The sequence below is a fragment of the Eutrigla gurnardus genome, assembly GCF_963514095.1.
Source record: "Eutrigla gurnardus genome assembly, chromosome: 7".
Classification (NCBI taxonomy): Eukaryota; Metazoa; Chordata; class Actinopteri; order Perciformes; family Triglidae; genus Eutrigla; species Eutrigla gurnardus.
Genome location: NC_139921.1, coordinates 20294978 through 20545155, shown reverse-complemented (window position 1 = coordinate 20545155; position 250178 = coordinate 20294978). Strand labels below are relative to the sequence as shown.

The 250178-nt window shown below is 41.5% G+C and overlaps 14 protein-coding genes and 1 pseudogene across 23 annotated transcripts; 7 read left to right on the top strand and 8 right to left on the bottom strand.

The window, feature by feature from the left end:
* The first annotated feature begins 12733 nt into the window (after positions 1–12733).
* nipal3 (NIPA like domain containing 3) lies at positions 12734–17951 on the top strand. Its single transcript, XM_084013339.1, has 11 exons — positions 12734–12954; positions 13203–13271; positions 13610–13781; positions 13933–13992; positions 14307–14452; positions 14972–15068; positions 15187–15322; positions 15450–15538; positions 15650–15713; positions 16008–16102; positions 16397–17951. The coding sequence occupies exons 1-11, from the start codon at positions 12889–12891 to the stop codon at positions 16576–16578; spliced, it is 1176 nt and encodes a 391-aa protein (XP_083869465.1). The 5' UTR covers positions 12734–12888; the 3' UTR covers positions 16579–17951.
* A 1850-nt stretch (positions 17952–19801) lies between these two features.
* rcan3 (regulator of calcineurin 3) lies at positions 19802–53618 on the top strand. 2 transcript variants are annotated; one of them, XM_084014258.1, is made up of 4 exons: positions 19802–20046; positions 46200–46373; positions 47833–48004; positions 50348–53618. In XM_084014258.1, exons 1-4 carry the CDS (start codon positions 19837–19839, stop codon positions 50500–50502), a joined length of 711 nt encoding a protein of 236 aa, XP_083870384.1. In that variant the 5' UTR covers positions 19802–19836; the 3' UTR covers positions 50503–53618. The 2 variants fall into 2 exon arrangements, with proteins under 2 accessions (XP_083870384.1, XP_083870385.1); XM_084014259.1 differs by lacking the exon at positions 19802–20046 and adding an exon at positions 33121–33280.
* A 2711-nt stretch (positions 53619–56329) lies between these two features.
* On the top strand, positions 56330–66639 carry ncmap (non-compact myelin associated protein). 2 transcript variants are annotated; one of them, XR_014597411.1, is made up of 5 exons: positions 56330–56675; positions 64368–64474; positions 64896–64980; positions 65670–66366; positions 66403–66639. XR_014597411.1 is itself a non-coding variant. In XM_084013303.1 (4 exons), exons 2-4 carry the CDS (start codon positions 64381–64383, stop codon positions 65947–65949), a joined length of 459 nt encoding a protein of 152 aa, XP_083869429.1. In that variant the 5' UTR covers positions 56330–56675; positions 64368–64380; the 3' UTR covers positions 65950–66639. The 2 variants fall into 2 exon arrangements, 1 of the variants encoding a protein (XP_083869429.1); XM_084013303.1 differs by having other exon boundaries at positions 65670–66639.
* A 181-nt stretch (positions 66640–66820) lies between these two features.
* tmem234 (transmembrane protein 234) lies at positions 66821–69926 on the top strand. The gene is made up of 5 exons (XM_084013773.1): positions 66821–67042; positions 67360–67511; positions 67594–67660; positions 68275–68367; positions 68662–69926. Exons 1-5 carry the CDS (start codon positions 67030–67032, stop codon positions 68766–68768), a joined length of 432 nt encoding a protein of 143 aa, XP_083869899.1. The 5' UTR covers positions 66821–67029; the 3' UTR covers positions 68769–69926.
* Positions 69927–70078: 152 nt separating this feature from the next.
* On the bottom strand, positions 70079–74792 carry dcdc2b (doublecortin domain containing 2B). 3 transcript variants are annotated; one of them, XM_084013771.1, is made up of 14 exons: positions 74463–74792; positions 73972–74272; positions 73783–73834; positions 72643–72713; positions 72221–72352; positions 71976–72110; positions 71799–71838; positions 71650–71715; positions 71380–71545; positions 71188–71297; positions 70974–71042; positions 70645–70716; positions 70465–70542; positions 70079–70390 (listed from the first exon to the last, which is right to left on the bottom strand). In XM_084013771.1, exons 2-14 carry the CDS (start codon positions 74253–74255, stop codon positions 70265–70267), a joined length of 1401 nt encoding a protein of 466 aa, XP_083869897.1. In that variant the 5' UTR covers positions 74256–74272; positions 74463–74792; the 3' UTR covers positions 70079–70264. The 3 variants fall into 3 exon arrangements, with proteins under 3 accessions (XP_083869897.1, XP_083869896.1, XP_083869898.1); XM_084013770.1 differs by having other exon boundaries at positions 73972–74792; XM_084013772.1 differs by lacking the exon at positions 70645–70716 and having other exon boundaries at positions 73972–74792.
* A 464-nt stretch (positions 74793–75256) lies between these two features.
* iqcc (IQ motif containing C) lies at positions 75257–87889 on the bottom strand. The gene is made up of 5 exons (XM_084013447.1): positions 87807–87889; positions 87421–87564; positions 87028–87349; positions 75695–75816; positions 75257–75385 (listed from the first exon to the last, which is right to left on the bottom strand). The coding sequence occupies exons 1-5, from the start codon at positions 87846–87848 to the stop codon at positions 75350–75352; spliced, it is 666 nt and encodes a 221-aa protein (XP_083869573.1). The 5' UTR covers positions 87849–87889; the 3' UTR covers positions 75257–75349.
* Positions 79263–82590, bottom strand: LOC311015940 (E3 ubiquitin-protein ligase TRIM39-like; annotated as a pseudogene). Its single transcript, XR_014599477.1, has 2 exons — positions 82495–82590; positions 79263–80912 (listed from the first exon to the last, which is right to left on the bottom strand). The product of XR_014599477.1 is annotated as an E3 ubiquitin-protein ligase TRIM39-like (transcript).
* A 244-nt stretch (positions 87890–88133) lies between the features above and the next one.
* On the top strand, positions 88134–124016 carry fancm (FA complementation group M). Of its 2 annotated transcripts, none has more exons than XM_084013176.1 (24): positions 88134–88906; positions 88992–89164; positions 89413–89490; positions 89587–89745; positions 106220–106351; positions 106755–106887; positions 107043–107135; positions 107333–107437; positions 107653–107831; positions 108002–108208; positions 108299–108539; positions 108658–108806; positions 109266–109430; positions 116546–118415; positions 118515–118603; positions 119185–119253; positions 120061–120180; positions 120655–120811; positions 120908–121014; positions 121130–121614; positions 121687–121777; positions 121928–122282; positions 122398–122692; positions 122768–124016. In XM_084013176.1, the coding sequence occupies exons 1-24, from the start codon at positions 88210–88212 to the stop codon at positions 122892–122894; spliced, it is 6276 nt and encodes a 2091-aa protein (XP_083869302.1). In that variant the 5' UTR covers positions 88134–88209; the 3' UTR covers positions 122895–124016. The 2 variants fall into 2 exon arrangements, with proteins under 2 accessions (XP_083869302.1, XP_083869301.1); XM_084013175.1 differs by having other exon boundaries at positions 120652–120811.
* Positions 91245–100979, bottom strand: soul3 (heme-binding protein soul3). Its single transcript, XM_084013188.1, has 6 exons — positions 100745–100979; positions 100438–100676; positions 95042–95136; positions 94143–94284; positions 93837–94020; positions 91245–93678 (listed from the first exon to the last, which is right to left on the bottom strand). The coding sequence occupies exons 2-6, from the start codon at positions 100649–100651 to the stop codon at positions 93507–93509; spliced, it is 807 nt and encodes a 268-aa protein (XP_083869314.1). The 5' UTR covers positions 100652–100676; positions 100745–100979; the 3' UTR covers positions 91245–93506.
* A 27-nt stretch (positions 124017–124043) lies between the features above and the next one.
* On the bottom strand, positions 124044–130736 carry slc25a29l (solute carrier family 25 member 29-like). Of its 3 annotated transcripts, none has more exons than XM_084013185.1 (4): positions 130371–130736; positions 128328–128371; positions 127188–127271; positions 124044–126427 (listed from the first exon to the last, which is right to left on the bottom strand). In XM_084013185.1, the coding sequence occupies exons 1-4, from the start codon at positions 130402–130404 to the stop codon at positions 125657–125659; spliced, it is 933 nt and encodes a 310-aa protein (XP_083869311.1). In that variant the 5' UTR covers positions 130405–130736; the 3' UTR covers positions 124044–125656. The 3 variants fall into 3 exon arrangements, with proteins under 3 accessions (XP_083869311.1, XP_083869313.1, XP_083869312.1); XM_084013187.1 differs by lacking the exon at positions 130371–130736 and adding an exon at positions 127540–127583 and having other exon boundaries at positions 128328–128373; XM_084013186.1 differs by lacking the exons at positions 128328–128371; positions 130371–130736 and adding an exon at positions 127540–127665.
* Positions 130737–132694: 1958 nt separating this feature from the next.
* wars1 (tryptophanyl-tRNA synthetase 1) lies at positions 132695–137270 on the bottom strand. The gene is made up of 11 exons (XM_084013781.1): positions 137150–137270; positions 136702–136837; positions 135627–135843; positions 135417–135525; positions 135024–135143; positions 134752–134934; positions 134502–134602; positions 134235–134347; positions 133972–134145; positions 133739–133879; positions 132695–133496 (listed from the first exon to the last, which is right to left on the bottom strand). The coding sequence occupies exons 2-11, from the start codon at positions 136813–136815 to the stop codon at positions 133338–133340; spliced, it is 1431 nt and encodes a 476-aa protein (XP_083869907.1). The 5' UTR covers positions 136816–136837; positions 137150–137270; the 3' UTR covers positions 132695–133337.
* A 289-nt stretch (positions 137271–137559) lies between these two features.
* Positions 137560–155052, top strand: wdr25 (WD repeat domain 25). Of its 2 annotated transcripts, none has more exons than XM_084013179.1 (7): positions 137560–137636; positions 138165–138916; positions 143823–143970; positions 150959–151089; positions 152073–152243; positions 152700–152840; positions 153593–155052. In XM_084013179.1, exons 2-7 carry the CDS (start codon positions 138182–138184, stop codon positions 153812–153814), a joined length of 1548 nt encoding a protein of 515 aa, XP_083869305.1. In that variant the 5' UTR covers positions 137560–137636; positions 138165–138181; the 3' UTR covers positions 153815–155052. The 2 variants fall into 2 exon arrangements, with proteins under 2 accessions (XP_083869305.1, XP_083869304.1); XM_084013178.1 differs by having other exon boundaries at positions 137600–137845.
* Positions 155053–155187: 135 nt separating this feature from the next.
* Positions 155188–174269, bottom strand: begain (brain-enriched guanylate kinase-associated; the record flags this gene model as incomplete). Its single annotated transcript, XM_084013177.1, has 6 exons — positions 155188–158803; positions 161437–161520; positions 163520–163627; positions 170947–171013; positions 172436–172597; positions 174199–174269. The coding sequence occupies 6 exons, from the start codon at positions 174267–174269 to the stop codon at positions 157286–157288; spliced, it is 2010 nt and encodes a 669-aa protein (XP_083869303.1). The 3' UTR covers positions 155188–157285.
* Positions 174270–217411: 43142 nt separating this feature from the next.
* Positions 217412–225590, top strand: dlk1 (delta like non-canonical Notch ligand 1). Its single transcript, XM_084013184.1, has 6 exons — positions 217412–217627; positions 218012–218092; positions 218294–218357; positions 218604–218734; positions 219849–219990; positions 223312–225590. The coding sequence occupies exons 2-6, from the start codon at positions 218035–218037 to the stop codon at positions 224099–224101; spliced, it is 1185 nt and encodes a 394-aa protein (XP_083869310.1). The 5' UTR covers positions 217412–217627; positions 218012–218034; the 3' UTR covers positions 224102–225590.
* A 12883-nt stretch (positions 225591–238473) lies between these two features.
* On the bottom strand, positions 238474–240038 carry dio3a (iodothyronine deiodinase 3a). Its single transcript, XM_084013147.1, has one exon. The coding sequence runs from the start codon at positions 240019–240021 to the stop codon at positions 239233–239235; it is 789 nt and encodes a 262-aa protein (XP_083869273.1). The 5' UTR covers positions 240022–240038; the 3' UTR covers positions 238474–239232.
* Positions 240039–250178: the final 10140 nt, after the last annotated feature.

The following is a 250178-nucleotide window of genomic DNA, read 5'->3' as shown; positions in this document are numbered from 1 at the left end:
GATACAGTCAAGTTCTGTTAAAGACAGGGCTTTAACATGACAGGCTGTTGGTTTTCCAAACTAAAGGATGCTTATGAGTGCGGGAGGAACAATCTTTTTGCACATCTGTGTTTGGATCCCCGTGTGTTCCTCTGAGCCCTGTGCGCAGCGAGTTGACCAGTGTGAGAGTCCGCATGGTTCGTTGACCTCTGCCAGGAGCTCTGACCTCCTCAGACCTGTGATACACCGTGGTGAATGGTGAGACCTCTTCAGCAGAATCCTGCTGTCACTTTGTTTGGCATGGACTAGAGAGGCTCCAAGAGTCTGGACAGACTCTCTGACCCCCCCACTCCTTTTTAATATTCCAATCACCAGGCAGAGGCAGCCACTCCCAGAAACTCCACATTGCCCCAAGTGTGAGACTGGGACTGGGGTGAGGCGAGGAGAGGGGTTTGGGTGTAAGAATGGCTGAAGAGGTGTCAGCAAGACTATATAAAAACAAGATGGTAATGTCGCAAAAAAAGAAAAAAAGAGGATAGGACAGGAGAGGAAATTGGTAGCCAACAGGAGGGAATGGCAGTTTTCGGGGTCTAAAGCCACTTCAAAGTTTCAGCTCTTTGACATTTGCATTATTGGCAATTAGAGGTTAGCACACAACAAGCCCGGGGCAAGGAGAAGCGAGGAGAATATGTTGGTTGCGTTGCTCAATACGAATGCTTTTCTTTGAGCTTTGCTGGAGGGCAATATGTTGACAGTGTAGCTACAAGGGGATTTTCCAGGCAAGGAGTGAAGTTCCTGTCATGAAGCACAAATGCATGTCTTGTGCATGAAAAGTGAAAAAAAATAAATGCAAAAGGATCGCATGAAGGAAAAATGAATACAATCAATCACTGCATGTGTCTGATATAGAAATAAAGCAGCATTTAGGGTGTAAGAGATGGCATTGTGATATATTTGCCATTAATCAAAAATTCTGCAGGTATGAGTATGCGAACATTTTTACGTCTTAAATTTAAAGTTAGCCAAAACTAGTTACCTGATGAAATGAATCCTTAATAAAACTCTGACAGAAGTTGTTTACTTGCCTAAAATTCTTAGTTAGTTTGCACAACTTTATGAGGAAATAAATTATATGAATGTTAAGACAAATTTTTGTCCATGGAATATTTATGAAGCTTGAGCTTTTTATGTCTGAAACACCGTTGTGCAACGGCAAACGTTTTAGCCTCTGAGAAAATGTGTTGAATTCTCACCAGGCGCTGTAAAGTTTAACAGAGTGACTCAGGTGTAATAAAAGAACAATTCACACATATAAGCACTTTTATAGGATTCCTCTTTACGAACAGTACTTTCCATAATCTGCTATTACTTCTGCATCAATACCCGCTGTCCTTTCAAGCGACTCTGCAGTCAGTGTGGTATGTAGGCCCATTCCTAACACACCGAGGAGAACCGTTTGTTTAAGATAGTGGAAAGTCGGTTGGTATTTGTAGCCTGTCGTTCCTCTTTCATGTCCGTCTGAGACTGCGCTTTTGTTTTTTGGAGGACTGGTATGAACAACAACTGTAAAATGACAGCCTCTGGAGATGGACACATGTAGGCTGGAGGCCCACTCTCACACACAAATCCACAATTATGCAGTCAACACATACACAAACACAAGCAAAGGTTAGAGACAGGAGGTAATCTTGTGCGTCACACAAGCCACGCCGAGACATAAAGCCGGTGCAGAGATTTAATGAAACACAATCCCTGAAAGCATATTGATTTAGTAATCGAAACATGCGGCGTCCTATATTTGATATTTGAATAGGTAAGTGGAAATCTGAGAGCTGTGTGAGTGTGTTTACAGTTTTAATGATGAAAATTAGGTTTAGGATGCTGTGACGTTACAATATCAAAAAAAAAAGTGAAACTAAATGCATATGTCAGAACAGGAGGCTGATTGACACACACACACACACACACACACACACACACACACACACACACACACACACACACACACACACACACACACACACACACACACACACACACACACTTTCTGGTCCCACCCAAAAGGAGAGCAGGTATTGGGCTCATCTCCATATCAGGTTTCAATCTGGTCCCCACAGGCTGAAGGTAGATTCAGCTTCGGAGGACACTCTTATCTGCAGTAACTAACAACTACAAAGAAATGTGCATAATTGCACTCTGACCTGTTGGAACATTCCCAAGTAATAGCACGGTTTACAATAGCTATATATAACCTTACTGTCTCGTATAGTGGAGAAGTTCTGCACAACATTTAGGGCAGCTCAGGAAGCTGGTCTCTTAAATAAAAAGTTCTAAGGGTTCTGCAATGGTAGCCCATCAAAAGAACAATCTGAAAAATATGCTTAACCACTTTTTTGCCGTTTTGAGTTAGATGAGAAGATTGTTACCACGCGTTAAATGTGAAGCGACAACCAGCAGCTGGTTAGCTTAGCTTCAAGACTGGAAACAGGCGAAACAGCTTCGTCCATCCGAAGATAACAAAATCTGCCTTCCAGCACCTCCAAAGCTCAACAATTAACATGTAAAAGCTCATTTGCTTATTCACACAAAAAATGAAAGTGCAAGACAACAACTTGTGTTTTTGCAGCGGGTCATGTTTTGAACAATTTCTTGTGTGGAAGTCCAGGATTTGAACCACGACCTGTCTTTTTTTACCTTTCAGTTTTTGTTCGAATTAAGCAAACATTATGCAACATAATTAGTTAATTAGTGAGCTTTGGAGGTGCTGGTATGGTACGTGCTCAGGCTAATTTTTCCCCCTTGTTTCCAAAAAATATTCCTAAATGTACAGCTGCCCATTTGAATCCACTGGTGTGTCTATAGAAAGGCATAAATACAACCGTATCTCAGCATCAAACATGGCGTTGTTAGAGATTTTAATGCTAAATGACTATCTGCCAGGTGAGCTCACCCCGTCGCCGCAGCCTCAGGCCATAAACACCCTGTAGAAAAGCGGAGCCAGAAATTTCTGTGAAAATTTCCTGCAGGCAGTAATACTAGACGCAGACAGTGTGGGTTCACAGCAGATACAGTGCAGCTCATATTCTCCACGGAGAGACATGTTATTGGCGCCGCAACAATCTGCTCTTCATCTTCCACAGAACGGGACACTGTTGCAATTAAAAGACAAAATGTTCCTTTCTTTCAATTGTTTGTATGAGTCAAATGTGGGAGCATTGCTTTTTTTTTTTTTTTTGGCGCCTGCAGATGCGTGTTTGTATACACAATCTGCTACATGTCAGCATGCAGCGTCAGCGTGTGGATGTTCACCTGCGGGTCAAAGTCAAGTGGAAACTGAAGAAGATGAGGGCAGCAGTGAGAATCTGTTTCTGGGAAATGACACTCAATCGGGCATGTGTGCAGGCTCGATCAATTATCGCTCTTAAATGGAGCAGGAAACATTTTTCTACACATCCTTTCCCTTCCCCGACGATAAGCATCTCTCTCTCTCCCTCTTTCACCCTCCTATCACCCCGTCTCGTCCCTCCTTCTTTTCCTCATCCACCCATCATCCCTCTCTGTCCCTCTTTCTTTATGGATGAGTTGTGATATTCCCGTGGGATAGTGGGGAAGGAGAGCTTTCCAGGCTCTGTTGCTTCATCATCCCAAATAAAGGAACATGTTCAGACCACCTCGCCCTGGGTTCCGTGATGAAACCCTCAGACAGAAACTCATTATTTGCAGTCATGCCCTCCTCGTACACACATTCTCTCTTTTTTATATAATGCTGTTTTAACGCTCAGCAACCGTCTCTTCTCTGGCACAAATCCCTTCTGTCATCCTGCATCTTTTCATTCACATTCAGCCCTTCTGCTTATTTAATGCTGTCATTTGCAACCCAAACCAAAAAATATGTATAATATATATATATATATTTTGGTGGAAATATTAACTTCTCCTCTACATTGCTTCTGTAAGTGTTCTTCTTCACACATCTCAAAAAAGAATAACAAGTTGTAATATAAACCACTTTCTGAATTATGTTTACATCGACTTTCACCCAGCGAAGTCTGATTAGAGAGAAAACTTTCCATGTTCACCTGCGATACTTCCCCATAATCTATTTCTCTATCTCTCCCTCCCTGTTCCTTTCTTCATCTCGCGCCCAGTTTCAGTCTACATGTCTCAGCTCGTCTGAGTTTTAGAGGAACCACGCACTCCCTTTCTCCTCAATCCTCTGGAACAATGACAGCGTGCCCTGCTCACGGGCTGCAGCAGGGTGCGCCCCACTGCAGAACAGGGAACAAGAAAGATTGACATATCGGTGCACAATCCCCTATGACCTCTGCTTGGTCCACACGTCTTTTGTCATAGAGATAATCTATGAATCTGTTTCCCCCTGAAATACACTAGCGTCTTGTCTGCTATTAAATCCCATTGGGGCTTATTATGGGAACTTCCTTCTTCAGTCAAAAGTCCATATCTTTCTTTCTTTTATTTACTTTATTATTATTATTATATCATAAACTTATGTTTGCCACAGAGATTATTTTATGCAATATTCCAAAATCCTATGGAAATATCCAATTTGTTTTTGGTAAAGGGAACCAGTGTGATGTACTTTCTGGGGATTGGCCTACAAAAATACGTCATCCTTGCAGCTCTAACTCGAATACACATTGTTGTAGTTTATTTAATTTAGTTTGTGCGAACAAATCTGATCCCACAGCAGTTTGCTGCATGTCGCTCCCGCTCTATACCTGTACAATCTAAAAAAAGCAAAAAAAAGGCCCCAAATAATCTTAAAAAAAAAAAAAATTAAGGAATTTTGGGTAATAGAATCCTTGCACACTAACCAGTTTGGGTGAATATAGCACCAATGGTTGGTTTGCATCCACTATTAGTGTTGTTAGTATTGTAAACTGCTGGGCACTCAATGAATTTGGTGCATTTTGACCCAGTGTTTTTCACCACTGAGTAGAATTAAAGCTGGATTTAAAATTGAATTGCAATGAAACTCAAAAGTCGGATGACGCTGTCTCTTTAATTGCCTTCCATCAGTTAGACGTCGCTTACCGAGATGAGTGTTCTTGGGTGTTTGGGCCTCACAGGATAAGAAAATAAAATGGATAATGATGTAATGATAGACCTTCCGCGATTATGATATTTAATCCGATACAAAGAATTCACAATGCTGCAACATTTGCGTGTTATTTGTGCCGTCAAATTGCAGAGCAATTATTGCTGCAAACTAGATAAATTACTTCTTGTTAAGTGTCAAGTGTCAAGGAAATTACCGTTATTATGAGCGATGCGTCAGGAGCGATGCAGTCTTTGAGAGAAATACCCTCAAACAATTTTAGGACTCAAGTAAACTGAAGTTGCGGCAGTAAGTGACCGCAGGCGAAATCAGCTTCCCAACTGTTTACAGAAGTTTGACTTTGAGAAGTATGTGAAACACATGAAATAAAATGCAGAATAGGGCTTCAAGTACAATATTTAATCATTCTATTTGCTCAATAACAGAGTCTGTGACCTAATCCGGCTTACATTCCCTGGAATACATACAAAGCATCTAATAAAGGTTAATAAACATTTTTAGTGTGGTGTGCAGAGGCTCCCAGGTATGGAATTAAATTGATAACACTATAAAAATGTCTTTATCTGTTTTTAAAAACAGCTTACGGAGCTACAAAAATGTATTAATACCATTCGTGTCTTGGGACTTCTTCACTCGGAAATGCATTTGAATTGTTCGGTTTTCTCCACTTGCCATGTCTCTCTTTATTCTACCTATTTAATAAAAGATGAATAAATGTTTTGGGACCATTTAATAGTGAGGGTTATGTAAGTTAAGTAAGTTTAGTTTGTCTTCTGTGTTTTGTAGTTTGTGAATGTTATTGCGTAATAAATGTAAAATTCATTTCAAATCTAGAACGTGTTCACATTGTTTTTAATTACTAATGGCTAAGTGTTATTCTCAGATAGCTTATTAGGGTGTGATATTTCACATATCTCCATTATGTCTTATGATTGAACTTATACCACTTTTACTGTATTTTAACTTTGAATATACTCGAACTCAAATCACTGAAAGTGTTTAAGGTTAAGTTCAGTCATCAACAATATGTAAATGGGATCATTGAGGGGTAAACAGCTGAAATGAAATACTCTTTTATTTAGGCTACGGTATTTTGGTCCATCTAAACAGTCTTTTTGAATCATATCCGGCACAGAGGCACCTGCTATTGCATGACTTTAGTCTCTCCGGAAAGATAATTCACCTGCCAGTGCAAAGGGGGGAGGAGAAGAAGGGAAGGAAGGGAAGAACAGAATGAATAGAGGAGGCCGGGAGAGACACTCATGCCTTCAAGACAAATGCGGCACCCGTTAAAAAAAAAAAAAAAAAAAAAACGCAAATCAAGGCAAAAGTGTGAATGGATGTCTGGAGAAGACGCGGGGAGAGTGGAGGTGACAGAGAGGGGGGGGTGAGGAGGGAGGAAGGGAGGGAGGGAGTTGTCGTCTCCTGCAACAAGTCTAACCTGAATCCAAAGCTAACAAGATGCCGTGATTGCAGGGTGCTGAAAATATGAAGGAACAACCAAAGACAACAGACAGACAAAAAAAAGAAAGAAAATTAAACACGGGCTTTTGTTCGCTCTGCTCTGCTCTCTCTCCTCGGGTTTCAGACAGACGAGAGCTCTCTCACTCTCTTTGCTCTCACACACACACAGACAACCCCTCACCCGCAAAAGGAGCAGGTTTTTTAGGCCTGGAAGGAGATGCGACAGGAAGGATAAATGTGTGCACGGTCGCCCGTGTCTCGTGTCCCATGCCATGTCGGTAGCTTCATGAGCAAAACTCAAACATAAACCTGCACCTCCTCACTCGCCGCTGCAGCACTTCTCATGCATTTGTACAGCACTCCCTCATTAGCAAACTAGAAAACAGCAATGACAGCGTGAAAGTCCTGCATTCACAATCTTACTAAAGGAAAAGTAAGTAAATGTATACATGCATGCAATATCTACTGTCACTGATGCATTAACGTACAAGCAGCGATTTTGTTGTTTCTCTCCTGTCTCTAATAATACCGTAATGATAATAATACAACATGCCAGAAAAAAAAGCCTAAAGCAAAAAGTATAATTGCACAAGAACCAAAACTGTACATTCAATGAGCGCAAAACAGCATTCAACTCATTTCTCAAAATAATACAAGAAAGTGTTGTGTAGTGCTGAGAACTTTCCCCAGTCTTTAACCTTTGGGGTCAACAGACAGCCAGAGTGTTTGTTACTCTTCTCATAACTGCGGGTGAGAAAAAGGAAAAGGCTGCAAACCATGAGCAGTGTTGAATGTGGGCTCTCACAACATTGTCTATATGTCGGTGTTTTGAAGCTGGGTATCCAGGGTTTGGGTCGATTACATGTAAAGTCACACTGTTTAACTTAATTCAATCTCATACTATTAAATCTATAATAATAGTTCTGTGTTGTGAATAAAAAACACAGACGGAGAAAATGTTAGCTTAAAATTTACTCAGTCACATGTCACTGCATGGCCATCAGAAACAAAGCAATGCGTTATCATAATCCTGAGTCATTATGACTATGATTGTCAAGAGATTGTTTTAATAAGTCACGCGTTCTACCCCTGAGTCATCATAATGTGTCATGATACAAAGTCAGTTCTCTGGAATTCTTTGTCAAAAATTGTTTTTTGTATGCAAATTAATTCACACAGCTTAAACTTTTCTTTTATTTCTAAAAAGGTGGTTTTAATTGATGATGTAAAAAATCGGACTATTTATACAGCCAACTAAAGACCACAGACATTAAAAACAAATATAGAGAAAAATAATTACAATATAACAGGAAAAGGGTTTGCAACAATGAATAAAACGTATGGAATCAGAGAAGAAGTCAAGGACCGTCCAGCTGCTCTCAAAACTGGTAACAATTTATGTGTCAATGAGAAGAAATCATCTCTAAAATGCAGATAAATTCACCTTTTTCTGTTATATCTGAAATACAAACAAGGAAGAAACTACATGTGTGTGTGCGTGTGTGTGCATGTGTGTATATGTGTGTGTGTGTGGCCGTTAATCAATGATGCAACTAATCATTCATTAAAAAATACCATTTTCTTGTCTCATTTTGTAATAGGGATCTATATTGTATGACATCCGACAGACACATATTATATTATATTATACTAGTAATTATTCATGAATTCCACTCCATCTCACATGCACTTTAAATGCAGTCAAGGCAAGAAATGTCAATCAGATCCTTTGTGACCTTTCATGCAACAGAAGTCCCTAATTACATCAGCACACTGTAATTCTCTTCTCACAATAGCCAGGTATAACACAGAGGAAGAGCAAACGGTTGAGCTGGGGATGCACAGCGCGACTGGGAGGTGGGCTACACCGGTTTGTCGTTTAGATTATTATATCAAAAGCAAGAGATTTTAGCGCATGCTTCCTTCATGAATCTTCCTGATGATTTAGTTTGCTAAAAAGGGATATTGCAACAAATTCTGGGGATTGATTATTCTCAAAATTAACCTGTCCAGGTTAATTAAAGTGCACACAATTTGCCACTCTGGCGAATGGCAACTTGCCTCCCAGATATCGACCCCATAGAGACTCCAGATACTCATCAAAGCAAACAAGAATAAGAATGAATGAACCTTTTGTCACAGTTGGATATTTATTTCCAGCCGTCTGTGATATCTGTGTTATCATTGTGACTTAAAAACAGAGTGTGTCTTTTGTCACGCACGTTTCTTCATCCTGTTCGGCCGACGGGCAAACGCGCACACAATGTCATCGAAACCAGCGTTCTGGAGGGATGCCCAAAAAATCACAATGGTAAGTTGACTCGTTAATGCAATCGGCATCAGTCACAAGCTGTGCTCAATTGTCGTCAAATGTTGGTATCCAGCCTGTATTTATAACGTTGTCACTGTAACTTTGGAGCCATTGCTAGAAATGTTCCCGACAAGCTTGGACTTGCAGAAGATTTAGGAAAAGCCTGCTCTTCCACCGCCACTTTATAACGTAACATTCCTCGACAAGATGGAGTATCACCTCACGGAGTAAATGACTTCCTGTTGCATGGTGCCATGTAGTAATGAATACATCCCCTTCATTCCCTGTTCCCTAACGTACTCACATTCCTCAGTCATTACAAATGGATGCTGGCCTGTTTGGTTTTCAAAAACAGGCCCGGCAGTTATTAAGTGCCACGCTTGCCACTAACGTTCGTGCATTCCTCAAGGGTTGGTGGACAGCGCCCACGCATCACGCATTAAAGAGACAGATAGAGCAGATAGACAACCGGAGACATTCTGTTGATAAGCTGAAAGGGGTTATGAATGTGTCATCTTTTACAGTATTGTGTTGAGAACGATGTTCCTTTTTTGTGGGTTGACAAAATGCGTTGAAGGCGAGAAATGTTAATTATAGGATCCATTAGCTGAAAAGGGCCCTTTTCTGGTGTAAATTGTGGGATACAAAAGCCCTTCAACTTGGCGCCAGAGGTGCACCAATTCAACAAATTCAAAAGACGTCAATTGGAACTTCTTTGTGGCCTGAAGTAAAAAGTCTGTGACTTCGTTTTCTCCATGACTTCTACCTTGGAACAGATAGAGAGGGAAGTTGTTGGTTTTGGATGCTCTGAACTGAACATAATTAGTCAATTCAATTATAAGTTCAAGTAAGAAATTAGATATCTGAAACTATGAATCCTTGTGTTTTGGTAAGTTTAGGATGAGCTCTTCTGGCATGCAGCGCCATGTTACTACAGTAGCTCAGAAGGGACAAACCAAACACTGGCTTTCGAGTAGAGGGGTGTTGCAATTTGCAACCTCACCACCAGATATGACTTAATCCTACACACTGCTCCTTTAAAAACAGCACAAAAATCAGTATATGCAGCTTTTGACATATAAACAATATCTGGTTGTCTTAATTGTGTATGTTAGTAAATGGAAAACATCAGGCTCTAGTGATGGACTTTGCTGTCATTTTACACTGACTAAAGTACAAAATTAAAAGACTATAAGGTAATAATAGGTGGATTCATTGATATTAAAAATAATCAAGGACACCAGCTACATGTGGTCGTGCACCACCACACAGAATGTTTTCTAGGGCACTTCATCACGTTTTCTTGCACAGTAGGCCACCATAGAGGACACACACTTTATATATTTATATACTTTTATATATTTATGTTAAAAAAAAATGTGTTGTGATTGCTGTGTTTGCTTCTCCCACAATTCGATCCATACATCCATCCCCACACAGCCTGTTAATCCAATCATTCATCCTCGGGGCCTGTCTTAAAGCTGTCTTACAGGGACACACACAGGTGGCAGTGAACAGGTCTGTTCACTATGCAGGATGACCCGATGCCCCGACGACACACCTTTAAGTAGCCTTTAAGACTTCTGACCAAGGAGGAGGAAAGAAATCCCAAAACTCCTGCAACCTCTGATGTTTCTAATTATGATGCAAAGTAATGAATCGTTGCATTGCATTACATTGAATCCATCATAAACACGTTTTTATTGATAAAAAAACAATCGGTTTCCTGGGGAACCTTTTCCCCCCACACTGTTTTCAACATGTTGTAGTTAGATTATTATTTAGATGTTCTTTAAATTTAATCAGTTTTCTTCCTTTAATATATGAGGTGTTTTTTAAAGATACCTTTAGATTTATCACATTATTTAATTTGTCAATTACATTTAATTATTAATGTATATCAATACAGGGGTTGTTGATGCTATTGTGTTCTCAATGCTACGGAGTGGATTGAAAGGTCTTTACCTTGAATAGCATTTGTAATTAATCTGAGGTAATGCAGTGAATAAAGACATTCACCTGCCTTCCGCCACACACCTGTTAACACCCTGAGGAGGAAACACCTGTTCACTGCCCCCTGCCAAACTCAAAGTCTGCGATCCGTGTGATGAATATCCATAACGCCACGTCTCATTCCAACAAGTCACTAAGGACCTTATACTGCAAACATCATCTGTCCCCAGAGTCAGACATAATCACAGAGAAGCAGCATTCAGCTTTACGGCACCACGCACCTACAACAACCTTGTGATCGGCTCCAACTCTCATTCCTTTAAATCAGAGCTTACAGATTTTTGGTTTGCAGGTGCCTATTATCTAACTAGTTTTGAGCTATTCATATTTTTGCATTGCACTGCACTACTTTTGTATTCCATCGTTAAATCTATTTAATTCAATTTCCGCTCAGTTTTATCTTTTATTTTACGTGTCTCTTTTAGATTGTGTGTGTGTGTGTGTGTGTGTGTGTGTGTTTATATTGCTTAGTGTTTGTTGTATATCTTGTCTTTATGGCTTTTATATCACATGGAAAGTACTTTGTATTGCCTTGTTGTTGAAATATGGCATATAAATAAACTTGCATTTATCTACAGGTTTGCACATCTGTATAGCTCATTAAACCAGCTCCATAATGCTTTCATGAATATCTGTATACCATAAATGTCACAAGAAAGCAAGACCTAACTACAACCCACTTGCAAAGAATACATCTTTCCTTTGGATGTCTTGGCTTTGATTTGGGCACAGTGGGATAAGCTGACGGCACCCTCCCAGATGTGGTGTCTCACTCCCTCTGCTGGTCAACAAATGAAATGTGAAGCGCATGCATCCAATACACATTTTTAAGGTGCCACCTTTAGTTTAAGTCTTGCCTGTTAAAAAGCAGTGAAACATAAAAAACTGTATGCGTATTTCGCACGTGGCAGCTATGACTCATCAGTTGCCTCATTATTCCTATTTTCTTTCGGAATATGAAAAACAAAACAAATGTACCCGTAGTAGGTAACACCCTTGATTGACCTACCTTGATTTTTTTTCCACAGCTCCTATTATTGAAACACTTGCTGACGTACTTCACTGTCACTGTACTGTGTCCGTTCTTCACTGCTGCAATGACACAAAGAGGAAAAATACCACCAGTGTTTGTCATGATTTATAATAATGCTATGGTGTGTGTGAGAGAGAGAGAGTCAGTATTATTCTTTTCAGTCAGACATTGAGATGAAGATTGTTTTAGAGATAAATGTGATAAATGAATGAAGAGGAAATATTTATTTATTAAAATATGTATTTATTAATTTAAATATATATATTTAAATTAATAAATTAATTTATATATATATATATATATATATATATATATATATATATATATATATATATATATATATATATATATATATATATATATATATATATATATATATATATATATATATATATATATATATATATATATATATATATATATATTCACATATTCACACATATTCACACACACACACACACACACACACACACACACACACACACACACACACACACACACACACACATACCGGGCAGTACTATAAATGACACCCAATAATTTACTGTCAATTGATTACTCTTTAAATTCAGCAATAACTTCCTCCTCCGATAAATGCTCCTGGATCAATATCAGCTCAATGGCAAACCTACTGTCCTCAAGTGGTACTGCAGACTACAGGTTAAACTACAGGAAGCAGGAAATGTATTTATTTCAATTCATCGTGTTTTTTTTGTGTTTTTTTTGTCTCATAAAAAGCCTGTTCGCTGAAATGTTATCTTTATTATACGCTTTGTAAATAAAATCGCGTCACTATCCACGGTCACGTGACTCTAGCGTCACCGTCGTGCGTCAAGGCGTAGCCTGAAACAGGTGCAGACAAATCCGGAAGTGAGATGCCGCTCGTCTCAACGATGGTGTCTTCCTCAGCGTAAAGCCGGATAAACACAGACATATGAGCGACGGACACACAATGCCACGGCGAAAAGATGAAATATCTGACATCTGAGCGTCTGTCTTCAGCCGACGATGAATAAACTGGCTCAGGAGGCGAACAGGATGGGTTTAATGAGAGCCGTCGGGGACTCCTACACGGTGAGACACATGACATACGGTAGTTTACGTTTCAAACCATCCTTTTGTTTAACTTTCACTACCAGTGGAAGGTATTACAACTCCTATGGAGTATGTGTCTTTTCATATTATACCAAAAAAATGTGAAGATACCATGTATTACTGCAAGTTGGATGCCGACTGAATGGAAATACATCATCGTTTATGTTATAAAAACAGTTCAACGTATATTTGGTATAATTCTATCTGTCTGTCTTCTTCTTTTTTAGGATAATCTCATTGGGACTTTACTCGCTATTTTTGGAAATGTGCTCGTCAGCATCTCCCTAAGTATTCAGGTACAGACCTCTGTTCTCCACAACAACAACAACAAACTGCCTTATATGTGCCTCTAATGTCTGTTCTCTTGTGTCAGTGCTGTGTCAACAGGGTCGACTTGTAAGGTTAACCCTTTAGAAGCTGTTATATTGTCGTATGGATGAAATAATATGCCCCCCCTTGTCCATTCTGTGCTTCTTATTACACAATATCAACATATCTAATGTGCAGTATAATATCTCTACAACAAAAGCACCTTTTGTTTGGTGTAGGCCTATGTTTGCTTTGTTTTGCATACTGTTTAGACCTTGTGTTTACTCAAGTCTTTGACGGTTGCCTGCATGTCTCTCACTTACAGAAATACAGCCATGTGACGCTAGCAGGAACCAAGGACCCGCGTGCCTTCTACCGCACCAAAACCTGGTGGTGTGGTTTTGTACTGATATGTATCGGGGAGGGAGCCAACTTCCTTTCTTATGCCTTCGCCCCGCTCGCTCTCGTAGCGCCTCTAAACGCCGTGTCTGTCCTCAGTGAGTATTCCTTACCAAAATAGTTCAGTTGAAGACATTAAGAGATAGTCACTGATATGGTGATTGTGAAAACGAGCTCACTGAAACGGCCAGAGAAATAGATTTCTCAAATGTATACATAAAACCATCTTTCTTGACTTTTTGTTTTCAGCAAGCGCAATTTTGGGTCTCCTTTTTCTGCGGCAGAAATCAAAGCCAAAGGACTTAGCAAGTAAGTTCAGCGTCTCTGTGTAACTGTAGACACTCGTATATCATGCATGGACTTTGTTCCCGTTGCATGCAAATCTTTTTATCAGTCTCACGCTGAACTTTCCAAACGACTTACTGCATGCTCAGCTGCTACGTTAAAATGGCTGAAATAACACAGTCTAAAAGGGTGTCCATGTACAGCCCATATTTTGCTGAATAGACCTTATAATGGTGAAATTGTAAAAAAAAAAAAAAAGTGTTTCGCTGTGATGTCAATTAGTCTTTCTACTCTCACGTTATACTAAATGTCCTATTTCCTATTTCATGTTATTTCAGAGGAGTACGGGCTGCCTGTCCTGGGATCTATTCTGACCTTAGGAGGAACGTTCCTCTTCGTAGCGTTTGGACCAAACTCTCATGAAACACTCAAAGCAGAGAACGTTGTGGCGCACGTTGTAGCATGGCCTGTTCTCTTGTATCTGGTAAGATATTTTCATTCAGAAATAAGGGCTCAGCAGAGAGTTGACTCAATGTGCCTCTGCTTTTAAATTTACATAAAATTGCTTCAGGTGGAGCACCTTAATGTGAACTTATTTACATTTTGAGCTTAGACACATTTTATATACTGAACAAAAACAAAAAGGTTACAGTATTGTTAGAAATGTCCTTTGACTACACACCCCTCGCACCCATCATTTATAATCAGTTCATATGAAACCTTTTAAAAGCAACACAACGGCCCTGAGTTACAGGTTTGGTGACTCCTGCTCTGTTTTTGCTCAGACTGTTTTGAATGAACTACATGGTCACATTTGAGGCTGTAGTTTTTAGTGCTGATAAGAAAATATGCTGTGTTGTTCAGTGTTAGTAAAGGTCCATCTGTGAACACTTTTCCTGGCATACATGTCTCTTCCCTGGTTGTTATCTGGCAACACCTGGAGTGATTCCTATTTTGTTTATTTGATATTCTTATTTATTATTGCTATCACCCTTATTGACAGCTTCTGGAGATCATCGCATTCTGCCTGCTTTTATACTACTACAAACGGCGCAATGCTAACTACCTCGTTATTATTCTGATGCTGGTCGCGCTACTGGGTGAGCAACTATCATACTTTATTAGAATACATCAGCACCTTTCCTTAATGTTTAATATTTTAAGTCTTGTTTGTTCTGTATCTGTTTTGTTTTAATATGTCTTTACTTTGTTGGACAGGCTCGACTACAGTCATCACAGTTAAAGCGGTAGCGAGCATGTTGGTTCTCACCATTGAGGGCAACATGCAGCTGGACTACCCGATCTTCAGCATCATGTTTGTGTGTATGGTGGCTTCAGTTATCTTCCAGGCCAGGTGAGTGAAAGGAACATCGAAGACGAAGTATTAACTTTAAAAGTGTGGTTAGCACGTTGGCCATAGTGGTCAACATACTTCACCCACAAAATGCTTATCTGTGTATCAATGGTTGTTGCCTTTTCAGATTTCTCACCCAAGCTTATAAGCTGTATGACACCTCTCTGATCGCCAGTGTCAGCTACATCCTCTCCACCGCTCTTGCCGTGGTAGCTGGTGAGTTATGACATTCTTTGCTGATTTTTTTTTTGTTTTGTTTTGAGTTGTAATTGTCAATCGGGCCTTTATTGAGTGGTGTGATCATTTTCTTCTTTTCTGGTTTTTCAGGTGCTGTGTTTTACTTAGATTTTAAGAATGAAGACGCCCTCCACATTTGCATGTTTTTGTTGGGGTGAGTGATCATTCAGACATTTTGACTTGTCACAGCAGCAAAAGCCCTGGTGTAAATGATAAAATTAATGTTTTATTTGGCGACTTCAGGTTCAGCATCCTGGTATATTTCCATGACTCACTGTCACACTATCGTGGCTCACTGGGACATGAATAGAACAGAGACATAGTAACACAAAACGGCTGACATATAACTATATATAGCGAAACATTAATAAACCTGGAAACAGACATTTGATGGCAATGGTTGATGAATTATGTTTAAATATTGTACAAATATTTTGTGCTTTTGCAGATCGGTATTCTGTTTCCTTGGGGTCTTTCTCATCACCAAAAAGAGGAGCAAGACCAAAACCTTTGAGCCATATGTCACGATGGATATGGTTAATGGTTCGTAACTTTACATGAACGTATACTTTACATGAATACTGAAAATGTGAATCTATTGAGATTGAGGTTTTATGTGTGTAACGGAAAACAAAAAAAGTATTCCTACAAAAGATTACACCAATTCATCTTCAAAGTTTTGAAAAAAAACGTTTTGTTACAATTTTAAATTTTAAATTCAGGTCTATATTTAAACAGTAAATACAAGTTCCATTACATAATACACCATTGTGAATTGTCATTTTGGCTCTTAGTTCCTTACTTGAACTTTATCTTACCTGTCCTTTCCATTACCAGGTGTCCCAATGATTCATGACAAGGCCCTGGTTGTTCAGTCGGACACCAATGGTTCTTTCTCCTACGGATCTCTGGTCAACAACGATGGAGTGGCTCCTGCTCCCCTACCCGTCAACATCGAAGAACCACCAATCAGCTCTAGGTCGACCGATCGTGGCCTGGCTGTCCTAAAGGAAGATTAGAGTAGAGTTTTTGCCTCATCCATTCAACTAAAACAACATTCAAGTATCTTGAAAGACCGAGGTGGGTTGAGGGTTTTTTTCACATATACACAAGGCCAACCTCCAGCCCAGAAGGAACTGTCCACTGGGTGTTTACTTTCACTTACCCTCTTCTTCACACGTTTTGCTTTCTGAAATCTCCAAACCAAAATGTGACCTTTTTTAGGAGCATTCCATTTTATTAGAAGATGTCAGCTGTGCCCATTCCACAAATCAGCGGAAGGAACCTGAAGCTGCTGGATGTTGTGATGGGTCCACAATAATGGAAGCGCCGAGATGGTGTTTTTGCCTTGGAGCTTCCACTACTTCTCACTTCCGTGATCGTTAAGCAATGTATCGAGCATTAATGGGATCTGTTCTTCCATTGAGGATTTTGAAGTCACTCCTCAAAGTTATATAATGTAGCTCCAGACTTGCCAATGAACATTTTGACTTTTAAATATCTGCCTCTACCTACCTGCCTCCAATATGAGCAGTTTTCACTCCACAACTTTGCATCTTGTTCTTGGAAGTTCATTGTATTACTTATTTTCCTGATGTGACCAAAAAGTGGGTGTAAACCTTTTAATTTATTCTAATGTATTTATTAATTTTCAAGTTAGCTTTTAGTGTGCCTTAAAAAGTAGCTATGCACTGGATACATTACTGTTAGGTGGTAGATAATCCAGGTAGGCGAGTGAAGCGTCCTCTAGCTTTTATAGGAAGGAGACTGTAATCTGGTGCCTATTCGAATTTTTTTTTTTTAAACATTTGAAAACAAAGGTGATAGCACTTTTGATAACTCATAATGAAGGGAAGTGAATGCCTGCATCTTGAAATAACTGATAAACGGTACAACTATTTAAATTTGCACTGGAAGTACGAAAGGTGAATCCACTGTAGAAAGCCTGAATTTAGTTTCCTTTTAATCTGATGCCTTGAAGTTTCTGATTTTGAATAAAAATCAAGAAATAAATCTGAAAATCGACTGCAAAATTACCGCGTTGTTGTGGTCCAATATTTTTCAAATAAAACCTTCCCATCAAAATTTCACAAGCTGAAAGAACATCTATGAATAAACAAATTAGTTTTATGATTGCATTTAAATTTATATTCCACTATGAATGAGTGACTGCATACATTGGGTTCACTCCACCTCAGTGTATGTGGCAGTTTGTCTCTACAGTGTTAATGAAGCAGGGAGCCTTTCTTTCCACAGTATTCAGAACATGGTTATTCCCCGCCTGTGGTTTGTTGTGTGTGTGTGTACTGTATAAACGCATCATTACACTGTGTAAACCAACTGAAGCCTGTCTTCTTATTATAACTGCCATCTGTAATGAAATCTAAACTGATGCTGTAAAATAAAATCCATCCATTGTAAAAGATATGCAATCGTGTGTGATATAAAGAATTTGCAGAAAGTTCTGTGACACGTTTGGTGTTGACCTTAAACTTAATCAACTTCAAGCTGATGTCACTCATCGGATGGGGCCTGGATTTCTGTCCTTACAGCAGATAATGCACTTACAGTATCAGTAAATCATAAACTGCATCATAGGACATTGCATCATTCTACTAGAAGGGAAAACCTCCAGCTCTTTGACATCTGCCTAAGAAGTGTATTCTGTGGCCACAGAAAAACCCACTGAACTGATTTTACCTCATGTGCAACAGGTGTGTTAGAGAATTGAACTGTATTATATCTGGTCACATGACATGTCTGTAGCTATGTGTGACTACCTCGTTATCCTTATACGGTGGGTGAGACAGCTGATTCGGCTCTCCTGGATGTCCTTGTCAAATAAAAGCACAGAGCTCTCTGTGTGCCACTTCTTTTTTTTTTTTGCAGCTCAGTCGCCACCAATCTTGAATCGGAGCATCCGCCCCCCTTCCTCTGCCTCATTGGTCGCTGCGAGCCTCCGCCGGCATTTCATTGGTCTCACCTGCGGGTCCCGACGCCGGAGTAGGCTGCATCAAAATAGTGTCCAATAATCCAGTAATAACAAACGCCGACGCGTCTGACAGCAGTCTCACAAACCACAAACATCCTCAGAACAGCTTCCGTCTGGTTTGACAAAGTCACCCGAAAACCCGGTTTTGTTTAAGTCCACTTGCAATGGGTCGCTTCCACTGGCGGTTCTGAGGTGAGTAGCCGAACGGTGACCCCGTAGTTTCGCATTTGAACAGGTTAGAAAGGAGAATGTAAACGGTAACTTCGTCCGTTAGCGTACACCCGCGACTCTTTGCTAACTTTCGCGCGAATTCTCCCTTTATTCTGGCTAAAAAAACGACATTTGGCAGCGGAAACAGTCTTTTTCAGGAGAGAATCCGTTACTTTAATGCTAAACGAGGCGAATTAGCGCGAGCCCTTCTCCATGATGTTCCGGGGTTTCCTTGGAGTGCACGCGATGCAAATGTTGACGTCACTATCCTCCACGGCCATTTATACCAGGGTGCTGCTGATAACATTACCGTAGCGTGCTCTTGTTACTCATCCATTCATGGCATTTATACAGAGATTAGACGACAACGGGATACTGTGTTCGGTCTGTTTGAGATCATTAGATTATTCAGATGGTATTGTGATAAACAAAATTAAATATGAATGATAACCTTCGTTCGTTTAAATGTTCCACTAGATGGCGCTCTTTGTCCAGTTTAATGTTGGACGTTTCACAAAGGGTCAGATCTGGCTTCATCATATCCTTTTTATTTCTTCTAATCAGAATATTCCCGTTTTTTAAACGCGGTGCTAGATTATATATAGATATATATAGATATTATTGTTATGGAACAAACATTTAATTAATAATTAATTAAGAAAATAATCATCCAATTAACCCAAAATGAAAACGGATATACTGTAAACATTTTAATCAGGAATACTGTAGGAGTACAACTAGATTCCAACATATCTCTCTGTTTTCTGTTTATTTCCTTTTGTGTTTGCCTCATCTTTTGTCCTTTTTATCTATTTTTTCTTATCTCACCATCTTTTAATGTCACACCTTCCTTCATCTTCCCTTTTTCCTCCTGTTTCTCTCTTTTATTCATCCCACAGCCTGTACGATCACCGACACTTAAGTGCAACTCTGTTATCTTCACGCACCAATATCTCACTACCTCGTCGTTGTCCACCCAGATTATTCACCTTATCTCCCAACATCCAATCTCTGAACCTCCTTTTCTCCCTATTTCCCAGCCTCTGTGGTCCCCACCTTCCTAAAAGGCTTCATCATGCTACGAGAGAGCTCCAAGGCGTGGAGCAATGGCTCAGAGGCCTACAGCAGCGACCCTGAGGAGGACGAGGAGGAGGAAGAGGACATGGTGTTCGGGGAGAGCGATCAGGACGGAGTGACAGAGGAGATGATGGATCTGAGCGACCTCCCCACGGCGCTCTTTGCATGCGGCGTCCACGAGGCGGTGTTCGAAGAGGACGCGCACAGGGTGAGATGGAGCAAACTCACTTTTTGGGTCAACGTGTGTGTGTGTGTGTGTGTGTGTGTGTGTGTGTGTGTGTGTGTGTGTGTGTTTGAGTCATCATGCCGAATGTGTCAGCGCGTTTCAAGATTCAAAGCCGAGCAAAGCGTGCATGATGTCATCCACAGCGTTCGCTCCGATCACGGTCCTAAGCTGCGCTGCTGATTGCTCAAAGGCACGCACCCACACCCCCATATTCACACCTGATGCTGTTATTTATTTGCAAATGAACATTAGTGCATGGTAGCAGATTACAATACAAATCGTGAGCCATACTCAGCCTAAATCCATATCATTCACGCAGTGTGTTTTTATACTTATACTATGCGACAGGCCTCATACCAAAAGCCCAAATCCAGTACAAGCATGCTACGTTTATACCTGTCTACACACACACACTGTATGTATTCTGTTGAGGCCTCCTCTGGGATGTGTAGTCTCGCTGTCACAGCTGCATGAGACTCCTTGGGATCACAGGATCCTGTTTGCTGGAGGAGGATACAAATCAAATGCTTTTAATTTTCTGCCCCTCTAATCCAATTATGCCGTCCTACCATCCCTCCATCCATCCAGCTGGCATGCCTCACTGTCTTTAAGTCTCCCGGTCTTTCATTCTACGTCACGTCTATCCATGCATCTCTAAAAGCTATCTTCTTCACAACAATTTTTCTCTCCTCTTTCGGTTAACTTTATTTTCCTTCCTCAAATCTTTGAACAATTCCCTCCCCGTCTCCCTCCTGTATGTTCTGTATTTATCCTCTCTGTGTATACGAATGCAAAGCCGAGCGGCTAAATCTGGCGCACACACAAAATCCCTTTAAATGAAACAATCCTTGCTTTGTGAGTTCGCTATTTGTACACCCATTGCTCCCAGCGATGGAGTCTGCCCCCCCACCCCCCACCCCCTCCCTTTCTCTTTGCCTTCCGCGCTTCATTACGATTCAGACTCCGCGCTTTTAAGTGGAAATGCCACCCACATACGCCTCAGTCGGAACATGTCAATAGCTTGTTCTCTATATGGTTCAATTAAATGAGCCACACTAAAAATAGAACTTTTGACATTTATTTAAACTTTCAAATTGTGAACGGGAAGGGATGAGGCGAGTTGCTTGTGATATTTTCAAACGAGCTTTATGAGGTTGTTTTTGGCTTGTAGCAGTGCTGTTGTGCTGAGAGAGAGACAGAGAGAGAGAGAGACGGAGAGAGAGAGAGAGAGAGATGTGGCTCTATATTTATATATATTTATAAGAAGCTCTTAGCGAGCTTTAAAAGCCTTTTCCTTTCTTCTGCATTAGTGGCACACTTTCTCTTTTATCTGCAGCGTTTTGTCCCCCCGACCAGCTTTTATGTAGAATGGAGAGATGCCTTAAAAGTGCTTCCTGTTGCTTTAGGAAGTTATACTTTGATATATATATCGTTATCGAGATCGGGTATAATCTAATTAAAATCCATTCTCTTGATGGCTGTGTCGCCCACAGTTAATGATTTGACTGATCATTCATAGAGCTTAAGTCATCAGTCTCTCAATTAAGATATGAAATAGGTATTATGTTTAATTTGCCATCATTATTACAGGCTAATGGTTTTAAACATTTAAGTAAAGCCTAATGGCACACTTTTTTATTTAATTGCTTAATCTCTCCAAAAGGTCAAAAGTTTGGCAAGGCGCTTTGAGCATCATAAAGACTGTTTTAAATGTCTTTCCTATCTCTTTGTGTTGTATTTATGTTCATGTTAAATTGCACTGAATCTGTATCGAGTCGATTAATATATTGCTTGAATAAAGTCACTAATACGTAATTAGCTTACTTACACTGGTTCCCAGGGATGATCACCTACATTCAGCATATGAGTATGATTAACAGCATCGCATAGAGTGAACACAGCTGCAATTTTGTTCCAATCTTGGCATGATTCGTTATCTATAGCCCCCGCCGAAGACAAGTGTGTACAAGGAGTGAGGGAGTTAGAGACGGAGGTGTGTGTGTGTGTGGGGAAAGTAACGAGGCAAAGTGGTTTCTGCGCTTGTCAAGGGAAAGGTCAGAGAAGCCATTATAAGTCGTACCTCATAGTGCCCGGTGTATACCAGACCTAATCAGCACAGAGCAACGCTTTCATCGCTGCTGTCGGACTGAGTTCCTCTCAATCCATAACCAGTGCAATCAAGCAAGCGCCAGCCACAACCCGTAACACAACACTGAGCAAAGTGATTTCATAAATGTTTTTAAGTTGCTGCCCTGTATTGTTACATTGTTTCCAGCGGCAGCGGGCAGATATTTTGAGCTTTTTGCTCACAATGTGAACCAAATTCGGCACCAGGTTGTTGACTGACAAGTTAGAGACTAGCTGGTGACAATATTATCTTCTTACCCAATAAAATGGAAAATAATTATTTGTTTTATAAATGATTTCGATGCATATCTTTTGGCAAGATCTTTTTTATTTTTATTTTAACGCAGGCAGATGCCCGAGAACTTTATCTAAACAAAATAGAGTCTGAAACATTTAAATGATAAGATGGAGTAGCTTTAGGTCCTAGCTGGGTTAGCTTAGCTGGGTTAGCTTAGCTTCCTTCACGGTTCTCCTCCTGGGGCAGTTAACACAAGCTTAAGAGATTTTAATGCTTTGTTATGAAATACGTTGATTGATATCCACTCTCATGAATTGATTGCTAACAAGTGGCTAAATGAGACTACAAAACATCGTCACGCTGACTGGTCCGTCTTCATAGCCCCATTGCTATACTCGCGTTCATGCAACTGTGGTGTTGTTCGTTTTGTTACCTTTTAATTCAAGCGATAATTCAAGCTTTATACATCTTTGTGAAAAACCATGACGATAATGAGATCATTTTCTGCAATAATGAGGGGGAGTTGACGATGGAACCAGTGTGATGCTAACTTTTGATGCTAAAAATTAGTCATCCCTGCATCACTCTGTAGCCTAGATAACGTGTCCGGCATATTCACTGTAGAAGCCCGACAGACATTCACCAAATTACCCTTTTAGCAATGCATTAGTGGCAGGTACAAGGAAAAGTCACTGCTTCAGTGGTCACTTCAGTCTAACGTGTTTGATAGTGTGACTCGTGTATATCGGACGATGAAGCAAGACAACCCCAAGAGCAGAGTGGAGCAATGAAACACATCAGGGACTAAAGATAGCGTGATGGAGGATGTGAAAAGTGAGATGTAAAGTGAGTGTGGGTGTCTTAATGTGCGCACACAACGCTTGTACATACAGCACGCATGCACGCGCGCTAGTGATATGTTTCGCATGTGTCAGACTGCGGTCTATTTCTGGGTGTCGGTCCCCGGAGGGGGGGGGGGTGAACGTGAGGCAGCGGGTGCTCGGCAGGCTGAAGGTCAGACATGATGCAGTGCAGAGTGAGTGCCGCTGGCCCATGCTCCATGCTGCGGCCCGGATATAATTCTGGTACGTTGACCGGGGATGTCTCACTGACCCGGTGTGCTTGTTTTGCCTTTATTCATCAAACAGAAGAAAACAGAGAGCAATTTACGTAGAGCAGGCGGCGATGGAAATCAGTTTGGCCCGAACTGAGCCGCTGTGGCACTTGGGGGGGCAAAGTATTTTGCACATTTGACAAGATGACAGTGTTTTCGTTCGCAATGGCAGTTTCTGTTTGTTTTGTTTTTAAATAAACAACGCTACATGCATTTCAATGAGTATCTGAAGTTGAATTCAGCAGCTAGGTTTTTCCAGCAGAATCTGAGCCACACTAATGCTATGACATGATTGGGTGACAAAATATCTGTTTTATCTGTAACAGCGTTTTATGAAACATGTTGTTGATCGCTTTATACACGCGTTGAACACATGAAAATCTTTGTGCCTGTTCAAACGAGTGCCAGCCAGGCCTGGTTTCCACTTCATTTCAATTTGGTATGCAAATTAGCCTGGCAGCATGCCATTTATTTTTGCCACCTTGAATTGACAGCACTTGAGAAGAACATAGCCATCGTTAATGCTATTAGTAACACCTGTGCTTCTCCTGCTCATGGCAAGTCAAAGGCTGTGGTTGCAGTTATAGTCAACAAATGAGGTCCTGATCACTTTTCCTTGACCTCAGGGGAAAAAAGTCACCAGGTCAAGGAAAGGTGGGAGGAGAACTCATAAGGATTTAGGGAAAGACGACCGCGCTGTTCAGAGAATCCGACTGGACTTTCACTAAGCTACGACATTATAATGCACTGATAATTGACAGCTGATGATCGACACCGTTGATTGATGTGGGTCTGCGGTGGAGAAACTACAATAATGAACTACAAAAAGTGCATCGTCCACTTCTCGCCGTGTTGTTGGTTCTATAAACAGCTGGTTAGTTCGAGCAGCTCCTCCTTCCTGTTGCTGTTAAAATCAACTCTGCTCTGTAAATCAAGTCCCGCCATGGGACACATAAAAAAATGTATCTTATCTTAAATGTAGACAGCCAGCTCACGAATATTATTTCACTTTCAAGGTTGGAACTGACATTTAATAAAAAAAGGAATAAAGGTTTCCAGTCATAAGCGTTATATGATCAATTAAGTTATTCATCAGTTATGGAGAAAGGGTTGATCTATTTCACTCCTTTTTGGAGATTTAATATTTGTTTAGAATTCGTTTTTTGACAAATTTCATTTGTTATTTTAGTTTCGTTTTTTAAAAACATTTGTAAATAAATAACTACAAATGAAAAACAATTAGTATCACTGTCCAAGCACATTAATCAACACATTTCCAATTACTATATGTCTGCATGGAAGTAATTGTTAAGTATGTTAAGTTTGTTTTCATGAACGACCGAGGTGTGCGGCACTTTAAATGTTCTCACGGCGTCATCTCCTTTCCTTTCATAAAGGAAGGTCCGTTGTATCCTATGCTAAGGAAGAATTGAAACAAAGCATTGAAGCACCTTTCCTTTGCATTTAGAGAATTTGAACAGCTCTTATCATTCCTGACACTTATTTACTTCCGGGTCACTTATTCTCTTTCACAACATTCCCACAAGAATGTTTTATTTATTTTATTTTTTGTTGCTCTTTTGTATTTCCTACAAAGAAGCTGATCCCTATACGTTTCTTTCTATTTGTCCTCGGGAGACACACTGCAAAGATAACGCACTGTAATATTAAAAATATCTCTTGGACACATTAAACATAACCACATCAATTTAAAGAAAAAGTATTTTTAAATACGTTTTTTTATTGATACTTTTCCAGTGCCACTCCCAGCGTCAGAGCTTCAGGGAAACAGATTTTTTTCCCCTCTTTCATGTGTGGTTAAGGTTGGTTTTATGTACGGCTGCTTTGATAAAAGAGACGGCTCATCTTCCCCACAGACTCATCTTCCCCCTCCCTCTCCCGCCGCTACACAGGGGTTGATTATGAAACTATAGGAATTAGCATGCTATGTAAGCCGCTGTGTTATTTGTTCCTAGTTGTGCTGCTGTGAATCTATTTAAATCAAGATTATTTTTTGGTTCAATCAGTCTAAAAAAAGAAATGTTCTGTCACCGGGCCTCTTTCAAGAATAGCAGTTCACAATACGACAACAGAACATGATCTCTTATTTGACTGAAGTATAAATGGACTCCCATGAATTGAGGCATTACTGCAATCAGGCCATGACATAGAAAAATGGATAATGGCTTTTAGGTTAAAATGAAGGAGCTGTAAAACAAAAAATCCCATAAGCAACAGAAAATGTAGTATTTTTTAACCAGCCTGTCCATCCATCCATATTATGTTTGTATAGGTTTTTTTTCTTCAGAGTCAGCTGGACCATTTTGTAAGTCAATAGCTCCAGTTTAACTTGAATCCTGCAGTCATTTCTTTTACCTTTTGTGTTTACTGCCAGGGCTTTGTTGACGTTGTAATGTTGTGCCTGTGAGGTGGCTTTTTGGGAGTTATTTATGAGGAGGGAGAGGCGGGGGGACCGGCATCCAAATCAATTTCTGCCGGTTGTCATTTACAGAAAAGGACTATTGATAGTCGGCTGCTGTTGATTTTGTTTTTCTCAGTACTTGTTTTTCACCTTCTTTTCTGGAAAAAACAAATACAATCGTGAATGTGACCCTCCACAATTCAATTTGGTTCGTGTTTGTTCCTGTTTTTATTTACATCTTTCATATGTCGATTCTCCCACGAGTGCTTTTCTTCATCGTTCTTCTTCAGTTTGTCTGCGTGTGCATCTTGCTTTCCCTGCTTATCACTGTCTCCACTAGCTTGTTGACGACATGTACCCAAGTCAATGGCATCTTGGGGCCAGTGTCTATTATCCTGGTGGCAGGTGGTTTTTCTGAAAGAGATATCAAAGCTCAAACACTTTTTTTCAGTCCATTTGGTTTGCTTATGGAGCATCTTGTAAAGTTTACACCCGACCACCTCTTGTGCTCATCAATTTTCAAAAATGTTTACTTTAATTTAGTGAAACAATAAAGAGCTCTCCCTATCCTCTGGTGAAGAGACTATTGTATACCTTTCTCCCTCTTTGTTTGCCTGCATCACACAATGTTATGTCCGAAGCGCCGAGACCACCTCGGGTCCTCCCTTCCCCCCCTTTTTCTTTCTTGTTGTGTCTGGTATTCAGCAGCGATGCCTGCATGCGGGTCGGACAGTCCGTCTAACCATACCAAAGATTTGACCTGATTTCAAAGCAAAGCAATCAGTGGAACCATCGGCACGTGTCGCTCTGTGTTTCCTCGTCCACCCCCCTCCCCTCCCTCTGTCCCGCTCGCAGCCATACGGCAGCTCATCTCTCCAGCTCCTAAGCTGCTGGACTGGGTTAAAACACTGAACAGCTGCTGGTGGCCCACCAGATGTGGGCTGTGAACCAGAAACATACCAGGCTGTCAGCTCCCACATTTGCTGTTTGTACAAGCACTCTGTACATAAAGCATCTTTTGTTATTTTATTCATTTACATATTGATGTTATTGAAAGTATCGTCGAGCATGAATCCGAAAAGTGTATTTTCATAGGTCACCAGTGCACTTGCCATTCAACCCGTCTGTCTCTGTGTGCAGCGTTATTTTTTTTCTCTACCTGCTTCCTGCGAAGAAAGCCCCCCTACTTTGCCTCTGATTGGCTCCGCACTTTATATTCTTCTTCACTGAATGCATGTGGAGAAAAGAAACAAGGCGTGCGTGAAACCGTGCCCTGTACTCCTTCTCGAGAAACATCACAACCTTAAAATATGCCAGTAATTTAAAACAAGGAGACTATCGATTATTCCTTGGGGATGGATGCACAGCAATGCAGTTGCAGCCTTCCGTGTGGATTTTGCACGGTTTGTCATACTCTAAATTGCCCGTAGGTGCATCATGTAAATGCAAATGGTGTAAATGGTGTATAAATCTCTACAATGGTGCATTATAATGACCGGTGCATCACTATTCCAAAACAAATACATTCATATTGGTTAAGGTTACTTGCATGAAAATTAATGAAACGACTTTAAATGCATGCATCAGAATTTCTATGAAACACTTCCTGGTACAAAAGTTCAACATGCTTTTATTTGCATAGCAACATGTGACAATTTATTAAAGCCCCTGAAAACTTCCAACCTCTTATACAGGATGTAGGAGCACAGACGAAATGTCTCAACTGAAATAACTAAAACTGTTCTAACTTTGGAGAAAACCTTGTGATCACATAGTCACAGTCTGCATTTTTTTTTTTCACGTAGGAATATTGGACAATCTACCCGTACTGTTCCGTGTGCACATTTCCCGATGAAGACATGCTCATTTTTGTAAATCGTGAGGGAAGAGTTACAGTCGGCGTTGCCCTCTGGGAGTCGTCTATCACTGCTAATTAAAGCCTGATTGTCAGAAGTCGTGTAAAACCTTGTTGTCAACATTTTGTTTTTCACCCAAAGGACTAAACGCTGCAGCAGCCACGCTCCCTCCCTCACATTTCATCCTGACAGCTCGTCTGCAGAAATCAAAACCACACGATGAAACACAGTTTCGGGCTTTGAAGGAGTGTTGATTGAGGCTCCTCGTGTTTGTCATTTACATTTGGTCCTCAGGTATCCATGCTGACATAACCTCTCTCTCTCTCTCTCTCTCTCTCTCTCTCTCTCTCTCTCTCTCTCTCTCTCTCTCTCTCTCTCTCTCTCTCTCTCTCTCTCACACACTCTCACACACACACACACACACACACACACACACACACACACTCTCACTACTTTTATTCCCTCTATGCCATCCTGCCTCCCTGTGCCTCTGTGTTCACTCTCTCTCTCTCTCTTTCTCACCTACACTCTGTAGATCTGTCTCTCTGCCCTGTAGACACTCTTTTATCCTCCCATCCCTCTGTCTCCCCCTGGCTCCCTGTACTTGGCTGCTTGCTTTATAAATAGCTTGGCCTAGATTACAGCAGCTGCATTGGCGCTGGCACCAGGGGTTGGTTTGGCTGGGCCAAGTGAGGTAGCCTGGTGTAACAAGCGGTTGGCAGTGAAGGGATGGATTGTGTGTGTGTGTGTGTGTGTGTGTGTGTGTGTGTGTGTGTGTGTGTGTGTGTGTGTGTGTGTGTGTGTGTGTGTGTGTGTGTGTGTGTGTGTGTGTGTGTGTGTGTGTGTGTGTGTGTGTGTGTGTGTGTGTCTGATCATGAGAATAGTGCACCCACAGCCTATATGCATGCCTGCAGTGGCCAAACGCCAGAGTTTGTTTCTTCTTCTCTCACATATAAAGCTGATATCGCTCATGTTTCCGTGGGAACTGTAGTCATTTTCTGTAGTCTTTTTGTTCTTCTTTTTTTTTTGTAGGCAGTTTATGCATTATTATTTTGTTTGTAGTGAATATAAGGATAGGTTTCTGCGTGTGTTCGGTTTGAATTCAAAGAAGATTTTTGCACACATTCAGCATGAACTCGCATGCATTTTATTGTCCCTGCGTTCGTGGGCTGCATTGTTTGGTTTCGCGCGTTGACACGAGCATGTGAGCATGCGTATTCACCCGACCGTGATGATCCACTGCCCTGATTCCCTCCCTCCCGCTCCACTGCAGAGCTCCGCTTCGGAATACAAATTCTGCTCGTCAGTGAGTCTGAGACACAGCGTCTCACCCTTTGAGCGCCGCTGTGCCTCCTCCTCTTCTTTGAATCTCTTCTAAAGTGCATCACGCACGCCAGCAAAATCTGCAATACTGACACTTCTGCGTGCATTATCTGTGAATTTGAAAACATCTGGATTATCCTTGAAGGAATAGTTTGGCATTAAGGGAAGCTGTGGAGGTGCTAAGCTAACCAGCTGTTTTTAAAAAAAAATCTAAAACTTGAAATAGTGACATCCAAAATGAATTTCATGATATTAAAGTAAAACACCTACTGATACGGTTACCAGTCTGACAAGGTGACAACATTTGAAAGAAGCGAGCAGTCTCTCTTCTCAGTTTCAGGATCGTGTTTGACTGTAAGATCTAACAGAGAGAATTGTGAATGAGGAGCAGAGAATTGAGAATGAGGAGGAGGAGAGATGCAGAATGAGGCCAGAGAGGAAGAAAAGTGCTTCATCATCCACAGCGATCCATCCTACTTACCAGCAGTGACAAAAGGGGATGAGGGGGTTTGCTTTAATAATCGACAACATTTATGTACACAGCCGATGAGCTGTACTTTATGTCAAGTGGCAAGTAATATACAGCAGAGGTTGCCAACCTTTTCTTTTCTTTTTTTTTTCAGACGTCCCACTACAGCCCCATTAGATGAGCTCATGTGCCCCTTTCTGAACACCACCTGTCACATTCATGCATTGATTTCAATGTGGGTGTCATATAACATTACTTATATAAGTGAATAATGTTACAATATTTCTCTTCATACAATTGAATTGTCTACGTTTAGGTCAGTTTACATTCGTCCTACGAGCACTTAAAGTAGCAGACGCTGGATGTTTTAATCATCGTAACAAATCTTGTTGTTAGCTATTTTAGCTAGTTTCTTTTTTCAGTAATCTTCATCCATTAACATTAAGAATCCATTTGTCCATCACTTTTAGCTAACTCTTACGACTTCTCTGCTCTCTGCTAACTCATTTTTAGTTTGTGTTTTGTTTTATTTTTTGTTTTTCAGTCACAGTAAGTGGTGTTCAGGTGTTACGACTGATTTGGGAAGAGTTGCGAACTGCGCAGAAAGCCTCTCTTAGCTAGCTTGACATTGTGACAATAAGTTGTCAAAAAAAAAACAGCATCGCAATCATTTGTAAACACAATATGTAAACATATTTTTCTATTTGATCCTTTTGTCATTTGACAAGAAATCCTATTTTATCCTTTTATTTTTTTCAATTAGCCACGCATCTTCACAATCTTTCCACATATCCCATGGCAACTGCAGTTCCCCTGGTTACAAGTACTCGTGAATCACTGCTAGACGGTGCAGCAGTAACACTTGAGCGGAACATGATAGACTACATCGTGTTCGGCTTGATTAAACTTGTTCAGACCAAATGTGGGGGTTAAGTACAGGCAGGAATGGCTTTGAATGAAGCACCTGTTCAGCTGAGGTTTCCGTCCGAAAAACAGTGAATCTCCACCACCTTCTGTTGACCCAAGGCTTTGTGAATAGAGGCAAGTGAAAAGAGAATTTTCCAGCAAGCCATAAATAAATGATCAGAGCGTTTGGAAAGCTACGGCTACATTAGATTCCAGAAAACAGAGTGGATTTAAAAGAAAAGGGGACACTGCTTTATCACTTCTAAGCTTATGATTAATGAGCTGTGGGGGTGATTTCGAACTAATACCTAAACCTGTCAAGTAACATCTTCTCTACTGTCTGCTCTTATTACCATGACTTGAAAGAATAAAACAGATTCGCTCGCAGCAGATGAAGCAGCTGACAGTGCAGCTCCCGCTCCGGCCTACATGTCCCATGTCTGATAAGTGGCAGGTTTTTTTTGGGGGGCGTTTAGGTGCATTGTTCCAGACTGAGTGACTGACCGGTGCTGTCTGGTGGAGGAATGTCACAGTCATCCCCACATATCTCACTCATGTTCTCCGTCTGCACAGTGTGGACAATGCCTGACACACACGGACGTAAATAGCCCTCACCGCCTCAGTCCTTAATATTAATGGCTTATAGGGGACTTAGCTGTCTCGGACGGCCAGGCAATTATTATTACGAAACCGAGGAAGGGAGCATGAGTGATGGAAAAAAGACGTGGTTTATTATGCAATGGCATCATGTCTGTAGGATTTTTTTTAATGATTGGTCTTCAACTGAAGTGGAAACTCACACCCACAGTGTATCATGGTTATTAAGAGGGAAAAGGAGCCGTGACAGCAGTGGTATCGTTAGCTTCATCAGCTGCTTTGGTGTCAGTAATAAAGCGCCACGGTGCATTTAATCTCCAATCTACAAGTCAACACTAAAACTAAACGTATAGTACGTTTTCATACCTTGAGTCTTTCCAGAATCCACAAGGCCCTGAAGTCTCCAGCATGTGGGGAGACATCGGCTCTGGCAGAGGACACATCAACGTGACCACCATATAACCGTGTCGTTTGTCTGTTATTCTTAGGCCCATGAAGCCACATTGAGGGCAGCGCTAACTCCGGAGCATGCGGCCGACAGGCATGGTTATGTAATTATGCCTCCACGGGGGGGACAATGCAGTAGATGCCTTTACTAAGCGTTTTGATGCACAGAAAAAAAAAAACAGGTTTTCAAATATAGCGATCACACGATTTTCCTTTGGTAAGGATATTATCAGTAAACTCAAGCTGTTAATCTGGTAGCCGAGTGATGGACACAATAACAAGCACGCCTGGAAAGTTTAATGTCCATGGTTCCCAACCTTTTTTTTGCATGTGACCCTTAATACAAAGCAACATCTACTTGGGATTCCCTGTCGAAAAAGTGCAGCCGAGTGTCAGTTTTGACTTTGAACACATTGCTGAACCGAAATAGTCCCGCCCCCTTCGTTCAGACCTCTGTTCAAAGCCACTCCCCAAGAACGCCAAACGAGTGCTCGAGATCAGCAGAGTGCGCAATCAGGAAGTAAGCATTGACAGACCAGTTATTTTCTCTGGCCCAACGTTTTTGTTTGGACAGGGTCCTGCCACGGCCACAGATTACATTTTTTTTTATGTTAGAGCATTTAATTCATTCATTGCTATCAGAATGTTAAGAGGATTTACGTAATATAACAAAGTGTTTCTGCATAGAACCACCTACTCAACCTTTAACTTGTGAGCAGTTGAATCGAAGAACGGTTTTCTCCTATTAGTGTTTCATTAGACTGTTTTTGAGACCCAAAGAAATAAAAAAGCAATGAGTTTTACAACAAGAAAAAAAGCATCTTTTTTCAGAAAATGAGTCACCAACTGTTTTGTTAATTCCATACTTGAGGATTACATGCATGTCTTTGTGATGTGAATTTTTGCACAAATTACATGACTTTATTGTAAGGTGTTAATATAATTGTGACCATGTGTCACTATAAACCATGGCCTATTGCCTCCACACTGCTCTGACACAACCTTAAAAATAGCACTTATTGCAGGGCTTTTACATAACACTTAAATGACGGTGTATTATATAGATGTCCCTGGTATTGTGTTCATTGCACCTTACAGCGTCATTCAAAGGCATGACAGGTAAACAACGGGCTCTCAGTCAGGTCCACGCTGATGATGACACGACCTGACGTACAGTTTTGGCTGATGAACCGATTTTTCCTAAACGGTTGTGACACGTTCTGTTCTCCAGCGGCTCGAGTGAAACATACAGACACGCGGAAAATACAAGAAAAGAGCGGAATAAACCGGACCGCGAATTCTGCAGTGGCCCCTGCGCGGTTTTGTCGAGCGCTCTAGTGGCGTAAAACACGACGAACGTGAGGATGGCGATGACGTCAATGAGGAAGGAGGGAGGGAGGGGGGCGAGAGTTTGTGCGGCTGCTGCTGCTGCAGCATCACTCTCAGCAGCGCGTCAGTGCAGTGAGGAGTCCGGCAGCAACTCTCCCCGCTCTCAGAACAGTCCGCTTGACTTAACCGCGAGTTTCTGGACCAAGAAGCCGATAGACTCATTCGAGCCGCTGCTAGAGAGGAGGAGGAGACTTTTACTCCATTCCGGGTTTTTTTTTTAATCCCCTCACCACGAAAGGGAATGCCATCGATAAATATGAAACTGGAGATGGTGACCATCATCGCCTGCGAAGTAGACACCGAGGTGTTTACGTCAGACAAAATGCAGGTATGGTTTTCACCACCAACAACAACAACAATAAGAAGAAGAAGGAAAAAAAAAACGCACGTTGCAACTAATCATTACGGCTGTGCCCTTGTGGCGTGTCTGTGCAGTCGTTTTGCTCGAAAGGGGGGCGGGGGCGACCGCGTACTGCCCCTTCACGAGCATGCATGTCTTGGTGACGTTGAATGCAGCCTCGTTCTCCGAGGCGAGGATTTTTATCAATGGGAGCCGCGTCCCGCGCCGCGCGCACCGCACAGGTGATTGACGCTTGATGAATTGCAGAAATGGCTAGACGTGGCGAGAATGGGACACGTAATATAACGCAAAAAAAAAAAAGAAAAAAAATCTCACTGCACCAATTGCTGTGTCGTTGTGTGCAGGTGTTGAGGTGTCGGGGAGATGATGCGCAAGTTGAACGGGAGGGTGTGATGGATTGGATTGTCCATGCAAGGCACATGCAGGGAAAAGAAGTGAGGCATTTTTAGACGCAGTGGCTGACGGACCCCTCTTCTCCCCCTCTTTATCTCCTCATCCCCCAGCAGCACTGCAGGTGCGCATGGTTGGATAGGATACCTAAAACAATCCAACGAGGAATTTCAGAGAAATATAACGTGACATTAATGCTAACATACTGTAATCTGAATAATCCAACCATGATATGCATCATGGTTGTGGATGGTACCATAAGGAATACAAATGCAGTGGAGTTTGTTTCCCCCTTTCATAGTGTTGAATAAAAATGGACTGAAATTAAAGTACATTTAGATCTCTATAAAGTCAGTACTGACTTGAACACTCCCCACAGTCATATTTTATTGACTTGTCCTAAGGGCAGGTACAGGTATTCGATATGCAGCCTGTCAGTCACAGAGCAGGAAAGCAGTCGCACCCGAAATGTGTTCAAAGTGAGCCTTGGGGACTCCACCTTTGGCACTGACACGTGCCAGTTTTTGGGTCTTAAAAGACCACGCAGATGGTACGCCAAAGCTCCGTTCACCCACTTAAACCCTTTGGAATTTCCATGTCATAATATATTCCCTCACCTGCTGGTTGCTTGTCTGATTTGACTCATCAACAGAGAGACAGAGAGAGAGGCGCAGGAAGGGAGAAAGAACAGGGGGGGGGGAGGGAAACGAGGAATACACATTACAATTGTTTGTATATCCACACAGAAGGCTGAATTCAGCTATTTCTTGTATCCAAAAGCAGCAGTTGCAGGTTTTAAATGCCACCCCACCCTCACCCCAACAGCACCTTGGTCAGCCATGTTTTACCACTTTTTTTCTACTCCATGTGCATGATTTAACCTTACACTAGCTGCCCAGGGGGAATGTGTGTATATTATGCAAAGTCCCACTCCTTGTGTCTGCCATGGCATGATTGGCACGTAAGAACGGCATGTGATAACAAACCAACCCGCTGACCCACCCCTGTTGTCTGTGTTGCTCCAGCGAGGCCAGGCAGCTGCTGCTCCCAAATCTCATTACACTTTCTAACCACTGCAGACCAGCCAAGGTGAAAGACACCAATGTGTCATCCTGTAGTCGTCCTGTAATTACAGGATAGTCATAATCTTTAAGATTTACCAGGGAAAAGAAAAAATAGATGTCTGTGAGTCGTTGATTGCGCCGGGCTCCTACAGCTGATGATACTCCTGGTCATGACGTTTTGGGAAAGCTTCATCGTTTACAACACAGGACTTGTGCTATCGTGTTGCAAGGGGGAGACTCTGATCACACATGCTATTTATATGTTTGTGATTAACTTTGTTAGTGAGACCTGGTTTGACGCGGGACAGTCTTCACTAGAGCTTCCTGTCGAGCGGCTCTTTAGCGGCCCACCTCTCCCAGACTCACCCGAAGAAAAGGGGGTTCTGTGCACAGTTAAAAGAGCAGACAGAGGGCTGACTTTGGAATGGCACAAAGAACACCACTAATCCCGGTTTCTGGCACACAGAGGGTGATGGAGAACGCCGGGGGAGAGGGCAGATTAAAGCGGGGCACGTGGGGAGCGGCCACTGATTGAGCTCACCTCCCTGTCAGCTCGCTCTTGTTTTTATTATTATTCAACAAGATGTGAGCCAGTCGGAGGCTCACATTTTTTTTTTTTTATTAATATCTCCAAATCTGAAAACGAGAAACAGCAATCTGTTGCAAAGCGCTTAAGGTGAACTAATACGTGGATCGCTGCCATTTATAGACCCTTTGCGGAACGATTAGGCAATGGCGCTTTGAATGGGCGACATGAAGAAAATAGGTGAATGGTGGGATTTTAATTAGAGGAGATGCTGCGCGACTGGCTGTGGTGTTTTTTCGGAGCCATTGTTTTGACACAGTTGAAATGGCTTGCCGTGGCTCTATCCCAGCTGGTTACATCATTAATGAGCCAAACACGGAGGCTGTGGACAGAGCAGGTTGTTGTTGCAATAATGGCAGCGCTGGTGGTGCAGCAGGCTTTCATACCAAAGTGCTTTGTGATGATTTTGGAGGGAACATTGTCGCCGTGATGTTTAGCGAAGGCCAGAGCTGCGGGCAGACGCCGTAGTATGTTGGTCACGGCACTATCATCACCTGAAAAATGTGGCAGCATCAGCAGATGATAGCACAGGACACATGGTGAAGGTCATTGTGTGTTGGCGAGCAGCGAGCGTATTACAGAACAGTGTGACGCAAGCCTTTACAGTTACCTTGCATGCTTGATTTGATGCCGATGTGTACGTCTAATTTATTTATTTATTCACTTTCCCAGTTTGATGGCTGCCTGTTTATTTGTCCCTTTTATACACGCATGAATAATTAGTCAGCCCGTCAACCTGCCCTTTCTCCTGATAAGTGCCTCTCTGGCTGCAGTCTGTCACGCAATTTGAAGTGTTTTAATTTAGAATGCATTTGGGAGAAAACAGGATTTTTGACATTGTGGCACATTCACGCTCTATTATAGAGAAACAGAATGGCTGCATCACAAGCCATGAAGGACAGCTGTTTTCAAAGCAAGCCTACTCTCCCACACATAGACGACTGTATAACACTGACACGGTCACACACTCAACAGTCACACACTCCAACCACAACAGTGAGTCAGCGGACCCACAGACCAACAAACGCCTCCGTCAGCAAACACACACGAGGAGGAGAAGTTTCCGTCCACCTGGGTCACTTTCCATTTGTCCGTCCATCTGTCACTTGTGTCATATTTCCGTTCTCAGGCTTGATCGTCTCAGAAGTTGCGCTTTGATATGAGGAAGGAGGAAAGATGCGGCGATTAATCTATTTGTAGTTGTAGCCATTTTGCTGACGTCTATGTGATGGTTTCATTCTTTCCCACTGTCTTTTTATGAGACACACCCTTACATAACGTGCTGTCAATCCCTTTAATTTGTGACGGTTATTTTGAGCATCCAAGCAACAAAAGATGTTACAAAACAGTGAGTCATCATGTGATCTGTCATTACTTACCAGATGTGGAATATTTCACACATTTTCTGGTCAGACTGAATTAGTGGCTTTATAGAGGGTAAAGCATTTTAATTGATCTGCAGATGACTTTATCAATTAATCATTGCACTTTAAATTGTTTTTTGTTGTTGTTTTGAGTAGACCTTTAAGTTTATAGATAATCGATTTTCAGCTCTAAAGCAGAAGTTGCTCATATTTTCCTACATTTAAGTTAAAGTATGCAAGTCCTTGACAGATTTACTACTAACAACAGCTGACTTGTTCTGCTATTATCAACCGTTGGCCATTTAGTTAGTAACCCATTGTCCCAGCTGTGTTTTATTATTTAGAGAACGACAGACATCTCGCTCGCTACTCATCAAACATAAATCAGGTCTCACTTTTAATATGATCCAGGCCCAGCATTTCAAAACACTGTTGTGATGCACTCTGACCAGTCGCTGAGGTGAAGGCAGAGGAGCAGAGGCAGGACAGACGGGGTGGATGTAGACGCTGACCGTATCATGTTCTGCGCTGGTTCGAAACCAGATCTGCATCTTGGCAAGGTTGAGCGATCCTGGGCCAGAGCAGTGGGCTCAGGTGTGCCTGCTCCCCCAGTCTGGGTACTAGGCAGGTGGAGATGGGCAGCTCACATTGGCCTGAAACTTTAGAGAAGCGCCGGGGCTCAAGTGTCGGCTAAAGGTTAGCGCTGTGTCCGTTAGGGTGACGTAGAACAAAGGACGGTCTCCTGGGTGGGGTGTCTGGTTACCATGTGTCCAAGACGACACGGCTATGAAGCGATAAGATTAGAAGCAAAGAAAAAGGCCTCGCAATGGAATGTAGAAGGCAACAATTTACTCGCCAAGGATGATGATGAGGACACGCCGTCATACGATGATTGGCCTTTGTTATCGAAATTACAGGCCAAACATAATTTTCCTGTCAGAATCTCTAATACAATTTCCAGTCCAACACAAACAGCTCTGGAAAGACAAAGTAGTTTCAGTTCCTAAAATAGCATTGCAAGCAATTACCTTAAAAGACTACAGTCAGGCTTTAAACCATTGTGTGTACAGCACACTGCAAACTAAAGAGGAACTCTATTCGTGTTGTCAAAAGCAGTGTTTACATTTTCAAGAACATATAGAAGTGCTGAGGCAATTAGTCAATCCACATTTTGGTGATTTATTAATGATTTATTAAAGTAATTTTTCAAGAAAATGTCTTTAAATAACATGTTTATTTTCAGTTTTTTTCTCAGTTTTATATAATTGTAAATTTTGGATTGAGGCTCAGCCTATCGGCAGTGGTGGAAGAAATATTCTGATCTTTTTTCGTACTAAAATTAACAATGCCAAGGTGTAGAAAGACATACTGAAATATACTATAGTACTATTACTACTATACTACTATTACAAGTTAAAGCAATTTCATAAACAAAAACTTAAAAGAAGCAGAATACATAAAATTAATTTTGTAATAATCTGAATCTGCAAAAGTAACTAAAGCTTTGTAATAATTGCATTGCCATAAAGAGTGCAATATGTAAATAGTCAAGTAAACTACAAGTAAACCTCAAAATTGTACTCTACTTTCCTTCGCTGCCCATATGTTCCAAAACTGAAATGTCAAATGCATTACACTTTGCCATCTGTGCACCCATGCTCCTAGCTTTGCTCCAGTAATGCTTGAGTAATGCTGGGTTCTATGATGCACCGATTGCCAACGGGCAGATAAAGAGAGAGGGTAATATGCAACAGAGCCATAGGAAGCTCGCTCATCCGTCCATAAGCTGTGGTAACCTAAGGTAAGAGCTGTAGCATCTCTTAGCCACCTTATGTAACGTTGTGTACCTCCTGGGATTACTGTCGCCTCCAAAGCATGCGCGCATGTGCGTGGGAGACCGTGTGGACATGCTCGAGTGTGTGACAATGTGTGCGGGCATGCGTTTGTTAAACTGAGGCCTAAGTGCTGCTCACTAGGAAAGGCTCTGCCTCAATAAAAACCATAACGACCAGATTGGCGGTAATAGGATTAATGTGTCCCCTCATGCTGTAAACTGATTTCAATCTCCCCGCCGTGGACACACTGTCCCCGAGGGAGCGGCACTGTAGCGCCGCGGCGTCGGCCCTCGTCGATACCACTCCCTGCCCGAGCTATTGATCCCACTTTAATAACACTTGCCCCGTTCGCATGCCTCCCCGGTGCTTATGCAGCCCTCACAACACACACAAAGCTATTAATCATGAGTTGTTTTTGTTGTTTTGTAATACTGAGGATTTGCTGCTATGCTAATATTAATAGCTGCTTTGACAGAAGGCGTTTTTGTCTGCGTGTAATGAGTGTTGTGGGTCACGACGCGCACACACAGCCTCTGAGTTTAGCAAGCTAACTGTGGGTTACAGTCTTTCCGTCAGCAGTGGTGGAATATCTGACCAGACTAGGTGGATATCAATGTCAAAAATCATATTTATTTTACAGATAAAGAAGGTTATATACTCTGGCTGTTAATAACTCTGGGGGACTTCCATAAGCAGATGTTTGAGTCAGTTGGTGGCCACATGTCTATATCTGGGTTTAAAACTGACTTGGTAGTTCTGTTAGCGGTTAGCCAAACAAACTGTCCAAAACAATAAAAGTGTGCTGCAGACCAGCAGATGAGAGTTACATAGTCAGTGTGCGTCTTGTAGCGCCATTAGCTGTTAGCCAAAAACAAACTTGGCCCATTTGTGTGTACATTTACTGTACATACTTTAAGCTAGCTAGCAACTGTGTGTGTTTGTGTGCTCAAAGCTCACCAGAAACTCTCTGGTTCTTTCTGATATTTCCCTCCAGTCTAAATCCTTTTTCTTCTCGTCTGTAAGTTCATGAAGTAGATTCACAAAGCCCCTGGACATTTACAGTGCAGTACAATTAGCACAATACATAACAGTTAATCTAACTGTAATTGTCTGTCACTTAAACTGCTGTATTAGCAGCACATTAGCCTCAGACAGCTAGCATAATGGCTGGCTCAGTTGGCACTAAACTGATGGCAGGAAAACCAAATTAACAAATGACAATCAGCGAGGATAAAGAGAGCACTTACAGATAATGCTCCAGAAAGGGTATTTAGGGAGTATGTTTGTTAACGGACAGTTTTTGGAGGTTGAATATAACAATGTCAGGTGAACTGCTATAGAACTGTGTTGTCGTTGGTAGGCTACTCCTCGCAGCACAACATTTAACTGAAAAACAGGTGATTTGAGCGTTGTAGAATGGGAGCATAAAAACCCTTCAAAAATGGAATGGAAACATCTTCATAGTTTTGTTTTACATACAGCGATCATAGTATAATATTTGGCCGCCGAAAAAAGGTCTGCTGTGTTTTAAACATAATACAGTTTCATGGCACAACTGTTGCAACTGCACACAGATATAAAATTGCAACGGAAAGTTGGCTCTGTTCTCTGGAACAGTAATGGAAAAAATAAGGAATGTGATAAGCAAAAAACGTGCTGGAGCGGACATGCAAGCAGGTATGAGGTTCATTGTCCATCTGCGTCTGTTATCTCCAATCTGCCTGTATTGTTCAACCTCATTAGATTGGTTCCGGTTTGGCCCCTAAGGGAGGATGGTAATTAAAAGTGACGGTCCACACACTTAAGAAATGAATTTTCGTAATTATTCCAACAGAATCTATGTTTAGTGTAACACTGTCCCTGACTCACCCCAAGGCTCCGTGGCCTAGTTTGTTGGTTTTCACCCAAATCCCATTCAAGCACCAGGGTCTGGATTAGACCACGTTAAAGCCAGGCACGTGTCGCAGGAAAAGATGAGTGATTCGCGGAAGGAGAAAAAATAAAAATACTGAATAACCCTTCTTTACGTCCCAATTAGGCTCAGTTAATCTTTTCATTTTGATCCAAAACGCCAAATGGTGTAATTCAAAATAGAATTGGACTAGCTTGTGGATTACAGTCATGGATTTCAGTATCCAAGGGCCAATGTGATTTAAATACTGTACTAGCATAGATGAGAAACCGCATCAAAATAGAGCATTGTGACTGGCTGCTGATTTCTACATGCTGCTGATTTCTACACGCATAAGCGTGCTTATTGTTTTCTTATTATTATTTAAAGTCATTTTTTCCGGCACATTGCTGATCAAAGGACTGATGGACATGTTGGTGTTTTTCGACTGATGTGACTTGTTCACTCTCACCGGTGACGGGACAAACAGCTGAATATGCGAGCCTTATTTAACTCCATAAACTGCACAAATGAGTTGACAGCGACAACAATGAAAGTTGACAGCATGCTGGGGCTTTTTGCAGGTTGTCACAGTTTGAGCATGTATTTGCTGAACGTACATTCAGAATCTGGTATTTGTGGGGACTGTTTCGGTTTGGATTCAGTGGGTCATTGTGTTGCTTGTGAAAACTGAACAGGATGGACTCGGAGCTCGGCTAATGTAAGCGATCCTACACATTGAGGAAACATAATCCTTTCTTTACATAAGAGGGAAAACACTTAAGTCATCTGTCAACTGTTACACCCAATTCCGCCACTTGACTGCTTCATTACCTGGAAGAGGTGTGAAGTAGATATACTTTTAAATTTCTCCGCTATAGCTCATCTCCTGTACCCCCTTTTGCCTCTGCACCGTTCTGTCAATCACTTATGTTTATTGTTCCGCTGGCTGACTTTGTCGACAACGTTCAATAAAACTGTGCCTCATCCGTAAGCCGACTGATCTTTTGTCGGATGATTGTGTGTCGGGACCACTAGCCGGTCCTGCGTTCGTGGCCCTCCCTGTGTCGCTGAATGTGAGTCATGCCCGCAGTCATGTCCTGTTGCCACCGCCATGTCAGCCTTCCCATTACCGCCGGGAACATAACTGCCTCATTACCCAAGAGGCAATCAGCTGAAGGATGGCCCTGCAGCCACCGCCGAAGTGGCTGCAGTTCACTGGCGAGCTTTACATCTCTCCACACTTTTATTGTGCTCGGTCGCTTTCTGTCTCCTTGTTGCGCATTTTTGCGCGGCGTCTTCTTCTTTCTTGATCTCAACTTTTTTCTTTTTTCCCCCCTCAGGACACGAGGCAACAACCATCACCTGAGGAAATGTTAGCACTCAAAATGTATTGGTTTAACTTCCTCTTTAGCAGTATATTCACAGCTCATACTACACAATACAGAATTGGTTACAAATTTCACTTTAAAAATACTATTCATGCACGTTCAATTCTTTATATTTGTAGTGGTAGTCGTATTTTACTTTAGGAAACTGCTTTTTGGGTTTATGGGGTAATAAAATCCAGGTAAAAAATTGCACCTATCAAAAAATCCTATTTGTACTTTTTGATGAAAATGTTTTAACACAGAGCCTCAAGTATAATTCCGTAATTTTCCTAAAGACTTACTAGCAATTTGTGAGCTAATTGTAGCAGCGTCACATTTCGCAAATTGCGTCGCTCGCATATTTCATGTTGCATATTTGTTGACACGTGCTCAGTTGAGCAACGGTGGGGCCCGAGATATAGAGACAACCCAGGAAAAGAAAGGAAAGGAATTTAGCCCGTTAAGTTGCACCCTGGGTGTTATGTAAAGGTGACTTGGAGAAACATGCGGTCAGCAATAACGAGAGCTTGCCGTCTCAATCAAGCCGTTGTCGGCTATTTGAGAGCCGTGACTTCATGCCTCCCCCTCTCGACTGTTCCACCCTAAACACATCCGATTTCTCTTGTTAGATAAACAAAGCCTGCGACTCCAACGGAGATGGAACCGTGCGGGCGATGATAGCTCTATAAATTGTTTTGTTTTTTCCCTCATTTGTTCTCAAAGTATATCTAGTTTCACCTTGTTTATGTTACCTAGTCGCTGCGTGTGAAATAAATCCTATTTTCATCCGGTTTCTTCAATAGATGTTATCGGCCTTGGTGAGAATGGGAAAACAAGAACATGCTGTTTTCTCTTCTCCTCTCTCTTGACTGCAAATACAGTGGTAGCAGGTGCTGGATCAGGCTGTGTCTTTGTGTGTGTGTGTGTGTGTGTGTGGCTATCTCTGCTGACAAGCAGATGGACGTCCTTCAGTTGTGCTTAGGGACTAAAAGTGCTACGTGTGACATTACTTTACTATGCCGACATGCCCTCTGTGTGTGTGGATGGAACAATACCAGCGAACTAACTGTGGAAACATGGCGAAAGAATCCTGAGCACATTGTGTACATGCTTACTCACAAGTCCCACGGACACACACACACACACACATTCACAAAGAGCACAAAGGGGAGTGGGTCACCGCAGGGAACATTGCAATGGCAGATGAGCGGGCCACTTTTGAGCCTCGGTGTAACTCAACACCCCTCTCCTCTTCCTCATCCCCCCCCCCACCACCACCACCCTTCTTCCTCCCCTCATTCCCTCAGGATGTCCGCTCATAGAAGCTGCATAAATTAGTGATGAGCACGTTCACTTCTCGCACACCAAATACGGCCATGGGTGTATTAGCGTCAGCGGTTAAAAACAAACAGTACATGCTATTATGGAATATGAGCTCGGCGCTTTCCCCGCATCCCCACCCCCCCCATGCCAAAACATTAATTTGGGGTTAAGGAAGTACCGCTGTGTGTATGGCGTGTGCATGAGAATGGACTACCTTATCGGTTATCCCACATGGAGTTCGATGACATGAGTCATAATAGCTGGCAAGGGTTCGTGGAAAATTCACGGTTTGCATAAGGGCTTAAGTGGGCTCTGCAGATAGACCAAACAAGCGCTTTGTTGCCATTCTCCAGTTAATTACAATGAAATCCAAATCAGAAGAGTTTCCAAGCAAACTGCAAAGGACTTTCATCCTCCCACAAAATGTGATGACTCTTTACCCGAAATCCCTTAAAGCTGTTCTAATCCATATGTTTATATTGGAATGCAGAAGTTGTCACTCATGGTGACAAACCGCTCAAGTCTATGGAGCTGTATTGCATCTTTCTGCTAATTGTTTTGGTTCACTTCCCCCCGTTGTCATCAGCGCTATTCTTTACGGGAGTAAAAAAGCAGCTGTTTTCAGAGGAGAAGCTGTGATAAACCGACTGTACCTTCCCAGCACGACTCACAGACAAAGTTAGCAACCAGCCGGTGAACACCATGGAGCATATATTTTTGTTTGATGTGTCAGAGAGCTTAGAAGGGAGCGAATATCGGACTGTTGTCATCAGGAGCACAACATATAACTTATATAATGCATGCTGCAAGTGCACGTATGAACCTTATAAGCTGGTGATATGTCCGTGTTGTAGGTAGAGCTTGTTGCACTGCCCCCAAGTGGTTGCAAAATGAATGATTGCAGATTCAAACGGCACCACTGTCTATTTCAGAGAATATGAAACGGCGGTGCAAAAACACCCAAATAACGAGACACATAAGAAAGAATCTCAATGGTTTTCAAGAGGATGAGCCCTTTAACCTCTTAAATTCAACATTCTGTATGTTGTAGCTCGTTTCTGCTGTATAAACAATTAAAGGGAAGACGCTGTTTGGTTAACTAGTATTTTGCGGTTGACTGTGTTGTCTGTGGCGGGGAGAGAATCAATTTTAAATGAGCACACTTAACACTTGGCTGTCCCCGCATCATGTTGAGTCACACTCTTCCCTCTCCTCTGGCGTTTTGGGATTGTAGCGTTCTAATCGCTAGGTAAGTAAAACGCATAAAGGGAGTCAAGATATTCGCACATTCCTGCCTCGACCCTCTTTTTCCTCGCTTCTTTAGAATGCGCCTTTTATGGAAAAACTGGAAACCTGACTAAAAATGGTATCACAGAGCCCGGGAGGTGAAGTCAGCTCTGAAGTTTAGCCAGCCGCCCCGAGGCTACGGGAACACCAGATGCACTTACATGGGGAGAAGAACTGGAAGTGAAACGAGACGGGAAGCAGGGAGGATTATGAGTAAATGAATCTGCTTATTCTTGAAATGCAAATTGTTTTACCACAGTGTACACCACACTGCAGCAAAACTGTGCTTCACAGCTTGCACAGTCATTAACAACGCTGCATGTGTCAGACGGGGTAAAGATGCAATTTCTCTGCCGAGATACAGAAGACTCCCTGTATTGAAGAGCATATTCTCACACCGACAGCTGCTAAAAAAGCACTTGGCTGCAGTGAAGTCAAAGACTGGAAAGTAGTGGCATCTTTAATTAATAATAATAAAATGTATATTTAATAGTTTCCTGATCACTAAGGTCAAAAGTGTTCTGTTTGGATTTTATTTCCTTGGCATGTATTTTTACATGATGTATATCATTAAGTGATGCACAGTATGAAGTGTTACTGAAGTTATTTTTTTTATTCGAATAAGATTGTTTTTAGAACCACTAAAACGGTAAGATAACATAATAAGACCGGATATATGTGCACCATTAATGGATTTATCCAAAGGACAGGACATGCAGACGGAGCGTGGACTCGCTGCACTGTGCTTAGTTTACAGGTGGTGTCTGCCATCACTAAGCTGTCACTAATGTGCTGAGGCAGATCTCACAGCCGACATGCTGCCTGTGTTCCTCCAGCTAACACACACACACCCCTTCCCTCCTGGTGAGAGGTGCTGTGTCAGCGAAACAGACTATTTCAGTCATGTTCCACTGAAAATCTATCGAGACTTGCAGGCATTAACGCAATCATGTATTGATTTGATGGGGGCCAAACTTCCTAATTGATGTTGATGCTTCTGACGGCACATACAGTATATGGCTCTGATAGATTGAAGGGAATAGGATGAAGCGTTTTGCCTGATATGTGTACATTTAATTACGTCTTTGCACAAATTTCGTGCAAATAGATGTTGACGAAACTGTTCAGTCCATCATCCATTTTTCAAGATGGGCGATGCGTGGTGTCACAGTCACGTTTCCGCCTGAGAGATGGTGGACTAGGAGACAAAAAGCACCGCTACTGATTGCTGAATCTTGATCTCCCGGCGGCCTTTTTCCTTTCCCTTTCGCCCTCCTACTGAGCTGCATGATTGAGTTCACAGCTGAGGAGGCCAGTTTGGTGCCCACGGAGAGGATCGGGTAATAAAAACATAGGTGATGTGGGACTATGTCATGTGGTAAAGACAAAGTGTGATCCGGAAGGAGGTAGAGAGGATTACATGGAGGGAAAGGGAGAGTGAGGGGAAGAGGACTGTGAGACGGACGGCATCAGAGAAGATTGCGGGAAGATGACAGGAAGTTGGAAATCTGATTCCTTCATTAACGCAAATGAAATGGGTGCAGAGCAGTTAGAGTCACGTCCGACACTCAGACAGAAGTGTCAATGAATAACTTAAACCCCCAAATTTGTCTCATGTTTTCACAAAAAATATGGAAATGGTGCAAAGAAAAATAATTTTATTGTAACCTATGCCTACATGCTGTCACTCACTCTTTCACATTATTACACATATGAGGTTTTTTATCCAGATTAATTAGATGTTTTGTTCTGTTTTTTTTTTTTTATCCTCTGCAGGAGAGGTTCGAGGCAACGTTTAGGATCTACGACGAGCAGACGACCTTCCAAATGTTTAAAAGCTTCCGGAGAGTCCGGATCAACTTCAGCACCCCAGAGGCTGCCGCCCGCGCTCGCATCGAGCTGCACGAGTCCGAGTTCAACGGCAAGAAGCTCAAACTCTACTTCGCCCAAGTGAGTGTCAGTTTAGGGGTCTGGGAAAGGGCAGGAAGGGGAGCCTGTACCATCTGGAGGTGGATCAGTGCTTATTACGTGGGAATTTAAGCTATAAGTCCATCATTTACTGCAACACACAAACAGGGAAGACGACAAGAAATGAAGGGTGACTCTCCTCTCAAGTCATTTCAGTTCCTCTCTCTTTTTTTATTCTTTTCTCTGGCCACACCTGACTGCTTCCTCAACCCATCAACCATCCTGTCAAACCTCATCCGTCACACGATTGAACACATAAATTCTTGATTTCTCTTCCATCGTAGTCCGTCTGTCGCCTTTTGGAGGGGAGAGATGGAAAGAAATACAAAGTCTGTTTCTAGTACAAACACTAAATAAGAGAAGCATATGTATACAACATTTGTAAATATAATATGACACATTTTTTCTCTGTATATTGATCAGACTATGAGTACAAATATTTAAATTTCAACACATACAGATACAGAGTACTCCTACTTAATAATACCATTACAGTTCTTCTAACAATAACTTTTCAAACATGTAACTTTGTGTTTTCCTGATACAAACGGATCAGAGTTTGCAGTTGGGATATTAATAATGAACTGTTTAACCTGCTGTCAGTTACACAGTTAAAATAAATATTAAAGCTCAACAAACTCAGAGACTCAGAGGAGCAGCTTGTCATTGACCTGTCACAGCTGCTCTCTGTAAGTGCTGGAGCTGCTGACTTCATACTCACATCACGCTTTCTCTCTAGACACACGCTAACATCACGTCGTCTTTTTTTATGAGTTAAAAAAATGTGTGCATTAACTCAAAGAAATGAACCGACGTGTGTTAATTTTGACATTTTTTTGGCCTGTTAATCATCAAATTCCTGCTTCCGAAACCATAACAACTTATTGATTGATGCCTGTTTGGTCACAAATACAGTATGAGAGTACATCCCATATCGTGACCCCTGCTCCACCTCTCTCTACATTGATGTAAGGGGATTAAACATTTCACAGCTCAGACAGATGTAGGAACTGTAATTATGGCAATTTGCCGCTACCAAAATGCTAAAACCCCCTCGTGGGAAGGAGCCTGCAGACTAAAACACTGAAGCCGTGACTGCAAAACTAATGTGCTTTTCTTGCTCTTGAATATCAGGATTACGTAAACTGAAAAAAAATATTTTGACAACTATCACAATTCGACTTTGTGGGGCTTTGTTTCAAATTTAAACCGTTTATATCAATTTGTCTCCTGTCACATTCCACGGGCCGTCATCATGGCATGAGTTTAGGTCCCAGCTATGTCCTCTATCCAGTGTACTGAACCAGGGAACAGGTGTCGACTAAAAACATAGAAAGAACGACATGGAAGTATTCTTTCCAGAGGAATAGCTTCCCCAACGTCATATCACTTAGATCTTCTCCTCGGAGCGCTTCATCAATTGTCGTCTCCTCTCCGATAGGTCCAGAATGGCGACGAGGACATCGACAAGTCGTACCTGGCCCCTCCCCAGCCCACCAAACAGTTTCTGATCTCACCGCCTGCCTCGCCACCTGTGGGCTGGAGCCAGAGTGACGACGCTACACCCGTCATCAACTACGACCTGCTGTGTGCAGTAGCCAAGCTCGGACCCGGTCAGTATACTCAGTCAACGTGTTCAACGAGTTAATGTTCGCTCATGTTATGCGGAAATGAAATACGCAGACATGCACACAAAGGGGAAGAAAATCTAATCTTGAGTCCCCGGATACAAACAGGAAATAATTTCATGCTCCTCAGCAGGGTGTTATAGAAAGCGTATTTGTCTCGGAAACAATTTGACAAAGGAATTGAGGAGGACATTGTCGAATCATCATTGTTTTATTCTCTGAATTTTTCCTGCAGGCATTTCAGTACAAAGCCTGAGGTGTAGTTTACCTGCTCACACATGCATTTTTATGTAAAACGGCCATTGCGTGCCTATATAATATCGTTATTAAACGCGTGGTATTTTGAAATTGATCAAAATTAATGTTGTCAATGTAGAATTTCCTCCTCCGGCGTTACTGTGCACATGGTCTTGGTCAGGCAGCAACATAAAAGATAAATCAATTGTCTTGGAGCCCATAAATTACATCCAGGGTGCCGGCCACAACTCATCCATGTCAAGGGTGCATAACCTCCATGTGCTGCTTTCTGATATCTAGAAGGAAATATGCACCATAGCCAGGAATGAATGAAGTGTTAATCTGTGCAAACGCATGCTACAACCATTAGCGAACTAGCTTACTATCTACACTGTTTTTTTTGCCTGGGGCCTGTTAGCCTCTTTTAGCATGATGTTATGTACATAATGTAACCATTAATGCATATTTAATAAAAAGAAGAACCCTGATAAATACATCAATCCCTATAGGAAAGGCAATAAAGTCATGAACAAACACTACAAGGCAAACTTATGTCATGATTATGATGTAAATCCGTTTTTTGCCGTTCCCTACATTTACAATTTTCAGCAAGTGTTTGGCGTGTGGGCAGCACGGCTCAGCAGTTACATTTGGAAGGTTCCCAGTCGCCTCGTTCCCCAGTCAGCTTCCCCGCTCAGAAATAATGGCGCCTCGGTCTGCCTCGTCGACAAGATTTTAGATTCCTGCAACCTTTATGAAATGCCACATGAACAGGTGTGTCACGTCCACATTGTCGGCCCATGTTTGTGTATGTGGGCTCATGCTGAGGAAGTGGAAAACCTTACTACTTTTTATTTCTATGTTTAGTTTTCTGCACACTCCGACTAAATCAATGATAAAAGGCAGTAACAAATGTGGTTACAGCGAATATAAGAATATCTCAATTGCAATCGTTATACGAGGAAGAGGATAATTACAATGATAAATACAATAAAACAATATAAATAGTAAGAATAATCAGAGCAACAAGTGAGTAAAATGTGCTTGGAGTCTAAGGAGTCCTCATCACATGGGAGCTCTGAAAGTATGTCAGAAAGGGCCTCCAGAGCTTGTCAAATTTCTTATCAGATCCACACAGTGAAGCAGATTTTCTTAAGCTTCAGGCAAGACATTATGTTCTCGAGCCATTGAGAGTATGTGGGTGGGGCGGCTTCCTTCCATCTCAGCAAAACTGCACCTCTAGCTGGAAAACATTCTAATTCTGTATTCAGTCGAAAATTATCTTCTTTTTTTATCATCAACTAAAGCGTAATTAAACTTCCAACACACACACAAACATACACTGTCCAGTTGAGAGGACCACTTTCGACACTGTTCTTCTGTTACCGTAGCAACGCGAGGAATCAGGAAATGGCTTTGTTCTTGGCCTCACATCCTGGCATCTGAAATCAGATTAGCGGCGAGCTGCAGCACAGCGCGCTGACTCCCTCTGTCAACTCCCCGCGGTAACAGCAGGACTCTATTCACCGCTCGTCTCTGTGTTTGGCAGCGCGGCGAAAAAAAGCAACTAGACCAATTTCCTCTTGTCTGCCAGCTGTCTGATCTCATCGCCATGGCAACAGTGATACAATCTAGCAACTGTATGTTTTTGATCCGCGTCTGGACAAATGACGGGACTATAAGGAAAGTCTCTTTGTGTTCTCTTGAAGATGTGTTGACCGGATCTTCATTAGAGTGACAAACAGGAGCTAATTTTATGCTTTAAAAATACAATAAATACATAAATAAACGACACAAGCGTATTATTTCAACCAGAGCTGCTTAAAGGATATGGCTGTTGTTCACAGTGTTTCCCGTAAAAAGGCCAAAACAAACTGGACTCTAGTTTTTCAAGTAAGCAACACTCAAACAGGAGTAAAAATGCACATTTGTTAGGGACTATTTTCAGCGGCGTAATAACACAGCAACAGTGGAGATCTATGGCACAGAGGAATACGTTCTTATCCTTTAAGTACAGGACATGGATAAATATATTTAATGTGGAATTTTCTTTGGTAACCCCTGCTCTCCCTCCCCCTTGCTGTCTCCCAGGGGAAAAGTACGAGCTCCACGCGGGGACGGAGTCCACCCCCAGCGTCGTCGTCCACGTGTGCGAGAGCGAGACCGAGGAGGACGAGGCGGCGCGGCCAAAGCAGCAGATTGTCCAGACCAGACGTCCCGAGGGACCCCCCAAAGTCTTCAACTAGAGAGGCCTCCCCACCCGATATCGGCGGCGGCGGCCTCCGAAACCGCCCCTTAATAAACCCGCAACACACCTGCCCTCTCTCTCTCTCGTCTCTGCACTCACAGAGAGCGCCGACGCCCCTCATTTCAGTTCAACTACAAGCGAAAAAACAAATCCAACAAACATTGCTCGAAGACGGTGTTTGTGGGGAACGTGGCGATGGAATGAGGTGGCTTGAAGGGGATGGATGAGAATCACACACACACTCATCACATTCTGCGGACAGCGTGGGGAGCGGCGGGCACACTTGCCTCCACCCCACCAACCCCCTCGTTTTCAGCAAGAGGGGCGGAAATACTGTCCCAACGCAGGCACCTGTCACTTATCACACACACTCAGCTCTCATTGCTAGTCCTGCTCAGTAGCTTGATAGTTAGTTAGCCTGTTAGCTTGTACCTCTCCCTTCGTCTCACACTCGTGTGCACAATAATCTTTGGTTCTTTTTTTTTTTTTAAAGCAGATATATAAATTCTGTCTGTTCTTTCTACTTTTTCCACCCATTTTCATATCTGCTCGTTTGTCGCTTCAGCTCGCATCAAGATCGAGTGTGTAACGTTCCCACTCTTTGTCTGCATGTATATACTGTAGTACAACAAAAAAAATACGTACAGAGACACAAAATACTACCACAATATATCAAGAAAAAGGAACCTATGTAACATCACACACACACACGCACACAAACACACACGGCATGAAGCGTCATATGTGACTAACAAAGTTGTGGTGGCTGTTTGACTTTCTTTCTTTCCGCTCGTTTTGGCTTTTTGTCTCTTTTTTTCTTTATTTGGAGAGGTGTTGTTTTTTGCTGAACTACTAGATGTGTATTCTTACAATGTATTTGATACCCCCCCCCCCCCCCCCCCAACACTTTTTGCATGCTTAGTTACTTCTGTAGATGATGAGCTGAGGTGTTTTTTTAAATTGTTGTTTGTGATGACAGGGAAACAATGTGACGCTTCTGACGCAAGTGCATATCCCCGCGCAGTGTTTAAAGTGACGTCTTAGGGGGGAGAAAAAAAACTGAGTGGTGTTTTTTTTTTTTTTTTTATGTAAGATTGACGGTTCAGTCTTCAACGTGATGGCAAATTTGCATTTGTCGCTTTTGTTGGGATTTGATGGATCAGAGACAGTTCATCCCCCCCTCATTTTCTTCAAGGGGTTTTGGGATGTGGATTTTTTTTTTTTTTTTTTTTTTTTTCAGATTCCGTTTGTTGTAATTCACTCTATTGTCTTGGTTATGTCGTTTGATCAAAACCCACTTTCTATATGTGAGGCTTTCTTCTGAAACCTACTACTGCTTGTTTTGCACTGAGTATCTTTTGATATCTTCAAGCGGCCGCGGGCCTCTCGACCCGCCTCCTGCTGCGCATCAGAATACCGCGCTGCTTCTCGCTGTAAATAGCCGAGCAATAGTTTGTGGAAATAGTCCGTTTAGATTTTGTAGTCCATCGGAAAGCATTTTTGCTGAGAAAAGGGAAACAATTAGGTAGCCTCATGAGATATTAACCAAAGCATTCACTCACCCCATATTGTCATGACGACATGAAATATTTTTTTCTTACTCAGAGACACTGATGTATGTTGTTCAAGTGAGGAGAAAGAACGAAATCATATTTTCCTAACACAACTTTTTATTGCATTATTTTTTTATTTCATATTAGCACATATACGTTTTGTCGACTTCAGTGGAGATTTTCACTTAAAAGTCCTCAACATTCGTCGAGGTTAGTTCTCCCCACAGTCCCGTATCATATCAGTGTTTCACCTCCTCGTTTATTTTAATGAAATCTTTCAGTGCATTAGAAGCAACATTAACAAATGTTCCTAACAGGGCTTTTGGGTGTCAGCGGTGAGTCTAAACCTTAATTGTCATTTGGCAGCATGAAAAACTAAAAATACTTTTATTGCTATGTAACAATATTAGTAGGCAAAAGACCGTCTGCATGTGAGCACTTTATCGTCAGTGTTTCTTTGTTTCCTTCACATGGAAAAAGTCTTTTCTGGAGACAAAGTAGGAATCACGTTGCATTTCCTTTCTTTCTTCATTGTGTTTTGTGTGGTTTTTTTTTTTTTTTTTTCAAGCTGAACACCTGGTTAGCCTTTTCACCAGCATATTGCAGTGAGTGAAACACTCCACTTCCTTCTTTGCTAGCGTGAACCTTTGAGAATTTCAGGCCTTTTTTTTTTCTTTTTCTTTTTTTTATCAACAGGAGTGTACCACTGTAAAAGGTGTGGACATGCAGTACAGTTCTAGGTGTTAAATTAGGCAGGATGACACTGCGGGGTCAAATTAATGTCTTTGTTTTCATGTTCGTCCACAAGAAACATTCATCTTATCTGCTGAGAAAGTCAAACAAGTTTTTTTAGAAATGTTGACAGAGTGCTGTTTTATAAGCGCTACAGTAAAGCTGTCGCAGCTCTCTAAGCAGACAGACGATTGGTGGAGCTACTGAGGTGCGTTATGATAAAGAGGAAGCGGCAGAGCAGAAGGAAGACACTCGTGAAGAATTTTTTTACTCGCTGTGGTCGTGGTGGTCACAGTTGAAATGAAAATGTATATTTATGTACATATGCCAAGTGTTTTTTGTTTGTTTGTTGGTTTGTTTGTTTTTTTGCTGAGGCCAGTCCCGGTGTGCAGTTTGTTACGGCTTCTCTTGGCAATGTTGTAATGGAGACAAAAAAAAAAAGTACAAAAATGTGTAACAATAAGTCCTGAAGATGCTCGATCAAAAAAACAACTGTCATTGTGTTGTGTTCGACATGGACTCTGTTTGAATGTTTCTTTTATTTTTCCGGGGAACGTCTAACTAAAAAGGTCAATAATACCGTTTGTCACTGTTGTATCGTTTCTGTTGAAATATGAATATTGTGTCTTGTACTGTAGGATTCCAGAAAACATCGTAGCAAAACAAGCAATAATTTACAGTTCTATAATACCGGTATGTGTATTTTCATGTTCTGTACTTATTTCTCAGAGATGGTCTCTGTCTCTTACAGTATCCGCTTCTATTTGTGTAGTATAATAGCCATTTGTTTCACATAGAGAAATACATAAAGAGTTATTCTTAAAAGCCATGTTTAGTGTTGTTTATTTTAGCGGTTTCTCTTCTTCAGGGGCTTCTTCACACTTGGGATGCAAATGCAGGAACAGAAACAGAATCTCTCGCTAATTCCCAATAACATGCAGCACTTGTTGGATTTATGACACATCGTGTTCAGCTTGCAAGAGACGTATTCATCTGAAAATACCTGAGTTTCTATGTGTACAGTCTGAGAACGAGGCTGGACTGACGGCTGGGAGGCAAGGTTAAAGGGAACGCCGGTGCTTCTTGCTCTCTGGGCTCCGTGGATGAAAAAGATCGCCAGAAGATTCAGGTAATCTTATACTCGGAAGTCTTCTGTTTCCATTCATTCACAGGAATGAATGGTGCCGCCTCCAAGGCTGTATGCATTTCTCTTTATACATGCCTGGTCCTAACTAATTGTGTCCAGCTGTCATACTGTAGCTGAAAGGGCCCCTCTTAAGGTGTTTTTTGTGGCAGCAGCGGGGCACTGTGTCATGCTTTTATAGGCGGTTTAAGGGGGTTAATAGTTGTTGCAGTTAATGATTCTCTCAGTGAGCAGAAATGGATGTGAAATGTATAACTCTGAAATATGAGGTGTTGCAATACATCCGTGACCTCCAGCTCAACAGTCTTTTGAATTTCATCACTGCAGTTTTCCCCCTTGTCAGCCATGAAAATGACAAATTGCACTTCATTGTTATGGGACGGGTGAAAAACGATGTCAAAAAGCAAGCCATGATTTGGCGAAAAAAAAGAACAGGTTGAATGAGTAAAAATATATATATACACATAAAAAAAGCAGATATGTGGAAGCTCCAAGGTCGTAAAAGTTACCCGTTTCCCCGCTGACCCACTTAAAGGTCTAAAGGTAAAAACAGCAGACAGCTGTCAGTATGTTAAAGGTAGAGGAGATTGAGAAACAGCAGTGAGATTAGCCACGCTGCGTCACCCTGTATCTTCCTCTTCCTCTCCGCGACACAAAAAGTCCTCTCTCTTCGTGGAATTCCTCTTAACAATGACCCTTACTGTTGAGCTGAAGATGCGTGTGCACCTAAGGGGAACAGATCAGGTTAACGTGGCCCCCCCGTGGGAGCTAATGGGGCCGGTTGCCTCCAGATTCCTTTAAAGGTACTCTCCAGGATTACACGGCACGGACGTCTCACGCAGCAATCAAGTGATGCATTAGTTATGGGTTACGAGAGTCTATATACAATGAGTTTATAGTGAAGTGGCTCCTTAAAAGTCTACATAATGGATTCGACGGATATCTACTGTGTAATGGGTTTACTCTGACTGGATTCAAACATTTACCGCTGCTTTTAAATCAAAGTCTCCCAAGGCAATAAACTGATAAGTACATTGAGTGTAAACACTTTAATCTCACTCAGGAAGAGAAAGGACTGGCTGTCCCTGTAAGACCGGCTGTTTTATATTGTCAGGACAAAATAAATGTTTTATCTCGTTGATAATGCATAATCAGTTTGCAATTAAACTAATTCAACACAGGATTACAGTGGCAGTTTAATGTTTGTGGTTTCTAGGAAATTCTGAGATTTCTTAGAGGGATATTAGGGCTGTTCTGACACCTGGTCCGGATTGGAAATCTCTCAATGATTAAAGGGATCGCCATTCAAATTTGGACTGAAGGGATCCATTAACTTTGCTCCGGTCAATTTCTATTTGGCCAATACTTTTATTAGCATGCCAACACGCTCAACTTGAGATGCTAATCATGGTAAAGACGAGTTACACCGTTAGCATTGTCTTTGTTAGCATGTTAGCATAATGTCAGCGTCCCATCACTTTTACATTACATACCAATAGGGAAATATTGTCTTCTTCTAATCAGTACGCCAAGCATTACAAAGAAATAACATGATGGAACAGACATATTTGGAAAACGGCCAGCATTATCATGGCAAAACAAACTATATCACATTCTTGCAAGTTTCCAAAAGTTCTGATGAATTCTTAACAGATTAACACTAAACAAGCACCTTCAATCAAATCTGCACATCTGTCCTGGGCAGCTGAATGCAAGGCGTGGGGACGCCAGTATGCACGCATGCAGGCCACGAGGTCGAGGCACAGCAATGCACGTCTGCCCAAACGAAGTTCAGTTCCACTTTCTCACAAAGGCACAACACTGACTTGCTTTATGATCAAGGGCACCACCTAGCCCCTGGAGGTAACATGAGGCCAGCTCCTAAAGACTTGTTGCCACTGTTTGGGGGAAGACTCCCATGGTGGACGTGTCACGGGAACTCGTCTGCTACAATTAGAGTGAGACAGGTAGTAGTAAAAATGCCAAACTTTCACATAAAATGTTAGTAGACGCTGTTGCGTACCCTATGTTTTCTATTACACAAACACGCCCTGTACCCTTTTGACAAGTATTGGGATTCGGTTCACTTTCAACTAAGGCTTTCAACATGCACATGCAGTCTTATTTTCCCCCACAAATGAGAGGCACATGATCAGGAATACAATATATCTGGTTTAATATACCAGATGAGGGGGGTGCACAGAGCCCCGGATATGCACTCCATGTGAGATGCAGCCGCTGTGATTTTGAGAGGCAGTAGTCATGGTGAGAGCCGACCCGGATCAGACAACTCTGAGAGAGGAGTCCGTCTGTCTTTTTTTCTTTTTTTTTTATCAGAGGCCACGGCACGCCTCAGGGCCAGGCGGAAGGACCTGAAAAACCAGCTGCCTGAGATTATTACTCTCAGCGAGGAGCAACAAGTGAGCAAGCGTGGAGCCTCCTCCTCCTCCTCTTCACTCTCCTCCTCCTCTTCACTACCATTCCACTTTCCAAACACACACACACGGAGGGAGCAGGCTTTTTAAACTCTTTTTCGTCCTTTTGTTTCTGTTGAACCCGTGGGACCGTCCTTTCAGCGGCAGCCGGGACTTCCTTCCTCTCTGCTCCCGTGTGCCTGCTGTGACTGTCAGCCCTTCCACCGTTGGACTATGCCCCCATCAGTCAGCTGAGGGAGGGGGCTCTGTGCTGCTCGGGCTCCCATCCGGAGAAGGATCGTGGTTGAAATCACGAGGAGACGGTTAGGTAAGCCTTTTCACTCTTACTTGTTGGCAGATTTAGTCATTTCACATGAGTTGATCTTTTCTGTGTGAGCTCTGTGACTGATACTGTGTGTGGGAGTGTGTGAGAACAGAGGGGGGTGCTCCCAGACACTGTGGCGAGACAGCAGGTGAGTCGCAGGTGAAAGGGAATACCTGACATTCCACAAAACTCATCAACAGATTTAGAAATCCACTTTTACTGTCGAACCGGACCCCATTCGAAGGTTGCCAGCACTATCAGCCTCTGTATCTCTTATTGATCAGTTTGATGGAACACCTCTACTTAATATCTCATCAGCTGCACCCACGTTGTTGGAAAATATGACCGCTGTTTGTACAGCACTCACCACTGTTGGTGATGACGATATATTTATCAATTTTGGACACGTAGCTTTGTTGAAGCGTTTTTATAAACAACAATTTGCAGTTATTTGCCCGGTTGTCTGTGTAGTTCTAAGAATAGAAAGCGTACCTGTTCTTCTACTGTGTTTTGCTCATTAAATCCGTCCTATAGAAGTTAATGACTGTGATTGCAACTGTTTTAATAAGCCTCAATTGAGAGTTCAGATCACTTTGAAATGTCCGCGGGACGTTGGCCAGTTTAGACGGTATACATTGTTATTTTTAGCATTTATTGGTTGAAGTATATAAGCCTATTCCCTCCATCCATCCTCAAGAATATAATATCCACTCATTTTAATAATGGAATAATGAATATGTGAATGCAGTTATAATGAGGCTGTAACTAAATCACCACTGCCCAACCTGAGACATTGAAATGAACTGATTTTCACATTGAAATGAAGCGTAATCCTCTGTCTGGCTCTGCAGATGATAAGCACGGTGCTATTGCATGTACTTTCTTTTGTTATCTTCTTCAACTCCGATAAACATTCTTTGAAAATATGCTTTCATCTCCTTAGAAATCCTTAGCCTTAGAAAGCACTGTTCACACCAGCAAGCAACTCAAAATAAAACATAATCTGGTCAGACATCTTCATTATCTTTATTTATTATCTTCATTTTGTATCCCCATATACATTAACATTTACATTTAGGGTATTTAGCAGACGCATTTATCCAAAGCACCTTGCAATAAGTACATTTGTCGGAAGAAAGTTAAAAAGTATATCGCTATTAGTAATAATACAATTAGTCCCATTGTAGTAATGGGATGGGCAACTCAGAAGGAAACCAGCTCTGCTACATGACTTTATTCTGACTAATATTAGTCATTTAAGGGGCTATAAAAGTATTAGTCCTATTATTGGGTTATAATAATCATGGGAACTCTGAATAAACTGACTGTAAACTAAAAAAAAACACACTATTTGAGCAGGTTTCTGTTGAGGTAATTTCTATATTAGGGTAATTAATCAGATTCCATCAGGACAGATTTTAAATCCCTATTCCGTCCAGTGTTCTCATGACACGGTAACAGTAGCTGTCAGTGGCTGACTCACCCGGATCCCCTTGACTGATCACAGTAAACAATCCAAGAAAAAAACAGTTTTTAAGACTTTCAAAGTGTTAAACAGACCGATTCAACACTAGTTTTGCTTCTCAGCATTCAGCCCATGTAACTTCTCATCCGTATCCGACCATTTCGACTGGACTCGGTGATCTGAACGTGGAGATGTGAGTGAAAGTTAAAGCTGACGCTATGTTCATGTCTTACAGAATGATAAACTGATTTAATGGCTATAAATGTCAGTCAAGATCTTCCACCATTTCCATTTGTTTCAAACTCAGCCGCATTAGATAATGACTGGATCAATCAAACATTTAAAAAAACAAGAAAGAGTGTGCCATGGTCGCCTTTCTATAAATATCCATTTGTCATGCTTTTTTTCGTAACCGCGTGAACGATGCATTGGAAGCTGAGCTGCTGTACCCTCAATGACAAAGTAGTTTCCCTTAACCCTATAGAATGATTCTAAATGGGAATATTTGGTTGAAGTTCATTCTTAAAATCCTACTTGTTCTATCCCAGTTTGGTATGTCAATAGCAGCAGGCCTGTACGTTGTCACCAGAGAACCTGTGAGTGCTGTTGTAAATCCTTTAGTGATGGATTGAGGTTGATAAAAATCACGGTTAAGTCCCTCATCCATGTGACATCTGGAAAACAAATTGTATGTGGCATTTAAATATGACGTGGGGGTGACCTCTGCTGCGACTTCAGACTGTACGCTTGCTGAACTAATGGCTCCACCTGCGTCTTATTAACCTGCTTCTCTCTGGCCGTTTAAAAATTGACTCCAGCCTGCGTTAAACACGAATGTGTGGGCAAACATGTACAGTAACAACGGCTTTGTATGGTCTCTCCTCGTATAAAAAAAAGAGGAAACTAAATTGTTCCTGTTCTGCGTTGAGAGTCTGCTCTCTGAAAAAGCAATAAATGATTTGTTTACTGAGGGTGGAAGAAAGGATATTGAATGTGCCTTCTAAGCGAATAGCTGCAATTTGTGGGACAACAAACAAACTCATATTACAGCCGGGAGAAGCCTGGAACAAGATACTGATGCTAAAGTCACCCGATTAGCTGTTAGCTGCTAAATTCCTTTGCCTGAACACATCAAAAGTATCTTTTAAGTAAGAGTTCAAATGTTCATGTGGATTTTAACTATTTTCTTCTCATACTGCTATTGTCCTTGAATGGCAGAGAGATTAATGCCACTCTTAGATCTGTATGTGAAATTTGAAGCTACCGCCGGTGGTTAGTTAGCTTACATATAGCGTAGCATAGCTTAGCATAAAGGACTGAAAGCGCGGGGAAACAGTGTCACGTGTGAAAGAATGTTTTCTCAGCTGGTTGTGCAAATGATCAGGTCAGAATTGTATTGAGTTTGAAATCTGAATGAATGTACAGAGCGAAATCGATCGGCGGCATCATCTTTCACGTGGTTTTCATGGTTTAATGTTAATGTGGAGCGACACCATGAGGCTGTAGACAAACGGACACCCCACCTAAAATCTAGGAGGGGCAGAATGCGGTGGAAACATTTTGCCGATGACGTTACTGTGTGCTTTGAAGAAGCATGCTTTAAGCATATTAATTATTATTATTATTACGGATGTTCGTGCTGCTCAGGGTAATTATGGTATTTGCTATTTAGGCAGTGCCAAGCAAAAGTTGTTTATGTTCCAGGCGGTCCAGTCGAAGTCATTACTAGGAGGTCCGGTTGAAGCCGTAAAGTCAGGAAGTGACCAGGAAGTAGGATGGTTGAGTTTGGTTTTGTGTGAGGTGTGTTAACTGGAGGTGTTTCCCTCAGCCGAGGGCTCTCCCGATCCTTTCGTGACCTCAACCACACCAAACCTAGCCCTTCTGTTGACACACCCAACCACTACTGACAAACCGCTGGCGTGTACCAGGGCTGCAGTTGGCAACACTGCAAATACCTGTGCATATTGTACAAGAGTAGTAATGTACATGAGATGAGCAGCGATCATCAAATTAACCTGACTGATGGGTTCACATGTTCTTCATAGAGAAGCTTGTTCTGGCCTTTTGTAAAGTAGAAGTAGTGATAAAAACGTTTCTACAGTAACAGGACAAAGGCTAATATGATCACACTGTACCTTTTTTGTAATAAGAAGAGTGTTCAAACATTCAGAAATTCACTTTTTCTTATTGTAACTTATCAAAAATCCGCTTGAGCTAAATATCTCTGTTCTGTATGATCAAAGTGCAATGGGTCAAGGGTCATTGTATAACACAGTGTTTTAGTCCCTTTATCCAACACAAGAAGAAGAAGAACAACAAAAACAGCGGTGCATTCCTGTCATACATTTTTGGGGAATTTACATCCTGATGAATGAAAACGGGAGAATTCTCTGGGCAAGATCACAATGACGGCATCTTAAAGGTGAACTCTTTGTACCTGGACACTATTTTTCACACTAAGGGGAGGGGACAATGATTTGTTTTTACTTGTAGCAGCTCCTCATCGTCAATGTACGTCCACCAAAACTGCTCGGCTCGGATTGTCTTAGAAGTGTCTTACATTATGAAAAAACCCTGCAGAGAAATAAATCATTCTTCTCTACATTTCCCTTGATCCCATCTGTTTGTTATTGTGTGTTTTGTAGAGAAGTCTAGTTCTGAAATCTGTGAAATGAGCATTTTCAATTCAATACTTCACCAATTTAAAAAAAAAAAAAATGTTGTCCCCATCAGTCACTTAGACGTGTGGAAATATGTTGAAAAGTACAGCGGTTAACTTTTAACAGGCCATCCTAATTGTTCAGAGGAAAAAAAACTCCTGCAAGTAAGTATGAAGAGAGATGAAAAAAGTCCTTTATATCATATCTATGACATTATCATTGCACAATAAGTAAAAAAGCCGTCACATCCATAGACCTCTCTAATCACGAGCTACCCTATATTGTGCACGTGGATTTATGAGTACAAAGTCCCTCTCGTCTGCACACACATAAATCAGGTGACCTTTATGTTGTGTATTTGTTGTTCGTAATGTTTGAATTTATGGCGGCGGCGTGGTTAGCAACGTCGCCTCACAGCAAGACGCGGCCTTCTGTTTGGAGTATATATACCGTACATATTGTGCTAGGCCCTCTCAGGCAAATTTGTGATTAAAGCTTTCTCCACCATGTTACCACAACTGTGCTATTACCAACTTCCCACAGCGTCCGATCAGTCAGCGACTTATCAGACACTGTCACCTCTGCAAACAGCCAATATGATATATGTCATTTCTAATCTCTGGCCTTAATAGTGTGTGTCAACACTGGGGCAGTCGGTTGAGCAATGTTTGCCGTCGAGCAGGAAGCTGGATACGGCGTACAGTACACACCGGTATTGAGTACTGGGTTCAAGTCTCAAAACCCCCCTAGCTCGTGGAATCATTTCTGCAAATCTCAGCCCCATCGCTGGAATGCTCTTTGTCTCGGACGAGCGTCACATGAGCGGGGTTGTAAATGGTCCCTTTTACAATGCTGTAAGGATAGACGTACCGTGGAGGTGAAATGTAAACTTTTCCACTCCATTAATGGTTAAGGCTGTGTACACAAGCTGCCACTGTGTTTGTCCATACATTACACGCAGAAAGCCAAATAGCACATGAAAAGGAGCCACGTAACTTATCTCATAACCTCTCCGAATGAAGTGCATTTGAGTGAAAAAAATATATAAAAACATATTTTTTTGCAGAGAGTTAAATGAGAAAATTGATCACTCTTATGTGTTTATGGCAAATATGTATCTGGAGTCAGTAGCTGGTACATTTAGCTTATAATAAAGACTGGGAACAAGGTGAAACAGCTTGCCTGGCTCTGTCAAAAGGCAAAAAAAAAGAAGAAAAGAAATGAGCCTCTAAAGTTCACTTAGTAGCATGTTATATCTTGTTTGTTAAATCTGCACAAAAAGTGATTCAAAGCTTGCTGGGAGCAGTTGCCAGGCAACCAGTGAAGCCAAGAAATACAGGGAATTATCATCTTTATGTTTGCTTGTGTTGTGACGGAGCCACGCTAGCTGTTTCCCCCTGCTTCCAGTCTTTATGCTAAGCTAAGCCCACCGGCTGCTAGCTGTAGATGGAAGCGAGGGTCACATGGATGGTCTCATCTAATAAGAACACCTGCAGGACCCGTGGCAAGTAAGAATCCGGCCTCTGTAAGTTTGTGTGAAAGAGAACACAGAAAGTGTGTCAGCTTGTCTTTCAGCTGTCAGGTGTTCATTAGACAGCCACTGAACTCCCACCTTTTCATTTTTAATAACAGGGTCTTTGTAGCAGCAGCAGCTACGCATGCAACGGGGACGTTTGTAATAATTATTACTCGTGCTTTTTAGGTGAACTCATTCGGGGAGCAAAAGCTACTGTCATGACTTCATTTGATCATTTTAACAGTGACAGCAGTCTAATGCCTGTCGACAACCCCTTTTAACTGATGTTCATGAACTCAACCATCAGAGGTTTCTCCACAGGCAGTGATGCTGTGGAAGGAAAGGTTTTGCATATTTACTTGTATTGAATTTGAATGTAATCAATAGAGCAGCCGGAGAATAGAGGTAGTGTGTGTGTGTCAGGGTTTCCAGCTTTATTAATTGCCAATGCAAAAAAAAAAAAAAAAATTCCACTTCTCTCAGCCACAGTACAGCGTGTATACACCTCTTTGTAGCAATGTTTTAATCCCCTATAATTAACTGGTTTAGTTGGAAATTGAGAAGTCAACACACTGGTGACACATGCTAGAAGGTTTACAAAACTGCCTGCAAAACCATGAAGAAAGCTGCTTTCACATACCAGGACATATAATTAAAGGTAATCACGTAAACAATTATGATCCACAACGCTGAGTCACGGAAGCATGACTCAGCGGTTTGCTATTTGCGTGAAAAGAGGATGAGGAACTCCCATGAGGATGCGTGTGCGGTTCAGTGGTGGAAATGGAAACCGAACTGACATTTTTAAAACAAAGGGCCTTTTGTTTTGTTTTTTTGTTTTTTTTTATGGCAATTAAAACCCCGGTGAGTGCAGGTGGAATCATTTCATGTGACACTGTGTCAGTTCCAGGGAGAACCCTGACCCACAGCTGCATGTGGACCACTTCCCTGGATCCTCCTACACGACAGAGGAGACAATCTGCCGGAAGCAACACATACAGCTCTGAGAATATGCATCGTTGCTGTCGATTAAATGAGTCATGGCAAGCAGTTTTTTAGCAGATGTTACTCCAACAGGAGAAAACCAAAATAACGCGTTTTTCTTCAGTCAATATTTACGTCTGCAGGACAATGAATGTGTGATGATGCACAGAATTGTTCATCATAATGTAAGAACATGTCTGTCTCACCGATGTGTTTCTTATCGTTTATGGAGGAACAAGTTATATCAGGCTTTGAATAAACTGACGATACTTGATAGGATCAGTTGTTGGTTTTAGTCTTTTCAGTGACTGAATTAAATGGAAACTATTACCAGACGTGTTTCTTAACCTACACCGCAGGTAGAGTGCCATACACACAAAAACAATCTAGATTGATAAATAGCATGACAGGTAACAGGAAAAGTGCCTTTTAAACAATGCTGTAACAGCTTTGTGTTGTGATGTTCCTGTTTGTTTCTGTGCATGACTGAAAAAAGAACATTTCCTCCATCGAGGTTGATAACAATGAATGTGAATCCTCCCAAACCAGAACTGTATGTACTCATCCAACACTCAACATTGTTCCCCGGTAGCTCTGTCTGCACGATCAGTCTGATGATGCACATCTAAAACCATTATGTTAAAGCTTTGACATGAGAGACATGAGAGTGATTTATGAACCTGCCGTGTTGTTTTAACGCCAATTGATGAAGAACGAACGCAAAGTCGCTCAATCACGTTCTATGTCGTGTAGGTTTGAATAGTGTATGTATTTGAAAAGATAGCTGTAATCCGGCCAGCACATACAGTCACCACTGGTTAGTATATCATGCATAATGTTCAGGTGAGTTTCTATATCCTAATAAAACCTATAATCCTTCTACATCTACACCCTAAAACCTATATCACATTGATCATCTACAAATCCCAATATTATGTCCTGATTCCATTAGGTCTCCTCACTTTTAATCCGTGGTTTTGACTGTGGCAGAAACCGTATTGCCTTCACATAACTGTGGTGTCCAGTCATGCTGTCAGAGAATATTCAGTGTGTTTGTTTTTTCTGTGCAGGTTATTGCTGAAGATGCAAGCTTCAACTGTCTCACCTGTGACCAACACTACAGTACCTTCCAACACAACCGCCGTCACAAAGACCAAAGAACAAATACTCATCCAGAGTAAGTGTGTATGTGTGTGTGTGTGTGTGTGTGTGTGTGTGTGTGCATTGGATTTCGATAAAACACACCCACGGTGTTTGTTGTGGACACCATCAGATCTTAACATTTCCCTGTATGTCCCAGAGATTACAGCCAAAAAAAAGTATGATAAGCTATTGCGTCACGCAGTCTAATCTCGATGTCTCCAACGGGAGTGGCACCCGTGTATTTCATAGGACATATTTGCCATGTTCTGTTTGCCTGTGAGTGACGCCGTTGCTAAGCTACCACACACTACTTCTGGAGAGTACACATAACGAGTCGCACGGCATGGAACAGAGGGAATGTGTCAAATCTCGAATGCAAATTTTTAGAAGAGAAGCGCCGGCTGGAAAAGCAAACCGCTCAACATGTGAACTGCTCTTTTTCTCTGTGGTTTTAGGTTCCGGGGCAATGATCGCCGTCATCGTCATAGGCATCATCCTCGTTCTCGCCCTTCTCCTGATAATCCTGAAGACGTACAACAGGTGGGGCCGCATTCCTGTTTGACAGGCCGATTCCTGCATAGCGAATGCCACGAGGGTGAAGCACAACAATGCTATATTTATCCACTTCCTGGAGGGCTAGACACCTGCTGCTGTCATAGCCTAATCTTTTTAAATCAGGCTGATAAAAAACATATCATCATATTCTTAAAGGTCAGTTTAGGACACATGCAAGCTGTGGCTTTTCCTTCTGCACGGTGTTCCCTTCTTGGATCGTTATATCAGATATTTTAGAGGCTTCAGGAGGTTAACTATCCAGTATGACAACATATTTACAATATTTACCTCTGAAATAGAAGTATAATGTAGTATAAAATGCCCAATTTAATTTATTTTAATTGTGAAGATAATTACATTAATTTGACCCTACTTTTCTATAATTGATTGTTTTCTTAACCCTTCTAAAAGGTATTCAAATAAAACAATTTAAGGAGACGAACCACTTTGAATAAAGTGCTCATAAAGTTGATATATCAAACTTGATATGAAATGAGGAACGATGAATCTACTCACATGCAGACATTCATTTTGAGGGGACAAAGGCCAAAACAATTGGGACTGGGAATATTACCCATTATGTTCTTTCTTATGTGTCTCCTTGTTGTCATTTTTATGACCACTATGTCTGCTGGAAGTAACTATGAGTGACATTGTGGTTTATTTGCCACCAGGCGGACGCGTGTATCCAGAGTCCTGGGGGCCGGCGGCGGCTCCAAACCTCGTCCCAAGACGTCACTATCCACACTTCACAGCAACATGCCGCTGAGCACCATGGGAGTCAACTCTGTGTCGGGCAGCATGTTTAGTTCGAGCCCGGTCTCGGAGAACGGCTTCCAGCTGCCCAGAGCGGAGCTGAACAGCGTGGAGGGGAACCACATGGAGCAGTTCAGCACCGCCAGTGGATCCACCGTGATCACCGTACACGACACGCCTTCAATAGGAAACACATAGCAACAGGACTGTGGTTTAGTCTCACAGCAGGCACCGACTGACCCACCCGTGACCATATACACTGTGCACTGACTGAATCCTGTGGAAACTCATTCTGTGATGTCACTGTCAATCTTCACCAACTGAGCCACTGCTGGCGACTACAATACTCACAAAAAAACATACATCATGAACAAAACGGTACCATAAAAGGACAAGATGGATTACACATAGCATGGTGCATGATGGGAAACCAAGAATTTCTTCAGAGGAAGCCCTTTTAGCTGCAGTCAGTGTTCAGAGTATGCCGAAAGTGTCTTACAGTTTGCAGATCGCTACTAATACAATGAAGTAAATGTGTAGTAAAGACAGTAATGGCTTGACAAGTCGTACATTTCTGTATTAAAGAGGACGACGGAGGACGGTTCATGAGTAAATGTAGTTTAAGTCTCATTGCAGATTTTCTCTGATTAGTTTTTTGTTTTTAGAAATCTATAAATTGTCTGTATTGTCATTCTTTGTTTTTTTACTTTGTATAACGAAGAGACCACATGATACTTTGAGACATCTGGGTGTCAGCCTCACACGCTGATGATTCCTATTTAGTTGGACACCAAAGGACTTTGCACTTTATTTCTGTTGCTCCCTGTATTTGTATTGTTCGTGGTTCTTCAAATGAAATGAGATGAAAATAAAATATAATATTTCTAATTGTGGCTGACCTGTTTATTAAAATGAAGTGTCATTTGTACAGAATGATATTAAATGGGGTTTAAAAAATATATGTTACCTCAAAGAATGAAAAAAGAAAAAAAAAGTCAGGTGAGATGTGAGTTATTGCGCCCTCAACTGGCACATTTTGGTATCGCAGCATAAAAAAACAAAAAACAAACAAAGGTGAGGTGACAAGACATGTTGCATTTAACGAACGAGTCGTCATGCAATCGGTCGATGCCTCATTTAATTGATTAAGTCCTAAACAATACATTTAACTGAAAGGTTTGAAACAGTTTATTGCTCTGGCAATTTTAGTAACGTTCTCCAACAGCTGAGGTGAAGAACAGTCTTGAATGCGACTTGACAGTGAATGTTTACATTACGATGGTGACCGTCGGTGAGTGGCTAACAAGCTAATGTCTAACATAACATTTGCCACGCGTATTGAATTTAGAGACTGAACATATAACTTACTCCTAAGTATCTGCTTCCTCCTGAGGATGAATTCAGAACACAGAACTAGCCAAAGCATAGCTAGCGTCTTAAAGCTAGTGCTAAGGAAGTAAGCTAGCTCAATATGACCACCGGTATTTGTAGCGCAGGTGCTAAGCGCACTTCTGCTGGACGCTTATCGGGTCGTTCAGCACGCGAGTCGTTCAGCTACACTAATAATCAAAGTAAGATGTGATTGAATGCGACTGTCCCGTGTTGCAGTGGAGCTGCTGAGTCTCCTGCTGGTGTCGGTGATGTGGGGCTGCACCAACCCGTTCCTGAAGAGAGGGACGGAGGGGATGGAGCATGTGCAACGCAGCAACAGAGTCTCACAGTTACTGGCGGAGGTTAAGTTTCTTTTCCTCAACCTCAAGGTGAACATTTTCTCTGTTTACAAGTGTGGACATAATTGCTTTTCCTTACAATGAGAATTGATTGGACCGTCTTGCTCCACAGTACCTGGTCCCCTTTCTCCTGAACCAGAGTGGCTCTTTGGTCTACTATTATACACTTTCCACCACAGGTGACGCACACACACGCACACATCTGCAGATTATGAATCTTTTGATATTTAAAATGTAATATTTAAAATGCCAGTCACAGTTCCCTGGAGCTCACGTTGATGTTTTTAAATTGCTTTCTTTTTCTTTTTCAATTATAAAAGACAAAAATGATCAATTTACTATACTGAAATCATCAAATCCTCAGATTTCAGGATCTGGCACATGCAAATATTTTTGCCATTTTTGCTTGAAAAATAAATGATGATTTAATAAGGAAAATAGTTCTGTTGATCGACCAATTGTGTCGCCTCTAAACTGACCTCACACCACATTCTAAGAAATGCTCCTGCTTGTGGGAAAGCTTTTATTATAAAGCACCGCTATTTCTACTGTTTTTTGTATTAAAAAAAAAAACATTTCCATCTATTACCTTGGATAACATTAGAGAATTAAAAAGAATACTGGAACTCATATTGTAACTATTACTTCCAAGAGGACTCATGTTTGTTAGTGGCTACATAATAATTTCTCCAGAGATTTGCATTATCTTTGGACAGCAGGATGCAGAGCATTTGCATGTTAATTTGGTAGAATATTATATCTTATATTCTATTTTTGCCTCCCTTTTACCCAGAGTTATCGCTTGCTGTTCCTGTGGCAAACTCTCTCACCTTCCTTTGTACTCTGCTCACTGGCAAGTTTCTGGGGGAAGAGTTTGGAGGAAAACGTAAGTGACTCATTTCCATACACTAGCTTGCTTTTCAGTGCCAAAGCAGTCGCATGCAAACATTTGGCTCCCAGAACACGTTCAGAGATGTTACATAAGCAAGACGTCAGTCACTCTGCTCAGCGTCACTTGACCAGCGTGCCAAGCCGTTATTGAGCAATTAATTCCCTCCTCTGTCTTTCTTCTCACCTTGAAAAAAAATACTGTACTGGATGTGTTCCGATTTTTAAGATGTGCTTTTTTTAACCTTCATTTTTCCCTCTCATCCTCCCCCGCACTCCTCACTCCCTGCAGAGGCTGTCACGGGAATGTTCCTCACCATGGCTGGCATCACTCTGTGTGTTATAAGCTCTATTGATGGCAAAGACACTGGGAAGCAGAATATGACTGCACACGAATGAGATAAGGATTAAAAGTGAGATTTTCATGTTGTTTTTGAATATATATTATTGTTATAAAGAAAGTGTGCTATGTAAATACTGTGAAAGTAAAGCGGAGGTGTCTGTTGAGCCAGCGCTACAGCTACTCACCAGCTTGTTTTGGCTTATTTTCGGTAATCGCTGTAGCATTAATGCATGGTTTAGGGAGCTATAATTTTAGGGAGCTAGCTTAGCTTGCTAATTCCACTGTTAAATGATGCACTTGTTACAGAAAATGATGTCACTCATCTGTCGCAATGGCAACGGTACACATAAAAATGGCCGCCGCTCTGACCATCCTGCTACGTTGATTTGAATGGAAATGTTCGTTCTACTCCTCTTTTTGTTACTTCTATTAAAGCATTCAAACCCCGAATACAACGATGAACCTGGAAATGAGCACAATATGTCTTCTTGAAAACAAATTATCCAGTTCCTTCAACTGATTCCTTAGCAGGGGAGGAAATATGGCCTTAGCAGAGCTGGAGCAGGACAAGAGGGGGTGATTTAGATTCAGACAGAGACTCCTTAGAGCAACAGTCCTAGCTGGAGGATTGTGCCGAAATGAACTCAGCGTGAGCTTCTAAAGACCCGTCCAGAAAAGCCTGACACCAAGTTGAAGGGGAAGCGGGTTCACGTAGGGTTCACCTTCAAGCTAGATGAGATTTATGGTGCTTGTATAGAAGTTGGTGGTTGTTAACTGTGACTATTAAGCAGGCATCTGCATAAATGCTATAGAGACGACATACAAATAAAGCGGCGGATCATTCAGATCTAACCTCCTGGTTTAACAGGGACATTTTACTGCGGTTGTCTTCTGTCTTCTGTGTTGTGTGTTTGGGGAAGAGCAGGACACAGAAAAGCACAAATTGCTGTTTAGTTCAACAAGGATGAAGCTGTTTTTAAGGCACTGAACTTTAGTGTTTCCTTCTACCTTGTATACATGATGTATTAGATACACTTTCTCTTTCTTATATTCTCTGTAAATATGTTTGGATTTCAGTAATAACAGTAATGTACATAGTATATATTTTTATTGTCACATTTAATCATCACAAAACACTGTACAGATGACTTTGTTATTGTTGCATCGATCCAGCTTGTGACTTTTGTTGATAAATTGTTGGCAAAACACAATTATTTCACCATCTCCATCACTCATTTCTGCAAAACCAAAATACATTAAGGCTTAAAATGTCCCCAAAAATATTGTTTCTTATGTACATGTCGTATATGGAATAAACTTCACTGAACATCTACACAATATCTGCATCAGAATTGTCCCTGTAGCGTTTGACAGGAAAGACCGGGACTTTGGGAAGCTTACAGTGTCAGGGAAGTGTTGAAGTGTCTGACTGACTGTGGATTGCAGCAGATCGTATCAGAGCTTATGATAGTGTGTCCTTCTCCTGTGGCGTTTGTTGTTATTTTCATAACATCTGGGTCATCTGCTGTTCCGATGGCATTGACCTCTCTGTTCACGAGTCCTCCCGATGACCATTCTGCGGTTTCTCCTGTGAAGTCGCCTTTTCTACTCCGTTTTGTCCATGAGAGGCCGATGACGAAGGCCTGGACTTTGAAGACGTCTGCTTCAGCTCAGGCTCCTTTTGAAATGAGAGACACGTTGAATGCTGAATGAATCTGTGGACTCCTGAGTGTGTGTAGTGTGTGTTTGTACCAGGATTTCAGCAGCACTCTCCTCAGTCGGAGCAGAATCTTCTGTGTGTTTCACACCGTCTTGCTTTGGTGACTGATCCTAGGACAAAAATATACTCTGAACTCATTTTTACAGAAATAACCTGATTTTCAGATGCATGCATTAGGATTATGTAAACACCCACTCGCATGCATACTGTACCTGCTTTCCATTATGTTTGTGTGGGTGTTGGCTCCCATTCTGCTGCTCACTCTCTAGAATTTGTGCATTTCTCTTGAGGAAAACAGATAAGGATTTTTTTGTGTTTTCACATGCAGAATACAGAATCATGCGTCACATGTTCGTGGTGATTTGAACTGTCGACTTTAATCCAGCAAGGGGGCCATAATGCAGAAATGCATAAATTAAGACCCGTCTCTTTTCTCAATTATATTCTGTCCATTATGTCGAACATTTTTCCGAGTTCTCCACTCGGATAAGCAGCTAACATTCATGTGGAACATGAAAAACATTTTTTGATTCATGCCCACCTGCTGTGTGTTGTGCACAGGATTATTTTGGTTGTTCAGTTCCTCATCCTCCACTATTTCTGCAGCTCTCTTGAGACAGAAAAAAAAAGACAGATTTAGATTTGCCTCTGCTTCAAACATGGATTTGCAGCAATTCTTTTCACCTCCTTCAGTGACATTTCAGCATTTAATCCGAGCGTCGTACTGCGTGGTTACAAGGCTGGGCAAAGCTAACCTGGTCAACAGGAAGCTCTGTTGCTGTGTTTTCATCCTCGTGCACCTCCTCGGCCCCTCGCACCTCCTCTCTTCTCTTCCGCGATGCTCTTCTAAACACGCTGGGTTGGACTGGAATACAGACGGAACTTAAAAAGCTGCTATAACATTAACATTTCACATTTAAAATGATATAAAAGTTAGGTATCCTAACCAGATCCACTGCTGGGCGGTGGCCTTTGCTGCCTGTAGCTGCGGATCTTGACTGGCCGGGCGTAGAACGCGGAGGCCTCGTCTGCTCCCTCCCTCCTGCTGCTCTGCTGTACGGCTGCTGGAGCTGCAGCTTCATCTCCTGTCGACTTCACCCTCCGACCATCCGACTGAAATTCATGTGATGCAAAAAAAATCATCTGCACAGTTTCTCACGTATTGAATTAGAGCAAATACACCAAACAAATTCACTTAATACATTTAGTTTTTTTACCTCTGGGGAGTCGAGGAGGGCTGAGTCACTGTACTGGTCTTCTGGACCGCTTCCTGTTTTCCTGTTCTAAGAGAAACACACAAAGACGGCTGTCACTGACACATGTTGCAATAAGTAAGACTGTAAATTACAGGATTAACGTAAGGTACCTCATTCCTCCTTAACGGCCTTCTCTTTTCTGTGTAATATCTACAAAATAAAAGAAATGTCATGTGAAAAGATAAAGTGCACAGTATTATGTCCATCCTTTTATTTCAGAGAGCAGAACAGACGCACACGAACACGCATCTCTGCACACGTTCACAGTGAATCTCGCATAACAATACCTCTCTGTGGCTTTTGAAACCAATAGCTCCACATATGGAAGTTTCTTGAACCTCTCGGTTCCCACGGCAACATAGCAGTGGCCAGTCTCCAGCTCCACAGCTGAGGACACAGTTGCTCCTTCCAGAGAGCACAACCTGAGAAACACAGGAGTTGGTGGTGGTGGTGGTGGTGGGGGAGGGGGGTATATGTATTCTCTATTTGTGCTCCACAGAGTGTATGAGACGAATCTGTCAGTGTCACTGACCTGCGCACAGCTCCGGTTCGTAGGCTGACCTTCTCTGTGACCAAACTCAGAATCTTCTCCAGGTCCTGCTGCATGCTCCGAGGGATGATGAATCGGAATGGTGGACACAGCAGGTCTCCATTACGGAAAACGCTGAACAGAAACGATAGGTGAATTATTATTTTTTTATTTTTACATTTTAAACCATTCCTCCTGTCTATAGTGGCCATGACAAGATTATTGCTTCATGTTATTCCAGTGTAGGAGATGGGGAACAAATTCTGCAATCCTTGGGTCCCCCTATGGGAAATTGATTTCAGCCCAAGCTATGAGACAACGCAGTAAATTTGGAAGACAGGCGTTTCCTTGGTCACCAAAAATCATCATAGAAACTACACTAAATGTGTGATGACAGTCGTGTGTGTATTTGCATTGTTTCTCACTGTATAATGCAAGGTACGGGAACAAACTTCCTCCATTTGGCTGAAACATTTGGCCTCTGGGTTACTTTGATCTGCAGAAGACATTCAGATAATTAGATGCATGGTACTGCAAAAAAAAAAGGGAAAAAAAATCATAATTGTCACTTCCTCAGCGATATTGAAAATCCCTTTCACATCGTCCTTGTCCCGCACACTCAATTACACTGCACTTCTATCGCGGCAGAATCCGTTATCCTCGATGTGTAATGACTGACTAACTATTCTGCTCATGTCAGCTCAAGTGCTGCAGCCACGGAAACCAATCACCGCAGGGCTTCTTCAGTGGCTCATTCACAGTCTGATCTGAGGGCTCCTCTCAAGGCCCATATCGTCCCATATCAATGCAATCTGGAGCCTCTGATGCCCAGCTGGACTAAATCAATCAACTCAGAGCAAACCGGGGATTGACAATCTGCCCTTGTTGTTTTCACAGTGAGGTGGCAATTTACAGTGCAGAGAAGGAGGCGTGGGGTGAGCTCTGGGCCTGTCCGGACAAGCACATCGCCCGGATAACACGGCGTGAAAGCACAACTCTTTGTTTCGCCGGCAGGATTAAACACAACTCACACGAGCTACCGACACACTCCCTGCATTGTTCCACAGCAACCACAACACAGGCATGTAAGGCTTTAAAACTGCAGAACTCTGCCTTCCAAATGGCAAACACCCAAGGCACACACGATCACTCTCTGCTCCTTTTCTGGTCTTCAAAGAAGTAACGCGGGTGGTTTGAGACCGAGAGCACACTTGTGAAAGGCTCCGTGTGTGAATGTTAAGAGAGCATCATCAGCAAAGGAAAGCAAGAGTTCACATTAATTTAGAGCATTTTCTTGATGAAAATGATCAAATTAATTCTGATCTCTGACGGTGAGCGCAATGGGGGATCTGACTAATGGCGGCAAACGTGAGCTTGTCCCGATAATGGAACGCCCTTAAGTCATTTTCATATTTGATTTGGCAGGCGCTCAAACGGATCAAGGCGATACGAGTACAGTGCAGTCTGGTGGTGCATTCCTCCGGGTTAGAAAGGGATTAATCAGTGATGGACTGTGCTGTTGGCCGTAAAAAGCAAGCCGTCCACAGGAGAAAATTAAAGCCTACCTGGGTTTCTTCACGGGCAACAGGCTGCTTTTTCATTCTTGCGTTCATGTAACTAAATAAAAACAACAGATTTCACCAAATAGGATGTTAGGATTCATTCTAAATCAAGTCACTTTCATGTTATTATAGGAACTGTATATTAAAATGACCCCTATTATCAGCACAGGGAATCTTTTTTGTTGTACTTACTCCAGTTTCTTGAACCTTTCGAAGCCAGCGGCGACATACTGGGCTCCCGTCCGAAGGTCCTCGAGGTCCGTGACCCTGTGGCCCTGTCTGGGTGTGTACAGAGTCCTGACGGCAAGTGGAGCCCCGATGCTCTGCGTCACCTCGGTCAGAAAGGCCTCCATGGAGGCCACCTGTCTCTGGTTGACCACGAACCTCCGTCCACTGTAGAACGGGTCTCCATTCTTATACACCACCACACTCTTCACTGGAGGCAGGATAGTTGGGGCTGCGGTGCTGGCAGCCATCTATAAGCCAGCTCTTACTGTCACAGACACATTAAAAAAAAAAAAAAAAAAAAAGGCTCTTCAGTGGTTTTGAGTCCACACAGCATATAAATCTCCCTACATACATATAAGTTCACTCGCTAGCGTTGCATTTACTGACCATCCTCGCACCGAATGCATTCACACACCGCATTCTTTAGGTCACACATTAATACAAACACGCATTACATGATCTTTGATCCATGCAGACACCGTTCAGTCACTCACAAGCCTGGTGGAAGACGGAGCGAGGAGACCGTTACGGGCAAAAGGTGAAAATTAGTCCTTTGTGTTGTTGTGGTCCGTCTGGACTCCGACTCATCATGTTCTGCTCTCCCTATCCCCCTAACACATTCACACACACTACTCCACTGATGGCTGAGTATTTCCTGGTTGCTATGGCAGCGTGGCCGGCAATGACTGGCTTTGTGGGCTAAACCATTGGCAGCAAACACAACAAAGAGACAGACAGAGGAGAAGACAATGGGTGGGTCACTGTGATAGAAGCTCAACCAATAAGATAACCAGTCTTTGCAAAAAAGAATTGCCAAATATTTTATATATATATATATATATATATAATATTTAAATATGTATCTCCAGCAGATCATAAAATTATTTGTGAAATGTATCAAGTGACCTCTTTAATGACAATGATTTAATGACAACAGCAGCTTAATAGGAGACAGCCATGTGGCTATTTGTAGGATGAACTTCATGTGATGAGTGACGGCCCATTCATTGTGATCCACATGGGAAATTTGATCTTCTGTCAGTCACAAAACAAAACTTGTTTAGAGCCGACGACCCCCTCCCCTCCCAACTCCCTGGATAACCCGTCCTCCTTCACAGCAGTAACTAACTCTCCCACTCACAAGTTATATTATGAGACCAATATCAGCAAAGCAAAACAGCAGAAAGAAGCCTTTTTTTATTTTTTAGAAAAGTACAATTTATTATTTTTTCCCCATTAGAAAATAACATTAAACATGAATACAATGATGTATATAAATACAGCCGATGACAGACAGCAATCATTTCCCAGTAATGAAATCCAGATCAGATCACCTCTGCTGTCAGGATACACTCAGCCTATCCTTCAGTGACAAGTACTGTAGAGGAGAAGAAAGAATGGAAAAACAATCATTAAAAGCTGCCTGCCAAGTTATACATTTGCTGTGCTAACTCTCATGCGTGAGTACATCCTGTTTTCCCTAAGGGCAGGTGCATTAAGTGTCGTGTGTGCCCCCCTGGAGTTGCAGGGGAATTCAATTGGTACACAGTCTGGGTGCAAAGGGGCACAGCGCCTGAGTACATAGCTTCACTATATTCATGCTGCTTTACAGGACATGTTGTTTGTGTTCAATATGTAGCTACTGATGCTGCACATACACTATAGTTATTATCCAGGTCCATCCTACCTTTTTTCTGCTCTCAATTGCCTGTTGGAGCCAGACCAGCTCCATGGTCAGTGTGTTTCTATGGAGACGCAGGGCCTCTGGGGTACAGGGCACTTCCTGAGCCAAGCAGTACTGCTGGAAACCTGAAGAAAAGCACATTCAAAATGTCTGATAAGTCGCCTATTCTCCAGGAGCCTATATATTCCATCATCAAGTATTTTAGTATTTTATAGATAGATGTTGTTTGCAGAGCTTACACAAAAGATTAGTGCTTGCACAATTAATTGATTAGGGAATAATTTTCTTTCTTTCTTGGATTACTAATTAAAGTAATTTATCAAGGAAAATGCCCAAATATTTGCTGTTTCCAGCTCCTCATATTCTGCTTACCAGTAGTATATTATTGTAAGCTGCCTATTTAAAAAACAAACTTTGAAAGCATCTCATTGTGTACTCGGAAAATTAGATTTTTTTTTCTCAGTTTCTTAAATTTCATGGCTCAAGTGATTGTTAAAGTACTATACGATAGTGCTGGGCGGTATGACCAAAAATCACACAAATATCACAGTATTTTTCAAAATGATATCGGTTTCACGGTATTTGACGGTATTTTTTTTTTTCAAGCACGACTGGATGTTAACCTCATTTTCTAATAATTTAGAGAATAATTACTGCAGTAAATTGGCTTAGAATGACATATTTTACTGTCATGAGGAGTGAATATTGTAGAAAAACATTAATGTCCACACTAGTATTAATGATGTGAAGGAATCAGAATGCATGACTGTTGCAGTCAAAATACAGAACCCTTTATTGTGCAAGTTGTGCAACTTGAAAAAACATCTTTTGTAAACCAACTGGCTACACAATGTAAACAATACGTCTCCTGTAACTGCAATATGAAGACTTCTTTATCCACTGAACATAAATTAAGGCAACATCCATAAATAATATTGAACCAAATAAATAGAAAAAATAAATAGTTCCACCGTTTGCTTTTCTTGTCGTAGGCAGTCCCCCCTAGCAAACGCGTCTTTGAGTGACATTTGACTCGTCTTTTCTCCCGCAGTGCCAACAGCGGCTACAACTTTAGCCCGACAGCATTTGCAGAATATTGTTGTTTGTTCGACGTCGGATTTTTTAAAGCCGAAGAATTTCCAAACAACAGACACGGCTCCTCTTTTCGGCACAAGTTCTTCTGTTTCATTGCTTGCTCGTTCGGAACTTTCGGCGAAAGTTTCGGCGAAAAAAACACGGCGAAAGTTTCGCATCCATTTTTTCACCGCAAATATGTCAGTATCTCAGTAAACATTGTAAACATGAGTTTATGGTCTCAATCTCTAGTTTAAAGTCTTCTTCAATCCAGCATGATGTTCATTTAGTACATTATGGTCCATTTAGAGTCCAACAGACCAGAAAGCAGGGGATGCTTTAGGGGGCAGGGCTTACCTGCTGATTGACAGGTCACTATTCCTTTACACTTTGTAAACTTTTATTTTTAAAGGTGCTATACAAATTAAGATCATTATTATTGTTATTATTATAATTCTTCTTCACCCGGATGGACCTCCCCTCCAGTTTGGTGCCGTCCAGTTCCAACGCCAGCAGGACCGAGACGGCGCTCTGCGACACGAATACGAGCAAGTAGACTAGCATGAACCCCCACATGAATCTGGTGTACAAACAAAAGCCAACAAACAAAGACCAGTTTGAAAACATTCTTCTTACTTTATTTACATTCATTAATAACGGCAGGCATTTACATTTAGGGCATTTAGCAGACGCTTTTGTCCAAAGCGACTTACAATAAGTACATTTCTCAAAAGAAAGAAAGAAAGAAACCACAACGTTTCATTGCCAATAAAGTAAGAGCTAAAAATAGAGTGTTAGGTCCTATTCTGAGTAAAGTAGTACCTTAAGAGCAACAGTGCTATGATCAGAGTGCTATAGGTAAGGGTTTTTTCTGTTTTTTTTGTTGGGGGGGGGGTTGTTAGTGGGTCATGCAATGCAGAGTCGAGGTGAAGTCTGAACAGGTGAGTCTTGAGCCTTTTTTGGAAGATGGCAAATGACTCTGCTGTCCTGACATTAGTCGGGAGTTCGTTCCACCACTGAGGCGCCAGAACAGAGAAGAGTCTGGACTTTGCTGAGCGACATTTGTTTGATTTCAGCGATGGTGGTACCAGCCGGCCAGCTGAAGTAGAGGAGCGAAGTGCTCGCTTTGGGGCATGAGGTTCGACCAGTGTTTGAAGGTAGATGGGTGCCGTTCCATTGATGGCCCTGAAGGCCAGTGTCATCGTCTTGAATTGGATGCATGCTGCAACGGGGAGCCAGTGGAGGTCACGGAGGAGGGGGGTCACATGGGAGAATTTGGGTAGATTGAAGACAAGGTGTACTGCAGCGTTCTGGATACGCTGCAATGGTTTAATCGCAGAGGCCGGGAGTCCGGCCAGGAGAGAGCTGCAGTAGTCAAGGCGGGAGATGACCAGTGCTTGGACCAGGAGTTGCGTTGCATCCTTTGTGAGGAAAGTCTGAATCCTTCGGATGTTGTAGAGAGCAAATCTGCAGGATCGGGCCACAGCAGTGATGTTGGGGGTGCAGGATAGTTGGTCATTGAGGATTACACCCAGGTTCCTCACAGCTGACGACAGCAATACTGTGATGCCCTCGACAGAGACCGACAGGTTCATGCGAGGGCAGTCTTTCCCTGGGATGAAGAGGAGTTTGGTTTTATTCAGGTTAAGCTTGAGGTGATGTGTAGTTGTCCAGACAGAGATGTCTGCCAGACAGTCCGATTTGCGAGTTGCAATGTGAGTGTCAGAGGTTGGGGGAAAAGAGAGGAACAGCTGGGTGTCATCTGCGTAACAATGGTAGGAGAATCCATGTGATGTGATTACAGAGCCTAGTGATCCGGTGTATAATGAGAACAGAAGCGGTCCTACTACTGAGCCTTGAGGGATACCCTTGTCCAGAGAATAGGGTTTGGACATAGAGCCAGAAACTTTGATGAAAGACGGTCGACATTCATCAAAGTTTTTGTTGGATATTTCTTCCATTTCTTATTGCTTCATCCCCCAGAGTGGATTCTCCTCAATGGTTTCATTGAGATTCTCCTCCTGCCGTCACTGAATCAGAAATGGAGACTTAAACATATCGTAGCGGTCTGTGGTCTCCCAGAGGTGTAGATAGTAGCCCGCATTTGTCCAGAGACCAGAACAGACCATGTGGAGAAACCAGAGACTGTCAACGGTACAAACAACAAGGTCTCTGCTGTGTTTATGTCTAGATGACCTTATTTGGAGTGTTGATGGAGCAGCTACAATGTTAGCATAGCCTAGCTCCCATTAACCAGACTCCATTCAGGAAACAACAGGTTTTTACATATTGTCATCATCATGTAGTTATTTCAGCATCTTTTTAATATTTATTACAATAAAATAACAGCAAAATTGCGTCACATACGCTCCCACAGATGTGGAGGAAGTATTCAGATCTTTTACTCAAGTAAAAGTACTAATACCACACTATCAAATGAGACTGTATATTTGTTCCTTTCAATGATTAATTTCTATAAATTAAATAAGATAAATGATTAGTTTATTCTGACAGGGCAGATGATCAGAGGTGCAGAGTTTTCATCGTCAAACCTACAAGGACTGAAGAGTGGGAGGAGTTTGTCAGTGAAGGAGCAGCCAGTAAAGGAGTAGATAAGAGCTGCAGCATCTACGTCATAGAAGGAGACCAGACCCTCCTCATAATCCACAAACACCCCCACCTTCTGAGGCCGAGACTTCAGAGAGAGACGGACCTGAGGTCCAGCACGAGCGTAGTACTCATTTCCATTTCTCAACCATATCGTCCAGTTACCTTCACGAGGGCTCGCCTGGATTCTCCCCTTCCTGTTGATGGACTCTCTGGCCACTCCAAGATCCCATTCAGTCTTTCCTTCAACTTGAACCTGAAAGTAGAATCTGCCTGAAGAGAAACTCTGCTTTGCTAAGACAAAGCACAATCAGAAAATCTCTTAGGGTTGTCGGGGAGATTCTTCTTCACATCCAAATGAATTACTTGCTTCCCATCATCAGACAGGTTGAGATTAGGATGTGCTGTATCAGGATCAAGAGTCACATCTACTGCATAGACCTGGACCCTCTTCAGCTCAGACTGAGCAACCAGCTTCTTCATCACTGTACTGAGCTTCTCCTCCAGCTGGGCTACAGCTGTCACCACAGTCTTCTCATATGATGGTGGATGAACTCTGACCTCTGTCCAGTCCTTAATGGGTGGAGCAGCTTTCAGGGACGGGAAGCTTTGGAGGAGGAGGACGTGGTCTTCAGAGAGTGAGACCTTCTCCACCTCAGTGCTTCTCTTCTTCAGCTCAGAGATTTCCTGTTCCAGCTCTTTGATGAAGCCTTCAGCCTGTTTCTGTGTCGTTCTCTGCTTCTCTTCTATAGTTTTGATGAACTCATTCTGGACTCTCTGAACAGAATCCATCAGATCAGTGAAGACCTGAACACCTTCTGCTATCACTGTGTCTGCATCTTGCTCACTGAGGTCGACTGAGTGTTTGATCTCCTGAATCTTCAGTCGTCTCTTCTGGATCATCTGCTGAGTTTCAGCCTCTGTCTTCCCCAGCTCTGCCTTCTTGTCTTCATATTCGTCTTTCAGAGGAACAAACTCGTGTGTCTTGTGGTCTAAAACGCTGCAGAGCATGCAGACACATGTCTGGTCGGTCTTACAGAACAGCTCCAGAGGTTTATCATGCTTCCTACACATCCTGCCTTCCAGGTTCTCCACAGGGTCGATCAGCTGGTGTCTTTTCAGGCCTGACATGGTCAGATGAGGCTCCAGGTGAGTCTCACAGTAGGAGACCAGACACACCAGGCAGGACTTCAGGGCCTTCAGTCTGGATCCAGTGCAGACGTCACAGGGAACTTCTCCTGGTTTGGCCTCCTGCTGCTCTGATCTGCTGCTGCTGGATCTCTGTTGAGCTGACTGTCTGAACTGAGCAACCATCTCAGAGATGAACGTGTTGACGTGCAGCTCAGGTCTCAGGTAAAAAACCTTCTTACACATGGGACACCGGTACTGGTCGTTGCTATTCCAGTGTTCAGCGATGCAGGTTTTGCAGAAGTTGTGTCCACATGATGTGGTGACTGGATCAGTGAACAAATCCAGACAGATGCAGCACCGAAACTGATCTTCAGAATGTGGATAGTTTGCAGCAGCCATATCTACACACCTAGTGTGAAAGAAAAGAAAAACGGTTCATTTAAAATACCACTTTGGTTGTTTATCATTTATTATCTCATGAAAGAAACACGTACAGGATAAACAGTAGACAATGGATGGATAGATGGATGGAAAGAAACACGTGTGATGACTGTTCTTCTGTCCTGTGATACTGTGTCTTGACTTGCCGAGAAACAAAGCGATGACACATCATTTAGTGTCGAAGTTTAATTGGAAAACAGCCCTGCTATCAAAGCTCTGCTTACTGACAAACATTTCCTCTAGCTGCTTCAGATTAAAAGCCTCGCACTGGTCCTCTGGTGTAAAAACCTTTAATGTGAAACAGCTAGAGGAAGTAGAGGAAGCTGTATGTAGGAAATGACTGATAGATTTGTATTTAGAAACTACAATAATGGACTTCAAAAAGCGCGTCGTCTACTTCTCCATGTTGTTAGTTTTATAAGCAGCTTGTTCAGTGATCGGCTTCACTTCCAGCAGCTCCTGTTTGACCGGTTGCTGTATTTACACTTCATTTGTGGTTTTAGTTTCGTTTTTGTCAAATTTGTAACACGATTCAATTTTTATCACTGTCCACACATTTATCAACACAATTACAGTTACTATATGTCAGCTTGAAAGTAATTGTTAAATATGCAAATGTACGTATCGTTTGTTTTCCTGAATGGCCGAGGTGTGCGGCACTTTTAATAGGGGAATTCGACTTGGTGTAGCCGCCTGCAGCGCGCTACCTAACGTGATGTATTGTGGGTTGAAAGCGATGCATGATGGCTAGAATTAGGTGTGTTTCGAATCATGCATGCGCATGCATTTGCCTCGCAAAACCAGGCATTCTGGGAAAAAAACGTCACAAATGCTGGTGATAACTTCCCTTTGCGACATGTCGCATGACTTTAAAAACTTGCGGTGCATAGCTTATTTCTCGCTTAAAATGTTTTCAGAAACACCTTTCGGTGAACTATTTTCGTAAAATAAGAGAAAGTTTCCAAACGAGCCGCCATGTTGGTCTGCGTGAACTCCGGAGCAGACAGGACAGCAGTGAAAGCGATCGTCCAATCAGGTGCAGCCATGAAGTGTGCGCGTGATTGTTTGAAGGAGAGCGCCTTTCAATCATCCTCTAGTGGCAGCCCACCAAGCGTGCAATACTGGGAAGCGGTTCGTCCACTCGCGTTTAAAAACGCCCCTGTGGACACGTACCTTACGTCGGACACAATTCTAGCCATCATGCATCGCTTTCAACCCACAATACATCACGTTAGGTAGCGCGCTGCAGGCTACATCAAGTCGAATTCGCCTGTTGACTTTGTTGACCGACTTGACGGCGTTTGGCTACAGTCTCTTTTAGAGCCCGCCCCCTCAGACACCTGCAGCTTCCGGGTCACTTCTTTAGTTAGGAACCTTCCGAAGCAAAATAGACTATTCGACCACACCCAACAATTCTTTGCGAGAGCAACGTTAAAAGTGACGCACACCTCAGTCGTTCATGAAAACAAACAATATGTTACAAATTTGACAAAAACAAAACAAAATTACTGATTGAAATAAATCAAAAAGATATTAGCAGCTGTACTCACCCGTGTCTGAGAAAGACGTCACTTTGAATCTTGTTTTCTTAGAAAGAAACAGGTTTGTCTCGACTGCTGCGTTGCTGCCACTCTGACCAACTTTACTTTCGTTTCTGGAGTGGGACGTCACAGCTCTGCTCCTCCTCATAGTTATCCCGGTTGTTTTCACGATAGTAGTATCTCTTGTAGTATCTCTGTATTGGTATTGTTCTCTCTTAGCCTATCGCTCTGCTAGCATTCTACGATGCAACATTGAACCTCGGTTATAAATGAAGATTGATATATGGAGACTCATCTCAATGTGAAGATTTTGCAGATCACTTTAGAAGTAAAATAGATGACATTAGATCACTTTTATCCAAAGACCAGAATCTCAATTTTATCACTACAGAACCTTTGTTTTTACATGAGGAAACACTAGAGAAGTTTGTCCTGGTTGATGCTGAGATGCTTGGCAAAGTGTCTTCCCAACTAAAACCAGCAACCTGCATTTTAGATCCCATTCCCACTTCCTTTATTAAAACATTTTATAGCTCTTTTGAGGATGAGTTACTTAACATTGTAAATTACTCTCTTCAGATGGGTGTTTTTCCTACAGCACTACTGCCACAGTCAAACCCCTTCTGAAGAGAAACAATTTAGATCCCTCCATACTAAATAATTACAGACCAGTATCCAATCTACCATTTTTAAGCAAAATTTTAGAGAAACTTGTTTTTAATCAGTTAAATGATTTTATGATAACCCATGAAATCTATGAAATGTACCAATCAGGTTTTAGGACAAACCATAGAACTGAGACTGCACTAGTAAAAATTGTTAACGACCTCAGGTTAAATTTGGACAGGACAAAACCATCTATTTGAGTACTTCTTGATTTAAGTGCAGCCTTTGATACAGTGGACCATTTAATTCTTTTAGACAGACTTCACAACCAGGTTGGAATCTCTGGTACTGTTTTTAACTGGTTTAAATCTTATCTCACTGACAGAACATTTTTCGTGAGTATGGAGGGATACTCATCTAAGAGCTACAAAATTACCTGTGGTGTCCCGCAAGGCTCAATTTTAGGTCCAACACTTTTTAACCTATACATGCTGCCACTTGGGAACGTCATCAGGAAGCACGGCATCAACTTCCACAGTTATGCTGATGACACCCAGCTGTATATCGCCATGTCTCCTGATGACCCAGGGCCAATCGATGCCCTTTTTAACTGTATTTTAGATATCAAGTCCTGGATGGCAAAACATTTTCTTCAGCTCAACCAGGACAAAACCGAGGTCTTATTTATTGGTTCTGAAGCTCAAAGACAGATGATTAATACAAATTTGAACGCCCTGGCATTAAAACCAGCTAACCAAGTAAAAAACCTCAGTGTCATTTTCGATTCAGACCTCAGTTTTAACCCACACATCAGAAACATAACTAAGACAGCTTTTTATCATCTAAAAAACATTGCCAGAGTGAGACCGTTCCTCTCCCAAGCCAGTACAGAGACACTAATGCATGCTTTTATCACCTTCCGCATTAATTATTGCAACGCTCTACTTTCTGGTCTCCCAAAAAAGAACTTAGCTCAGTTACAACTTCTCCAAAACTCTGCAGTACGAGTGCTAACTAATACCAGAAAGAGAGCACACATCACACCAATTTTAAAGTCTCTGCACTGGCTACCTGTCTGCTTCAGGATTTTAAGATCCTTTTATTAGTTTTTAAAGCTCCTAATGGCCTTGGCCCAACTTATTTATCAGATTTGCTTTTATCGTATGAACCCTCCAGGACCTTCCGGTCCTCTGGTCACGGCCTTTTAACCATCCCAAAAGTGAGAACAAAAACTCACGGCGAGGCCGCCTTTCCACGTTTGTGGAACAGCCTACCAGAGGACCTGAGGGCACTGGAGAATGTTGATACTTTTAAGAGCAACCTTAAGACCTACCTTTTTAGGCTGGCTTTTAGCTGAATTCTATTTATTTATTGTTTTTTATCCTGCTTAAACCTGGTTTTATTCTCTTTATCTATTCACTTTCTATTCATTTATTTATTTTAATAAATCTTGTTTTATCTTGTTTTACTTTATTTACTTTATTTATTTTCCGACTTTTAAACTTCTTTTTTTTTGTTTTCTTCTCTTAGTTAGTTTTAGAGTTTTATTATTTTATCTTTATTTCATTTTACTGCCTCTAGTGTCTCCTCGGTGAAATACATCGATGATAGCGTTTCCTCAGTTCCTCAGTTCCTCAGTTCTGCAGTACCTGTTGTTAATGCCCTGTTTCATTTATCACTATTTAGTTGGTGTGAATGATGAAATCATTCACATCCTTTGTTATTCTACATATTTATTATTATTATTATTATTATTATTATTCTTCCGCCTGTTTTTTCAAACCTAATCTCCTTCAACATTATTCAACCGATTCACTTCATTCAAACTTCAAAACGTTCATCTCATTCAGGACATTCCCGCTACTACTTTTCACATTCATAACATTCATAAATTCATAAATATTCAACGTTTTACGTCATTTTTTTAACATTGAAGTCAATGAGCGGAACATTCAAATTTGACAAAATTCATTGCACATTCAACTGCTCACCATTCATTCATTCATTCACCTAGAAACTCCATTTAAACTCTAAAATGTAGACACAAGTCTTGTGTCCTGGTGTGTCAATCCGCGTTTCAATAGCTCATATAGTTTCTGATCAATCACTGTTCAACGACCATGATCGTTTTGGGAGAAATCCTGAGTTTATAATGGGTGTGTATTGCGTGGAACCTTCTGGGCTAGAGTGCGTGACATCATCAGTTAGAGTGTGGGGGCTTCTCAGATTTTTTTCCTTTCCAAACTCCTCCCGGCCACAATCTTCACTCTACAGACGTGATATCTTCCAATTTTGTAGACAAACTTTTCCTGTCTCTCACAATGTGCTCAAAAACTCTGTGAGATTTATAGAATTTGAACTAGCAACCTCTAAGCGCGGCCAAGTCCATTTTTCGCCTCATCCGCTCTAATGTAAATCGAGGAGCAGATTTTCAAAGAAACCTGAAAGCAACTCCATTTCTAACTCGCCCTAGCTTCCAGATTTCTGACACTAGGAAAAAATAAAAGTCATCAGTGTCTTCATCAGAGTCTTGTGGCGCTAACGGTGCAAAAATGTTGGCGATAGGAGTTTCATTGTGAGCGTGGCAAGCTTTTGTTCGGACCCTTGCCAAAGCCAAAGTTCAGAGGAATCTAACAGGACTTACACAGTCAAAATGCTGAAATCCACTTCATTTTTAACTCGCCCTAGCGTCCACATTTCTGACACTAGGAAAAAATAAAAGTCATCAGTGTCTTCATCAGAGTCTTGTGGCGCTAACGGTGTGAAAATCTTGGCGATAGGAGTTTCTGTGTGAGCGTGGCAAGCTTTTGTTCGGACCCAACGCAGAGGGGGAATGGAGCGATAGTGAGAGGGGGAGAGACGCTCCAAAGCAGTCATACACACGCAGCAAGGGCCGTTGCCATGGTGACAGCACTGTGTGGCACTGATCTTCATAACTGACAGCAGGTGTGCTCTGATTGGTGGACAAGAATGTACTAAAAACTACATTTAGTAGTGGGATATGTCGTTTTTTTAGTCAAACGTCTTCTGCTCGGGCAGACTTTCACCTAGAAGCTCCATTTAAACTTTAAAATGGAGACACGAGTGGTGTGGTATTCATCCTACTTTACCTTCTTCATACACACATTCATACTTTATTCAACTCTTCAAAGACATTCATACTAATTCAAACTATTCTCACTTTTCCAACTATTCATACTACTTTACCTTCTTCATACACACATTCAGACTAATTCAACCCATTCCCACTTTTCCAACTATTCATCCTACTTTACCTTCTTCATACACACATTCATACTTTATTCAACTCTTCAAAGACATTCATACTAATTCAAACTATTCTCACTTTTCCAACTATTCATACTACTTTACCTTCTTCATACTCATTCAAGTCATCATACCAGTGTAGCGTCAGCTATTATTCATAACTTAAAATATTCCACATCTCTCATACATTCATGGTATTATTCAACTCTTCAAAGACATTCATACTAATTCAAACAATTCCCACTTTTCCAACTATTCATCCTACTTTTACGTCTTCATACACATTCAAGTCATCATACCAGCGTAGCGCCAGCTATTCAGCAGTCATCATTCACACCGCAATTTCGTAGAAATTGCATTCTCTAGTTATTTATTATTACTCACTTGTGTTACGTGTGTGTGTGTATGTGTGTGTGTGTGTGTGTGTGTGTGTGTGTGTGTGTGTGTGTGTGTGTGTGTGCGTGCGTGCATGTGTGTGTGCGTGGTGGGATGGGATGGAGGGGGGGCTGTTGTTTTAACTGTTGCTGCTGCTGCTGCTTTTAATTTCTGTTAAGCACTTTGTGTTACATGAACATGTATGAAAAGCGCTCTATAAATAAAGTTTGATTGATTGATTGATTGAATGACAACAAAACAATAACAGGGAACTACTGTGTGCACAACTCTCACCTTTGTGAGAGTATCCATGGTTCACGTCCAGCTCAGAACTGCTCCAGACCGTGGTGGATTCTCCATCTTTCTCCTCCATTGTGCTTTCTCTCTGTCTCTCTCCATCCCTTCCAACACAGCTCTTGTGAAAAGAGTCCTCAGAAAGACAGGCCTGTCCTTTAGTCTGTGCATCATCTCTCTCTGCTTCGATCCTCTCCAGCAGGACACTATGATGTCCTCTCTCCTCCGACGAAGGTGCTGATGACGGTGATGGTGATGCTGATGGTGGGCCCAGTGGATTTGAAGGTTTGCTGGCAGTGCTGGGTCGTGGAAATGCGCCGTCCTGATGACGCATTAGCAAAAGCATGAGAAAGGCACAGAGAAGCAGCTCACGCTGTAATCTCAGTTACTTACAGTGTCTGTGAAGTGGGGAATAGGGACGACCATCTCCTTCCACTCGACATGGCTCAAGCCTCCATCAATCTCGTTCACAATGTCCTCAAAGTCGTCTCGCGCACGGCGGACTTCGTTTCTCACCACGTATCCACGTGCAGATGCCTACGGAAGAGTCACAGTAACGTTAATTAACATCGCAGTAACGGCAACTTGTACCATTGTAGCCTTATCCACCACTAATTAGAATGACGTCGATGCTAACAACAATAGCTAACTGCTACTGTGAACAGCCGTTTCCCAGAGTTAGCGAAATCAGCTAACGGCCTGATATAGCAAAGAAACACTGACCTGGATAACAGCAGGTATAAAGAAGTAGCATGTACGCTAACTAGATACATTATTACCTGAAAACAGGTGAGTGACTTCTCCCATTCGCTCCTGTCCATTGCTATGGTAACGCGACAGCGTTGCTCTCGAAGAGCGGGAGCCGAACTCAAACTTTTGATTTTGTTCCGGTGCCACACTACAAAAGTAAAAGCCCTCTTGTTAAATGTAACCACGTGCTTGTGCTGGTTTATCTCTTAGCGTACAATATGTTCGTAAATACAACACGGTTTTTTTTGTACAACTGAAATTGTATTTAAACGAGGGGAACGATTCCGGACTAAAACCGTTGTTACGTATGCTGTATTATATTTTGGTAAAACGTGGGCGGAAGTTACACTTTTGTTTGCATCCCTTGTATTCACTCTGCAATGTCGCTACCCGTGACATGGCGCTTTTTGTCAAACTTTTCCGCCGTAACTGATGAAAATGAGTAGTTTGTCAAACCAGAAGACGTTGTTCCAGACTTGGGGTGTGCCTGGCTCTCAGAACAAAGTTGTCAAACCGAAAACAGATGGCAAGAAAGCCGCCGGACGTCGCAGAGCAACCCCAAGCAACACTGCTCAGGTAGCTACAAGGGACCCTCCTCAGAATCCTCTATGGGCTCAGATAGGCCAGGGGTCCACTTACACAACAGAGACTCCGGTGAGGACAGAAGAACCTGCGTTTGAAGAAGATGACGACGACCTGATGGTGGTCGCTGTTTATGAAGCGGAAAACGCCATACAACTCAACAATGCAAACTCTTTTCAGTGTGACAACTCAGTAGGAACAGAGAGGACTGCCCTCCCCTCCATCCCGTCAGGTGGGCAAACATATCCAGACTTCCCTGGCTTTAACAGCTCCTCAGCTCAGGTATGGATTTACCCCACGAACTACCCCATCAGGGAGTACCAGATGAAGATATCGGAGGCTTCTCTATTTCAGAACACACTGGTGTGTCTTCCCACTGGTTTGGGAAAGACCTTTATTGCCGCTGTGGTTATGTACAACTTCTACCGCTGGTATCCATCAGGGAAGATTGTGTTCATGGCTCCCACCAAACCTCTGGTGGCGCAACAGATTGAGGCTTGTTTTAAAGTGATGGGGATCCCACAGGAACACATGGCCGAGCTGACGGGTAAGAATCATGACACACACAAAAAAAACACCCATTTTCTTCTTTGAGCTTTTATTCAACAAGAGTCTTATCCCCTTAATGGCAGGCACCACAGCAGCAAAGCATAGAAAGGAGGTGTGGAGGACCAAGCGCATCTTCTTCCTCACCCCTCAGGTCATGGTGAATGACCTGTCCAGAGACTCCTGTCCCGCCCAGCAGGTCAAGTGTGTGGTGATCGATGAAGCCCACAAGGCGCTGGGCAACCATGCCTACTGTCAGGTAGACACTAATGATTACAGCGCGTCATTCAATTCACTAACATGTCAATGCTGGTTGTTTTTTCAGGTTATATTTGACTTTGACAGCAATGAAGTGGCTTTCCTCACTAAGTAGCACTCACTCTTGAAAATGTGGTTGTAGAGAATGAAACCTAATTCAATCTTTATTAGTTAATTTCCATGTGGGATTGAGATACGTGACAAAATATAGTTCTAACCATGCCATGTACTCGTCTCCCTGTTGACCAGGTGATCAGACAGCTCTGCAGCCAGACTTTGCAATTCCGCATCTTGGCCCTTAGTGCAACACCAGGGGGTGATACAAAGGTAATCTTGTCTCCCTGGCCTCATGTGACCTAATAATTCCCATTTTTGGATTCTCGAAATTGATTCAACCTTTTCCTCTCTTGCTCATCCCTGCAGTCTGTGCAGTCGGTGATATCTAATTTGCTCATCTCCCACGTTGAGCTGCGTTCGGAAGAGAGCCCAGACATCCAGGCCCATTGCCACCAGCGCAGCGTGGAGAAAGTGGTGGTTCCTCTAGGAGAGGCCCTTTCAACTTGCCAGATGCGCTACCTCCAGGTAGGCACAAGCGATTTGGCAACATATTTTAACAAATGCTCCTCCCTGTCTTTAATTTCACCAAGAATGTGTTTCATTCTCGTATTTAAGTCTGTCTTTATTGTCCATTGATGTTTTCACTGTCTGATTCAGTTATAAAAACACCAACACACCAGCAGACAAACATATTCACACTTCAAGAAACTTTAGTTTTATATCCCCCCACTGCTCCTTCATTTTTTGGGTTCATCATTATGTAGTGTTAGTTAGTGTTAGTTTTTTGGTGCTTTGCTGCCACCTTGTGGTCATTGTTCGCTCCCCCCCCAAAAAAGTAACTACACTCAACTGTAGTTCCTTTTCTCAGCATCACATCCTTGCCAGTGTCTTTCAGCAGTGCTTCATACTGGGTCAGATAATATTGAATTGATTGATTTTTCTGGAAAGCAACATCCTTTCATACATGGCGGTCTGGCTTTCAGTGCTGGACCCGACAGGCTCTCCCTCCTTGTCGTAGGTTTGACCACTGCCTGTAGATTCTGTAAATGTCTCAATTGGCTGGACAGCTGGAATGTGACACCCACATTTGTGAGTTTAGACCTGTTGTACGTGAGCTCTTTTGGTGCGTCTTTGCGTCTTTTCTACCCTCCTATCGGATTATTTCTGGTTTCTAATAATAGAGCTTTTCTTGTTTGTCCTTTTTAATTGAGCTTCTCTTTATATTACCCCCTGATAGCATGGTGTCTGCAACCTGCTTGTTAACCTCCATTTCCCACTGCCCTCCCATACTTGACCAGACAGTACACAAAACAGAGATAACGCTGCACTTGGTTGTAAAAAGAGCACCACTTCAGTCGTAGGCAGAATTGAGTTATTGCTCAGCAAATCAGAAAACAATTAATCAGTCATGCAGACAGGTGTTTGAGGCTCGGTTGTGTGTACTTCCTTCAGCCTGTGACCCAGTTTTTTTTATTAGTCCTTATAACCACTAAAGTAGCCTCCTGTTTTCTTGTGATTAAGATTGAGCGTGTATGGAGGTTTTACAACGTGTGTTACGTCAGTGAACATCTAGGCCACCGTGTCCAAGCCAGGTCCGAGATATCCGTCATTACACCCTCGTTTTCTTGTAATGGACACTGATAGGGTAATTTAGAAAAAAATATTATTCATATTCGAGCCCATAAAAAGGAAAGAATGCCCTGAAGGGATATACGTACGTTATGAAGCAGAAATCTTTTTTTTCTTCTTCTTTTTGTTGAATTAGTACAAATATAAACTGTAAACTACACGTATATTCCAAATATCAATTTTGTGGGGATTTAATTGATTATGAAGATATTTTTAACTTTAGCTATTACCCAATAATTCACATTGTATATACCAAAGGTTGAGAATGAATAAGAGATCAATCAATTTACTGTAGAGCTTTATCATTTGCTCCTCTGTCCCATATGACTCAATATGTAGTAACACTCCCAGAATCATGTCCAACGTGTGCATAGTGTATATGAGCCAACAAAACGTTCACTATGCATGTTTTTATTGAACAAAGGTAACCACAGTAGCTCTTGCTGTTGCACTTGACTTTTCACAGTACAGCACACTTTTGCAGAACACTAAAACAATAAGCAAAAAGAAAGGAAAAACTCAAACGTGATGTTCCCAGATAACCGAAGGGTAAACCAACCCACATATATCATGGTTTTGCAAGTGTTCACCTTTACACTACAGTTGTCATAGAATATCATATCAACTATACAATCATTTAATGCAAAATAAATTCTTTGGAGTCTCGATGTCAACCGAACTACTTGATTTTAAGACTGGGCAACCTTTCCAACAAAACAAACTTAATTGACTGTTTTTATGTGGATTAAATAACATGAAACCAACTTTCTCATACTTTAAATTTAACACACATTTAATAGGCCTCAATAACTGACTGCTTAGCATCCCATAGGATGCCTCTGTCCTGGTAAATCACACAGTGATGATTTGGCGAGCTCACTCCCAGTTCTATTTCACTGGCACCCAAATAGCAACCGTTCCAAAGCAGTAACATTCCTATATAACTCTAGGTGTAGCTGGTTTGATGTGTATCACTTTGTTTGTGTTGAATTGCATTAGTTTGTTTAAATTAAGAATACAGTGAAAATAAACATACATAGTTGTTACATTCTGACTTAATTGGCTGTCTTTAGATTGGTGATGGTACATTACATACAGTTTGAACTAAAATAGAATTTAGCTTATATTTAACAAAAACATTATCATCACAGTATAGATATAGCCTGTGCTCTATATCTGTTCTTGGTTGCATTGTCTCTACTCAGCGTTTGCAATTCAACAGTGAAGGTCAATCATACTTTCCACGAGTCTGCGAGGACTGTAGGCGGCATAGCATTCATGAAAAGAGGCTGTGTGTAGCGATCCACATTTAAATAATTTGTCTTTGAAGGAATACAATGCCAGTCAAATGGCATTGAACGCCCACTACCAACTTGAATAGACTATGTGGAAGGCCAGACTGGAACATATGTCTGACGCTTATTCACCAACACGCATGAGAAAGAGGTACATGAATAAACTATTCCTTTTGTGAGAATAGATTGCAAATGAGGAATGCAGTAACTCTTTCTTAAGAGAAAAATATATATTGTAAGTTCTTTATGATTGTCATTTAGCTGTAAAATCAGTGAATTTTTCCAGTATTTGGTCTGTAGAAGTGCGTCCTTTGTGTTGACCCTCCCTGCAGCTGTACATTCTTGTGCGTCATGAACATGGTACGTTCATGAGCATTTGTTTTCCAACTGTAATAATTGGTTTGTTGATTGCTGGTCATATGGTGGATATTGCTTACTGTGGAAACGTATAACTGGCACATCATTGTAACCTGCAGTCAATCATTTCTTCCAGAGATAAAGAAACGGCAGATTAACAGCAACAGATTTGATATCAACCCCCAGCAAGCTAGACGACCAAAACTATTTTGCTGTGCATTGACCTTCACCCCACATGACAAGACAGTGTAGCTGTGCAACAAATAGAGGGGCATGATAAGGCGGCTGCATGTTTCTGACAGCAATCAGTGGTCACCGTGTTCACAGAGCACAAAGAGCAACTATTACAACTATTTCAACTTTTAAATAGAGGACACTGTGCTTGGGAAAGGTATTTTAGCCACCTCGATGTAAGAGCAGGTGTTGAATGCCGTGTTTCACCCCAAAGGCACAATGAGTAGGATTTTCCTAAAAAGCATGTATAGAATCGTCCAAGAATAGTCCCTCAATCATTACTCATGACCCTCTCGTGTGTGGCGGTATCTGTTTCTGCAGAAACCATGCCTTATGCCTATATTAAATTACCCCACAAATCCAGTGAGATGAAACGCCAAGCGGACCAAGCTCGGTCCAAAACTAGAGTAAATCTGGAGTCTGCTTTCACCCACTGGTGAGAACCATCACCCATTGAGCTGAGGGCGCGGGGCCAACATTGAATGTTATGTTTTCAAACCGCAACCAACAAAATCCTACTCGTTGTGCCTTTAAAGTCTGGGTTGTGTCCATGAAAGTGTGGTAGTGGTTTGGTACAGTTCTTTTGGGTTTAACTGAACATGAATGGAGGATATTGTAAGGGCTGAGTTTTCTTCAGGTGGTCATTTCAGGTAGAAGTGGTGAATAAAGACTGGGTTGCACCTGAGGCTCTAGCTGGGCTGCGGCAGTGTTAGGGGAGTCTTTATGAGACTCATGGTTCTCAGATATTATAATGCTGACTCGTCTCGTCCCTCAGCGTCGCTCTAGGAACCAGATCTCATTCTGGCGGTTGACATGAGCGGGGTTGGTGTAGCCGGCCACAATGAACGAGTCATTCTGCATTATTCCAGGGGAGTCTAGCTGCTCAGCCATGGCATTGATCTGATTAACGATGGTCACTTCGTTGGTGGGGCCAGTAAAGGGTCTGAAAGAAGGAGGGAACGGTGGATGAGTATGAGGCATCAAATTTGTGCCAAGCGATAATTCTAGCACTAATAATCATTGATTATGAACAATTGTGAAGAAGAAGTGGGAGTGAATTTAGCAATAGTAGAAGTGTAATTTGAATATTTTTCTACTAACCTTGTGTATACAGTAGTGGCGGGCCAGATCTCTATGGCGATCTCACTGTCACTAGGTTGTGGGGGCTGGGCCTGGTGCTCAACAGGAAGGAAATACGCCACCCTGACATCATGGGAGATCACAGAATGGTTCTCATTGGTGCGCACCACTGTGACGATGGGCAGCGTCATGCCCAGGTAATCGCCTAGAGATGCAAAGGAAATTGTCATTACTACTATGTAGACAGGCCTGAAAAATCACTGGTTTTGGGATTATCATCATCAAATAAAAATGAAGACGAGGCCGGGAGTGTGCTTGTGGACTTACCCAAAGAGTTCTGCTGGCAGATGTATCTCATCAGCTTCATAAAACCATAGCAGATGCTCTGTTCATAAGTCTCCTCACGCATTGTTACACAAGCCCAGTGGCCCTTTTCATACTGGCGTTTCTCATACAGCAGCTCCCCACACTGGAAAAATACAGATTACAAGAGAAGACTGTTGGCACTTACTCATGAATACTGTGGTAAATTGAATGTTCTTATTAAACAGTGTCCATGACATTTGCTGTCGCATCTGGAGAATGGCTTTGAGAATGCCAGCAAATACTTATGGAAGCTAATTGCTTTCCACAAAATGTCAGAAAAGTACAGGTGCATCTCTGATTAAATCAGCTATATCAGTAATTTTTTAAGACTATAAATATTGTGTTATTTCACCTACTGTTAAAACATTTAGAAAAGGACTTGTAGATATATCAGTGCTTCCAATCTTAGCTCTTCTCTAATTATTTATTTAGATGAATCAGTGATGAAAGTGATACTTAGTTTTATACTTAAAATCAATCTTACTTCGCCACTGCAACTCAGGGATATAACCTAGTGTTAAAAGTCTGCTTGAAGTCAACACGCTGTCCTTTCTCACGGCACTGAGACCTGCTCTCAGAATAGGTGCCATGATTGTCCTTTGTTTAACTGGAGTCTCCAGCCAAGTTTTAATGAACTAATTAACTTGAGTTAAACCAATTAGCCTTCTTTATTTATACAATCCCCTCAAGAGTTTAAATGGCTTATTGTATCGGATGACACAGCCATTGTGTCAAATAAATATCTGACCCCTACTCCCACAAGAGAGCTAACCGATTTGATTGCTTTTACCTTTTTTATATGGAACATGAAACTGTATATTCATATGTTGTGGTGAAAGTAGTAGAAGTCAGATAGATACCTTCTCTTTGCGTCCAAGCAGAGTAAAAGGGATTTGTTCTCTGTTACTGCGGCCTTGGTTGTTGCTGGTTAGCTGCTGAATTGGCTCCGCCATTTCTGTCAAATAAACAGTACTCGGTCAGTTTATACGGTGGTACAACAATAAAGTGGTGTTAACATGTGTTAAACTATTATTTATAACAGAGATATTCACATACTAACAGCGTACATACAGTACATATACTTCCATACTACTTCTCTTGACTTTTATTTTAATCATTTTATTTAAGCTATTGCACTTTTCTCATATAGAGCTCATTTGCTCAATGTACCATTTGAAATTTCTATTTTAAACTATTTTTTTTACATCGATTGTCACTTTTATTTTGAAAAGTATTAATAAACAAGGTGTAAAATACAACCTTTCCCACCCACTCACATCATATCTAAACTTGCAGTATCCTGTCTAATCTGTATAAATCATCCTCACTTCCACTAATCTACTGGCAGGCAGTGTTGGTAGTCACTATGAGAAAAGCCTACCAGATGGGCAGAGGGCAGTGCCAGTATGTTGCAGAGAGTAATGTTTATTAGAGCTGATGGAAAGAACACTGACTAAAGCTGCCCAAGGGTAGATATATAGACTGGTATTAACAGAGAGGGACTACAGTAGTAGCCAATGCTTTTGAAATACTGGAGAAACTTTCAGCTATTACCAAAACCCTCATTAAGTTTAACAGCATTTTTATGTATCAATGTACAGTAGTTTACCCCCTTACGGAACTGTGACTTCGTGACCAACATGTGCTTAGACTAAATGTAGTGCGGAACCATACTGCATGATTCTAGGACTGGACCATAGGAGCAACTCATCCACTTAAGTTATCACTCCATTAACATGAACAACCTCAACACACACGCCAAATGCCAGATAAAAATATGCCATTGTTTTTCCATTGTTGAACTCTCAAATAAAAGGTCCCTCAAGGTGAACCCCATTCAATCACATTTTGTCAATCAATATCATGAAGGACAACTGGGTCAAAGGGATCTGTGGTATTAAGGTGATCAATCCTTTGACAAAGAACAAAGCTTCATGAGTGTGCTTCCCAGCAGTACAAAATCCATTTAGCAGGACCTAATGAAATCAAGTTAACACTGTAAATCACAGGAGGAGGAGTGTCTCAGCACGGGTAATGGCCATGCACATTTGACGGTAAAATATTTCGTGCCAGTTTATCTGTGTCCTCAATAAGGGAGAGGAGGGGAAGAAAACACTTCACAGCTGAAACCGCTGCATGGCTATCCACACATACAGGCACGCTATGTACTCGCGGCCAAGCAACCTCATCACCCGTTCCCATGGTAGCACCTCTAGGGCCGCTCAGTGTTGACACAGAACAGTCAACACGCACTTATTTTTCTACGTGAGCTTTCTAATCAATACAGGCCTGTAATCATGTCCCACTTTCAGTCTGACAAACTGAAAAACTGACACACAACATTGAGATATTCTATTCAACTTCAACAACTACACTTTCTATATGGTTCACTACGACTAATGGAAATCTTTTTGCATAATTATTATTGAGCAATGCTGTTAAATTTGTTTTTTAGTTTCTTGGGTGACCTAAGGTGCAATATTTGTAGGGAGGCAAAGACCCAGGTCAATTTTGTTATTTACTTTCCATTTGATGTTGGGGCGTTAAAAACAGTACAATGGCCATTTGAGAGTCCTCTTGGCCAGAATCTTTGGAGTAACAAATTACATCTTGTTTACAAGTTAGAAGCTTTTTTTTTTTGTATCCACATCAGTGATTATTTCTGCTCCTCTGACCTCCTTTTACTTTGCAATGAGCCATTGTGAAAATCTATTGAGAATAATAATTTCTTTGTTTCTAGCAAAGAGCTTGACTGAGAAGCGTGAAAATCATACAGTATGCTTTTGTACTAGTAAGAGGTTGTACTGCAAAAGCAATCGGGGTTTCCCCAGGTCAATAGAATCCACTTGGCCCTTTACAAATGATCATGTTTTATACTCTCAGATGAAAGGCTAACTGTGCCTGTTTCCGAAAAAGAGAACGTGAAATACTTGCTTGTCCTTCAGCTCATCAGTACACGCACGTGTGCACGTTAAACTGTCAACAGGGAGGACATGGCTCAAGTTTATAGAGCCAGTTGACTAAAGTACTGTCAAGTATTAAAACAGCTATACAATATAAGAAGCCTCACGCCTTAATTACTTCCATCATCAGCTCTGTTATTTAATTATTTTTTAACACTTGCCCCATTGAGCAAATGAGTTGCAAGTAGCATTTTAGCGTGTTATTTTCCCTAACAAGCCTTACCGTTGAGCCCTGCAGTTAGTGTTACATTAGATTTATGTTCACAGCCACCCACACCTACACAATGACAGTTGTTGCTCTGAATACCATTTGATGTTCCAAACAGAAGTTTTTATATATAAATATAAAAATAAAGTTGTATATGTAGCATTTGCTAATGCCAATCAAATTACTCCAAGCGAAGCAGAGCTCCCACGTCACCCCCCGTGCACCTTACTCCATCCCAATTAGAGCAAAGGAGTTTACCATGGCCTTGGCCGGAGACATTAGGAACAGTATTGTAATCCAGGACTAGCAGCCACAACCTCAGTACCACTGTAGGCGGGGTAGATAATCCCCCCCCCCCCTCGGAGGGAAAATTAGACAGTAAAGACCAATTTAGATCACGTGTTGACGGCCTGATGGACAGTTCAAATGCATGCTCAATTAAAATTATATTTATAATTATATTTATAGTGAAACTCAAGAAATCATTTAGTTCATGTAATAGTTAATTTAATCTAATCGAGTAAGAGGGGGCAGCCCTAATCCCATCGTCAGACACTCGTCTGCCGGGGGCCATCTTTATAGTTTAAGGGGTTGCTAAGCAGCTCAACCTTGAGCATCTTGACCGTGTTTCTGACAGCTTAGATCATGAATATATGGACCTGTACACCACAACTCTGCCACAGGAGGGAGGATAGCTCCAGCAAAGGAATAAGACTGCTCTACTTGTTGCATTCTGAGGACTTGTACCGCTTGCACGCACATGCATGCAGATCCATTTAAAGACAATTGAAGATCTGCGTCAGTGTTCCATGCATAATGCTTTTCACTGTAATGTTGTTTACCAGGAGTTCAATGCCAATGTTCAACGGACCAAAGCTGAACCGTGTGGTGGACACAGAAAGTATAAATTGGCCTTAATTTCACACACTGCAGTGTTCAAATATGGGAAGTGTTCAGCATGGCGACCTTTGCTCTAAAGTCACAAATCCAGTCAATTAAAAATATATATAAAAAAAACAAGCCAATGCCAATGAATCTGCAGTCACCGGCTGAATACAGCGCAAGTAAACAAAACATTACGATGCCACCAATAATTGCAAATACATCTTTTAATCAGCTTTAATGTATAAATTCCAGGTCAGTCTTATGGCCGATGGTGTTATTGTACGATACTAAGCTCAAGAAGTGGCAATATAAAGGCGTTAATATTTTTTTTATACTGTTTCTTACTGTTTGTTTTTTCCTGTGCTGTGTGTTGCTGTGTGTTGTCGTCTGCCTGATTCCATGTGAATGCAGCATTATTGACCAAATATGTGAACACATAGAAGTGCACCTTGCAGTGAAGTGTGACTAAATATTTCCCTTGGTCGCACTGGTGTGCCTAAAAAGTATCTGGTCTGTTTATGTGTGCAGCGAAATGCATAGAGAGAAGAAGAAATACCACGGTCTGAGCCTGATTGGCTATGACCCGGTCTCTTCTTCGCTGAATGAGAGTGATTTGAGCGACGACAATGAATACAACTGTTGATCTTTTTTTTTTTTTTCGTACAGAAAGTTACTGTGCCCGCAACGCATGTCTCCCCCGTAAGATACCGGTCCTGTCTCACTGTTTCCCCTTCACCGTAAGATACCGGTCCTGTCTCACTGTCTCCCCTTCACCGTAAGATACCGGTCCTGTCTCACTGTCTCCCCTTCACCGTAAGATACCGGTCCTGTCTCACTGTCTCCCCTTCACCGTAAGATACCGGTCCTGTCTCACTGTCTCCCCTTGCACCGTAAGATACCGGTCCTGTCTCACTGTCTCCCCTTGCACCGTAAGATACCGGTCCTGTCTCACTGTCTCCCCTTGCACCGTAAGATACCGGTCCTGTCTCATTCGTCTTCGTCCGAGCCGGTGTCGCGAACCGGTGTTGCGAACCGGGCGGCCCCGTCGGGGTTAGTTTTAAGAACCGGACATTTCATCTGGGTTTCAAACGCTGCCTTTACTGTCGGAGCATCATTGTTCAGAATCATACCAAAAACACAACCTATACCGGTACGTGGTTGGCCTTGCAACCCCCCTCCCCGAAGCGTCTCAGCCCCAGGCAACCACAAACTGCATTTTAAGTTTATTAATATATATATATATAAATTTCTTGTTTGTTGAGATTTAAATAAAGAAAACACATTCATCTTCAGCTTTTTTTTCTCAGCTTTTTAAAAAAAAATTCAGGTATTTGTTTTTATAACAACACAAACTGTTTTGATTGTGGACTGGATCAAACACTTTTAATACCTTTTAATTAAGAAATGCTTGCTCTCACCTAAATTAAATGCTTATCCCTAACATCTCACTGTACATGTGATCACTTGCATTCTGAGCAACTGTGTTTAGTGTGACAGAGGACTTTCCAAATTGTTTCCACAAAGAGGATTTTAAAATTTCCATGCTTTCACGATAGACTCGATCATTTTTTTTTTTTTACCACAGTGGAGTTATGGAACAATTTCTAGAAAAAAACATAGGAGCAGTCTGCAAAGTGTTTTAGGATTTTGCAGACTTCTAGCCACTAGGTGATATTTAATTATTTCTCATGTTCCTTGGCCCCAACAGAAATCCTAGCACTTGCATGATCCCACTTAAAAACACAACTGGGTGTTGTTATTGTTGTATGACTGTTTCATCATTTCTATTACAACATATGACTAGACGTTATTTATCTGTTTCCTCACAAGTTTGGTGTTCAGCTTCTTCAATAACTATAGTTAGTAACTTACTCTAGTAAGTCCAAACACACGTTTGCCTCTAAGACTGGGAATGACATGTCCTGGGTGGACCTGGTTTATCTATAGATGTGCCTCGCTGGAAACTAGGTCAGTGTGTACATGGCGGTGAGCCTTGAAGAAGTTGGGACAAAGTACCCTAACTGAAGTCAAACATGTCTTTGGTTGTTGTTTTTTTCTTGTTTGAACGCCTAACTACGTTTCTATCCCCAAGAAAAGCCCAGGCTAAAGGTCGCGTTAGCTATTTCTCGTGTATAGTTATATTTTTAGCTAACGTTAGTTGACCAAACAAAGAGTTTTACGCAGTGTTTACGTTTTTTACCTTGAGCAACTTCCACTTGGTGTCCCCTCGCTACGTCCTGCCAGTAGTGCAGCAGTCGGTCCTCCTCCATGCCTTCTCCTCCTCCGTCTTCGAGGCTGCCGTTGCCCGAGTCTGGCGGCTGCTCTTCCGAGAAAGAGTCCAGGTCCTCCAGCGAGATCATCCCGGTCTGTCCGTCGCCGCCGCCGCCATTCATTTGGCAGCCACCTCGGTCCATCTCCGTTCGTGAGGATATTGGCTACCTACCGAAGAAAATCACGTCAACGAATTGACTCAAAATGAAAAATATTATTAAGCTAAACTCACTTACGGATCGCTGCTGAATTTACTTCTTCGTTTAAGTGAGTGTGTTGTTTTTCTTTGGACTCCAGATTAGGACAGCCGTTACTTTCTGGTCAACAAACCATGGACTACGAAGCTTTCCTCCGCAAATATTGCCATAACCACGTTAAATGAGTCGCATCCTTTCGCCGGGCGCACTTTATACTCGTAAAGAGAAACCCTGTCCCTCGTCTGAGCCGATCGGAGTGACGGTTCCCTCGCCGTAAGCGGAGGTGAAAGCGATGTTTACAGGAGGGCGGAGCACGTGACGTTGCGGGCTCCAACCCCCTCCCTCGCGCTGCGATAGCGATCTGGTTATTTTTTTTATTTTTTTATTGTCACTGTGACGTATTAATGTACCGTATATCAGTCACTTTGAATTGCCCCTATGTTTTAAATGCGCTACACAAATTAAACAGCCAGTAACCTACGGAAGCGTATTGTATTCACTTGAGTAATTTTTTTTGGGGGTTTGTTTTTTGGAGTAATTATTCCTGTTTTTCTGAGTAATTTATTTCTGTGGTCTGTTTTTCTGAGTAATTTTTTTTTGGTCTGTTTTTCTGAGTAATTTTTTTTTGTTTGGTTGTTTTTCTGACTAATTATTTTTCCTGATTTTCTGAGTAATTCTTTTCCTGTTTTTCGGAGTAATTTATTTTCTGTTTTTCGTGGTAATTTTTTTTCTGTTTTTCGTGGTAATTTTTTTTCTGTTTTTCGGAGTAATTTTTTTTCTGAATTATCGCGATACTTCGAACTCCCGCGAGAACCTCCAACCTGCAAGTGACTCCCATGGACCTGTAGTGACTCCTGCATACACATGCCCCATCTTCAGCTATTCAGCCGCAAAGTCCTCAGGTGCCTGCGTAAAGTGGATACACTTATGGTAATACCATCTATATGACTCAAAGACAGGACTATCTCCCAGTGTCTTAATCCCAGATCAAAGTAGAACTTGATCAAACTAAACAGGTCGGTCATGTTGGCCTCCATTATCGAGCTTTCACAAAGGAATGAATGCGTCTATTGTTTCAAATGCTGTCTAAACTCAGAAAAAAAATTATTCAGAAAATCAGAAAAAAATTACTCTGAAAAACAGAAAGACAAAATAAATCACTCTGAAAAACAGAAAAAAAAAATTACTCCGAAAAACAGACCAAAAAAAAATTACTCAGAAAAACAGACAAAAAAAATTTACTCAGAAAAACAGACCAAAAAAATTACTCCGAAAAACAGACCAAAAAATTAATTACTCAGAAAAACAGACCAAAGAAATAAATTACTCAGAAAAACAGACCAAAGAAATAAATTACTCAGAAAAACAGAAATAATTACTCCAAAAAACAAACCAAAAAAAAATTACTCAAGTGAATGCAATACGCTTCCGTAAGTAACGGCAATACTATACATTTAAAAACAAATCTGCAAAAGTTTATTTTTTTCATTTTGTGAAAATATTATACTTTATGATTATAATAATTAGATAATATTACAATGTATTATTTATTTTACATTACATGAATATGTATAAAATAAGTAATGATAGTAATTCACTTCTCGTCGCTGCCTGCTTGTCTTGTCATAAAGGGACGCGCGCATTTTGGTTTCCGTCACAGTGACGTAGCGCATTTATAGCCTGTGTCACCTGCTTGCATGCAAACAAGGCTGTGTCCGGAATTGCGTTCCAATCCTTAATTACATGACAAATGTCTTAACAGGACAGCCAGTGTTTGAGGGCTGCAGGGTGTGTGTGTGTGTGTGTGTGTGTGTGTGTGTGTGTGTGTGTGTGTGTGTGTGTGTGTGTGTGTGTGTGTGTGTGTGTGTGTGTGTGTGTGTGTGTGTGTGTGTGTGTGTGTGTGTGTGTGTGTGTGTGTGTGTGTGTGTGTGTGTGTGTGTGTGTGTGTGTGTACACATGTGTGCGTGAGGAGAGGGAAAACAAACCCTTGGCAATATACTGTGTGTATGTATACTATCAGACTAATGCTATCTAAATTAATGCTTTGGTAGGCTCAATCTTTTTTTGTATGTTTCATTATTTTAATAATGTTGTGTTTATTGTGGCAGACAACATTGTAGCACATTCTTGTGAGGATAATAAAACAAACTTGAACTTATTTGCTCGGAGACAGACTAAGCAGGATTTCTTCTGATTTGTGCCGCTGCAACAGCCAACCACCATGATGCACCCTTCAACTTGCACGTAGAGCACGATGAAACACACCCCTTACAATACTCTACTAATAGCCCCGCTGCCTGGCTGTAGACCTCCACCTACATGATTTCAAGGCAATCTTTACCATGCACTAAACCATTACATCCCTCCCATTGTTGACGTGCAGTGTTGAGAATTCAGCTTAGTGTAGGTTTTGTTATTAATAGCTGCCTACAGACTGGCCTTTTCAGTGATTCTCCACGTCACTTAACTCCATGCCGCTCAGCCAATCAACTGTTGGCCCCTGCTGAGCATGCTCAGTGAGGCTGTCGACGATGTTGTCATTTGGCACACGTCCTCTTGCATCTCCACGCTCCTCTCCCCTTCCCTCATCTCCTCTCCTCTTTTTAATAATCTTATTGGCTTTGGGAATACTCCAAATCTAATGTTTAATTCATATTTGTTTTACTGTTTTTATAAAAAGGGAAAATAAAGCTCCTCTCTCTGTTCATGGTCTTGTTTTTAATTATCTCATCACCTCCGAGGCCCTCCTACCATTGCCTGAAAGTCTTTTGTTTGATTTAGAAAGCATCGTGATTATCTTTATGGTTTGTTCATTAAAGCAATAACTTGTACTCCTTCATATTAATCCGGCAGTTTTCCTGTGAAATCTAACCTGAAAAAGTAATAATAACAATAATAATACATTTTATTTGTAATGTAATTGTTAAAAACGATCCCAAGGTTCTACAGAGTAGCACAAAACAAATAAAAACAGAATAAAAGCAGGTATAAATATAAGATTTCTATCATCAAACATCCTTTTTTATTACCATTACATGCATGAAGAAGCAGGTGTTAATGGTGTCTTATTTATTAAAAGAATAATCTCATTCTTCTTTTCTCCACTTCCTTATTGTTTTTCTTTCTGACTCTCGACACACTTCATAAATATTTTTTGTATATTTTCGAGGCAGCCCTATCTATCAGACGGGTGCAAACCAGAGTGCAGGAAACAAGCAAAAACTCCAGTTATTAAAATTTCGTTGAGCAGTTTTTCTTCGTGCCCTTTCTGTCATTTCACTCCACATTCCAGCCAGACACAAGCAGCGACCTCACTAATCTGGTGCTAAGTAATCTCATAATCTGGACCTTACCGCTGCGTACACATTGCCTCATTGAGCTCCAACTGTCAATTAACTAGAGAGAGTGAGATATATTTTGCCTTGTAAACAGCTTGTGGTCCTCTACCTGCTTCTCTCTGACAGGTTCGACCACGCACACACACACATCTACAGTACAGCCTTTACACACTGCAGACGACTGTGTTTTCATTGATTAAATGGTCAATTTCACAGTATGTAGAAACAACTTTGTTCCTCTTGGATGCTTAACGGAGACAAAAGGTAAAGTAAGGTAAAGTTGGCATGAGTGTGGTGCCAGAGAAAAGGTCAGGATGCTATCTGAATAAAAACGGTTAATTCTCTCTACAGTGGTCATCTTAGACCTGGTTAGACATATGCAAGCATCATCATCAGCATGTTAACAAATATGCATATTAGCAACTATTAAATGTTAACAAAGCAACCAGAACCAAAGCATGATAAACTGTTTTTAAACCATGTACACACTTTCAGCTGTAACACATCTTAATACATCACTTTGGGCTTAGGCAATTGTAATGGGAATTTGTCATTACTTTCTTGAGATTAGACCTGCATTATGCAATCAAACCTCTTTCATTTCATCCCCATTAGTGGTCAATCATTTCTACAACTGTGATTAAATCATCTTGTTTAAAAAAAAAAAATAGCATCACCAATAAAGAAATATATGTTCACATACATGTGTGAATACACAGACTGTACATGCATATTGTGTTTTAAAAACGGTTTCTTTACAAGGTACCTATTTCTGCAATGGATTTGTTATTTGTTTATTTTTTGTTTATTTACCGGTATATCATATCCTCAAAACCTTACTGTACCCTTTTTTTTTTTTCAAAGTCTTTAGGAACCACCTGTTAAGTGATCGGTTTTCAAGTGTGAACCGTATCATATGTGATGAAGCACAATCCGGACCAGATGGGCTGGTCTCCTGACACTCTCCTGAAAGGATGTTTAGGTCTAGGTGATATAGCTGTTGATGTTTTCTGAAAGGTCTGGGAAATTAAGGGTTGTTATTTAACCTTTTGTGTTCACGTAAGCGCTGTAATGCACACTCATTTCACCTCAGAGAAGCAGAGATTTAGCAGCAATGGGGCAAGCAGGTTGCTCAGTTCAAGAGAAGAGCTTGATTAAAAAATGTTTTCAAAGCGCAGTGAAATAAGATTCTATTTTTGCTTCTATTCAATTATAACCTTTTTAGTTGTTGTTCCAGTATGACTGTCCTGGTGTAAAATATATATAGCTGGCATTGATAAATAAAAGTTACTTCTAGCACTATTGGTTCATGGGAAGATGGGATGGATTGTGGCTGCATAAGCTTTTATACTCAAATAATTAAATCCACTTTAATTTTAGGAGGGTTTTACAAGTGCACATGTTCTGTCCTTGGATCCTCCTTTTGAAATAATCCATTGTATGTTATTTCATGTCATTCATTTTAAAACGTTCTTTCATACTTTCTTTTTCTCTATTTTATGTCACGCAGAGGTGAAGGTTTTGTGTTTTTTTTTTTTTTCATTATTACTTTTTTTGGCTCGCGATGAAAAATATACATGGCAATATATTTTGAAATCTTTTATAAAAATATAAAATAAAGATTGTTATTTAAACTGTATGTATACATTTGATTTGGCCTACTTTGCACATCTTATCCTGATAATTATGTTTTTCGTTTCATAACACGAGTACCATTTACACATCCATCCAACTAAATCGATTCTCATCTATTACAAAATCTATTCTTTTTTTTTTTTTTAACCAATTGTTTCCAAAAAGCTGCCCACGTCTTCTTTCAGAGAATCCTTTTATCCTGTTCGCTTTCTGGAGCAGCAGTTCCAGACAGCTGAAATTGAAATTGTAATGACCCGGCCTCCCATTATCTGCAGTTGTGAGGATGAATAGATAGTGTTTAAATTGTCCATCTGACAAAATGCTTCCATCTCTCCTCCCATTATCAGGAAATGGGTGCAAAAAGAAGTATTATTATGTGCTCATTATTGAAGTAGGACCTCTATTCAGTGTGTGCAAGTCTGTTTACCAATATGTATGCCTGTTGTGTGTGTGCGCAAGTCAGTCTGATGCATTACCCCTTAGCACAGGAAATGGCCTATTATCAATGTCCCACATATCTGTTTGTTACTCTTCCTGATAGGTGCTAGAGAAATTCACGTCTCGTCTGGTCCAGAACCGGGTGATGGCACACAAAGACCTGCGGACTCTCACCAAATACCAGATCATCCTTGCCAGGGATCAGTTCCGCAAGAATCCACCCCCATGCATCCAGGCAAGGAGTCTGCTCTATAAATCTTAGGGTGCTGTTGTGTCATATACTGTGTGCCATAGTATACAGTTAACATTATATGATATAGAGCCTTTCAGTGCGACATTTTAAGATGTATGGAGCCCTTAAACTGTAAAGGGGTAGTAAAAGGTTATCAGATGAGTCAAAAATAGAAATGCATGTATCGGTAAATAATGTTCTTTGTTAAAGGAATTCAGGATGATTTATTGGCAGAAATGGAATATCATACTAATAAGTATGAGCTGCTTTAGAATAAAAGACATGAAAAATCTCCCGTTTTCAAACACAATACAAGTAGTGTAAAACATTTTGTTTAAAGCCTTTTTAAATTAAATTCTTCTCAGTGTTTTTTTTATGTACTGACATGCTCTCCTGCTTTCTACAGGGTCCGCTGCAGGGAATGCTGGAGGGCGACTTTGCCCTTTGCATCAGCCTGTACCACGGCTACGAGCTGCTGGTGCAGATGGGGCTCAGATCACTCTTCTTTTACATCCAGGGAATCATGGACGGATCCAGAGGTATGCCGCTTGACTTCCAGGCCTTCAATCCATTTTGTTGCACTTTATCCACAAACACAACACCCTCTCATATCCCCAGATCGATCAGTGCTCCTGGGTGTATGTGCACTCGATAAAGAATGTAATGACTGTGTGTGATTGTTTGATATGAGCAGAGATGTCCAGGGCCAGAAATGAGCTGCAGAGGACCCCCACCTTCATGGACCTTTACCATGAGATGGAAGCAAAGTTTGTGAAGCCATCTGCTGGTACCCAAGAACTCATTCATACCATATGACTCACATTTCTGAGCTTTTTTATGTAATCTTATGAGGCATTTTGATTGGATGTTCTTGATTTGGTTTGTGCAGCTATTAGGTTTTTTTTTTAGGTTTTTTTTTAGAATATAGCAAGGAATACACGCGTCATCTATTTGACTAACATCCACTATGACTTATACTTCTAGGTCCAGATGAGCCATTCATTTACAGTCACCCCAAACTGAACAAACTGGAGGAGGTGGTGCTGCATCACTTCAGACAGTGGGCTGAGAGTTCGACAGACAATAATGGTAATTTACCATACAAGCAGTATTGTATAATGTTTAAAAACCAAGCATTATACAATTATAAAACAATATTTAATGAGTATGTTTACACATAACATAATACATTTAGAGGATCTCAGAACAAACTATTCCAGCTTATAATTCAGCAGGCAAAAGTAATGTGATCATGGTTACTGACGTCATCTTTAATCGACCTGCTTGCCTTCTGTCTCATTAAGGTCCAGGTCCTCAGGAAGTGAGCACGCGTGTGATGATCTTTTCATCGTTCCGTGAGAGCGTTCAGGAGATCGCAGCCATGTTGAACCAACATGCTCCGCTGATACGAGTCATGACCTTCATGGGCCAAGCCTCGGCAGGGAAGGGGGTCAAAGGCTTCACCCAAAAGGAACAACTGGAGGTAGAATTTTTGGTTTTTATCGAGGGCAGACCTACAGTAAAGGGCATTTCAGAAAATATAATAATGTAATATGGTACAATTCTCAAGAACATCTTATTAAAAGCCTACATCCAGCTAAACATTTGGCTGTACCAAATTTAAATACCAATTTAAAATTCACTCACTTGTAGGTGGTGGCCAGGTTCCGTCAGGGAGGCTTCAACACACTGGTGTCGACCTGTGTTGGGGAGGAGGGGCTGGATATTGGAGAGGTGGACCTCATTGTTTGTTTCGATGCACAGAAGAGTCCCATCCGCCTGGTGCAGCGAATGGGACGTACTGGACGTAAGCGGCAGGGACGAATCGTCGTCATCCTGGCTGAGGGACGCGAGGAGAGGGTCAGTGTTTGAGTTGCCGAACCGTGAACCCCTCAAATTAAACAATATTCACGATACCTATGCTGAGAAATAAACCTTTGTTTTCCTCAGACCTACAACCAGAGCCAAAGCAACAAGCGCAGCGTGGACAAGTCCATTGTCGGCAACAAACGGGGGTTCCACATGTACCCCAACAGCCCCCGCATGCTGCCTGAGGGAGTCAACCCCACCATGCATAAGATGCACATTACCTGTGGCCAGTTTGACCATCGGGAGAGCGGCAGGCGGTCTGTCAGGGGTCGACGGTCCCACTCTGAGGGACGGGCCTCGCTCATCCACCCTCAAAACCTGAGTGAGTGATAAGGCAGGGGGAGATTTTAGATTTTTCTATATGGAATAAAGATGGCAAATAAAAGCTTTCTTGATTGTAGAGGCTGTACATTTCTGAGTTTGTGTGTGTAATGTGTTAGTTCGGCAGGGCACTGTGACATCAGATGGGTTTCTGAGCAGTGCTGAATATTCCCTCTGGGCGTCCACCATGAGGCTGGAGGAAGATGAAGCTCATCCAACCCTGAAACAGTCTCATTTCATGTCCCTACCCAGTGATCTACTGCCTCAGGTTTATTTCTTTTTTTTCCCCCTCTTTGTTTGTTTCTGTCTCTCTTGTGCAAAGAAAAGTACCAGATGACAGTAGAAGACAATATAAATCAAGACTCCTGTCAGTCAAGCATTTAACTTGTTACATGTTTTAATGAAACAGATGCCTTCATATTACCATTAAGGCACACTGGAAGTAGTGGGATTGGATTAGGACCATAACATCTTGTAGAAAAAAGTGACTGTAAATGTAATATTTTTAATGGATTCTACATCTGGTTCTGAGATGGCTACTGTTTTTGACAATACATGGTAGCATCCGCATAATTTACTTCTAACCTAACCCCAAGGTTGGAAAGAAATCTGTACAAAAGACATTTGTTTTAAAATATCTTTTTTAAGGGCTTGAATATATTGTTTTTTTTGTTTGTTTATTTTTTGTATTTTAACACCTTTTATGATGTCATTTCATGTCCCAAAGGAGGACGCTTTCAAAAGAGGACCACCGACCAGAGAGCTATCTTTGTGGGAATGGAGACACTGGCAGCACAAAGTACATCCGACCCATGCTATTGACCATTCCCTCCGCTGCCACCACTTCATTAAGGTGATGGAGCTCGTGGACGGCATGAGAGAGGAAAATGAGGTGAGCTTAGTGTTAATTCTGTGAGCACCAAGGCAGACGCTGGTGTAGTCCTTCTCTTTCTACATAACTGAACGTCTTTAATGTGTCAACAGCTCAATATGTTCCTCAGATGAGCATGTAACCACTAATTATAGGTATACGCCAATTATTCCAAGTTGAATTTAGGCAAACATCCTATAAAAAGGCCGCAAACATCCTGCAAACGTTTTGCTAAGTTTCATGAAAGAGAGACAGTAGTCTTTGTTTACGAGGGAGACCAAACTCACCAGGCAGAAAGCAGTCAGCTGAGTTCAATGAGAACAGATTGTGGTCTGTGTTGCCTGACTACATTCATCATTTGGAGTCGGAGAGCAAATTCCTTGCTTGATAAACCAGCTCCGTGGCGTAATTGTGGTTTTAGTTTAAAAATAAAAAAAATAGTTTGTGTTCAACGGGGTGTTTTTCTGCATCTGTAATACAAGCTGGCTGGATATTTATCTCATCTTCCTGTCTACTGACCAAATAGCAGCTCGGCTCCTGCTGTTTGAAAGCAATCGTGTTTTTCTGGTGGTTTGAATCAATGGATCATTTAGGTCATCAGATCTACCAGAGGTAGTCACACAAAAGTTGTTAGCATGCTGATTCGACAGAACAGGACAGGAAGAATGATTTACAGACTCGAAACGGCCCACTGTTGTTGTGGTTTTATAAGCATTATCAGTCGGCCAATAATACGCTCTTCCAGACTTTGTTTACAGTTCTTTCCCATCCCATTAAGCGTCGTATCACTTCCAAATATCGGTTTTACCAATGTACCAGGCCTACTTGCCTCACCATCTGCTTGTTCACATGATTGTGCCATCGATAACACCCCATAAATTATCCAAATCTTTGAAATTAGGTCAGCGATTATGGGGGGAAAAATGACTATTGGCTCAACTAACAAGTGGGCTGTTATTGCCTTACTTTGCCCAGTGTGGGTTTTCACCAAACTTGGGAAACAGAGAATTAGCCCACCTGTAAAAACAAAACTGGATTAAAGGGCGAGGTGGCAGCTAATGTGTCACATGCTTTCATGGATGAATTCAGGTCATGAAATGCCCAGCGAGCAGATTCAGACATTTCATTAAAAACAACTATGATTATTTAGTCTCCAAAAGTTAAAAAAAAAAACACAACCACCACCACTACTACTACTACTACTACCACTACCACCCAATGAAAACTATGTTGGTGGGTTAATTACAGCTGTCATGCTCTAGCTGCACAGAATCAGTGTATAGTGACAGCACATATGTGGATATTATTCCTCCCCAACCCACAAATAAGGATTTTAAGACCACAAAGCATATTGGTCTTGTTGTTCCCCTTTAATTTGACAATTTGACTCATTTGTCACTGTGGTTTTCAACATAAACTCTTCATTTAATGATGATGAATTTAGAAGATTAAAGTGTGTCAGATAGAGGTTCTACTGTACCTGTTTGTCTTGCCACAATTTGCTTAAAAAACTCTTAACCCTCCTAAAAGTCTCCTCCCCACTTCACCCAAGGAGCTCTCTTTAGGGCTAAAATGCTCCATGAATAACTTTTATCATTACCAGGATCTTTTTGGGGGTAAAATTCTCATAATTTGAAGACTTTTCTACGGATTTCAACTGTTGTTGTTTTATGAATATTTGTCCCCAGAAGCGATTCATCTAGTTTCAGGTCATTTCCTGTCTGGGTGAGTTCAAAACCATGCTGTACTTTTCCCTGCGCTCTGCCTCTGTATGATGAGCAGACACGAGGCAGGCCAGCGTCCCTCCTGTTGTTATGTAATCCTTCTCTGAACTGTTACATAAAGCCAGGAAGCCGAAAGTAGGTTGGGCCTTCATGACCTACATATAAGGCATGCAGGGCTGGGAGGGGAGGGGAGGAGGGGCGTGGCCAAAAAAATGATGCAAAAAAAGATAATAAAAAAAAAAGACAAACATACAATAGTTTAAAGAGAATTAAAGTGACATTAAAATATAGATTTCACATGTCCACATGGATTATGCTGATGCATGGTTGATATGCCATGTAGAATAGTTTCAGTTTGATTGTGCTTGAGCTGTTATACCTCACAATGCACCATAGAGTTTTGTGCTCAATGCACCATTTTGCGTTCATGCAACAAAGGCAAACGTGGGTTTGTTATGATAACGTTTTTCTGTTTTTGCAATGCATTTTTGTGGCCACATAGATGTTTTCATTTCTTTCTTGTTCATTCTTGTTGTGTTTTGCAGCAGCTTGACATTGTTGCACGTCTAGTATAGCCAGCTGACATCAGAAATATCTTCTTGCACTCTTCCTCTGCCTTCAGAACATCCTTTTATCTGAGTTTTGTTCAAATGATTGTTAAATTGTCATATGAGCAGCAACTTCATCCAACTGTTGGCGACTGTTGCCAAAATCCCTCTAATCAATAAAATACAGGAAAGCGATTATTAGGGTAGCTTGTGTTCACCAATATGAGGACAAACGAACATCCAGAACTCTTATCCTGATGATGCATTATTTGTGTGTGTTCATGAACATCGTATTTGTATGATCCTTGCAATGAGATAATCAATAGAGAGGAGCTTGTCCTTAGGGAGCTCCCTCTCTCTGTTCTCCTCATCAAGTTTATTTCGGTCTGCGGCGTCTCTTGATCTAGAGTCTTAATCTCATCATTAATTAATTGTGTGTCAGGAGTTGAGGTTAATCCTTTAAATCCAGTCATTTTCTGTGACAGTGTTGAGAAAAAGGGTGTCAAAACTCACGAGAAATGAGATATTAAATTTCATCTACAATGGAGGAACATGATAATTCATTCCCTCAGTGACCAGCGTGACTAAATGCGTGAATACTTAAAAAGCCTCTGTTCCATTTTTCATCAGTGGTGTTAAAGGACGTCCTGCCGTCATTGTGCAAAGTGGACAGCTATGAGAAAAGCTGTGTCTGAGGGATACAGGACTTTGGAGGATTTGTAAAAGATGGATTACCCTCCAAAAATGTGATTTATTTCTCAGATTTAGGGTTTATGTAAGGGATTTTCCTATAGTAACTGCAGGACAGTAACTATTAAAAACACCCAAGAAGAAAGGAATATCCCAAACCTCTGTTAAGAACACACATGCTTACGGTAAAGCCAGCTGTGGAAATCTTTGGTTGGATCATATAAACCTCTCCTCATTAAGCCTGATGACCTGTGGATTGACTGATTGCAGGGGGGGTTACAACAGAGTAATCACCAAATATTTCAGTTGTTAATTAAGAGCAATTCACTTGATTGACATTCAGAGGTCAAAAAACACAGCAGTAACTCATTAACATTAGCCATGGCTCCGTTGTATTCCAGTGTCCCAGCTGATGGAGGGCGAAGGCAGGGAACACCCGGTTTGTTATGCTGTCAGAGGGCTGATGCATAGAGGCAAACAATCACTCATGCTTACATCCACACCTAACACTATTTACAGTCAACAACCTCCATATCTTTCATCTGTGGTAGGAAACTGGAGAATCTGGAGAAGAACCCCCCTAGTAAATTCCTGTGTGACTTTATAATACTAGCAAAATATTACAGTTTTAAATGGATGATTAAAATGTAAACACAGGTGTAAACAGTCCCATATTTTAAAATTATGATTAGTCAAAACAACCACATGTAGAGCTTTATAAATACAATTAATAAATATGAATTTGTAAAGAATAGTATTCCACATATTAATGTAATGCTGATCAAATATATTCGTGGTGTAAGAAGAATCTGAATCTATCATATAAAAATATAAAAATAATAAAATAAACAGTGTAACTCAGACATGCTTTATCTCCTGCTTTATACTTTACAGATTCGGTTTCATCCACAACTAAATTAGAAGAGTGAGCAGGAGTCGCCTCCACGTCTTCGTCGTAATAAGAATGATCAGTGAGGATCAGTGGTGTTCCAAGTAGCTAGAAGAACTAGTTTTCCCTTTTGTTCCAGCATGCTGTTACTACTCCTAATGATGTTAACACAGCCCTGTCGACTCGCGTTGATTAATTTTTAACAGGGAAACAGAGTTTCATAATGTTTGTATTGTCAACGGTGTTGAAGCCTTTAATTATATATGAGTGTGACGCCTGCATGCTAACCGAGTGTTTGCCTCCAGGCTAGGTTACTTAATTAAAGGAGGGAGGTAGTACATAGTGTGAAGAAATAATAGTTCAGGTGTTGTTCATTGTTCTTTTATTTGCTTTTATTATTGCCAATATACAGTATATGATCTGTATAATGATGTACTGCGCCTGTGTATCTTCTTGTGGGAGAAATAACACATCTTGAAGTAAATTGAGTTGGTGTTGAAAACATTTTATAATCAGAAAGTAAACAGTTTGACGGAATGAATGTGGAACATGACTGCTTTCCTTTCCGTATGGCAGTCTTTTATGCATCATTTCCCATTTTGAACAACACCTAGAGCCATTTGCTTCCATTTAAATCGTTCCCACACTATTCAGTATGACGCTTTATTTAATAGTCAAATTCAAATCAAAATGTTTTTGTACAGCATATTTAAAAGCAACCGCAGTTGATCAAAGTGCTGAACAAGCCTAAGATGCAAATACAAAGCAAGCAATGATAAGAAGAGAAGAAAACACCGAACATAATGTGCACATAATAGGAGTAAAATACAAACGGCACGACAGAAGATGAAATCATTCAAATGCTAATGAGATGAAGTGGGTCCTCGGCGGCGAATTAAATGTTTCTATGAATCATTAGGCTGTTCCAGAGAATAGGGGCGGCCACCGCAAAGGCCGCCAATACATTTAAGACCTTAGAAACAAGCAATGGAATCTTAAAATCAATCCTGAAACGGACAGGAAGTCAGTGAAGGGAGGCCAATACTGGTGGTATGTGATCCCATTTTCTCTCCCCAGTGAGAAGACGGGCTGCTGCATTTTATACTAATTGCAGACGACTAAGAGATGACTCTACACCCACATACAAAGAATTATAGTAGTCCGGCCGTGGGGTAACAACTGAATCAATAACCCTCGAGGTCTTTGGGAGAGGGATAGGCCTTTAACTTGTCTGACCGTCCTAATGAGAAAAGACTGGTTTTGCAAAAGGACAAATTTGTTTATTGATTCTTAACAAACGGTTGATTGTGAGAGCCTTAAAGGGCCAAGACGACCAACACAGTTCTTCAATAATTAAGGTTGCCCAAACATAATGATCTCAGTCTTATTTTCATTGAGATAAAGAACATTTAAATATAAATATAATTTAAACAGTTCAACTGTTTACTGTTTGTTTCTTTATAGAAAAATACATTTTTAAAGCATCAGCAAAGCAATGAAAGGCAATGTTATGTGTCTCAATTGACCCCAAGGCCAACGTATACAACAAGATGGATAGGGCCCAAAATGGAACCTTGGGGAATCCCACAAGTAGGGCTGAACAATATATATCGTTATCATGTCTATATCTACATATGAACATAATACAATATTAATATTATTGCAAAAAGCAACGATATGGACCATATAACATTTCTTGTGGCGCCCCCTATACAGCTGCCCTGTGCACATTTTAAATGGAGCAGTAGAGAAGATTGGGAAATATTTTGGGTTTAGGAAGGAGGTTGCACAAGTGAGCGATGTGTTGTGCGAGGTCTGCCTCTTTAAAGCCGTAATGAAGAAAGGCAGTATGACCAACATGTTTCACCGATGCAGCTTAAGACGACGATTGGTCTGTTGCTATCAATAAAATACTTTGTTACATAACTGCAACAAAGGGATCCTATGATCCACAGTGTCAAAGGCAGCAGTCAGGTCTAAAAGCACCAGCATAGCAGAGTTCCCTGAGTCAACTGTTAAAAGAAGGTCATTAAAAATTCTTCTTTCATAAATGTCATGGAGAGATAGAGAGAACGCAGGCACACAGCTAGAACACACCCTGAGATAAGAAAGGCATTTACCAATGCAAGAATACTCGACCCAACAGTATCAACAACATATTTAGCAGCCAAGAGGGAATTCTATCTGGAGGGCAATTTATGAGGTGCAGCTGCCGCTCTACCTCGGATAATAACAACATTTATACAGGGGAGGAACAGAGGGATCTGGGGCTAAGGTGGGTGATGACCTTAGAGAAGAAATCCTGTCGAGAAACAATTTGAAAAGCTGCGTGAGCGCTGGCAAAATGTGATCTGTATCAGGGATTCTAAGAGAATATAAAACGCTAAAAAGAACATGACGTCTTATTGGAGACAAGATCAGATGAAACTCTTTTTTTAGCAGTTTTAACGGCTCTCTGGTATTTTGATAAGCAATTACGTACAATTTCTAAGGAGTTATGGAGCTCGTCCTTCCTCTTTCTCTTACTCTCAGCTGCTCTGCATGCACGTCTGAGAGCGTGAGTAATATCGTTCAGTCAGGGATCGGAATGTGGTTTGGTGTGTTTAATTCTTAATGGGGCAATGGAGTCAAATATATCAGTACAAGTGGAGTCAAAAAGGGTGGAAAGCCCTAAAGCATTGAGATGACAACAACAAGCATTTTTTTTTTAAAACAGTAGAAAACTGTGACATGGTAGGCAAGGCTTAGATAATAATAGAGTGTCATAAGGTCTGCTTTCCACACGTACTCCTTCTCTCACTCTAAATCTCCATTAGGCATCTTGTTTTAGATTTTTTTAGTGATCTGTTCGATGAGCTGCTTCATCCTGCACAACCGGATCGATTGCACCCTGCCGGCCCAGGCAGGATACCACTCTAGATAGATCACTTCCAGGTCAAGTGACTTGCAAAGGTGCTGGGTGATTACGATGTGTGTGCTTGTGCTTAAGATACAATAAGAAGAAGATGGAGGAGATGGGAGGAAGTCTGCATTTTGGGCAGATTTGTCGTAAATTCTATTTAAAATGATCAACCTAGGAAACAAATTACGAAGAGACGAAAAACAAAAACATTTTATACGTGTATTTTGATATTTGCATATTTGCAATATTTGCATTTCCTGCCCAGAGTGTCACGTATGTCGTAAAACGGTTAGCGAGTCCAGAGGTTGATTACAGCGCCCTGCTCTCGTTTCTCCTGCTGAAGGATATTTTCTCATACAATTCTCGTGTGTGTTTGTGTTCAGGGGGAGTGTCGTTACGAACAGGAGCTTCTTCCTTACCTCCACAAAGTGGACGCGGACAGCCATGTGAAGAAAGGCCAGAAGAGACAGAGGGGCACAAAGACCTGCAGTAAAACTACCAACAACAAAGCCAAGCCGTCTCGCGTGACCTTGTCTGATCTGGAATGCTTCGACGACGAAGGAGATTGGGAACATAAACGAGGAAAGAGGAAAGTTTCTACATTTGCTGTGACAGAACAAAGACTTCCTGCTGAACATGGTAATGGGGTACTTTATGATGGCATCAAAGATCACCCAGGACCTGAGGCAATCTGCCCTCTTCCCTCAAACAATGACTGTCCAGAAGCTGACATGGATGATGACTGTGCCATTATTAACGAGGAGGTCATAAACTCGGAGCACACGGTTGGCGAGCCTATACATTTGGGAAAAACCTCACAGTTGATTACAAAGATTGATGACGACGAAGATGTCGAACTTCAGGCCATGTTCTACCTTCCTACGTGGGATTCAGCACCCCCTCCCTCATTTGCTAAACTCCTCCCAGAAAGAGATCAGAGTCTGAAGGTCATCCTGGCCAACGTGGCAGAGCTCCTGTCCCGATCTCCACCACCACTGACTGTAGATTTAGAGGCCGTCATGGCTGCTCCGTCACTTCCTCCCTCCCCCAAACGACCTCATCAGCCATTCCAGGTCAGCTTTACCCTGGATGTGGACGACGATGACGAAGTGAGTGACACTGACGATATCCTCCTGAGAGCAGGTGAGCCACCAGGTGATGGAGAGGACAGTGAAGTGCATCGGGATCGGCCTCGTCAGGAGCAGCAGCAGAGCCTCTGCAGCGGTAGTCCGACCTGGGATGAGGTTTTTGGGGAAGAAGACACTAATGATAATCATGATATAGAAGATGGCAGCTTGGAGGCGGATGATGAGATTGACAAGGAGGTACCGGCTAAGGAGGAAGCTGAGAAGTACAATGAAATCCAAATTAAGAATGATGGCATGACGGAGGGAAAAGAGAGTTGTAGGAATGATGCGATTAACAAGGAAATGCCAGATTTGACCGACGGTGGTGTGAAAGATGACGGCAATTCTCAGTGCAGAGCTCCGGTCGACGAGAGCATGGACCTGTTTGGGGATGACGAGGCGTTTCTACAGTTGAGCATCCCAGATATCTCTACTCCTGCCGTCAGCCCCAGGACACCCCTTAGTGGTGGAGACATTACTAATAGCAAAAAAAGGATGTCACACACAAATACCCCAACAAACCTATGTAGCACAACACACACAGCTGAAAGCGCACGCAGAGTAAACACAGACAAATTAGCACACACAAAGTACATAACTGCTCCCCCACATGACCAGCTGATAACTCAGGGCACAAATGCCCCAAGCACCACCGAGACGAAGCACACAGCAGCACCAAACAAACATGTAACAGACGATTCAATGACAGACGAGGCATTCACAGCTCATTGTAAATCTCGGTCTTTTGACAGCTCCCATGACTACTACTCTGTCAACTTTGACCTCGGCTATTCACTGGAGGACTCTGACGAAGCAGAAGAAGTTCCTAGCCCATGTACCTCCGCACAGGCTAAAAAGGGTGACTCTATGGTGTCTTTGCCCGCCGTCTCAAACTCTTCCACTCCCTATAACAGCTCCCATAGACCGAGAACGCCTTTTCAGTTCAGCGAATCCAATATATTTACACCAAAAATGCCGCCGGAGCATAGGAAGAGAGAAACGCCGTCTTTTCTGGCTTTGCCTTCGGTGTCTGCAGGTGGAGCTAGGCGGGTGCTCATCCCGAGCTACAGCGAGCCCCGCACCCCGTCTTTAGTCCCCAGCTCACAGAGACACCCTCCTCATCCAGGTTTGTTTGCACCTTTCAAAAAATCTGATTCCTACACTTTCCTACTACTTTGCCCTGCTGAAGAGATTCTGCATTTTCCTCTCTGACTCCTTTTCTTAGTGGAGTTGATCAGTGACGGTGAGGATGACATTGTGGTTCATAAAAGAAGACACCGGAACAAAGTTAACCCATTGTTGTCCCCCGACGCGGTGAGCAAGCTGCCGATTGTTTTCTAGGAAATCAAATAAATTACATATTGTTTTCATTTGGTCGGAAGGAGGGTGTCCAACAGTCCAGATACTGTATATCAGTTCACCATCACAGAAGAAAATATTCACATTTAAAACACCAAAGTAGCTGCCCATTGATTTTCTTATCGTTGCACCAACAATTAAAAGACATCTTTTTTTTTTCTTTCATAAGATTAATGATGATAAAAAAGATGGTCCCTTCAGTTTGAATCTTTGTATATGCATAACCAACACCCATTAAATATAAATAAACATTACAAGTCAACCTCTGTGCTGTGGTACAAAACCAACGGCCAAGACAGGAAATAACTGAATCAACTCAGATTGCATCTGTCCATCACTTCCAAGGTACCTGCAGTTGTCGTGGCAACCAGCTTGCAGGCAGTGAAGAAGCATATGTAGCCCCTGAAATGCCTGAGCAAAAACCATCTTGATAAATATGTATATATGAGAGCCACGTACCTGGCAGTGTTTTTTTATTGAGTTATATTTGCGTAAATGTGAAATACATAGATAACATGTCAACTTGTCTCTGCTAGTCAAAGGTCTCCAGTGATGTGGACTCCCCGGTGGTTGTAAAGAGGAAACGACCAGCTGCCCTTAACACTGTAAGATTGTCTTAAACGTCACATGGTTCAACATGGTCACATTTAGTATTTTTCTCAATTTTAAGTCAATGTTTTGGTCATTTTCTCAGACAGTTTCATGATACTAAAGGATACTTCTCCTGGCTGTAAAAAAAAAAAAATAGTCTTATAGTCATCAGGCTGCGACTGCGCTACTGACTTATCGTACTTCTTTCACATCATATGTCATTATTGGCCACTGAAACAGTTTATTATCTGACAAAACAGACTTTCTTTATCACTGAGGTCTTCTTGTGCCATGTTTCACTCAGTGGGAACTCCTATTTAATGAGTCACGATCAGCAGTTATGTAATGTGTAAACTGCATTATGAGGCAGATGAGTATTATCATTATGTATTTTTTATGAATGTGAGGCTGAAGTGTATTCCTTCCATTGTGTGCGCTGAGAGCAAACAATCTTCGACCGCAGTGAAAATGTGGTTTTTGAAAGGCTCAAGGAACAACAAATATGGATTGAAGCAGAATATTCCATTAGATAAATACATGTTAGGGTTTTTTTTTTAAATTATAACATCAATCTTCTTTCACTGACTTTTGGACTTTTGGATTTAACAAGACGAGCGGGTAACAATCCTGCAGCCACTGCTGTAATCTAATTCTACAAATAGCATGATATTCACTCTCAAGCCTGCCACCATTACCGACGACGTTGAATCATTCAACCTATTCAACGCAACCAATTTGATTTATATTGTTTCACTCCGTGCATTACTTATAATAATTGCCTCAGGTCCTAATGGGTTTTAATGGACTCATTTGCTCTCCAGTCTGAGGAAATGGAGGACGAAGCTGTTTCTGATGATGATTTCCAGAATGAGTCCGTGTTCACACGCAGAACCGCCGCACACGGATCTGAGAGGCAACGAGTCCAGCACGGCAAAGCCAAGGTTGGTGTGGCAACAGATGGCTCTGCAGTACACTGTGATCAGAATCTGAATCGTATCATTTACTTCTCATGTCTTCATCACTGCATGCAATGAATTGCACCTGCGTATATACAGATGCGGGTCTGGTTAATTTATTTATTTTTTCTGGTTGGTGGAAACATTTGACTGCTTCTTACTTTTTCTCATAATTACATATTGCTAGTGCAGAAACCCGACTGTACAATATAACATTTTTACTGTAAAAAAATGTACATTTGTATTTTTCTACTAAAATTTGATCTTTATACCTGAAATAACTGTATGTATTTGGGCCACTTGGGGGCACTGGAAGCAGAAATTGTCAGCAGGTGGGGTACAGTGAGTTTTAAGAGCTTTTTTACGTGGCAAAAAAAAATAAATCTTTTTTTTAAATTATACCTTCCTCCTTCTATAAAAAAAATCTGTTAAACTTGACATTTTCCATCATTTCAGCAGCCAGAATCTCGAAAAGGGCGCCAGTTCCTGGACGAAGAAGCAGAGCTGGAGGAAGAGGGGGCAGATGTGTCGTCTGACGAAGAGGATGGAGAAGAGCAGGACCACTCTCTTGCAGGCTTTGTGGTCGACAACACACACCTCTCACAGGGACTGAACGGTACGGTTGTAATCGTATTTCACATCTAATTCACTGAAGTGTTCATGTAGGCTGAAGAAAACATCTGCACTTCCTGTTCTTTCCCCTCTATTTTAGAATCTGAGATGCAAGGCATTTACATGAAGTCGGTCAGAAGCCCTGCAGCCCATGGAAAGTTCAAGATGTCCTACAGAAATTGTCACAACATGGACATATTTTCTCAGGTATATTTTATATTTGATTCTCAGCTTTTCTTTAATAAATGTAAAAAAACTTGACTTACAAAGAAACCAGATACAAAGCAGTTTAGTAAACATTTATTCTAATTACTGACTACAGGTGCCTGAGGTGGATGAAACGTATGCAGAGGACAGCTTTGTGGTCGGAAGTGAGGTGGAGGAGGTGGAGAGCAGCTACGAAGAGGCTGAAGACATTGAACTCATGCCTGAGGAGTCTTATGTGGAGGGGCGAAGGCAGTATGCCACCAGACGGCGTGTTTTCCTGCACAAAGCCAGAGCCGGCGCAAAGACTACAGCTGGATCTCTACCAAAGCAGGGAGCTGGGGCGCAAACCAAGCGCACCCGTGTCATACGCATGAATGATTCTAGCGAGGAGGAGGTGGAGGAAGTCCGTAAAAAGAGAAGCCTCGCAACAGGAGGGGATGTTGCTGTCTCCTTGTTGCCAAAGGTGGCACAGCTGGAGCCCAGCGGGCTACAACAGCCACAGCAGAGACCCCCCTCCTCGTCTTCAACCTTGGCAACCAGGGTCTCGTTGCTGAGCAAGGCAGGGAGGTGCTCAGTGAGTGACGACCAGCCAAAGGAGAGGTAAAGACATTTTCATATGGTGGCACACAAACATTCATCAACCACTAGAGCATCATTTTCTTTCTCCTCCAGGTGTCGCCAGAGGATAGAAGATCAGCATTTGCTCTCTGATGAACTAGACTTTGTAGCGTCAGAGTTGCAGTTATCCTCAAAGAAACCCCAGGTATGAGTACACATATAGGGGTCATACAGTGCGTGTCTGAACGTAGGTGGCAAGAAGGGACACTGAGTTATGAAACCACACACATGACCACTAAAATAGACATAGAAGTCAATAAAACTTTACATTAACTACATTGAGCTTTTCCTCCAGGTCCAGGCACTCCCTGCCAGCGTCTCCGTTCCACAGACGTCCACTGCACAGCGTTCGTCCGTCAGCGAGCCTCCTGCTCCCCCCGGGCCCGTTTGCATTCTGGTGGACAGCCGCTGCATTAGCAGTGGAGCGGAGCTGGTGACCAGCCTCCGTCAGCGCCACGCAACCACCGTCCACGTCTGCTCACTGGACGGCAGCTACTTCATCGTCAGCAACCGCACGGCAGTGGAGAGGCTCAGCCAGTCGGACCTGGCTGCGATGCAGAACCGGAAGCGACTGGCCGACAGAGTGAACGCCATGCAGGGATTGTTTGAACGCGTTTGCCTGATAGTGGAGAAGGACCGGACCAAGCCAGGTCAGTCAGCCTATTGATTGGATGACTTCATATTGAGCCAGGCTTTGTTAAGTGTGGGTCTTCTACTGTGTATTTTGATCAAATGAACTGATTTACACAATTGTCAATGTCGCAGGCGAAGTGTCGCGTCCGTTTCAGCGGACACGCTACTATGACGCCACACTGACGGCCCTGGTGAGAAGCGGGGTGCGCTTGCTGTGGAGCGACGGCGCCGAACAGAGTGCCGGCCTGCTGGCGGACCTGGCACGGCTGGAGCAGCGTAAAGGTCAGGGCATCGCTGTACCGCTGGAGGTGAAAGGACAGCAAAGGCAGCAGGCCCTGCAGCTCTACTTGAGCCTGCCCTCAGTCAGCTACATCCATGCCCTCAGCATGAGCCACAACTTCAGGTCCATTGCCCAACTCATAAACAGGTAAAGGGAGTGAGTGTGTATATATAGTTGCAAACACCTTCTTATCTATATTAACGTCTTTTGTTCCTCTTGCAGCTCCGTTGAAACCATACAAAAGGGAGGCTCTATGAGCCGATCCAGAGCCGAGGAGATCTACCGCTTCCTGCGCTACTCCTGCGACTCCTTCTCCATGAACACATTGAAAACAGGAAAAACCAGCTAGAAGAGTGGAGGAGAAACAATGTAGGGAAACACCATCTGACTCTCTTACTTTATCTTCCTTTGCTTCCTTTCTTTTGCTGTACTTCTTTGCTTTCAGGGAACAGTGGATGAATGACTAAGCTACGTTCAGTCACTGATCTATCTGAATGAGAGGAGAGCATCAGGATATTTATTCAGCCATAAGTTGAAGGGTAACACCACTCAACTCAAATTGTATAGTAAATAATACAGCAGGCTTCTTGATAGGACATATTTGTTTTATGCTGGTATTTCGTTTTAAATCATTTAAAGGAGAAGTGTTTTCCCTGGGACTCAGTCATGTGGCACTTCTCCAGTCAGATGATGTTGAAGCAATACTGATCATCATAAGAACTCAATCAATATTTGATTGACACTTGAATAACTTATTGTTTTTGTCAAAATAATGGATATATTTGTTTACAATGCTTCTCTGAAAAAGTGAATATGGTCACAAAATCCTTTAATAAATGGTGCTATTTTTATACATTAGTGTCACGTCTTGTATGTGTGTTCCCTTACAAGCCCCAAATTTGCAGTAAGTAGAACCTGCGGTACCCACTGATAACCACTAGAGGTCAGTCTTTCATTTCTGTATTTCTCTCGCATCACTTACTGCACTTAAAACAACTCATACAGTACATTCTCATCAAATATTGTGCTAATAGCTGTAATATACCAAGACCTGCGTCAAGATGAAAACAATGTGACTTTTATTTGTCTCTCAAAGAACTACATGGTGTGCATGCTGTTTTGGTGTAAGATACTGTATATAAACAAGCACAGAACACGCAGGCAACATGTGACGGTTAAAGCAGCCCTTTTTACTAAGATAGCAACAATAATCATCCACCAGTAAAGTCAGACAAACCTAGACAAAAATGGACAACTAAAGTCTTGAAACAGAAAAATACAGGATTGTAATTAAAGAAAATCTTAAGCCTATTGAGATTTCACACCATTTAATTTTAAGAAGAAAAAAAAAAGACACCCACCAAATTCACAGTATGTACAAAATGATGTCTTTGGACAACCCCAAAGCTGTTTGAGATCTGTTTTACATTTGCCACTCATTGATAAGAAAAGTAACAGCAGCAGCAGTTTAGACCTGCACACATGAAGATTTGTGGAAAAGGTAATGGCTCCAGCATTTTGATACTTGTGTCAGCTGCAGGTAGGTTAACAAATTCATATATTGTGCATGACTGCAATTTCAGTGTAATACGTTTCATAGTTTACATTAACAAACCTGCAAAATGTAAAGTGTTTGTGAACTCAAGCAGCTGTGACCTGAGTAAAGTACAGAGGTCACATTGCTCTCAGTGACACTGTGTCCCCCACTGTCCTATGATGACTGTCTTTGTTAATATTTTAGAGACAACAGAATTTTTTTTTGCAGAATAGTAACCTGATAATTTCACCACAAAAATGTCTCTGATGGTCAAATGTCATAATAAAATTATTACAGGTGCGTAAATGTTTGAGACAGACGTCATTAAAATGTACTTTTTTAATCATACAAACAGCAAAACGGCTACAAAAAGCAAAATCTGCAGCTGAAACTGTTAAAATAGGTGGCACAGGCTAGTGTGTACAGAGCTGGTCTGACATGAAGCTCCTCCAGCTTGTGGAGGATGTGAAGCCTGCTAAATATTGTGCTTCACATTAACCAACTAGTGGCGCAGGTTTAAAAATACATTTTGGATTTTGAAAAGCTAATGTTTAACAAGCAATTAGCTTCGCTCGAGACTGTAATAAAAATTTGCATTAGTAGGAAATGCAAAATAAAAAAAACCACAGTAAAAGTGAAAAATCCGATGGCAAAAAAAATGTGTTTTAACCATACGTGTGCTTAATATCATACCATAAGGTGCTTTCTTTGGACACTGTACAATGTCCAGAACAAAAAGATTCAAACTGCATCAGATCTTGTTTTAGACAATGATTGTGTTATATAATTACATATCTTAAATTACATTATTACACATGATTTTGCTTCTGACAGTATCTAAACCATGTTTGACATACTGCAGTGCACCAAGAACTGTGCTGGTAACATTTGGAGTAATTACCAAATTCAAACTTCAGACAGTATCCACACCTTGAATGAAATTCCTATCGCTCTCATAGGAAAGTCGAATGACATACACAATTTTAACCTCAGAAAACATTGCAACAAATATCTACATGTATAAGGCATTCTTTGTATCTGTAACCGTTTTGATAGTAAATGGAGGTAAACAGTGAGGGGGTGACTTGACCGGGACACAATGCAGAAAATACTACTCATGGTCAACCGCTTGAACTTCATTGAATCTTTTAGGATTCAAGGAACATTTGAAAGATAATATTAATTTCACTAATTACGTTTGCAAAGTGTAATAGATCATGTACATAGGCTGTTGGTAATTAATAACCATCTGGGAACATCTGTAACTGCCGCTGTACATTACAGTAACTCTTGTTACGGTCAAGTTTCCTCAATTACTTAAAAACAAATGTGTACAAAAACCAAGGACTTTTAACCATATTTACAAGTGCAGCCTTTTATCTTAATATATATTATTTAAATAATACATGTGGTTACAATGGCAAAGCTCCATGGGCTTAACTAGGATCAGTTCACCTTTCTCAATATGGACACCAGTTAACAGATCATAGACCTGCATTCAGCTGCAAATGTCACCTAGATACTACGTACAGATTTGCTGATGACTGTAGTAATGCTCACTGCAGCACAATGGCTCACAGGCTGGTTGGCTGTGTCTGTGGCTGCAGCGGCTGTAGCTGGACAGACTGCGTCTCCGAGTCTTGAATGCTACACTCTTCTCCCTCACGCATGTACATTAAAAATAGAGTCACGGTGGCAAATGTGGTGGCGTTCACTGGAAATGCGCGGAGCAACGTGGACGTGAGTCCACGTGTGAACACCCGCCACCCCTCTTTTTTTAAACTCTGTCTGACGCAGTCCCTAATGCCACTGTACTGGTGCACGCCACCGACCCCGTCCGCCTGAAGGCGCGACTTGATCACATCCACGGGATAGGTGGAGAGCCAGGAAGCGATACCGGACATTCCACCAGCAAACAGCAGCTTGGGGATCATGTAAGGATCCTCTGGCTCGCAGCCGAGGAAACGTGTCAACACGTCGTACGCGAGAAAGTACACGCCGAAACCAGGTGTCTCACGCAGCAGCGTGGTCACCATGCCGCGATTGATACCTCGGATTCCCTCCTTGTTGTAGATTCTCACCAGACAGTCCAGGGAGTTCTTATACAGCTTCCTTTTAGACTTCTTCTCTCCAGTCCCTTGCATCTGCATGCGTGTCTTCGCCAACTCCATTGGGCAGCAAATGACACACTGGATGGTTCCTGCAGAGGCTCCAGCCAGGAACTGGTTGAGAGGTGTGTCTCTCCCAAGCTTGCGCATGGCGTTGCCCTGGACGCCAAACACTATGGCATTGATGAAGGCCAGGCCCATCATTGGCGAGCCGATGCCTTTGTACAGACCGAGCATCTACAAAAACAGAACAGATTATTGGGACCCACAATGACACAGCCTAGCAGGTTTGAAAATTAAAGTTTGTCATAATTTGTGCACACAACTTTGATTTCTGAATTACTTCCTTAACTAATTTAAGAGCCAGCGTTGTTGTTTTAATGTAGTTGAAGATTCAGAAAATTCACTCCAAATGTCTGTCCCTCCTACAGCTGCTCAGTACTATGAATGACCTCAAATAGACGACCATCTGATCTAAGGAGCCTAATTCCACCAATCTCAGTTTATTAATCTAAATAAACATAGTTTTTGTTCTGTGAATGATTGTCCACAAATATGAATCTCAAGGAACAAACTGCTGCGGACCGATTAAGATTTGTATGTTGTACTGTAAGAGGAATACAACCCAACACCTCCGTGAAAACAGCCACGAGACATTCACTGAGACCAAGCATACTCCACTGGTATCATATCCGAAGCTTTATTTAGCCCATGCAGGATTAAGGTCCTGACTGACCCTGGCTACCAAGACACACCTCCCCACCCCCTCTCACCCCAACAACCCATGTTAGGAACATGTGGGCTGACGCCTGTGTTTAGAGAGGGGACTGTAACTGGACACCTTAATTAGAGCAGTGACCATTCTGAACCCTTGGCATAGTAGACGGCACATGGTGAAAGGCACACATTACTCAACAGCTATGACACATTTAAATGCAGCCTAGAAAGAAAATATATTTATTAGTAAAACCGTAAGACGCATTTACAACAAACTTACCGACTCCTGGCGTGTGATTGACTGGAAGCAGTGAATTGTCCCACGGTACAGAGGTTTGTCGACATTTTGAACTTGAAGCCTCACCTGTGGATGAGAGCCTTCATGTTAGAGTCGTATGACAGTTAAAAGAGCCAACAGAGCAACAACTACAAACCACGTATTACAATACAGGTTTAAAGGGGAACAAGCAGGCAGAGCTTTGAAATGGTTCTTTCAGGGTAACACAAAAATGCTTAGGGGGAACTACATGAGGGGAAGAAATCTAAATGTCTTCTGTGCTTTATATTTCTATAGCTCAAGACAACACATTGGGGTGAGAGGAACAAAAAAAAAAGACCTTGACCATACTTACTAGGTCACATTTCCATCGAGAGGTTGTTTATTTCTCTCTCTGATCTACAACACAGTGACACTGTTGCTGTTAAAGAGCCTCCCCAAGACGCCAGCTCGGGGAGAAATGACATTGAAAAGCAAGGTATGAAGAAAAAGCTACAACCAAACCATTGACAATCTCTGTATGCCTCCAAAGTGGATGCTGCAATTTCAAACAAGTTTTGTGCTATGCTTTTAACTACCTTGCCCTTTTCAAACAAATTAAGTGAATGACTTATGACAGGAATTCATTCATTCTATTCAAAGTCAGCGTTACAGGAAACGACAGGAGATAATATGTAAAACACACACACACAATGTTTTTTCCCCATTAAATGTGGATTTTAACAAGTAGCTTCAAGCCAAAAGGTGTACTGCATAGAAAGGTTGAGTAACTATAGTAATTAAAATACTTCATATATTAGTTAAAAAAACTCAGTTGCATTTTGCTTAATAACTGGTCTAATCCTCCTAACTGAAGACAATGTCCCTAAATAACCTCTGACGATCTGATGATTTAAAACACAAGTATGTCTTTAATAATAATAATAAAAATAATTAAAATAACAATATATCCCTACAGCAATCATGATCCCATACCTCTTGCTCAAATATTGCAGTCCTATCATAGACTGACTGTAATTTCTGATTATCTTGGAGCAAATTCAACAGAGTGGTCTGACTTACAACACTAACAGCAAAGTACTGGTACATGCCATTGCCTAATATTTATGAGTAAATATTGAGGAGGAAGGGACAGACACCCACCTTCACAGTGTCAAATGGATGTCCAACCAAAACGCCAGCAGCACCTGAAAAACAAAGAGAGAGGTTTTCAAAGCATATCGGAAACTATTATTTCTGAATACAATTAGGAGAGAATGACTTATGATCAAGTGGCTCATCTTTCATCATCCTAAACTGAGCAAAGTAACTCAGCTAATCACTGTAACTGTGACGAAAGTTTAACGATGCCCTGTCCCTGACTGAGCAAAAAAAAAAAAATCAATTACACAATAGTAACTTTCGATCATGTCATATTAGGACCTATTAGCATAGGGGCATTCAATCAGCAGAGGGGTCTAATCTTTTAATGTAACACACTTATATCCCATTGCCCTTGAAATTATGCACGCATCATAACCGACATAATAATGTATGTATGTGTATGTAATGTATTTATAAACAGCGGGATACAAAAACTCTGGACAAAACGCTTATCTCTGCAGTTTTTAAGTGAGACTATTTGGGTGGTTTCAGAAGCCCTGGCCTTGGACAAAGACTAAACAGCTGACGAGATTCCCAGGGTTTATGGTCAGAATTGACTGGAAACATCGTCCCTGTGCTTCCTCCATTCAAACAGTGAGGCATAACTCAGTTAACTTTAGGTAGCCTTTAACTCAAGAGGGTTACTCCTTCACCCTCACACACTGTTCAGGTCAACCTGTTTTGACATTTAACAGCAGTCAAAATTCCCTAAATGTCATTATTTTAGCCTGAAATGTCATTGCTTTTCCTAAAGTGACCCTAAATAGACAAAAATGAAAATATTTTAAAATGTTATACTTTTTAGGTGCTACAATTTTTTGTACATTGAGGCTGTTCCGGGTCAAATTTGACCCGTCTCTATTGAAATTGATTTCAGATCCACCAGTGTGGGTCAAGTCAAGGAAAATTATGGTTTTAGGGAATCTTGAAGCTGAATATGCCATGCCTGTGAGTCTTGTTTATGGGACATGGGTGACCGAGTTCAAAGTGGACCTTGACAATGTCACAAGAACTGTCTCTGTTCCCACCACATTTGCCCAGGTTCCCACAGAGACGGGCACCTGCTGGTCTTTGAAGGGTCCTGGGGGAATATCTTAGAGTAAACCAGCATATGAGTGATCATATATGGTGCATATAAGGACCAGAAGTCATACAGAGGTCAGAGGGTGCCCTGACACGGACACCAGAACTGCACCTGCGAGCACAAGCACCTGCACTGTAACAAAACAGTTTGCTTTCACCCATGATTGACAGCTGTCTCACATATGCAAAAGATGAACACAGATGTCACCTGGCCTTAATCCACTGTCCACAAAAGGAGGCCAAAACAGGAAAATCTGGAGATTATATTCTGTATTAGATTTGTTTATTGAACAAATGTGTTGCAAAACCTAAAAAATATACTCTCCCTGCTACCTGAAACATTAATTATGAATAATCATCCATGCATTAATGTCAGATAGCCATACATTCTTAACAGATCTGTAGTTCAAAACACTTATTCTGAGTGAAGTTAAAGTTGACATGAGCCATACTGGGAAGGCATGAAATATTAACAGTATGTTCACCAGTATGCTCACTAGAAAGGGTGGGGGTTATTTCACAATGCATGTAAAAATAATTATAGCACACGATGACAACATACGCTGACCAAACATGTTTGCTTTTTCCATTAGCGTTGAGCTGGGCGCGTTTATTTCACACGATATGCATGAATGGCAACACAAACACACCACTCCTTGTGTGACTTATACGCATGGAATGTCATCACACAATTTGCACGCGGGTCTCCGTCGGTTAGTTTAGCTTAATAAATAAAAAAAAATAAAGAAACGCCTTTTATTTTCAGTCTCTAATGTGTCGTCGTAGTTTGTTTACAACGTTTCTTGGACGTGGCAGCTGTGGACAAATCACAACGGTGCGAACTGTCCACGCGTTGCTTGAAGATGGGAAGGAAAAAAAAAATGGAAAGGCGGCTAATGCTAATGCTAACCTCAGCTTGTTAACGTGGCTAGCTAACGTCAATACCGGCTTATTACTCACCTCCCATGCAGCCTGCAGCAAAGTCCATTGCCATCCCCACACAAATCTAACCGTTGAAATGTGTCAAGCTGCAAACGTTGACTCACAAAGTCTTTAGTGGGCAGTTTGTTATAAATCACCCAGAACACGTCTCTGCTTGTTTTTTCTTTCTTCTTTTTTTTTTACGTTTTAAATTCCGGCTTGGCAACCAAGCTGGTAAACGCTAACGTTAAGGCAATATCCTTCGTACAGACGTTGCTGATGCTGAGCGAGCGGAAGATTTGCTCCGGCTAATGATAACGATAACCGCACGGACTCTGGTTGAAACTGTGACAGATAAATTGTCGATGTGTCCTCCTCACGCTCGCTACTTGAAGTGCTCTCTTACTTTTTTCTATTTCTGTACCGTGGGAGGAGGCGGGGGTTCAAAGTAGAAAAGAAGAAGCGTGTTTGCCCCCCTTTTTTTCTTTCTTTTTTTTTTTTTTAAGGCAGCCCAATCGGATTACGCGGAGGTAGACAACTCCCCTAGCGGGTATTGTCCGCCCCTCGCGCCCATTGGCTGCCGGCCGCGTTGAGCCGCAGAGGAGAGTTTGAAACTGAACGCTGCAGAGTCTTCGCACCGTCAAAATCAACAGTGTTATCGTGCTGGTCGTCATCGGCACATGTACTGTATGTGTGTCCAACTGGGATTCTATGGGCAGTTATCAGGATACTGTGCCCACTTCAGGACAAGACCCAGTGGTGGAAAGTAAAGTACATGTATTCACTCAAGTACAATTTGGAAGCATTTACACCGATTGCTACTTTTCTACACCACAACATTTTGGATCCCAATATTGTGCTTTTAAAATCTAATCTATACTAAACCATTATGTTTTTTTTTTTTATTGGAATTACCTACCAGTTGCAACATTAGTTATCCTCATACACCAATGCACCACTTATTAGAACCCAGGGAATAATAATGTATTATTTCCAATCTGTATATTGAGTACCTTTTATCTTTTGGCACTTTTAGTATATTTTGAGGCTAATGCCATGTACTTTTACAAGGAGTACAGACACTTTTTTTCCACTTACCTGTAGTGCTATTTATCAATCTAGATTGTTTTGGTTAGAATTACTAGTTTTGGAGATCGGCTACAGAGATGTCTGCCTCCTCTTGGATATAATAGGGCTATAGAGCACTTAAAGCACAAAAAATAAATTTGAAAAACTCAACAGTATTCTCTCTTTCTAAAAATCATGACTGGTTTCTTAAGATAATCTGTAGACCCGTTTTATAAGATGAAACCAGGTTGTGGAGGCGTTTTTTAAGATGTCTCTATTAAACTGATCTGATGGACTGGTTTGTAGAGCTCTTCCTGAGGCTATGTACTGCACACAGCGTATAGCCCGGAGAGTTTCGGTGTCTTCTTGAAGTGCACAACTCTCACTCAGCCTTCCCAGTCCACATTCTTCGATGCCGAGTGGGCGTTTTTAAGAGGTCAAAATTCCAGTGCCACTAGTACAGTCATTTATTATAGTAGTATAGTACAGCAGTATTATACAGTACTATTTTATTATTTGTGTAAATGCATTTAAGTTAGAAAATATGCGTAATACAAAACATTCTGGGGCTGTAAGTGTGGAGTTTACAACGTATGCAGACTGTTTGTCTCTGCTGTGACATTTAGTTCCCTTTAGTTTTTTTCTATTGTGAATTTTGGTCCTTCCAGTAAAACATGATTCTTTTCTGTGTTATTCTTATCAGTACTGAAATAGACTGTGGTTTGCACTTTTTTGCTGTTGGATGAGTGTGATTTGTAGAAGTGACTTGTTTTTGCAATCTTGTCAGTGTTTTATACTGTGACTAAGTTGGGATCACTCCCTTTCTAGAGAACCCTTCCTGAGCCATGGTTCCAGTAAGAACATGCTGTACTTGTACACATCCATTATTTATTATTATTAGAAACCTATCTATTTAAAACATAAGTTTATCTTTATTATTAAGGTTCACTTTCATTTGCAACATCTCATTCCACCCTCCATGTTAGTGAAATATACAGCTCAATAACACTGTGTCCTGTGCTATCAGACGCATTTGTATCATTCAGGAACCAAACATATCTTATTTTCTAAATTATGTGTATTACCTTTTCTGTAAAAGGAATGTAACATGGCATGACACCTTGCCTGTTTCACAGCAGACATTTTGACTTGTTATAGAAGTTATTGCACAGTTATAACTCATAACATTAGCAATAGTAAAATGTCCCAGTCAGTCAGGACCCTAAAACTGATGCACTTAAATTCAGCCATCACAAAATGTCAATGATTTTGGTTCAAATGCAGTTTTATTTTTAGTCTGGGCATAAGATGGATAGATAGATGACTTTATTAATCCCTGAAAGTAAATTAAATTGTCATAGCAGCATTGAAGAAAATAAGTGAAACCTCTTCACTTACAGCATGCTTAGAGTCAAGATCAACTTTTGCTGACAAGAAATACATTTGCTTTTTCTGTGAGTAAGACACCGATAGCCTTATTTATAAGTACTCAAACTCATTAACATATCATAATATACTGTATCGCCTCCTATTATCAGGCCTCTGCTTTTGATCAAAGTTATTGTTCCAAGGCTGTTTCCCCCCCAATTAAAATAAGACTTATTCCCAACGTTTTTAAAAAGTGGATGTGTAGCCGTGTTAGCAGATTTTGCAAAAATGCACATTTATACTCTTTAATTGTCATTTGTCCTGATCTGATTTCAGGGCGAGGAGTGACAGACGTATGTGTTGTTACAGGAGCGTTGCAAACACAAACAATTCATGAAGATAGATGTGTACATTTTGTCCAGAATCAAACCAACACGACAGGTAGCATGAAAGCGAGGGGAACGGCATGCTCAGTTTGACACAGAGGAGCACACCATTACCCCAGTAATTAACATTTTAATTCCTCTCCAGTCCTTTTATATAATATAACATCTCAGTTGCTCGGGCAGGCTAGAATTTAAAATTTAAAGGCCTGGGGGTCATGAACTGCTTGACGGTCTCATCTGTGACTTGCTTGCGTCGCTCTTGATGCTGCGCAATAATTGGCTGCAGTGTCTCAATCAAAAGCTTCTTCAGTTCTCCTGTTAGGAGAGCTCCGCTTGTGTAATCCTGTAGAAACAAGATGCAACAAGTGGAAGTGGATGATGCAGAAAGGGAGTTGAGGAGGAGGATAAGGGAAGCAGAGAAGAATGTTAAACAGAGTCCAGATAAAGAGTTCAAGGGAGGATATAGAGAGTGGAGTCAAAGCCAATGAGAGAATAAGAGGAAGACAAAACAGGGAAGGGTGTTATTAGCAAAATAAATAAAGTTTGGAATGTTTTTCTTGCTTCCTCTGTCCTCTACACCCTCACCTGTCTGATTTTCTCCAGTTGTTCATCGTCCTCCAGGAAGAAGGTCAAGTACATGTAGGCGACGTCCACGTCTGCGTCTCCACCATACTTCCTGTGCTCTTCCACTGTGTCTTTTCCTCCCGAAAATGCATGTTTGTTGACCTGTGAGTAACGGTTGGACAGGTCAGTAAGAAATCATAGGGCAATATCAAGCTGACTATCAACAACTACGGAGGATCTGGTACTAGCGGCACCTTGTTTTTGATTTGCTTGGGAGTGTCCGTGAGGAAGATGGAGCTGTTGGCGTCACTTGCGCTCATCTTAGTCTGCGCCCCCTGCAGGGCTGGGAAGAAGGTCGAGTGCAGCAGGGCCGGTTTGGGGTAGCCGATCCTTGGAGCTACATCACGGGTCATCCTGAAGTAGGGGTCCTGGATGAGCGAGAGGATAGATGCAAACACTTTTCATTGTGAAACGATATTAGTATGTTGTCAGACTATAACTGTAATGCTGTGCTGACCTGGTCAATGGCGCAGGGGATGAGACACTGTATATCCTTTCTGCCTTTGAAAATCTGCGGGAAAGAGTTACTGAAGGACGGGGCTGCCTGGATGGCTGGGAAGCTGATCTTTCCTGGATGGGTAGAAAATAATTAACACCCAAACAAGGTAATTCACAAAACTACACTTCAGGATTACATACATTTTGCACATCAAAAAACAATCAAAGAATATGTATTTTTTTGTCATTCAACATGTCACTGTCATCAGTTGTCTCAGTTTCTTACCAATGCAGTCACTGTCTGTAAAGCCGAAGATGCCTTTGACCTGGTTGAATGTCACATGCTTCTGGACCTTCACCACATTTCTGTAGAATTCAGGCGATGAACTGCAGAAAGTAAATTGAAATCAACACAAAAAACTCATGTTATGTGAATGAATAATTTTCCTTGATAAATATGGTAGAGCTTCTCCTGGAACGCCTCAGCATTATGGGCTACCAGATAGGAACATAAAGATAGTTTTGTCATATTTCACCCCATGTAGTCGAGGTCAGAGAAGATGAAGGTTTTGTTGACATCAAAGCCACAGGCGATGACATCCTTGGCATTTTCCACAGCAAAGCGGTGGCACTCTTCTAGTGTTAGATCTTTCCACAGGTACTTCTCATCATCAGTCAACTGGATCACCAGAGGAATGTCAAATACATCCTGCAACCATCTGCAACAAAGAAGAAAGTTTTGGTTCAAACGTAATACTCGGGTGCAACACTTTTACATATATGAATGCATTATAGAGGGCGAACTCACTTTGTGAAGATGAAGGGGATGAGGTGACCGACGTGCATGGCCTCTGACGACGGACCTCTGCCGGTGTAAAGGTAGAAGGGCTTTTGCTTCTCATACGCATCCAGTACCTGATGCATATCTCTGCCAGGAACAGCGATAAGAGAAAAGGGATATATTAAAGGGGATATATTGACATGTCTTATGAACTCTCACCACCATCTGTTTTACTTTCTAAGAAAATCTGAAGAAAGGTCAATGAAGTTCAGTGTGGCTATTTTTAATGATGACCTATCTGACTGCCAGTAAATGATGCACCACACAATCATATCCGAGTCACTCATACACTGGAAGTCAGGAATAAGCGAAAACATGAGATCACACTGATGAAATACTTTCACTTCCTAAAATGCTGACCTGTGGGAGAAGAAGATTCCTCTTCGTAGAAAGCGGTGAGGCTTCTGTCCCGAGACCTTTTCTATTCTATCCACCAGCTCCTTGTCAATTTTACTGCTGCCAAACCTCACTAAGGAAAGACAAACGATGTGAATTGTGTTGCATTTTTCTATAAATATACCCATGGAACTTCACCTCTTTCAGTGAAGACCACGCTCATTGGAATCTTACCTATGAGTTTGTCGTAATCCACACCCTTGGTGTTGTTGGTGGAAACGTTCCATGGGTCAACCGTGTCTTCATCATCAGCACCATCTGCTGCTGGCCCGTTGTTTAGGGCGACAGAGTTTTCTGGGGGCGGACAGCCTGCTTTGTAATCCTCACCTGTCACCTGTTTGTAGTCCACTTTCAATTTGAGCAGCAACTGGATAGCAGCGTCAATTTCAGCCTGAGGGACCAAAACACTGCTGTCAGATAACACAACAGCACAAAAACCAATTCTCATTATATTTTAAGTTACTTCACCCAAAATACAAAGCTATGCAGATAGTTTTGGTTTCAACTGACACATGTGGTTTGGAGATTTCTGCATCCCCCGTTTACAATGGGGGTGAATGGAATTTAATTTAGCAGCGCTTCCAACATTATAAAAGGATATTTGAAAAAATGTAATTGTCATGTGTCTTTCCAGAAAAACAATGTCCAGGTTACTGTGGAAAATCCAGACTCAGTATTAAAGGTATTCAGTGGAACTACTTTCTACAAATAGTAAAAACTAGTCCCTGGGGGAAAGTGTTGATCTCACCATGAACACTTTTCCCAGGGACTTTAATGTTGTGGCTTATCCAGAGTGAAAAGACAGACTGTTGCATCTGAATTAAATGTCCCTTTTCATTTAATTGTAGGGATTTCAGAATATGTATATGATACCCCTTTCTATCACCATATTGATATATGTTTTGTTATATAATATATTTTCTGGAAAATCAATTGGGTAAAATAACTACACAGGGTTGTCTAAAATACGTACAAAATAAACGCATATCACACATGCAAAACTCATATCTAAATCTAATCAAAATCTCCGATGGTACACAAATTCATATGGCCTTGGTGTGGTATTTATGGACATATTCCTCATCCCTGCTGGGAGCCCAACAATCCCATTGTAATGTCGTTGTGGCTGACATCTCAAAACCTATGCAATTTGAACCAAACTATCTGTAAGGTCCACTGGTAGTAAATTAGATTGACTCAATAACTAACCCACCGAGTCGTCCACTGGTACATGGTAGTTTACACCTACTTTCTCTGCTTTAGCTGTTTTCAAGGCCCTGACTTCATCTCCTTGTGCTGTCAGTTTCTCATAGAGCTCCATTGGACTGTTGGCTCTTCCCTCTTCTCCCCGACAGTCTGTCATCTTCTTTACATTGGCCAGGAACCTTAATAGTGATAAAGAAGTTACAAATGAATCATGATCAAATACATAACATAACTGAAAGTTACATCTTCTGAATGGTTAACATAATTTTTAAGATTCCGCCAGCTCTGTCTACTGTACGTTCTTCCACGTCAGATGCAAATTCTCACATATGTGAACCGGCTAACTCGGTAACGTTAGAGCTGTTGCGCTAGCTAACCGTCTGATACTACCTCTACATTGACCTCACGCTGCCGTATACCATAAATTATAGCATTATTAAAATCACAATAAATAGTTAATGTATGATTTAATAAGTTACTGGCCAGCATACCGTACAATATTCTTCACACAGCTGACAGCTCTCTCACACAACTTGCATCAGCGCAAGTGAGGTAGTGTTCGGATCAAATTCCTCCCCGAAAATTGGCTTCCATAAAAGTTCCGCTACAGAAGAACGGCTGCAAAAGTGCCACTTTGGAGACTCTGTTTAATTCACTAGTATTGCATGGAATACTCAGGAATGTATTTATATTTTTTCAGCTTGATTTCATAGGAAAAACACCGGTTAAACTATCTGTAAATACACTAAAATCGGTGTATGTCGGAGGAGGAAAGTCGCTTCTTTCCTACCGGAAGTTTTCAAAATAAAAGTTTTTATGCGTAAACCTATTGTGACAGGAGTGGACAAATAGAAACATTAGTTTTATTGTGAAAATGGATAATCTAGTGATTTTGCGACATTTTGGACCTGATGTCACTGTTCCCACCATGCGTTTAATGCGCAGCAATCACTTATCGCTTGTGTAGCAAGGTTGCAGGTACGACAGTCAAAGGCGGATTCACCGGATTTAAGCTATAGTAGACTTTGAAATGCAAACGACCAACGTTAGCTAATGTTGCTACATCGTTGCCGCCAAATAGGGGTTTAACGTTCACGTTAACGACGTCATGTCTGTAAATTAATATACGTTTCTAAGACAACTAAAGGTCACACACATCATAGGGACATTTGTTCTGTCCGAAGAAAGTAAGTTGACTTAGCTAACGTTAGATGTTAACGTTACTCTCTTTTTGTTTTGGCGTCGTGTTGACTGATGTATCACTTATTGACGTAACGTTAACAGGGTTTACTTTAAGCTAAAGTTAATGCTAAAAGGCACAAATTGAAATTCTGAATCTCCCGGAAATTAGCACCCCAATAGTGACGATGAATTCCCAACCAAACGTGTAAATTAATGGTTAAACTTGCTGCTGTAACAAGTCAATATATTTTGTGGTGCGGAAATACAAGCAACCACTAGGTGTCGCCCGTCTCACACGTTGTCTCTATATTTTATTTCAAACAGGGTGTCATCATGTGAAGATGTCTTCATTAGTGGCCTATGAGGATTCAGATGATGATCATCTTGATCAAAAGGAGGAGGGAGCATCGCCTCCTGTCCAAACTGGATCTTGTGAACAAAACCAAGAACTCGTGACATGTAAATCCCCGGATGTAACGCTGAGCCCTCACAGCTTCACACCTGACCCTGACAGGTCAATGTTGGACCATGATGGAAATGTCTCAAAAAGAAGCAGTTCTTCACTCGAAGCACATTCACAGCCACAGAGCTGTTCTGACAGGGGAAGAATATATCGGAGTAACGTAGCGGCACGAGAAAAACATTTCAGAGATACTGCAGGTCCTCTGAGTTTACCTGCGACTCAGGGGAGCGTCTCACCACTGCAGACTTCTCCTCGCATGCCAAATAGTGTCGGCTGTGGATTGAACCCAGCAAAAAGACATCACACTGTCCCGTCAGGTGTCAGACCATACATCCCCAAGAGGCATAGACTTGCCACTTCAGAGGATGCAGGGGACCCAAAGAACTCAGCAGAGCAAGTCCAGGGGAATCAGACCAGGGAGAGCCAAATTCTTTCAGAGGTTTCTGGGAGAGTAAAGGCGTATCTTATCCACAAGCCTGCCGCTGCAGGGATACCAAAGAGGCTTCTGATGAGCCTGGGAGGCCACCAGGGTCCAGTCAACACAGTGCAATGGTGTCCTCTGCCTCATCTCAGTCATCTACTCCTATCTGCCTCCATGGACAAGACATTCAAGGTAATGATCTCAAATAAAACTCACTCACTTCAGAAATGATGCACATGGATACTTGGCCATGGAATCTATTAAATCAATATAGGAGATCCATAGCTTCTGTCGTGCAATAATGTAGGCGTTCTCAATTCTTATTTTATTCAAACTAAAATGTAAGCTTTCAATCTGATTCTGATGTTTTTCCTCTCTCCATGTGATAAAATATGTCCCCCTTTCTCAAGTTGACTACTCCTATATACGCGGTGAACGATTGTCTTTGTTTTATAACACGGAAATCCATTCATCAATGCAGTTTCAGGCAGGTGCCAAGCGCATCGGGGAGGTCTTAAGGGGATAATCACTTACCTGACATTCAGTGTAATTGGCACCGAGTCATATGCAGTGAGATAATACCTGTCCCGCTGCTTCGATTTATAAATGTACCACAAACCACTTTCTTTGGAATCATATCTGTCACTGTCGAATGTATGTCAGCACCCATGGGGCTCCCTATCTCTCTCTCTCTCTCTCTCTCTCTCTTTCCCAGTGTCTCTCTCTCGGATTACCCCTCCTCTTCTTCTGTTTCACACCAGGAAAACAATCCTTCAATTTCCCTACTGTAAAGGTCAAGTCATGCAGGTGTCTGCCAGTTACTCAATACTTCTTTCCCAGTATGAAGCCACGCACGCCACCAATATCCTACGAGATCTCTGAATAATTCATTATTTGAATATGCATGAGGTCATTTGCATAAGCATACAAATGCAGCAGTATGGCAGCCGCCCCTTCTGGCACCTGGAAACGGCGGTTTGGAGCAGATGGTGGAAACGAGAAGGGAAGAGGAGGAGAAGACTTGCTTGTTTGTATGCAAGGATTTCTCTCCTTCTCTGTCTTGGACTGCCTAACCAGCTGTTTTCTGTGACATCAATGCAGAGAGGAGCGTGTGAAATACTATTACTTCTCTGTGCACATGACTCGTGAGCCATTTTGCTAAATTTGAGAGGAGGATTTTGGACAGATTATGTTCTGTAAACGTTTGTACTCGAGTCCCCGCGGTATTTTAAGCTTGCCAAAATATTGCATGCTTCACCTGGAATCAGACATGATTTAGACCAGAATTGCAGGATTATGAAGATTTTATTCTATGTAATCCTCATTATTCATGAAGTTAGAAACATCCAGTGTATTCCACAGAAAAGGGCATCTTCTTATAACTTTGCCTTGCCTCTCACTGTGTTTAAACCGGAGCCTATTAAATGCATAATATCTTTATTTGCAAATTTATTAGCTCTCAGTAGCTCAGGGTCAAAAAGGTTTGTGACCCCGGACCCCTACATAGATCTGTTTTTGTCTTTTCTAGGGGAGGACAGGGGATCTTTAGGGGAGAAAGCAGGTCAGCAGTATATGCCACGTCACGACAAGCTAACATGACATGGTAACAATGTATTAGATCAGCTTCACTCTTCACTCTAGCTTTAAGACTAAGACGACAACATCCTCTTAAAGACAGCAATGGATTCCATAAGGTGCTCTTCTTCGGTCACAAGCAATTATTTTAATAAAAGCATGTTATAAACTGGCCATGTAGATGTTTTTACAGCCACAGAAAATACTGTTTGGCTGCCAGATGTTCTTTGAATGATGTGACACTGCAAACTGCAGTATAATACACTGCAGGTAACCATAGCAACAATCCTTAGGTTTCACACTTCCCAGTTAACCCTCATTAATAAAAACCTAGCTTTGGATTGAACTAGCCGTAGACAATTATAGGGCGGCAATTAACAATTATTGTCATTTTCAATTATGTATTTGTTTTTTCTCTATTCATTGATAACAAGTTATTACAAATGCCCATTACACTTTATTACAACAACGTGTCACGGCTTGTTTTGTCAACAGGAAAACACTTAAACATATTCAGTTTACCATCACGTCAGACATAAGCAGCAAATACTTACAATTGGGAATATTTTTATAGGAAATGTTTCTCAATTTTGCTTGAAAAGTAACTAATTAATCAATTATCAGAAGAGTCACCAACCCATGTAGCCTGGAGGTAAAGGAGCATTCCGCATAACTGCAAGGATGCCACGGTTTGATTCCCTTTTGGCCTTTGTTACATGCACTCCAGTCTAACTTTTATGTTTGTTAAGTGCGATAGTGGATAGAAAATGACGTCCTCTTTATTTGTGGCGTTGTTAAAAAAATTAAATGAAAATTAAATAATGATTAATTCAGGCTAAAGTCTCAAATTAGGGTTAGGGTCAGTGGGTTATGCTTGGAGTTGGGGCTCGCTAATTCAGGATATGATTTCTTTGCCCCAGCCTATTCATTTAGTGGTGGCAGAAGTAAAACAAATCTAACTTAAAAAAATTAAATGAAAATTAAATAATGATTAATTCAGGCTTAAGTCTGACATTAGGGTTAGGGTTAGTGGGTTAGGCTTGGAGTTGGGGCTCGCTAATTCAGGACATGATTTCTTTGCCCCAGCCTATTCATTTAGTGGTGGCAGAAGTAAAAAAAATCAAACTTAATTTTCTTGCATTGTGCCAGCTTTTCCTACATTGTTGCATTTATTGACATGCTGCGCAGCTATATATCGATTATGTCTTTCAGCACTTTCGCTGCAGCTATTCTTTTCTATTCTTCATCATTGACTGAAGACAGAGATGGGACACGCTATGAAGTCTCAACACTTTTCCTTTGTGTTCCTTCACCAACACCGCTCCCCCCTCCCCCCCCCCCCCCCGTCCTGTCTGTCAGTCTCTCAGAGGCAGAGTCAGACTATAATTATGCCTGTTTGCAGCTGTTGTCACCATGGCTACGGCAGGTGTAATGCTGCGGTTTTAACCTGATAACACGAATACCAATTTAGTTTTAATTACTGCGAGTCATTTAGGTAGCAGATCATCCGAATGAGTCATCTGCGAGGATTCACTCTGCGTGTCTGTTAAGTGGCCGGTGAAATTAGAAGGGATGGAAATAAACCTCTCCTTTTCCACTCATACCCAGGTCTCACTTTGCATCGGATTATTGCAATAATGTGTGCATTGAATGATGCTGTTGAGGTGAATATCATTAACTCTGTCATTCGTCGAGACGGGGCTTAACTCTCATCCCACCAACTGGGGTCCATACTATCTGTGCTTTATTCTGTCATTTCTATTTTTAGAATAATTTCAAATGGGTATGAACTCAGTTTGAATAAGACAGGTAAAAATGTCTCTTTGTTTTACACTCTATGCAAATTAACTGTAACTTATCTAACACATTATGTTATATCTGTTGTTTTATTTCTCCAGATGACATTAATAACATAATTAATAATATTCTGAGAAGAAATATATTAACATTTTGGTGGTTATTTAGTTAGGTTTGTAGTCGCTGGATGTTAAATATGTTGGTAGGATGAAGGTTAAGCAACATGTTGCTCTTGAGCACGTTTTCATGTCACCTTGAGATGGCAGTATTTCCCTAAACCTAAGACTATGGTCTTAGTTTCGTCTCTGTATGCAGAGAAGTGGCATATCTCCTGTGGTGCACTGAATGAAAATATTCTTAACTGATGTTTCACTCAGTATTTAACTTTTTGCAATTAAAAGTGATACTCCCTGTCTGTCTCTTTCAGTCTCTCAATTTCTGTTACTTTTCTTCTCACCCTGAAGGCATCTCTGGCATTCTGTTTGTTAATCTATGCTCGCTGGATTAATATGTCAGCATGTCAGCGCCCCCCTCCGTCTCCCTTCCTCCCGTCGGTGTCCTGTGGGAGCTGTGGTAGCCCACAGAACTTCTCAATGTCTTTCTTGAGTTTCTTATGCTGTGTGGAGGATTCAGCTTTAATAATAAAACACAGGGCAAGGCAGAGAGGGATCTGCAGTGCCCCACAGATCTTCAAAGTTCCTCTGTGGCCATTGCAATGCAGGAAAAGGGGGGGGAAAAAGAGTCATTAGTGCGGTATACCTCAGCAGGCAGCAGGCCACACCACCAACTGGATTTCAGGCTGGACTTCAGGGAGAAGCTTTTGTCTTTTGACGTGTTGGACAGAAAATCCCACTCATATTCGTCAGTAAATCTGATGAAAATCATGTCACGATATTCACCAACCTGTTTGCCAACAAGTAAAGACGATGCCAAAATCAACAACACAACAATCTGGCCGACTAACACGCCATTCATAACCCACTGCCTGCTTTGTTATACTTCTTTTTGCACTTTGTTTGCACCATGATATCACATTTTAAGACAGCGAGGTGTTAAACAGTGTAGTCATGGCAGTCACAAATAGCAGAAGGCGGCTTTTCTCCTTTTGCTCTCTACAATCAGACACCTCTAACGATACAAAGCCATTAAAGCCATTACACACCCACATGGAATTGATTTATAGGCACACTCAAAGGTAATTAGTGTAATTCATTAATTATAAAGGTTGTCTTTGCTTTTAAATCCAGCAAATAAGCCTGATTTGTATACGTATTCTGCCAGTTTATCCAGCGGCACTTTACTGAATAATTCAATTCTGTTGCATGACGTTATAATATAGGAGGAGAGGAAGGCTTAGATTCTATCTCTCTCAGCTTTGAAATAGATATGGAGACATTCACCGATTCTAACACCCAACAAGGCCCGGACTATTTTAATATCAGTATCAGTTCACCGGTTGTTTGTTTGCTGTGTAAAGGATGCAGAGGTCAACGTTTTGTCTATTAGCACACAAACATACAATGACATGACTAATATAATCTTGCGTTCTGGATTTGACAATTGCTTTAAACTTGATTCCTGTCAATTCTAAGTGTTCTATTACACATTCTGTGTATTTCATGCAGCCGAGCTACGGAACGGTTTGAGTACAGACAGCAACAATGATTGAGGTACCGCAGTCTTGTGACTTTGGCTCCATGTGATTTGTGTTCGTGGCGTCTGGCAGGTGTGGGATGGAGCGGAGAGCGGGCGATGCCTGAGGGTTTACACCTGCCATTCGGGAGCCGTGCGTGATGCCTGTTGGACCCCCTGCGGGCGACGCCTCCTCACCGGCTCCTTTGACAACAAGGCTCTGATCACAGACGTAGAGACGGGTGAGAAGCAACGCTCCTTTCTGTAGGTCTGGGGAACGAAATGTCACGTAGCAAACCACTGTGAAGTCGCCTGCAGCTGAACTCAATTGGATGCAATGTCAGGCCAGGTAGACTAAAGACTGTGGTAGACCTTTATATCTAAAATAGAGAGAGACAGAGTTAAATTCAAACTTTTACTTAGTTGAAATGAACTTTTAGCTGCTTGTTAATAGTAATTTTTCTTCGACCATATTTCTTGTGTTGTGGGAAAACAAATTCTTTTACTTCTTGCAAATGCAGTGTTTTCTTCTAATTCAAATTTAAAGTTAGTAGAGTAATTTATTTGAGGAGTGAGTTTGAATGGCCTTGGGCTACAAAACCTGTTATAAAGTCATTGTAGAAATAGCAATGCTGCCTCTCTCTCTCTCTCTCTCTCTCTCTCTCTCTCTCTCTCTCTCTCTCTCTCTCTCTCTCTCTCTCTCTCTCTCTCTCTCTCTCCCATTCCAAAGTGCACCCAATAAATGCTGCCTTATTTTCCCCCAAATTTTAATTAAACAGCTGCTATTTCCTTTTTGTTAGGTAGTCAGTGTGTCCCGCCACTTTTAAAGCAGCGTTTACTCTTATTTATCACAATGTCAAATCTTAAAATGTGTACACTTGTAATTATTATTTTCATAATCTACACCTTGCAGTGACATCCTTTGCATTAGTCGCTATAAAGACCTGTAAACCTGACGCTATAGTCTCATTTGGGGAGGAGGTCGACCCTCTAAATGGAGTTCTATGGAGGCCTCACGTCCGCTTCAAAGGAGATGGTCCCAAAAATGGGACTTTTAACAAAATCTCATATTATTTGCTGGCCCATTTGTGTGATCATACAAACCACTCAAGGTGACATTTGCAACTGATCAATAATTTGGTTTGCTTTGGAAATGCTTTGCTTTTTGGCCGAGAATACAACCGCCGGAAGAAAATATGTGAGCCATTCATACAAACTAGTCTATGAAAGGGAGACTGCTTGTTCAGCCCTTCACTCACTATCCTTCACCCGAATCAATTCATGAAATTCTACACAGCTGAAATGAACAGTGCTGATAAGAATTCAAAGAAAAACCCCGGTTGAGCACTGAGAGTGATTTAGACTATCTTATATTTCCGTTTCGTCAACATTTAATATGTTGCAGTGTTCATATATGTAGGCTTAATGAATGAGCCGGCATACAATAGGCATTGTTTTGAAGCCCCTGTGGCATCTACATCTCTAGGGTCAACACATTGCTGTGATGACTTGCTGCCGTTTGCACTTCCCCTCCCAGCATGTCTGTCAATACTGCCAATAAAGCCTACGGATAATAGCTTGGGCCAGCCCATTAAACACACAGGCAGCTCCAGGAAGGGGATTGATAATGGATACATCACCACAGGACTGGCCACCATGACCTTACATCAGAACGCCACAAACTACAACCATAAACAGCCATAAATAGACCAATATTTTTGGCCTCCTACGTTGGGAGCCACCTTTGCCTTGCCGAGCCCTGTAGGACGTCCTCGTGGGGGTCAAACCAACAGCTTTGAAGTCACATCAATCACAAATCTCTCCATAGGTGTTACCTTATGATATTGTATATATCCCCTTTTCTTGTTTCTGAGGATGAGGGTCTGAGAGAGCTGGAGCTACATCACACTTTCAGCAGGAGATGTAGAATATGTCATTTATTTGCGTATAATTAAGGGAGTTGGGAATTCCTGCCCAGTTTCTTCACAATTGTAGTAGAATGTATTGTGCTTATAGCAAAGACTGCGGTGCTGACACTTCAAAAACAATTATATTCAAGCAGTGTTAAGGACATAGAGGTCAAGCTGCATAATTTGCCTCATAATAACTTAAATACAGACTTGAGTTAAATCTGCGGTTCTCATCACAACATGGAAAGCGCCAGCTCCCGTCTTCCCAGACGCCCACAACAGGGTTAATCCAAGGTGCTGGCATCATTATGACAGTGATATTTGAAAAATTAATGAAGCTCCACACAATCATGTGTTAACAGTATATCTACCAAGAGGGATGGGACACTAAGAGAGCTAAGTGTTTGCCACATCGCACAGTAATGTGAATGGATTTGATCTTTACACTCTTCACAGTAATGCAAAGCCTCTCAACTCTAACAAGGGAGGCAGCTGGGCCCATTCTGTTCAATGGCGCCCTCTTTGGAGATGTCTGCAGGCCCTTTGATGATCACTGAGAGTCTTATAAGACACCTGACCCCGTATTTTACTGCGGCATACTTAAGCAAACGCCGCACATATCGGTGTGTCTACAGAGAAATTGAATTATAGAGGAGCCCATGCGTTCGGAATGGTGAACGGTGGCCATCTTTGCAGTTGTTTCTGTGGCCAATTTAATTTGTAGAATCGTATATCCACTCCCAACGGGCCACAGGCAAGCTGTCACAGCTGAATAGCAAAAGTAGAAGGGGGGATATAAAGAGGGAGAGGAGGTTTAGAGGCACAATGCAGAAATAGAAGGGAAGAGGAGAGGAAGAATGCGAGAGCAAGAAATCAAAAGAGGCAGAATAGATTCAGAGAACAACAAACTGAGAGAGAGCGGGGACTGGGGAGTGGAATAAATTAATTTCATCCGGAGGGCGTTAGTGTGAAGTGGCAGGTGTTGTCCAGCGCCTTCACGGTTTAGGTGTCAGTTGGTGCATGTTTATGGAGAACTTGAGTCTTCTGTCCAGGTCCCCCGAGGCACTGGCAAGAAAGAGTTGGTCCTTACTTTCCCAAAAAACACAGTATTACACTATTATAGTACCAGTGCCAAAGTGGGCTTTGCAAAATTATAATTTAATGAATGAATGTAGCGAAAGTCTTCAACAGTACTTCAGTTGTAAGATGGAGTTTCCCATTATTGCAATGCATTCTTTGAGTAGGAGCTACAAGCTACGTGTGCCAGAGGTGCAGGGGCAAACTAATGAGCCTCATTGAGGGGGTTTGACTCTGGGCTCATCCCTCTGAAAATAGTTTGTTTAAAAAGATAAAATGCTGTAAATCTGAGCCAACCATGCAATCCACGTGACAAAGTGCTTTTTTTCTTTTCTTCCAAAACCAAATTCACACATTTGTACTAGATTTTTATGCTGTATGCTCTAGTGGTTCCTGCTCAGTGTTTTGAGGTGGTAAATGGGTTTGGCTGCAGTTACTTCAGGTACATCATACAGTAAAACAAATGATTTTACATATTGTTTTTACATATTTACAGAGGCCTCTTTTTATATGCTGACACATGATTGTGTGTTTCTAGTGTGTGCTAGGTGAACAAAATTGTGCTAAATGATGCAATTTGTATTTAGAAATGTGAAAAACTGATTGTTTTGAGTTTTTAGAATAGTGTGTGTCGTTCCATTTTTGTTGTGTGTATAAAATGGGAAAAACTGTAATAGTAATTGCTTCAATTTAAAGTAATTTTAACTCGCAGATAACTTAACTTGAGATAATTGTATTGTTCTTAACAGTGAGTTTTCTGTGCCACGTTTAAAATATTTAACAGTATGTTTTTTATTATTTATTATATTTGCCTGTCAAATAATATTATGTCTGTTTTTGTTTGTATTCTCTTTGATACTTTTCATCCTACCTCCTTTCATACATCCCTCTCACACATTCCGAGGGGAAACGGATACACTGGGGCTGTTCAAACACAGGAACCTTAAGCGCTGCACCCCAGGAGACGACGCCCGCAGCAACAGCTCACACACAAGCATTTACTCCAGATGCCATCAGCAAGCTAACGCGCATTTTGACCTACTTGGCTTCACGTTACCGTGGTAACTTACTAGGTTGACACAGTTTTCGCTTCATTTTCATTCTATGGTGACTAAAACATTTATAACTCAATTTAGCGAACATGCAATAATAGTAAAGACTGGTATATTTTTATATATGATTGAAAAGCATCCAACATCCAACGTGAAGCAGGGATGTGTTTCCGGAACTCTGTGGGTTTGGTGCTTTAGAGCTGCTTACTAATTGAATTATTTTTACTTTGCGAGGGTCCCATCATCCTGTCCCCTCCAGGAATAATGCTTCATACACTTATAATGAATGTCTGAAGTCTTAAAATTAATTTGCGACACTTCTTCTGTCATCAGCATCCCTTGATGGGTAACGAGACTCATAACAGTCGCCCACTTGTGCTTTAAAAAAAATCCAAATATGCAGATGCTGTACTCTCAGTTGTTAACGTGAGGATGCTGATTGAACATATTCTCATTGAAACAGATTCAAACCTTAATTATCAAGGTGTATAAAAATGCAAAAACACCTCCTAAACGTAGCTGGAGGTTAGTCTGTGTTTGTCTTATTGGTAATTAAGCCTCATTTGAAAATATGATTTGGACACGCCCTGTTTAAACCAAGTAATGCATTCCTAACCACTGCCTGTGTTGCAGTGACAGCACCCTGCTTTGACGCATCTGATAACGAGGCAGAATATCCATTTCATCCCAGCTTCCCTCTGCTCTAACGGGCTCGTCCCAATCCTCCCTAATGTCCTGCGCCGTAGTCATCCGTATGTGTGTCAGCCTTACAGCACGAGCACCGTTCTTTCAGGACCGCGAGGTAAACTATCGTGAGTGAAGAGGCCGATCACTGCAGCCTCCCCTTATCTACCCTTTTCAAGCAAGCTAATTAATCTTGCTTAGCTAAAACGTGACGAGGGCCCTATTTGTTACACGAGGAGAAAGTTGATTCCTCGCCGTCGTGCCAAATATGATTTGAAAATCTCGATGACGGATCTCCGTGTCGCCATACGGGAAAGCCAATTAAGCAGGAAGTGTGAGCCTGACGAAATTGCCTGTTAAAACTTTGGATCAATGCAATTGAAATTTGGGAGCGCGGTCGTCCGCCGTTAAGTGGAAGAAGGTCCGTTTTTGCTGCGGTTTATTAGCCGTGACTCATTCCCCCTTCTAAAGAGACTTTGGTAGGAACACCCTGGAAGAAGCGTGTAATGAAGTGCATTTTTTGTTGTGGGCTAACACTACTTTTGGATGGGGCTCTTTTTTTTGTTGGTTGCTCGATGAATTAATGAGGAGCCGTTGAACCCGGAGGTGGTCTACTTTGCATAGCCTTTGACAGAGCTGCTGGCTCACAGTCTGGCTTTGCTCCTAATGCAGCCTTCTTCATTGTTTTCCCAGGAAACTCATTTCTGGTCGCACTGTCAGGCTTAATTGTGTTTAAGTCTCTCAGTGTTTTTGTTTTATGTGACAGTTTTTAAATTGATTTTATATGAAGCTGCCTCTAAGAAGAAAATTGTAGATGATCTTTTTGTCTTGATCAATCTTTAAATCAAGTAGCTTTTTTAGATGTGTATGATGGGCTCTGGTTCTGGGGCATCGGATGGTAAAAATAGCTTCATTTTATTTATTTTATCACAAGAAACTGTCCATTGTCCATGTGAAGCTCTATGTAGTGACAGAAAATCTGATGGATGTGACTATAAACAAGCTCACGCCTAACTTCTGACCAGGAATGATCACAGAAAGCTCCTCAACCCTTTTGCTTTCACGTCATTCCTTCATGAATTTCAGAAAGAACACTCTTGAGTTGGTCACACTATCTTTGGCAGCGACTCACAGCAGGATTTACTGTGTCATTAATCACCGAGCTCGTTCTTTGAATCACTGTTTTAAGAAGCAAAGATGACGGCGCAATTTAATTACACACAATGTTTGCTGCGCAGGAATCGATTGGGCGCTTCGCGAGGAGGATTTGCATTTGTGGAAATTGGAAACCTAAGTAGAGACTTGACAGCTGAGAAAGACGAAACGTAATGAGCTTTTCATGTCGCACAAACTGCATCTGTTTGTCTAAAGTCAGTGGTTTGATAGTCGGAACAGGTTATTCTTTTTGAATGTATAGTAGTAGAACACACACACACAATGTACTTACTTACTTTCTGCAAAATCACAGTATTGTGAACACATCAAAGAAACACCTACAAACTAGTTCATGCAGAATGTATTGGTTCGTTCAGACGGAGATGAAACAGCAATGCAGGGGAATGTCGGGGACCAGAAACCAATCAGGGGTCAGAGTTTAACTGCATCCTCTCATATATACACACCATCAGGATGTTGATCACTGCTTCTTTACTAAGTGTGTCATATATGAAAGTAGTGCCTTCACTCCACATGAAAGGCCTCATGTTCAAGTCTTATATGTCAACATAGCATTGTTTCCCAGATCTCGAAGATATGAAAGAAATCCATTTTATTATCCACTACTCTCGTGTAAAAATAACTTACAATCGGTCTTTGGTCTTTTATTTTGTATGATGTAAGGATAATGTATTGTAGATTGAAGTCATGTGAAGGATGTAGTTGGTGAGCTGTCCTAACTCTGTTGTATTGTTGTATCTTTGGGTTTGACATCGACGTGTGAACGATGAGCAGTACACAGAATGTATGAGAATATGGGAACCCAAATACACTTTTTATCCTTGATCATTTATTTATGATGCAAATTTCTTTAAAATATTTAACGTTTTGTTACTTTCCCAAATATCGACACGAAAGGGGAAGCTTCATTTTTTTTTATGTTGGACTAAAACTTATTTGCGTTGGTCCAGGGCTCCTTTAACCATTCATCATTTAATCAAGTAATCGTTTTCTTTGTAAAATATTAGAAAATAGTGCCAATTATTAGTTATTAGTTAAAATCTGGCTTATTAAGCCTATTTGATAAATGTTCTCTCAGTTGTTAGCATGATGATGCTAATTGAACATAAGATCATTGAAACAGATTCAAACCTTAATCATAGAAAGAATATACAATATTAATATTAAAGAAATATCTATGCTATGAGTAACTTATATGAGTGCAAGATGCAGCTAAATGTTCTTATGATAACAATCTTAGCTTTTAGCACAAAATATAATATAGTTTCATAGTGTGTAATCCAAGTATTCCCTGACAATTTTCTCTCTCTCGCTCTCATATCTCCTTGTAGGGCAGCAGGTAGTGAAATTGGACAACCAGTTCAAAGTGATGCGTGTGGTCCTGCATCCCAGCAGCCCCGAGGTATTCCTGTGTGGTGGTTACAGTTCAACGGTCAAGGCCTGGGACTCCCGCAGCTGCAAGGTCAAACTGATTAACCTCCCTCCAGTAGATTTATCATTTTTATAGACTCTGGTTCACAGACTGTGTTTTGACCTCATAAATCTAAAGAAGGCAGGCCTGGGACACATGCTCCTCCTCGTCTGTCCTTTATTTCACCAAAAGGATAATATTGCCATATGAATAGAAGCAACACCGCAGATGATCACGTTAATTGTACAAAGCGCATTTTAATTTCACATGAGACTCATAAATTGTTTCTGTGAAGCAGCCGACCTAGTATTGCTATTAAGCTTAATGGACTGTTTTATATGAGAATCCCCTTCACCTCCTTTGAATAGGAACACTCGCATGTAAACATTTCGCCACAGCTAACTGAATCGTTTCCCTGCAGGCTTTTAGATTTAATACAGCAGGGATTGCTTCTGCCAGTAGGTGTCAATGTGAGTTACAGAGTGAGTGTGGAGCAATCCTCAGCAAATAGGATGCTAATGCTGTGGCGTCCTGGCTGCCTGTCAGTCTCAGTCCCGGGCTGTGTTCTTCTTGCTTTGGAGTGAAATCACCCCACTCGATAAAAGAGCCCACAGGCCCGACTTTGAACCATTAGTCTGAAGTCGTTCCAAACGGACTCCCGGGGTCAAATTGTATGCATGAGGTTGCTCTACCGCATTATGTTAAAACTCATTGACGGGACCAAGAGTTAAAAGTTTTGCTCAAGTTACAAAGCAGACGGAAAACAGTTCAAGTTGCACTTAGTTGTTTAAGGTTAAATTGCGGCAGATAGACATTAAGTTTGATAGACTAGACTCTAGCAACAGTGCATATGTTGAAGCACCGTGATCTACTGTCCTGGAAGAATAATGTGCTATAAATACATCATGGATGGCATTAATTCTATCTAAATTAAATTACATCACATACAACAACTTGAGATTCTTTAGACATCTACTTCCCACTCTATCTTTTCTCCTACACAAAGAGCTGGATGCTAATTTGTGCCTTTCCAGGTGGTGAAAGTGTACAAAGCAGGCGTCCAGCAGACCCTGGACATCCTATTCCTGAGAGGTGGTGTGGACTTCATAACGAGCTCTGACTGCGTGAGCAGAGACTCGGCTGACCGCACCCTCATCGCCTGGGACTACGCCACCACAGCCAAGGTCTCCAACCAGATCTACCAGGTAATGATATTTGTATGTAGCCCCTGAAAAAAGCTTATTTCAACAGTGATATAGTGCTGAAGGAAGTGTGTGCTGAATTACCTTTATGCTGTGTGTGTCCTTGACTCAGTTTTTCTGCAGTTGGATTGAGGATTTATTGTATCGGACAGGAAGTCTCTGTAGTCGTCTTCTTCATGCTACCCTTATGATAATGTGTAGCATGGATAACAGAAACAGCATACAATAACATAAAATACAGTCCAATACAGAAATGACCGTAGTAGATTGATTGCATGATATGTTGAAGCACTTATTCTTCTTCCTCCACCTCCTGTACATCTGAACATGCAGGTTTTTGAAAATAATGGTCTAGTTGACATGCAGCCGACTTCATGGTCGGCAACACGGAGAAAAGGTCAAATAATGAATTAATTTCCCCCTTTTGGATTTTTTCCCTTCCACTCATTTGTCCACCAGGAGCGGTACACATGCCCCAGTCTGGCTCTCCACCCACTGGAGGAGTCCTTTGTTGCCCAGACTAATGGGGACTACATGGCAGTTTTCTCCTCCCAGCAGCCCTATAGAATGAACAAGAGGCGACGATACGAAGGACACAAGGTCAGTAACGACTGTGGCCTCGGGGTAGAGGGGGGCGTGGTTGGTCAGGGTAACGCAGGCCTGATCAATACAGAATGTACATGCACACAAAAGTGTGCAAAGGCCATCTGGTTTGTTAAATCCAGAAAAATCAGCTAGCTCACATTCCAGATGGTGGTTTTTTTGGTCGGTGGCCCTGAGATGCAAAACACAACCTTTCAAATCAACGGAAAAGCATTTAATTTCTCAACCTTTTTCATATTTTCTTTATTATATACAACTTAATCGGTGTACAACCCAACATGTAGACTGAAAGGGTTAATTTGTGGCTGTAAACATGTTTCCTGTCCGTACTGCTCCTGAAGAGATCCTTCCAAAGAGTTTCTAGGATAATATAAGAGATAAGGGACAGAACATGAGACCTCAGCAGTTAGACAAACCAAGTGGTTCAAGTCTTTTTCCTATCCTTTTCTTATCTCAAGGTCAGTGACTGTGTCAAGCAACAGGCATACGCAGCCACTGGTATGATAACACTCCTGTTGATCAGTTTATACTGTAGATAAAATAACCAGATTATAAAGACCATTCATCCAGAGGTTTAAATTAAACTGTCAACTCTAATATAACCAGAGATGTGAAAGAACACACGCTGCTCTATGATTTTAATCTACTACCAACCGGACCCCAATCCCGTTATTACGCTGACATTAAAATGACTCCTGGTGGAAGGCTAATACATGGTAATTGACACATGCACTATCTTGTCATTATAGGTGGAGGGATACGCCGTGCAGTGTGAGTTTTCTCCGGACGGAACAATCCTGGCCTCGGGAAGCTCCACTGGCTCGGCTCACTTCTACGATTACCACAACGCTCGCATGCTGCACACGCTCCGAGCACACGGCCAGCCCTGCCTGGGCGTCGCCCAGCATCCCGTCCTGCCGGCGACCGCGGCCACCTGCGACTGGGCCGGTGAGATCAAGGTCTGGCACTAAAGACTGTGAATGAACAATCTGGACTTGGAAAAAAAGACGAGGATTATATTAAACGGAGAACTCATGTGTGCGTCCATGTCCAAGACTTTATCTCCCATAATCTCTTGGCATGAGATGATGAGAATTTGGCGAAAAAATGCTGGATCTACGATCTATGGTGCTTTTGAAAGACTTTACACTATTTGTTGTGCGATGAATTATTTAAAAAAACCCTTTTATTCCCTTTTGATATCAACATCTCTAGGGTGTAAATGTTATTGTAAGCATGTTTTTCATATTTGGCCCATCTTAGATTGCTTTAACATGGTGAAATCAGGGGAAGATACACTGCGTGAGATAAAAGGAAATGTCTTTACAGTTCAAAGAGTGACTATTGTTATGAGTTTTATGTAAAGTCGTAGGCGGTATGAAAGCAGACTAGATACACACACACATAATCAGCTTTCCACTCCAACAAAAACAGCTAGCGACTTCATCATGCTCTTGAAGTTTTTTATCAAAACGAAAACGAATGGAAAAAAATATCTCTGGGCATTTTCTAATCAGTAGTGTTTTTCTTTTTCCACATTCTGCATACACATCACTTCTCTCTGTGTCTTTTTGTTCTCGCTGCTCTGATATGACATTTTATTTTCCACACTGACAGCTTAAAGCATCACAGTAAGACAACAACAGAACTAAAGAAAACTATGCAGACATCTGTCAAAGCATTGCCAGATCCTTCCAAAAAGCCTGCTATTCAACAACAGTACAGTCGAGTGCAGACGGCTGCTTATGATCTTTATTCAGTTTCTTGCAGAACAGTCCTTAAAATACACTTTGCTCTTTGGCATTGAGGGATATTCTAATGGCTCAGTACTTTTTTCTAGCCCCTGAGGTTGTTTATACTGTAGTTACTTCGAGTTCAACTGACTTTGTTATTGTCTTAAAGCGCCACGAAGCAATTTGTGAAGCCAAATAATAATGTGCTAAATTGTGAAAGTTGCTGTTATTTGTAGTAGTTATTTTTTTTTGCTGGGTCCGAGGCTGAAGGCTGTTAGAGGCTGAAGAAATAAGGCCTCAAAAGGTCAAAGAATAAAGGTCAAGACAAGCAGACAGCGTGAGCATTGGAGGACCTTTTCAGGAAAGACATCTTTGAAGATCGGGTAAGAAACCGAACTGTTAACTTGCAACATAAATCTTCATGTGAACCATTATGGTGATAGATGGCTGTTCAGTGTATAACTTGTCACATTGGGTGTTTAAGACAGAGCAGAATGATCGAGTTTTGAAAATTCATGCCGACATCACAAAGATATTTCTACGATCTCATCACTTTGAATACAAAGTTCCTGAAATCTGTCATGTAAAACAATATGCCTGGAAGTCAATGATGTATTTCCCAACACTCAGCTTTATTAAGTAAATAAAACATACAGCAAAAATATATAACCATGCATCAGACAGACAAACATTGTTGACATTTCGACAGCTGGCCTTTTGTTCCTGGAACAGGGCTGGAGGTAGAACTGGACAGATACGCTTCAGCCTCTTCATTCAGGGTCAAAACATTCAATAAATAACAACGGAAATGGAATTGAAAAATAGTCATAATATAATGACAATTGTGTATATAGTATTTATAACTTTTAATTCTTCTTGTCCTCGACAAAAATACCATATGTCCTATCAAACCCTCTGTACATCGGTTACATTACATTTTAACTTCCATCTTCATAACACGCCTGGTCGAAAAAGAAGAGATGCCGCTTTTTAAATCTTTCAAAATCAGCCTTAAGCCAGTTCCCAGCATCTGCAGGAGTGGGAGAGGTAGAGGCATGGCCTTCCAGAAAAATCTATACCTGGCTGCTCGAGGGAAAAGCTGAGTTCTGATTATTTAGCTTATCCCTTTCCCCCATTCCGCTCAGATCTCTAGAGTTACACAGACAGGAGGAAATCCTGCCAGGTTCTATCATGCCAAAGGGCACGCAGATGTTGGAACATTGTGGTTTTCATCCCCTTCTATACGAGTAACCGTAGCAGATGTAGCATGATCGTGCAGGATCCAGCAGGTAAACCTCTCACCAACTCTTTATTTAACTTTATTTAACGTATTATTGTTTAAATTTACCAACAGGAAAGCATGTTTTTGCCCCTTTCGTTTAAACACGCCTCGCCTATTTTCACAGTGTTCTCTCTAAAATCGCCTAATTCAGCATGCTGGTTAAAAAAAAAAAAACCCCCGATGCACTCACTTTACATTTTTGTCTTTAATCAGTTACCACCTTCTTAGTTCACTTTTTTTGTGCATACTTTGCAGAACTGCCTGCTCGCCCGAAGAAAGTTCCAATTAATCTCCCCCGAAAACACGAAGTTCCAGCACACAGTTGTTTTGGTTCGTGCAACTAGTGCCAACAGGGTTTAAGAGTTTGTATCGAATGTTTAGCTGCATGTGGCAGAAACTGACCTTGTGTGCATGTGTGTGTGTGCATGTGTGTGTGTCTAACAGGAAGAACGTATGCTGTAACGGGAAGATATACATCCAGTAACAATACAGCAGGTAATTCAGTACGTACACAGTTATTGTAACGGAGACCAGTCTGTCCAATGAACAGGATTAAGGCAATATCACAAGTGTCCTGGTATGAGGGTAAATATACTGGTACTGTGCAGCCTCATTTTGATACAAAAATAAGAAAAAATTCCAGCTAAAAAAATTCTATTTAACCATTTCGGCTGAATGTGTACATTTCTTTTGGTTCTTATATGTAGCATCAGGAAGGAAACTCTCACATCTAAATCGAGTATATTGGTATAAATATTTCATAGCGTAGCATTTACATAAAATACGATCTCTTGTTTAGCCAATTTGGAAGTGGTAATAAAACATCCTTTTTATTAAGTGCCGAAACAATTTAGCTGGAAATTAGTTTTCCCCATCTTATTTATGCATTATATAGCATGCGTTTAGTTTCGGACAAAATAGAGAATTAATTAAATCTTACTAACAGCTTGCAGTCAGCAGGGTCTAGTGTACATAATTCCAAAGATGTGTAATTTAGTTACCCCATTGCACACTCTTTAATCTATTAATCTATTATCTCTACTGTATATATTAGAGCGGAAATTGATGGTGCTTTTGCTCATTTTACAAACCTGTACTTGACATTAAAAAAAAAGGGAGCCAATTGCACAGTTATGTATCCATGTAGCTGGGGTTCGTGTGGTTGTTCTTCGAGAATTTCCGCGCGGCTCAAATTATCAATAGCTGGTCTCTGGAAGCTACAACGTATGACATACGATAGAAAAAGTGTTGCAGACTGCATGAAACGTGCCTTGGCGAAGAGATACATTAAAAACAACAACATCGTAATACCCCATCACATCAAGTGTTCGCTGCAGGGAACTTTTTGAGACTTACAGTACAGTAGGTTAGGATTCATCATCATCATCGTCGTCATGCATAAAATAAATCGCTCTCTCCCTCTGCGCTCAGTTCAGCAGTGTACCGTATAGCTGTGCCTTGGTCAAACTGTCCTTCCTCGTCAGTCCCATGCTGCCAAACTTTTGGTATCTTGGAGAGGTCTTCTTTGGGAGTGCGGGGCCGACGCTGAGAGCCGAGCTGGAACTCGGGCGAGGCCGGACGCTCGGCCTGGGGCTGGGGTAGTGTTGAAGACTCGAGGCTTCGAGGGAGCTTTGGTGTAAGGAATCGGCCGAGCTGTAATCCTTTTTGCCGCTGCTTGCTGCCGTCGCTCCCCCGCCGCTCTCCTTCTCTTTCGAGTTCCCCGAGAGGAACAAACTGCACTCGGAGTCCTGACTGTCCTCCTTGGCTCGATACAGCACCGACGTTTTCTCCTGCTTGCGATGCTCCAGCGGTTTCTGACCGCGGCTGGGCGACGGGGGACCAACACCGAAGCACTGGTCCAGCGCGCGGCCGTGGAAGACGTCGTCTCCTTCTTGGAAGCTGCTGTAGAGAGAGCCCTTGACCTTATTGGAGGGGCCCATGGCAAAGTGGCGCTCGGAGAAACTGTATGGAGAGACGCGCCCTGTGATGTTGCGGTAGGAAGATGCCGCGTTGATGTCCTCCACGCTGAGTTGTCTCCAGCGGTTACTGAGGTCGTCCTCGGGGACCTGGATGTCACCTCGGCTGCCCAGAGCTCCTCCGCGAGCCTGGCCCAGTCCAGTCGTGGAGCCCATGCTGTGGGAGGAGGACAGGCGAGGGATGCTGGAATGGTATGGTTCACTGAAGCACGACGCCGTCCTCGTGTACGCTGGCGAGTTGGCCTTCTGCGGGCTCCTGGGGGTCACCATGTGCTGGATGCTGAGGGACTTGGGGAAGCTCGGGCTGTCTTTATCATAAGAGCACATGCTTTTGCGCTCGTAGTCCCCACTGCCACCATCCCGCCAGTCCATGTAGAGACCCTGGTGAGAAGATGATAAGGTGCTGCTGGCAGTGCGCCCACAACCGCCACTGACCCCTCCCTTCTCGTCCGATGCCAGGCTGAAGCTAGAGTAGGAGCTGGAGGCAGGGAGGCTCCCGGTGAAGTCATCGTGTTGGTGGAAGGAGGACGGAGGCTCGTGGTGGGAGAAACTCCCAGAGTGGTAGGCCTCTTCATCCGGGTTACTGTCAGTGGAGTTCTGGGCATGAAACTGGGGAAGACCGGTGCCGTGGAGGTCGACGCTCTGCCTGCGCTCAGTGTCTTGCCATCGTTCGGGGCAGTAGAGGGCCGTGTCACTGCAGTACAGGTCAGATGACTTATAGGAAATGCGGCGGTTCAGGTGATCAGTGCTTCCAGTCAGTGCAAGGAAGTCTCCATCCTGTGGCTGCGGGCTGGGTGAGCGCGTTACAGGGCAACTGCTTCCCGCTTCGGGCTTTGCCAGCACCTTCGCAATGATGGACGTGGGCACGGCGTCGGAGTAATTGGAGTGGCACATGGCTATGGTGGCCCCGCTACCCCGATTATGTTTCTCCATGTGGGAACTGATGCGTTCCTGGAAATCCAGCGGCAGCTATGACAAACATGCAAAGAGACAAAAAGAAGCTCTATGAAGATGGAAAATGCATTTAAAATATTTTTTGTGACAGCTGTCGAGCCAGTATTTAGATTCAGCCGGAAACGATCTCTTAAAAAATGCAGTTTTTTTTTCTTAATTATTTACAAACTCAACTCGAATCTCTTCCTCAAACATGTTCGGTGCTTTCTGTGTCTGCCCCGAAGGTATCTTTAGAGCCATTCCTCAAGGATTTTAATCTATATTTCGGCTTTAGAAAGTAATTCCTCCTCACGGAGCTCGCACAGTCCAGACCAGTTTATGGATCTCTGGGGACTCGCACTACTCGGCCTCTCTAATGAACTTGTCAGAAAATTGCTGATCACAAGCTTCATGTATTTATTTCTTTGTTTGTTTGCTTTCCTTTTCACAACATAATCTTGTTTTTCCTTCTCTTCGTTTCCTCACTTCAACTTTGTTTTTCCACACAAAATTGGAAAGGGGAAAGAAAAAAGAAAAGAAATATTTTTTGGACGGATACATAATTTTTTTCCAATTGTTTTTCTGTCTGTCTCCATCTGTTTCTCTGTCTCTCTTCCTCTCTTGTCTCACTCTCGCGCACACAGACACATAATCTGTTTGATTGGCTCGTGTTTGAGAAAACTGTTGAACTGGTTTCTTTGTGCCTTTTGGATGCTGGTCAGCGTCAGTGAGAACTATCCCTGCCACTCTGAGTTATCGCGTTTCTCATCCCTTTCTTTATCCTTTCATCTTTCTCCTCTTGCTCCAGTGCCTTCACAACCAAAATGCCCTCATTCCTTCTCTTTCTCTCTACCATCAAACACAAATCAGTTCCAGAGGGAACAAGTTAGATTCAAATTAAACCAGTGCTCCGGGTCTCCAGCTGGGAATATATATAAAAAAAAAGATAAATTACCGACTTGGCTTTGTTAAGAAATAGAAGCTCGCCTCTGCATAAAATAACCTGCATCTTTTAAGTCTGGGCTATTTTTAGCCGCTGCTGCCGATCCCAGGGGGGATTGAGACGGAAACTAGGTGAGGCTGTGGTGGAGGGGAGAAGAAACAAAATGATATACAGTGTGTGTGTGTGCTCAAAGTAAGCTAGCTCAGCATTAGCTGCTATCTGAGGCAAATCTTAATTAACAGTCAGACAGTGTTAATCCGCGTGACAGCATAAACGACTACAGGTCTTGTCCCATTTATTGAAATAGCCTAAGTAGTTTAATAGGCATGGAAAGAGGCACTTATTATTTGAGTCATTCGAGCAATTCACAGCCACTCGATTTCCTCAAAACACTCTACATTTACTTTATTGTAAGTGAGTGAGACTGTGACTTCAAAAAAAGAAGAAAAAAACCCATATTATTCCACTACAAATGAAAAGTTAAATCTGTTAGTAATAAAAATGCACTCTTTCTTAATTGATCATTTGCAATAATAACAGTCCCAAAATCTCACAAAAGTGAATTTTTCAAAAATGTCTAATTTTTAGCCTCCAAGAGTTCTGGTTTTCAAACTGCCTGCAGCTGATTTTTACTTGGCCTCGTATGACCGATACCTTATGATAGCAAACTAAAGACAGATATTGCTGTATAGTGGAATATTCTCTTCTATTGCTAGACTTACACTGTGTTTTTAACATTTACTTGTGTTCTATATTTGTGGCCACAGTGGCTTCTGTTCTGTAAAAGTTTGATCGACTTCCTGTAAGCTCTATCCTGCCTTCTTGTCCATCACTGTGCTTATTTCAGTAGAATCAGAATTATAAGAGAAAAAAAACAATCTTTTTAGAGGTTTATGAAGTTGAATTGTGCCATTTCATGAATCATACATTATAACTGATGCATATTTAATCATCTAAATAGTCAAATGTAGTACTTCAGTTCATTATCTGTCTTGATGGAGAGTATACTTGTACTTTTGTGCATCAGGTGGCGTCTCAGGCCAGACGGTCATTCATTTATTCATTACGCAGACAGACGGTACTTCAGACTGCAGACCTTCATCAGCCTTACTGAAGAGGCCATGAGCACGGCGCCTCCGTCTTATTGTGAAAACCACTCATCAAGGCTTAAGGTACACTGACACATGGGGAACGTCTCTCCATTACAGATATAATGCATTAAGAATAGTCATTAGCAGACTAATTAAACATGGCATTACTGTACATGTTTAGTGATGGGTTATTTTATCCATCAAGCTAAGGGGCCATAATTTGAGTAATATTGAGGTCCAGCCTCCGTAAAAATCATATTTGGATGTGTGTTGTGTAAAATGCATTTGTTTTGTGAATTATATTTCCCAACATAAGGCTTTAAACTACTATTTAAACACCTTCTCCAGATAGCCAGGAATATGATTCTGGTGGAGGAATGCTGAGTCCTTGATGGGACTATAATCATTAACTTAACTCTAGCCCTATTCAAGCTGCGTTCCTAGCGGAGGAAGTAAACAAATTATGATTTCATCTGTTATTTAGAATGTAATTGAACCAAATGTAACATATTTACAATTGGAGTGTTTTTTCTTACATAGATCAAACTTCATTTTCAAGCCCAAAGTCAGCAAACCTTTGTATTGCAGCACAGATTTGAACGTAAGCGTTGATGCAGTCGTGTCGGGGAGCTCACCTCAGACATCTTGTGTGCTCTGTAGTGAGACTTGGAGCACTGCAGCAGCTGGGCTGCCAGGTTACAGTCTTTCCTGTACAGGTCCTGTAAGAGGCGGAAAGATTATCTTCAATCGCTGAATTCGTGCTTTAAAAATGTTGTTTTGGCAGCCAGGGTGGTTTTTCACGTAAGCTAGGGGGAGGGACATCGTGTTCGAACACCTCCTGGAAAAAATACTTGAAAATTACAGACTTCTAATTGTGGTTTAATTATATTGTAATCATGGGGGACTTCTGGGGGAAATCATTTCAGGATACAGCAGTGCAATGTTACTTTGCTGCTATAGCAACAAGGAATCTAAAAATAAAATGGATGAATTTACTATTCATGAGGTATTTAATTAATTATGGGTCACGCGGAAACAAAACTTGCCTGGCATTTACAGTATAATACAATAGTATTATATCATTATAATATGGAGCACACATCCATTGGAAAATCGGGATGAGGAGCCCACTGGAATAGGAAATGAATTGATTGAGTGAACAGTCGAATGAAAGGAACAAATTAATCCGTTGAAGCAATTTGAATTTGCTCGTATTTTTCACCTTGGCTATATTTCATTATAGACATCAGGGCATTGCTGGATCTTAACACCACCTCACCTTTTCATGTGTAATAGATCAGCCCAGAACAGTCTGTGCTCATTTCATTAATTGATCCGCTCATTCCAGCCTCGGGAAAGCTAGCGCAGTATTGTCTCTTTCTCTGTACTATCTGCATGTTTTTCAATTTTTCAATTTCAGAGCACAGCAAAGCAAAGCCGACGCTCATTTGAATTGTTTCCTGGGCGCTAAAGCGTTCTTTTCCTCCTGCTCCTCTGTGAAAATCATCCTCTTATAAAGGTCAATCCTTGCTCCACTGTAGCCTCTATCACACTGCAGCCCTGACAATACATCCCATAACATCAAAGCCTTCTCTTTGACAGTTTCAACTCCCACACCAGTTAACGGCGACTGCTTTATGAATATCTTTATTCCTTTTTCCTTTTTGTTGCCAGGGGGACATTTGGGCTCCCTGTCGTTTCTGTGTAAAATAACCCTGAGACGTCGGCGGTGTGTCTTGGTTAACGTGACTTCTGTGGTGCGTTTCTGCCGGGAGTGTCGGCTGCTGGCGAGCCAGTTTTTGTGAGGTGTTATAATGGGGTCTTGACATACTGTATGTATTTCAGATGGCTATGTAAATGAAGTAGTGACTCTGTTGTGACAGTATTTCTCATGGCTTCGTGTAGACCTGGTGCTCATGCAGCCTAATAGCTAATAATAAGCATGGCCGGATTATGGGACACCCAGGGGCACAGGCAGGACCCCCTACCCCTCCAATGCAGGAGCAAGACCCAGACTGAAAGAGACAGTGTGCTTCTGATTTGTCCTTTAAGCCATTTTGCGTTTAATGTTGTTCTGTGTTTGAAGTTTTGTTTCTCTTTTTGGTCGTTTTGTTTTTTTTCGGGTCACTTCTGATCATCTCTTTCCAGCCTCCACTCGAAATAGCAGTAAAATCACCTCACAGAAAGCGAGACGCCAAATCGCCACACGCCCCTGAGCTCAGATCCACGCAGCCCCGCCTCCAAAGTCTAGCAGCCTCAAGGATGCCCATTGATTTCAGTATAATCACTATAAAACACCCAGTGGCTTAGAGTTAATTCCACTATCTGCTGTGGCCCCTTGAAGTACAAATATCCAGGATGTTGCAGAAATACACTGGCTATGAGACTTAGCAATAGTGGGTTTACGGAGAAGGCTGCCAATGTGACGGAACAAAGTGTTTCCATCAAGAGAAACGGCTTTTTAAAGACTCGCCAGAGTTGACGAGGGGCTGAGACGGCTGGATTACTGGTGATGAAGGACAGCTAATGTCCCAGGGCCCCTGGATCTCTGTGGCTCTTAATGCCCCAGTCGACTGCTTAATTCGTGGGCATGAAGGGGGAATATAATGTGTCCTTAATCGAACTTTCATCGCACAAACAAAGTTCAGATTTGGTACTAGTGAGCCTACATGCACAACGCTGCCAGAGAGAGTGGGAGGACGCAGCTCTGGTACTCACGTTGTCCTCTCTGAGTTTATTGATGGTGATCTTCGCCTCCATGAGGTGGTTGTTGAGGAGGATGATTTCCCGGCTGAGGGCCCTCTTTTCCTCTTCGTGGTGCTGGGACTGCAGTGTGAGAGAGAGAAGCAATGAATGGAGAAGAGAAAAATAACCAAAAAAAAACGGTGTTCGGGGTTGACCGAGTAGAGGATAAGAACGCGGGCAGGAAGTAAAAGGTTAGAGGTCAAGAGTCGAGTGTTGCGATAACAAGACAAAGATGAGGGGAGCCAAAGTTGGAGGAGCAACACAAGGAAAAATAAGATGATGGAAGAGGGGAAGAAAAATGAGAGGAAGAGAGCTGTAGGCCACTATCGGTCTAAAGCCGGTGCCAGCAGCAGGTCTTAATTAAAAGAAGATTACACTTGCCAGTGCTCATATCATATCAATTACTCTGGGAGATAGGGGGGAGATAGAGGGGGAGAGAAGAAGGAGAGAGGAAAAATACAGAGTGGCGAGAAAGACAAATGAAATACTCGTTCCATTTTCAGTGATTACCGTCAAAGAAATGCAAAATGACTCTGCTGGAGTGACATTTCAGCCCCAGTAGCCGTCGGAGCCTAATGATGACGTCTTCTGGTTGGCTAGCTCATCTTTCTGTCTGCCCACTTTAATCCTGACGGCCGTTTGGCCACATTGTCTCCCAATTTGGCATGGACGTTCGGCGGTGGCCCGAGGATTACTCCTAATGATTCAGGTGGCCCAGATCTCTCATCTAGCAATCGTCGGGCTAAAAGTCCTACTTGTACACATGCAAATTAATGAGACGGATTCACTGAATAAAAATGTACCCTCAGAGGAGGGAGCGTCTTCGTTTTTGAACACACTATGAGCTTTCCCCCCCCCTAAGCACCAACCTCAGTTCAAAAAAGCCAGATCTCTTAATGGACACGGAATCTGCCGAGGGATCTCTCAAAGGGATAAACCCTTTTGATCGCGTGGACGCTGCAGCTTTTTTGACAAAAAAGCTGTACTTTAGATTGAGATGTTGTCAGTCAACAGTTTGTTAATTGTTCTGTTGTAGATGCAATTAACATGGTAGCTGAGAGAAGGGTTTTTATTATTCTTATTCTCCCTCGGTCACACACACACACATAATTTTGCAAACTGCCACACAGCTGACAAATGATAGCGGTGAGCACTCACTTGGCCTCCCAGCCTCCTCTCTAATCTCTCAATGGCGGTGATTGTTTTGAAATACAGGGGTGCAGAGCCAATCTAATAGGTAGCAATTAATGTCAGTTTAAGCAATAGGCCAGCATTGATATTCAAATTCTGCGCGGAACTCATTCATCAGCTGTCGAGCCGCGCGGCTCCCTGGCGCTCTTTCTCCAGCTCATTACTCTGGATGTTCTATTCATATTTTTTCTCATGGTGATCGTGCCGATGACCACATTAGGGCACTTTAAAGCTCAGATGTGGAATCGCTCCCTGTTGTGCCTTTGTTAAAATGCTGTTATTGGATCAAGACATGGCAATTTCTCACTCAGATGTGACTATAGGCTTCGTAATGGTAGTGTAATACATTAGTCTCATAACAATCTTCCACTTTGAAGAAGTAATCCTTTTTCTCTCATAAAAGCTGCATAGATCCAGTAAATATCGCATATTTACCCACATGAGAGGCAAAGTTTTGGAAACCACGTCTACCTATAGATTAAAAATGAAACACAAGGCCCCGTCTAAATAGGCTTAATGTGATGAACATCATCTTGTACTGTACTTCGCAGAATGGGAGGAAGTGTAATCTTAATTGCAGCGTTATGGCCGGCGGAGGAATCACAGCTGTGCACACTGATTTTTTCGCTATCTCCTCTAGTCGCACTGTGCTGGATACACATACTGTCACCAAGACGCTCTTATCATTTGGTGCCACACTTTTAAGAGAACAGCATCAAGGAAGAAATTAATATGCAAATTTGGACTATCGCATCTTGAGATTGACCCAGCGGGGGATGAGGGATATTGTTTCCCATCACAGACTCGCTGCCTGTCACTTTCTTTTTTGTCGTTTGACCATACATGTATACGTTTCTTCTCATAACTCGACAACTAGGCTGTGATATTCGAGCACATATTTACGTCCTGACTCTGCTAACAGATGGGCCAGTTCTCTCCTATTATCACAATGGGATAAAACAATAACAACAGATGAAAACGTGTAGAGCTTGTTTCAATTATTGATCCGGAGGATTTGCTGAATTGAGAGCACAGTGTATAAAAAGTGGAAAAAAAATATGTCGTTTTTTTTTCTGCTCGGGATTCTGCCTCTTCACTGGCCAACAAATGAAGCCGTTAAATCCCATGAGATGCAATTACTGAGTACTGCGGTTCACGGAGGAGAGCAGAAAAACCTCCGCTCCAGTTAAATACAATCTTACTTTATACTTACTTTGAACAAATTACATTCGCTATCCTAATTAAAGAGGATTTTCAAACGGAGACACCAAAGATAACCACCTTTCTGAACAAAGTGGATTCTAAATATTGCGTGTAAAAGTTTTTTCAACAACCAAGAGAAAGTTGGTAACGACCTCTGTGGCCAACATGGAGGCAGAAGAGGAAAAACTCTGGCAGGCCAGGACTTAAAAAATAGGCTTCAGGTTGCATTAAATCAACTTTCTAGTGCAAAATATTCCCTCACAAGGTCATATCATCGAACGCATTTTACATCAAGCGTAATGTAATCTCTGGTAAATGTATGGGAACACCAATTTAACGAGTCCCAATAGTTTTTGCACAATTATTAAGTTTGGTTCCTGCTGCTGATTCACTGCCCGGGCCGCTTGGAATCGAGGGCAAATAATTGCGTTCGTCAGCTGGGTTTCACCAGGGTAATACTCTCACATGTGTGATTCACACTTTTCATTGAAGAGTTCTGATTAACCACTGTAGCGTGGCACTAATTAGTCCACTGCAGGCCTCGTTGAAGATCAGAAAGCGAAACGCGTTGGCACACAGACGCAGCAGGCTTCTTCACACTACTCCCTCATTCAGCACCGGAACTGTGATTCATCTAACACCTTTCACGCTGGTAAACACAGATGTAGGAGCCATTATTTGCTATTTGCCTATTCTTAAGGGAGTCAGTGCCTTCAAAACAACAACGAACGATTCACTGCCTCAGGTTTCTGGGACTGCTCAGCTACTTCACCAACCACACACTCCTTACCGAAGCCAAACACTTTGATATTCCGTTTATACTCTCTTATGATTCTCCTCCATTCTATTCATAGCGCCAGCATATAGTCCGTGTTTCAGCTCGTTTAGATTTAGATGTCAGCGGCACAAACAATTATCGGTCCGATGTTTTCATGCATGACAAACTATGCAGCTAAAAGCCATCGATCCCCAATCAAATGTTATTGATCATCGTAATGTTTTGTCATAGAGGCTTGGCCAAGAAAGAACGGATCAGGGACCCAGAGATTAGACCGAGCCTTTATAAATAAACACATAAATAATTCTGATCCGTTGTGACACGCCATAGATTAATACATTTGCACTGCATGAACAAAGGCAAGCCATGCAGCCACTTGGGAAAATGCTTTTCACAGAAATGATTTTTCATTATTGATTATTCTATTGATCAAACTTTCAGTTGAGATATGATTTATTTGGTCTATAAGCAATAATAAATAATGGCAAATGTCCTTCAAAGATCCTGTTTCTTGATCTTGGAACAATTTCTAATAATCAACGGCATGATACTCCTGGGGGCATTTATTACCAGATTCAAATCTCAATGTTTTACATGTTTGTGTTTAACTGAGTGATTATTATTTTGTTTTTGTATCATTTTTTGATACCTTATTATATTTATTTTTTAAATAATGTAGCTAAACTTCTTAACATACTCCGATATACCTTGAAAATTAGTGCGAGTACCTCAAATTGATACTTGCGTTAAGGTCTTGCTGGCTTCTTTATGTTTTTGTTGCTTCTGTTTCCTGCTTAACGACCAGAGGATCTCTAATTTTATTGATACATTTTAATATATCTGCATGATTCAGATTTTTGTTATTAGGATGCGAATAATTCCTGAGACGTGATTCACTGCAGGAATGTGTTTCACGGCGAGACTTCCTGATGAAGTGCACACAACCCTTAGGAGGGCGGCCATTGAGCGAGACCTTGATTTCCTGCCAGTTCCAGGGCGGCTGTTAGTGAGCCGACCCTGCCAGCACCACGGACAGCTCCTCAAGGATTACAGTCCAACATCTTGTAACAGTAAGTGTAAAAAATACATACACAACACAAAATCATATACATAGCATATTTAATAGCCTTTTATCTAATTAGTAGTAAATGTAGTTTAATTTATGGTTGTTTATTACAGTTTGAATCTTTTAAAATTGCATCTGTTCTAATGGGTGACAAAGTTTTGGCAACACAGACAAAAAGACTACCTGACTAACAATTGTATGCAAATTTGTCCTTTCTGCTTGCACCAGCACTGCCTCAGAAGAGGCTCAAAGATTAATTTGAACCCTCACTAAACAGTCTCACAGGCACCAAGCTACAACTAGCATCGCCAGAGTTAAATTTCAGTGACGTTTTTATGGTATTATTTCATCGTTTCATCACCGTTTATCTGCAGATCAAAATGCAGACATTCACAGCAATCTCAACGCGCATCTGTCAGCTCTTAGAGGAGTTAATCTCCTGCTTTTGTTCTTTATAAAATTGTTTTGTTCGTCACTGTTTTTCAGTTGACCGTATCAATTTCGACCCTTCAGAACTTTTAATTACATGTCTGATTTGATTTGAGCAGCCTTTGTCACCGCCTGCCTCCCTGAACTGTCTTCTACAAAGGGACACATTTCCCCCTTGAAATGCCATCGCATGACATGACATCAAAAGAAATGGCAATCCCAGTGAGCCCTGCCTAAAAAAGAAAAAAAAAAATCCCATTCTGTCTCCTGCCATGAAGGCCGATTTGCTACGCCAAGGCTCTCTGCTCGACAGGCAATCTCTTTGAAACGCAACAGTTTTTCAAAATGATTTTCACATGACGAGAATATGATGATCCGTGTGTATGTGAGGAATGATCCATGATGGGGAAGGCGTTTGAGGCTTTCAGTGTGTTCACAATATGACAAAGCAAGACAGATTACATCGGAGCTTCACAAATAATACGCTGAAAATACCGCGAACAACAAGCTGCTACGAATAGCTGTATTTTGGACATACAGTAGTGTATTTCGTGTCTGGATTGATTTATTACAATATTCACACCTCAGTGGTCCAACACAATGCATGAGCTGTCCGAGAAATCATCCAGCAAATCACCTTTATCTACTGCAAGTCAAAATAGAGCTATTCCAATATAGCAGCTACCTACTTTAAAGGGTCAGTTCACCCAAATTACAAATTACCCAGCGGTTGTAATAATAGAATCTTGAGAAATAGATGAATCAATTACAAATGGGACACATATCTGATCTATATTAGTATCTATGGACTATATTAGTATGGATGTATATATAAAAAAAAGTTACGTTTTTATTCATTTCTCTACACATCCAGACGGACTTCTAAAAGTAACACCTGGGCCCAGATCTAAAACAATATTTCTTTTGAGCTAGACAGTCACGTGTCATTCACAGCACCAGCCTTTTCCTTTCTAACCAACCGGCAGAGACGGATAGAGTGTTGTTCATCAAGAAATAGTCACAGCATGTACCCAGGGAACCTCTCATACTTGATTGGGTAACTCTTGCTTAGGTGACCAGAACAGCAGTTAGCTATAATAGTTTTCTGGGTTGCAGGTAAGACCAATTACTTTGGACATTGATTGCGCTCACTGTCTTTGATCATGTAATTGCTTTGAGAGTGATGAGGGAGCTGCTAGACAATTCAAATCGATTATAGTAGATTTCTCATTCTTAGACCAGAGAGAGAGAGAGCGAGAGCAGAGCAAGTAAATCATCATCATCACTCAATACATGTATTATAATGAATGTGTGTATTAATCGATGATTTGTCTCTCTTGGCTTTAAACCCTAATCCTGGCACATTACACCATAGTTTCTCAAAGTGCGACACGCGGGCAAAATGGCTCAGAAACGTTGCGTGCGGGCCCCTCAATGTTTACGGCGACTGGTTGCATGGCAACCGACACTTTGCAAGTGTCAAAGGAAATCTGTTCTGTCATCATCAATGTTGGTGCTGTTCGCTAAAGTTAATAAACTAGCAAGTCTAGAGCTGTGAGCCGTGCATTTCATTTTCAAATCAATTTTAACGCATCCATTTTGTCTCGGATTTATCTGAAAAGATCGTTAATTGTTCATTGTACAGAGCTGAAGAAACACCTGCTGCCAAGGTAATAACCTTTCCTTGGCTGTCTTTGTTCAACAATGTGTGGAATCTAAGAGGGATAGAAGGAGCGTTTCATACAAAAGTACAGGTAATGGTTTCCTAGTAACTACAAGACTTCTGCTCTCGAATAAATGATTCCAGGTCAGACTTTGGTGAAAGAGCTGTGTGTGTGTGTGCGTGTGCGTGTGCGTGTGTGCGTGTGTGTGTGTGTGTGTGTGTGTGTGTGTGTGTGTGGTCAGAAAATGTGGTCACACATGGGGAAGCCTGTACAAGCAAGTGGTGGCTTGTAGGTTGGAGAAGCTGTGAAGATGTTAAAATCTGCGACCCGTACTCGGTGGTAAGTAAAACAGCAATTATACAGCAACAGACAAATAATCCATTGGGAGTATATGCCCTACATTCGAAAGTGTACTAAAGTAAAAGTACATCGTTTTGCCCCAACTGTATACAGCTCTATTGAGAAAGACACTAAAAGCAGAATCCTCTTATCATTTACAGCTGTGTATGTACTTTCCATTTTGCTTAAATACGTACAGTAGTAACACATTTAACCTTTTTGACATATGCTCAACACGTTTAAAATGATTTAGTACTCGGAAGAATTTAACTGAATTCCGAAAAAAAAAAAAAAAATTGTTTATATATCAATCAAATGGATCATTTTTGGAAACACTATGAACAGCATGATGTGATTCCAAGACTATTAAACAAAATCCCCAATTAAATACAATAAACCATATGAAAGCCACTGTGATTAAAGGTACATTCATTTTTTTTTTTTTTTCAAACAGTACAAGATTGAATGGCAGCAAATGATTTTGGTTAATAAAACAAATATTTCCCTTTAACTCTGCCTCATATCTTTAATTCCCTCAACCAGAGAGGACTGTGGTTCTCATGGAAGTTGGGGGTTAAAACTGGTCCAAAGTTTAGCTCAGAAAGCTTGCGGATTTTGGTGTTTGATCATCAGTACATGGTTTGATATACCATACATTATTTCCCTTACGCCCGACCTTTACAAAATAAGACGTGATCTTTGGTCGACACTGATATGATGAGTCTCTTACCGTCCTGTGCATCTTGTCCTCCAAATCCTGATTGATCCTCTGGAGAGCCGCATAGCTACTCTGGATCCTAAAAGGCCAGAGAAGAATCATTATGGCATGTTTTCAATACAAACCACAGCACATATGACTAAAGAACATGTTACTGTTGTTACAGTTAAGTAAGAACCAGTAATCTCCTCATAAGTTTAGACTTTAGAATAAATAAATAAATTACATCATGCCACTGAGGAAGGATCTCAAAGGAGATTGGCAGGATATTTTAAAGTAGAGGAGGTATTATGGACATAATCATACATAAAATATCTAAATATTTTATGATATGAAATCAGTAAACATGCATGAGCAGCCCTGTAGCAAACGGTTTATTTATCTCTTGAGTTTCTCCTCTTAATTCCCTCGTCACCATGGTTCCCTGGTAGACTTCCAGCGCATTAGTGAGCTTAATGGAACACGACCACAACTCTCTATTTGTTAACTTTTTCCTGGAGTTTTTTTTTTATCATGTCACCTCTATGTTAAGTACTACATTTACAAGTTAGCTCACAGGCCTAAGAGAGTGTTGATAAACCTGCATTTATGGCTCCATTAACCAGACGGATATGAAGAGTGTGCAGTGGAGACGGGAAGCAAAGACCTACCATAAAACAAAGACCTAAAAGACATCTGAGTGGGCACACGGGGAAGGGAAAATGAGTGGCGCTGCAACAGAGTGGTTCACTGATTGATGGAGGACAAACAAAACTGGCCATTAGGAGCAGCATCATGAACTGCTGTTACTCATTTAAGATGAGCAGAAGACCCACATTTGTTGGGCTCTACAAGTCTTTCAGATGGGTAAATTATGATGAGGGGGTTGGGATTGGGATAGGCAAAAAAGTCCCATCGTCAGGCAATCATACTGTCTACTTTCTTTCAAGGAAAAGTTTATTTAAACGGCACATATAGATGCTAATTAGTTTGTCCAACCAGAGGACCAAAGAGATGAGGTGAATTGGGGCTTCCAACACCTTGAGGAAACAGAATTAGCCAATTAGATAGTAGCCTAAGATGAAAAGGGCTGGAACCCTAAAGGCTGACAAGATCATCAATACCAGAGGAATCTACAAAACCGTACATTCAATTACATTTTTTAATTTTCAAATTTTCCTTTTTACAATATCTACACAAATTAAGCTTGGTATGGTGAAGGTTGGAGAGGGATAAAGATCATTGTTACTGTTCATGAAATGGTCTGTAACGGCAGGAACGTCCAGGGTACAGGCTACTTCCTGCATGTCAGCATTAGGTGGAGGTGTGAAATAATGTGGACTTAATTACTTGGGATACCGGCCTGTAAATGAGCTGAGTACCCCTGTCATGGCCTTTTAATAACTCGTTACAGCATGTCAAAACCCTCTTCATCTATTTCCTCGTTGACACAGCACGACTGCTTTTCTTCCCGGTGGGGAAATGACACTTCTGCAATGCATAAAAAGATAACCACACACACCTGCGTAGCTTCTCTGTAAATTTCTCCAGTTCCTCCTGGGCCCGGCGCAGCTCCGTCTCCAGGTACTGCCGGGTGGAATCGAACTCCGTCTCCACCATCTCTAGTTTGTGAGTGGTGTAGGACAGGCGCTTACGGAGGTCGTCTTTGTGGTCGTGGAAAGAGCTGCACGTGCGGCGGAGAGAGTTTATGAGAACAGGACAGAAAAGGGATGGACTTTCACTGTGGTCCACGTTTGTCAGATTCTATCGGGCCAAAGCAGCGAGAGGGAGAGAAAACGGAGACGGAGGAGAAAAGGCAAATACAGTAAAAAGTAAAGTGTGTGTTTGGGTGAGAGGGAGGTAACGGGATGAAGTGAAGCCAGAGTGTAATTCAGTTTGGAGCGAGAGAGGTCCGAGGCATGGGGGAAAGCAGTGAGGCCGATGGGGACGAGGAGATGGATGGAGGAGGAATACTAAGCATTTCCCATTCACAGGGAGGGAGCAGAGCTGAGAAAGGAGCTCCCATCGGTGTAATAGTGAATTCCATTACGCAACCCCGCCACCCCCTATTGAACCTCTGAAAGAATAGGAAAGGTTTTTTTTTTTTTTGAGCCCCTAGACACAGACCATGGGTGATTCATAGAGGAGGAAAATGTAGAATGGACAACAGCTTTGTGTGCGAGTAAGCTTTAAAAGAGGATGAGAGAGTCCAAGTGCGAGTCCACAAAAAGCACTGTTTCGACAGCATCACCATCAACGGCAACAACGTACCAGACAGGGAGCACTATTTCAGTCATTTGGGTGTCGGAATGAAAACTCACAGGGTGGGACTGACTGAGGGAATGGATGGGGATAATGAAAGGCTAGAGACGGGGAGCATTTGGCCAGACTGATGGATACTTGGCTCACGGAGAGGTTTGATGGCTCAGTGTTGCCAACCACCAGCAGCGCAATGAGTGCACCTCCAAGTCCACCTCGGCCCGGGGCCTCAATTAGGAAGCTGGCAGTAAAGGAGGAGACAATGGCGTCCACCGAGGGGCTTATAGACTGTCTGGTGTCAATATGAGTGATGGACTTCCTTTAAATCTCGAGTGCTTGGTTGAGTATCTCCAATAATTAAGCCTTTGTCAAGCAGTAAATTAGTAGGCAAGTAAAAACTGAATGTATACATTTGAAGGGAAAGAGTACGAGATCGATACCACACTCATCATCTGTTTGTTAAAAAGCAAAGTTCAACACTTGTCAACCCAATGTCCAACAGATGAGTCATTGAAGAGTTTATGTATCCAACATGCTGAAGCTTGCAGGTTCAGCCCAATCCACTTGGCTGAAGCTACAACACAACAAAATCTTTACAACCACCAACGCTGTCTAACAGCTGCAAGTGATGTTGTAAAATCACATGGCAAAGAGCCAGGGAGCTATTGTAAGTACATGTGAAAACTGCTCTGGGCTCTTATCACTATGTAATGCCGGTTTAATTAAGTCTGAGCACACGGCCATTGATTTTTTTTTTAGGGTATTACTATATTTTTCCTGTTCGTATAATAAGACTCTTGTTGGGAAGCGTTACGTTGGATATAGATGTCAGTTGATACATGACAAGAGATATGAAGATGAATGATGGGAATGAATAGATGCCACATTATGTTTTAATGGATTTTTAATGGTCATGACCTCCCAATGAGAATCCATTTCCATTAGTCAAAATGAATTAAATGGATCCCCCAACAATGAGGCTGATGTTTAGAGTTGAAAACCACTCCCCAGGCTGACTCATCTCACCTTCTTTTCGGATGTTTGCAACCATTTCTTTGTGTTTTGAGGGCAGTTTTGCCAATATATATCTTTTTCATATTTTTGCTGCTCCGGCTCTCGGCTCTCCGCTGCTGCTGTTCGGCCGGACGTTGGAGCCAAGTTTGAACTCTAACCGCAAACCAACAGTGAAAGCTCTAAGTCTTGCCTGGGGGAGGCAGATAGGAGTTGGCTATCTGCGATGACCCTGGCAAGAGAGCAGAGAAAAACAGCTTTGAAGTCCCACAGATTTAGAAACACATTTAGTTCTGTTGACTCCGGAGAGAAAAAAAAAACAGAGATTTCGGGTCGCATTCAGGAAAATGAGCCAGTTTGCTATGACGAATACAGCTGGGGGCTCAATTAGATAAGTTCTGCAAACAAACTCAAATAGCATGCAATGCTATGAATTACTGAACATCCAGCTTTCCTATTGAAATATCAATGCACAAAGACCTTTTATAATGCTGTATCCAAAATATGAGAACACACTTGTTACGCTTTTAGAGAAAACTGCAACACTGAATGTAGAAAGATATTATATAATAACATTTCAATCTCTTGAGCCTCCTTTTCATCATTTACTTCTCACTGTGGTTGGGAAGAAGTGAATGCAGCCACCACAAATTGCGGGACCCTATGGAATAGTGAGTTATTGACCAGCTGACGACGGGGTTATTCCTCAATAAATCAGCGTCATGATGAATGCGTTTGTGTTTCCATTTCCATCCCTCATCATCTCTGGAGGGCTAGGTGCTTGAACTCGGGTCTCCTGCACAGTAAGAACTTAATAACCTGCCACTAGTAAGGGTGAAATGCCAGAATAGAAATCATTTCTTTATGCGGCCACATTTGATGGGTCTTGATGATATCAGTGGCCATTAGCTTTCAATGTTACAAGTCATAAAATGTAAAATGTAAAAAGAATAAATATAACCTCTGTGTGGCTTGTCCAAGCGTGGTGTTATGTTAAACACAAAATAACTATTGTTATACAGTCTCTTTATTTCTATGTCTCATGGATAATCATCCCCCCCCCCTTAATTCCTCAATTAGCATTAGCATTGAGGTACCACACGTTAGCTAGCTACTCCTGGTAATACCTGATGGCGACAGTTGTCTTTTCAGACAAAATTTCAGCCAGAAATTAGAAGCCTGTTTTTCTCTATGAAATTGAAGACTTGTTGTTTCAAAAAAGGAGTCTAGACTGCTTTATGGGCTGCATGAGAAGGGGAAGCTTGACAGGCATAGCAACAGTGACTAACGTGGATGGAGGCTGTCTTAGAGAAATGTCAATTTACTTCCACGAATATCTCACTGGAGTGCAAAACATTTCCATAAGTCCATATATTTGACTTTTAAACACCATTATGTCTTGTCCTTAAGGGCCAAGTGAGCATAAATGCATAAATAGAGACCAGCAGCCCAACTTATCAGTCGCTGCAGAGTAGCAGGGTAGCAGGGTAGCAGCTCGACAACAAAATGTAATGTTTTGTCGCCTGCCGCCATTTCTAATGGCACCACTACTTATTATTTTTAATCTCCCTTCAACACGGGCTCAGGAAACAATGGCAGTTTCTGGGAACACTGTTAATGCGGTTGCTGTAGCCGTTCCCTTATCTGCAAGTCACAGAGGGGGGAGAGAGAGAAAGACGACAGGAATAGTTGCTGAATTGGTGAGTAAGTGCGGTTCTATAGAGCCCTTCCTCACAGGTACAAACATTCCTGCAGTGCATATGAAGTACTGTACACCCTCACCGTATCTCAACACCTCCCCCAGGGGGATAAACAGCACATCTCGGTGGCTCAGGTGCTGTTTGGCAAGGTAAACACTATACACACACACGTTGTAACACATCTAAGTCCTCAGAGGACCTGCTGATGGGCTTACTGCTGTTTCTACGATGCCAGAGAAACTCAAAACAGCAACACGTATGTAAATCCAGCATACTTTCCTCTCCACAGCGCAGTGTCCCCTCATTAGCATCATGGTGTGGATGGATACACAAGTACACCCTGTTTACCTAAAAAAAAAAACTTTCCCCATGTGTTACAACTTGTCATAATCACACAATATACACTGAAGGTATACAACAGTTGTTTATTTTAATGCAGCAGGCTATAACCTACTTCAGGCGGATTCCACCGCCCGACAGCAAGTGACTCCGGTTTAATTTAGAAACTTTAATGTGAAACTTGCTAAAGGTCACAACCAGCCAGCATCCATCTTGTGGGGGAGCCACTTATAGAGCCCGCAGGTTGATTTACTCGACGCGAGCTACTGGAGGTGAGCAAAGTAGCCACTGCCTGCCAGATATACCATTGACAGTGACCAAATGGGAACATTAAACCTTAATGGCTGCTGTGGCATCCCTCCTGATGTCTGCTATTAAGTGAGCAGCTCACAGAGACACAATCACTGTATTCACTGTAAACAGTAAACCTTCATGTCAATTAGAGGAGAAGTCCATAGGTATTATTTTTTACTTGTTTTGGCCATCATTTCTAATGGTTGTGATGTCATTGTAACGACCAAAGTAATTGCTGGGATCATAGTGACATTGCTGCAAAGACGTTAAGAGCTAATGGTCAATAACCATGAAAACCACTTTCAGCAAATCCTCCAGACAAAAAAGAAGAAGCTAGTATGTCATTTTCTTCCTTATTGACCCTATGAATGCACCTATTATTCCCTTTTTAAAGGAGTAGACATTTGAGAAATAGGCTTATTTACTAATAAGTGGCAGCAGTTGGTTCATTTAGCTTTGGATAAAAACTGGCAACTTGTAGAGCAACCTGTGGGCACTCTGTGAAGGTACTAAACCTGGACAAGATTTAAGAAGTCCCCCTTTAAACCACTATTTGCCATTTTAATACTTATTATTCCCCCAAATCTATTGCTTTAAGGTTTGGGAACACACACCAAACTACTAAAGAGGAATGAAAGACTGATGGAAACTAGGACTCCAACAGCCTAAAAGCCAAAAGAAACCAAGAAGTGGTGATAATTAGCAATGTTATTTTACTCGCATTTTCCATGGTGTACCTCGGTGGTGGATACTTGGGAGCTGTGATGTTGTGCATTTCTTCTGATGCAAGGCACCAGAAATACAGCAGCCTCTTGTGAATACTCCACTACCAGCGGCCAGAAAAACAGCTCTGTGGATTAAGTCACTAGAGCAATGGTGATGACTCGTCAACACAGTGTGCTGCCTGAAGCAAAGAACTGCAACTGAGGAGTGATCCCCATACTGTTTGTCTCTCCCTTAGCTTCAATCTACATATCAAAAGAGACTCAACCTTTAGTGTGCAGGAGGGGGAACTCGTTGGCCTTGAAACAAAACTTTCAAAGCAGTCTTTCTTAAAACGAACAGCTGAAGTGTCGGTTCTCATCTAAAAATGTCATTGATAGAATTGACATTGATGAACTGATTTGCAGTAACAGACAGAAGTATCTGACCTGACCATCTTGATGGAGGTGATAGAAAACACAGTTGAGAGCCGCGTGGAAAATATGATCTCGTTTGTGACCATAATCCTGTTTTCCAACACAAAAAGCTCCCGGGGATAAATTAAATGATAATGAATACATTTCCCCTTGCTGTGCTGTGACTCATCAGTCTTCCTCTGGCTCCTTCATGTATCCTTGGCCCTTTAAACAGCACGTACACGTACAGCAGCAAAGTCCGGCGTGTGTGCGCACGTGTAAGCGAGCTTCAGAGGAAACGGCGTTCAATCAATTTTGACAATTTGTGGGCATATCTCACACTATTCCTGATCAGATCACATCGCAGCGGGGTGCCACAGCAGGAGGCACCACAGGGGAGGTTTCCCCCACATCTCGGTGTGTTGTTGTGGGTGTGTGTCTGTGTGTGTTTGACTAATTCTGAGATTTGAGGCCTCATATTGGGGCTGCACGGTGGTGTAGTGGGTAGCACTCTCGCCTCACAGCAAGAGGGTCCTGGGTTCGATCCCCGGGTCGGCCCGGGTTCCTTCTGTGTGGAGTTTGCATGTTCTCCCCGTGTAAGCGTGGGTTCTCTCCGGGTTCTCCGGCTTCCTCCCACAGTCCAAAGACATGCAGGATGGGGGATAGGGGATAGGTTAATTGATGACTCTAAATTGCCCGTAGGTGTGAATGTGAGCGTGAATGGTTGTTTGTCTCTACATGTCGGCCCTGCGATAGACTGGCGTCCTGTCCAGGGTGTACCCTGCCTTCGCCCAATGACAGCTGGGATCGGCTCCAGCCCCCCCGCGACCCTCAATACAGGATAAGCGGTAGAAAATGGATTGATGGATGGAGGCCTCATATTGGCTGCAGCTGAGTTTTTTAATACACGTACACACAGTGATAGAGGATTGTAGACATAGCCCACCATCACTTGCAATGAAGGCATATGAATATGTAGTATGAACATGAGGTTCAGTGTTTAATGCTGTCAATAAGAGCATAGCTATTGTTTAATTACTGACAGAACAATGAACCTATCCTTTAAGACTTCGGGAATGTTAGGAGTTAATTTAAACCAGTGATTAGTGTATTGTCTCTCAGTCCCCAATACGTGAGTCAATACCATTTTCACCACAGTGTCTTTAAGCTAAGTGACATAAAAGCCATTTTGCCCCAATGGAAAAGCTTCACATGGCAGTATAGACTGATGGATAGAGAAGCTTTAGAGACGTACTGCCTGTTAAATGGGGAGTAAATTGCAGCCCCATCTGTAACTTACTGTTGCCAATCCCCATACTTAATACAACGTGCTACTGGCAGCTCACAGCTCCTCATAGTCCAATTTCAACTTGCTTTATGCATAGTGCAGCGTGTCTCTGCATGGACTGGATCCTCGTCACACAGAGGCTAAAAAACGGATTTAATTATCAACTATATAGACATTAGTTTGGTAGCAATTAATAATATTTAATTTGCTTCAGCGGAGTGGTCCGTGTATCTTTGGGCCATTTGATTTTTCAGAATCAGGTATTAAAAAACAAGAAATGTGTGGTTATTTGATTTCATTTTAAAATACAAAAATTGAAATACAAGGTTGTTTTTTTCCCAAGGCCTATTCTGTATGTGGTCAGAAGGCAATTAAAAAAAACATTTTCAAAAATGTTGTTTTTAATTTGGAGCAGTTTCCTACCAAACAATATAAACAGGCAAAAAAAACATACATGGATAAATAATCAGAAGGCATGGACATGGATTAGTACGTATAGCACATAGAGAGGCCATGGAGATGAAACAATTGTATGCACAATTTGCATCTATTCAGAGAGCCAGTGCAGCACAGCTGCAGCATCTAACTGAAGTGATATTGCGTGCTGTCAAGCCAAAGTTAGGAATGGCTGATCTGGTTACATTTAGTGCATCCAGCATCACTCAGTTGTAAAATAACAGAACCCCTCGTGCTCGTGTGTGCATCCAACATATTGTTTATTTCCTCCACACAGCTCCTTCTGCACACCAACAGCCGTGTTGGAGACTGACACCCGTCCATTACTGAATCCCAGAAATCAAGTTTCCTCTGAGGACAGGATTTTTGCTTAAATCTTGCAGGCGGGGAAGAGTTCTTTTCAACATGTAAATATCAAAACCCCGTCCACTTTTCATTCATGTGTTTCAATATGAAAATCAAGTAACCACTCGTTTTATTTAATTGCTTTTTTAATATGCGTTTCTGAAAGGAAAATCGAATGACCAAAAGACACAGCCAATGATTTTAAATGTCAACGTTAATTTACTAGTCAAGGCATATAATTAACACCTTGTAGAAACAATTAATTATGGCTGTGTAGTTGTTTCCGAAGCAAGGTCTGTCAGTAGCTACAGTTGCAAGTCTAGGATCCACTGTCTTAGGACCTTGAAATATACTCGAAAATAAAAGACAGATGTTCTAATCTGTCTCTTGCAAGTCACCCAATTTAATGGTTAGTAATACTAAATTACTGCATTACTCTTTTAAGTCATCTGTTCTTCCCAACTTGCTGGCAATTACTGGTTTCTGAAACACAGTGTAAACAGAGGAATAGTTTCCTTTAAAGGTTAATGTATTGAGAAACGGAGGCTAACAGTAGTTTAAACAGATTTCTTAAAGGTTTTTGAAGCTCCATTAACACTGAAGTGAAGGGGTCCTTGTAGAGCTCTTTCCAGCATTCTGTGTCTTTAAGATTACTTTTCTTACTTGACAAAGGTCCTGATAAAGTAGGTTCACATCAGCATCTCTTTGTCACTTTGAATTTGATGATCATGCAATGCAGTTCACGTTTTGTAAGTAGCTATAGAATCCGAGAGTCCAGACATACAAAAAGAAACTGAGAAACTCAGTGCCCTTTCAGTTCAAAAAGCTTTTTAAGAATTCAGAACATTTCTTTTTTTATTTAGAATTTCTTGAATTTATTTAAGTTTAACATTATGTTCTGAAAAGATTTCTCTCATATGCAAGTTTCTTTATTTCTAAATATCATGAAGATGGCCCAACTTGGACAGGGAAATAAACTTCAGATTAGTTCAAATTAAATTGACGTCACCTTTAATTCTAACGATGTTTCCTTTCTCATCAAGAAACACATCTCCAACCCTCCTAAATTCCATTCATTATTTTAGCCCAGGGCACGATTGCGAGATCTCATTAAATTTGTACTGCTTTTTTCTACAATAGCTGCCTGGTAAAAAAAAACAAAAAACAAAAATGATGGCAGTTATTAAAAAAGGTGAAATTAATAAACCTGCTAAAGATTTTATGTTTCATATTGCTCCACCTTTATGTATTAACAAAATGTGTTCCCTGGCTCCTTTTCCATCAGTGTTTCCTGACATAAATATTATGGCATCAGGGCTGCACAGCGCCGCGGGCCAGCGGCTCCTTTCCCTCTTCACCCCTTCATAACCTTTCATACAAGCAGCAATAGAGACAGAGTGGGAGAATACAAAGAGGCAGTGCATGGAATAGAGGGTTTATACATTTTGTGTGTTAGGACCACAGCCTGAGTTGAGAGTTCTCCATTGTTAAAACTCTCTCAAAGAGAATGAGTTCAGTCCTCGGTGAGGTTGCCACGACAACACAGTCGTGACATACCTGTGCTCCCTGGCGGAGGACAAGGAATAATTGCCTGACAGACTGTTGAGATACAACGCTACATAGACAGAGAAGTGTTTTCAAAATGTGTTCTGTAACGCAGCCACTAGTGCTGCTCATTTCCTGGCTCATACTGATGCTACGAGTTGTCTTTGGCAGCTTATATGTTTATTCTTTATGCTACATTTTACTTGTAGTAAATGCTTAGACTGTAACCATGGTAGCGTCATGGCAATGTGGGTCTGTCGGACAAACCACTTTAGTCCAGACTGAAATATGTGAACTATTGGAGGGATTGCAATGCAACTTAGTTCTGATGATCATGTCCCCTTCAGAACATATTGTAATAATTTTGGTAATCCCTTATGTTCTCATCCAGCTCCATCTTCATGTCATTTTTTAAATTTGTCGAGGGTTATGACAAAATGCCTGTTAAACTTCTAAAATTCCCATCAACCTACTTTACAATTGTACTTTGGTTGGTTTGGGGATTCTGCTGTATCACTTTTGGTTGGTGATCTGCGTCGGGTCAATAACAAGTATCTTATTTGTAGATGCGCCACAGCTTTACATAAAATGTGTAGTCATTTGAAACTGCAGTATAAAAGTCGTCTGTCCGCTTGATGAATGCGAGTGCCTTGCCTCTCCCTTTTAGCTCTGTTTTTGGTCTCTTCCAATTAATGAGACATATTTGTCCCTTTAGCTGCTGAATGCCCCACTGTGTTCACCAGTTAGTTGGTAACTGACTCTCTGTTGTTGTGCACAGTGTGTTTTTTAAGGCTTTTATTCCGCTGACAATGAGACAATGAGACAGACAATGGCGAGACTGAACCAAAACAGTGAAGTTGTGGGCTGGAAAACCAAAGCAATGAGCTGAAAGATACTAAAAAGCGCTATATAGCTGAGAGGAATTGCAAAGTTCTCTATTGTTTTGATTGTTAAGGGGAACCAGTCTATGCTGACATTGCTGGCAGTCAGCAAATTAATATACTGTACTCTTATCTGTCTGAAATAAAAACTATCACTATATACCACTAAACATAACTTCTGAATCTTTATAGGATCCTGCCGCTCCACAGCATACAGTCGCTCTGCTCAGCACTGCAGAGCACAAAGAAGTACAAAGGGCCGTGACGACCAAATTTCGCCTTTGAAGAAAGGATCCTGCGCATTTCACCGTCGAGGCTTTTTCTCCTTATCTCCACAGCCCAGAGTGGACATCTGGAAAGCCACCGTGCATTACACTGCAGGAGGCGACCAGGGGCTGGTGAGCTTTGTGTGCATAGGCTGAACGGGCAGCGGTGTGCACTGCCCTCCAGGGTGCGATAACTATTTATCGAGGTGTAAAGGGTGCAATAGGTGCCGTTTGTTGAACATGTAGCTTGTAACAGCGCAATGCGTGTTTGACAAAAAGCGTCTCGTCTGGTGAAATGTTTTATTGCGGCCCGCCACACAACAGAGGCCGGAGAACCAAATTCTTGTTGATGTAATAAGAGCAGTCTCTGAACCGTGACCCCAAACATGAGAGATCAGGACTAAAGCTAATGCATTAATGAGCTGCAAGAACAAAGAAAGAATAATACATCAGAGCTAAAAATAGCCTGCGTGGGGATAGAGGGATTCGGTTGGAACCCAATTGTTGAAGAGCTCTATCCTCTGTCTTTTATATGTGGCATTGAAATACCACACTTCTGCCATACAAAACATTTGTGTTTACTGTATGGGTGCTCCAGAGGCTTACATTGCTCCGCCAACCCTGTCCTGTTGGCTTTGTCAGAGCCCTATAAATGCTGTGCGGCAGACAGGCGTATCTCCAATAGTCCAGGGAGCGAGGAGGTTGGTGAGGTTTGAGTCGAAAGAGAGAAGGAGTCTTAAGACTTCGACATGTGACTGAATCGGAGAATAGAGATACACGTGCACACTCAAAGCCAACCCCTTTGGGTACGCTCCAAGGCAGATCCCTCATCAACTACTATGCAGATGCTAGAGTAGTCCACCCTCACAAATTACTCCCATATAAATCTCTCATCTCATCGTCTCAGAAATAATTAGACGGAAGAATGAGAGAGCGGGGATGTGGTAAAATGCTCCGGGCTAACCTGAAGGGAGTCTTCCTATAGCAGCTGCTTTGGATGCTACGTGCCTAGTTCAGGGAAATACGAGAGAAAGATGAACAAACAAAGCCTCTTTAGGTATATTCCTCAAAGTCTGAGAGAAGCCCAGAGGGCGAGTGATGTCTCCCGGTGGCTGTGGAAAAGTAGATCACGGGTAGATACAACAAATTAAGTGAACTTTTTTTCCTTGATGCTTTTTAATGCGCTGGCTCTCTGGACTTTTGTAAAATCACGTTTCTGTGCTTAATTAATCCAAAGCTAAACTCAGCAGCTATGATGAATGTGTTCCGATACGTACAGAAAGAAACTTCCACCACAGTTGGACTCAAGGAAATGCGTTGAATTCTGGGAAGGTGAGAATTGAGTTTCTTGCTAACACAAACCTTACGAGATGTGATATTTTTAATCTGCGAGAAAGCCGTTATTTTTTTTACTTAAGGGGCATGGTGCCCATTTTAAAGAGTACAATGAGCTTCTGTGGGCAGGTTGACAATGACATTCATGGTACACCACCAAGTGAACAGACTGCATCAACAATGCAAAAATGAGCAAGAATGAATAATTGAGATTGCAGCAATACAGACAAGATTGCAAATATGACTTTTAATTATCTACATTTAAAGGATAAAATAAAAAGCTGCTCTTTCTTCACTGTGTTTTTCCTATTGTACATTCTGCATGTGAGGACAGCAAGTTTGGGCAGTTTTGTCAGTGTACGATGATCTGAGTTTAGTTGGCACCCATCTAATTCAGCTTACAAGCACAGAAGCAGCCTTTGGTGATAAGCCTCGGCTTATTATCTATGACAAGAATCATTTCATAAAACTGAGGAGGAGCAGTATGGGCTTGGTGGAGCCGATGATTTGTTTGGACAAGCCTTCAAGACTTGTTCATTCTGATTTTGATCTATTTTAGTGTTTGACTGCTAGAATGACCAACTATTTATGTGGATTTTTGGTCGTAAACCAGAAAACCTTTCTTCTGTTATGAATTATGCTTGAAATGTTCCAAATTGTCTTGCAGGTTGAATAAATGTAAAAGAGGATTGTCTCTCTGTATACAGCACTGTAGCAGAACTTAATATACTTCATTTAATGTTGCTGCCATCGTTGAGTGATATATTAATTATATGCTATCATAATGATAAAAAAAAAAACAATAATGCCAAAAAAGTTAACTTTTCTTAGTTTTTTCCCCCCACCGGAATAATTAAAGCTCTTCCTATTTCAGGAAGTTTGAAATCACTTCAAAGACCTAAAGTTTGCTTAAATTATGGAACAGGAAGCAGGGATCTCCACAAATCAATGTTTCCTCACTTGGAGGTGAAAGCAATTAACTCCTAGATGTTATGATCATATTATGCTGACATGCAGATTATAAAGACACCTAAAGGCAAAATATGCAAGAAGACATCGTGATTCTCTTCCTGAAATATAAAGTCATCAACTCATCATGTAAAATACTTCTCTCTATGGATCTATACAAGGAGAGGAGTTTGAACAACTTTTTCTCTCGTAATGTGCTCTGTTTAGCCATAATTGCCTCTCTGTGGCATCATCTTGCCCAGTGAACGAATATGAGTTAATTGAAGGCTGTGAAAACATTTCCCGCCTCATTATTCTCAGGCTGATAAAATCCCAATGACAGCTGAATCGACTGCACAAAAAAAAAAAAAACACGACAAAAAAGAAACAAAAAAACCCTGCAGATTTACTTCAACTGATCCAAGCGGTCTTCGGTTGCCTCGCTTCTTCTGCTGCAGAGATTTACTCTGTCAAAAAGCTTCGGTTTACTCGGAACATGCTGCACAACATGTATTCATATTCTCCAAACACACTGCACTGTTGAATGCACGGCGGTCTACCCAACCCTTTTTGTCAAAGCACTCAGACTATGCAACACATGGACAGAATGGCACAGCTACTCCCAACAATCATCATTTTCATAAGTGTGACAAATCAACTGCACGCACTTATCTCAGTACTGCTAACACAAGCAGGCATGCACTTCTCCTCTTTCTCACCTTACCGTTTATGTGCTTTTCGCCTCATTTTCAGCAGATAAGATCACAATATTCATGTGCCTGTGCATCCCCTCAGAGCGGCATGCATTTAGAAAAAAAAAAGCCTCCTCTAATTCTGACTGGAGACAGGCTTGGTAGGCAGAGAGAGAGAGCGAGCGAGAGAAAGTGAGGGAGGGAGCTGAGCGTTGAATGGAGCAGGAGGAGGTGTATGGGAGGAGTGGGAGGGGTTACTGGAGTGATGGAGAGAACAAGAAGCCGGAGAGCGAGAGGTGTGGCGGTGGCGGTGGTGTCACTGCCAGGAGGTAAAAGTGAGAGTGGCTAACCTCATGTCATGCAGCATCTCTCCATCAGAATCCTGGTAGGAAGAGAAGAAGAGAGGGTAAATGATTAGATTTATTTATCAAGCAGATTTATCTGGTGCCGCGGCTGCCATGGCTTGCTGTGGAGTACCTCTTATCTGGTATTTAACGAGCTCTTCGAGCGGCTACGTCTCGGCAAACAAATATATCTATTATTTCCCCCCTCTCTCACACGCAAACATATATCAGTTCTGAGCATTAAGTGGCAGAGGAAGGAGGGAGAGAGCAGGAAATGACAGATTAACAGTGCACAAGAAAAATGCTGCGTGCTGCAGAAATGAAAAGAAAGTGCCTGAGTGTGTGAGGAAAACCCGAAAGTTGAGTGACAAATGAATGAAAAATGGAAAGTTCTTGGAGGAAAAGGAAGGAAGGTAAACAAACCTGACTAATTGTATGTGTTTAATTTTAACATACATAACACACACATCTTTGCTTTCTTGCTGAGAGAGGAGATGATCGATACCACTCTCATGCTGTTAAATACAAAGCGACCACAGGCAGACTGTTAGCATAGCATAAACAATGGAAATGGGGAACAGCTAGTCTGTCCAAATATTACAAATATTCCGTCTCCTGACGTCTCGTAACCTCACCAATTCATGAATACTTGAAATGAAAGAAAATAAATAAACATATATCCATCCCTGAAGACGCACAACATTTATAATATCATACAAGACTCCACTCAGTTATGCTCCATCATGCCTCCATACGTGTATCCTTGTGTAAAGATTTGGAGAACAGCTCCTTGTTTGTGAAGATTTAGTTTATTACACATGAATTATGCAGGACATGCTTTTCACAAGAGTATAGGAGAAAAGCTTAATTCTTTGGTGCAGAACCAATTACTCAACGGATCCTCTGGACCAGGGTTGACACGGCAGAGCCTATGTGTGCAGCCATGGCCCCCCAAAAATGTATTTGACATATCTGGTATGATGAAAACCTCCCCAAAGTGGAGTGGCTTTCGAGCAGTCAGTGACTGTTTGTGTGTGTTGTGAATGCTGCAGCGGGTTAGTGTGTGTGCAGGTGTCTGAATGTGCCAAGTTGCATGCAGTTCCAGCCAGCGTCAGGATTTATAGCGGAGCATTCAGCGAGGTATAATGGATGTCGCAGGTACGCAGCTTCAACATACGAGCTGCGAGAGCGCAGTGTGAGTTTGTGAGCACGTGTATGCTGCGCTTCACGATGATGTGTGGGTGTTACAAACAGAGCGAGTGATACAGCAGGATGACTCATGCAGCTATTGAATGAGACAACGCTCAGTAATCCCCCTCTGTCCATCCCTCCATCCCAGCATCCCTCTGTGAGGGGGGGGGGGAAGCTAAGAGAAAGAGGGAGGAGGAGGAGGAGTGGATTGGCATTCCTGAAAGGCATCACTGAATCATCATCTGCAGCTGCAGCTATGGATGTACATTCATTCAGTAAAAAAATGGCTAAATGTAAATGTTTCAACAAGGGGATTCCACCATCACAACCATGGAATGCTGGTTATGGTTTTATTCACATCAGTAAGTAAACATGACGTGATATTCTCAAATACCATACTAATAAATCAACGCATTAATAAAGCAAAGCAGAGCTAGCTTAGCTGCGAGCACTGTTAGCTGCTTCCCACCGGCTCAGCCATTGCCATGTTGAGAGCAGTGTGAAGGTAATATCCAGCTGTGAATTTCTTATTAATATCTTTAAAGGTGACCGTAGAACACTGGCTTCCCATTGGTAGTAATTGGTAGTAAGTTATGCATATGTTATAGTCCCTTAGATTTTAATTATACCATATCCCAGTTTTTTTTTTTTTACCAATAGCCATTTAATGTGCTTCTGTAATTGCTTCTTAATAAGGTAGTTTTCTTTGGCAGTGGAATGGCTGTAAAGAGCCAATCAAAAAGACGGCCTGCCTGTCTGTTTACTTTTTTAATTTCCTGTCCAATCTCCTGTTCCACACTCCAGTCCAGTAGGTGGCAGTAATTCACCTGTAAGTCGGTTTGCCAACTGCCAATAAACACCAAAGAAGAAGAAAAGGAACCTTCTTACTTCCTGTTGCCGAGCACTCATTGGGGTGCGCACACTGTCTTCTACTACAAGGCAAGGTAGGCAAATGCAGCTTCAGCTAACAAGCGAGTTGCAGAACCAAAAAACTAAAGAAGAACAGTGGCAGAATGGCAGGGAAAGTGGCTACGACAGCTTTCAGTCACCAAAGAAAAACAGCGTATGAGACAGCTACAAACAAAACGAGGTCAGATAAACATCGGTATGGCTTTTTTCGACAACAACGTAAAGCAAAGGGGCTGAAAACTGTCGCCTATTTCTTTTGAATCGGTAATTATCTGCCATGTTTTGGGTGAAAGAGGTTAATTTTCTTGAACTTTGTATCAAATGTAACTTATAAATAGCTTTTGTATGTATTAGGCTGGCTGTATTAACCCTAGCTATAAGGCAAAGCTAGAACATCAGCAAGGTTAGCAAGTTGGCAGTCCGTAACATTTTCATCTATTTAATTGTCTTTTAGTTACTATCTATCAAAGAGTTAAAACAATGGTGATTGATCACATGACCCACTAATGAAAGTGCTTTACTTGCTGCTTTGCCCAGAAATAGGATCTGTGTGTCTGTGGCGACATTCCCGCGCAAAATAAAAAATTAGTGATGCTTTTCGTCAGTCGGCAGCGGTTGGGCGGCCCAGGTGGAGCTACTCATGGAAGCGTATTCTGCGTTTCATTGTAATCGTAAATTGATAACTTCCAACTGCTAAGTCAGGCTCCCTCTAGCCTAAAGTGTTTGACCGGCGCAGCCAGTTACATTTCGTTACTGCTGACTCACAATGGAGGATCACCAGCCAGAGAAAGAAGACCATTCAACTTCCAGTCCCAAGAAAAAGAAACAAAAATACTAATTGAAGGTTAAAGAACGGCAAGTAATCAAGAAGCAAAGTGACCGCCAACGAGGGAAAACGACGGACCTCCTTTTAGTGTGGAGCATTTGAAGGCATCACACACATGAGAGACAGTCGACATTGTTCGGTGAGGGCGATGAGGTCCCACAGGCTTGCCTGCAGTTCCATCTACTGCCAAAGAGGTAGCTAGAAGCAATGTATCTCAAATCTTACGGACTGCCACTTTAATATACAGTCTATGTTAAAACAAATAACTAAGAACTGTGCACTGCAAATTTGATACATTATTTAAGTATGTGTATAATATATATCATATACAGTATATTCTAGAGGAAACATGTTTTTTGTACTTGCACATACTGAGTGCAGAGTACACTCCTTCTTTTCCCCTCCTCATCCTTCCAAGTCTCAGAAAAGCTGCCATACAGCAGTTTTCTCTCCTGATACCGAATGTATTCCTTTCATTGCAAACACCCACTCAACGGCTGAACAGTTGCTAGGGAGCTACCATTCGGTGAATAAATTCTAATCATGAGCTACGACCCAAACATCCCTCTGCTTCCTCACTGCTGGACATTGGTCTGGGCCCACCCATTTAGCAGCAGAGTGATAGCACAACAGTGCAGCAGGGTGTGAGAGGCCATAGTACTGAAAGGCGTTTCAAAACCTGAGGCTCGAAAAGCACAAAAAAAAAGATGAAGGAACGTGTTTAAATTATTAATGTATTAGCTACCTTCACACACGCAGCCAAGTAGGATACTGAGATTTGTTTGAAACCCAAGCCTTTCTCTTCTTTACTCAGAGTAAATAAGCAGTAAATAAGGGTGGATGTACTTTTAATATTGCATGCCAAAGGGACCAGTATTTTCCCTTTGCTATCTCTCTGTTGGATGTTTGGAGGGCAGAGAGATGCTAATGCATTTAAATGAGAAATAATATAGACCTTTACCATAGCACTCCTTTGAGACCATCCTGGCTATGAAAATGCACATCCATTGAGGAAAGATTAATTCAAACTACAGGTCATGCTTTCATTTCCAGTCTGTACTCGAAAAGAGCGAGGATGTGTTCTGCCCACACACACACCACATTCCTGCATCATATTCCACGATTCACGTTAATGAATAATCATGTTTGCACATTTTTGTTTTGTATGGCAATTAGGTGATGCGTCAGATGCAATTAAATAAAACACCAAACGTAAATGATTAATGTCTAATAAGTCTCAATGAGTCATATTCTGCTAACAAGGAGGAATGTGATGCGATACAGTATATCAAAGCCTTACTGGAGTTAAATAATTTGGCTCCTTATTTCCATTAATCTATGCGTCTACTCTTACTGCATGATGACGAAACACGAGCCTATCTCTTTTATGTATTTCCTTCCATGATCACTGCAAATATCCTTACAATACATGTATTATTGTATCTGCAGTTCTCATCATGACCATATATGTATTGTAAGCTTAAAGTGTAAGAATGTAGTTAGAATTGACCAACTTGAACTGAACTGAACTATAACTCACACTGATTTAATTCTCCTAATGACTTTAACTTTTCTTGCCAATAATGTTCAGTAGTTCTTGATAGGCAACTAGTTGTGGGCTTTGAAATCAGTATGATCGTTGAACTACCTTCTGATTACATGTTCAGGGTAAAAACAGCAGCTGGCAGCTTAATGTATATTAATAAAAGATGGTTGCAGATGGTAGTTTCCACCCTTCCTTTGCCAACAGAGGTGTTGAGCAAAGACAAGAGGAAGCAAAAACAGCTTGTTTAGTCCAACACTACCGGATATTCAGTATTTTAAGATATATAATTTGTTGACAGGGTGTTCTGCAACGAGTTTCCATAAAAACTGTACTAGTGTTGTAGAAAATGCATTCATATTGAACGATTCTACACCTCATGATCTACATCCAATGCCAGTGTCCAGTGCCAGTTCAGGGAGTAATATGCCTTTTATGTAGCCATGCAGAAAGTAAACTGTGGAAGTCAGGCTGGTGGATTGGAATGTAACGCAAATCAGTGCAGGAGACCAGATATTCTGCCCTTTCACAGACTGTTAACCTGGTCTTTCCCCAGCCTTAACCAAATGTTCTAGTCACTGTATGCATATATTGTTGGAAGAAAGAAACATGTCACCGAACATAATGCAGGATGTCCAATATCAACATTCTTTCTAGTTGTGTGTATGTGGATGATCCAGTGCCTCCGACACTGCTTTGGGGAAAGAAATGTTGCTCTATTAAAAATGTATTTTTCTATTCCTGAGAGCAATTCAAATACGTTTATCTTCAACTCTAATAGTATTGGGGTGTCAAGCAACAGCAGCAAAAAAAGAAAGCATCTATTTTGCAAAATGAATAAAGAGGTGAATCAACTCTTTAAATGTAGTGGTACTCACAGTGATATTAATAGGTCTGGGCAGTGAGGTAGATCTGTACGACATTCTGGGAAAGCCCTCCGGCCAGCTGAAGACAGGGCAGGGGTTACTCCTTCCACTGGAAGTTGATTGAGGAGGAGGTGGCTCATAGCTGGTAAATAACATTTTCTTCTCTTTCTCCCTCCCTCTTTCCATCCTTCTGTCTTTCTCCCAGGGAGGCTTCTCTCTCCCTCCATCATTTACCTTTCCCTTCTCAGTTCCTCTTTCTCTCTCCCAGATGCTCTCCTTTCTCTTTTCCTTCTCCTTTCCTCTCTCCATCCCTGAGCCTCCGTTTATCTCCCATGGACTCCTGCTTTCCCTCTCCTTCCCTCTGTCCATAACCTTCTCTGGCGCCTTGTCGTTCCTCTCTTTCCCCAGGGTGCCATTAGCCATGAGTTCATCAAGTCGCCTCACACTGTCAATGTCTGTCTCCAGATAAAGTCTCCCAGTGGAGGGCTGTGCCTGGATCTTTGTACATAGCTCCAGGTCGGGCTCTGGGTATAAGTGACTTTCCCCTTTCACTTTTCTCAACACATCCCCGGGCTCCAAGATCTTACAACTGGGTAATGTCTTGCTCCACTGGTGGATCGAGCTGGTAATGTCTTTTGAATCGTACTCCTTGATGGTCTGGAGGTTTGAGCTGGTTGGGCTGTACCACGAGTTTGTTGCTGATGTACACAGTGGTGGCGGGTTTATTGTTGTTGAATGTAGGCTGGTTGTTAGTGATGGATGAGATGGGGTTGAAGGTGGTGGCGGCGGAGGAGATGGGTAGCAATGTCGAAGGGTGGACTGTTGTTGAGGAGGGCCACCATTAGATTTCAACACCCTGCCGGTCACCTCGTTTAGGAACTGTGTGAACTTGCGTCTGTCCTCGCTGTCCTCCCACTGATGGGATGAGACTGTAGCAGTGTTCTTGCTCAGGCTAGGAGAGGACGCACTTTTGGTTCCTGTATCTTTCCTAAGCACTGTGGAATTCCTCTCTGGAGCACTGTCTCCTTTACTTTCAGTATTAGCAGCAGGATGTGAGAAGATAAGATTTTGGTAAATTATTTCAGGCTCAGGCAAGGCAATAGCAGGAGCATTGTCAGTGGTGCAAGACTCTCCTCCTGAAGCCTCATTGCTATCTTGCTTAACAGGAGTGCGTAGAAGGCAGGTGGCCCCTGAGCTCCAGCTATTAGTATCCCAACTGCCGTCATCATCACTGGAGCTGCCGTTGCCGCTCTGTAGGCTTGGGCTAGTACTCCTCTCACTAGGGCTGGTGCTGGGGCCGTGGCTGGGGCTGGGGCTTGAGATGTCCAGGCTTCCCAGCGACCTCCTCTTTAGCCGAGAAATTGATCCCCTGAGGCTGGATAAAGAGCCCCGGAAGCTGGGCAGAGATCCTTGGAGACGTGGCAATGATCCTCGTAGGCAGGGAACCGATCCCTGGAGGCTAGAAAGGGAACCTTTGGGGCTTGGAGTGGTAGAGCTGTGTAGACTGGAAAGAGAGCCTTTTAGTAGTAAAGGAGAGGATTTCCGGCGTAGCGGTGGGTCGTCTTCGTGGTCACTGTATGGTCCAGAGAAGACGGGGCAAGACGCGGTGGAAGAGCAGGAGCCACGATCATGCCGAGTTGCTGCAGTCCTTGCTCTCGGTTGACGCCGCAGAGTAGCCATATCAATTGCTTTCTTTCCCTTACTTCGCACAGTCTTTGGTGATCCTTTCTGTACAGATTCAAGCCGGAGACCATCGTCTGAAATGGACACACACAAGTGAACCATGTCAGGCTCAGTACAACAGATTTCCAATGTTTTTTTTGTCCTCTGGCTTTGCCCAATTTCAATTGTCTGCCCTACTTGTCCAGGCCACCAACAGGGCATCCATGCTGTTGCAGTGTGACATACTTTCAGCGCTCCAGCTCCAGTACGCAATGAGATCCCAGAGAGATTGGAGTCTGAGAGTCATTTGGATGTAAACCAACCTACTTCCATCACCATTCATAGGCCGGCACTGTCAATTCTACTTTTCATTTTTAAAATAACATTATAGATCAACAGCTGCATCACCCATGCTTTGTCTGTGGGCATCATGTGTAATGAATTTGTGTATTGACAGGGTTGGTGTTGGAAAGCAGCTGGACATCCAGGTCAGAGATATTGACCACAGTCACCACGTGAAATCTGCTTTGTGGGCAGCAGGGAAGCAAAGTGGTCATAGATTGATTGGTCACACATGGTATTTTTAGTGGTTTGCTGTTGAGTGTTATACTGCAGTGCAGAGATTGACTTAGAAGACTACATTCATTAACGTTAATGAACGTTAACTCGTCCCTCAAGCCACATTTGATATTGTTAATTTGTCACTCCTACATTCTGTTTCACCTAAACACAAAACATCTCTATGAAGGTGGCTCGGTGCAGATGCAGCATCTATTGCCTCTTGCTCAGATGAAAAGGCGCCTGCTGGCAGATGTTGCCTTCCAGACACCTGGCCTTTAAAGATGCAACCTCTATCAGAAACATCAACTCTCCAGCAGAAAGGATAATATAGATTTGTAGTTTAAAGTACTATCACTCCATCAAGTCTTGTACAACTATGTAGTTTGAGAGACTCATTCCGTTCAACAGTTAATACAAGTTTAATAAAAACATCTTGAGGATTTTCCAACACACATTGTAATTTAATGCAGAATATACTGGGAAGAGATGAATGGAAAGGACAGAAGAAAACCAATATGGAAACAGGACAGATCCACTCAATTTGTAGCTTTTCTGACTCTTGACGTCCACAATGTGAAAACATGTAGCTTTTGGAAGTGGGACAAAGATAGCATCCTAAGCAGTGCTCCAGTCTTGCGTAACAGCAGCTAATTGCATTGTTGGCGCAAAGATGAAACCTTGCCTCTATTAATAGACCCTTAATGGAAAGATCAGCATTAAGATCTAATCATTTAAATACATGCGAGAGGATGATTTTCTGATTTTCATTATGCAACACTAGTTAAGGTCATACAGAATGTACCTGTTAGAATAATTGAAACTGAGTTTTGTTCCTCCTACAAACTTGTATTTATTCAGGCTTTTATTCAGACTGAATGGCCATTTTGTAATCACTCTATTATACATCCTATGTTGTCAGCAGTTTTCTGTGTGTGGGGAGGACTGATTTTGACTGTCATAGCTGTACATTCTTACATTCAATACAATTTTTTTTTACGTTTACCGTGCCATATTATTCTTGGATTATTTTTTAAAGCAAAGCATCCTGACTCATGAATTAAAACAATCAGCTGGCACATTGGTTTAATCTTTGTTCTTCTTTCCATGTCATGGGTACAATTAGACAAAGAAGGGTATTCAACCAAAACAGGAAGTGTGAGGACTGCGTCAGTACAAGTGAACAGTGTGAAACTCTACATGGCAGATTGTGGAACTATTGAAAAATATATATACCTCTCCCGCAGCTGTACCCTCTTTATAAATTGTAAAAGGGGAGCAGTGATGATTGAGAGACAGCGCTTTGGAAAGACCAAATTAAACCTTGGGTGGAATAGGAAAGAGGAGGTGCAGCACCAATATTTTGACATAGAGCATGTCAGATGAAGGCATGCTTTATGTTTTCTATGTCTTCTGAAATGTATGGCAGTACAGCCAGATGTCAAAAAAAAAAAAAAAATCCTCCATCAGAAACAACTTACAACAAGGGACCGGGAAAGTGAATAATGAAATGATAAAAATCAATATTCAGCCTGAATATAAGTTCATAGCGGAAAAAAATTAAGTTTCAATCATTCTAACAACTTAAGACAAGCAACTAAATTCAATTCTGTGTTACCTTCAGTGGTGATGATCAGTTTTTAAGACAACCTCATTAAAAGCGACTCCTTCACCCTCAACCCTTGTACGTTGTTAAGTTGTTGGAATATACTGTATAATATTTTCCTCTTGGACAACAGAGCGGTCTAAAATTAAGTTGCTAAATAGAGACAAGTCCAACTCTTACTGTTACTGTGCCCGTGATGCTGTGAAACACTACCTCTGGGGAGCTCTGCTCTGTCTCCACGTAATCAAATTCACAATTCTGCCTGTAGCGGCTTTAATTACAATTTACTTATAAGCCAAGAGGGTGTCATCCATCATCAAAATGCCGAGCAGCTCCTCTGTGATCCATCTTGTTCCACTTATCGTCGCACCTTACAGAAACCTCTGTAGCAGGTTGTAGATAAGCTTGCGTTCTTTCGCCTCATGATGCCTCAGGACATCCTAACTGACATACAAATAAATCGCGCCTTCACGAGAATGGTGCGGATGGATGAACGGACAACCAGGAAACATAATGCCTCCGCCACGGCGGCGTAAAAAGTCACAGAATTAACCCGTCATCGGAAGCTGTATCATGTTGTGTCTCCCACAATTAAGGTTATGAGAGAGGTCTTCCAACTGACCAAACCGTTAAGATCAGCTCATCTTTTCCTTTAAAGACAGCCTGTAATCTTTCATTTGGGGGAGTGTTAAAAATCTCTCTGAACCAGAGGGTTCAGTCTTTGATCAAATTGTGCAGGCTGCATTTTCAAGCAATTAAAAGGGAACTTCTCAAGAAGTATGCAGAGTGATGCAGGGAGATGCAATTCCCTGGAGGGGAGGCCCAAGAGGAAAACACCAGGGGCTTTTTTAATTTCTATTTTAAATATCACTAATTACCTTGGTTATACATAATCTGGATATCAATTGACACTCCCAGAGGCCACATAATTACTGTACGTTCCCTTGTCAGAATGGAACTTAAAGGGCCAGTGTGTAGCATTTTGGGGATCTATTTTTCTGCCATGGCAACGGCGGCGTATGCATATGTTGCGGCTGGTAGCTCCCATGAATGTTGCTCCAGTTTTGTCTCAATTTGTTGTTGTTTTTTTGTGTTTATCGCTGGAGCACTGAATGGCACGTGACAGAATATAGTCATCAACATCGGAAAAAGAGGAGTGGGGATTTAATTAAGAGCAAAGGACCTTGAGAAGATCACCATCCACGACCGATCACCCAGCCAGACCCGACTACCCCAGGGAGAGCGGGAGGAGAGCTACGACGGAAGCTAAGCTAACCGCGGTAAGACTACACTACCCAGTCTGCACCTGGCTGTCCGATGTTTAGTCGTAGGAAAAAACAATGAATGAAATGTTACATAATATTTACAACAATGTTTTCATTAGTGTATAGTCACCTGAACCTTAGAATAGTTTGTTAGCCTAGAATGAGACCTTCATAGGGAGCGGGTCCACTTCATCGGGTCCACCATGATGCGGCGCCATGCATGTTTCTACACAGTAGATCAGACATTGGGATGACAACTTAACATGTCTACTTAACTTAAGTAAACATGGCTTAATTTTGAGGGGTTTGAGTGAAAAAAGGTTTATTATTTCTGCTCCTTTATTGCGTCGACATTTAACATCCGTCGCCGAAAGAGAATCTCTCGTTACTAAAACTGAAATTCTAATTCAACAAGATAATAATAATCTAATCAGATGCAGCAAGGCAAGCATGCCCCAGCTCTTTGAATAATACACACTGGTTTTGCTAATAAGATCTCTGCCGACTCATCATATCCTCTGAGCGCGCTCTGATTCCCCAAAGCCTCCGCAGCTGAAACAAAAAGATCAGATGCCTCATTTCATCCCTTCAAGCGTCTGCCTGATGAACTCTTCAGAGATACGCTTTGACACCTTGCTAACACTTTAGGTTCACAAATGGGGAAACACTGCTCAGTATTTGGTTTTTGCTCGGCATTTTAACCTCGTTGATTCCAGTACCGTAAATCAAACGTATTGACATATAACACAAACTGCCTTCAGGGTGATTAAAAGTGAATAATGTTAAATAAAAATAACAAGCTGTTATGAAGCTACAAAAGTTTGGTAAGAAAGTGCTTTTTTTTATCCTCAGGAAATGTTTGCTGTTCTAATTCAAGTTTAATTCTCAGATAAAAATCAAAAGAATGCTATGTTCTTTTTTATGTACAGTATATCTGCACTATGATACACTGTGTATTAATACTTGCAAGTCCGACTCAACTCTGTTGAAACTGTGAGTGTAGCAGCACTCACTCATTCAACTTTAATGCAATTTAAGCCACTTCCACTCCCCCTCCTCCTGGTTTCCCTCCCCCTGTCACAACATTGATGTTGTCATGGAAACAATGATTGTGATCCATCTCTTTTTTCCCCCTCTTGTGTCCAAGTATGTGCCAGACAGATCCGTATAACTCTTCCTCTAAATGCCAAGGCAATAACATAGACACTTATAGGAAATGTCAGCAGCACTGCCTGACCAAGTATATGGAGTCTGACAGGCATGGCAAGCAATATTTTTCCTTTCCATGTCAAGGGGAGCCCTGTGGCGGTGCATCTTTTCCATTTAAGGCAGAAAAAGACAGTAAGTAGCAGCAATTGAAACAAATGGCACCACCGTACACTGATAGCTTTGGATACAAGGTTAGGCTTCGGGTGAGTTTAACATAAATGAACTATTGCGCACACTTGTATGGACATGCCCACTGACATGCATGCATGCATGCACACTCTCAAAGCACACTCTATGCAGAGCACTTCATTCATTTGTCAGTGCAATTACACACGTCCATTGTTTATGCATGCAACAGTGCTCTCCAGTGGTCACACAAAGTAAAACAACAATAATTAGAGCTATTTTTCCCCTCAGCTGCTGTATTTTATAATGACGTACCTACGCTCCCCCATGTAGACACAGTCAGATGTGTGGGAAACCTATTGTTTGATGACGCCCTCATGCCTCAGCTTGATAGAATGTATGTTGTTGTTGATGTGAAACTGGATTTCTTTTTTTAAGTCATAGTTCACATTGTTTTGGAGATTTTTGAAGGTTCAGTGAGATGTTGTATGTTATCGATCCAGATCAGGGTCTTGTTTTTATGCTGTTGTATTTTGGAGTTACATGACTTCGATTGTTCTCAGTTCATAAGAAAAGACTTTGAAAGTGTGTGTGTGTGTGTGTGTGTGTGTGTGTGTGTGTGTGTGTGTGTGTGTGTGTGTGTGTGTGTGTGTGCTTGTCTTATTTGTCTGCAGTGAATAGATATTGTGGAAAATGACACAACCTGAAAATAGTTTTCTTCTGGTTGATTGTGCTGTGTATACAAAGGGAACAGGGCGTAGGAGGATAACCATACTGTTACAAGGATGTATCTTTCTGGTGTTAGGTACAGGGGAAAGAAAACACAGAGATGTACTACTGAAGTAATAAAAGCAGAAGATTGAAATATAAAATTGTAAAATGTAGAAAAATGAGGTGTCATCAGTGTTTAGTACTGCCTTATATAGCTGGTAATAGTTCATTTATACGTCTGCGCAGGATTCATGAATATCAATAAGGAAATCAGACGCAGCACATTGACATGAGGGAAATAAGTATGGCAGGGAGGGAAATGATAATGCTGTGACGAGAATCTTAAGAAGACAAATTGTTTCTTTTTTGCAGAGCAGACTTGATGCATATGAGGGTTGAGATCAAGGATGTGTCTGCACACGCTATCAAGTGCACCAGGGCCTCATAAAACATCTGGACACAATATAAGAAAAGAATTCAAATGAAAAAAATGAGAATTGCTCCTTTTATACAACATCAGCCAACAGAAACAAACTGTCAATTGAAGAAGATACTTTATATTTGCATTTACTCCATACAGTATATTTAATTGAGTATTAAAATAGCTAATGCTAAGAAGCTCTTATGTTTAAAGATCACAATATTGACTCGATCACAAACTCCAAATTTTATCCCTTAATCTTTCTGGCACAATTAAGAGTGAAATACACATCAGGGAGATCGGAAACACTGCAGCGTGTTTGTTGCTAATAAAGTATTTAATTACAGTAACAACCTCTGAGGGACTGAGTTCTATGATCATTAGCTGCACTAAAGAGACAACATGGATAAGGAATATTGAAGAAGCAGCTGATGTGAAACTGTGTTTTTATCCCCTTCAATAAATGAGAAGTAGTCTTTAGATCCCCCACAACACATGTAGTTCCGTTTTCATGGATTATTATTGATCTGTTTGAGTCAATAACCTTCCTCTATGCAAGCTTGAGGGAAATCTTCCTAAAAACAAAACGTAAATTCTCAACAGTGTAAGTTATTTGATTTACAGTGTTACGTAATCAATTTTTTAAGTTTTCTTCTTAAAGTGCAGGGTTAGTTTTGTTCAATTTTGAGGTACTTTTTGTTAAATTTCATGCGTCTACATGTACTTCACCCAAATGATAGAGGAACTCTTTGAATACCACTACATTTATCTGACAGTTAATTTTTTAATTAATATTCCCAAACCTTTGTCTGTAGGTTGCTTCCTGTTGTCCCGTACATATCCTCGTTCTCTCGCTGCTGCTGTGTTTGCCTGTTTGTGTATGCTGCTCGTGTTCTGTTGTTGTCTGATGCTGTTGTCTGCTACCTGCCCGGTGCTTCGCTGCATGACATTTATGCTTGTTGTGACCGTTTGTGTGTTGGAAATATTTGTATGTGTGCTGCTGTCTCTTTAACTTCTGACATTTCTTTTTGTTAGCCCCTAATTCCTTTCCCTCAAGAGGCTTTGCCTTTTGCCAAGCAGACATCATAAATTCAATTTACAAGATGTTTTTAAAGACTTGCCAAGTTAAATAAAGGTTAAGTCAAAAAAATAAACATAACCGAGAACAGTCTGCTGGATAATGCATGCTTTTATGATGGTCCATTTGGGGAAATTGCTAATCCTTTTTAATGTTTGAGACATTTCTTTGCGATTTACATCTTCAATCGGAACAAATGGACTTGAGGCCGAGTACAGATGCACCTTTTAGAATATTATGGCATATTTTCTACTCATAATAAGTCATTTGTGCTGGTTAAGTAGTACACAATGTCATTTTATTGGCATGCCATGTTAAAAAACCAACACAAATATGTTCCAGTGAAGTGACGATGATGGCATTTTGAAGAGTAAATGAGACATCTGAGTTTAGAGATACCGGCTCTGTGTATTGATCTAATGTGATGTCGTCGTTACTCAACGTGACAGTGGATCAAACCGCAGCTCGATGTTTCTCCAGTCGGCCCACAAATGATTTAACACCTGAGTTGGCATTGTGTGGTTATAAATACCAGTGGTATGATAAAGCGGGAAGAACTGGGATGCTTTTATAAACATTGTACTGTAGACGGAGAGATAACTGTGCTCTTACAAGCAATGTCATGGTGGAAGCAAACAAACCTAAACATTGAGCCATAGAAGCCTGAAAGTAAGAGGATCTCCAACCCACTGCTGCATCGGCTGTCATGTTAGCTGACACCAATAAACAGCAAAGTACCAGTTTCCTAACCAGACAGACAGCTGATTGAGATGATTGTGTCTGTCTGTCTCTCTCTCTCTCTCCTCGAACAATAAAAGCCTCCACAGAGTAATTGTATCAGGGTAATAATCCTTCTCTTTCAAAGGCCCCAACCCTCACTGTATGATAACAGGGGGACTAAGGATGCCTTTCCAGATAAAAGCCTAGTTGTTTACCCAGGACAACGGTGTTTTAAATGATCATAATAATCACGCTCATAATCATAATAATTAAAGCCCCATAGAATAACATGAAGACATTTGTTATTTGTTATGTCCTACTACCTTTTTAACTTCACATTTTCAGTTGGACATGTTCCTGGCTTGTGTATTATGGAAGACTGAAGTTTTTGATGCAATGCAATAATTAATGTTGTTGCTAATAACTGACGTGATAGACTGTGAAAAAATCCAAATAGTGTACAGAAATAATTACATTTTTGTGCAGTTTTTTCTTCTTCATAAGAAACACCAGTGGTATTATATTAACACACAAGCATGTAAAGGGGGGAAATTTGAAAATGATTTCATATTTAGCAGTGATGATAAGGAATGAAGTTGGTTAAAGCTCGTGAAAGAGAAAAATAATATTGATCTATAACGTTTTTTACAGCAGTTTTCAGAAGACGGCAATTTTATCCTTAGATAAAACAAGTGTTTGTTTTTTTTAAATCACTGCACACCAAAATCAATGTTGTTGCCAAACACTGACATAACCCACAGTATGAAAAAAATCCCCCTAGTATTTAGTATACAGAAAAGAATTCAACGATTGTGTTTTGCTTCCCTTCATGAAAAACAACAGCGGCAATATGTAAATAACTGTCATTTAAAGACTTTCTGAACAAAAATAGCCATTTGTTTGTTTGTCTCCACTGCGGATCATGTAGATTGTATATACATTAGACTGTATATAGAACTCAGTCAATGCAGAACATTATATTCATATATAGTTTTATGACACCAAAGTAATTGTTTTAAGGGATGCACATGGGTTAATATCCAGATTAAATCTCAAATCTACATATGTTGTTGGCTCAGTGAACATACTTCTATGTACAAGAGTGCTTTAATATACAAAAAAGAAGAAAAAAAATAGACAAAATGAGAGTGTCGGTTGCAGATACACACAGAGAGACAGGGGGATCTTTATGGTTTTAGTATGTTTGCTTTAATAGAATTGGGATATCAATGCAACTTTCAGTTACCATGGCTACAGGAGAGCCTCTTGGTGCATACATAGCATGACAACTGGTGTGCAGGCACAGAGGGAGCAATTATCTCTTCCTCACTAAGGGTGTATATGCTGTATTCTCCCTGTGTCTACATGGACGCGTCTAAGTTTAGGCCATACACATAATTGTGCTGATTATGAGAACATCTCTGTAATAAGAATGATGAGGAGAATACATGGAGGGAAATATTTTGGGATGAAAGGTTTCAGGCAGTCCTCTTGTAAATATGTTAGTTGTGGGTATTATCCTTGAAGTGAGGCTTGATACAGAAGTGAGAAAGTAATTCAGTTTCATTGTTCTGAATGATTTCCATTTCCAGAAAATCTTTGAATACAAATGCAACTGGTGGATAATAGTCATTACTTATAGAATCTGTATGTTTGTCTCCAATTCTACTGCACTAGCTTATTTATCAGATTAATTAATTTGTTAGGTACGTGCATACTATGAAAAATGACAAGTTTCTCAATTAATTTACAACTTTAAAGACATGAAAGTATATAACTTTAGCTTTTTAACCTGCATGTGCTCTATCAGATTCTGAATTACAGTGTAATGTGATTTGAAAGTGTGTGATTATTGAAAAGCTTGAATAATTGGTGGCTTCAAATTATAGCCCAGAAAGTGAATTGCAGTGGAAGCATTGGCTTGTGACATGATTTCACACCTTTTTTCTGTAAAAAAAAAAAAAAATTGTATGTTCTGTTTTTGATCAAACAAATGAATGGCTGCACATAAATAGGATTATGCTATTTATCTACATCACACCTACCACAGCTGAGAACATCATATCCGTTAAATAAGCACGCTCATCAACACTCATTAAACACTGACTGCAACATCATACGGAGCAAATGGAAGCGTTCAGGGAGAGACGTCTGTGTAATTATCTTGATGGGCATTTTATGGAAATGACATGCCAGAGTTTGATAGCAGTACTATAAAAAGCCCACTAATTTAAAGGAGCAGCTTCAATTTTCCCCCGCAGTTGCTTTTGCCGTCGATAGCGGTTGTTTGTACCTCTTAAAAAGAGCAAAGCTCTGCTGGAATATCTGCTGGACAGTTAATGTTTAATACAGCTTTTGGTCATGCTGAGTCAGTCCTTTTCTAATCGAGGACCTTCAGCTGTGCGCTTTACCCCCACTCTAATGGAGTTGAGAAAGTCTGAACTTGTATATTTATTATAAATGCATGTTGGGACTCTGCTTGTAAAAAAAGATTAAAAAAAGAGAGAGACAAAAACTCATAGAAGACTTACATGCTGAGTTAGCATGCTATTGTTTGCTAATTAGCAATTTATGCTAAGTATAGCTGAAGCTAATGTGAGTGTCTTTAGTTTTTGCAAAAAATAAAAAATACCTGATAGTAGAGCTATAAGAAAAGTCGTAATTAAGATCATTGAATTCACCACGTCATTACAATTCATTTTTCAGGTATAAGGCCCAGAATCAAACAATATAATACACGTCGAAATGCTAATATAGAACAATGATAAAGATGGAAATGAGTGAATTTTCAGTAATAACCTGTCACCTTGCACAATAGATAAGCCGTGTGCTGACTTCCAGTTCCCTCCTGCTTTTGACAACTTGATATTTAATGGAAGCAGGAGCTATTTAATTGACGACAAACATTCAGATTTTAATGGAAAGCGAACCCATTTAATTAAAGGCAAACATTCGCTGGCTTGGTACGTGAAGCCTGATAACGTCACCTCCTGATGTGAAACTGTCAGCATAGATTTAAGAGGTGTAACCTGTCAACATTAGAGGATTAAAAGGTGAGCAACCCCATCACACTCGAACCCATCTGGCTGTGGACCATGAAAGCCCCCAGCTGAATTGAGAGCTTTGATAGATGAGCTATGGAAGCGATGATAGGAGGGTGGGCAAGTTCACCTGGCTGGGCCTCGTTCACGCCCGCCTGGGAGTCAGATCCTGCAGATCCCTTTTCCCCTGCCTTCTTTTCAACAGCAGGAGGTCAGGAAGAGGAGCTGGACAAATAGATGATAATAAACGGTGGACACAGAGTGAACACACAGAAAACCCTCCTTACCGTTATCCCAGAGGGCCAGTAGCGCCAGACAAAGACCGGGGCCGGAGCCATGACCACCACACGGCTCATGGCGGTAGAGCAAATCCCCTGCTGATACTGAGGTCTAGCTCTCGTGACAACAGAGTGAACAGAGCTGCTGAAAGTTGTTAACTGCGGTCATTGCCGGGCTTGCTATCTGATTACGATGTCACGTCTTGTAAGGCTTCACCCTGTGGGGTAGCAGGTTTACAACTTCCAGAACGAGGAATGAACTGATGAATGGGTGGGATTTCCTGCCTCCAGATCATCAATCTTCCCCTCAACTGATGAAATAAAGGACATGAGAAAAGAACTCTTAACCTTTCCTTGAAAGACCTTTGGGCGCACCACTCCTGCGCATATTGAGACTTTGATGGATCAGAGAACATCGGCTCCTCCAGGCTTTTCCCTTTCAGGGAGCCAGGATTTGGCAGCCTGATGCCTGCAGTTTCCAGTCCACGACTTTATTTGGTTTATATGGAAGTTAGCCCACAACAACGTTTGCAGTGCCAATGCTGGTTCACATAAAAATGGCCACCGCTTTGACCATCCTGCTACACATATACACATATACAGTATGTCACAAATATCTGCCAATGCCAAAAGTACACGTCCAAATCAATATCAATGAACTAGCACCAAGAGGTCAAGTTAGCTAATCTAGCTAGCTAGCAGAGGGCCTGGCTAGCTACTTTGCATTTCATTTTGACGCAACAAAGAGTTGCATTATGTCAGTGTATTTCTAATACAGCTCTTACAGTGGGGTTCGAAATCAACAAATACGACAATATGTTATTTTTGCCATAACTTCATTTTGGACGTGTAAATGCTTATTAATTCCCCTTGCTTATTTGACTGTTCTACTTACCGTGGTGAAATCGCGCTGGGCAACGGTTTCTGGGATCGTCGCACACAGTGACGCGTTGCACAAAATTGCGCAAAAATATCAATCTTAATGAAAAAGTACAGTCTTTAAATGTCATTTTAATGTAGATACACTTTAAAAAAAAAAAAGACGTGGTAGCGATTGGTTTCTGCCCCACGAAAATGTATGTTTCCAGCGCAGGCAAAACGCTGGATGGCTAACCCCTTTCCGTCAAAATACGAAGATGAGGGATTTGCATTCAAATCTATCGGATGACCCTTTACGGTGCCAAGCGATGAAGAGGGGGCCCCCTCAACGTCGGCTTAGGACGTCAGGGCTAAATGACCAAACGGCAGTATATGACGGCAAGGGCTGAGACCGTGTTACATAAATTTGAATGGGAATGTCCTATTGTATTTCTGAGCACATGATGCTGGCCTGGTAAAGCAGGTATTACAGGGACGGACAACCAGGTTTCAGGAGAGCTGCCTCCAAACTGGACCGCTTCTCTGCAGTGTAGACCCACAGAGGAAGATTAGTGGACGTTGTCCCCACAGTCGTTAGTATTTCCCTCCACTCTCTCTGGCGCTGATGAAGGTCGAAGCGTGGTGACCAAGAAGAGACAGTTCTCTGACATTGCCATCCATCCCTGTCTTCTGCTGGTAATGATGACAGATTTGAGTGTTTAGCATTTATGAGAACAGGCAGCCCTTCACTCTTGGGAGAACATTTTCAATGCACAGATACAGAGTGGATAGACCTAAGAGTGCCTCTGGAGACTTAAAGCTTGTTTGAAATAGAGCGGTTATCGTAGCCCACTTTCACAGCATCACAGCACTGAAACAGGAGAACTAAGACATCTTTTTCACATCGCCCCCCCTTGGAGGTTGATTCTCATGAATTGTGCAGCAGGTACAGCTGCAAAGCTCGGATGTTTACGACGCTCGATGGCACAAATACAACAGCAGCAGTGAGGGTGAAAGCATATACGATCGGCTGCATTGGGATATGATCTAATGCACGTGTTTCTAAGCAACCTTTCTCTTGCTTCACTTACTTTCAGCACAGTTATGTTGTGAAAGCTATTTAAAAGCCTGCTTTGACTATTAATGCCATAAGTGTGACTCCATTTTCACAACTCCAAGTCCTAAATTCACGAGTTTTAAATGGGTGCAACCTCCACTAACATCCGTCGACTGATTTGAGTCCCAGCTTTTCACGTGAAAGGGAACGCTCAGGACAAAATTACCTGCGACTCTTACCAATCACGCCCGATGCTTCCTCCATGACCGAGAGGACACACTAATCAGATGTCTCATTTTCCTTCGGCCTACACGTGATTAGATATCACACTGCTTTTTTCCCTTCTCTCCTCCACACGCATATTATCAGCGAATCAGCCACTAATTGCACAAACACGTGGTCTTGTAAACGATGCAGAAAAGCAGCAAGCATTTACAGAGTATAGTGTTATTTTGCCTGTTTGACTTGACGTCCAATTGACAGTATAAGGAAAATAATGTGTTTTTTGAACATAAAAGTATGTAGACATGATACAGAAGAAATATTTCCCCCTCCCCACCACAGCGATTCCTCCAGGTACAATTTAAAACATGTACAATTATGTCTCCGTACACACTCATTGGAGTTGACAGGGCGCCATGAAGCGCTTTTGAGGCGAGAGATTGATTTCAACTATACGGGGATTATAATTAAGTTGCATGTCAATCAAACCAGTCTTTGCATTCTAGTGAGAACACATCAACGTGATAAATGACACTCTCAGTCAGGATCATTATCATGTTTCTGCTTTGGCGTGGAGCTGTCGGTCTTCCATCTTCAGTTGTCGTATGAAGACAATCATATCACATCGAGGTATATGATTATAAGATAAACCATGAAACAGTGCAAGGAGAGGCATGAAACCCACAGGGGCTTATTATAGCCTCACCTATTATAAAACCAATAACAAAATAAGCTTTTGTGTTCCCTTTTCTTTTCTTTTTAGTGATTTTTGTTGCAAGAGCGAGACACTGGCTTGTTTTGCAGTCCTCTCGGGGTCTCCAATGTGATTCCATCATCTCACAACTAATAAAGTAAATCTAATAAATGTTCTGAAAAGTTGGAAAAAGTTAAGGAGCGTGTTTACAAGCAGAGCTGTTGTTTATTCTCCTCACATATTGTTTTCCTGTCTCACAGTGTGGCCGTACTGGAGGTGCCCTCTGCACTGTTGCCCTCGGCCGTGGAGCTTTCAGCCCGGGGATTTGTCTCTGCAGCTCATCGGATCTGACCACCCTCCACTAAACAAACTCTATACCAACGGGCGTCTTGCTGTGTCCTTTCTGCTGCCTCGCTCTCCCATTCATCTCCTTCTTTTCATCATTTTCCCCGTCAACATAACTTCCGTCCCCGGTGTTATGGAACGACCGCTTCCTCCTGTACCTTCTCACCTCCCTTTCAGCTCCCGTCTATTTATCAGGTCCATTCTCCTTCACTTCTTCCCTTTTCAGCAGAGGTGAAAGAAATCGTTAGTGAAAGAGAACGAGTGAGACAGCGAGTGATAAAAGGAGAATAAGAAGAGCAAGGTCAGACTGTAATTTTGCGTTTTTGCATATATCTGTCTCTCTCTCATACTCTCTCTCTCTCTTTGTCCATTCCTTTCAATTTGCGGCTTATTTTTAAGGGATTTTTTCTTTCCCGTAAAGACACTCTCTTCTAAAAACGAATAAATCTACTCTGTATATGATAGATGCTTACCTCTTGCATTTTACCATCTTTGAAGATGAAGTTTCTTCCATATAAAGGTAAGGTTGAAAAATGAATTCAGGGGTGTGTGCTTCTCCACAAGCTCGCTGTTTGTATCATTTTCGTTAAAAATTATAAACTTTGCTCGGTGGCTGACCCAGTACTTGTCCTGTTGCGAGATGGAAGATGGGGAAAGCGGGTGAGAAAATTAGTTCCATCATGTTGGTTACAGTTGGGGGAGCTCTGACACTCTCATTATTTGGTTCCAGTGTGTGTGACGGGGAAATTGATGGAAATTTCTCAGGAAAGTCATGACAATACAACGTGCGTACTAGAGCCGACTGAGCGTAAAACTGTCTGAACCGGACATCATCTCATTCCTAAGTGTGATTTGGTAGAATAGACTCATCAAAGACAAACATACACCCAATTAAAGCGAACAATAAAAAACGCTTTTCTCAAGATGGCACTGTGAAAGCTCCAGCAGTTTGATCTTAGAGGATGAGTTTATCTCCTCCTGCATTGGCCTCTTTTCAGCTGTGACTGTGCACGTGAATAATTCATATAGCGAGGGGCTGGAGTGAGTGAGAGCAAGCAGCGGGGCAATATCAACACAGCCTTAACCTTGAGCTGGCAGCCATGAGTTTCTGCAGAAAGGTGATATTCAATTAAATGAAGAGAGGAATATCTTATCCTCTGCTTGATTCCTCCTCCCCTGCAGCGCGACAGAGCCATTTATGAATGGGGTTTACAATGGCAGCTGATAAATGCATCATGAAAAACATTATTCAATGCAAGCAAGCAACACGTGGACGGGGAATTAACATTTTTAAGTGTGGGTGCAGTGCACTAATTAGGTGTTGAACGTGGAAATGCCCTTCATTGAGATATCTGACTGCATAATGATGAAACTGCTCTTCCTGTTGGGAAAGCCGGAAATCTCAGAAGACACTTAACGGCCAAGTGACACTGATGAGCAACCGATAAAATACCTTACTGATTACTGATCGCACCTTTAGGCATCAACAGTAAGGGTTTAAAGTATGATGTTTCCTGAGATGATTTATCCTCATTTTGATGTCATCAAACCGATTGCACTCTTCATTGTCGGCACTTTCTGGTCAATTATGTGCAATTCAGTGTGACTCTTCCAGCTACTATTGATTATCTTCACAGACAAACCAGCTGGTGATCTTGAAGCTATAACTAGCCATCACTAAACCACAGTGCAGTCTCCAGATTGTCCGCATTTACGGCTACTTAAAACAAGCCCTGGTTTTATGGATGTTGTTGCCTCAGTCTCAGTAAAGAGGATGACGCAACCAGCTCATCCGGTTGTGTGACAGATGCTCAGATTCGCTGGAGACGCAGGGAGGTGGGCAGGATGTGCATTACATTTCTTCCTTTGTGGGGGAGTAAAACGCTGCAATACATTATTGTGACTTTAGCTTCTGATGCCTTTGCCAAACAACAGTATGGATTTTGTCCGGGTGATTTCTTTCATGTACCGTGTGAGGGAAAGCGTTGTGAGTCATGCAGGAAAAAGGTTTGATGAGTGATCCGTTGCAGGCGCCCCGTTATTGTTGTGTTAGCTCAGGTCTTTACTCTCTGATGGGCTGCTTTTCCTCCCACACTGTCTAAGAACAACTCATTTTGTGTGTTGAATGATAGGATGCAGGCAGGTGATGGAAAAAAGTTGAAGACCAGGAGTGTGTGAGAAGACACACTGTTAATCTCCATTATATGGCAAACATATTGGCACCACAGTGGCGGTACAGCACCTCCATGGCACATGAACAGGCTTCACATTTATAAACCAAAACTATCTGTCTATACGCCAGTATAGACAGAGGTAGAGTTATGTCATTACCTTGAACGTTTTAATGTATTTGCCAACGAATGAACTGACCTCGACCAATCAGTTACATAAATTGAAAAATGTAGCGGCGGTGGTTGTTTGCAGCAAAGGGTTGTGTTTTATCTGTGTCTGGGGAAAACCAATATGTAGCAGATGGGCTGCAAGTGGTGTGGGCTATTCCACTATTCTGTCTGTCAGTTCTGATATTAGTTTACTTCGGTGGCTGGCTATCAGCTTTGGCAGCGCCTGTGCAATTTTGCTCTGTACCTTGATTTTCTCGATAGGCCGACTAAAAAAGGCCTTGGAGACCAGCTTACACTTTAACATTCATGCACCTTTGCACGGACACTCCCATACAGGACCGTACACAGGAACGCACAGGAAAAACGCACACATACCGCTCACCCTCGCAAACCTGTCTGTAATTGACAAAGCAGGACTCAAGAAGCAATTCAAAGCAACTCAAAAAGAACTCGAAGCCTTCAATTTGACTTTGCAAGAAGGGAAGTCAGTTGTTCGGTAAACACGTCATGTACTAGTTCTATGTGTGAGGATTTCAAAGCGATGAAGCCATCAACAGCAAAGCTGAATGAGATGAGGAAAGGTAAAACTGACTCTTTGTGCACAATCATGCTCAGGGAATCCATTTCTAAAGCCAGTGAAGCATTTAATTACTGCTAAAAGAACATCAATTTGTTCTGTGACTAATAGCACATTTACCTTATACATAGAACCTATACAAAGCGGCGTGGCAGCTGTTCTCTGATATACCTTGATAATCCTTTGGTTCTGGGTAACTTTTGGTCCTCATTCACTTGATCGATTTGTATCTTGATGATGCAAACCCTTACCACGGTGTACACATACAAAAAGGGAGCATTGCCCTCCTGTTGCCATGGTAACGAGACAATAAAATAACTGGCATCAGGTGAACGTGGCATCAGGTGAATCATTCCTCTACATTTGACGTTTTCCCTTCGTACTCTTCTCTCTCTCCTGCGTCAGTCTTTCTCGGAGATTGCTCCCTTTCTCTCACAAAATCATCAATCGTCTTATCCATCTGCTTCCTCCACTAGTGCTTTCCTGACGATGAGAGGCTACAGTTGCTATGGAGATAACAACAGCACTATCTCCATTAATGCAATTTAGTTAACATCTCTACACACAGACTCGCATCTGACCAGATGGTAAATTCCACAAATATCATTATTTAGTTTCCTCCTGCAGATCACAGAACAGCTTTTGTTGCTGCTGTTAGTGTAGACACAAATGTCAGGCACTGATGTGTTGCAATACTGTGATTAGACAATTTGAATAGAGGTCATGCTGGTTGTTTACATAGCTTTTTTTGCTAAGCGGAAAACAATTATGGTTTCAATGTTTCAAATGTTCCTCCTCTAATATATTGGAGACCCAACTTCAAGCTGAAGTTGCTTGAGGTGAAATATGAATTAACAAACACAACATTATGCTAGACACTCTTGACAGAACACAATAAGTGAAACAGCACAGATCACTGGAGCGCTCTTATTTACTTCCTTATCACTTATCACCATCCGGTCGTATTTAAAACATAAGGATGCTTTTGGGATTAAGTGGCCAGAGATTAAGGGAAGTGATGCAGCGGTAGCCTAAATCAAAGCAAGTTTTGTTTCCAAACTGGAAGGGCCATTTTTACCAGGAGAGGCTAAAAAGGGGATGTGACTTTTTTTTTTTTTTAAATCCCTAATAAAAAAAAAGAGCTGAATCGCACTCTTTTCTAAATTAAGCTCCAGGTTGATGTAACACCAATGCAAGAGAAGCTGAAAAGAGGGGACTTTACAGTTCATGCGTGTAATTTATCAGAGGGCATAACCATTAAAAAGACAGCAGGCAACAGAACTTTACATGACATTAATCATCCTGTGAACCCTGACGATCCATATGTAACAAGTGACTGTCTCATTGCCTTGAAACCAACACAGTCTAACTCCTCTCATTAAACACCGACAGTTGGCCAGTCCCCCCTTGGCACCAGAGATCAAGGCACTATGCAACCCTTGCATCAGTTTTCATTTTGTCCGGACGGGGTGTCAGTATACACTTGTTACATGCATAGTGTCCTTTCAAAATAGACTTCCATCTTTCACATGAAGTTAGGTTTCGGAAAAGCTCATGTGAGTAATGTCACTAATGACCCACGTGATCAATGAATCCAGTGAATGTTCTCCATTCCACCCGCCCTAAGACTTCATCACATGCCCTTACTGTCCACTAATGCTTCAGGAGGTTTTACACTGGAGTGTGCTCTCATTAGACTCTTTTATTCTAAACTATTTCAGGAGGTGGAAATACTATAGAGTGTAATAGTTTGTCCCTCACCTTTTTCTTATTCAAGAATATTCTGGGGCAGATTGTGCACGAGCGTGAAAGCGGGAACTTAACACGCTTGAAGTCCTACAGAGCCGTTAGCCCTCAGGATAGTGCCAGGAAAACACATGGTATGCTGCCAGTCAGCGGGGGGAAAGACCATCTCTACTCCACCTTCCATATAATTGGTATATTTGAAAGACAGAATTGTGCTCCCCATTTCCAGCCACTATCCCAGGTGTCTGCAGGGGCAATTGGTATAAAAAGAAGAGAATAAAAACTTTATTCTCAGCATGCTGACAGTAAAGAGAGTGATGCATTATCCAAATGCACCTGGACTGCAGAGTGTATGCTGTCATTGTTTTGCACTAAAAGTATCTTTGCTGAGCTGAGGTGTTTTGTACTCATGAGTAATGCAACGTTTGTCGAACTACCTCAGGGCCTAATTGAAAGGGATACAATGTCCCCTGTATCCGGTCTGGTAATCACAGGTATCCCAGCTAGTGAAGTTTGTGTAATGGGACTCGCACTGCAGAAATGAGAAGATATGAGCAGCCAAATCCATGAGGAAGTGACAGAGATTTTATCTTTTACCTTCCACCTAGCTAGTGCAATTAAATAAGCCGGTCATCCCCAAAGGCAGACGCAGGTTTTTCCCTTTGGGCCTAATTACTGCATGTATTTAGACGCCAAGAGAGCAATAAACAGAATTAGTTGACATATCACACACAAAGACACGCGTCTCCTCTTTCTGCATGTTGCCCATAGAGACAGGAGGACTTAAGCCGGCAGCATCCTGTGATCAAGGGGTATTATGGAATTGTCATGACAGTGAAAATTGGTATCAAGAGACCAAATTGACTGAATAAATGACCTGTCAATCATTGAATAGAGACTCCCTTGTGTGATTCTGACTCCCCTAAAGTGATGAGGCGCTAAACACTCGCTCTGATTTTCCTCCAGGTGCACAATTAATCCGTGGCTGTTTTAAAGGGCATGATCTTCTTATCGGTGTTAACATATACTGTAGACAGATGATTGGTAACGCTTCAGATGACTCCAAAATCACAATTCTGTTTTTTTTATCTGTGTATTTACTTATTTTATATATTTATATATATTTTATACTTACAAATATAGGAAAGCAATGTTTAAGTCAGGTCTAGTGGATTTGTATCCAAAGCCCAGTTATCGGTATCAGATAACCGGTATCAGGGGAAAAGGCAGTTTTATGTTTAAACTTAATTAATGAGTACCTTCTTAATACTGCATAACGAGTCAAAACTAAATATGGTATCATTTCTTTAAAAATGTATACACTCAAAAAAAGTAATTGTTATAAAAATGTTTGTACTTGCTGTATTAGCATGGTGTACATTATTGTTGCTGGGGAGCAAAGCATAAAGCTTATGAAGGGTATACCTCCATAGCTGCAGCAGTTATGTGTGTGATAAACTGATGATGATAAACTATGCTCCAATGTCGAATCTCAATCAAGAAGTATTTTTAATTCTGTCATATCATCAGAGCATAAACAATTAAGTAGCTTTCATTCAGAAACAGCGTAACACCATACTTCAAAATTCAATATAGCTTAGCATAACAAGTTTATATTAGGATGTGTTTAGTGAAATTGCCACATGCATCATGAGATACTATTCATAAGTCATATAGACGTAAATCTGTTGGTTCCCTGTCTGTAGGTGTAATTTGTCTTGCGTTTTTTTGTGCACTTGCAGATTTAATGTTGTGCATCGTGTGTGTGTAAGAGTCTGAGCCCTGTTGAGCTGCACCTTCATCTCCTGTCTAATGATCTGTCTGACATGTGGACAGAGAGGAACTGGGCAGCCACACCACATGTTATTAGCCAGCTAATTGTGTAGAATCCAATAGTCAAGATTAATTTCCTGCAGACCAATGAGAGTGTGGATAAATGTGTATCAACACCCTGGCTTGTATATATCAACTGAATGGAGATTTCCTTTATCAGATTCTACATTTTGCATGTGGGTGTTGAGAATTCAGATGAATTTATTTCCAATATCTAGTGTATTTTGAAAGGAAATAGCAATATGCAGATGTAAGTGCCTCTATGACGTGTAATGTTTCCCCTCCTGTGACCTGACCTTCACAGAGATTAGAAATAAGGCTCCTGTATTAACGTGAGCAGAGTGAAATGCCCATTCCCTGCGGATGCATAATTACTGGTAATGGGATCAGACTGCAGTGTGATTTAAACTTAACCTGTCATATAAATGCACTCAGACACGAGAGTCGCCATTTATGATTATTTTCCATAATCGATTAAGCTGATGATAATTTTCTTGTTTAATTGACTGTTTTGTGTATAAAATGTCAGAACATAGTGAACAATACCCATAATTTCCCAGGCACCATGTTGATATATTCAAGGAGCTTGTTTTGGTCCATCTGAGAAGATGGTCCGGGCTGAAATATATTAACAACAACTGGATGGATAAACATTTTGTACAGATTCACATGATTTGTTTCCTCATTCATGTTCCCCCTCAGGATGACTGGTGATAGATACCTTTGACTATTAGTCCAATACTTTTTTGAAATGATATACCGTGACTTTGTCAACATACTATGCCTTTTTTCGACATACTATACTATGACCTTTTTGACATATACAATTGTTTTCGACATGCTATATTGTGACTCTTTTATTACTTTGTTTGACATACTATGACTTTTTCAACATACTTGACATACTGGACTTAAACCTTTTTATGACACGCAATACTGTGATTTTTTTGGACTTTTTTCAAGATACTATACTATGAGATGCTATTCAATGCCTTTTTTGACTTTTTCGCCATACTCTGAGTTTTTATGACATACTGTACTAGAACTTTTTTTATGACATGTTATACTATGATTTTTTTATAACTTTTTTCAAGACACTATTTGCAATGATTCTGTTTTCTTTCATATCTGTACAGCTGTTTTTGTTGCTTGCCTTGTTTTAGGACACCAACTCTTTTTTTATTCTTGCACATGTATTTTTTTTATTCTTGTACATTTATTATGTTATGCTTGTACTTATTACACTCAGACTTGAACAGGCATACTTGATAACTTTTTAAGGAGATTTTGAATTTTGAATTTTGTTCACAGACATGTTTCCCGCAAAATTTAGGCCAAAACGTTGACGGCTGCTACTTATCAGTCAACACAGTATAATATGAAATTGATGGATTCTCATACATCAAAACATAGAAAGGACGCTCACCAAACAATTACGCATTATGGCGCACGCAGCGTGGTATATTTGAGAAGATCATAATGTCCCCCAAACAAATTCAAATGCACCCCCCCCCCCCCCCCCTCCACAGTCCCCCAAACGTAAACGCTGTCCGACTAAATGAAAATAATAAAGTTGATCCGAGCAACCCAACAAATAATAGTTAGCTCAACGACAAAAAGATAATCCAACAAAAGTGTAAAAGAGCAATTGCTTATCTGTAGGTATACCCAGAAAAACAAAAGGATCGGCCCCACCGGTAAGAAGACGTCGGCGAAAGGTCTCCCTCGCGCGTCCTCCCATTGGCAACGCGCACCGGTCCTTGGAGCCACAAACCGCTCTACTGTTCTATTAGTCTTAGTTTCCCCTGATTACTTACTTATTTTTTTTCATCATACAAACAAAGGAACTTTTTTTGTCTCTATGGTAACTGCAGTTTTCACACTTGCACGTGCACCTTTTCCCCAAACACACTCGCACTCAGCGTCTCTCCACGGGACTTCCGTAACAAACAGGTGCGCGGTCCTAGGCATGAGGGACAGTTACACACCCATAGTTTTACTATCATGTACACAATGGAATAATAAGCATGCAAATATCAAACCCAAATCCATGCAAATATCAGTTGAACAATTGCTACATAGACTATACCCTTATCTTCTTTTACAATGACATGTCAATGACCCTTATTTTGTTATTTTTAATGTGAAAGATGTCAACAAATCCTACACATTGTACTTTTAAGCCAGACGGAGCTTCTAGCTTGGCTCTAGCCTCTTGTTATTTAAGAAATCCAGACTATAAAGTATGTTCACACACGTCTAGTACAGTTTCTTCTCTGTGTAGCAAACACATTTAACCTCAAACTGTCATTACTGACACAAAGAAGCCACACACACACACACTCAGAGCCATTATGTCCAATTTCAACCTGGACTGGAGCAGATAGAAGATCAGATACCAGTGCTGGAGAAAAAACAAATCAATGGATGACTCCTTCAGTTTAATAAAGAGCATACACACCTCAGACATTTCATTAAAAAAGACTGACTGATGTGGATTATTTCGGTAGCTGTGGCAGCAGAATCACATCAGCGCTGTAATGTCACGCCCCGGCTATGAGCGCCGTCTCTGGAGGTTTGAAAAAAAAAAGACACACAAGCCAAATTGAAGTGGGGGATATGAGACTGGAGACCGGAGACCTCTCAACAGATTATATCACATCTGAGGAGACTTATCCGTTTCTCCTCCGCTCACATCTGCTCATGCTGTCTGTTTAGAGCATGTGTAGGTTGTGTCTATCTGACAAATGCAGATTGATTCTGTGTGAGAGGGAAGGGGGGATTCTCTGCACTCTCCTTTTTATCCCTATTCAATTGGAAAAAAATAGATTTGCTTACTCATTTGCATTCAAATGTATCCCCTGTGTCCTCGCTGTCTGAATGCCACATTCACACACCTGTTTGATCAAGAGACGTCTGCTCAAGATGACCTAATTTGGAAAACTGGTATTCCCTGGAATTATTTGGGTTTATCTGATCATTTATCGTGGTTGCATCTATCTTCAACAGTGAAGAGGATTGGAAGTACAAAGTGGTAGATTTTCTTAATAGAAGCTCGGCCACCATTTTTGAGATTATTAGTGTTGCTCTAATAACGCCCGAGAGAATGAAACTCTAATGAGTTATTTTAGTCTAGGAGTCCGTGGGAAGGAAACTACCTTTAGCTGCTCTTGGGAAGGATCACGGGGGATTATGGACAGCAATAAGTTACTAAGAATAGAATATGGCATCATTATATTTGATAGGTAGGCACAAGGGAAGTCATTCATTATCTTTTTGAAATGAGGGAATAGCAAGTCTGAATTCCTTCATTATAGTCTGCCTTTTAAAATAAGAAATATTTTATGGTACCCTTGATTAGTGTTTTCTCAAGTCTGGTATGGTGATGGTCAGCAGAGATACTTTATACTTCTACTCCACCTTGTGTAAAATGTTGTACTCTACTACATTTATTTCACATAAATATTCCATTTATTTGGAAGTTACTTAAGATTTTCATATTAAACCTACAATCATCTTGTGAAGTAAGATGAATTGTTCACCCTGGACAGATCGGCAGTCCATCGCAGGGCTGACATGTAGAGACAGACATCCACTCACACTCTACAGTAAAATGTCATCAATTAACCTATCCCTATAATGCATCTTTGGACTGTGGGAAGAAGCAGAGAACCCAGAGAGAACCTACACAGGGGGAGAACATGCAAAATGCTCTAATATAATAATAATAATAATAATTTTAATAGTTAAAGTATAGGCTACATTTGACTGAAAATAGACTATTTTTAACACTAACACCAACAACAACAACAACGAAAAGACTCGGAAAAAAAGGCAGAAATAAGGTGGAATGGAACTGTTAATAACCTGCAGAAACTTTCTCACTTCCCCGAAGGACTTAAGTAATGCGTGTATAAAATACAGACATGCATCTCCACAACCCCAGCACTTCTCTGGTGCACGCGCTTCCCTCATAGGTGGGAGGAGCGTGTTGCACTGGGACGCCGCGCGATGCAGCAGTCCCGTCCAAAAACCTCCAGGTCGTCCTCCGGTAAGCCGGACCGCTCGTGCACCTGTAGTGCCACTTTCTCGCGACAGACAGAACCGCGCGACGCTTGGATTAAATAATAATAATAAAAAAAAAAGTCAAATCAGATCAAAGAGGATATGACCGAAGCCTCTTGGAAACAGGGCGCCAGTGCGACATAGGTAAGGCAACGCTCTGTATGCCCCGAGATCACTTCGGTTAAATACAAATGTTGATGTGCAAACGTGTTGATTTTGAAATGAAGTGCCTTCATCCCATTTTACACTCGTGCGTAATGGACGTCATTTAGTGGGCAGACGCATACGGTTCAGGTGTGTCAATTAAGCCAATATGGGAGAGAAATAATAACTATTCCAATATGATTTCGATTTGCAGTGTGATTTTCACTATGATAACCTACGTTTTTAATACGCCTCGTGTGCCATATTTCTCTGAATTCTCCCTTTAGGGTTCCTTTTCTTTTCCTAAAATAAACTTTTGAGTAAAGTGATATCTTTAACGCAAACATGTTTTTTTCCTCCAACTTCCCCCTTTCTATTTTGCAGGACAAAGGGGGCTCTTGCTCGATATGACGATGCGTCTCACCGCGTTGGTCTTAATTCTGGTCGTGACAAGCATCGCCAAAGGTAATGTGAGATTTTCATCAACTGACAGAGACGCGCATTTAAGTGGTGGAAAAACAAACTATTTTCAAAAACCGATAAATTCTTCGCGTTTTGTGAAACTATAACGGATTTATATTATATTGCTCTAAATTTTTTATGCATGTTTTTTTTTTATTTTTTTAATGCAAATCGCTGTTTGTTCCTTTTTTTTCTGTCTCAAAGGTTGGGAATGCAGCTCTGGGTGCAACATGGAGACTGGGTATTGTGAGAAGCCAGGGAAGTGCAGGTATTAACGACTCCAGATTCCTGGGTACACATGACAAGCTGTGGGCTTTTGCAACCTTATTTCCATAACTCGCTGAGCTGTAAATATCCCTTAGAGAAATGCAATCACAATCCAGCCAACTGGATACATATTGTCTTTTTTTTCGGGATCTGATTAGAGCATTATGGGGGACAAGAGAAGCGCTGTGATATGCTCTGTGGGTGGTGTATTTATAGCTCAGGATTGTTCCCTTTTCCCCTCTCTCAGGTGCAAACCAGGGTGGCAGGGAGAGCATTGTGACCAGTGCTTGTCATTCCCCGGATGTCTGCACGGCACATGTGAGAAGGCATGGCAGTGTGTCTGCGAGGAGGGCTGGGTGGGCAGCCTGTGTGACCAAGGTGAGTCTCATTAAGCCGCTCTGACACTCTTATCTCTGCCTCCAACACTTCCTGACATATCAGAGGTTAGGGTCATAGAGCCCCGGGGACACAGGTTGCCATCGAATGAGGCCGGGAGAATAGAGTTAACTGTATTTTTAGATTGGGGGTGGGGGTGGATCTGTCTAAACATTATAATCCGCTGCTGTTGTGGGCAAGGCATATTATGGGAAAACCTCAAAATATGCTGCACTAAGGCTGCAGACATTTAAATGTTAAAGCCATCTTAAAGTGACATTTCCACTTCAGACACTCCTGTTCAAAGCAAGCATTTAAGGACTATTTATAGTATCTACGATGAACATTATCACATTAAAATGACTCGCTGCCCCTCAAGCAGTAGAAGATGGAGGTCGCCATTAGGTAGCGATAGGGCGTTTTACATTCTTCTCTGAACTGGGCTCCCAGTGGCCCACGGCTGTGCAGTGATGACCAGTCATGCGTGGACACATAATGAGATCTACTGTGGCTGAAGATATCTGTGTGCATGTAAATGACTCTTATTAACATATGATAGTAACTCCATGAAATGGCATTTCAGGACCTGGCCCCAGCCATAAATCCATAACAGACTTGACATTTGATTATAGATGTTTAGTATTTAGATGATTGGATATATTTTTTGAGGAAACTTTAAGGCATTATCAGCCAATGGGATTAGAAAATAATGGCTATATTTTGCAATCCTGGGAACAGCTGAGCAAGTGGGCATATCATCTGTTTAATCCTGTATTTTCCCGCTCCAAAATACCATTAGTATATTGGCTGAAAAATCCAATATCGCTCTAATAGAAGAAAACACAGGCAGAAGATCCAAATAATTTAAGGCTTCTTGCTAAGTTTGACCTCCTTATCAGCCCAGTGAATCTCTTATTCTGTCAGAACATATGCGCTGCTTGCCTGTGGAACGTGGTTGGTTATGTTCTTGCTTTTGTTCGTGGTGACAAGACGCTGCGGTGGGGGAGCTGTGAGTGTGAAACAAAGGAGAGGAGGACGAAGCAGGCAGAGAGACAGGAAGTGAGAGAGAGAGACACCACATAATATCTAAAAACAGCATGCTTGTTTGTCTTAACAGATACTCGCCTGTGCTCGTCCAAGCCTTGCGCTGACAATGCCACCTGCATAGAGAGAGGAGAGGGGGGATACCTGTGCATCTGTCCCCATGGCTACGCAGGTGAAAACTGCCACCTGAAGAGAGCACTGTGTCTCACAAACGGGTACTTGCAGCTCCTTTGTTTTCGATGTTCTATTTGAATACAAACACTTTACAGCCTTATCTCCATTTGTCTATCAGCAGGAGCAATAATCAATACAATGACGGTCCGCTTTCTTTGCATCACTAAATTGAAACCACCTCGGCTGTGGCTTGTGTAGGACTATGCTCCATTAGAAGGCTGTTAGCTGAGAAAATATGGGATGTTATTATTTATTTTTTTTCCCCTCACCGCACAAACTGTACGCGGTTTGGTTGATGTGACTTGTGAGAGGCGGGAGGCTGTTTGCACATTTGTAAGACAAGCAGAGAAGCTTTGATACAATTCCCCCCCCACAAACGCAAGCATGCTGAAATGTGGGAACTGGCAAGTTTCCAACACTGTGAAGGGAAACGCCACTTAAACGGGGATCCAGCTCGTTATTGCTAATCACAAAGTCAACTTTGCTCCTAGCACTGACTTTCCAGGTATGTAGCTCCACAACACATAAAAGGCAAAGAGCATGGTGTTGGTAGTGAACAATGGCAACACTATGTACGCAGCAGGGGCAAGGGGAAAACCTGAAACGTGCAATCACTGATTTTTATTTGGCCACATGGGGACAAACAAGAGGAGAACACAACAATGCCATGCCACCTTTTAAGTTTAACTTCAGGGCTGTCTCAATATCGGATACTTCATCAAATGAATTCACGATCAGAGATGAAATTAATGACTCAAAATAAGAGCGACGGAGGTGGAGAGAGCCTGTTACCATAGCTCTGTATGTATAAAATGATTTAAGAGGTCCTGGTTTATTATATATATATATAAAAAAAAAAAAAAAAAGTTTATAGAGCTTTTTCACTGAAAACAGCTGCCTGCAAATCTGTTGAGCTGAGGGGAGCTGCACAGTTGTTGATGATTCTGTGTTCTTCATTATGAGTTATTAGGGCCATGTCATATTAATTATAGTGCAAGCAAGAACAGTGGGGATACTGACAATATTTTAAAATAAAGTAACAGCAAGTATAAAATGAAGGATAACATGGACCCCCTGGCATAATGTTGGTATATTCTGTTTATTCTGGCCTTTTCTTTCAGCCAATAACAATAAAAGCAAAGTGTGACTCTACTGTGCTTATGTAGCCAAAACAAAGAAACAATTTTCCTGCAGGCATGAATTTTCAAAGACATGAATCCTCTGATGTAGAAATATGGAAATTCAGAGAATGAATTCCCCCAGGAGCCTCCTGGCAGTGTGTACCTGCAGCTTCATGAGCTGTATCCTAATTTAAGGTTCCTTTTTGAAGTCACCGTTTCTAAATTGAATGATATTTGCTCAATGAGCCTGTCTCAATTCCAAAGCTTCTCTACACACCATGTGATCAGAAATTCTGTCTTCCGTTGTCAGGATTTGAGGGTTGAAGTGTACGCCGCACGTCGGTATCCCACAATCCACTGCTCCTCAGGCCATCTCCCATATCATTACATTACCATTATCTATTAACCAGGAATGTGCCCTCGGGTGGTGATAAATGTGCTGATTAATACATCACGTGGACTGAACCAATTACTGTGAGAAGACCCTGCAGAATGCAGAGTGGTTATATGGATACACAATATTAACTGCATACATTGTGTGTCGTGTCTTCATCCTGTTCTATTGAAACATCGACTGTGAATATGTGTCATCATGAATATTCAAGTGAGCCACACTGTTGATATTTATTATTTGCAAAATGCAAAAATAATAGACTATTATTTCTCACTAAATGATTCGCTGCTGTGCCGGATCATAGACGTGGAAAAGCCTCGTTCATGCCTCAACGCTATCAGTTATGCAGCTGTTTGGAAAAAAAGGTGTTTTTTTTCCCTTCGTGTTTTGAATTTGATTTATTTTTAAACTGAACTAATAGACGGGTCAGAGTTGGCCCACAGGCCGCCAGTTGAATAATAATTGCCTCATCGCCTGCTGGATTACAGACGGGCTCCTCCCACCCATCAGATACATATGAAATACTCTCTGGGGACACCTCCAGACTGCAGCATGTTTGTTCACTGTAAGGCAGCCTTGTTATTGACTTGAATGGCACACCTAAAAGTCAATAGTCTACAGCTCAGTGTCAGTGAAATGACAGCTCTCCTTGGCCACAATGAGATGAGTGAAGGTTCACTTCTATTCCAGGGGAATTTCTCGCCAATAAAAAGCCTGCATGATGTTTAATTAATCAGCAATTAATTGAATTGCAAATTGAAGCTCCTCTATTAAAAAACCCCAAAAGATGTCTAAAATTATGCCAGTTATTATTCTGTAGACTCTCACGGACACGATGTTAGGGACTTGTGGTGAAATAATTAGAGCTTCTGTTAAGATATTGATTGCATTTATTGATGTTTTCATCACTTAGTTTGTGAAAAATGGCTGCATCAATCAGATATGCTGCACATGTGTGCGCAGCAACATTCAATCAGACTCTTTATATATCTAATCACTGGTATAGATTTTTTTCATTTGCAGCAAATTTGCGTCACACTGTTTTTCATAAGGGCTGGGCAAAATGACTGAAATCTATATGGCAGTATTAAAAAGCGTATTATTGTAGAACTGAAACGAGCAAATTGCAATTGATTGAATAGAAAGTCTTGAAGAAAAGTTTTGTTTTTCCAAATTGGAAAATGTAAAAATGCATGTTCAATGCAATCAACTGTATATCAGAAGCAAATCTTGACATGTACTTTTTTTGTGATGCAATTTCCATCGCCTGGCCTACAGTATCTTAATTTTAATGTATTTTGTCTGATTTGGTTCAGTTTGACATCTCAGAAGATTCACCTCACTTTATCGCTGGCCTGTGAAAAGCATGCATCTGTAAAACACCAGCTTTTCATGAGCTTATATAACTCACTTTTCAGCTTTGTGACAATTCTTCAAATTTCTTCAGATATTCGAATGGGTTCTTTAATTGGTTATTTAGATTATGAAGAAGGGACATTTTCTGGACTGCAACACATTTTGTGAATATGAATGTGTTTAAAACCAATGCTGCGCTGTCTGCATTAAAAATAGGTCACATAAGCATGTTTTTTTGTCTCATAAATATACATATTTCCCAAAATTACCCCATGGCACTGGGGAACCATGCAAATTGTGGGTTTAGGACTAGAAAGTGTCCCATTAACATAGAATTTATGAAATCTACCTGTAAAATAGGACTGGACAGCTGCTTCGCTGATGGCTCCTTGTATGACCACAGGACAAAATATGCTGCAGTAAAGCTGTGCACTAGATTAGGAGCCTTATTTCCCTGCTGTATATTCATATTGTGTTGCTCTGTCCTCCAGCTCTCCTTGTCAGAACGGAGGCACATGTACGGATGCCGATGGCTCAGCAGGTTTCCCCTCCTGTTTGTGTCCCCCTGGACTTTCTGGAGAATTCTGTGAGCTCAGCATCGACAGCTGCCAGCCTAACCCCTGCCTCAACGGTGGCAACTGTACAAACCACGGCCTGGCCTTCGCGTGCGTCTGTCCGCTCGGCTTCGCTGGTTTCACTTGCAATGACACCGCCAGCCTCTCGCCGTGTGCCGGCAGGCCCTGTGCCAACGGTGGCACGTGTGTCGGTCAACCCGACGGAAACTTCCGGTGCGTTTGCCAGAAATGGTTTACTGGTCCCACTTGTTCCCTGCAGCACAGACCCAAAGCCAGGTCCAAGCCGGTGGGCGCCAGGCCTGTGGACCACCGAGTGTTTGCGCTGACTCCACAGCACTACTCCCTCCCCGCCCACACCTTCCACAAGCTTCTCCGACCGCCGGAGAGGGACCTGCTCAAGATCACCCTGAAGGAGACGGTCCATTCCCCCGGCGTCCTCGTCACCCACGGTCAGCTCATCTGCTTCGGCATGCTGGCCCTGCTCACCTGCATGGTCATCCTGGGCACTACAGGCATCGTGTTTTTTGGCCGATGCGAGGCGTGGCTGGCCAACGCCAAGTACAGCCAGCTTGTTCGTCAGCAAAGGGAACACCTGCTGAGAGAAGCCGGCGGCGCCAGCCAGGAGGAGCCGGAGCACTCGGTAAACATCATCCTGCCGGAGAAGATTAGACTCACCAGCTTTGGGAGGCACTACACCTCCATCTGATTGAATCGTCTCTTCCCCCCTCTCCCCCGGGAAGGAGCTTAACATGAATGTTGAAAAATGGCACAAAGGAAATACAGTGACTGTTGTACAGTTGTGTTAATAAAAGTGAGAGATGCTGGACTTCAGTGGAATATATTTGAATGTATAATAATGTCATGGACTAAGTGGACAACCATGGCACTGAGTTGTGAATGTACTTTATATTATACTGTTAGAAAATTAACCATTAAAAATGTGTGAAATTATGAAAGAGGTCTTACCTTTATGGCTGTTAAAAAGATATTGTTGCGGCGTATTATGATATATGTTGATTTGGAATACAATAATGGGGAAATGACATTGATTTTAACATTGATTTTTTTCAGTAATAGAAATCGTAACATTGATTCTTTTTTATTTGTTAACGGTGCTTCATGAGATTTTGATTACTTGATCAAGGATTATTGTATTTATTCGTTGAAATAATTTTTGTCGATATGCGGTTTCAGCTTCTCATAATGATTTCTTGCTTTCACGTGTGTTATTTAAGAGTAAACAGATTGGTTGAATAAAACAAGTTATAGAAATAGACGATCTTAGCCTGTGGGATATTTTTACACACGGATTTTTGATGATAAATAAGAGAAAATAATCATGATTAATAAACAATGAAAGTATAATTAGTTTCAGTCCCAACAATCTCCATATACAGAATATTGTGAATTTACCATTTCATGATTAATGCTAATGTTACAACAGCTGCACTTTAGAATCCTGCAGGTCATAACACGAACATGTAGCTGCTTTACTTTTTATGTAAATGACTGTACCGTGAAGGTAATTTCACTTCCCAAATACCATCCAATTTCCTCTCTCTATCACTTTAGATGTGGGTGTTAAAGCTATATATGACGGGATATTTCACAGTTCGTCAAGATTTGCCACTTGGCATGAATATCTTTTACAACTTTACCATGTGATCTATCTTAAACTCAGTTACTGTGTCGCAGTATTACTGCCAGCTTTGGAATTTCAGAGGCCACGCACCATGCGTCTCTGAGCCCAGAAATCAATACGGTCGCATCTGTTAAATGTTATTGGTTTGTCTCATCAAGCATGAGCTCAACAGCTACTTCGGATGGAGAGAGAAGTGATGTCATGAATACTCAATACATGGGAAACAAGAAACTGTCTGTCACCCAGTAAAGTGATAGTTAAACATGAAGTATTTCAACCAAATCAAATATTTAAAGTGATCAACTGTTGATATGAAGATTAGTGTGGTTTTTATAGTGGGAGGTTTTTTCTTCTCTTCAGTCTCACAATGATTCAACCTGTGAGGAGATGCTGTTAATGTGTTTTAACGGTTTTGTTTATCACAATTCTCTGATATATCATAACAGAGTTATATTTCAGGTTGTGTATTACATTGTGCAGTAACATTTTTAATGATTTACAAGTGGTATTTCTACAAGTGGCAGTTCTTATCAGTATTTTTTCCAAGTCTGGGGTTATGTGCTGTTGTGTTCTGGCCAGATAATGTTTTGTTGTCTGTTCATTGCTTTTAATAAATACGATATAAAATTGCCATCTTACTGAGTTTATTTCTTGTACCCGCTCGACACAACAAAGAGGAGACAAGATCAGATGCTTGGCGAGGCTGATACGTCAGATGGTTCACAGTGTGACTTCCCACCAATGCACATACTGTATGGACAACCTGATGTCTGCTCTGTGATGCTTAGTTCACTTATTCCCCAGGGTCACTGATTATCATCTGAATGATTACAGCGTCTCCTTCAGCACTCCTCCACCTTCCCCAACGGTGTCACGGTTTCATGCAGCAGTCTCTGTCTCCACCCTGTGGTGCATTTAATGGAAGCAATGACTCAACATGTAAGAAGGATCTACAAATGATACGTTAACAGCTGCAACACAGTGCTGAAGCTGTAACAAAAACTAGTATCTTCTGGTGTTTGTTGGGGAATAAAGCATATTGGGGGAATAAAGAAGCTGCATTGATTGATTTGTACTGAAACCAACACTGGTGTATAGTTTTGTGTGAGTTTCTTCAACTTTGGTCTACTTACCAATAGGGCTTTTACATGATGTTCTCAGGATATTAAAGGTCCTGCAGGTTGGGTTGGACGGACATGTCCTGGGAATTACATTATCACTAGATTATGCAATAATAAGAATAATAAAGGCACGGTCGGTTGGGATTTTTCCAACCTTGTCTATGACGAACAGCTTCAAGTCATGACTTGACCGACTAGGATGATAGTTTGGGAGGGTTGGGAACTGCACTGAAAAAAATTTGGAGTGTTATTTACTTAGGAAAACCTAGGAAAGTTTTTGCACTTAGAAATTGTAAGTAAATTCTAAAAGGACGATCATCAAGTAAACCTTACTTGCAGGATACAAGTTACTTTTACTAGCAAACCTCAGGTAATTTACTGATTATTATTAATATGGACATTGAATTTTACTCTCTCCTTCTTTGTAAGTTTTACTCAGACTCTGACTGCTGCAAACTGAAAAATCTCACCTAAAAATCAATGGCCTTTCAAGGTAATTTTAAATACCTTTTTAAGTTTTATTTATGGACTATATGTAAGTAACATTTACACAGCATTTTACATATTTTCTGCAGTTTAAATTGCCTAAATTTGTTCTTAATGTTTTTGTGTATTGAAACAATGACTTTAAAAATGAGGCAGCTGTTAATTCAACACATTTATTTTTCTGTGAAAAAATATGTTTTTCAATAAAACATGTTTTAAAAGGTTTGTAAACAATACAACACTCACATCTGTGACCCTTTGAAAATGGCCCCACAATCCAACAGTTGAGAACCTCTGGTTTACCTTGAAAATGCTGATCTAACTTCCCTTCCTTCCTTTTCTCTATTCCTCCCCTTCTTCCTCGACCCGAAGACAGCACACATTCATAAAGTGCAACAAGTTGAAATAAAAATAACATCATTAAAACGAGAACATAGACACATGAACAAATGTGCCGTTTTTTTTTTTGGTTCCCTCTTTGAAAGGACAACTCTTGGGTCAAACATGTGCACTCAAGCTATAAGCTTGTTTCGCAGAGACAGGATCTTTGGGGACAGCTTAAGGACATCAAGCTCTAGAAGAAGCTTCTGGAACACTTCAAAAGTGTACTTCATTTTTGGTGGGTAACTCAGGTTCATGGCATAAACAATGCCCATCAGCAGGAGACAGGCCTTTGCAACACTTCCACAGTTGTCAAGTACCTCAGTCCCTTCAACCACAATCGACACATCAGCGTCGGATGCACCTTCATCTTCTTCTCCTGTGTGGTAGACACAGATCCTCAGGACTTGCTCAGCCTGGTCCTCTTGAGCTGCCTCTCTGCTGATACCCTGTAAAATATATGTGGATCCATGTTCAGGTGCATAGTAGAGCTTAATTTCTGATTTAAATGATTGGAATCTGGAAAATACACACAGAAATAAATCAAACCTGATTAGAACTAGATTTTCATATCAGTATAAAAGTCAACTTAAAACTAATAATGATAGGTACCGAGGGTTTTAGATTTACCTTACATTAGCCGTTCAAATCAAATACTGCGGCAGAAGAACTTTCCCGGTGGAGGCTGTAAAATACAAAGAAATCAAATGATTAATGCATCATACTCAAAGTTACTTGAATACCAAGGACAATGGAGAAGCAGCATTTATTGGGCTATATTAATATATATACAACATTAGATTGTCCTTTCAACTTTTGTATCCATTACATTTTATGCTGCGCAGCACATAACTTCAAAATTTAAAACATATTCTGCTTCATTTTAATTTGGAATAGTATATGTTCTCTTTCAACTTATTAAGTGCAAAGCACTACACATTTTTTTAAATTATATTTTACTTTTTTTTTTTTTTTTACCTGAATAGCCAGATGACGTTGCTTGTGACACTGCTTGCTGTAGTTGCTGCTTGAGAGGGCACTGTGTCAACAGCAGAAAGTCGGTGGTTTGGACTGAAGGACAAAAAAACATAGACAAGATAAGACATTAAAACTACAGAATACTACATTAAAACTACAGAATCATGTAACCAAAATAAACTGTACCATTTTCAAACCCATGTCGTTCTGAATATAATATGCACACTTATTGTCACACTATGAGGCCACAACAACCACACTCACTGCACCAATAGCTTTTAAAGACTGGTGTGTTTATATAGGCCTATTTGTCAGTCTATAGCTCCATGGCCACGAGAGAGATAGGTGCGCACACACACACACTGTGACGGAGCGTCTTTGAACGCACCGTCAGACCGGGGCTCGCTCGCTCTCTTTTTCCACCGAGGCATTTTGAGGGCCGGTTCGGAGCCGGTGCCCAATCGCGAACCAGTTCTTCCTGTTTCCACAGACAAAGAGCCGGCTCTCGGCCTGGAAAACTGGTTCCCGAGCGGCCCCAACTCCTTGCTGGGCTGGAACTGGGCCCGGCTTACGTTAAGGGCTGGGGGCGGGGTTAACGCTCGAGGCAACGGGGGAAAATACGCCGCTGCGCAGTTTTACTAACGTTACTGTTCCCGGTAAGTTTCACTTTTAAAATGTTTAACCTCGTTGCAAACTAACGACACATTTCTGTTTAGTTTACCAAGCTAGTGATTACGTTCGTAACAGCAGCAACTAGTGGCTTTGCTTCCTCAGGTAGGCCACCTGCCAGCCATGAACAACCCTTTTTATGGCTTATTTGGACTCACTTCACCCAGACTTTGATTGACACGCGATACACAAGCATATGTTACGGCTTTTAAATCATTTTTACAACATTTTATGAATTTTGTCGATTTTTCACTTTTTTTTCGACATGCTATAGTATGACTTTTTTTTCCCACGAAAAATTTGACCATGGCTTTTTATGCTTGTTTTGGACTCACTACACTCAGACTTGACGCGACAAGCGATATGAGCGATTTTTATGACTTTTTAATATTTTTTATGAATATTTCAAGAATTTATTTTGACTGACTTTTTCGTGAATTTTCGACATGCTTTTGTATGACTTTTTTCTAAAAAAAGATTTAAGATATTCTTCCAGCGTAGAGAAGTTTTTATTTAGCAGTGGACAGAGAGGTAGCATGTGAGAGAGATGGGGACGTGACATGCAGCAAAGGACCTCCAGGCGGGATTTGAACCGGTGTCGTCTGCATATGTTTACATGGGTAAATGGCTTGCACTCTAACCACTAGGCCACCTGCCAGCCATGAACAACCCTTTTTATGGCTTATTTGGACTCACTTCACCCAGACTTTGATTGACACGCGATACACAAGCATATGTTACGGCTTTTAAATCATTTTTACAACATTTTATGAATTTTGTCGATTTTTCACTTTTTTTTCGACATGCTATAGTATGACTTTTTTTTCCCACGAAAAATTTGACCATGGCTTTTTATGCTTGTTTTGGACTCACTACACTCAGACTTGACGCGACAAGCGATATGAGCGATTTTTATGACTTTTTAATATTTTTTATGAATATTTCAAGAATTTATTTTGACTGACTTTTTCGTGAATTTTCGACATGCTTTTGTATGACTTTTTTCTAAAAAAGATTTAAGATATTCTTCCAGCGTAGAGAAGTTTTTATTTAGCAGTGGACAGAGAGGTAGCATGTGAGAGAGAAGGGGACGTGACATGCAGCAAAGGACCTCCAGGCGGGATTTGAACCGGTGTCGTCTGCATATATGAAGACATGGGTAAATGGCTTGCACTCTAACCACTAGGCCACCTGCCAGCCATGAACAACCCTTTTTATGGCTTATTTGGACTCACTTCACCCAGACTTTGATTGACACGCGATACACAAGCATATGTTACGGCTTTTAAATCATTTTTACAACATTTTATGAATTTTGTCGATTTTTCACTTTTTTTTCGACATGCTATAGTATGACTTTTTTTTCCCACGAAAAATTTGACCATGGCTTTTTATGCTTGTTTTGGACTCACTACACTCAGACTTGACGCGACAAGCGATATGAGCGATTTTTATGACTTTTTAATATTTTTTATGAATATTTCAAGAATTTATTTTGACTGACTTTTTCGTGAATTTTCGACATGCTTTTGTATGACTTTTTTCTAAAAAAGATTTAAGATATTCTTCCAGCGTAGAGAAGTTTTTATTTAGCAGTGGACAGAGAGGTAGCATGTGAGAGAGAAGGGGACGTGACATGCAGCAAAGGACCTCCAGGCGGGATTTGAACCGGTGTCGTCTGCATATATGAAGACATGGGTAAATGGCTTGCACTCTAACCACTAGGCCACCTGCCAGCCATGAACAACCCTTTTTATGGCTTATTTGGACTCACTTCACCCAGACTTTGATTTACACGCGATACACAAGCATATGTTACGGCTTTTAAATCATTTTTACAACATTTTATGAATTTTGTCGATTTTTCACTTTTTTTTCGACATGCTATAGTATGACTTTTTTTTCCCACGAAAAATTTGACCATGGCTTTTTATGCTTGTTTTGGACTCACTACACTCAGACTTGACGCGACAAGCGATATGAGCGATTTTTATGACTTTTTAATATTTTTTATGAATATTTCAAGAATTTATTTTGACTGACTTTTTCGTGAATTTTCGACATGCTTTTGTATGACTTTTTTCTAAAAAAGATTTAAGATATTCTTCCAGCATAGAGAAGTTTTTATTTAGCAGTGGACAGAGAGGAAGCATGTGAGAGAGAAGGGGACGTGACATGCAGCAAAGGACCTCCAGGCGGGATTTGAACCGGTGTCGTCTGCATATATGTTTACATGGGTAAATGGCTTGCACTCTAACCACTAGGCCACCTGCCAGCCATGAACAACCCTTTTTATGGCTTATTTGGACTCACTTCACCCAGACTTTGATTTACACGCGATACACAAGCATATGTTACGGCTTTTAAATCATTTTTACAACATTTTATGAATTTTGTCGATTTTTCACTTTTTTTTCGACATGCTATAGTATGACTTTTTTTTCCCACGAAAAATTTGACCATGGCTTTTTATGCTTGTTTTGGACTCACTACACTCAGACTTGACGCGACAAGCGATATGAGCGATTTTTATGACTTTTTAATATTTTTTATGAATATTTCAAGAATTTATTTTGACTGACTTTTTCGTGAATTTTCGACATGCTTTTGTATGACTTTTTTCTAAAAAAGATTTAAGATATTCTTCCAGCGTAGAGAAGTTTTTATTTAGCAGTGGACAGAGAGGTAGCATGTGAGAGAGAAGGGGACGTGACATGCAGCAAAGGACCTCCAGGCGGGATTTGAACCGGTGTCGTCTGCATATATGAAGACATGGGTAAATGGCTTGCACTCTAACCACTAGGCCACCTGCCAGCCATGAACAACCCTTTTTATGGCTTATTTGGACTCACTTCACCCAGACTTTGATTTACACGCGATACACAAGCATATGTTACGGCTTTTAAATCATTTTTACAACATTTTATGAATTTTGTCGATTTTTCACTTTTTTTTCGACATGCTATAGTATGACTTTTTTTTTCCCACGGAAAATTTGACCATGTCTTTTTATGCTTGTTTTGGACTCACTACACTCAGACTTGACGCGACAAGCGATATGAGCGATTTTTATGACTTTTTAATATTTTTTATGAATATTTCAAGAATTTATTTTGACTGACTTTTTCGTGAATTTTCGACATGCTTTTGTATGACTTTTTTCTAAAAAAGATTTAAGATATTCTTCCAGCGTAGAGAAGTTTTTATTTAGCAGTGGACAGAGAGGTAGCATGTGAGAGAGAAGGGGACGTGACATGCAGCAAAGGACCTCCAGGCGGGATTTGAACCGGTGTCGTCTGCATATATGAAGACATGGGTAAATGGCTTGCACTCTAACCACTAGGCCACCTGCCAGCCATGAACAACCCTTTTTATGGCTTATTTGGACTCACTTCACCCAGACTTTGATTGACACGCGATACACAAGCATATGTTACGGCTTTTAAATCATTTTTACAACATTTTATGAATTTTGTCGATTTTTCACTTTTTTTTCGACATGCTATAGTATGACTTTTTTTTCCCACGAAAAATTTGACCATGGCTTTTTATGCTTGTTTTGGACTCACTACACTCAGACTTGACGCGACAAGCGATATGAGCGATTTTTATGACTTTTTAATATTTTTTATGAATATTTCAAGAATTTATTTTGACTGACTTTTTCGTGAATTTTCGACATGCTTTTGTATGACTTTTTTCTAAAAAAGATTTAAGATATTCTTCCAGCGTAGAGAAGTTTTTATTTAGCAGTGGACAGAGAGGTAGCATGTGAGAGAGAAGGGGACGTGACATGCAGCAAAGGACCTCCAGGCGGGATTTGAACCGGTGTCGTCTGCATATATGAAGACATGGGTAAATGGCTTGCACTCTAACCACTAGGCCACCTGCCAGCCATGAACAACCCTTTTTATGGCTTATTTGGACTCACTTCACCCAGACTTTGATTTACACGCGATACACAAGCATATGTTACGGCTTTTAAATCATTTTTACAACATTTTATGAATTTTGTCGATTTTTCACTTTTTTTTCGACATGCTATATATGACTTTTTTTTTCCCACGGAAAATTTGACCATGTCTTTTTATGCTTGTTTTGGACTCACTACACTCAGACTTGACGCGACAAGTGATATGAGCGATTTTTATGACTTTTTAATATTTTTTATGAATATTTCAAGAATTTATTTTGACTGACTTTTTCGTGAATTTTCGACATGCTTTTGTATGACTTTTTTCTAAAAAAGATTTAAGATATTCTTCCAGCGTAGAGAAGTTTTTATTTAGCAGTGGACAGAGAGGTAGCATGTGAGAGAGAAGGGGACGTGACATGCAGCAAAGGACCTCCAGGCGGGATTTGAACCGGTGTCGTCTGCATATATGAAGACATGGGTAAATGGCTTGCACTCTAACCACTGACCGGCTAGCTAGCCAGCTAGCGTGATATTGCTAATAACAACGTTAGCATGCCACTTTCTGACTGCCGTTCGCTCACTAAACGTTACCAACTACCAACGTGACTTAACATCTGTGTTTACAGCGTCGTGGACACGTTTGTGATTAAACCGCTGTTCTCTGGTTTGTGTTTGTAGAGCTGTCGGACATCGGCGATATTGAACGGAGGTCCAACCTGCAGATGACTAAACATCAAACACTCCGATCTATTGATCACACACTGTTCTACACTTTAAAACATGTTGTGATGTTAGTGTTTTGTGTATTTTATTGTTATTGTATTATTTACCAAAATAAACACTTTTTCTAAAGAGACATGTCTGCTATGCTTGAAATTAGCGCTGCGGGGAAACCTCAGACGTATACAGTGACGTAATGACGTGGTTCTCTGGGCTCTCTAGCCGGTGGAAACGCAAACAGGTTCTCGGACGGTTCGCAAGTTGAACCAACTGCGAACCAGCACGGCACCGGCCCGGCTCTTGAACTATGGTTCGCGTTGGTGGAAAAGGGGTATCTGTCTCTCTCTCTCGGTCGGACAGTAGATTACATTTATATAGCGCTTTTCGGTCGTACCCGATATCCAAAGCGCGCACAGTAACCATTATTCATTCACACCGGTGATGGTAAACTACGTTTGTAGCCACAGCTGCCCTGGGCTGGGGCAGACTAAGCAGCGGTGTCGGGGGTCGGGGCGCGCTCCGTGCTCTCACACACCGTCACACACACCGTCACACACACCGTCACACACACACACACACACCGTCACACACACACACACACACACACACACACACAGAGGGGCAGAAGAATTACCGTTGCTACGCGACCCGTCCATGTGCCTGTGTTTAACGTTACGCCAGCTGGAGGGAGAGAGAGAGGCAGGCGAGGCCTAATGGCAAACACTGGATGCGACGGTTAACAAGTGCCCCCCGCCCCCAGTCGACAAAGGAGTAACTTACTCCAGTACTACTCGAGTAGTGACCCCGAACCTTCGGATAGTTAAATATGCCACTCGTTGCAGCCCTAAACATGTCCACCACATTATATCCTACATTGTTATGAAAACCACCGTCAACTTCACATTAAAAGAACGTGCTCGACCGTCCGGGAGCTAGGCTACACGTTTCATAAACACAAAACAAACCACTCGGTTTAAACTTAAGATAATTATCAAAAACGATGGTGGAGCTCACAACTCGTGCACTTACTCAGGGAACAGCACATGGATGTATTAGGCTATATTATCGGAACAGCAAGGTCCGACTGTTGTACCCCGGGGGTGCACCACCAAAGTCCACAGGGACGTTGCGTTTAGTCACCATAGTAAAATTACGCTACAACATGTAGCCTATGGTAATGGCAAGTGGGGGTCATGTAACATTTTATATTATCATCATATTATATTTGAACTTTTCATATGCAGGAAAACCCAGAATGACTTACCTTCAAGGTGATTTAGCCGCTCCTGCCGCCATTAATCCTGACCGCAGTCACCCCGTCTTCATGTGTTTTCGCGGTCAAAGACGTGCATGCGTCCTGGAGGCGAGCATGGTCACAAGGCGCATGTGCGGATTCATAACATGAAACACTATTAAAACTTACTTGATATTTCTAAGTTCATGTGCAATGATATGAAACCTTTCAATATTATGTGAAAATATGTAGTAAAACTTACTCTTCCCACACTGTTTATTTATTACATGCATGACATATATAGATTTACTTGAATAATTCCAGTTTCTCACTGATACTTACAATTAGAAAATAAAAATTGTGACAGTTAACCTAGTAAATATTACTACACCACAAAATCGTTTTTTTCAGTGTGACATCTCTCATTCAGGAACTATTGTTAGTTTGAAGACATAACCACAAGGTGAAAAGATAAAGCAGATGTATGATATGAAGCTGTGTAATTTACAACTCATGCTTTTTGTTACACGTCAGAATCAGTAGTGGCACTTCAACTCGTGTTGTCCCGCCTTAACAACAGGTGCAGCAAACCGGCTTAACGAGGTGTTTGTCTTATCACGCAGCTTAAATGAAAACACCTTTAAAAATGTTAATATTCAAAACCGGGTTGTCTGGCTGCCATTTGGGACAGAAATGCATTCATGAGTCATTGAATTGACCTTTCCAAAGAACTTCATATTAAATAATTAATGAATTCCAACCTGGCCACGTAAACCAGTTCAGCATTATAACATCAACTTCTCATTAAAATGTTGATGATGTTGCCTTTGGATTCCTGTGAGGGCAGGTGTGGGAAATGTTGACGCTCCCAAACCAGGAACGTTTTGATAATGTGAAAATGTGGATATTCAGAATTTCTTGATGTACATCTTATGTACATAAGCTTATGTACTTATATACTTATGTACTTATATACTTATGTACATCAACATGAGTGGAAATCAGCAGTTTTGCTTCCTTATTAATGTTTTTCAGCCTATAGAGAGCAGTGCAGATGTATTTATTTCCCCCCAATGTGTTTCACTCTTACATTTGGATGTGTAAAAAATATCATGCAGTCTCAGTCTATGCCCACAAGGTGTCATCCATCCTAAAAAAAGAGACAGACGGAGGCTGGCTGCAGACAGGAGTTCAGCTTGAAGTGATGCATTTCACCGCACTAAAAACACTGCATTCTGATTTTGTCTTCGACTGTTTTTATATGCCTGAAAATGTCACCAATATGGAATAATATATTGGAAATAGCTCAACAAAATGCCTATTTTACATCATGTATAAAAAATGTTGAAAACAAACAAGGTTACATTTCATGCCTTCTTTTGAGCAACAGCAGACTATTGCAGAAGTGAAGGATAGCGCCACCTGGGCCCACATAACACATCGTTTTCCACTCTGTCGCTGCTTTATTTCACTTCACCATTTGGGTGACAATCTGGTTTTTCTCACTCCCGACTGAACTTTATTGCAAAATGTCCGCCCGCTGTGTTACTGCCTGTCCACGACCTACAAAAGCTCCCCTAAAAAGTCCCTGACAGGACAATAGATCTGAATATCGGGGCAGCAGTTATATAAGTAGAAGGAGTTTAAATGTTAAAGTGAATGTTACTCAGCATGGATTCCATATGGATGACAATCTTTTCTTGATTCTATGACTCAGCACTAAAAACGCCTCTTAAGGCGGCTCATTCAGGAAATACTTGTGACAATGCTGTAACCAAGGCTCCATTAAAAGTTCCCTGGATAAACATTTTTTCTCCTCTAACAACACTTTATCGCGGGAAAAAGAGCCACAGTGAAACTAAAACCCCCCTGAGTTTTGAAGTGCATGTTTATTTATACCAGTTTTAAAGAAAGCTGTTAAATGTTTACATGTTAAAACCGAATCACGTAGGTTTCCCTGAAACATTTCTGTGTGAGCTGAGGGCCCCCGGCCCCCCACCACCAGATGACATTCATTTGTGGAGTTATGACCCTGGGGAGAGAAGGGGCCCTCACCTTAAAAAACACACACAAAAAAGCTACAGAAACAACGCCTCGCCACAGCCACTCCGCTCCGTCCAAGTTATAAAGCAAAACAGAACAGCAAAAGTTAATTATCCCCCCCATCCACCCAGCCCGAGACCCTTAACCCTTTGTTCTCTTTCACCTCACCACTGACAGCGAAAACATCCATGAAAAATCACACATGGAAGGAATCCAGTTTCAAAGAATTTCCAGTGGGGGGTTTATTTTCTGGGTACACATGAAAGATATATTCCATTCAGGCAGGTACACATCAGTCAACCGTCAGCTCCACATACATGGTGTATGTTTATGCGTTAAATGTGTACCAGATGAGCAGGAAATATAAGGTCAGTGTAAAGCCTCAGCAGCCGGACCACATGTTCTTTGCATTGTCTTCATGTGACCCCCTTGTATACTGCATAAAGCTTGATTTTATTGGGGAAATATTTGGGCCAGGAGGTCAAATTATCTATTTATTTACAACAAAAAAGCAACGATTAGACAAAACATTTTGTGTAGCATAATTCTCTCATCTTAATCATGCCTCCAACTACCAATCTAATAGTTATCTTCTATGAAATGGTCAGAGAATAGTAGAAAATCAACATCAGAAGTCTTTAAATTGCTGGTTTTGTTTGACCAAAGCTGAAACATGAAAAGATACTTTAAGTCATTTATAAGGAGCAAAAAACGCAGCAAGTATTCATATATGGAAAAGTCTGCAACATAAGTACCAGGGAACCTGTTGACTTGCTTTTATGTTGCTCCGTTATTCAACACGCGTGGACGTAATGCGTCAAGGACATACTGTGGAGTGAACATGTGAATTGGCTGCAGGAGCTGAGATTTCTAACCGTGGGACTGAACACAGACTCAAAGTCCTGATGGCCAAGGAATGAAAAGTGGAAGGACGTGATCACATCTAATCAGAAACGGCGCCCTTGATTTCCTGACCCCTCACTAAACTTCTCATTTCAACTTCGTTACAACCATTTCAAACACAGAGTGATGTTTTTTAAGCTTCAAATCAAATTTGTTTCAAAGCCGTGATTCATAAGCACTTCATTTTCTGGTAAAATGCTTGCCAGAATGAACAGCCTTGTGTTGTCACTAAATTGAAGTTTCTAAAACCTGTGATGTGTCTCAGTTGTGAGTTGCGTTGACTATGAAGAACTGAAAGCTGGAGACACAGGGAACCAAAGGATCTGAGGAGATATTGCTCCACATTCACACTGTGTCGGTGTCATCTGGTTTCCTGAGTGATATACGTACAACACAGTTTAATGCCTTCACGCCTAACACTGTTTTTTCAGCTCTGGGATCGGTGTGCTAAGCCCTGAACACATTTGTGTTTAGACCCTTACAGGTGGATATATCACTCAGCATAATAGGATCAAGTGTGATTATCCTCATTTAATTGTGAGAGGTCAAAGGCTTAGGAAGGGGCTGCCGTGAACAAAGCACAGCTTTTTCACGGCAGCATTAACCAAAGATCTATAACCACTATCTATACAGTTTTTAAAAAAGGTGCCTGACCAGTAAATTGGCTGCACATTTCATCCCGATTACGGAGACTAAATGTGTTTTCAGGACAGAGTTGATCGTAGGGGGGGAAATACCCCATCTGCACTGTGTGAGAGTGACTGCGGAAAAAAAGCCAAGATTAGGCAATGCTCTCAAAAGGCTTGATTTGTGTTGCTCTTCACTTCAAATTGGGTTTTGATTGTGAATAACAAAGTCTTTTTCTGCTGTTTTACAGACTTTTATGGGAGCTTTTGGAGATCTTTTTTTTTTTTTTGTTTAATAATTTCATAGTTTCTGCTTCTACACACACATTTCAGTGGCTGCACTTCAGACAGGAGATTTCTGAAGAAAGCCACGAGAGGCCCTTTGTGCTTTATTGTGCAGGAAATTGAACATTCATCCTTTTGTCTCCTTGCTATAAGAGACAAAATTACTGTATAATCTATGCAGAGCATGATGTTATTGCAAAAAAAAAGAAGAAGAAAAGAATAGAAAAGGACACGCACCAGCTCCCCCATACAAACCACACATGCAATTTACACAAACAAGTAATATAATAGGCCTGCAATCAAGGAGTAGATCAAAGCATTTTATTGTATGAAAAATATATCCATTAAAACGGAACAATATTTACAAAGAAAAAGAAGAAGAAAAGTTGCGCCATGCAGGACAGAGAGCAGCACCTTCACGAGTAATCTCCAGTATGAAAAAACATCAGTGTCGGTTCTCCGGATTCGACCGTTTAAGAACCGAACTTCACGACATACTGAGCACACGGTGATGCGCGCGTCTCCCCATCCTGACCGCTTCACCATGAGAGCGCGTTCACACGAGGAGGAGAAATCAAAAACTAAACTTCCGACACACGAAATACTTTAGTTCACAAACAATCAAAAGGTCCGAACAAACCTTTTTTGGAGGTGGATCCTAACAAGGATGTCTATGACCGTAGTGCGTCCTACAATGTTGAACCAACGACTAAAAAAATAAATACACCTAAACCATTATTAACGGAGAAAACCCACCTATTATAATACTGAAAGAAACATGTGCAGCATTTTTTTGTATTCGTCGTAGCAGCTATACAGGGATGAGAATCAATCTACACGTGAATAACTAGATTGCTGGATTTCTCCAGCGTTTCTCTGTATTGATCGAGCCAGTCTCTGAGCTCCGTGATCCGGTACCCCTCGGGTCCTCTGCCACCCTGGTAAACTATCTTCCCCTCCTGCAGGATGTAAAGTCTGTCGAAATAGGCTCCGTACGCGGCGTTGGAGGAGTTTTCCATACTGTCGACCACGACGGGGCAGCCGGGCACCTCCAGGTGCATCAGCTGCGCGGCGTTCAGCCGGTCCTCCAGACACCGGTGTCTGGGGATCTGATAGGGCGCGTCAGTGCTCACCCAGCCGTCGGAGGGGTGCGCTTCCTCGATGTACACAACCACAGAGTCCGCTAGGTCTGCGTTCTGCTGCACGACTCCCTGGAAAGCCTTCAGGCGCGCCATGAACGGCGGTCAGGTGCAGCTGCCAAAGTTGAGGATGAGCGGTCTCTTGTCTTTCGCGTAATCGAGGATGCGGCTGCGCCGCTGATCCTCCAGCTGAACAACTTCGGAGTTGGGCGCTCCGTGTCCGAGATGCGCTGCCTTGAGAAAGTCCAGCTTGTGGCCGTGCCACACCGCCTTGAGGGACTCCAGGCTAAAGAGACGATTGGAGTCAGATATGCAGAGCGGAGGATCGATGGCATCGCCCTCCTGCTCCTTCATCCTGAAGAAAACCCTTTTCCTTATGCATAAAAAGTCAAGCAGCCAAAACATGACCGCTGCCATGAGAAAACGGGGCAGCAGGACGAGACAGACTATTGCATTTTTAATAGCTTTAATAGTATTCATCATCACTTAGAATGACGACCCGAGTGGTCTTACGCGGTGCCACGATCTTGTGGGTTGAAGTTGGGTTAGTTGCAACTTCCCCTCTTTTTATAGCACCGGCAGATTTGAATGAATCACACCCCGCCTCCAAACTGGGGCCGAGGCCTCACATGGTGGGGATTACCTTCTGTCAACTCCACAGCTTTGAGTCATAGCCAAAACCCGAGGGTGCAGCACAGCAGTGCGTTATATGGCAGAGTGTAGATATTAACCTTTTTTCATCCAATGATGATGTATGTGATCAGTCTCAATGTTTTCACATCACGTGTGATAACAGCAGGCATTGGTGGTGCTGCAGACTTCCTGAAGAACATGTTGGGCAGATGCAGACTACAACTCCACTTAGAGGCCTGTAGGCCTACTATAAATACTGCACTGCCATTAACTGATCTAGCCATCAACAGTCGCCCGTTTGTCCCGATGCAGTCCATATGGAGCAGTGTTATCTTAAAAGGAGGCTGATACTCACATGATTAAACGCCGTAAACACTGTGTTTCATGTGAAGTCCTTAATATGATGAATCAGAAATGGGGAAGTAAGATAGGATTAAGACGTGATATGGAACATATTTAATGCCACGTGAGAAAAAGTTTCAGAAAAGAGAACAAAACATATTGCTTTCTATCTGTGAAAGGATTCATTCTTATGAAACAAAAAGTCAGAATTCTATCACTTTCCAGAAAAAAGTCGCAATATTGAGGATTTAAAGTGGCCATTATCCTCTTCCTCTGGTGCCCTATTGGGCCATCTGATGTAACATCACTTAAAAAAAAAAGACCTTCACAACACAAGACACAAAATCTTCCCGTCTGCTGCAAACATTAGCCTAGAAATACTTTCCAGAAGTAAAAATGATTGGCAAACCTGCACCACAAAACATAGAACGTGTGACCGACTGTTATGGATAAAGAAATGGGAATCTGGAGTGATGAGGTCCAGAAGGACACCGCAAGAGCTTTTCAGTTTGCTGCACCTTATTAAGTTATTCACAGAGAGCAGATGGCTGGTCTCTTATTCGTCGAGAGAAGGAAGAATACACAAGCCAAAACGAGACGAGGCGGGCATCGTGAAGATTACCAATGAATGCTGCATTATCACACCTGTTGGACACCTGCTGAACACAGACTGTGCTCGTCAGCATCAGCGCTGACATAAAAGTTTTAGTAGGCAGCATGGTAGAAGCTGTTAAAAAAGGAGCAAATCAAATACCTGACAAATCAAAGAACTGTATTACATATATGCAAATATAATGCAGTGATTTGCTACCTCAGTCATTCCACACTTTCTCACCACAAGAGGCTCTCTCTCCATCTTTGAGAAACCATGAAACTTTAGAAAAAAAATCAAGGAGAAAAAAAAAAAAAAAAACTCTTTAGAAAAATCAGCAGGGACTTTATTCAATGCAACTGCCAGACACTGTTCTCACCATGGTGCCGAAGGACAACACACAAAACACCCGTGAGATTCCACCCACAGAAATAAACACAGCTCCACGAGCTGCACGTATATAGCCCACATAATCAAGCTGACGACCTTGACTCACGACTGGGATGCAACAAACCGAAGCACCGGTCCGTGTTGGGGAGTGGAAGATTAGAGGAGAGGGAGAGAGAGCACTTGCAGTCAGCTGGTGGTGCAAATAGGGCTCCTCTCCACTGTCCAATCCTGTGGCAGCAATCAAGTGGAGCAGGCCAATCAACAGGTCCCACCGGTTCACAATCATTGGACACCACACTGTGAGGAGGGAGGTCGTTCACACCCACACAACATGAGGAGAGAAAATCTGCAGCAAATAGACACAATACAATAATGAGCCAGGGTCATAACACAAGGCTGCTTACGCATTTCCAGAGGAAAATGTAAGAAAGGGGCTAAAAGCATCTTCTCTGAGCAATATTGCACAGGAGAGTCTGCAGTGCAATTCTGCTGGTAATTGTGCAGTTGTTAACATATAAGAATATATAATGAAGATATTTTGAAAGTATTGAAAATGATGAAGCATGGTCGCCTGACAGATGTGTTGCTGATGTTCCCTTTCTCAGGTTCTGCACAAATGATAGACTGAAAATAAAAAATAAAAACTTTCCCTGAACAACTGTATGGCATTACTGCCGTAATCTTCTGCATCGCCACATTTACGTGTGTGCAAGTCAGAAACTTTTATACACTAATAGTCATTCCAGCTGGACAACTTCATACTTTCTCATGACCGTAATTCTGGGGGGAATTTCACAGATTTTGTCTGAAATATATACTTTTGACAAAATTCATTGTCAGAAGACAAAACAAAACAATTTGTGAAGGGTGTAATTATTCATCAAACATATAAATCAAATAACTTTGGATTCAGTAATCATTTGTAATGAACTGCAATTATTAAATCAAAACCTCTACATCTGTCAAGATTGAACATCTGAAAATGATATTGCATTATACATGCATTACTGCTACTGCTGAGAGTGTAATGTATGGTCAGTATTGTTCAGGCTAACGTCATTATGCATATCCCTTTATATGCGTGAAATTATTTCAGCTGTGCAGGTTTTTGAAAAGATAGATTCATGAAAGTCAGACAAATTTCAGTGTTTGCTAAGTAAAACAATGGAAACATTATCATAATATGCTTTTAAAACTAAATTGAGAGGAAGAATAAGTGATTACATTGATTCATCAACTTGAAAAAAACACACTGCATCATATTCACAAGGCCTCAACACACAGATATTACATTACAGTGTAGATAGGGATCACACGCCTCCTCATTATATTCATGTCCACACAGAGATTCATGTTAATGAGTCAGCGTCGGGTCTAGCGTACTGGAGGGCGAGCTGTTCAGTGTCTCTGTGCTCCACGGGGATTCAACATCTGGATCCACACATTAGCCATTACTGGCTGGATTCCATTCACTGGTCTGGTGTGCTTATTCAACAAAAGCATTCCAGGTCTAGCGAGCACATGGTATATTGGTTAAGCCCTAATGTCCTGTTACAGTAAATCCATGTCATATTACACTGCAGGGTGGCCAAAAACCCAGACATGGAGGGAAGATGTCATTTGTCGATGACTCATGGAGTCCAACGGTAAGTCGATATCTCGCTCAAAGGTTTATCAGCATAAACATCATATATCATCTAAAAGAAAGACAATTAATGATCAAACACATTATCTTATTATAGTCTTAATTTATGGGCTGGAAACTCAGAAAAACAATCTGTTTGTTATTGAATATTACTTGGCTTTTTTTCTTCTTGTAGTGTATGATTCCATTTAGTTTTTGGCTTCATACAATTTGGCTGTTGATAAAGTACTTATTCTATCTACCTATCAGTAATTTTGTTTCCTTCCTGCACATTGTCAATTTGAGCATGTTTTTTTTTTTTTTACATGTGGCCGGGGGGGAAGTTCATGAGTCGATAAAAGCAAGCATGACAAAGTGCAGCGGAAACAGAAGAAAAGAAAAAAGTCATGACATGTAGGTCATCATCCACTGAAGCTTGCAAAAAATAAAAATTAATAAAATAAATATCGTAATGTTTCTCCCATGTGAAACATTAATGAATGCCATATTTCCATCACATTCTGTGACTGGTGGTCTTTTACGTATCACTCTCTTCTTCTGCGGTGCTTAAATGGCTCCCAACTGGAGAATAAGTATGATCAGCTGACTCCTATTTGCATGAATTCCCATTTTCTATGACCAAAATGTGTCCTACATGTTGATGTCTGATTATCTTTGGCAAGATTATTTACTATATCCTTAGTTTTGTTTGATTTATTTGATTAATTCTGACACCATCAGTCGGTTAATCAATTTAACAATCTTGAAACAGGCAAAACTGGTCAATATTAATTCATTCACTGAGCAAAAAATGTCAAACATTAATTTGTTTTAGCTTCTTAAACAGAGAAATTCTTTGTTTTCCATCATATGTTGAATACTTTTGGGTTGAACAAAAGCTATTTTAAATGTAAAATTGGGCTCTGGGAAATTGTTAAGCACATTTTAATCTAATGTCTTTCCTTTTATAGCCTATTAACACATTCATCTCCATGAATATTATTATAAGTGTTACCACAACTTGTGTTATTGCCATCGTTACGAACATGCGCAGCAAATGTTGTTCAAGCTTGTGCGACACATTATATGAACATCTGTCACGCACCATGAAATGGGGACCCTGGCTCGCAGTGTGCCTCACTAGGACTGTGTGCTGCATGTGACGACAGACTGCTTCTGTATGGAGGCAGCTCATTCGCTCTGTGAGACAGAAAGATGACTGTTGTGGCTGCAGTTAGCCCAACAGCTGACTCATGATTCCTCATTCTCCTCGTCGGTAGACATTTTAACTGATCTGTCGGGGTTTTTCTTGTGTCCTTCAGTTCAGTTTCCCCCCCCCCTGTCCTCACCCCTCCTTCTTTGCCAACATTGGAACTGTATTAACACTATTACCGAAACTCTCTTTATTTTCTCAGAGGGGAAATAAAGAAAAAAAAAAAAAATTCCCAAAGTCTTTTGAGGAGGAAAAGAAAAGCTCACCTGCTGTGCCTAAATTTGCCTTGAGGAATCTTTTGTTGCGGCTGAACACCGGAGGTGTCTTCTAACCTGCTATACCTCCTGAAAACGTTGCTGGATTCTTGGCAGCAGATTCAGGTTCATCTGAGGACAATGCAGATCTGGGAAAACACCCCCTTTTTTCCTGCTGCATGCCTATTGGTCTGGCGGGGCTCCAGAAACCACAAGTGATGGGATATCATAAAGGCTAACCCACAAAACAGATTTATGATACGTTTCAGTGCAAGCTCCTTTGCTTTCAAGTCACTGATATCTCTCTCCTTGGACCGAAGAGAATAGAGGATAAAAATCTACCTCTTCCCCATCCCTCGCTTCACCTTCCACAACCTCGTCTAAATCAAAGAGCACTAGTGTTCACACTCAACTTGAATGAACTGCCGTTGCCTGCCCTGCGGGCTGTTTGTATCTCAGCAACGGGCGAGCCAATGAGGAGTGGACCAACATGTTATAATAATCCGTTTCATCTTGCAAGTCACATCACTCGAGAGTCGATTCAAAGTAGCATCTTAGTCTGGACGTTTTTCTTTCTCCGATGGATCAACAAGCACAAGCTCTTAAGACCCCGATGACAAGCAGCAGCATGTGATGCTGTTAAACTGAGCAAATATTCAGAGGCATTTGAAGAAAGAGTATTTTGAAAGTAAATCTATAAATGGCGTCATGAAACCACCCATTGTAGTCTGAAATAAGGAGAAAGGCAAGATGTTTTTTTAAATTGTCAAAAGTGATGCTGATGTAGGAACATCAAACCATTACGATGTCTCGATGTTAGGATGTTAGGAATAAAAACAGTTAAACTGTCTGCCTGTCTGGTGTGAAACTAAACAACACTCTGTCTAAGCCAGATCTCAAGGAAACACTGACACCAGATCTGCTGTGGTGGAGTGGAGGGGTCAAACACGAGAGGATTTTCATCCAGGAGACATTCCGCTCATGTCCAGCGTGAAACGAAAAGAACAACAGTGACATTTTGTCACGTCAGTCGTTAGTCACAAGTCAACAGTGACATTAGTCACGTGACTCGTGTGACTTGCTAGTCACGTGATTCCGTTTGTCACTCGCTAGTCCTGCAGTCGTCAGTCAGTCACGTTGTTTTTCCTAAACCTACGGGATTCTGTTCCTGGGAAGGATGAAATTTGCTACGCATGTAACGTGCCACCCCTGTGCACGTCCAAAAACGGCCACTAGAGGGACACCTAGAGCACCGTGGTTGGAAGCTTTGGGCCACTGACCAAACATCGGTATGTGACGAGTTGGGAGAGAGAATGTGTAGGAATTTGGGATGACTAGAAGCACACATCGCATGCTAACTCAGCTAATCTGTCTGTACAGCCTCTACACTGACTGTTGTGAATAAACACTGCATACTGCAACACCTGCTTTAAAATTCACTTTATTGCCTGCAAGTGGCACAACTGAGCCAGCACGCCTGGTCCTGGTACTGCGATTAAATCCGGTGTGCAAATAATGTTTAATTCTTGTGAGAGAGAAAAGGCTTTAGAGATAAAGAGAAATAAAGGTGAGAATCCGTTGGATTAACCTACATGTGACGCCACCTTCACTTCTTATTTACTCATGGAATCCACAAATATTTGCCGACTCATTCACGAAACCTTATCTGATTCTCTCAGTAGTTCTGGGGAGGGGAGGGGGGAGGGAGGAGGGGGGTGTTACTGGCAAGTCTTTAGACAAGTTTGCGTCTCCAGTTGTCTCTGGCCTTATTTGAACTCCCTGAGTAATGATGATGGTGAGCATGTCGAAGGATGTCCTCATGTGGCTTCTTTCACTGCTGCCTGTTTGAGCTTATTAGCGAGTGCCCGTCTGTACACTCATTGATGCCAGTCCTCAGGACAGATGGTGGCAAGACAGGGTGAGTGAGAAAACCTCTGACACACTAACAATCCCCCCCCCCCCCCCCCCCCCTCTCTCTCTGCCTCTGTGTCTCTCGCCCTCTGAAGCATCCACAGCTGCTGTGAACAATTGCCTTTATTGATCTTCTTGTGCGGTCAATTTTATGTAGTGACTTTGTCTCAATGAATTTCACTATAGATATTACAAAGCCTGAACTGTGTGGTCATTTGACGTGTTCTGCTGCAGTGCAAAGGGTTTTTATATAGAGCTGTTTGCAGGAACACTGCAGCAACAGCGACGTCTACACATTTATCCAGGTTTGTGAGGTGTGCTTTTTTCATATTTCAATGTATTGGGTTTTTTTTCTCTGTCAACGTGTTCGAAGAGTAGAAAAGGTTAATGCGAGGTTTATGTGTTTACCAAAAACCAAATCCCTAGGAGGAGAATCAAAGCGCTGCTGTCCTCATAAGGTCATTGTGCACTCAACAGTGTTTAATAGGATGTGTTTTCTGCCCTGAGTTGTCTCTGCGGGATACCGCTAAAGCAGTGGGATAAACATCAACTGGCAGCATTTGTGATGCTGGACAGGAAGGTGAAGCAAAACACTGAGGGCTGAGATCTTCAGGCGAGCCGAGGGCAGACTAGGTAGTAAACAAACTGAGACAACATTAACTAAGTTACTCTGCAAAACGGGATTAGATGTGTAGGTTTTTCTTTGATCAGCAGTTTGAAAAATGATGACTGTGTCTCTTAACTGAAATCTAGCCGTTACATTTTCAAGTGACTTTATTTGGTAATAGTTTGAAAGCTGAAAGTCTCTGATCAAGATGAGGAGAATCGAGAGCAAACTTTTAATTTCGGTCTATTATGTTATGTCTTACATTGACATAGTCGGAAGGACTGAGCAATACTTCAATAATTCATATCATGATGAAATCATATATCAAGATATTGTATTAAGTACCGGAATACATGCTATATTGAGATATTGTGAAATAATCTATAGCATGGTGGTTTTGACCATATTGCCCAGCTTTGGCTGCAAGTGATTAATTAAACTGCAGATTATGATCTCAATCTATTACTCGTTTATCTGTAAACTATCAGAAAATAGTGATGCATTTCCATTAAAGTGTTGGAGAGTAAAAAAAAAACAGTCCAAGTAATGATGATCAGAGAAAAGCAACAAATCTTCACATCTGAGAAGCTGCAATCAGATTTTTTGGGGCATTTCTGCTTGAAAAGACTGATCAATAACCACAATTATTGCAGATATATTTCCTGATCTCATCAGTTCTAGTGGTTAGTTTGTCAAATCAGACATTGTAATAAATCTACCCTACATGATCCCACCCCCCCCAAAAAAACAAACAAAAAAAAAACAAGAAATTTAGAGAATCTGCATTCGAGCATTATATCATAGGAAACATAATCTTTAGTCTTTAATATTAAAGACAGCAGCCTAATTGCAATGAAATCTTGGACCTTTATTAAACATTTTCATTTTTTTTTCAATTTTTTTTTATTAAATCTGCTTTTTAAATACATTCTTTTGACTTTGTGATGATATTTCATCCCATGCAGGTTAACCTACATGTGTAACAGGATGTAACTAGCTTTTTAATGACGTGTTTTCTCTACATGGTTTATGACTTCAATCAGAGGCAGGAACACATGATCGAAAAGCGTGATGGCGTATGTTCTTTATTTGTCTTGATTTAACAGCCAGAAAAGGAAAACAAAGCCCAAACATATTTATTGAGTTAACTGTGAAATGTGACTTGTCATCTTATTCCCTAGTTGGTCTTGTGTCATGCGTAAAGTATCTCTGTCTAACTTGCTGTGGAATCAGAGCCCAGTAAATAAATGCTAAGTCTCATTTTATGAGCAAGCAGGAGATAAAATGTTTCAAGTTTACTTCAAATAGGGCTTCCAATAACATAATAATAATAATAATAATAATAATAATAATAATAATAATAATAATAATAATAATAATAATAATAATAATAATAATAATAGCGGGTGGGTGGGGAGGACTGATAAAGGTGGGTTTTAAATGATTTATGGCTTTCGAGTGTTGCAAATAGTTGGACTCACCAGTCAACAAGTTAACATAAAGATGATTTACTGCATCCAGCAGCTTTTGAATTGATGTTTAATTCAAATGTATTCATGCATAATTATGTCAAGTGACAAAAACGGTTTCCTTTACTGTCATTTCATAATGTCCCCGAGATCTTTTTTTCCCGGGGCTGTCATATAAATCAAGGCATTTAAAAGGATTTTCACATAGACTATTCCTGTGAGTTACGGCTTTTATTTATTTTTTCATTCATCCGTCTCATTTTCCCTATTTCCCCCTCTCGCTCACCAATCTGCAACTACACACCTCCTCCCTCCCCTGTTACCCTCCACTTCTCTTCATTATTGCCTTGGCTTTGTAAGACCCCCTGGTGAATCCTGGCATCACACTCCGATTTCAAAGGAATGAAAATGCAGCACTGGTCTGTGCCATCAGTTTGCTCTGTTCCCCCTTTCATCTGCCTGGACATATTAAGACAAGAAATGCGGAGCTCTGCAGCAGCTCCCACATGAATCAGTCTAAGCCCCCCAGTGGGAACGTGTGCTGGTCATTTCAGGTCCCATTTCAGATGAGAGAGAGCAAGCCAGGGAGGGAGAGAGAGAGAGAGATCAAGTTAGAGGCATAAGAGAGAAGAGACAATTTCAAGAGAGACTAACAGACGGAGGGCATGTGGCCCGTTTTTTGAGGACACAGCATTTATTGCTTTTGCGTCCTTGTTTTTTTTTTTTTTTTAAAGGACATTATTTGCCATAATTAGATGTCTGTGATCCTCTGACCACTCAAGTAAAGGAGGGACGGTGGGCAGCCGTTTATAAGACATCGCAATAGCAACACAGAGAATAAAGAGGTTTTGCAGCTCCGTCTCCTAGAAATGATTGGATCGTATAGATGTGCATTAGTCAATTAAACGCTGCTAGTCAGCAGTAGCACACTTTGACCCGCTAGTATTTCTGCGGGTGAATGATGTTAACCTCCACCCAAGCTTAGCTTTACAACTTGTTGAGGGTAACATGCTGGTAGGGGGTTGAGGATGAATTACCCAGTAGTTTTATTTCAGTTGTTGTAGGCTGAATAAGGTCGTTGTGTTTAAATGGTTAAATGGTTTTATGGTACGTTTGAACTGAGACTAGCTGACGAGTCTAAAAGTAAGAAAACTCTCATGAAACTGTCGTTGAGCACAATTTAATGCCATATGAAATCGTTTATCGCATGAAATCTTACTTTAATGGTCGCTGAAATCAATACGTCTCTAGTCCTCCTCTCTGGTAGGAATGCGTCTCATGAGGAACCAGAATGCATGGGGCCAATGTCCGATTCCTCCAAAATAAAATAAATATGATTTGAGAGCATGGGCGACAGGGTCCTCAACCAAGAGCCCATTTCTTTGTGTCCTGTAAAAGTGCCAACACGGCAAAAGGCAAGGTGTTTTAGATAAGGGCTTCGGCGCAATAAAAGGGAGGTTAAGAGGACCACTGTTTGGCCGAGGCAGAGATAACTGGGAAAGAAACAAGCGAAGGGTCTACAAAAAGATGCTTGTATAGGCAAGAGGGAAGGAAGCCAACGGTGTTCTCACGGGGCTGGAGGAAAATAGCAGTATACACATTTAA

Excerpts from the sequence above, each read along its gene's own strand:
- wars1 (XM_084013781.1), bottom strand. The coding sequence starts at position 136,815 with ATGACAGACTGTCGGGGAGAAGAGGGAAGAGCCAACAGTCCAATGGAG. Across the intron at positions 134,935-135,023 it reads ATCCCCTTCATCTTCACAAA|ATGGTTGCAGGATGTATTTG; the intron begins GTGAGTTCGCCC and ends TCTTTGTTGCAG. Across the intron at positions 134,603-134,751 it reads TCTGACCTCGACTACATGGG|TTCATCGCCTGAATTCTACA; the intron begins GTGAAATATGAC and ends TACTTTCTGCAG.
- nipal3 (XM_084013339.1), top strand. The coding sequence starts at position 12,889 with ATGAATAAACTGGCTCAGGAGGCGAACAGGATGGGTTTAATGAGAGCC. Across the intron at positions 12,955-13,202 it reads CCGTCGGGGACTCCTACACG|GATAATCTCATTGGGACTTT; the intron begins GTGAGACACATG and ends CTTCTTTTTTAG. Across the intron at positions 15,714-16,007 it reads ATTTGCATGTTTTTGTTGGG|ATCGGTATTCTGTTTCCTTG; the intron begins GTGAGTGATCAT and ends GTGCTTTTGCAG.
- dcdc2b (XM_084013770.1), bottom strand. The coding sequence starts at position 74,255 with ATGGCTGCCAGCACCGCAGCCCCAACTATCCTGCCTCCAGTGAAGAGT. Across the intron at positions 71,546-71,649 it reads CCCTCCTCGACTCCCCAGAG|TCGGATGGTCGGAGGGTGAA; the intron begins GTAAAAAAACTA and ends CATGAATTTCAG. Across the intron at positions 71,043-71,187 it reads CAGAGCTTCCTGTTGACCAG|AGAGCTGCAGAAATAGTGGA; the intron begins GTTAGCTTTGCC and ends TTCTGTCTCAAG.
- slc25a29l (XM_084013185.1), bottom strand. The coding sequence starts at position 130,404 with ATGGCAATGGACTTTGCTGCAGGCTGCATGGGAG. Across the intron at positions 128,372-130,370 it reads TGCTGCAGGCTGCATGGGAG|GTGCTGCTGGCGTTTTGGTT; the intron begins GTGAGTAATAAG and ends TTTGTTTTTCAG. Across the intron at positions 126,428-127,187 it reads CAATCACACGCCAGGAGTCG|ATGCTCGGTCTGTACAAAGG; the intron begins GTAAGTTTGTTG and ends CTGTTTTTGTAG.
- soul3 (XM_084013188.1), bottom strand. The coding sequence starts at position 100,651 with ATGGACCGAGGTGGCTGCCAAATGAATGGCGGCGGCGGCGACGGACAG. Across the intron at positions 94,285-95,041 it reads TGCTTGGACGCAAAGAGAAG|TGTGGGGAGCTGCTGTATGA; the intron begins GTATCTATCTGA and ends GTATTTTTCCAG. Across the intron at positions 93,679-93,836 it reads GCCACTACTGTATACACAAG|ACCCTTTACTGGCCCCACCA; the intron begins GTTAGTAGAAAA and ends TCCTTCTTTCAG.
- rcan3 (XM_084014258.1), top strand. The coding sequence starts at position 19,837 with ATGCTACGAGAGAGCTCCAAGGCGTGGAGCAATGGCTCAGAGGCCTAC. Across the intron at positions 20,047-46,199 it reads TCGAAGAGGACGCGCACAGG|GAGAGGTTCGAGGCAACGTT; the intron begins GTGAGATGGAGC and ends TATCCTCTGCAG. Across the intron at positions 46,374-47,832 it reads TCAAACTCTACTTCGCCCAA|GTCCAGAATGGCGACGAGGA; the intron begins GTGAGTGTCAGT and ends CCTCTCCGATAG.
- tmem234 (XM_084013773.1), top strand. Across the intron at positions 67,512-67,593 it reads TTCTTTTCCTCAACCTCAAG|TACCTGGTCCCCTTTCTCCT; the intron begins GTGAACATTTTC and ends CTTGCTCCACAG. Across the intron at positions 68,368-68,661 it reads GGAAGAGTTTGGAGGAAAAC|AGGCTGTCACGGGAATGTTC; the intron begins GTAAGTGACTCA and ends CACTCCCTGCAG.
- wdr25 (XM_084013179.1), top strand. The coding sequence starts at position 138,182 with ATGTCTTCATTAGTGGCCTATGAGGATTCAGATGATGATCATCTTGAT. Across the intron at positions 143,971-150,958 it reads GATCACAGACGTAGAGACGG|GGCAGCAGGTAGTGAAATTG; the intron begins GTGAGAAGCAAC and ends ATCTCCTTGTAG. Across the intron at positions 151,090-152,072 it reads GGGACTCCCGCAGCTGCAAG|GTGGTGAAAGTGTACAAAGC; the intron begins GTCAAACTGATT and ends GTGCCTTTCCAG.
- ncmap (XM_084013303.1), top strand. The coding sequence starts at position 64,381 with ATGCAAGCTTCAACTGTCTCACCTGTGACCAACACTACAGTACCTTCC. Across the intron at positions 64,475-64,895 it reads AGAACAAATACTCATCCAGA|GTTCCGGGGCAATGATCGCC; the intron begins GTAAGTGTGTAT and ends CTGTGGTTTTAG. Across the intron at positions 64,981-65,669 it reads ATCCTGAAGACGTACAACAG|GCGGACGCGTGTATCCAGAG; the intron begins GTGGGGCCGCAT and ends ATTTGCCACCAG.
- iqcc (XM_084013447.1), bottom strand. The coding sequence starts at position 87,848 with ATGGACAGGAGCGAATGGGAGAAGTCACTCACCTGTTTTCAG. Across the intron at positions 87,350-87,420 it reads TTCCCCACTTCACAGACACT|GACGGCGCATTTCCACGACC; the intron begins GTAAGTAACTGA and ends ATGCGTCATCAG. Across the intron at positions 75,817-87,027 it reads CCATGGATACTCTCACAAAG|GTTTCCAGCAGTACTGCTTG; the intron begins GTGAGAGTTGTG and ends GCTTTTCTTCAG.
- fancm (XM_084013175.1), top strand. The coding sequence starts at position 88,210 with ATGAAAATGAGTAGTTTGTCAAACCAGAAGACGTTGTTCCAGACTTGG. Across the intron at positions 88,907-88,991 it reads ACACATGGCCGAGCTGACGG|GCACCACAGCAGCAAAGCAT; the intron begins GTAAGAATCATG and ends CCTTAATGGCAG. Across the intron at positions 89,165-89,412 it reads GCAACCATGCCTACTGTCAG|GTGATCAGACAGCTCTGCAG; the intron begins GTAGACACTAAT and ends CCTGTTGACCAG.
- dlk1 (XM_084013184.1), top strand. The coding sequence starts at position 218,035 with ATGACGATGCGTCTCACCGCGTTGGTCTTAATTCTGGTCGTGACAAGC. Across the intron at positions 218,358-218,603 it reads GAGAAGCCAGGGAAGTGCAG|GTGCAAACCAGGGTGGCAGG; the intron begins GTATTAACGACT and ends CCCCTCTCTCAG. Across the intron at positions 219,991-223,311 it reads GCACTGTGTCTCACAAACGG|CTCTCCTTGTCAGAACGGAG; the intron begins GTACTTGCAGCT and ends TCTGTCCTCCAG.